This window comes from Xiphias gladius, chromosome 11 (genome assembly GCF_016859285.1).
Source record: "Xiphias gladius isolate SHS-SW01 ecotype Sanya breed wild chromosome 11, ASM1685928v1, whole genome shotgun sequence".
In the NCBI taxonomy this organism is placed as follows: domain Eukaryota; kingdom Metazoa; phylum Chordata; class Actinopteri; order Istiophoriformes; family Xiphiidae; genus Xiphias; species Xiphias gladius.
The window spans coordinates 19845688-20084770 of NC_053410.1; the positions used below are offsets into that span (position 1 = coordinate 19845688).

Below are 239083 nucleotides of genomic sequence, written 5' to 3' on the forward strand. Positions count from 1 at the left end.
AGGGGCACCGGAAGCTGCGCTGAAACGAGAGAGGCAACGCACGTCAAGCGATCCGAGATACAAGGGTTGACGCAGGATGTTTGAGGTTTCCATTTCAAAATAAAAAGATTTCTTCTGGGTTGGGGTTTTATTCAGTGTCTGTGAAGATTCTCAGTCGTCCAGTTCATTTTTCGAAGTGAATAGATGAAACTGTTGAGGGGTTGGTGTCTTTGGTGTATAACTAGAAGTGGCTCAATTGATATGACAACATCAACATGACTGAAGAAAATATGAAGGAAATCTATTTGCTAATCAAAGTGACAGATTGCGACCTATAAATGTGCAAATCAACAGGTGGGGAAAACAAACTAATCTCCGAATAATGTTAAACATACGGTTAATGTGAAAATATGAACAAGTATTTCAGTTAACTGTAAGCTGTAATAAGGTAGTGTTAAAGAAGGTTTTCTGCCCAATTTTGCTTTTTTTAATACTGTTTTCGCATAGCACGAAAAGGCAGCTAAAATAAAAATAACTAAAATTAAACAAAGACCGAAAAAAAGTAAATAATTAAATTGTTGTTTCTTTTTTTCAGAAAGTACTGTTGCTAAAAGGTTGAAGGACAAGGAAAAAAAAAAAAACACACACTTTATAACATTTATTTTGAAAGCCAATACAGGAACTCCCCCCTATTGTTCCGGGCTGCTTGATGCTGGTGTAAAATACCACACGGGCGAGTGGGAGGAAGCCAACTTGGAAACACCGCGGAGCCAAACTCCCTCTCGTTGAGAACCGAACTGGTCAGGCAGTCGGCGGCTCTGGACGCAGGCAGACGGCGGCTACACAGACCGGCTTGGAATGAGCCAGTGCGGCCTAAATCCACGCCTCACCTCCGCTCCGCAAGCCACCTGGGAGTTTCGACTCGGCGTTCAAACTTTCGGCGTCGCTCCTCAGTCCGGACTCGTTAAGTCGTCTGTCTGGCTGGCCTGTAAACCGAAGCGTCCGTCCCACATGTTTCTGCCTCGTTCTCGCTAGTCTCCAGAACAACCAGGCGGAGAAGTCGCCCGGCGTCCCCCGGCGGACCCTGCGCAGGTAACGGGTACAGTTTCTACCTGTACGCACGCGGTGACGCGCGGATCTCTTCGACGCTCTCCTTTCGCGCTACGGCTCTTACGGTAGCCGCCGGAGAACAGCACCGGGGAGCCCGCGGAGCACCGGGACGGTCATGGATCTACCAGGAGAGAGCGAGACCCGGCGCGGGGAGGGCAAGAGAAGCCCCGCGGTGTTTCGTAGGAGCAAACCGCCGATGGACGCGATGTACGCCGTCGGTATTATCTGTCTCCAAGGTGGGTAACAAACTACTGTACATTTCGGACACACGGTGCACATACACGTCTGTCTATTTCTGTTCGCTGAATGCGGTAAAACAAGAAAAAACGTCGTAGTAACAGACGGTAATTGATACGAACCCCGACGCTGACCTCCATGCTACATTTCTGAAGAATGTAGCTGTCGCTGGTTCAAGTTAGTTCGTCGCGGTGACTGCCTTCGTCCTGAGGGAGAGAGACAGTAGGAAAAGTACCCGGAGTCAAAGTTATGCCTGCAGCCGCTTTTCTCATCCACGGCTTCAGAGGAACATTTACCACTGAGTTAAGATGTGAGGAATTTAAAGTACATTTTGTTTGGGGGTCAGTGGGTGGAAGAGGGTTCCCCTCCCCTCCCCCATAAACCCCAGTTGTTGTTTTTTTTTTTTGTTGGGGGGGCAACAACTGCAGTTTTGTGGGTAAATCCAGTCTTCAATCCTCATAGTGGCAGATTATTTCATCCATAGGGTTTAATGACCTTTTACTGGAAATGAGAAGATAAATCCTCTTGGTGTGGAAATACTCAGCTTAAAACAATTTTCACTGCTCCACACAATTCATGTGTTTGCATATTACTCTAGTTACACGGTAAATGAATTCCTCATGTGGAGCAGGGGAATGGCAGGATGATAGCAGGTTTCCGTTTATCGCTGAAGGCAGCCTTGCCATGTCATTATGTATTCCCAGGAGTGTACTTCCATCCTCACACAACACAGTGGATACGCCGTTTCTGATTATCATATTCATAACTCTGTTTGCCTGTTTGAACGGCCTCTCTGAGCCCCTGCTTTGTGTGCTGTTATGGGTGCCTTTCTTCTGCATGGGTGGAGAGCAGTGCCGTGCTTCTGCCTGACTCTTACCCAAAAGAGAGGAGCGAGAAAGGGGAAAATTAACGTGACGCGGCGCCCTCCCACATTGTCGAAGCCTCTTAGAGTTCATAACCTCAGCCGCAGAGTGAGGAAAAAGCCATGTAAAGATCCTTCCCAGTCTGTGCAAGGAATGCTCATATCCTGCCAGGGATCAGGCTCATTAACTCGCCGCTCATCGTGTCAAAACGCAGTCACTTTTATCTGATCTCCACATGTAGACTGAAACGCAGACTGTGTTCGCCTGCACCTCCAGCACAGCCATGACAGTCAAAGTGGCTGAAAAAAACCCTCTAGGTTAAAGTGTGTCTGACCCCCCCCCCCCAGTCTCCTCATGGTGCACACTTTGGGATGAATGTGTCCTCTGTGTTCAAGCAGCGCGGGGGACGGAGGCTGCCATGGGTTTGTGTTTATAGGATGCATGAATCGAGGCAAGCCAGGTACAGTCATGACAGCCTCGTGCTTTAGCCCGCTTTAGAGTGCCCTATTTTTAAAGGGGCTCACTGAGTATGTGAAAGCACTGCAAAGGCCAGAAATGGTGGTAAATGAGACACTGTTTTTATTGTGGCTTTGTGCCCACATGAAGCTGTCTGCACCAATCGTGGCATGTTTCTGGAGGGTTGTCTAATCTGCAGGATCTGGGCACTGTGGTCAAATATTTACCCAGATTTTTTCTTTTTTCTTTTTTTTAAGCTTACAGTAATCACTCTGTTTTTTTGTTCCACTCTTTGCTTTTCTATATCTTGCTCTGGTTTCTATTTGTAGCTCACCAGCAACGTGCTCTGAAGCAGCTCTCAGAGCAGATGAAGGCCACTTATGGAGTTAATGTCCATAATTTTAATACAGCATCTCTCCCATCCGCCTACCATTGCTTCCAACCTCCATTTCCCTTTTCCCCTCCGCTTCATCGAGCTAGTCCAATTCCTGAAGTGTTTATGTGGAAAAAATGACTGGGCTTGTTGCCGAGGCACTGGGATAGATGTGAAATGTTTAAGTAACATCCTCACGCGCTCACCTCTTCTCAGACCTGCCCCTTTGATCTCTCTCCTTCATGGTGCAGCTGGAGAAGATCTGCATTTCAGGTCTCCTAGTGCATTAATAATTTGGATTCCTCTGCAAAAAATGATATCCACTTCACAATGATTTAGAGGTGTCCAGTCAAATTTCTTGATGAAATTCCCCAGTAAATCCAGACTGAAGTGACTTTGGCAATCTTCTTTTTAGTCTCTCCATTCCACTTTAAAACTAGATACTATAACTAAACTGCAGTTAGTCATAGCTGCATATTATTGGGTTTGTGTAATGGGTTAGTTTTTCTGTCAACCAATTGATGGTATTTTTCCCAAAATTATACAAACGATGAATAAACCTTTGTTCTTTGTTTGCTACTATTAGAAGGCCTATAAAGTTTATCTGCAGCATTTGCACCATATCAGCTCAGGATCTGGATTGCGGCGCTGAACCATGCAGGGCTTTTTTCAGGATGTTTTTTTTGTCGGCGTGCCCAACTGCCACTGCTTTATTTTTAAAATCCATACACTTGGCTCTTATTAACCCCGTTGTGCCCGTAGGCTGTTTGGCTGCACACTCGTCCCGAGTCTCCGAATGAGATTCAGATTCAGAGGAAATGAAAGGATGGAGACTAAATAAACAGAGAAATATATTGTTTGGCTTGAAATTTTTGTCAGTTTACTGTCAGGTACATACAGTGGTTTACAGTGCTGTGGTGTACAATAATCCTCAGAATGAAAATGTAGTGTTAGTATTTATTTAAATATATCTGAGTAGATTACAATACAGAGCAAAGCTTGAGATTGGTATCTTTCATGCACAGCTGTTGATGCAGTAAACCGCAGTAACTTATTCATACATGCTGTAGATGTATCATATGACAAGACATTTTAAAGCAAGATTAATTTCTCTATTACTCTATTTTTGATCTGGGCACTGTTGTCTTGTGTGTTTGTTTTTTTTTCTCCCCCACATCAATTGATTCTGATACCTTGTTTGTTATTTCACTATAGTGCCACAGGGTGAACATCTGTCCACTGCAACTGCCCTGTAACATGCTATTTCTTTTATCCATCTTTGTTAAGATTTTTTTTAAGGCGGTGATTTGGGGTTTTAGTGTTTTTGACGTATAGTTTTTAAGTGCTGTATTTATTTATTTTACTTTTTTTCTAATATCCATTGCTCTGACAATTAATTTCTTGGTTAACCGATTCATTGTTTGGTCTTTAGTACATCAGACAACAGTGAAAAATGCCCATCGCAGTTTTCTAGAGCACAAACTGATGTCATTAAATGTCTTGTCAGACCCAAACTCCAAAACCCAAAACTATTTGCTTTACTTTAATGTAAGACAAGGAAAAGCAGCAGTTTCTTACATTTGAGGACATGGAGCCATCAAGCCTTTGGCATTTTTGCTTGAAAAATTACTTAAACAATTAATTGATTATTAAAATAGTTGCCAATTAATTTTCTTTCGATCGACTAATAGATTAATCAACTCATCGTTGCAGATGTGACCTCATTATGTTATTGTTTTACAAGTTTCTGTTGTCTAAATGAATGATTCTGGGCAAGTTGTAATTAAAAACTAAATTTAACTTTAAATTGGTCATTGAAGATGTTATTTATTTATTTGTTTTACATATGGAAGCTATTTAGCTTTAATCTTAACAGATACTGATTCTGGGAAATCTTAGTTCCATTGTGATGTTGATTTCAACCAAATCACCCATCCCTGGTTTGTGGTATTATATTGGATTAGTTTATATTGTAAATTTAGGTTCATTTTGTATTTGGAAACATTCGTGTCTGCATGTAGCGCTGTAGAAAGCAAATAATATAAATTGTGTTCAGGTCAGTAATGTTATGCTTTAACTCCGGTCCCCTTCAGCCCTTCGCTGTTATTTGAGACAGTAATGTCGGTCATTACTATAATGTGCCGGGGCTGTTTCAAGGATAGCTAAAGCTAGCTGTACTGAAAGAGCTGAGCTTGACAACAAAACAAAGCATTTAGCTGAGAGAAGCTGATAAATGGAGTTAAATAATAAGATCTGGTTCTCAGTGTGTTTGTGCACATCAGAAAGTTTGACTGGTAGTGCGAGTTGTGAGACTTGGGAGCATTTCTCAAGGTCTCCTGTGGCTCTTGTTTCTGATCATTTATCAGACAATGTTTATTCAGGTTCAGGTGAAGGCTTTTGAACTGGAGAGTCATCGTTTTCAGCCAGTTGATATGTGCCGTTTGCACTCACTCCATTATAGAGGGCTCTTCTCCCAGGGGAGGCTCTTCTTGCACTCTCTCAGAGATTACAGTCATGGCCGCCCAGCTTCTCAGATTTGGGATCCTTGTCTTTTCTAAACTAATTTGCCCTCATCTTCTCTGCTCTCTGTCCTCCAGCTCATGACCCCGAAATTGATCTAGGTCTGCCATTTTTAAATATTTTTTGAGGAGTTAAGGAACAAAGGGCCTTATAGAGGAGCCTGAAGTGATGATACAAATGTGGCTAAATTGGAAATATACAGCACCGTGACAACTGTGTTTACTTGTCTCATTCCGGATGAAATTTAACTGAGCAAAGACTTGCCATTTGTCAAATAGCTGTTACCTTCATGCTTCTGTCCACAACTTTTTTCCTCATGTAATTAAAGGAAGAAAGGAGGACATGAAACAGATGGAGGGAATGAAGATTGCATAAACAGGAAATTCAAAATAACCGGTCTCCTTCTTTCTTGCCATTATTGTCCTCGCTGGACTTTTTCCTATGACAGAAATACATTGGTGGAGTAACTGGGAAAAATGCATAATTAATTTAACTTAATTTTATTTTTAGTTTTTTGCCAGCGTTTCTAAAATATGTTGATTAGAAACATTTTAAAGTTATGGATCAGTGAATGCCAAAAGCAATACTCTCATCACCTAGGGGGAGAGATGATGAATGAAAAATAGATATTTAAATGAAAGAAAGAAAGATGGATGTGACAGCTTTTAAGATGTTGTGTCGGCTAATATTTTCCAAGCTCTGAAATTAAGTATTTGCTATGTGTATGTAGGAAGCATATGCCTGCTGATCGGATTTCCCTGACTGAAAAATAACCACTGTTCTCTGTGGCTCCTGTTGGCCTCATGTGATCAATAACGCCACATAAACAAAGGATTGCAAGAATCGAGCTCTTCCCTTTAAATGATAATTACTGCACCTAATGACCCATGTCCTTTTAAGATGCTGTGTGTCATGTGTGTGTGATAGAGTGCATGCGTGTTGGCTCATGTGTTTGTGGTTTTGCTGGCTCTGCTGCTGGACCCATGGTCAGCCCTAGTAGATCTCTGTCTCTTTTTCCATCTGTCCTGTCGTAGTTGGTCCGTTGCCCCTCGTGGTTGCCAGTCTCATCTGGAAGGATCTCTGTTGTTTATTGACTTGGTGCCTGCCTGCATGCCCCTGTCTCCTATCCTGTCTGGGCTGGAGGAGTGGTTAGCCTCTACCCCTGCCTGCCATTGCTGCTGACTTTGTTGTGTTACCCTCAGCAAAGTGTTTTTTTGTTCTGTGAGGTTTCCAAATGCTTGCTACCATGCTCCAGTGAGACACTATTCTAGAGGAGCTTTGTAATTTACCAGGGTTTAAGTCCTTAAATTATCTTCTGAGTATTGCAAAACACAAATGATCCTAACCTATATAATTATTTTTTAAATAAACGTCTTAGGACGGCTACTAATTCAAATAATACGCAGTGGAAGTAGAACTATATCTATTAGTCAATTAATCAGTCAACAGAAACTTAATCGGCAACTATTTTGGTAATCGAACAAAAAAATAAAAATGCCAAACAGTTGATGGTTCCAACTTCTGAAATGAGAGAATTTGATACTTTCCTTTGTTATACATCACAGTCAGCTGAATATCTTTGTCTGAATCAGTCCGAAACACAAAGCATGACATCTGATTAATAATGAAAACAATCGTTGGTTGCAGCCCTTCTGATGAGTGTTATTAATACAAGCAATACATGTACAATACTTATAAATACTCACATACTTATTAAAATGTTTTGGAGCTATGCATTTGAGTAACTAGTTTTCAAAGTTTGAGGTGGAAAGCCTTATTGCTCCAAAATTTTGGAAAATTGCTAGTCAAACAGACTAGCAATACATTTCCCCCGTATCAGAAAACAATTTTTTTTCCCGCATTGATTTTGATGCGACACATAATTAGACTCTAGAGTATTACACTCATCAAAACAAAGACACGAGACCCACAAAAATACAGTTCGATTAGTCTGAATATAATTTTTGGCCCCACCTGACTCTGGACAAGGGTAGTGGTGGGGAATGTTGATAAAATCTTTAACACACTTTACACACTTTGTCGATAGATTAAATACTCAGAAAGGAATGTTAGAATTAAATACCAAACAAACCTAGGTTCTTCGTCACATAGATACAAAAATCCTGTAAATTTAGTATTGCCATTAAGCAGTCCTGCCAGTTTTGTAACTTGCAGATAAAATGTAAATTATAATCTAATAAACAGATTATAACTTCCCTTGTTTAGTTGCCACGATCCTTCCGTCGTGACATTATTGTTCTCGTATCGGATGCGGTTGCTGACTATCTTTAACCTTAACCCCGTGTAATCTGCGGTAGCTGGGTCACTTATCTGCTGTTAGTGATAACCTATGGTTTCGTGTTCACGTTTTAAAAAATTATGATCACAGATGTTTTTACTAGTTTGACACTGTGCAGACATCACCCACTCTGTTGTAAATCCTCACGACAACTTTCCCCCTGCAGGGTAGGAGTGAGGCCCTGGTGAGGGGAAGCTCGGCTTCAGAGTGAAATAAAATCCCTGTTTTGTTCCAATGTCGGTGCCAAAGCATGTGCGGCGCTGCCACTGCATTCAGATGCATCTGATCGAAACGTGCAGGAATGTCTAATTTGGCTTCAGCCCGTTTGAAGGGGAGGAGGGAAGAAAGGAGGGTGGGAGAGGAGAAAGGCGTCTGGCATGCCATTGCATAATCCCAACAGCCATTAACTCTTTGTGTCCCGAGGCTGAATGAACCCATCATAGCAACGGGCCACAGGCAGAGTGACATCAGGCAGCTCTCAATCAACCCTCGTCTCCTCCCAGCAACACCCGCAGATTTAAACAGGCTGAAAAGGCCACTGGTGTTTAATGGGAAGGGCCTTCAACTCTGTTTGATCTCCAAATGAATGGGGTCAGCTGGCTACAACTGACCCTGCAGAGGGCCCAGTTGTTGTTTGGTAGTATCTTCTTTGAGTAGTTTGCATGTCCTCCGATCCGTACTGATTCACTGTATCATCTGGCTTAATTGTTCTCTGATGTGTCTGGCGGCGCTTTTCCTTATGCTGTATTTTGTCTTTTTGATGTGGGTTGCAGCAATGCTCAAAGGCCTTAAAAGGGCCACATCTGTCTCCATGGCAGCCTGTGCAGTGTTAACCTCCTGGTCCTGGTACCCGACTAAACCTGCACAGCTGGGATTTACTGTCTGCGATGGAACCAGCATAATGTATGACAGAAGCGGGCGGCTTTATCTTGGCGTGGGGAGCCTGTGAATGTTTTAGAGCTTCCCGGTTCCTCTGAATCCATGTCATACATTTTGGATGTGAACCAGTGCCACAGCACTACCGGTGTTCTCCCAGGCATTGAAGGAGCACAGTTGTATCTTTTCGGCTGCTCTCACAAAGAAAAATTTCCCTTCACAACAATATTTCTTGAAAGGGTTTTCTGTGAAATTGTCCCTGAAAGAAATGTAGTGCAGTGATGCATGGGGGGGGGGTATTGCATTGCTTGTGGTTTGTGTTGGCTGAACAACGTTCCATTTGCTTCTTTTCTGTTCTGCACAAAATACTTATTATAAAGTATCATTACATAATTCCATCACAGCATTTGCTCTCTGAGCTTTGGTCATCACCCTTTCAACGGCCTCTTTAATTTTATGCCATGTTAGCATGAATTATAACAAATGACAGTATAACAGATGTGTGATGTCATGTTTTTTGCTTGTGATCAAACTGATCTGCTGTTGCGTCTTTTACAGAAGTGTACTCACTTGAGTAGTAACTTCTGTATGTCTTTCTGCCGTTTGCCCTGTATTCAGCCTCTAACAAGTCGGTTGTTCAGCTGATTTATTTATTGGTTAAGGTTGAGCAGAATAGCTTCTTTTTTCAATTCTTTAATATATTACACCACCTCGGAATCTCTGTGTGTGTGTGTGTGTGTGTGTGTGTGTGTGTGCGTGCGTGTGTGTGTGTGTGCGTGCGCGTGCGCGTGCGTGGACAGCTGTGACTCTTCCACTGTCTTAAAAATAAGTCATTTAGAGATAAGACTGACAAAAGCAACTGAGCTGGAAGCTGAGATATCACAGTCTGTGATAAAATGCAAACAAAGCTGCAGTCAGACATGGATCAGAAGGTACTCCGAATAATTCAGACAGTGAGGAAATACTTTACCCCCCAATATGTAAGCGAAGTCGAAGACATGTGAAACAATCCACCATGAGCTGTCTGACAGCTGTCATACATCGGGTCAGCGTTAAGATACATAAAAGACAGCTTAGTCTTTATTCAGTACTTATGATGTAACTGCTCCATAAGTTCCTCTCCCAAGTCTCGGGCCCCAGTAGCATAATTACCTAGTGAAACCACTGCTGAGCTGAGGTCTGTTACCCGGCCCTGTTTGATGATTATACATCTCCTCTCCTGCAGCCAGTACGCCCAACAGCATTAGTGCATTATGGCTAGCATTGTTCTGTATTAGGAGACATTAAACTCCACCGCAGAGAGGGAAGCTCATTACACAGCCAGCATCGTTATTTCTGTGGGTATAATTATGTTAAACAATCTCACCAGTCTCCCCAGCTTCATATTGTTCCCACTCTTTTGCTGCTAGTCGCTCTGTGTTCCACCTTCCTGTGCTCCTTTTTTAACTTTGTTCGTACCACTTTCACGAACTACGCCGACTACCGAATCCCTTTAAACCTCATCCTCCTTTTTGCTGTCCTCTAACTGAACCTCCCCCTGAGTCTGCTTTAAGCCAGACTTCAGTGGGTTTTTTTTAAATCAGTTGTGACAGAGGGATGGCACAGCAGAGGCAGAATAACTGAGTAGGTTTGCTGCATGAGGAGGTTTTGGTAAAATTGCACCTCTTTGCTCAGAAGCGATTCTCCAGATGGGAAGGGCGCTGAAATGAGCCCACAGTTGTGTTATATTCTGTCGGACAGCTTCTGTGGGAAAACTGTTTACATCCAGACAAATTGTCTTTCAGTCTGACTGACATGGTCTCGTTCTTCACTCAGTATCAGGGCTCTGGCTTATGTCCTGTGCCCATTTCTGACCAAAACGCCCCCAGAACTTTTTTTTTTTTTTTAAATGTCCAACAGCTAGGTGTCATGTCAAGAGCAAACCTGTCTGTCGGTTTGTTTGGTGAGTTGTTTTCATCAGTGCAACACTGGGTCACAGGTTAGTCCAGTAACATCTGCTACATGAAGGTGCTTCCTGTTTGTCTTGCAATATTCCCTCCATCCTTCCACTCTACTGTAGCTATTATGTGAGTTACATGATGTGTTGGGCTGCTCTTGGTGTCTTATTAAAACTCATTTCATTGTGTGTGTTGTACAGTATATTTGATGAAAACTACTCTGCCCGTTTAAGGCATTAAAAATGTTTATTAAAAATGTTCTAGGTCTTCTGGGTTTCCATGGAATTTTAGCACTCCACGGTCTACAAACTGTTAAAAAGGATTTTCCACTCTACCAAGAATAAAGTCTTGAGGGCCAAACTTGATCTTTGTAGTTTCAGGGATTTTTTTCATATGATGATGGTCCAGTATAAAGATACTGAATATCTGCACAGGCTGGAAAATGACCAAATAGCAATCACTGGATGTGGATAAAAGTTTTCTATAAATAAATCTCTGGTGGGACACTTTTTGAAATGATAACCCTTGAATGAATCACGTATATACTGTCTTAAGTTTGCAGTATACCCACTTGAATGACAAACTTGCTTAATTGTGTATATTGCAGTCTGCAGCATTCTGCAACCAGTTCCCTGTCGAACATCTAAAGTGGAACTAAAGACATTGACAGTGGCACATTCATGCAAAATTGTGTACAAATTATTATGGCCAGTATAAATGATTACTGGCATTATTTTAGTTCATCAGTTGTCGGTGGGTGAAACGGAAAGTTAATTCCAGACATTGTTATCAGTATCAGCTATTACCAGCCTCAGTCAACAATATCAGTAATTGCTTTCAAAAACCCCACATTGGTCGATCCACACAGAGGACAAACATAGTACACACCACTACAATGGGCTGCTCTGTGCAGGTGCAGCCGGCTAACATGGCCTTGTTGATTGGGCAGCAAAGGACAGCGTTTCCTGTACTTATCTGCTCAGGTGACGACAGATAGAAATGCCAATGTTGTGTCTGACTGTTGACAATGGTCCCTGCTACCCCCCCAAAAAAAAAAAAAAAAAAGCAGAGGAAGTAGATGCTTTGTTGTAGTCTTTTCCTCCCGTCATTATGCCAGAGCGGATGAGGATGACTGCAGCGTCCTCTCTGTTCCAGGTTTGAGCTTTCACCGCTGCTTTGTGCCCTCATCCAGGTGAGGACCCCGACAGAGGGCCACAGTCCTGTCTTTCCTGACCGTGAACCGTGTGGCTGGGGGGGTCTCCGCTCTGTTTGTGTCGTGTGTGTGTGTGTGTGCGTGCGTGTGTGTGTGTGTGTGTGTGTGTGTGTGTGTGTGTGTGTGTGTGTGTGTGTGTGTGGCCAGAATGGAGGGCAAGGGCTACAGTCTCCCTGAGGGTCTTTACAACAGACGTGGCAGGAGAAGGCCGGCAGCTGTTTGGCTGTTGACTTCCTGTGGTGCAGAAGGGGGGGCCCCCGTGCAACTGAACACACGGGGCTTTCACTGCCTCTGGAATCTAAAAAATATGTAAACGCAGACTGACGCCTCACAGGAAAGGCTATTTTATGTATGTGCATGTGTTAGTGTGGCATGCACATGTGCCAATGCACCTGTGGGCACATATCTGCCTCTGTATTTTTATAGAAATTGCTTAATTTGTCCTGTTATGTGTCATCATTGACAGACTCTGTAGGAAACCACGCAGACCTGATGCTCTTGGGTTGTGTCGAGGTGGGACACCATAGTTCTTTGTGCAGCTAGAGACCCTTGCATTTGTAGTTTCACAAACTGGACCCAGACTTTGCTACTTGTCTTATTCATCCTTTTCTCTTTGTCTTGTTCTCAGTCATGACTGATGATGATTCATCCTGGGGTAAAATTTTAAGTGTGTTCGTCACTGTGTGAGAACTGCTTACTGAAAGTATTAGACTTTTAGACTTATTTTGCCGCTGAAATCATTCAGAAAGCTTCAGTCAGGAGGAGTGTGATATATTTAGTTTTATCTGATTTGGACATTGACATGATCAGCTGACCTAGTAATTAGTTTCAGTAACCAGTTGCATTTTGGATCTGACTGTGTTGGACAATTTCTGTAAATTTCCAATACCGACAATCTGAGGTTCACACCCACTTCGTGCAGCAATTGTCCAGGTGTGTTTAGGTGAACAAACTGTCAAGGTTTGTGTAAGGGAAATCATGTTTTCTTAATCTATTATTCTGATTTGGTGTATTAAATTGTATTTAATTGTGTGATAATTATGTAAGATGTTCTCTCTGTCCAGACAGAGTGCATGTGTGTATGTTTCAATGAACTGTTTAAGTAAATAGTACTGTACTCAATGACTGGTCTTAGACAAACTGAAGCCTCTGCATCAGAGAACAGCGGATGGAGTTTGAACTGTTTATGTACGAGTTACATCACAACATGCATCTACCATCTACTTGTGTACGTGACAGCTGCCTGGACTTTCTGCATTTAAGGGCCGTGATTTCAACCTCTTCTGTGTCAGTTTCTTGAAGCCTCCAGGCTGACAGACTGCACCCTATTCGGCCGAATAGTTAGACTCTGACTCTGTTTGCTGACTGTTGTTGGTTGTTCATTTTAATTTGACTCAATACTCTGTAATAAATTCTTTAAATCTGAGTTTGAGCTCAGTGTTATTAATGCAACTGTAATTTCTTGTTCCTCACCATAGAGCAAGAGCGTTTTTTCCTCAACAGTTTGGATTTCACCCATAAATTTCTCCCTTGCTTTCCAGGAGATACTGCCTTAAAATACCAGCATATCTAATTGATTATTTTATAAGTGTGGCCGTTCAAAAAAGTTTTTATCTTTTAACGTGGTTGAGCAAACCCTGGCCCATATCAGTTTCAAAAAGAGCCCATTACTTAAATAATGTGTTGTACCATTGATGTATACTGGGTAGGCATTGACAAACTATCCATGAAGCATCATGCCAGTATGTCAAACAATATCGACTGTTCTTAGCGTCTTTTCTGTATCTTGTTCTGTCTCTGTTTTTTGGTAAAATACGCCCGCCCATTGTTTAGAGATGGAGCTGTGTATTTCTGCCCGTTGCGTTTTTGCACCATGACTTCACCGCGGCTCTTTCATCTCTCTGTGGATGGTTTCCAGGCAGACATCTTAGTCTGCCTTTTGTGAGCCCCATCTTGTCCTGTCATTTTGGAGGAAGCAAAGAAAAGCAAAGAAAAGGTTGCAGTGAAAGGTACACCTCTGCCTTCCCTGCAACCACACATGTCCATCTCAAAATGAGGTCAGATGACACACGAGCCCCTGGTGCACCTCTCGCTTCCTTCTTTTCCTTTTATATTCCTCCTTCGTGCTCTTTGAACATTCACATGGAAGGTGGTGTGCTTTCAGTAGAAAAAACTACTCTCTGACTCTGGAACAGCAGGCGGCTTGCACTCTGATGTAAAAGGGTAGAGAAATCCTGCTGTCTGCTTCCAAAAAATGTCTTGTTTGAGCTGCATGTGTCTTGGGTAACAATCAAATACACTGTACTGCATTCTTTACGTGCAGATGTCAGATGGAAGGAAACTTGTTAAAAATTGTAGCTGTAGTGTTTCCCTGTCATGTGTTCCTCTTTGGATGTTGATTGCAAGAAGAGTCGCAACCATGGCTCATTAACGGTGATTAATACTACACCTTGAGGAAAAGCTGCTACTCTTTAATTTGATTCCCTTAAATCTTAAAGAGCAATACAATCATTTCATCCTGATGAAAACAGCAGTTATCCTTACATCAGGGCCACTTATTAGAAAAGCAAGTCTTTAGATTTTCAACCAGCCGGGCTAAACTTGACAACGTCTTGCGGTAGAGAGGCTAGTCATGAATTAAACACGCACTTCTATTCATAGACACCCGCACAAATGTTTCTCATCTCTTACAAGAGCCAGAGTTGGATGTCCTGCAGCTTTTCCTCCACCCCTCTTCCTTTGTTTGATCTTTTTTTTTTTTTTTTTTTATCTGGCAGTGTTGTAACTCTTTCTAAAACTCTGTGGCTTTTCAAAAGGCATTAAACATGAGCAAGTTCCCTAGTGCAAGGAAACAGTGAGAGACGTTCACAGAATATGCTGAGTTTATTAAAGCCATACAACAGGCCCGAGCCTCCCAGAGCTGTTGGCCCCTGCACCCCGTTTCCTTCTGTAAACAGTCACATTCACAAACTCTCACTCACATTAGTTATTTTATTTTAATTTTTTTTTTTAGAAAAAATGTGTCACTTTGAAGTTACTGTGAGGGCAGTCATTCATTCAGTTACCGTTTCTCTTAACTCTATGCATTTCCTGAAGCCATTACTTTGTACCTTACTTTCTGGTAAGTGGTTGGTTTACTTTGGAAATATGAATGTTATTATGTAAATGTTAATGGAAGGCCAAGTGCACTCGGGCTTTGTTGCTGTGCCTAGTGAGACCACATTTGCCTGAATAACTATAAAATGTCCAGGATGGCCACATAATAAAGTCTAAAATCCATGGCTTAAATATGTGCCTTTTAGTGGTAAGTGCCAAAATACTGGGAAAACGGGATTGTTGCTTTTTACGTCTCGGGAGTTCCAGCTCAGGAGAGGCAGTTTTTTGTATGTCCAGAAGTAATTAAAAGAACTATTAATTGACCAGTGAAAAACTTGACAGTCACAATTTTACATCTACAAGCCGGACATGAGCTGTCTCCTCCTTTTTCAAGTCACAGCTGGAAATCACGAGTGAAAGGTTTGGCTGCAGGCTGCATTTCAAAGTAACTTTTAATACAGTGTGCTGTTGGTAGGTTAGTGCATAAAAAACAAACAGTGGTACTTCTAAAATGTCCTAATGAAGACTTTAATTTCAGGCAGGAGTATGGGTAATTTGGGCAGCTGGGGGACATCAGACTGTGAGGGAGGGAGGTTGGAGGGTCAGGGAGAAGCTGAGGTCACCCTCCCAAAGACCTGCTCAGGTTTCAGTGCAGATGGACTCTAACAAGCATTAACCTGATTCAAAGCGAGGAAGAGAGACAGGTTTTACGCCACTACAGATGGAAGTGTGAGCTCCCGAGTGGGACGCTGTCAGCTTTAAAAGTGTAATGGATGATTATAGGTCAGGGCCACACCGAGGAACCATTTGCTTCGGATATACTTTTTTCACAAATGGCTTCCTAATAGATTACATTTTTTGACAATACGTAGTTGAATAGACTTTCTACAGATTTTCTACAGAGGAAAAACAATGCAACAACTCACTCCAGCTTTGAACTGATGATCAGGGGTGATTATACCTGCTTTGCTCAAGGACAGCACTGTTCATTAGGCACAGGACTGCGCTTTGAATTCTCCAGGACCTGAGAAATGCATGTGTAGGTGACTGTGTGCGCTTGGGGAGACACTGACAGTCATCTTGCTGTCACTCTGTTATCCAGTAAAGTGACCGTCCTCTCGGTCTTCCTCTGTTTAGTTCCTCCAGATGCGCTCTAGCTGGCCCTGGCACTAACCAACTTGATCCTGTGATCCTGATCTGATTTTCATCGCGGAAAGTCCTACTGTGCTCCCTGATTCATTTCTTAAATACCACTCTAAACTGTGATGCATCAGACTTTGTTGCTGCATCTTATCCCAGCAAACCCAGCCTGGTGAGTGAATGTGGTTGATGAGTATTTTGACCGAATGTACGCTTGTAAAAAGCCATTCTTCCAAGCAGCCAATTCTTTAACTGTGAGAATGGGATGCTTCATATTTACTTCCTCTGACAGTCACCATGAAATCATCGTAAAGTTTACATAAGTGCTTTGTGGTAACAGGATCACAAATTACAGTACCGATTAGCTTTTTTTCTTTTACAACACACTTTTTATGAGTTTGTTTGCTTGGGTTATAATAAAAATACCACTAAATATTCTAGCAGCTATCAGTGTTTCTGTCACTACCTGCAGTTTTTTACTAATCCTGCCTTAAACCTACACACACCATAAGCCGCCATTCACATAGAAATTGTGTGTAGGCTTAGGGGTTTCAGAGCAAATTTAAGTTCTTCACATGTATGAAGAATATGGATTTTACATTAGATTATTAGGGATCAGGGATTAACCTTGTTTTTTAGGATTCTTAATTAGATTTTTATGGTAAAAGCAAAATGTTGCTGGCGCATATTGTGTATAATTTGACAGCTAAATTTAGTGGCGACACATTGCCCTTTTTACAGTTCTTATGAGCCGAATATGAATGACTGCTCTTATAGTGAATCAGTCTTCAACATGAATCTTTTTGTATATATGCCTGCAAGAAAAAACACTGTACAGGATCTTGTGGTGTGTCTGATGTCCCTTTAAGGTCTGTTTATTTTATGAATGAGGGCTGCTTTCAGGTGGCTAGCTCGTGAGGTCACCATGAGCTGTGCGGTGTGATAATTCCTCTAGAAGTTTTGCAGCGAACAAGTGGCTCTTGTAAAATGTGAGCCAGAGAGAAAATTGCTATAATTAATGTGAAACCATATGCTTCTTATTTAGTGAAAATTCTTTTTTTTTGTTTAAGATCTTGTTAAATGTAGTGTTGCCAGACTACACAGTGCATGCCATAAACAATGGCCATTTTCAGCGTTTTATGATGGAATATTACTGTATGACGAAGACCAGTTCCCAAAGAAGTAATTTAATGTGAGGCTTTCTTTGATTTTTCCAGTTTGTAAATGAAACCTTTGTGCTTTTTTTTTTTTTTTTCTCTGAGGCTCTGCTCTTTTCTTCCACATGGTTCACTGAGAGTATTACTCCATAGATATGCTGTAGAAATGAATGATTGAATCCTGGGGAAAATTCTGCACTAATAATTTTCATGAGATTTTAGGCCCGTGGCACATGGTCCTATCAGGCATCCATCTTCTATAGTTTAACAATGTTATCCTCCTTTTCGAGACTACAAGATCATCTTTGACTGTTCTCAGCCCTCTAAATGATGGTACATTGCTAATAATGCCATTTCCTCTCAACTTGCTTAACACAAGTAGCAACGAGCAGGTGGCTGTATAATTCTGAAATATAGGTTTAAGTGGAGCTAGTTGAGGAGGTAGAGCTCAAGTGTGTTTCTTTTGGCCGCAGTCCAACAGAGCTATGCTAAACCAAATGAAATAACAGCTTGCTCTGTAAAATAAACAAAAAGCGACTTGTACTTATTTTCACGCAGCCTGTAGATTTTTTTTTTTCCCCTCTACGTATCATGTTTGCTTTAGCTTGTATGATGTTGGTTGAGTGAAGCATTTTGATTTTTCAAGAGGTTTTCACTTTACATGCTACTGGGAAGAGGTGGGTTGTGGTAAAAGAATATATTTGCTACCACAGACAGCAGAATATTAAGTTACAGAACTGTGAATTTTTTCTTCATTTAAGCTATAAGTGGCAGACTTGTCAGAAAGGTATTTTCGTAGATTCATGGCAGTGCAGGGACACTTTAAAGAGGGAAATTCAGTTGCTGGGATTTGTGGCTCTTTGTTACTGCATGTTAGATGGCTATTCTGACCCTCAGTTGTAAGCCACAGTCTCTGTAGTTCTAAGCCTGATCCTGGGTGTCAAACAACGGCGGACAGAGTTGGAGCCTTATGATCAAAGGCCAGGACATGTGTTTTAACCTCAGGTCCTGAAACACTGGGGCTTCTGTATAACATGACCTCTCACCTTTAAAACAAGGCAAATCTGCTCCTTACAGGGTCATTATCTGATTATCCCCACCATGTAATTTCACACAGGAAACGCCATCTTAGCCAGCAGCGGCCATGTTGTGTATTTAACAAGGTTTTAAATCTTGACAAATTGTCGCTTTCTCTGAACAGTCTCAGCTGCTGTCCATTGTCTGTTTACTCAGACAAAAGCGGGTCTGTTGCAGTGTTTATACCTCTCAGGATGTAAATTCTTGTGTTCCTTGTGCAACACAGAAAATACAGTTTATCCAAACTTTAGTAAACTAACACTGTGCTGACGCAATGGCGATTACTGGCTACTCGACTCCTCTCTTTCTGTTTGTGTGAAACTCAAACAAAGCCCACGTCACCTTGCATACCTTCACATAGTGTAATAGATTTTTTTTTGTCCACACTGTCAACAAAATGCACTGTTCTCAGAGCAAAACGAACAGAGCAGAGGTAATTTAGGTGGCATCTATTCATTGTGCAATCACGCACAGAAACAGTAAAGCTCCACCAAGCTTGATCCCTGACAATCAGTTCTCTCCCTGTCGAAAGGCAGCTTCATCGGGCAGCTTTTCAGCGCAGAGGTGTGAGACAGGGAGCAGGCAGAAAAACAGGTTCCCGGTGATAAATAGCAGGCCTGGTTTGGAAAGTGTCTCCTTTCTGACAGAGGATCGGGCTTTGTCTTGAAATGTGAGCTGTCTTTCTGCAGCCACTGCCAGCTTGTCAGGGGTGCCGACTTTTAACAGGGCAGAAAGAGAGGGGTGGAGGGAAGGGAGAAAGATTTATGTTACAGGGGGATGCCTCTGGGTGACATGGAGGGATAAAAAGATTTGAGTAGCTGTTGCTGTCTGTTAAAGGGGATTTACCATTTAATTAGAGCTGTGGTAAAGGATATTCCAATCAGTATATTTCAGCATGAAGAGCTGCCTATCAGTGTCCAGTGCTTACATTTTTGATAATATCAAGAGGCAATGAATCACAAAATATATTTTCTATATACACATTAAAACTCTTGTAGAGCATTTATAGAGCCGCGTGTTTTATCACTTACCTTAATTAAATTTTTTTAAAAACCGCCTATTGTGGTGTGTCTCTTTGTGTAGGTTACGGGTCAATGATTTTATGTGACAAATTATACTCTGAGCTTTAATGTGGGAAGTTTGGAATGTATAGTTGATATACTCATTTTAAGCTCATATTTAAAATCTTTAGTTTTGTCACTGTCACAGATAAAACATCTGAGCTTGAAATGAACAGTTTCAGCTTGAATGTATGACTAATTTTGTTTTCTTTGTTGTCTGTAAGACACCAAAGTCATACTGTGTGGTAAAGTCCCCTTTAAATAAGCTCAACTAATCGAAAGACATGACGCAGATTAAAGGGCTGGAAAGATTCCCCTTTTTCCTTTCACACACTTACTGTATGTTATGAGAAACTGGAAATTCCAAGAGCATAAGAGCCTCATATGTCATTCCAGAATTGTACTTGTGAACCGTTTAAAGACCTAATGTTTGGAGCCCAAGTGGTCCATTAGAACTGGCAGGTGAGATATATGTACTGTATGTTGAAGCTAACATTTATAACGAGGTCCCTTGGCTGTGGGCCTCTGTTTTCCTGTTATAATGAATTGTGCTGCCAGTGAAACGCTGACCTTGCGTGTCCTGTGATCTGGGTTTGGCCCGACCCTGTTTTGGCTCATCTCTTCCTGCACCCTGTTCCTGGTGTCCTCAGGTGTGATATGAAATTTGGTTAGTCTCTGTGTTTGTGTGGAGATGAGGTTTCTAATGCCAGGTGGTAAATTGAAGTGGGAATTTACCCACAGCAGGATCTTTGGTACCCATCGTCTCTTTTCACAGGTCACAGATCTCACTTCAGTAAATCCCTCTGGCACACTGGTACAGTCCCTGCTGTTCCCACAACTGCACTCTGTACTAAAACACCTCCGTCCAAATTGACAAAAATACTCACATATACACACATGGGAGTGAAGCAGAGTGTTTTAGAGCTTGTTTTCCTGGAAGAAAGCCTGCAGGAGTAGTGTGTAATGTCAGGTGATGGATGCAGTCCATCCAATCTGCTCCCCATGTATCATTGATGGATGTTGACAACTGGTGAGGAGATTGTGTAGGCGTATTACTGTCGCTCTCAGTGTAAGAGTGCCTGGACTCCTCAGCCTTTAGTGATCCCTGCATGCACATGCATGCATGGAATAGTTCTTGTTTGGTTTCATGTATGTGCTAAATGCATAACGGATGTGTTGTCAGCTTATTCTTTGGAAATGCATATCAGCTTGGCGAGGGCGAGTGTGACTCACAGGATTCAGTGAGTTTCATTTTAATGTGTTTTCCGAAAACATGACTGGGTTTTTTGTCATAATTAAAAGCACGTAAAATGTTTACCCCCTACACATCATCTAAACACAGACAGATTGAAACACTTAACCTGGGAGATCTGAGAGAGCAGTGGGAGATTCAGACAATGTGTGTCAGGCATTCCTGCCGGTGGGAGTGTGGTTTCCTGGACTTGTTAACATTAGCCATGAAGTCAGAGGAATACGCAGTCTGAGCTCTCAGTCGTATAAGGCTTTGATCAGCCAATGAGACCAACAGGGAGTCAGCAAGAGTCCTTGAACTCCACAGTGGACCTTGACTCACCTGGGCTTTTAGTGGATAAATCTCTCGGGCAGCAACAGAATGGGATCTTGCAGGACTAAACACAAATGTGACCGGGGATTGTCAGTGCAGGATGACTGCTTTATGAAATTTTGTATACGAAAATATTGGTGACTGTTATTTTTGGTTTTAGCCGTGAAAGCAAGTGCTTATCTTCCATTTCAATGTTTTTACTCAGTCTAGCATTTTAGCGTGCTAACATTTGCTTATTAGAACTAAACACAAAATACAGCTGAGGGTTATGTAAATGTTTTACTTTCACAGGTATTTGGTCATAAACCAGTCTGGAAAAATTGAAACTTTGACCTGATGATGATGTTAGATGAAAAGTTAAGGGATCTACCAAATTGAGAGGGGACCATGATTGTGTGTACCATATTTCATGGCAATCCATCTTCCAGCATTTCCAGCACAAAACCACAAATGTCAATCCAATGCAGTCAGCATTTGGTGATATATCAGCCTGCACCGAAGGGTTTAGCAGACCAAACGACCAACATTGCCATCCTTATAGCTCCAACGCTGCCATGGCTAAAAAGTAGTACCATTAAGATAGCATGGTACTAATAGTAATGGCCATACATTAGTATTTACTAATTCACATAGCAAGGCAAACTGTGGTATATTGGGTGGATTGCTTCATGCATAAATATTCAAATTAAGCATCAGTGTCATTGCACTCAACCAACTTTAATGATTAGTCCTGGTAATGAATGAGTGTGATTTGATAATATAATCACAACTCGTTGCTTAATTTATTCAAATGATTTTATGTCTGTTGTTGGAAACATGATTTTGGTTGCTGGAGTGCAGCTGTTTAATTGAACCATTTCATTAGCACTTGCCAATCCCCTTCCTCCGCAAGTGTTTTGTCCATGCCGTGTGTGTTGCCCATCCCACTCTGAGCGAGCTGTTACCCATGCTAATGCAGGGCAGGACTGTAGCGGAACCACTGTAGAGAGCTCATTCAAGGGGATTTAAAGGGGGGCTGGGTTTTGCAGGGCTGTCACTCTCTCATTGAGGAGCAGAGTAGCGCGCCTCAACACATCTTACTCCGATACAAAGAGAGGCTGTGATGTACATACAAATGAGCCCATAATAGGTGGTTTTGTCACTCAATTCCATCCTAGTTCAGTCTGACAAACAAACCCTCTGTGTGCCCGTGTATGTGTATTATTCCTGTGTTCAAGTGCGCGTATGTGTACATCCATGTTCGTGTTTTGAAGAGTCTGGTAAGGAGAAACTCAACTCAACCCCCTGTCTTCTTACTCAACCCCCCACTCCTAACTCCATTTCAACCTCAGCCTAAATCCTGGGAAAAGCAAAACATTGTTCATTCTTGGTGTTCATGACCTGCAGGAGATGGTGTGTAAAGCAGGAAGTAATTAGAACTAATCATTCTGCTTTAAACATTGAAAAAAAAAAAAAGCTCAACGACTGTTGCCCCACCAGCGTAGTTTGTTAACCAGCGTTCTCACCGTGTAATTATTGTTCATAGAGGTTCGTTGTTCAAAGTGAGACAGAGAGGCAAAGGCACATGATGCCCTTGGTTTTTCTGGATGACTCCACTCTGAGTCATCTGAAAGTGCTTCAAAATCTAAGAAAAATGTGCTGGTATCAGATGCAAAATACGTCCACATTCCACATCTTTGTTGATATACTTTTCCCTTCAAAGCCTCCTTTAAAACCTTTTTCTGGGTTTGTTGGTTTTAGTGTTATAACTCCCTTCTTTTGCAGTGGAAAAAATATTACATTCTCATAGGAAACTTTGCTCACTTATTACAAGTCATTCTGGAAAAATTGAATGACATCCCTGAAGTTATCGGTTAATTTCTTTTCTGTCCTCGCTGCCCAGCACTGCTGTCTGCACTCTCGATTCACAATTCTCAGTCCAATTCAAAGCCTGATATTACCAAAAATGTGCAGTCAGTGTGCAGAGTCCATGTGGTCATAAATGTTGGGCTTCAGACCCACATGGACAGGGGCAGATGACAAAACTTTACTTGCTGCTATTTGGAGACACAAAGTATCATTTGTGCTTTACATCACCAAATTATTACTGGTGTGAAATCTGCATATGAATAGCCTTATTGCAAAATTGGATGACTGCTGTTTAGAGATAAATGGCACAACATTTTATTTTTAATCTAGATATGCAGTTTTTGGAAAGAATCCACACATGTACCAGCTCCAATTGCATAGCATCATAGGATATTCGTTCTTTTCCTTTGGTAGTTTCCTTTGCTCTGATGAAGACTTGTTTGTGGAAACTCACAAGCTTGATAACAAATCTAACAATGGTAAATTAAGTCCACAAGACTGCAGCATCCTTTTAACTTTTGAGCATTCTACTTCAATCAATATGGTTAGGTGATAATTCAGTATTCTGAGTTCATTTTAATAAACTAACACAATGAGTTATTTAAGTTTTTAATTTTACACTTGTGAAGAATTTTCGTTGGCAGCTTGGCGGGCCACCTCTCTTCCTTTGTGTTACATCTATGTAATGACAGCATCCAGGAACCAATCTATTGCTTCCTACATGCTCTATAGATGACTAGCAGATGATAGGTGGAATCTGGTCTCCAGGCCAAAGCTCAGTCACATGACTGTAGACACCATGGCTTGTTCACGACTACCTGTGGGGGAAGTAAGCCCTAATTGCCAGGGGAAATGGGACGGCCTTACAGGAGGCTTCTATTGTAGCCAAGGCAATTAACTTAGCTTCTTTCATCTGAGCGTCTCCTTTGAAAAGAGACATTGTACTTAGCTGCTCAGTGAGCACTGGGATGGGACTGAGCTGTTAGTGGCTGCATTCCACTGCAGTGCCAAAAGGAGGTAGGTGCGCGTGTGCGTGTCGGGGATTGTTGTTGGGACACCACAGACGCGCTGTCTCTGATTGCTTGAGCGTATTGCGTTTCCAACACTTGTACAGCGAAAAAGACTTCCATTTCTTCGATGCTTTCAAGACAATAAGCTTTGTGATCCCTGTGCTTCTGCAGCTAAAAAACTGCTGGGTCTGTCTAGGCCCTCAACTGTATGTGTTTGCTCTGCAGTATTTTACCTCAGAGCAGTTAGCACAGAGCCTGAACTTACTTTATAGCCCAGTTGTTGCAGTGAGCTGCGTGTTCTTCTGCCTGACTTCTTTTTGCTCTTTTTGAAGCCAGACAACTGTACGGGCGATTGGATATATGCCTACAGGGACTTGGCTTACTTTAACAAACCCTGGACCAAAATCTGCCCAACTCTTTACATCTTTGACAGAGAGAGATTATGTGTGCCTAGTCAGGATTGAGCCGATACTGGAGGGGTCGCAACACATCATGCCAGACACTAAAACCAGGTTAAGGGAACAATGGGAGACCTGAGGAGGAGGAGATGAGGCGCTGGTCTGTGAAGTTCCGCAGCCAAGCATTTACAATAGTCCTCTGCATGTCTGCTTCCCAGTGGAGTGGAAAGCAGGCCATGCAGGGCTGAGGGGAGCCAAGCCAAGCTGTGCTGGGCCAAGGCATGTGGAGGAAGAGGTGGGATCCAAGGAATGGTGGGGGCAGACACCCCACACCTTGAAAACTACACTGTGAAAGAGAAACTGACAGCCACAAATTAATTCAACAATTCAATGAATCATCTCTTCATTTGGTTGCACTAATCCACCGCTCCCCTCTTTCTTTACTTTACTCCCTCCTCTATCCTCCCCTCTCCTTGCCCACTCACTTTTTGTTACACTCTTTGAACCATCCAAACTCCTAAAACTCCAGGATGTCTGGAAAGCAAATTTCAGCTGTGTTGCATATCTTTCTCTTCCTCCTACTCATCTACATTTAATTAAAACATCAGAGATAACACACATGTGCGTTTGGGAGTCTGAAACAGTGCTGATCCATGGGGAACATATGGCACTGTATTTCTGTGACCCACTTTTTCATTAACTGGTGTACCCTGCAGGAATTTTGCAACTGATTAAGTTGTTACTGTGTTTGAAGTAAATGTGGAAACTTGACTTTTCATTAGGACATCTTTTTTTCCTACTATGTAACTCAAGCACAGTTCTTTAAAAATTGAAATGACTGTATGTAAAGTTGGGATGGGGATAATAATTAATTGTTAGATGCTTTGTGGGACCAATTTGACTTCGATGCAACAATTCCTTCATGAATAAAACTTTTTTTTTAACTTTAATTGTAGAGTATGCACAAAACAAGAAGCTGCAATGTAAAAAAACAACAACAACTGCTTAGTTAATAGTTTAAATCTTATTTTTATAAGATTAAATGTTTGTATTTTGAAAAAGACAAGATTAGGGAAATCAGAAATCAAGATGAATCAAGAATTGTTTTGTAATAAAATCCAGGCACCTTGAATAGAGACCATATAGAGTAGCAGTGTACCTAGAGCTTCTCAGTCCTAATGTAAAGTAGAGTAGTTTGTTTATGTTTAGTGTTCTAATGAAGTTTTGCAGTCATCAGGTCCACTGTAATCTCACCTCCTCACCCTATTCACCAACTGTTAACACAGTTGACCACCTGGTTTCTTATGCAGAAAGACTGAGGAAATTTAAGACTTTCCTTCTACTGCCATGGGCAGATCACTGCAGGCAAATAACTGAAATAATAATAAATAAATAAAAACATCATTGTTTTATTACGAAACAGTGGTTTGTGCCTGTGTGTGTTCACTGTTCCAATATATATGTTTGAAGCTTGTCTCTGTTTAATGCTTATGGTTGCTAATGCAGTAATGGTGCTTTAGACCTCTTGTCCTGCAGCCCCTGCCTTCCCCTTGCCCTTATGCTGCTCACTCAAGGAGAGGAGCTTGACGGTACAGTGGTTGTCCCTGTGAATAGTTATCATTGTCCTTCTGGTTTGAGGGAACTCTAGAGGCTGGCGTAGGACACGCTGGCTGGGGTTCAGGAACTCTGCGGGGCCAGAGATTAGCAAGGCATGGCAGGACCCCTGATAACTGACACCCTCCATGCAGGCATCTGAGCCGCTCTCCCATCCCGCTAAAGAGTACAGCCACAAAGACGCCTTTCAGCGCTGGGCACGGTGGCGCTAATCCCCTTAGCACAAAGACCCGAGCAACCGATAGCATCTAAATAACTCTTCAGTAAATGTCATTTGCCTGAATTAGATGTATAGTATCTCCAGATGCCTCTGGATTGGATTGTGGGGTGTACAGAAATATTTGTGCCTGTTGTGATTTCTATTAATGTGCTGTTGAGTGCTAGTGTTTAATAAGCCATGAGGACAGGTTGCCCACTGAGCTGTTCTGCCAGTGGCTGCTTGGCCCGGGGGTTTAGGTCAATTTAGTGCTGCTGCTTTGTCAAAGGCATCCTTAACATTCATGTGGCATCGAACCGTCTTACTGTTGGCCCTCACTGACACCATAGCCTTTTAACCCTTGGAGAAGAGCGTCTGGATGGGGCAGGGTTCAGCGGGTGAACACTTAACATCCATACAGTTGATATTGCCTTAGATTTCTCCTATGTGAAGTTGCCTCTGGGCATTGTCTGGACTGCAGGCTTATTCAGGTCACCAAATGTTATATTGAGGTTAGATTGTACTTGAAGTGCTGTTGTCACGAAAAGGATAGACATCCAAAAGGAAGCGTTGATGCCTCTGAGGTGATTGAGGGCAAACAGTGTAGGAAAACTGCCATTTTCTCCCCTGGTTTAACATATTTAGTATTTTTAAAACCGCTTTTTGGGGAAAAAAAAAAAAAGGAAGACCAGAATCGTGTTATGCACATATTTGGTGAAAATGTGACAAATTCCCACATAAGCAAAAATTTTAAAAAGTCATTATTTAAAAGGAAGAAGAAAAAAAAAGCAGCCAAAGGAATCTGTTGCTGTCTGTCCTGCCTTTTAAGGAAACGTATAGTATACTGGGAGGAAGGCTGCTTGAAAAAATGAGGATCATCGCCTCTCAGCAAAAATAAATTACCCTTAATTGACCTTTGACCACTGGTGAGGTCCCCCAGGAGGATCACTGTCGTGCAGTGGTTGCTGTGGAAACGCCTCTTGGAAGATGCTGTCTTGCCACCTTTTGTATTGTTACACACAAACCACCACCTTCACAAAATAAATTCATCATTAAAATTGTATAAATGCTCAACCTTCCCTCCTTTGGTTTTCTTATGGCATCTGATGATATGCGTTAATTTCACGATTGATGATCAATAAGCTATACCCATAACCAAAGGAGAATTCCTCCCATCTCTTTATAATGCAGCTAACATTCCCTCCTTGTGTTAGCCTATCAGCCCATTACAAGGGCATGTCTGGGTCTTCCTTAGACAAGACTTTGAGCTTCACAGGGCTGCAGATCAATACATCCCACTGAAATGGAGAATGGGAACAAACAACCTGTTTGTAGAAGTCTACAAGGCATGAATGATCCCTAGCCCTGTGTTTTTGCTCTCCTCCCTGCTGTCCCACTGGTCCTGGGTGAGTTTCAGAGTTTGAAAGGGAGGTTTTACTCGCCACAGTGCCCCATCCCTCCCAGCTTCAATTCAGTAGGGCTGACACCTGATAACTGGACAAGGGCTTTATAAGCCCTATAGCCTTGCTTTTGGGTTTAGTTCAGATGGAAAGACATACCAGACTGTTACTGGATGCCTCAGATAGGTGGGATCAGGGGCTGAAATTATACAATAACGTAACCTAATAATTAGGCTGAAATAAACATGATCCGTTATTGTCTAGCATTTGCTGGAAAAGCATCACTGTTCTGTTGCGAAAGAGATCTTTTTGGTAGCAACAGGCATTTAAAAGTCAAGGGAAGGATCTCACTGAAGGTAGCCCAGTCTCTGAAGCCTGAGAAAAATCATTAAATCACCAGGTCGGGGGGCAGCGGTCACCACTGAGGTGAAGAGAGGCAGAGCTGCTCTTTGTGCTACTTATACACGGGTGGGGGCAAAACAGTTACTGATGATGCTTGACAACGAGGGATTCCTTTACACCTTTTCAAAAGCTGTCTGACATTTATTGGATATCCTTCTTTTGAAGATGTTCAAGATGAACTTGAAGCAGATGGTCTCAGGTGGGTTATGTCAATGCTAGTTAACTCTGGTTTGTTAACTGGAGATTCACATGGCTTTTTTGTCTTTTTTAAGGTAACAACAACCTTACACGCTATTAAACAACCTTCAGAGGCTTTGTCGGTCAGTTCAGCTCAGTTTTAAGGCCTGGTCACACCAGAAAGTGGCTTTTTTTCTTTTGTTTTGTATTCTTTAATTTAATTTAATCTTATTTATTTATATATTTTTGCGAGCAGACAGTAAAGAGATGACAGTGTAAAGACATGCCAACAAAAGCCTCCAGCCAGAGTCAAACCGTGTTATGTTATGTTAGGTCATGGTCTTTGTCTGAACTCCTCAGTCAAGAGCAATTAAAAAATTCAACAAAGTCCAACTTGACCCCAAAAATTTGTGTGGTTTTACTTTCAGTCCCATGAGCAAATCCACTGATTCTGGCAATTCCGTTTAAATAAATTAAATTTGCCATGAATTTTCTGTGATTTTCTTTTTTCCTTGGCTGATGTTTTGGGGCCTTTTAATCCCAATTTCCTCTGGGAGTGTATGAGTATATGATTATACCTTTTATATATTCAGTGTGTACATGAATCTTTTGACAAATATCAGTGTATCTACTTGCCGTCTGTTGCAGCTCATCCCAGTGTCCCGATGATGTCGTGGCACCCAGAAGCCGCAATTGGGATTGTATCCCTTCTTGCATACTTTGTGCATATACCTCTAAAAAACACGGTGCCCTGAAAACATTCACCTTGGACAAGCTCTGCATTGGACCGCAGATCACGTCAGGATACATATATGTGCTGTATTGTCCTTGTAATGGGACCTTCCCCTCAGGCTGGGAGTACTGGCAGACACAGAACACCCTCCTGCTGTCTTTCTTTCTTTACTTAATCCTCTTATAAATAGGCCACTGTGTCTATTTTACAGGCAATAAAGCAATGTGTTCTGAGTATTTCAATAAGGTTCAGGGGTGAGCAGGAGGGCAAGGGCTGTCCCATGGTGGCAAAGGTCTTTTTTTTTTTTTTTTTTTTTTTTAAAATAGATATCCACCTCTCCCACTTCTCGATGAACGTTTTTTTTTTTAGTTTGCTTTTCCATCACTCCTCTCTCCCCTCCTGTGGCGTCCATACTGAGCCAAGATGAGCCCAAACAGTGTGAAGAAAAATGGGGAGGGAGAACCAGTGAAGAGAAAAAAATAGATTTATTTTGCACCGCTCATTGGGGCTTTTAGAAAACGTAGTTTGTGCACCTTTTCATAAATCGTCCCTTTGAGGCAGAGACAAAGCGGGAGAGAAGGATGTGTTGACCTGAACCGCTGTTTCCTGGATGAAAGCATTACCGGCGAGGCCTTTGTTTTGGCCCACAAGACTACTCCTGCTGTTGCCGCTGAAGTTAATACTGCCAGCAATGATGAACCGTAAATCCATCATGGCCATATAGTATTGGGGAAATATATGAAGGATGAATAGAGAGATTCATGTTTACACCTGGATTGATTTATCTCCTCCAGCACTCCATTCGGATGCACAGGGATTTATGTGCCAGGAGGCATCACGCTGTGATCTAGCAGTGCTGCATATTGTGAGAAGCACATTAAAGAAAAGCACGTTTCAGATAGAAATGTTCATGTTGCCTCAAGGTCATACATAAAAAAAATTTTTTTAAAAACACAAAAAAAAAACAGAAGTGATGGTGGTAGAAAGAGCCCCTCTCCTGTTTGTGTTGTTAAGTCTGTGTTGATGTTGAGCCCGTGGCTACGTTCTTGTTTTCTTTCCTTCTCTCCCCATATCTGCTTGGAGATGACTGATGCAGCAATTTCCATTAAAGGTAAGCTTAGATACATTTCCACTGCCTTGTTCCTGCAAACCAAATATATTTACATTTTAGGTCATGGGAAATGGCCTACAGTAAGATTTGTAGTTTCGGTATTGCCTGGCTGCTTTACTTCATTTTCTATAAACTCTGATGTCTTGTGTTTTTTTTTTAGCTGGATTAACTGTAAAAATCCACAGGAAAACACATGACATGGTAAAATCCCAATCACAACCATAAACATACACTACCAGTCAAAAGTTTTAGTCACTAGGGGACTTGGTTGTGTCTGATGTAAACAAAAAAAATGCAATTTCTGTAGCGTACCTTTTGCCTCATGTCCTGACGCCTGCATGCTCTACCCTGATGAAGTATTTACAGTAGGTGAGAACGTGCCTGAAATGGACACTGTCCTGTTGTCTGCTACATGTGTTGAGGGGAAACTTCAGGGACAATGTCCAGAGAGTCAGGTCTGGACATTTTCCCTAGTGCCTACCCTTAGACTGACCACCTCTTCACTTCCATGATGTCAGACTGTCTTGAAGAACTTCTGCCTGGTTAAGATGTGTCAAATTATACTAAGGCAGCCATTAATATATCTGGGCAGGTTGACCGGTATAGGCTATATTTTGGGAAACACTAGACCACTATATAGTAGAAGCGGTCTCCTCTCTGTAGGGACATTTAAAGTGACTAAAAGGCAGAGGGAACAAAAATATTTGAAAGGGCACAAGCAAAGCACTGATGTGGCTTTTGTGGGGTGGGTAAGGATGGCATTGATTATGGGATAGCAGCCTTACTGTGGTCTCCCAGGCAGGTGGCAAATTCAGACAGTAAACAGCATTGTCAAATTGTGCATAAGATGAGACAGGCTCTGACAGAAAGACAGGGAGGGCTCCAGCTTCACACACAGGTAATTGGTTGTCAGAATGGGGATGACACAGCGTGAGACCAGATTCTTTATTCCAAACACGTAGACACGCAAGCACATACACACACACACACACACTCTTTCCTTCTTCCTCTTCCTTTTCTCTTCCTCCCCTCTTCACCTTTGAGAGAACTGCCTATAACAACAGCATGCTGCTCCGCACCCAGTTAGTATTCACACACAGCCAAGCAAGCCAATTAGTGACCTTAGAGCGTATAATTGTGTGTCTGGGATTCTGTGTGTGTGTGTGTGTGTGTGTGTGTGTGTGTGTGTGTGTGTGTGTGTGAGAGAGAGAGTGTGTGTGTGTGCGCATGTGTGTGTGTGTGAAGGTGTCATTTTGTTAAGTCTCAGGGGGTCGCGCCACCTCCTGCAGTGAGGTGTCTCTCCCCAGAGTGTGAGTGACAGTACGCTTGGAGGGAAGCCATTGTGTCAGTTAGGCCTCACTGGTTTCCAATGCAGATTACATTTAAGTGGAGAGGAAACCAGTATGTTGTCATCTTTTGTGTGTTTGTGTTTTTGTGTGTGTACTGAAGACTGAAAAACTCATAAACCTCTCATTCCATAAATGGTGGGAAAATGTGTTTTTAATTATCTTAGTGAAGAGTTGTCTTTAAATTGTAATAGTTTGGTCAAGTTTGTGGACTTGATTTTTACTTAAAGGATAGATTGTGTGTTACTCTTAAGGTTGGCTATTTTATTATTCTGCTGAGAGTTTTATATACAAAAATGTGAAATGGTAACCTCCTGGTGGCATGAATGACTGAAGACTTTTGGGTTTTATCTGGGTTTTGGAGAAATACATTCTTCACATTTCCCTTTTTATTTACTGTGCGTTGTGGACTGGTGACTGCCAGAGCAAACTCACTTTCCTTACAATTCAGGAAGCGCTATAAAGAGGAGTACTTCCCGTACTCAAGAGGAGAAAGCATCTCTCCATTACAAGAGAACAGAGATCGAACAGTGCATTAAATATCTTCTCAGAAACATCCGAGTACAGGACTTCCCTCATATCTTGGGATAACGTTGCTTCAGTAGACATCATTCAGTTGTGCCGTTAAAATCCGCCTGCATGTCGGCAAATTTTTTCCTATTACCCAAATGAATATATGACAAATGAGAGCTCTCTACATCCCTATTTCAATTTCATGTTCCAGTCACTGGCAGAATTGGTCATATTAAATTCTAGTTAGAATTTTGTATTTCATTTTAAAGAGACATGCTGTTGAAGAAGTAGTTTGTGTGAGGTCAAGGAAGATGTGGTTCATGTGTGCTGAGCACAAGCTGTACTGAGTCACAACCATTGTTTCCCACTTTACATTCGTGTGAATCTGTCCATTCTGCCGTTTCAACAGGTCGCTTTTATTTGCACTCACTGTACCCCCTCCTAGACTACTTACAGATTTAGGTGATGAAAAAAATAACATGGTAATATCTTAAAGAAATGAACCAAGTTGTTTTCAGACTTTTCTGAAATGGAACCATGAATCTCCACTCAGCCTGGAGCGTAGAGGGGGAGGGAGCCTGACTTGGCTAGTCAGGATCACCGCTGGCCTAGCTGCGGTCTGTAACTCCATACACTGGCATCCTCATTAGACCAGAGCCCTGAGCAGAAACAGATCATCCAGATGAGAGCACGCTGTCCATTTGATCCTCAGGATACACCAAGATCACCGCTGATCACAACAAACATTTCCAGCCATGAACAAACTAGCAGAATGAAAAGCTTAAGGGCAAATAAATAGACATATTGACAAGCATCAAACACAATCTCCACATCTCTCTCTCCCTGTCTCTCTCTCTGTCTCTTTTTGAGATTTACCTCCCTCTTTGCCTGTCTCTATTTCAACAACAGTCAGTACAAACATTCAATATGGACATTTGTAGAAAAGATGTAGAGATGGATACCAGCTGCAGTTCTGCTCTGAAGTGTTTCCTCTTCTTGGAGGCTGATAAGAAGAAAGACAAATCTAATCCCCCCTCTTCACATCAGTCCACACCATCAAAGTTAGGTTCCTGGAAAGGCATAATGGAAAGAGTGTTATGGAATTGGGATAAATTGTAATCAAGATGGCTTTCCTTAGATGATTATTCTTAAGAGACTCCTTTAACAGTATAGCAGACAAACAGAAACCTGCTTGTTGTTTAAGTAAGACTTTAGGTTATTTAGGTCCTTTAGGTTGTTGATAGCTGGTTGCGGTATATGAAGGTGAAAGCCTGCTGATAGCTTGGAGCCTTTAAGTTGTCTGAGCAGGAAGGTCGTACATTTGTCCAGTTGTACCCACCGTCTTAAACCCCCTTTGTGCTGGTGTTATCGGTCACACTTATCCCCAAGGAAGTCTGTCTTCCTGTTCTATCTCAGATCCTTGCCCTCACTTTGTTAGTGTCTAGATGCCTATCAACAGGTGCAGTACCTGGACAAACACTCCACACAGCCACAATGCGGAGTCCAAACATTTAATTTCCTGTCCAAAGACCCATAATCTACTGTGCATATGAGGTGGCGAGCCTACAGTAATCTGGCGTTGGTTGATACTGCCCGTGCTGCGTTATTTCTTGCGTGCTTGCAGTGTGAACACAAAGTACTTTTCTCAGCACAGGGTTGTAAAGGGTGAACACTGAGCTCTTGAATTGTTCATAGAAACAACATAATCACCTTGACTGTGTTCAGCTCAACCTGAGTGGGTGGAAACATGACAAGTGGCATGTGTTGCCAAGTAACAGTACCCATGAGTAGTTGTGTGGTCGTCGATAGTATAGTGGCTGCACGTTGCGGTGCTTGAATAAAGCTGCCAGGTTGCGTAGCATTAAAACTTACAACAAAGACATTTAGCAGACTCACATATCCAGGAATTACTTTGATTTTTAAAGTTGGAGTCATTTCTCAAGGCTGACTATCGTTCTGATGGAAATGGGGCGAGTTCTGTTTCTTTGAGAGATTATTTTTCATTGTAGCATTTAATTTGATTCATCTGTGCTCTGCTCAGTATTTGCATCAGTTAGTTATCCTTCATCAGTATGTATCCCTGCGCTACAGCCAGCACCCACCTGATAGTCTGTTAATGATTTACGACTCAGTGGAACATAGATTCTACAAGGGACCACTAAATCAGATATTCATTCGACATGTCTGGCAGTAAAAAAGGAGACATTAAACATTTGTGGGTGATTTTCTTTTTCTTTTTTTTTCTCCTCATAATTGCTATTTTTCCTCCCACTTCTTCTCTCTTCACCACTGAGATGCAGCTCTCTATGCTAATACAAACATTGCTTTCAAAGATAAATGCTGAGCCTCATAGGGGGGTTTGTCACATCCTGCCCATTCCTCTTTTATTGAAATAATTGCAGGCACTGGAAATGTCATGAACCCCCTACGGCACACATAAAGTCATCCTATGAGATTTGAAAGTGGCACTTACTCTGTAATATCCTTATGATATTATATACTTAATGGCAGATGTAAATAAAACAGAGAACTGATGCATTTAAATTCCAAAGAGAAATATCTACTAATAATTTTTCTCAAACAACCACTGCATAAAAGAAGCATGCTGAAGGATACAATATTTTCCCTTGCGCCATGTTTTAATGTAAGAGTAGCATGACAGACCTCCTAAATACCATGGATATACCAAAAAGCGTTTTAGTACTACAATTCAGGCATGGAGTTTTGCCTGAAGGCACGATGTTTTTTTTCAGTACATCACCTCATTAAAAAAAAAAATCTCATCAAAGATGGCTTCCTTACACACTATTGAAACAGATTCTAATGCCAGGTGCGAACTGCCGTCCGTCTCGTGGATCTAGACTCAACTGGACTCAGTATGTGTATAGAAGATACCGGATCCCGAACAGGGTCCAAAACAGGACCCTACATTGTAACATGTAGGCTGTGCAAATGGACCTCCTGCTGGCTTACAAACATGACGGCACAGAATGCTCTTGCTTAATTAAAAGATAATACAACCTAATTATAATCATTTGGGCTACAGATGCATGAAAAACATCAGGAAAAGTGTTGCTCTTTAACTCTCAAAATGGGAAGCTTTTGATGTCAGATTTTATTCAGATGACTCACGTTCTCATTAAGTGTACAATTAGTTCCTTGTGTGTCATGTTTGTTCTTAGATTTTTTTCTCACTGATGTTTGGAACTGGTTGTGTGTTTTGAATTAGAGGCTGAGGTAGTTTTTTCAGTATATTTTTTGTTTATGCTTTAGCATTGCCTTTCTTATGTTAGACTGCTCTGATATGTTAATACTGTGTATAGTATACTATGTTCAAATGATGTGGCATTAATTATTTTTTTTAATGGAAAAATCTCCATATTTACTGTTAGATTTGGGCATAGCCAATTTCCGAGCATTCATTTGGAGACAGTTTTTTGACTTTGTTGGGTTGAAATGTTTCCTGATGTGAATCCGATTACAATAAGTATAAAGAAATGGTGGGAGCTGTAATCCAGTGAGGTGATACCCTTTAACTTTTGTTGTTAATGATTCTGCTATCATGCTTTTGGATGTTAACTTGGTGCATTTCCAGCTTTAAATAGCTTTAGTCAACTTTTGTCACAGTGTCCGTTTAAATAAATAGCATCATGTGGAAATAAATAATTGCATAAGTCTAAAGCTTGTTGACTGAACAGACCTCCAATGATCATTGGAGAAAACACAGCAAAGACATCTTTTCTCACCTTAAAACTATGTGTGTGCAGTATTGGAGATCTCCCAGTGAAACTTTCTGCTCTGGTGTTTACGGAGTAAACAGATTCATAAAAATACACAGTTGCATCTATGTGGTCCACGATCACAGGGACCTTTCTTACAGTTGTAGAGACTCCAGTGACTGCAGTTACAGTAGACGTCTGTCCAAAGAGGTGGTGGCTAATTAAACTGTGGTAACTAAGCTAAGCTCACTCTGCAGAGCCCGCCAAGCTCTGCTAGGAAACCTTCAGCACAGAGGTGACTGGTCCCTGGAACAACCTGGTTGCCATGTTTGTTTGATCCCCCCCCCTCCATGTGCCAGCATCAACATCTGTGTGTGTTTGTGTGTGGGAGGAAGGGAGGGAGAGGTAGATACAGAGAGGCCAGGAGCCCACCCATGTGTTTCTTTAATTTTTCTGAATGAATTGGTAGATAAACACACTGACCTCTTTCATGAAATCTCATATCAGAGGTCTTTTTTGTGTCTTTTGTCAGATTCAGTCATGGACGTGGCCATAGGGTGCATTCAATAGAACAACAAAATAACTAGAGTGGCACTCACTAGAGTGCATACCTCGACTAAGGTGAAAAATGCCCTTTCTCTCAATGTTAAGGAAAGTGATTTAAAAAAATTCCTGGATCCGCCTCTTTAACTGCAGCAGAATTTAATGGGTTCTTCCCTTGCCCATTCCCCATCCATCCACCGAGTTTGGTTCAAATCGGTTCAGTACTTTTTGCATAATCCTGCTGACAAACAAACCAAACAAAAAGACACGGTTGAAAACATAACCTCCTTAGCAGAAATAATAGTATTCTATCACAGTTTCTTTAATGAGGATATTTACCAGAGGTATTCAAAAAGCTTTTAAAAAGACACTTCCGAAGGCCAATGGCAGATGGACTCTTATAGTGTGCTGAGAGAGACAACAAGACAGAGTGAGAAACTGGGGTTTAATGGAGTCTTAAATGTACTCTGGAGCCCCATTGAGTGACTGTAAGACCAGACTCTTAAGAATGGGCATATTCATCCATCCACCCACCATTAAGTATTCAATCTTTTCGTCTATGTAATTTGTCTCATTGGATCATAAAATTGATACTGCCAGAGGAATCTAATTTCAAACCTCTTTTTTAATTATCATACTTAAATATAGCAGCAGTGGGATGTTGCAACAGAAAACCAACATTGGATCGACCTAGAAAAAAATTGTAATACGCAAATCTCCCAAACAATCTCCTGTCTTTCTCAGTGTGGTAGATAATACCCTAATGACTGTAGCAGACCCTCTTTTACAGCCTTTATGAAGCCAAAAGCCCGAATGACTGAAACAAGCGCCCCTTCTCCTGAATGTATTTTCTTTTTTCTACCATTTATTCTGAAAGTCTTCTCTTCCTCCTTCCTGCTTATCTTGACTTACTTTCCTCCATGCTGGGTACTTTGCCAAGGGAATGTAGAGTGCCACCCCATTCCTGGTTGGCAATCATATCTGGACATAGCTGAGGTGCAAGCGTTAGCCAGGCCTGACTGCAGAGAAGAGACTGACATTGGCAGCCAAGGACTCAGCACCCATCTGCTGCCAGAGCCAGCAAGGGAACCATCATTTATTACCTCCACTGATGCGAAAAGCGGCTCCCATCGCTCTGGAGACATACTGTCCTGTGATTGCTGCACTATTGTAAGGTTTCCGCCCTAAGTCTTTATGTTTGGCTCTGGGTTGTGCAGTGGATGTATTTTTCTCCTCTCTCTGTTTAATCCATCGAAGCTGTTCATCTTCACAGATCATATTTCAGAAGGCAGGAGAGTTGGAAACAGCATCCCACTTCTTCCAACTCTGCTTTATCTCATATCTGTCATATTACTCTGTTGAGGCTACATCTACAGGCCTGCAGAGGAAGATTTAACCATGCAGCCAGCTTCAGTTCTCTAACTCCCACTTACACAGCAGACTCTTTAGTCTGTAACATCTATCAGACTCTTGTGTTTAGCCTGGCTGCAAACTGCTGAGCTCCTCTTATCCACTGTGACTTAATCTTCCATCTTTGGCTCATAATGCTGGAAAAATATTGTAGTGTGACCCCAGATGTTTGACATTAGTGTTCCTTTATATTTAGTTTGATACTAAATCCTCTGTTAGGTTTTGCACATGCCCTCTGCAGGGTAGTTATAGCACTTACTTGTGTAAACAGTTTGCATTAGGCTTTCATGTCTGCTGTGTGTGGAGCCTTTGTTATGTATATAAAAAAAACTAAACATATGTACAAGAAATGGTGGTCTTTATTCTCCACTGCAGCAAATTTCCCTCTATAAGTGGTCTCATTACTGGATTAGTGCGCAGTTTTTCAGGACCAAAGAGACAAGAACGACCCAGCCAACCTTACCTGAGCAAAGCCTAATCCATCTTAATCTAATAATTGCTCCCATATTCTTTCTGTCTCGCAAGAGCACAGCTGCAGGGGGTGGCTGTGGCTTCAGATTGCTGTGCACTATGGGTAATAATACCTATGCCCCCTTTCATGGCCAGGATCGGATCGGTGGAGGCTGCAAACGTTTTTCATCGTCATTGTTTGGGCGTTCCAGACAAATTGTATAACCTCTTATCAGTGCTTCTTTCTTTCCTCTTCTCCTCCCTTTCTTTCTCTCCTCCTTGTCAGCTCATGTTCTGTCCTCAGCATGTGGGGGTTACACAGAGTTGCATTAGGCTGCCTGTGTTTCAACAGTCAGCCTTTTATGAGTGGGTGTTGAAAATTGGTGAGAGCTGGCCACGCTCACATGTCTTTCTTTTAGACACAGCATGACAGTTATGAAGCTTGGTGTAGAAGGACAGAACGAGCAAGGGGTGGGGGTGGGGTTGATGAGCGATGAGTCTCATGTCTTCTCTGAAAGGCGTCGTCATGACATTGTGTTGCCATGGTCATGCTCTGCATTAAAATTAAATAACCTCAGCAAAGAGAGCAAAAACTTAACAGTAAGTATACAAAATCTATCGTAAAGTAGATTTTTGTGAACAGGACTATTTGTATTTGTGAACTATTCAGAAAAGCAACACAAACACTTTTTTTTCCATAATCCGTTACCTGTATATTTTTCCTCCTTAAAGTCTGAGATGTTAGTATGTATCATTTCTTAGCTGGCCCCCTCAGGGCCTAAACTAGTCCCAGTACTCAGTCCCAATCTGAAGCCTGCTGCAGGCCTCCCAGTACAACTAATAATGAGGCTGTAACAACCTGAGATGGGTGGCCTTTAAAACACACTTGGAGCAGCGTTCGGGGGGGCCTAGCCAGCACTTTGATGCTGTTGACCGTCTCCTGGTATACTTATTGACACTTCCCCTCCCCCCTCCCCCACTCCCACTGTTACATCAGCGTTTGTTATTATTTTTCCTGCCATGGACACCATATGGAGCACAATTCAATTCAAAGGCAGAGGTGTGCTGGCAAGCAGCAGCTCGTTAGTAGGAATGAGAGGGCATTTCATAACGGCGTAGGAGAAGTGATATACTTCTGTCAAAATGTCATGTCAAGTCGTTTTTTGAGGAAAAAAAAACAGCTACGATGCAATCAGTGTCATGTTTGTGATGGAAGAGCTAATTTTAAGAGTTAGTTGTGAAAATCGGATCACACTAGAAACTCCATTGACCTGTCATGGATGACTGTTGCTGTCGTTTGAGTGAAGCAAAGTGATGGAGTAGGCTGCTCCACCTGGAGAGGTTTCCTGCTGGTTGCCATGTCAATGGTGCCTGCTAATAAGGTGGGGAGTGGGGTCTTTGTCTAGTTGGTGCAGAACTTGCTCCCTGCCGTCAGAAGTTGGATGGAGAGAAACGGGTATAAACTGATAGTGATCTCAGTGAGCTTTGGTATAATGAGCCCGGTCCTCTCTTTGCACAGGAGCAAGTCACTCTGCACAGTGCGATCCGTTCACAGTGCAATTACCTGGTACAATAAGAGCAGCAATTGAATTAAGGTAGCAGGTGTGCATACCAGTGTCACTGGTAAAAAGGCAGCCCGGCTCTGCTGCTTTGAAGATGGGTTTCAATTAGAAGCAGTGGAATGAACACAGAGATGTGTTGTACTGATGTATGCCCCACAGAGTACAAACTACTACCTGAGGTCAGTTGTTTGGACATAATGGAAAGAGACGACAGGGACCCGTTCTTTCCTATTACCATTCCAATTTGATAGTCTGGGTACCTCTGTAATGGCTGAGGTTGAACATAGTGTATTTGGGCAGAGCCGGGCTAGCTGTTTTCGTGTTTCCCTGTTTCCAGTGTTTATACAAAGCTAAGCTAACTGGCTGCTGGCTGTAGCTTCATATTTAGCACCCAGATATGACAGTAGTATCAATCTCCTCATCTAACTCTCGACAAGAAAGCAAATAAGTACTCCCAAAATGTCAAACTGTTCCTTTAAGTAATTTGTAAAATGTTAATGCCAAACACATGTAGGTTCCAGCTTTTCAGATGGGACTGTTGGTTGGACAGAATAAGTGATTTGAAGGCATCGTCTTTTAGTAAAGGATTACTCAATTAATCCAATAAATGACATTAATCAGCAATAAAAACAATTGTTAGTTGCAGCCCTCGACTAGTTTGGGATTCAGTATATGATCGTCCTCTGTTATTGATTTCCCTGCATGAAGTAATTCTAGAATTAAGTCACTTAGTTGAGTCTGGTGTGATCAGTCTGTGTTGAATCAAACTCACTCCTGGCCTGTCTCTGTACTGTTTAATGTCTCTGCTGTCAAGCTAAATAAGGCATCCTGACCTCTTTGTTTGGGCGACATTTCAGCTTCATGCACTGGTGAATCCTCTGTGTAAATCACGTTGGAAATGCCAAACTATTGCTGACACACAGCATTGTTAAAAATACTGACCAGGAGATCGGTGAAGCATGAAAATGCATTTTTAGTAAAATAAACTCCATGTGACATCAGCATCTGAGATTAGCTCCTACTTTTCGGATAACTGTGCTTTTTTTTTTTAAGTGACCAAAAATGTTGGGTTACATACATTGCGTGCATGTGTTTCTCTGAGATAGTCACGCGGGCACACTTCTCACTAACACATTTTTCTCTATATTTTTTTGTTGTAGATGGAGTTTAACTTTAACTTTAGATGGATTTGTGATCATATCACAGTCTTAATAAATCAGAATGCAGTTCATGCCTTAAACGTTTTATGCTCTTTTGTGTTTTTTGTTCACTATGTTTATGAAACCATAATCCATGTCTGTTTTAAGAAAGATCTTCTGCCAACCAGTTTTCATGGAGACAGCCAGGGGAAGCAAGTCAGTCAGTGGAAAATTCAAAGACACACACACACACACACACACACACACACACACACACACACACACACACACACACACACACACACACACACACACACACACATTTACAGGAAGTTGTTGACAGCCCATGAAAGCTCTTTCAGTAGGCTTTGTTGTTTCCTTCGACTTTGCCCTTCATTCTCATTGTGATTTACCTCCCTGACATCTCGGTCCACAAACACAACTAAGGATGAATCTATCACACGTTTTCATCTGAGGTTTTACTTGAGCTTTCAAAAACATGCTTGCACTGTGAAAGACTTTTATCGGCCCCTCTCTGCAAATGCCAACATGACAATCAACCAAGCTATCCCCTCTGTCTTGATTCCATGTAGATATGTTTACATTTAATCAACATTAAAAAGTATTTGGCTATTACAAGGTTACTACTAATGATATAGGTTACATGGAAAACAAATAGATGCTATAAGATAGACATGAAATTCATTGCGCCATGTACATTTAATATTGGTTAGATCAGGAATAATCTGATCAAAGAATAGGTAAAAAAAAAAAAAAAAAAGAAAGAATCTGACCAGGCATTCAAGGCCTACTTTCGTTAATTAACACTTTTCGATACTCGATACTAAGAACACATTTCAGTGGATACTCAAAGTGTATTTAGTTCCAATAGCCAGGGCTACTTCCAAATAGGTTAAAACTAATTTGATGCATTGATGCACATCTATTTTTACCATACCATGCATCTGACTGTCTTCTCCTGACAGTGAGGACTTTTCTCCCCTTGTTCCCTCATTCGCTCTGTTTGACATCCACCCTGGTAGGGAAGCTAATCTTATTATCTTGGCATTCCAGTGAAGTAGCCCGAACCTCCTTGATTGCTAAATTGCTAGAAATAATAAGATGTGTGTTTTTCTCCCCACCTCGTTACTTGAGCCCAAGGATGAAGAGGAGGACCCGCTCTGATTTTGGAATTTTTTTGTTTTTTTTCTGGCAGCTACAGTGGAGAGTGACAAGGGACAGAAAGAGGGCATGCAGCAAACAGGCCTGGGCCAGATTTGTTGAGTGGAGTTGACTGGAGGGCAGTAGATTTATGTATCCCACAGTGTAAAGATCCATCCTCAACCCTGTGAACATGGCAGAGTTGACATTACAGCAGCTGCTAAAACAGATGCTTTTAATGAGTCATTTGTGTCAGTGCTCCCTTTCTACCCATCCTTTGTATGTTGAAAAATTGATGACGTTTCTCCATTCTGTATTTATTGTGTAGGCCCTTGTCTGACCTTCTGACTGACATCAACAAAATAAGATGTTTCATTCAGCCTCCAAATCATGATAAACTCTCTGTCAGATCTTATGTGGACTCTTGGAGTTGTTAATAATTGATCTGATAAGAGGCACTCCAATCATGTCTGTGTTGTTCTTTTTTTTTTTTTTTTCATACTCTCTTGAAATTGCACTGTTTGTTGTCAGTCTATGCAGTTTGAGTAAAGAGGGGTGATGTTATCTGAAATCTTGCTGCTCTTATCCTTAATTGGGTGTAAATGTAGATTTTGCAGCTAGGGAGAGGAGTGAGTAATGAAAGTAGAGTGATCATGAATGGTAGTCGAGTCTTCATAGAATAGTGCTAGTTTCATAGATTACAGATTTTAAAATCTTTAAATTGGTAACAAAGTATTTGACAAAGTTCTGATGGATATCTGCAGCAGTTTTAATGTGGGAGACTTTTGGAATTGTGTTTCACTGAGGCCAAGGTGGCGTTGAGATAAACATCAAATAGCAGCCATGTTGAACGTTCTGTCAGCAACGCTCATCTCTGCAACTCTAAGATTCCTCGTTCTGCTAGCCTGTCACTCTAAAACATTTCAGAGCAGCTGTCTCACTTCGACACTGTCCAATGAGAGGCTGTTAAACCACAAACATAGGGGCTATTTGAGCTCCCACAGCAGGCGTGCCTGGTGCCAAGTATTTGTAGGAGCTGCTGTTTGTGTCTGTGCAAGTGCAGGCGTCTCCCCCTTACCCTCTTGCAGCCTCAGTACTGTGTGTTATCCCTCTGCGTCGCCGCCCTGGAGTAGTTCGTTTAGGGAAAGTCTCAGAGATAACATTTTCGTTTGTGATGATCTGGTGAAGATACACAGTCCTGATTGCAGGATCATCACTGATAAGATAACGTCATCTTTGATGGCACTGTTTATCTGAAGGAATTAAGGTTCTCATTTTAAGATTCTTATCATAGACATTTTTAAATATAGTGCATATATTTCAGAGGCATCTTTTTAGAGTTAAAACACAACTTTTACCTGCACAGTGAAAGCCTGTGTGTAGTCTCTATTAACATCAATCAGGTTGTATTATCTGGATATTGATTTCATTGTTACTGTCAATAGATAATGCACACACACTATGTGTGAGACACACTGCACTCCCTGTCCGAGCTAACCCACATACCTTCTTTCTTTGACCCGAGCTCTGCATCTTGCATTCCGCCCTATGCTGATATGGTGATACAGTCTAGTTTTTCCGTGAACTGTGATTCAGCTCGGCCACCTCTGCCTGCCTGTGTGCCAGTAGACAAAGTTGAGAAAGAGATAGCGGAGCTGTGGGCTGCTGATGAGCCCATTATGGTGCGTTCTGGCTGTCAGGCTGACTTAAGACAACTTCCACCTGACAGCCCTGAAAACCAAGCCAGGCTTAATGGGGTTGGCAGTGCAGCGAGTTGAGGCAGAGAATCCCTGTGTGCAGATATTTTACCCTTCTCAGCAGTTTCCCCCTCCATCTTTAACCTACTTTTTGGTTCTTCCAACTTATTTCCAGATACATAGATCAAAATACAGGGAAGCTCAAACTACTTTGAAAATGTGGAACTATCAATATTTCATGACTATCGTTGCTCATTCAGGTGCATTAGAGTGTCTGTCGCAAGCTTTTCCTGGAAATTGCATCAGAGCATTGATTGGAATGAAAGCCAGGAGTCTTTTTGTTTTCTGTTTTTCTTAATCTGTGAAAAAGAGAGAGAGAGGCTCCCTGAAGAACGAGTGAGTAACAGTTTTCTCCAGCTTTGATTTATCAAGACACCAAATTCTTTCACAGTAACGAAACTCTCTTGGTTAAAAAAATTCTAACTTTAAATAGAGCTAGAAACAATTACTTGATTAATTGATTAGTTGGTTGACAGTGACTTATCCAGCTTATAAAATGTAGGGATGTATTAATTTTCTCTGTTTTAGACCTTTTTGAAAACCCCAGAATTTTGTTTGTTGGTCAGGCAAAATAAGCAATCTGAAAATACCACCCTGGGCTCTGAAAGTTTTAATAGGCAATTTTCAATATTTTCTGACATTAGTCTAAAAATTTTATAATAAAAATAATTGACTAATAAATCAATTATGAAATTGTTAACTATATCGTGTGTGTGTGTGTGCGTGTGTGTGTGTGTGTGTGTGTGTGCGTGTGTGTTTTTATGTGTATATAAAGTGTATCCATATAGATTACATGAATGTAAATACAGAGGGTTTACCAAAAGGTTGAAACCACTGGTAACACTCAAGAACAGAAAGGACAGATTAGACTTTGCCAGAAAACATCTAAAAAAAAAAAAAAAGCTTGCTGAGTTCTGGAACAAGATTTTTTGGACAGATGACAAAAAGATTAACTTGTTCCAGAACGATGGAAGAGAAGAGTATGGAGAAAGGAACGGCTCATGATCCAAAGCATACCACATCATCTGTCAAACATGGCGGAGGCAGTGTTGGCGTGGGCATGTATGCCTGCCAATAGAACTGGGTCACTGGTGTTTATTGATGATGTGACTGCTGACACAAGTAGCAGGATGAATTCTTAACTGTATAGGGCTATACTATCTGCTCAGATTCAGTCAAATTCTGCAAAATTGATAGACCAGTGCTTCATAGTACAGATGAATAATGACCCAAAATATACTGCGGAAGCAACTCGAGAGCTGCTCAAGGCAAAGAAAATTAATATTCTTCAAGGGCCAAGTCATTCACCTGACCTGAACCCACTTGAGCATGATTTTCACTTCCTGAAGACAAAACTGAGGTCAGAGAGACCCACAAACAATCAGCAACTGAAGGCGGCTGCAGTAAAGGCCCGGCAAAGTCACAATTTGGTGATGTCCATGGGTTCCAGACTTCAGGCAGTCATTGACTGTAAAGTTTTTTTAATCCAAGTATTAAAAATAATCCTTGTATTTATAATTCTGTTGGTTTGTCCAATTACTTTTGAGCCTCTGAAAAATGGAGGGACTATATATAAAAATGGCTGTAATTCCTAAATGGATAAAGTGATATTTTTTTAAAACCCTCTTGAATTAAAGCTGAAAGTCTACTGTTCGATCACATCTTGAGGGCTTTGTTTCAAATCCATTGTAGTGTAACTGTATAACTTTCAGCTACTCTCACTTTGAAGGACCCTCAGTTGGAGTTTGGATAGCATTTCCCCTGCTTATCTCTCTGAAATGTCACTCTGTGCAGATCCAAGCATTTCTTTCCCTTCAGACACTGTGTCACACTGAAATAGCATTGATTTGGTCAAACAGACAGCCTACATTTTTAGTGAAATTTCTGTTGCCGAATGACTGTGATGGTGGTAGAGGGGCTACCTGTGTGTGTGTGTGTGTGTGTGTGTGCGTGTGTGTGTGTGTGTGTGTGTGTATGCGTGTGTGTGTGTGTACGCGTGTGTGCATGTGTGTGCCCCTGAAGTCTGTTCTTGTGTGTCGGTTTATATGAGTGTTAGAGAGGCAGGGCTGCAATGTATTTGAGATATGTAGGTCACGGTGCCTTCTCTTTTTGATCACTACAGTAAACTTGGCAGACTTCCTCAGATATGATAGACTGTGCCTCACTCTACCCTCTCTCTCTCTTGTCTGTCATCCTGTGGTATGTGAAAACACCTTATCTGCCTGCACTGTCTCTGCTGGGACTGTTCCCGGAAGTCATTCCTTCTCTGCACAGATCTAGACACAGACACACAGACACACACACACAGACACACACACAAACTCTCACTGTATGTCAACATGCATCTCAAATGAAATCATCAACTGCATGCCACTGCTCCGACGTGTCGCCACCAAAGCTTGTAACATACCTGTACAGAGGAGGCTCAGTGCGATAGAAGTTGATACACTACCTCAGACCCCAGCTGTAGGCTTGGCATGGAGACAGAGTGCTGTCTGTGAACATTACTTGATAGATTGAGGTGAATGTTAGGGATGACTCTGCTGGTGTTTCCAACCAATCTGCTGCTTTTTATCCCAGTTTTACACAGATGGAACAAATTCACAGCCTCTTAGAGGAATTGTTACAGTCCATTCAGTTATATAGAAGAGGAGTTGTAACAACCCTTGGTGCAGTAAATCATGTTGAACAATCTCACTGGAGCTCAGTTCAGATGAAGAAAGAATGATTTATCGACTAGGGCTAACTGCTTTGTCAAAATCAATAAATTCTTGATTATTTGTTTCTCTTAATAGATTAATTGTTTGGTCTCAATGTCAGAAAATAGTGAAACATGTCCTTGAGCCAATGTGACATCTTTAGGTTACTCTTTTGACAGTCCGAAACTCACATATATTTGATTAACAATGATTAAAAAGTACAGAAAAGCAGAAAATAGTCACATTTGAGAGACTAGAACAAGCAAATGTTTTGTATTTTTGCTCGATACATTTTTTTTAAAAAATTTTTAATTGAAAGAATGTAACGATGATGAAAATTTTTGTTGGTACTACTGGGCTGCCCAGACAAAAGGCCTGATTAGTTGGGTACAAAAACGCTGAACTGCTCCTTGGAAAGATATTGAAGAAGAACTTTGCTTTCCTACCGCTCTGGCCTCTACCATTTATTAACAACATAAATGCATTACATTCAGTATCAAGAACCTATGTAATTCACACCACTCTTACTGCTTGGCAAGATATAAAGAAATTTTGTGGATCCTCTTTCGGAAACTCTATGAAAACTCATCTATCCTTCAATCCACACTTGCCACCGTCAATTGGAAACTCTCTGTTCAAAAAGTGGAAAGAATACAGTATACATCAGTTTCAGCACTTGTTTACTGAAGGTCCCCTTAAATCTTTCTTGGATTTAAGATCACAGTTTTTAAATTCCAAAACAGGAATTTTATAAATACCTAAGGATCCCCACTTAATTACTACTCCGGAAAGAGCAGCATGACTATCTCTGGGTTTGTCAAGGTTAGATTCTGGAGAGCTCCACATCATTAAAAAGAGAAAATCTCTTTGATCTCTTGTGCTCTATTAGAACATCATAGTTCTTCCCTTAACTTAATGTATTGCAAAAAGATCTGGGATGTGATTTTAGCAGTGATTGGCGGGATATTATCTGTCAGGATGTCTTTACTTCGTTGTCTTGAAATGAAATAATTGAACAGAATTATAAATTTATGCAAACGATGTACCTTACCCTGCTCAGTTTAAGTAAGATTTATCCTAACTCATCTTCTAGAAGTCATTGTTGTAAAACATGTACGGGGCCAATTATCCATATTTTCTGGAAATGCAGAATATTAAAACACTTTTGGAAGGCAATACACAAGCTGACTGCCAAGGTTTTGGAAATAATGTTGGATATTACACCAATATGGTACCTCTTTGGTATAGAACCAGACAGGACAGTAGACCTCCTGTCTGCGAAGAGGAATGGCAGAATGTCATATATAGTGAAGATGTGCATCTTGCTCAACTGGCACCAGCGAAGACCTCCAACATTTAATTTCTTAAAACAATCTCTGAACGAAACATTACAACTGGAAAAGCACACTTATACTTTAAAAAACAATGGGGATATCTTTTTGTGTGCTATGCAGAGCACAGGCTATGTCGTCCTGTACACTTGCTGATTTTTTTTTTTTTATGCAACTCTGCAACTGTCCCTGTATAGGTCTGTAGATTTGTCCCTTTGTAGGAAAACATTTAATGGCGATAGTAGTCTTCATTGCATCTTGCCATTGTGTCCTTTAACAAAGGAGTTGTCGCTAATGGTTTAGCTATTTTCTTATCAGGATTTTTATCAGGATTTTTTTAACTGCAGTTGCTGCTGGTTAGCAAGGGGCCATACAGTTAGAATAGTGAAGGTTTTATCAGAGTGGGAGGTGTTTAGTTAACAGACATCTCTTTGCTTTTGCTATAGCCTTTTATGTGCAAAATCACTCAAGAACACACCAGACATTCCTCTTTTATTTTGGCAAAGCATGTGAATCCCAGTTGCATATATCCAACACTTTCTGATGATTTAAGGCTGAGTTTGGTCCACTTGCCCACCTTGCATGTAACAGTACATGGTTTTTCTCTGGCTGACAACATAAGGTGTTCCACATCTCAATCTGACACACTTTTTTTTCTTTGAAACTGTGCATGTCATTTCATCTTGACTGTGAAATTTTAAGGTAAGGGGGCACTTAAGGAAAATTTGTTTGTTTTCGTCCCACCCAGCCTATCCACAGCCTCTCTAGATATCACGTTTGGCCTGCCTTTCTGCCTTTCTGCCTTGCTGCGTCTTTTCTTGCCTGTCAGCTTGAGCCACCTGCAGCTAAGACAGGCAGCAGAAGGACAGGAGCAGTGGGATGAGGAGCGTCAAAGATGTAGGATTACCTCGGCTCATCTTCAACAGGCTTCTTGATTAAACATTATTGAAAGATCCTGGTTTTACTTGGCTCCTGCAAGGGGACATGAAGACACACACAAGCACACATACTGTCACGCAGGTGTATGTATGCTTAATTGACTCTAGCCGGTGACCATTCCTTATGATAACAAACCCTGACATCAGATGTGATAACATTGTGCAGATGAAGGCCTGCCTTAACAAACTATGGCGATGGTTATTGATGAGTAGTTATTGTGGTGTTTGGGCAAACAGGGAGGCAGAGTGCAGCTGGGGCAGCTGTTGAGTTTAAATTAGAAGCAGCCAATCAGAACCCTTCCCGTGTCTCACCAAGATTTTTCCAATTAGCAACAATCATGAGTGCTGCTTGAACTGAACTGAAATAAAAATGACCTTCAACATTTTTTTTTTGTTTTTTTTTTTGGGTCTTTCTACAGGAGGTAGACCTCATCAGATAGAGATGGATGACATGGCATATTACAGAGTGCTAGAATAAGCAAGTGTAAAAACTGGCAATTGTGCAAAGAAAGTATTTGTTTGTTGATCTGTGAGTCTGTCTAAAATCATAGAATATGAAAATTAATTGTTTAGCTGATGGAGGTTGACCATTACACTGCTGCCACATACTAACACATGCTCATTCAAATTGCGTTTGCGCAATGACTGGCATTTTAAAAAATGGGGATAGTAAAAATGTGAACCACAGACAGAAAGTTCCCTGACCAAACTGAGAGGAGATGCTCATGCACCTCTAATAGCACTGGGACTCTATCCTTCTGTTTTCATTATCAGTCCTCTGTCTTCCACCTACCGTTGCTTTTTACATACTGTGATCCCTTACGTGATAACCTTAACCCCTTTTGGAAAATACTGTGACTGTGTTGTGACAGCACATCAAGTCTTGTTTAGGACACGTGTCTCGCTGAGCCGATGCCACATGACTGTGAGGCGGTGACATCACAGCCTCACTAACGGGAAAAAGTATTTTATTCCATGTCGGGTCTGATCATTTCACAATAAAATGATTCGCAGTTAGCCAGTGTTGTCTAAACATCACATTCCTCCACAAGGCTAAGTGGTCGCTATGGCATACACTTAACAAACGGAAAAAGCAGTAAAACGTTAACAGCAGCCCCATTCTAATGCTCTGTCATACACTTTCCCTCTTCATCTTTCTTCTCCTTTCCAGTTCTGTCGATCCAGGCTGCTGCCATCCAGTTCACCAAGGAGCCCAAGTCCCAGGATGCCTTGCATGGCCGCAGCGCCATGCTGCGCTGCGAGGTCAGCGATCCGGCTGACATCAGTTACAGCTGGCTTCACAACGGCCAACCTCTGGAAAACAGTGAGAGGCGCTTCCAGGAGGGCAGCAACCTCAAGTTCACCGCTGTGGACCGCCAGCTGGACGCAGGAAACTTTGAGTGCGTTGCACAAAACACGGTCACGGGAGAGATGCTCCACTCCACCAATGCCTCCTTCAATATCAAGTGTGAGTGTTTCTTTTCAAGCCGTTCTCACCCTCATTCTAAAAACTCTGATTTCCTGAGTCAAAATTGCCAGCTGACAGGGTTTCATAATGGCAATAAGGGTGTGCATCCAGTTTCTAGATCAAAAAAAGCAAAACAAAAGTCACAGTATAGGATGACAGGTAGTATGAGCTGAAGGAATGTTTCCACCTTGTTGCCTTGTTCTTTGTGGCTTCATCTCCCTCTCTCCAAAGGAAACTGGATATGTGTGCCACCAAGCATTTCTTTTTGCTGGCATCCTTTTTTCTGCGTTGTGTAACACTCTCTTTTCCCATATACTCTCAAAAGGCTTTTGTCTGGAAATTACTGAACAGCGTAATTTACCTTCTAGCTATATAATTATTTAGGCTTAGATTAACACTGCCCTCCTTTTAACACACATTAACACTGCTTCAACTTTTTTTATTCATGTCAGGTTTTTTACTCTTTCACTTTCTAAATGTAGTTTTTTGTTTGTCTGTTTGTTTGGTTGTTTTTTTTTTGTTTTTTGGTTTTTTTTACCCACTAGTATCTTAATTTTGTTGGTTAGCCCCATAACCAAAGCTCAGGTACCCTCTTAAGTTTCAGAGGAAGCCATGGGAATTCTGAACAGCCCTGTTTGGGATAAATAACAACCTTGTTCATGTATTGTGGAAGGCCCTCAGGTACCAGTTGTTACTGAAAAGCCTTTGTGTCTAACAAACACAGAGTTTGTACAGATGGCAGTAGAAAACAGAAAAAGGCAGGGTGAAAAACGGCTCCATCTGGAATATGTTGTCCTCTTTAGCTACATTCAGCCAGGAGGTTTTGTTTCTGCGGTGCTGTTACTTGTTCAAAGGCTGATTGCAAGAACAGATGAGCGTCCAGACCTCCTAGTAGCAAACTAGGAGAGAAACTGAGAGGGACAGGGAGGGAGGGAGCAGAGGTTTAACCCTTGCTCTAGGATTTGTCTCCGCCAGTGGATATTTGTTGGCTTTGATAGTTTGACCGAACACTTAAAGTTTTAGCTAGATAGACAAAGATGCACATCAGTTTTCCAGACCTCGTCAGATCTGAAGGGAACTGCTTTTATGTGTTGCAGTTAAACGTGATCTAGTGTGTCAATAAAGCTCAAGTGACATACTCCCAAAGATTAAATAGAAAGAAAGGAAAAAAACAAGTCAGACATGAAACACCAGTTCTTAAGAGCTGATTTAGGATTAAATCTATTATCATTATGATTCCCACGCACTGGGAAAAGAGGGGCAGATTTTTAATGGAAGGAAAGTGCTGTATTAATTTTAAAAAGTCATTATTTTTCTTGTTGAATTCATTTAATCATGGAAATGTATATGGGCCCCTTGTTTACATAAGAGCAATAATACATGTTAAATCAGTGTAGATGTGCATTACTCCCATACATAAGGAAAAAGAGCGTCCAAGTACATTCAAGGGTATTCTGGTAACAACGTGTGACTTGATCACAAACCCTGTCACAAGATCTGGGCCAAGTTTATGACATACACACACCATAAATCATCTGACTTCTCTTTGGCCCTTGTTTGAGAGGTATCATGATAAGGCTGCAGTAATCAATATTTTTATAATTAGCAATTGGTGAAATTACTCTGTACTGTAAAAGATGTAGCTCATATTGACAGACCTACAGATAATTATCATCACTTCTGCAGTTGGAGCTTTATATCATCTTTCATCTCCTTTTTGTTTTACGCAACTTTACTGTTTTGGTCCACTCTCACCATTCTTACGGGTGTCATTTCTAGATACAGCAGTCATCAATTTTCAACAAAAAGCTCCAATAAACCTCGTCCACTCCACTGCCCCACACCAAACAGTAGTTAGATGAAATTATTTAGACTAGCTGGTAAACATAGTGGAGTATTTAGCAGCTAAAGAGCCAGATAAAGAGACATCAAGTTTTAAATTTAGCTCTCTGAAACTTCTCAAAGAGTTGACCTGTGTATCCAAGACATAGTAATGAACTTGCTTGCCGCTGGTTTATTTGTAACCAGATCTAATGTGTCCAAAGCGCATGATTATTCCATATTTGCAGGTTTTAATGAGTGCATGTGTTTGCACGTTTGGATTCTCCATCTGTCTCTTCGAGTGATGATATGTCATCATATCAAGTAGCCTTTCAAGGACGCCTTAAAGATTGGCTGCTGGAGTGTCTCCTAGCAAATCCAACATGAGCACAGAACATGATGCTGGGTACACTGTGACTACACATTTTTCTCTTTTCAGATATGGCAGCACTGTGGACATGCAGCACATAGAGCAGACAGGAGCAGCAGATACATAGCTGAGAGGCAGATATTAATGGATGTATTTTTTTCAATGCACCAACGTTAACATTCTGCTAGGAATTGTAAGATTGATAGCTTTGTGTCAATTTGATAAGAATAGAGCAATTTGAGTGGATTCCTTAGGCATGACTTCAGATAAGGAACCACTGACGTAGAGTTTCTGGTCTCTGTTAGAGGATAAACACGATCATTTATAGCACAGCATTTACATTTCAGAATCAAACACACAACGTAAAGTAGCATGCAGTAGTAAATCATCTCTAATCACTTTTGTACGCTACATCTGTCTGTGTATATCAACACATTTGTCTGTCTGTCATAATATGCAGGTTGGCCGGTCATCTCTGGATCACTTTGGGTGGATCAGTCCATGTTATGACAGATGTTCTCATATTTCCCCAACATACATTTAACGGGCGATAAAGCCGCACGCAGCTTACAGCAAAGACCCCCTCTGGCATTAATCCTGTATCTGCGTTCGCTCATGTGTATGCTAGTTTGCGTGCGTAGTAGTAAATGTGGGTTGTAAGAGAGAGTGGGGGTGGGGGGTATTCCTTATGTACTGTAAATGGACTGTACCGGAGTAGCGTGTTCCCCCTCCCCCTCCTGCTCTTTACAGAGAGAGAGAGTTAATTTGTCTTGCTCTTAATGGTGGGTGGTCAAATCCTGCCAGTTGAGAGTTATTCAGAGTAATTATCTCCCCTCTGTTATTTCTAATAGAGGTTTTAGCCCCCCTTCATCCTTTTGTCCCACCCAGTCACTGGGTATCCATGTCAAGGCCGCGACCAGCAGAGGCGCTGGCTTGGGCATCACTCTTGTTAGCATGTTTGTTGGTCCTGGAGGCAACGCTTCCCTTGACTCTCAGTAACAAGATGCAGACCTACAGTCTTTCAGAAATCCAGTGGGATAGCTCTTAGGAGAGGGGAAACATACAGTAGAAACACGGGCAAGCAGGCAAATTTTCCTCCCTGTTTAACCTTTCAAATCGCAGTACTTGCAGACAAATACACATACACACACACACACCATATTGGTTTAATCACACAGCTTGTGTCCTTCACTTATATTTGTTCAGCAGATGCATTTTAGGGCAACCTTACTGATCACCGGCATAGATTCACGTTTTCTCATCCTCTCAAAATTCCCTCAACTCTGTATTTTTTTTTTTCCCTGTCTTCTGTGAGCTGACAAAATGCAGCTCCTCATGCTTATTGACCCAGGCTCCAACCGTCAGCTTCTCCCCTGCAGAGTGACTTTGCTCCAGTGTCAGAGTGTCTTTTTTCCCCCTTTATTCCTCCTCTCTCTGCCTTGTCAAAGCAGCAGCAGCATCTCTCTGAATTGCCATCGTTTTCAGCCTGCTCTGTTGACCTCTGTCAGCCACAGCTGATAAAATCTGACACCTCGTCTAACACAGTGTGCTGGGTCCGTCACGCTTTTTCCCAGGCCTGTGCCAGGGCACTGTTTGTTATCAAAGTTTACAATATGAAGCCACTCTGCCACATGTTTTAGTTATTTCCATATCCATATGGTGCTGTCAGTCAAATCAGGCCCCCAGCATTCCCCTGGATAACACAATCCAACCTGGCTCTCTTCTGCAGAAACCCTTCTCCATGGCAACAAATCAGCTCATTGAGTGAAACTGACACACACACACACACACACACACACACACACACACACACACACACACACACACACACACACACACACACACAGCTGCCTTTTGGCACAGTGAGGGATAAATGGACCAAGCATCTGCCTTGACAATATCCTCACAATTCATCTGTTATCATCCCCATGTTGATAGGGCTTCCTGTTCTACCTCCAACATAATAATTATACGGCCCTAATTATGGCGTTAGCTGCCAGGCCTGCTCCAACACTTAGTCATGCATTCTGAGAGGGATTATGGGGAAGTATTTGCCGCTAATAGGTTATGAAAGAGCACCTTCTGTTTGTCGACTGGACAGCTGGAGAAACCTGAACTGTGAATGGCACTATGAGCGGAGTAAAGGGTTAGAATGTGTCACTGTTGGAAATCCAGGTCAGATCGGAAATGAAATAATACCAAGAATTGTTTGTGCTGGAGCACAAAATGGGTCAGGAGTGGTAGTAATTTTGGTCAGTCACAAGGTTGTTTGTGTTGATAAGTGCTCATTGTTGCAGTGTCTGCCTACATCAGTCAAGCAGTGTATCTGCTACTGTGATGACTTTTTCCTAGGTTTTTTCTTAATTTTTTGCAGCCATACTTTCCCTTACCGCTCACGGTACCTACCCACCTCTTTATGCTCTTATTTCAGACTCATGCTGCTGGGCTTTTTCCCCAAGAAAGACATTTTTTGTTTGTTTTTTCAGACGGCCATAGATGGCAGAATTAACACAAACGGACTCTTATGAATATAGCACAGAACATAACTTTAAAGTACAGCTTTATCTTTTCAGCCACCTGTTATTCCAGACAGGTTAAAACAAAGTTTCTGATTTCATTTGTAAGTGACTGTCAGTCATACTGCAGATGATACTTGTTTTTCCATCAAAATTTTTGTTACTTTCTCCTCCTCCTTCGTGACTCACTTTTTCCTCTACTGGTTGTGCCGGTCCTTTATGCTTCTATTGCACTAATAGCAGGTCTGCCTGAGTGTCTGGCCCCAGGTCCCCATAGCTGGGATGGCCTTCATCACCTCCTCCTCCTCCTCCTCACTAAGTTACTGGAGCTATTGACTGGAAGGGCCTTGAGTGAGACACACAATTAGTGTCCTGCGCTGAACTGTCAAAGACATTTGACTACATTTGCACACATGCATTCATGCTTAGGGGCACACCACCATCAAATGTGTTTCACTCTTCCCCACCACATACATGCACAAACATACACGTATAAACACACACTTGTCCAACGTAGCATACGACCACAGTTGTTTGGGCATCTGTGTTTGGATGATGCTAATGAGCGGTGCGCGGTTCAGATCGGGATATAAGCGAGGGGGATGTGGGCCCTGTTACTGTAGAGAGTTTCCCATGATCCACTGGTGTGCAGGGAACTGCCAGATTCCTGTTTAATTCAATGTGACAGGTCTACCTCTAGTAACCCCTCTGACCTCAACAGAGGTGTCCCCCCCCCCCCCACACACACCGCTGTCTCAGGTGGAAGCTCATGCCATGCATATTTCATAGATGATCCACACAGGAGCAGAGATGCAGCCCCAATATTCAGCCGCAGGCCATAAGAATAGAGCTCAGCTTCATGGAATGTCTCACACTAACACGCACGCACGCATACACACACACACACTCACACAGCATACATACACACAAAACCCCCATAGACTCATGTATTAACCCGGGCCACCCAAACAAACATGCTCTCTCAGTTAATGCATGTTTGTACCCAATAACCACACAAGCATGTACAGTCACTGCTGGTCATACAACCACAGCTCGTATATCATCACATAAATAACAATTAGCCCTTGTTTTCATTCAGTGTAAACACTAAGTATTTGTATAGCCAACACACGCAGCAGGGGAAGGGAAATTCCAGCAAGGTACTCCAAGACTGTGCTCAGTGACGGAGACAACTTTGGTCTCTCTAAATAGCTGCTAGATATTTATTTCATTTGTGCATCTAGCTCAGCAGGCAGTGACTTTATCAGTTGATCAGTGCTGTCTCCATCAGATCAAATTTGGCACTTTTATGGTTGACACTGAATTTCTTGCTACACCAAAAAGGCTTAGCTTACAGGAACCATCACATCCTTTTTTATTGAAAGAGGGGATGAAATACCTCAGTACATCATGAGATACTTGTACTAGTCTGCCTCGGGCATTTTAAGAATAAAACGCTGAAAAATGATAATATGTTTAGGAATGATTTGCTGCCATGATTTCTTGACATGCTCAGTGTACTGAGTCTAATCCTTAATGGTGAAACCACACTGCTCCCCTCATTTCTCACTGTACCATGATGCATTCAGGGACTACTGTCACCATCTGTTCTCTTCATTTGTTGTTTTGTTCATCTGTCACTCCGACACCATTGATCAGGTTTCATGTTACTTGTGTGAGAGGTGTCTCTCGTCACTTTGTTGTGGCATTGGCACTTACAGTGGGGCAGCAATCCAGACACCATGGATAAGATTTAAAGGATTTTTAAGCAAAGGATGCACTCTACCACTTTTCAAGGATTTTACAAACTATAAAGGGGGTGCTATTGGTAAAAGTGAAACATGTTAACTGTTGTACATCTCCCTTTTGCTTGGGTTTATGGCCTGCTCTGACAGCCCTTTTAGCAGAGTAAGTCAATGGACTGTCCATTAAATGTCCATTAAAAAGCACTGCGAAGGCCCAGCTCGCTCCTGTGAGTGCAGGGCAGTGGTATGCTGATGTAAGCTAGTTGACCCAGTGATGTGGAAGGTCCCTGCTCTGTCTCTCTGTTCCTGTGTCATACTGCTGTCACACTCATTAGCATTGTCATGTGTCCCGCAGGGGAAGATGACTGGATGACCACTTAAATCCATTTTTCCTCCTGTCCTTCTCCTCAGTCATTCCTCTCGTCTTCCTATGTTCTGTCTCTCCTCCCTCTTACAGTCTCCTCTGTTTTTCTTCCTCTGCAGGGTTGGAAAGTGGTGGTGTGACTTTGAAGGAGCCCGCCTCAGAAGAAGAGATCGAGAGCTCTGCGCCGGTCACGTTGCGCTGTCACATTGATGGGCACCCACGGTGAGTCTCCTCCCCATTGTCACCTTGAGTTCAGAGTTCACAGGGTTAAGGCTCATGTTGAGGACTGTACTGAAGAACTACTCTTATATCCCTGTTGGCCTCTCTCATGCCCTTATGTCCCTCTTTACCTATTGTTCTTCTTCCCCCACCCTCTCCTCACCTTTATAACGGATCTTTTTTTCACTTCATCAATCATCCCTTCTTCTCCTAAACTTCTCTCGCACCTACCCTCTTTAATCCTTCTCTCCCTCTCAGGCCGACATGCCAGTGGTTCAAGGACGGGGTGAGGCTGACAGAGAAGAGCCATCAGATCAACAACAAGGAGAGGACGCTCACCTTCAAGAGCGCCAGTCCAGACGACAACGGCCTGTACTACTGCTGTGCCAAGAATGCAGCCGGGCACGTCTGCAGCAACAGCAACTTCACTCTCAACATCATAGGTGTGTGTATGTCTTCACATGGTTGTGTGTTGAGCCGCTGCAACATCTAAGTTTTCTTGGTTGACCTCACATACTTGAAAAATTTCTTTAATGAGTAATAATTTGGCTTTCACGTTTCTGTCAAATTAACTAATCAATTAACTGACTAATGGTTTCAGCTGTAGTTTTCATATAAGAAATAATCAGGTATTTAAGCTTTCAGTGAATTTTTTCCACATTTCTACACCTGCCAGGAAGTGTAGTGAGGAGGAGCGGGTGCAAAGACCATTAATAGGGAGATAGAGTGCAAAGAGAAAGTGATGGAGTCCTAATGTAATTACCAGAGAGAGTGTTGTGTGTTACCTTTCTCCTCTGCTACCCACGCAGACAGAAAAACATCATAAACATCTACAGAGCAAACAATAACATCGGCTCCCTCAGCAGCAGCATCGTTCTGTTGATTTCTCTGTAACCGTAGCTTTCATGGACAGTTTGTTGTATAGGGAGGCTGTTGTTCTGCTGACTCAACATGGCTTCTGTTGTTTGCTCAGCGTGTGTGTGCGCCCCGCTGTCTTATCCCGTCAGCACACCACAGAGCTCGTACAGTAGCACATCTGTGCAAGAAACCCGATGCCCTGTTCCACTCTAATTAGCCACCTGCAACACCCAAACACAGACACGCTAGGTTAGCACCTGGGTAATGGTTGAGTTTCCAGTTACCATGTTGCCACCCTCTGCTCTTCTATAGGGCTTCACCTTAAGGAAAGCCTGACAGATTTAGACAGATTTCAATGTAAGGACACGGCGCTTTAAGTTGAGGCCTTCCCACCCACTTCCTGGGTGGGCCAGGTGTGCTCTGAGTGCATGCCTTTCTTTTCTTCACACCAACCAGTAGCCATGTCCTAATAGTGCTACTGGCACCATACCTCCATTAGCTGTGCAAATTTGAAATACTCACACGCATTAACCTGGATTAGGGGTATTTTTGTGTTCTCGCTTCTTTATTGAGCTCAACACCCTTCAGCTTTGTATTTGGAGTATAACAATGTCTTAATCTGTGTGGTAATTACTCCTCCTCTCGGCCTCTACTGTCCCAAATCTCTGGTTTTGGCAGGTCAGAACAGCCTATTCCAGTGTTAGCCAAAGTGTGAGGGTTTTAGGATGACTGGCAGGGTAGAAAGGGTCTAAAGAATCTGAATGATGGGGAAATACTATGGAGTTTAAGAATTTTTGTGTGATTTGAAATTGACTGCAAAAGATCCTGCAACCTCCATTATTATAAAAAAAAATAAAACAAAAAGGCCAGTCGACCCGACTTGAGTCCTAACCCCATTATCTTGGAATAGCATGACTTTAAATCATCAAAAGGAAGAGAGAGATGATCTCCTTTATGTGATTCTATGATCCAGGTGGTAAAAAAGGAAGGAGATAATGGTCCAGATAAGATGCAGGGTTTGTTCACTGACCTCATTAATTCTCCCCGGGGCCCCTGAGGTGTTGAAACGCACTGCCACCTGAAGGCTGCCTGCTCACAAGCCTCACGCTGCTGTTGTCAGCTTTTAATAAAGCCCGGCATGAATCGGGGCCATGCACTGCACAAGTATCCAAACAGACATGGAACTTGATGGTCTGATGCCTGCAGATGTAATCATGCAGATGTTTGTCTACCTCTCTAACAGATAAGAGTTTCCCGCGGCCGGTGGTTCGTCCCGAGGACCAGGTGGTGTTGAAGAACGAGGAGGCAATGTTTCACTGCCAGTTCACCGCTGTGCCGGCTCCCACGTTGGAGTGGTACCACGAAAATGAGTTGCTGGCAAACAAGTCTCGGTACGTTGAGAGCTAAATCCTCCTCCTCCTTCTCATTGCACATCTAACTCACCCAGTTCGTCCTCTTACTCTATATTCTCGGACTCCACTCTCCCACCAGCTCCCTCACATCCTGCCTCTACTCCATTCCCTCTCGTTACTTACCATTATATAAGCTTTGGCTTCGGGTATTCCTTTGAACCCAACGAGGTGGAACCCTTTCATCGGGCTCTCAGCTCTCTGTGTGCTGTACAACTCGGGCTTAATATGAATTGCACATTAAGGAATGTTATTACAGGAACAGAACACAGTAAAGTTTTCTCTGCAGTCTACTATACCTCACTTGAGCACAGCCTTTCTCTCCAGCCTATCATAAAAGACTTTGCAGCTTTACAGTGTTGACGCACTAAGCAGAAAAACCCCTCTAGCTACAATCAGCTTACCAGCATGTCCCCTATCAACTCATAAGCACTAGATAATAACCAGTTTCTATACATTGTGCCAAGTATACCATCAGGGCTAATAGCACCTTATGCTCATACATAAGTCACACCGTAGGCACCCTGTTGCACATTGGCAGTAAGAGCCTGGTTTTCCATCCTAAAGTGATTGTTGTGCTGACTGAGTGAGGTAGGTGAAGGACTCCAATATCAGTAGTTAGTCATTTGTGTAATGAGCCTGTCACAGGCAGGTTTGGTCACCTACGCAGTGATGACTCAACACCCGGATTGCAGAGGGATAAATAATAAGCATGAATAAAAAACACACACACACACACACACACAGACCGTTTCTTTAAAACCTAATTGTGGTTAAGGTATTCCAGGCCACCGCGGTCTTTTGTGTGTTTATTGATCGGGGCTGATTATAATGCCAGAAGAATGCAGCTCTCTGCACAGGACATCATCTGTTTTGCACCTGCGCTGCCCGCATGGGTCAAACCAACTCTGGAGGCAAAAATGTGAAACCAAATGTGAAACAGATTCTTTCTGCGTAGGATCTGTGTCAGTATAAAGATGATTGCCTTTAAAAAAAAAAAATCTACCTTGATTCATTTCGTTTTGTGGTTATTTTAGACTCTTTCTTCAGAGTGAAGTAATGTTCCACAGACTAGTTCTCCTTGTGTGGAAACATACACAAGCTCCCAAAGCTTTCCCTCCTGCTATTGAACAGAGAAGAGATGACACAGAAGTATCACCTCTCCTCAGGGAATCCACTAGAGAGCAAATTAGTTCTGGATGAATCCTGCTTTTGGAAACTCTTCCCGAGAATTACACAGCACCTTAAATGTGTCCAGCAGTGCCTTTACTTATTCCTCTCTGTTTTACATATTCGATTTTCCCGTGAGCTCTGTAATGACTTTGTCATATTGGAGTGATGAGCTGTTCACTTGTCCGGACTGTGGAGCTGATTTCTCTGCTGTGTGTGATTTGCAGCTCCCTATCATCCCTGGAGCTGGCTTAAGGTCAGCATTAGTTACTTCTCATCCCGTCCATCTCTGGCACTGATACTATTTTCAGCCTATCAGATGCCAGCCATCAGGATGGTCCTCCCTATAGCACAAGACTTTTCAAATTAACTATGTAGGACAGTTTTCTTTGTGTTCTTTGGACAAATTCTTAGCATTTACTTCAACCTACTTGGAGCAGCAGATGGCTTGGATTTAGTGAATCAGGGCACTTCAGATAACATCAGGTAAAATGCCAAGCACAGAAAAGTAGGCCTGTGTTAAAATAGCCTAAAATCTTCTGGCACTCATGTATTGTCCTGTTTGGCAGAGCTTCTCCATCTGGTTCTCCAAGCAGGCCAAAACAAATGCTAAGAGTTACTTGCAGAAGCCATCTGGGGATCTGGGGGAGGGAGTGTTAGTTGCACTTGTACATTTCTGTGACATTGGCTTGTCCGTTATGTACAAATAATATATGACGCATAGTTTGTTGGTCAGTGGTTGTGACAAAGTCTGAATATGCGGCTTTTTAAACTGTTTAATCCGTTTCCTCACCACAGAGTGATTCTGCTCTCCAACGGCACACTGCTGATCACCCAGGTCAAGCCCAGGAACACGGGGACCTACAGGTGTGTCGGCCGTGGCCTCAGAGGGTCCCATGTTCCTTTGGAGGCCTCCCTCCTCATAGCTGGTACACACACACACACACACACACACACACACACACACACACACACACACACACACACACACACACACACACACACATATACACACACAAATTTGCAGTTGTTGAACTAGTGAGAGATAAACACCTGTGATGCTATAATCTGAGAGTGAGAGAGGCCTTTGGGTTACGTATTTATCCTGCCCCCATCTCATTCAGCTCTGGCCTCCCTTCTTCTTCTGGCTCTTTCACTTAGAGCCAGATCTCTCTGATGATAATCACATCCCATTATTGACATCCGGCTCAGCTGTATCCACTACACACACTGCGCGGGAGCATTTTCCTTCTTCCCCTCCAAACTATTTCCTCTAACAGTCCAGCTGTTTGCCAAGCTTGTTTAGCTCAACAAGCTTCCACAAAAGTGTAACAGCACCTGTCTGAACAAGCAGCAAAAGTAACATTAGATAACATACCACAACGACTCAAATGGGCAAACAAGCAGCGTAATTATGAGGTTGTAAAAATGTTGAATGTTATTATCACTGCCCCAGTGATTTCCATCCGACATTAGTTGACATTTGCTAGTAGTAAATGATAAATTCCAAATGGATAGGTGCATTAAATCACTCTAAACTGAAAACAAAACATCAGAAGAATAACAAATACAACTTTGTGGTTGTGCATCAGCGTCAGATTCTGATACATGGAGGGAAAACAATGTAATATACAAGTCAAGACACATCAAAGCTATTTTTAGTATCGCATATAACAGCGCCTCCTCTTTTCCCCTCTAACCCTGACTCCAAAAAGAACTCCTTAACAGCTTTTAAATGGCTGCTGGAGCTTAAAGCAAGAACAAGCTGTAGTATCTTCTCATCTTACTAATCAGCCAGCATTTTGAAATGCAAGTGCATGCAAGTCAAATATTTTGGATAAGCTTAGGGCTGGAATTTCTATGCGTTTCAGTGTCCCAAACACTTTATTCCTCTCAAACAGCCCATTTTCCCCAAGGGTTTTGGATTAATGAGGTACGACTGTATCTGCAGTTTTAACCCAGTGAACCACAGCTCCATTTAAATACCTTAATTCACTTAATCTGATGGTAATCCCTGCAGGCATTATAGGGGATTGTGTCACAGTAGAATTCAGCATTTAGGGACAAGTTAAAACAGTCACTCCATCACTGCTCCACTTCATTCATTTCACTGCCCCCCCCCCCATCCCCACCCCCCATCTTCCAGTTCAACTGCTCTTTCATCTGCTAAGAAATGTGTTTTTTCTTCTGTTCTCATTAATTGATTTAGATCTTAGACTTGTAGAAGGTCGTAGCCGCTGACCAACTTCCAGAGTGATGTTGGCCAATAAAGTATTAATGACTTCCATTTGGGACACACACAGTATTAAACCACACAGTAGTGGGAGGTCTTGTGAGTCTTTGCACCATAGATCACATTCCACTTTCTGTATAAGGGCTGCCAGTTTTGATATGACCCCCCCCCCCCCCACACACACAGGCCCGAGTTAATTCCCATACTAAGAACAACCTATATACTCAGTTCGCCTACTGTGCCCTTTGTTCTCTAATTACTGTGTTCTGCGCTACAAATCAGAGGACTTTTCCTAACCAGACAAGAAATCTGTTAAAAGAACTGTGAGTTGGAATTAAGCATGCTCAGGGCCACTCATGAAATTCAAAATCAGTAATATTCACTGGCATTGAAGACAGTTTGATGATTATCAGGGGTCTTGTGTAAATGGAAATCGATCTCACCATTCAAATTTTTACTTCACGCTGAATTTTGTCCTGTTCTCTCTGCTCTCCATTACAGAGATAGACGATATGGAGTCCAAGATGTCACAGGTTTTAACCGCGGACACCATGCAGAGGGTAGCCTGTCGCCCCCCACGGGGCAGACCTGAGCCTGAGGTTTGGTGGGAGAGAAGAGGTCAGCAGGTCCCCACAGAGGGCAGAGTGTACCAGGACGGCCTGGACCTGGTCTTCAGTCCCACAGAGGAGGGAGATTCAGGCACCTACACCTGCGTGGCCCAGAACAAGGCCGGACGCAGGACACAGGAGGTTACCTTCACTGTGGCTAGTGAGTCATATGCAGTCCATTCTAAAGGGGGTCTTGTTGTTTTAGTATATTTTTCTCTGTAGCAACCCAAAAATAGCGGGAAAGTACAGAAGTAAAGGGCTAACTTGTAGGTCATTGAAGCACTCCTTAATAAAACAGTAGGTCACGCTATTTTATGTCAGGATCATGGTAGGAACATCGGGAAAAGCCTCCACATATACAGGGTTTATTAATGGTTTCTTTGTTTAGACTAGCCAATGGGCCAAACTCATTAACACTTTGCTTATCCCTTCAAGGGCCTACCATGTAGCTGAAGAACAGTTATGTTTATACCATATGTGTAAGTGTAAAATGTCTTTACTTGTATAATGTAATCTGTTTGTGTGTGTGTTTGTCTCCACAGCTGCCCCAGTGTGGGTCACAAGGCCTAAGGACAGCCACTTAGAGGAGGGTAAACCAGGTTACCTTCACTGCCACGCTCAGGCCAACCCTGAACCTGAGGTCACCTGGATACGCAACACCAACTTAATCGCATCTAATGTGAGTTATCACACACACTATCACACAGTTAGTGTGTCTTTTTTCTGTAATTAAAACCCTAATAATGGCTTTATTTTTTGTGACATAAGAGAATTTCACTTAAAAAAACCTCTTCTCACCCGCCAGGACTCCCGTTTTATGCTCTTCCCTAACGGCACTCTCAGGATCAACAACGTGGAGGTGTATGATGGACAGATGTACGGCTGTGAAACCAAGACTGTAGCTGGCCAGCTGTCTGGGCAAGCTAGAGTTATTGTGCTTGGTAAGATGCAGGGGGAATCACGTTGTTGATAAATATATACAGTAGATTATACATTTTTAATTATTCCCCAGACTGACTGAATGATAATGTGTAATGAGTGAAATCATCTTCAGGTAATAATGAGTAATACAGCGCTGAGAGAAAATCAAAAACAAATGTGGTCATGCCTGCGGGCATTTGTGTGTGCATGAGTGTGTGTTTCCTAAAATAGGAAGAGTCCATGTTGAGTCCATGTTGTGTCTATGGGCGTCCTGCAGGACACCCACAGAGGTGTAAATTATGACTCATGCACGTCAGCTTTATTATAGCCACAATTTTATCACATTATTTCCACGATAAATTCCTATCTGCTGCTCCAGAATTACTGTGATAGATGTCCTGCCATGTCACTGTTTTGTCTGGCCAATCCCTGTTTATATGATCTCAGCCTCAGATAGACTTCACTTGTTGTACTCATCAGATCTGTGTGCATATGTGTGCCTGTAGCAACATTTCCCTGAATGTGTCTGAACATGATTTGCATCAGCTTAGTGTCATTTCATCTGCGTTGTGAGTTTCAGAAAAGAGGCTTTGACGTACGCCGCCTCCCCTTTGTGTTTACAATGTGTGTAATGTGTGAGCGGTGTTTTGACTTGTGTTTCAGAGAAGCTGAAGTTCACTCCGACACCCCAGACTTCTCAGTGCCTGGAGCTGGATAACGAGATCACCATCCAGTGCTTTGCTACAGGCAGAGAGAGCCCCACCATCCACTGGACCAAAGCAGGTGTGCACGCAGCTGCCTTAACCTAAACTCACACTAGCGCAAATAAAATAGGGATTGACTGTTTCTCGAGGACATATCTAATCCAAAAAGCAGTAGTACCCTTCATTCCCTTAATGCTTATGATCCTAATGCTATTTTTCCACAAGAATATGTAGAAACCTGTACAGAATCTGCACTATGCAGGGCGTGAGGAAGATCCATCATCATGGATCATTTTCTCCCTTCATCAGTGTTAGCCATGATGGAGTCAATTTAACCACTTGACTTCCACATGCAGCACCAGCGACAGGGCTCCTAACCCCCCATTGTCCCTGCGTGTCTCTCTGTCTCCCCCTGCAGACGGAGGTGAGCTGCCGCCTCACGTGGAGCAGAGGAACGGCCAGCTCCGCTTCACCAAAGTCACCCGGAGCGACGCCGGCAACTACACGTGCACCGCATCCAACAGCCTCCAGGGGGAGATCAGAGCCATGGTGACCCTCACTGTGGCCGGTAAACAGCTCTCTCATCATCGTGGCAGCAGGGAATTATGGAAGAAAGGGTCACCCTACTGTATTAGTCACCAGTACCACAATGAAAGTACTTGTAGTCTCAGTACTTCTGAGCGTGGTTTTATAAGGAGACTGTCATTGATCATTATCATCAAGTGGCAAACAGAGCAGCATTTATTGTGTACTTGGTGGCATTTTTATAGCCCAGTAATGAATTGCTTTTGGGTTGTAGAGTAACTGAGGATGTTAACCACAGTCACCACAGTCTGTAAAGGAGATGTTAGGGCCCAGTTGTGGTTTGAGTGTTGTATTAATGAGCCTGTTTCTCTGTCCATTTGTTTATGTATTGTTGTGCACATACAGTGTACATTCGCTACAAGGTGGAGCCAGAGAGTACAACAGTGTACCAGGGTCACACAGCCATCCTGCACTGTCAGGCCACCGGTGACCCCGAGCCTCACATCCACTGGATGGTTAAAGACAAGACGCTGGACATCAGTAAGAACAGGAGGTACATGAGACACTGTTCTGTTCAGCTTCGCCGTCACGGATTAGGATTACAGTGTGTGATTACAGGTTCCCAACAGAACTGATCGCAGTTTCATGGCAGGTTTAGCTTGTGCTTATACAGTATTACAAACCTGACTACAAAGGGCCTCGCGCAAGAACCTTTCGTGCATACAGGTTTGTTCTTAAGTGGCATGTAAGAGTGATTCAAGAGAACTTGTCACATTCATTAAATCTCTTGTGCTTTCTCTCAAGTACGAACAAAATCCGTGAGTGGTCCAGACAGGGAGATAAAAACACATATTGTCAAGTTTGTCTTCACAATTTTAATGCCTTAACGTGAATTAATTTTAAATGTATTTCCAAAATAAACTAAAGTAAAGACTAATAATATTTTGATCACCATATCATTATTTCGGCTAAACAAAACAAAAATTTTTTTGATAGTTCGTATTTTTAGATCTACTGTCATGGCAACTTATGCATTTCAGTAGTCAGAAAAGTTCTGTCACTCCAGCAGCTGCCTCAAGGTCTTAAAGCTGGTCACTGTCCAGGTGAAAACAATCCATTGTAACACCTGACAGTGTAACTTCACCCACATGTACGGTGTAATATTCTGTTCTCCATCTCTGTGGCTGTCACATATCCTACCGACCGCCTCCTGTCTTAGTTTGCTTTGTAGGTGTTTTTCAGTATCTAACTTCATGTCAAACCATTCCCTCTTTATTTCTGTCACAGTTGACAGCTGTGCTATTAATATTTTCTAATCTCTTTTGAGTCTTCTATTATCAATACAGACACTGACGAATTTGTCCGCACCCTTAAATTTTTCTAAATGAAACTTGCCCCGCAAACAGCGTGCAACAGGCGGCTTCATACGGTGTAACCATTTTAGAGGTGTTGACTATGCTAATGATCAAATCTCACAAGCAGCCATCTGCTCATGAACAAGTGGCATTCATCAGGTTGAAAGAAGCAATTTATGACATGTTTATGCAGTTAAGATGTGAATTTTGGATTTTTTTGGGCCTTTCTGGCCTCCTACTGTTTCCGTCTTGTTTGCTGTGAATGCTGGACATCCAGACCTCCACCTTCATCTGTCCTGACCCTTCTTTCTCCCAGGTTCCAGAAAATGCCCAATGGCTCCTTGGTGATTACAGATGTCACTACAGATGACACGGGCAGCTATACCTGTGTGGCTGGAAACAGCTGCAGCATCAAAGATCGCGTGGCTCAGCTGTATGTAGTGGGTGAGTTTATCTCGCATACACGTGCACACACGCTCAAACATTTTTGTACAGGCCTCCTTTATCAGAAACAAAGTAGCACACATGGGGCGTAAGCCACGATCACAAGTGTAGGATGAAGGCATTAATTAAACTTTCACCCTCTGCCTGTCACCCATCTTGACAGGTTAATAACAACGGCAACATCACTGACGCCACAGCTGTCACTGAGGTGATGGGATTGGGCAGACCTTAGATCTAATAACGCTTCATACTCTGGCTCCTTATGTGCTGACTGAAGCTGAAAATTACAGTCACATGCTTGTACTAGTGTCCTATATCAACTCATTTTCCCAAAGTAGTGGGACAGTATTCCGGATTAGTTCAAAGTAGGAGACAATCGAATTGAGATGTTTGTCGTAGCTTGTCGGGGTCAGTGTGACAGCACAGCACTGTGTGAACCGGGCAGCTCAGAAAAAACGCTTGCTGAATGAATGATCTGGAAGTGGATCTGTACCAAAGTAAACCACATCTTATTCAAACTGATGTGCATATTTGCATCCATTTTTACAGTCTTACATGTCTTATTTTCAAAAGCCTGTTCTAGAAAAACATTTGCATACTCACTATGCTGAAACAAAAAAAATGCTGTGTTGAAGGATGTAACAGAATATGTTATGTTGATTTAAAGACTGATGTGTTAAATATAAAACACAAAGTCCTTTTTCAGAGCATTTTAATAAACCATATTTCTGCCTGTGTCGAACAGACAAACCTGTGCATCCCTTTCTAGAAAACGGGGACAAGGCTCCTTACAAGATGATCCAAACTATTGGCCTGTCTGTGGGAGCAGCGGTGGCTTACATCATTGTCGTGCTGGGTCTCATGTTCTACTGCAAAAAGAGACGCAACGCCAAAAGACTGCAGAAAGGCCAGGACGGAGAGGAGCCAGAGATGGAGTGCCTAAATGGTATGACTGCCTGATGGAGAAGAATCTTAAGGAATTTGTGGTTAAGCAGTTGTAAAATCAGCCAGGAGGTTAAGTTAGTAGTTGATATTCCCTCAACTTCATGGTTCTTAAAGCATTATTGAAAAGTACATGATATTTGCTGCCATCTTGTGTTTATCCTGGGTGTTGCATTTAACATATAAAATGCCATAAGTTCAGAAAAATTTGATGAGACATTGGCTGTTTCCCTATTCCACACTACACACCATTTCAACACTTGATATACATTAAAAAAAAACTTGAATTTTGAGTGGGTGGGTGTACGCAGGAAAATGGAGAAGCTGCTCACAGCTTCAAAACATTAAAACTATATGTGGATGATGGTGAAACAGTTCTTGGAAAACCTCAGAACACAAGAAATGACTATGAATATTTTTGGAAAAACATTTTTCTCTGCTTTCTCTGTATGAAGTTTAACTGGTAGTGAGATTCCAGTTTGTCGCAGTTTGATCTATGTTTGACATCGCAACTATAAACTGCCAAAACAGTATATTTTAATGATACATAAACAGCACATACTGCACATAGTTTGTATGCAGTATGGGACTGAGACAGAGTAGTAGTGGTATATGTGCAGGCACCATTTTGAAGTCTTTTTATTCAACACCCCACATTACTCTGTGATTTCTAAACGATCTCTTTGCTCCACATTTAATGCCAGCTTGTTCTTTCTTAACTGTCTTCTTTGACACTTACCTTAGATTTGACGGAGTTGTTTTGTACTCTGGGTCCAAAATACAGTATATAAATATATAAAAGGATGGCCTTTGATCCTGAAGGGTGTGTGTTGTGTTCATCAGGAGGGGCTGTTCAACAAAATGGCCACATCACCGCTGAGATCCAGGAAGAGGTGGCACTCACCAACATGGGTACCACGGTAACAACCGAGAAACGCAACAGCAACGTCAACAACGATAAGCTCCACTTTCCTCGAGCAAACCTACAAACCATCACTACTTTAGGTAGACCTATGTAAACAGTTCTGTTTTGCATTCATTAATGTAGAATTAATATCCTCGTGTTCTGATTTAATAGACAGTCACCTGATCTCAAAGTGGAAAAGCTGCATCTGCTCTGATATTTGCTCTGTGGTGTGTGAATGTTTACTCAGGTAAAGGGGAGTTTGGTGAGGTGTTGCTATCCAAGGCTAAGGGTATCGAAGAGAGCGAGGAGGAGACGGTGGTGCTGGTGAAGAGCCTGCAGAGCAGAGATGAACAGCTCCAGCTCGACTTCCGCCGCGAAGCTGAAATGTTCGCCAAGCTCAGCCACCCCAACGTCGTCCGCCTGTTGGGCCTGTGCAGGGAGGCAGAACCCCACTACATGATCTTAGAGTACTATGACCTGGTAATTGTGTAGAAGCGCGCGCACACACACACACACACACACACACACACACGTATTATTATTGGTTTTTTGCCTGAAATAATACTCTTTTTTTTATGCTTTTATCATACCAGGGAGACCTAAAGCAGTTCCTGAGAATTTCTAAAAGCAAAGATGACCAGGTCAAATCTCAGCCTATCAGCACTAAGACCAAAGTAAGTGTTGAATGCTGGACTGTGATTGACATCTCAGCGCATCCTGCTCACCATCTTAAATATTTGAAGATAGAACTGTGCGTCAGCTTAAGCATATAAAGATTGTTGGAGATGTTTTTGTATAAGCAATATTTAGGCATTTTTTAGGCATTTTAGAAAATACATTTGATGAAAAGATCAGTGCCACTCTTACGTCTGTAAATTAAGTACAGAGCTAGAACCAGGTGGCTATTAGTCTACTTTAGCATGAAGGCTAAACATGGGAAACAACTAGCTTGGCTCTGTCCAAAGGTTAAAAAAAAAAAATTCACCTAGCAGCAGGGTTGTCACTGTGAGGTTGCCAGGCAACGAGAGCAGAGTTTTTGTTAAAAATGTTGGAACTGATGAAACCCAAGGAAAACCTTGGTCATTTCTGCTGCCATTGTAAACATGTTATCGAAGTCACTTGACCTTGACTGATCCTTTTGTTCTATATTTTTCTCTTTCCCCTTCAGGTTTCCATCTGTGTCCAGGTGGCTCATGGGATGGAGCATCTGTCCAATCACCGCTTCGTTCACAAAGACCTAGCCGCCCGAAACTGTCTGATCAGCAATCAGAGGCGCGTGAAGGTGTCATCTCTCAGCCTCAGCAAGGATGTCTACAACAGGTCTGTCAGAAAAAGACATTGCATTTGATTAATAGTCAATTACAAGAAATAAATCAGTGGAATCTGGGATATCACTGTGCTTTACATCTGGCTAATATTAATAGTTTCCATCTCATTGTCATTTCTCCCGTGTACATGAATGTAGTGAGTACTACCACTACAGACAGGCATGGATCCCGCTGCGCTGGCTCCCAGCAGAGTCTGTGTTTGAGGACGACTTCTCCACCAAGTCTGATGTGTGGGCCTTTGGAGTGTTGATGTGGGAAGTGTTCAGTCACGGGGAAATGCCATATACCAAACTCAGTGATGACGAGGTGCTGGAAGGTCAGTATGATGCTGTAGCAGCTTATTTTTTAGTCCAGGTACACACAAAAAAACCCAGATGAGAGGGTCTTTCGAGAGAAAAGGTGTCGCTATTGGTGATCAAACTTGTTTGAATTGTCAGGTAAATGTAAAGTAGAGAGGCGATATGTCATCAGTTCTCTAGGGGAGTCGCAGAATATCATCATCATCACATTTAATGTTGTAGTCTCAAAACGTGGAGTTTTTCAGTCAGCATCCACATGTCTCCTCGTTTGTGTTTTGGTTAACCTCCCTCTCTGTGCTCGCCCTCTGCCCCTCTAGGTCTGCAGACAGGGAAGCTGAAGCTTCCCATTCCAGACGGATGTCCCTCCAAAATCTACAAGCTCATGGTGCGCTGCTGGGCCCTAAGCCTCAAAGAGCGCCCCTCCTTCACTGATATCGTCCACGCCCTGGGAGAGCTGCCCTCTGACAGCAAAGTCTGAGATGACCATAGCCCAACATCAGAGGGGAACTTTTACCACCTTCCTTCCCCCCAAAATAAAGACAGGAATGCTGGATATTAGTCTCACACATTTCAGGGAAGAAGGTTGAGGAGAAAACACTTTTTTTTTTTTTTTTTTTTTTAATATGCATTTCAAAACATGGGTGTGTGGATAAGACTTCTTTGCTATATCAATGGAAACACACTCACATTTGTGTGAATGGCTTCTCGGGAGCAGTGCCAGGAGTCTACGTATGCCTTAACCGCAGCATGGATGACCCTCCCCTCCAGTCCCTGTCTGTGGTTCCACTGTGACCCTGCCTGCCTGTCTGCGGCCGCTCTGCCCCAGAGACACTTTGTTTCATGGAGCCTCACGACCTCAGTGCCTCTACCCCTCCACACACACACACTCACCATAACTTCCAACTGCTTTGTAGGGATTTCAGTTGCAATGCTGTCACTGGCTCTGATCAAATAGAAATCATTGGTCGGAAGTTTAGGAAAACATAAAATTGGAATTTAGATTCACCGCTCTGTTAAATCCTCAGTGCTTTCTCATGAATCTAGAAAGAATCTTGAAGGAAGAGTGGGATATAATGTGACTTCAATGGAGCATTGATGCTTCTTAAATATTCTATCAACCACTTAGGAGTGTGTTGAGCAACATTGTTTCAGCTGGTCTGCTTGAACTTAAAATCCAGTCAGCTGCATCCTGAGTTCACCACCCTAATCCTGGAGGAGACACCCAGCAACTCTGTCCACTAGTGTGTGTGTGTGCGCGCGTGCGTGCGTGCGTGCGTGCGTGCGACTGTGTGTGCCACTGAACTGTTTCAATGCTACAGTGTACGTTCACAGTGGCAGTGGAACGGGGTTTGTATGAAGGTTCGTTGTCATGAGGAAACTTGTGGAAAAAGTCATCCGTTATGATAACACTTCAGGAACAAAACAAAAAAAAAAATCAAGTTTATAGCCAAGGAACATATTGAATGGATGAGACTGTCCTAGTGTGGGCTTTGTATGTTTTTATGAGTGTGTTCTGCTCTTGTATTAACTTTGAGGTGCTTATTGGTCACTAACTATGGGTAAGAATACCCATTATACCCCATTAATATCATCATGTCTCAGTTGCAGGGATGCAGCCTGCCACTGTGTTTAACCTGCGACATAATTTCTTCAGAGGTCCAATCAGTTTCTCTCCTGGTCAAATTGTTTTGTGCAATGCCGCAAAGTGGACCATCACACCAGGCTATGTGTACATAATGTAGAAGCCATGCACTAACTTCACTTAAAAGAATATCCCTCTTTATCATGTTGTGTAGAAGGACATGCAGGTGCCTGTTTATTTATGATGAAGGTCCTGTCTTTTTTTTTTATTTTAATTTTTTTTTTTTTAAACTGTTTATAATAGAAAGGTACTTCTGTGATGCTATGTACTCATTCTTACAGTCCATCTCAGTGTGTTCAGTCTGGTAACCAGGTGAACACAAAGTACAAAAGGAGGTCAAAAGAGTGACTGCTGGTCGCCAGTACTCATTTAAGTGCCTGGTAAATGAAGGATTATTTTAACTGTTTCCCTCTTCTTTTTTTTTTTTTTTTTTACATTATCTAATCAAAAGCAATGGCCTTTGTTTATGAACTTGTTTTTATACGTTGTTTTTAGTGTAATTTTTTGTTTTTATGAATGCTAGGAACTCACACCTAGACCTCTTTTTTTAATCTGCTTCAGCAAATCTTCACAGTAATCACAGATATATACAAAAGTATACATGCTGCTGTCAATAAAGGTTCACGGTGTTTTTACCCATTGTGTCGTGATTAATGCAGAAGGCAACGCAGCTTCAGGAAGCACATCGGTGACGGTTTCCAGTTTTTAGTTGTTTTTTTTTTTTTTCTCTTTTCTTTTTAGTTTGGTGTGAAAATCAAGTTTCAAATAATTTCAGCTTGCGTGAGACAAAACACATTGAACATGGTTTTTTAGCCCAAGTTTGTGTTGTAATGCAGTTGCAAGCAGGGAGCATTTTTAAAACACTTCCGTGTTAATGCATACAAGCAAACTCCAAATTGGGTATTTGGCTGGTGAAGTACATTGCATTCATGTGGTGTTTTCAAAACCAAAAATGCTGTGAAAAGGATCATGGAAATTTGTTAGCTTCATTCATTTTAAAAATGTTGCCACTTGTAAGCCGACTGAAGAGTTTTAATGACGGCTTCTGTAAAAATAATAAAGGTGACAAAATGTTCACCCACTCTCCTACCTCAAGCAAGTCTATGCAAATAGATGTTCATGCAGTATGTAAACAACAGCTGTGTGTAAGTACAAAATCACTTTTAGAAATTGCATTTGAATAGGGTCAGGATTAATAAGTATATGCAGTCTATAGTTAATGGGCTGACCTGCAGTCATATCAGTCCTTCTATTTTACTGATAAATTGTACAAGTTCTCTAATTTACCACTAGAGGGTACTGTGTATCTTCTGCAGGTCTTTCAAACCTGACCCCAGAAGCTTGCCAAACTTTTTTTTTTTCTTTCTCCAAGATAATTACGTTTAGAGTTAAATAAAATAACATAGCCTTTTATAGCTGCAAAAGTCTCGTGTTAGAGACAGCGTTCTCCCGTTATCTGATCACTGTGCTGTTATTTAAAATGTCACTTTTTATTTGGTGTCCACAGGCAACTCCACCGGGTCGTGGTTGCATCGTCAAATACTGTCAGACAAGTTGCCAGACACACAGGTACCTCAGGAGATTCCCCCACGGTGTCACAGAGGGGAAAATAAACAGGGTGCGAATCGTGAGATAAATGGTGGCTGCATTCCATTCAGCTTGTTCCAGTGTATTTGCATGCTGTGCTCGCTGTCACACTGCCGTGACTTACACCACTGCGACGCTTGAATGGAACAGAGCCATCTCCAATGTTATTAGTGACACCTGTCCTTTTCCTACTATGAAAAGTTGTCATGTCTGCTGTAAAAGCAAAAAACAAACAAAAACAAAAAACCTGCAGGACCAAATTTGTGGCACCGTAACGAGTTAAATACAACTTGCACACACGTTTCTTTAAAAGAAAAAAAAAATGGTACAAATAATTATAGACCGTACTCTGCTTGAACACCAGTGTTGCAATTCTTGAGAAAGCTAGTGTGATGCAGGCTTCCTCTTCGACGTGATTACTGTGTGATAGGTGAGTGTGTTCTACTTCATTTTTCAGGGGAAGGAGATTAGTAAAAATGAGTAATAAAAACAAACATAACAGACCTATGCATTTTAGGGTGAGAGTAATCTGAGACCGTAAGTAGCCACATCTGACTGCCTGAATGCATTTAAACGTAGCAGTACACTGTACCTACCCACAGTGATACAGTACTGAATCGTTTCAAGTGCTCCAGCCAGCGGTGATGTATAAAGAGAGATTCTGGCAGAAGGACTTTGAGAAAACATAGTTGAGTGCTACTGTGCAACCTGTGGGGAATAAAAAGTTGAATGTTTTGTTATTTTGGTGCCTCTGCTTGTCCGCGGTGACGTTGTCGGTAGCGCAACCATTTTGGTATTTATTCTAATGAGCGTGCCTTATCGACCAATGACAGCGCTACTCAGATAAGCCGCAGCCAATCGATAGGCGACGCTGTGACTCACCAAATAAGGAGAGACAGCACCAAATAAGGAAACATTGTATCTCTTTATAAGGCGGAAAGTAGTTCCATGGTTGTGATATTACTCCGCCGTCGTTTTTTAAATGAGCTGTTTATATACATTTCTGATCAACGAGGAGAGAAATGTTGCGATGTTGATTGATTAAAAACGGATATATGGAAAACAGCAGACGGAGAGTGGCGACGTTTTCGGTTCACAATGCGGACTACGCGACGCGGCGGAGCAACGCCGAGGGCGCTCTTCGCGTTTTCCTTTTTGAGAAAGTGCTCGGAGTTTTGGAAATAGAGGAGGAGGGAGAACCAGCTGAGCCGGGGCAGCAGGGTTTCGGGGGAAACATCACTTTCGAAAGTTTGTCTCAGTTATTTTCTGGAGTCTCCGAACTATCAACTGGCCTGGTTTGTTTACATTTTTTGTCCTCAGGCGTGTGTGTGTGTTTTGTCAGTCATTTACGACACAGCGCGCTCCAGCTTTTTGGGCTGGTGTTTAGAGACTCGGTCCAGTAAGTAGAATGTTACCGAGCCAGGTCGGATCGGCACCATCTGGAAACGGGTCAGCTTCAGGCAGGGGTACCACAGGACTCGGTTCGGGGGTTGTCGGCGGCGGGATCCGTCCCGTTTTGGTCAGAGTAGGGCAAGCTTTGCCGGGGGTCAGCGAGAGCGCCGGTGCTGCCGGGCGACAGGGGGAAAGAGACGCCATCGGGATGCTGGGGGCTAATGGTCCGGGGGGTCCGAGAGGTGCGAGACCGGGGAACGGCACAGGGGTGAGCCCTCTACAGAGCGCCCTCCAGGGAAACATGGTGGGCTTAAACACGGGAGTTGTGTTGCCTCACGCAGCCCGGTTCGACCCGGACAGAGAGAGCGCTCCGCTGTGCAGCGGTTCGGATAATGACTCGGACTCCGGAGACGACGATGACCCCGTGGGTTCACTCGGGGACAGCAGGAGAGGGGTGAAGCGGGAGAGAGGCGAGATGGAAGCTGCGGTGACGGGGCAGGAGGTGGGGGTACCTCCCGGAGGTTACGGCATGGTGTCCGGAGGGGTCGCCGGGGCAAAGCCGGGGAAGAAGACACGTGGGCGGGTAAAGATAAAGATGGAATTTATCGATAACAAGTTGAGAAGGTACACGACCTTCAGCAAGAGGAAGACGGGTATTATGAAAAAGGTGAGTCAGGTGATTGTCTTTGAATCTCATCCAACCACGTAACACATGATTTGAGTGTGGCTCAGATGTTGCCTGGTCTCCATGTACTGCAGTATAATAGACGGTGCTTTGTGTTCATTAAGTCAAGGAATTAACAGTGATGTGGATTACACCTTTGATTACCTGTACCTTCATAATACCTGTAGGGAAATTCTGAAATTATAATGGGCACTTTATGAAAGCAAATGCTTAGAATAGTGGGCCTACGTTTATATTTAGAGGCTACTGACCTGCAGTAAATCTCATTACAATTTCTTTCTCATAAAAGACAAACAATTGTGCCACAGTGACTGGATGTGAGGAAGTCAGAGCATTTATGACAGGCCATGGGTTTTAAATAGACTTGAGCAAATGACAGTTCTATTTATGACCATGCCCACCCCCAGCTATGGCACACACACACACACACACACACAGATTTTCAGATAAACGGACCCACTCTTCCATGCACACATACCCTTACACCTTTCCTGCCCTGACTGACAGGCCTAGAACCGTTGGAAGTAGTTTCCGTCAGTGCACAGGCTGGTCCCTCTGCCACCGTGAAGCGAGGCTTTGCTTGCAGGCAGCAGCGACGCGGTGATGAGCGGAAGCGGGCCTGTAGGTGCCAACAGCTGACCCACATCAGAGGACAGTCAAAGAGCACTGAAACAGAAGCGAGAATCCGGGGACTGTCTGTGCATGCATGACGGTACAAGCCTCATACAGTGATAACCTGCCTTGATTTCAGTTTTGTTGGTCAGGTCTGGCACACAAGTAGTTGACATTAAAGATGACAGAACCCGCTCCATGGTGGTCAGAACTGCCTCCATGACTCTCTGCTACGTCAGTACCAAGCAATTTTTCACTGGAATTGCGCAACTCAGCCACAGAAAATTGCTGCCATGTATTGCTATGTGGCATTTGGCATCAGGGCATCTAAAGTTGATTATTTGGGGACAAGGTCAGCTGTTGACCAGAGGCACAGCAGTTGTTTCACTGTAGACACGGCCATTTTTCACCATGACTTTAAATAAAGTAAGCCATGCTTTATTGTAGTGCAAGAGTTTTCATTTGTCCTCATTACTTTGAAGCGCCTGTACTGTGTACTCTGCTGTATTTCTTTTTTTTTTTTTAATGTATCCCAGACTGTTGTCGTGGAAACTGGGGTGTCTTTATGTGGGCTCTTGGCAACATGAACACTATTTGACACACTGTGGGGATGGAGATTTTGAAAATGTTGCCTACACTATGTCAGCCATCACAGAATTCGACAGGTGGGTGGAGTGGGTAGAGTCATAGTAGACTGGTCTCAGACTGGTTTCTAGGATGAACCTGGTTTCATTTTGATGGATGTGGTAAGTGAAAACTGTCTTCTGTTTTCATATCTGCCTTAAATTATGTGCACGTTAAATCTTGCACAATACAGGATTACTACCGTAGTGCAGGATTACTCAAATAATATTGGTGGTTCCCCCTTTTTTTTTTGGTTCCATTATTCTGTAAAAGGGCACGTTTCCCTTATTACTCTTTCTGTAGCTATGCTCAATAGACAGTTTTTAAGGCAGACATTTTCGATTTGCCATTGCAGGAAAAGCACAAGGGCAACTAATAACATAAATTGTGGCTCCGTTCCATTTACGAGTCACAACAACCCATTCAAGTGAGCCAATATGCATAATACCAGGGCTCTGACACTGGCTCTGACACATAGCCTTTATTAATGGTATTGTTTACACCTGGGCTTTTCCTGCTGTGACATGTCTAGTGCTGAAACAATTTATCAATTAACTGATTGGCTGAAGTGAATAGGGCCTACAGTTAGGAATGCAGTTAACACTTATTTTTGATATCAAATATCTGACATTTACATTTTTCACTGAACAATTAAGTATTAAGACTATTAAATGTCAGGGGTAAAAAAAAAATGCCCGTCACTTTCCAAACCCTAAGGTGACTGCGTCAAATATGTTGCTTTGTCCAAAACCCAAAGATACTGAATTGACATCGATATAAAACAGAGAGAAGCACCAAATCCTCACATTTGAGAAACCAGAACAAGAAAATGTTTGGTTTTTTTGTCTAATAATTGGCGTCAAAGATTAACAGATTATCAAAATTGTTGTAAATTTCTGTCCATCAACTAATAAATTTCTAGACTAATTGTTTCAGCACTACTTACATGCCTGCAAGCCACAATCATTGACATTTCATCCTTCCTTTAGGTCACTACAACAGATGTTGTTAAGGGATTTAAACTAGCAACTGTCTACACACATGGCTTTGGAACAGATGTTCTAGCTTCCAGCAGAAAAACATGGATAACAAGCCTTGTTTTTTTTTTTTTTTTTTAAACTGCACATCTGTGTATATCCATGTTGGTGTCTTTGAGTGTGTCTTTTGGTCCTTCTTTATTTGATAAAAAGGCTCCTCGGAATTTGTAGGTGGCAGAGGAACCAATTACAGCTGGAGCTGACACCCCCCCACACACCCTGCAGTCATGAATATTTATGTGAAAATCAGCAGAGCAGGGAATCTTATTAAAGCATTGTGTAGGTCGAGTTTGTGCTGCCACCTTGAACACTGTAGTTGAGAAATTAGTCTTTTTCTGTCTTGGACGCTGGCCAAACATCAGACTCTGTTGTTAAACACCCCTCTGTAGCTGCTGCACAGCTGATCAAGGGAGGTGGTGGAAGAGGATGTCTGGAGCTGTGTAGTTCATTACCTGCTTCTGTAAGGCTGTATTAGCAGTGGGTGAAGTGAATTATACAACCAGCCAGAGGTTCCTTCAACCCTGTCCTTTTATTACACACAGAAAAGCACTGCGTAATTGAAGTTCTAAGTTTTGAGGTGAAACAAGCACAGTGTAGCACTGAGCCACTATAGCAGCCGGTCATCATTGGCTTTTCTGTTCTGTCATCGCATTATTACACACTAAAGTCAATTATGTGATCGGCTTCAGCTAGCATGTGCCCATATATAGAGTGGACTGACACAGGCCATAATGAACAACAGCATTAAAGAAGATAAAGCATGATGGAGGAGACTAGAGTAAAGGCACAGTTTTATAACAGCTCAATAAAGTCTTTTAATTTGAATGTGATTCATCTCCTCCTCCTTGCTCTGTCTGATACAGTATTGCGCTCCAGCTTACAATGGCACATCTATCAGCTAGCTCTGGCCGCACTATGTTCACCAAGGTGATGTTAATGGCACTGTGCCTTCACAGCACCAGAAGCATCCTCCACATAACTGATGACTCATTTAGATAGAAAAGGCATCCTCAGGAGTTCACTCTGAGTGCAGCATCGGTGTGTGTTTGGTCGTGGGTGTGTGTGTTTGTTTGGGATGGATGGAGTTGAGTCTCATTGTGCTTTTCCTTTGCACTGGGGAGTTTGAATGTGAGTGTCTGCGTGCCGTATAATGAATGACAAGGCGGGCAGAGTGTGATGGTGGCCTCACGTTTCGCAGCCAGCTACTTCTGCCTGCGTGTTAAGAAGGGTTCCTCGTTTCCTCCATCAAGAGTGGGTTAGTGCCACTCCCCTGCCTACGCTCGCCAGTCCCCCTGCTTTAATCAGTCTCTCAGCTATATCACACTCTCTATTCTGGGAGCCTTATCTCATGCTTTTTTAGCTTCATTTGTGCTATACGTCACTACAGTTCACTACAGAGGTATTTTTAGATTCTAATGTTTTCTTAGTTTGGGCATTTTTTCCAGAGGTTCATCTTTTGTACATTCCCTCTTCTGTGGAGAGTATTTAATGTATGGTGCGAACGTAATCCAAGACCTAATTTGGTGAACCACACCTTTTTATGAGGTTTGAATGGACCATTCACTCTGTCAGATACTTAGGTTTTCTTCTTTCTCTTTCCTAGGCCTATGAACTCTCCACCCTGACGGGAACCCAGGTTCTGTTGCTTGTGGCCAGTGAAACGGGTCACGTTTACACTTTTGCCACTCGCAAACTCCAGCCAATGATCACCAGTGAAACGGGCAAAGCACTGATCCAAACATGCCTCAACTCGCCAGACTCACCACCACGCTCGGATCCCTCCACGGACCAGCGCATGAGTGCCACAGGCTTCGAGGAGACGGACCTCACCTACCAGGTTTCGGAGTCGGAGAGCATGGGCGACACAAAGGTAAGAATCAAGAAGTGGAAAGGTCCGCTACTGTAGACCAAATTTAAGAATACATTCCATCTCTTTTGGGAAGATCATGGTGATCTTCCAACAGCTGCAGCTGTGAATCTCCAAAATTGAATTCACCCACTTCTGTACCTGTCCCCACAGCCCATTTCCTTTACATTCAACAACAATAATGGTGCTGGAGTTGGTCTTTGTGACTCACTGACTGTCTGTTCTCTAATGGACACATGAATTGCAGTGTGAATTTAAAAAAAAAAAAAAAAAAAAAAAAAAAGCACCACAGAGAGTCACTAATGGATATAGTGGGAAATCTCTCCAGAAAAGGCTCGACAAGCACACGAGGAGAGCAAATAAATCAAACCCCCAAGCAGCTTTGGAAAATAATCTTTGTCCCATTGTAAACAGTTTTGAACTTTTGCTTGTTATATGTGATGCCTCTGTTTTGGGCTTGTGGTTTGTTTCTGAGCACCAGGTCTTTTTTATTTTTTAATTTTTTTTATTTTTAATTAAACCGAAAAGTCTCGTTAGTCCTTCAAAGGGCTCTAGACCGAAGGGAGAGGCAGATAAGATGTGGAGTATTATTCTGAGCTGTCTATACTTTACCTTTCTGACCTCTCCTACAGGAAAGCCCCATAACACTCTTACAGATAAATCACAGCAGGTCTGGGTTGTGTTAGGAAGAGAAACAGCCTGCTATACGGAGGACTTGGGTGTTTATCTTTGATTTTGGGATGGTGCTGTCTTCTGTTCATGGATGAAACACTGAGCTAGTTAAACAGAGATTATATTTCTGAAAATATTGGACTATCACACATTTTGTGCAGTTTTCAAACTTGTTAACCCTCTAACAATAGTCATGACAGAAATACAATTAGGACATGATATTTTGGAAGGATGAATTTATACATTCTTTGTTGGTTATGTGCCCTGTTTTCATCCCTAATGCCGCAGTTTGTGTCCCTGTTTTTCTTACATGGCTACGAGTGTTCTTAAACCTTGATTGTTTGAGGGATGGAAGTGAAGCGATAACTTCATCGGCAGACACACTTCACTTTCAACACCTTCATGCAATCATGTGCTGGAGGCCGAGGTTCCCTCCTTTGTTTACATGGCTTTAGTACGCCCCTCTGAAGACGGACACTTCCAAGTCTGTTTGCCCGCGTGCTGTTTTTACAAGGCATTAACTAGCACGTACCATACACCATCAAGGATGGGAGATCAACCTTTGCACATTAAGCCACTCTCATGCCCGCTCTGCTCATTGATAAAAATTAGATTCTGCCTCTGTTGCCATATATGGTATGGTTTCCCTGCCTGCTCTCTTGGCTGAGGCCCCTCACATTCCTTATAAGCTGCAGCTGTCTTTGGAGTCCTATGACCCCCCCCCCCAGCCCCCCACCCACCCCCCACTCCACCCCACTCATTTAGTGATATGGAGGGGAGGTATGGATGTAGATATGAGTGGGTGGAATGGAAACATTTGAGCGATATTTTATGTCCCGTCTCATGTGACTACTATTTAGGTGGCTGGCAGTAACGCTGTGACCCTTGCCCCTGCTGCAGTTATGAGTGTGGGAGACCAGCATCGGTCCCCCATGAACACTCCTCACAAAAGGAACCACCGGAAAATGTCACCGCGTGGTCCATGTCAGGATCGGCGCTGTTATGATTCGGACATGGCAGGTGGATAGGGAGGCCTCGATTTTCAGGGATCGTGTCTGTGCAGTAGATCTGTTGCGTGATCGCTGTGTGCACCTCTACAGCATCTGGACACTATTCATCAAGCGAATAGTATGTCATACATACAGTCCAAGATAGTCTAAACAGTTCAGAGTTTGTAATGACTGGTGGGGGAAGTGGAGGACATTTTGAAGAAGCAAAAGAGCCTGACGTGAAGTAGAAATGATTTTAAAATCATGCGAGAGTGGAAATTTCTGAGGCGTAAATTTTGTTGCCCATGATACTTTTGCAAGATTAAAAGGAAAATGAGAAGTGGAAAAATATTAAAACACCTAAACAACAATTGGAATTGTAACTAGGTCTCCATTTTGTTGTTTAGTGGTGTATTTCTTTTCTCTAAAAGGAGGAGTTTAACATTTTGGGAAATAGACATATTCTCTTTCTTGTCTAAATTGACCCCACTTTCTCTTCTATCTGTTCAATATTAGGCTGCAGCCAGTTATCTTAGTTTAGCTTAAAGACTGAAAACAGGTTGAAACAGCTAGCCTGGCTCTGTCTAAACAAGCAGAGGAAGGGGTTATTTGTGGGACTACTTCTTGGCTAGAAGAGGTAACTTCCTAGAGTCTCCGCTGGTTGCCTGACAACATCACGGTGACGAACTGTGCCCAGCCAAGATATAGTCTGTCCTAGACCGCCCATAAAACCACAGCGTGTCATTTTTGTATGGATTATACAAAGGAGGTATTAGGTGTTAATGAGGGAGCTTTAGAGGTGCTGGTAGGTGGATTTTGTTACCTTTGGACAGAGCCAGGCTAACTGTCAGCTAACCGCCTGCTGGCTGTAGTCTGATCTTGAATAGACACATTGGACAGTGCTCTCAATATCCTTTTCATCTGACTCAAGGCAAGAGAGTGAATAAGTGTATTTCCCAAAATGTTAAACTATTCCTTATTAATGTTGTGAAAACTGAGCCAATGACTGGTACAGTGGAGTTTGATTATTATTTTTAAGGTGTTCAAAATATTAATATAAAATCAGGTATATTGTTAATCCTTCAGGATTATAACTGGGCAAAGTCGTCCAGCATTGTTTAACATATAACATCATGGATCAATGAGCAGGAGAAAAAAACTTTTCAAATAGGCTGTTCAATAAATGATTGACGGTTCCCTTCTTTCTCTCAACATAAACTCTTCCCTACACGTGTCTGGACGAATGCACCACCAGCTGGGATGTTGTTGGTCTTTGCTTCTGAACCTCAATGTGGGAAAACACGGCAGCTGCTCAGGAAATGCTGGAAAATGTTATAATTTTTCTGAACTTTTCACCAGAATTAGTTTCTAAATAAATTTAAAGACGAGAAATGGGCCGTGCAGTTTCAGAGTCACTCTGCGTATCACACCACAACTTGTTTTCATAGCTGATAGCTTTGCGTGAGTTAAAATCTGAGACTTCGAAAAGGCTTCGAGTCACATTATTATCATCAAATCATCTGCTGGTTGGTCTGATGCATAGCTGCATGGACTAAAGTGATTTTTGAGTCAATGTCACCAGACCAGTCATGCCAGGAAGAATCATTACTCCATTGGGAATGCTTTTAGTTAAGCAGAAAGCAGTGTTAAGATGATATGACATTACATTTATGGTGTGTGACTCAGTTTATGTCTGGAAAACCCTATTGCTATTGCGCTCTCAGCACACATTAAGTACAAATGACCAACAGCTGAAGGTAAAAAGTTCTAGACTGTTCTCTAGGGGGTGTATAAAGGCATTTTGGGAAATATAATGTCTCACTTAGAGGTGAATGAGGTAGGTTGAGGGAAAAGGAGGGTACACCAGAAATGAAATGGCAGCACTTCACAAAGAGCGTAGATTTGTCTTTCTTGTGCATTCCCTGCAACCCACAACAGATCCTTGGATTGTTTATGGCTGCTGTTTAATACCAGACGAGTTTACAGTACAGATGTTTTTATGCATTTTGGGTTATTTTTAGCAGGGGATGACAAATCCCACAACTCGTGTTTGGTTAAAGGATCTACAGTATCTTAGCACTGAATTCTCAGTATGACAATCTCCTCTGGTTTTCCCCTCCTCCCTCCTCTCACTTTTTATCTCCTTTCTTCCCTTTGCTCCATCCCTCTCTCTCTCCGTCCTCCCTGCTGCTTTCGCTGTCAGTGCCGTTGGTGTTGTAATCCTCATGAAGTTTATTTGTTACTCTGCTCATTAGCACAGATGACATTTCCATTGCCACTGTAATGCTGCAAGAATGACTGACCAGACAACTTCCAGACCGAGGCCACTGTCCTGTCCAACAGCTGACATGTTTGTTTTCCCTGCTTTATGGCTCTTTAGACATCCTGCAGCAGATTTAACAGCCTCATTATTCAACATGATGCACATCCCTAAATGTGTATGAATTTGATTTGGACTCCCTGGAGAAATAAAACGGTTTTGATACTTAATTCATAGTCTTAACTGGGGAACTGTACTTAAGAAGAAAGTATTTTTTTTTTTTTTTAAGATTTAGTATTTCATTTTTTACAATTATCTTCTGTTCTCCTGTCTAACTACTGTTGTAAGGGCAGAGCGGTGGTTCAAAGTAGGTGACGAGAGAATCGCTGAGATAATGGAAAGTTAATTTACTCAGATATTTGCTCTTATCACAAGGCTGCTCCTGAGGAGCGAGGTGGTGGTGTCAGAGGGATTCTAACAGTGTCGGCGGGGAGAGCAGCATGTTGGCTGTGTTAGAGAGGGAGGAAAGCAACATTATGTCACCCCCCCACCCCACACCCCCCTTCCACCTCCTTATTTTACAGCAAGCAACTGGACAGGTCAGCCGCCATTGGCTGCACCTCCTCCACTTGGGCTGCCTTGCCTTTTTTAGCAGTCCCAAATGGAGCTGCAAATTCCATGTTGCTGGCAGGGTGACAGACTGGGAGATGGGAGCCAGCAAATGGGAGATTAGACGAGGGCCAGCCACCAGTAAACTGCACAATGGACTCTCCAACCAACACTGGACTAGCCTGCCAGTTGTCACCTTCAATTTGGAATGATTAATCCCCCATGAATAGAGAATCATTTGTGTTCTTCTCTTTTTAATTACTCTCTCATTTCCTCTTCCTTTAAAACAGGTCGTTCGTATGATGTCTGTGAATGTAACGAGGGCAATTGAGGCTTTTATTTTTTACCATATATAGAACTCCTAAGAACCGACAAAATTTTGGAAACCAGCATACTAGAAAATGTTTTGCCTCTTTTGCGTTTTTGTAGCACCACTACCTAACCAAAGAACCCTAGAAATCTTGTGTGTAAATAAGATTGTTGGTGTCTCTCATGGTTTGTGTTTTATCGATTTCTAACTTCTGATTTTTTATTTTATTTTTTTTTTTTTTAATGAGGATTTCTAATATGTTCACAGTTGATATAGGAGGGACAGAATGTATAATACTTGAGATCTCTCTGGAGCTGGAGTAAAGTAATGCCCAGTAAAATGGATTACATAGCATGTTATAGAGGGTACTCTCAGCGGCTGTGCAGTCTAGTCTTTAGGGTTCGTTGCTTATTCCAGACGACTCAGCTCTCCATTTGCACAACTGTAAATTGTGACTTCATTTGTTACGTTCTGGTACCTCATTTATACCAAGTGGAGTGTTTCCCCAGATCGTGCTTTGGTAAGATTTTGTTTTTTTTGTTTTTTTTTGTTTTTTCCTCTCCAAAGCAAGGAGTGAGGTTGATTTGAAAACAAGTGGTAAAAATGGAATCTGGTCTAAAACTGTAAGATATTTAAACAAACTTTTGTATTTGTGAAAGTAATTCTCTACACCATTTCCTCTCAAGCTGATACAAATCTTTATGGTCATAATTCAGAGTCAACAACTCTACTCAGCTAGTATCCAACAAATAGTAATATATATTATATATTGTAGGGCTGCAACATACTAAAAAAAAGTTTTAAAAGATGTCAGAAAAAAGTCAAAAAATACTCATTAGTTCTTGTAGCCCTAGGTGGTATCTTTGAATAGCTTTTCGTCTAACCAACAGTCCAAAATCATAAATCATGTAAGACAAAGAAAAACAAGAAAGCCTCTCGATTAAGGAGCTAGAACTATGTCAAGTTTGGCATTTTTCCTTGAAAAGTGACTTTGATTATCAAAAAACCTTATTAGAAATAATTGATTAATCAGCTAAATGTTTCAGGTCTTACATATTTGATTATATACTAATCAGACTTCCAGTATGTTGCAGAATGACTGGAATTGGTTTGCATTTTTACTTCTGGAGATAATAAGATGTCTCAGTGTGTAAGAGTGTGTGAGAAGGAGCAGGACGTGGACAGGACTTATGGAGGAAATGACAGTGCTGAGGCTTCGGCTACATCACAAAGATGATTCTCTGCTCTCACTTCTGGTCTAAGGAATGCATTACACCACTGTGGCCTATGTTTACTATGCACTGCCTTGACTCTGAACGAAAAGCCAGTGCTGTTTATAGATTGGCCAATTGAACAGGAGACACAGTGAGATGGTCAAACAAAGCAGTAGGTTATTGGAAGCTCGCTATGTAGGTCAGAGATGGTAGCACTTTTGCGAGACTGTTAGATTACCACATAGGTTGAAACCTGCATGATCGAACAGGTTAAGCCTTTTCCCAAGCAAACTCTCCTTGTTCTATCTGAGTATAAACCTGCCAGCAACGCACAAGCAGCCATATATTTCTCCTCTGAGCAATGTGACATGGAAAAGCTGGGACACGGTGACTTGGTGTGATGAAGACGGAGCAACTCGGTCCGCTTCAAAAATTCAGTTGTTCAGTGGTGAGGAGTGCTAAGCGTCAGATGGCGGCTGTCTTTATACATGGCCTCCTGCTGCCTCAGCTGGCCTGGAAAGGGTTAATTCCCCCTCAGAGGTGCTCAGGTTTCCCGCCAGCTGTCTGTACTCTCAGCTGTTTGTACTCTCACCCCTATCCTGTCCTCTGTCCCCTGTCCCAAACCTCACACAGGTCTGACTCTGCTTAGCCTGCCACACACAGACACACACTCCCTGCTACTACTGGGGCTAAGAAGTGCTACTTGCTACCACATAGCTTTTAGCTTTCTAGACGTACTTTATCTAACTGTTGACTTGAACTTTCTTCTGCTTTGTGACCGCTATCCTCTTCATCTGGTACCATCTTAAAGATGTTTTTACCTTTTGTCATTGACATACACTAATACATGTAACCCCTGCACCACTGTAGAGTAGAGTACTTCCCATTTTTCTTGTGAACATTGATGAAACAACTATTGCGTAAACCAAAATGGGAAAGTCTCCTGGGAGAATGACGACGCGGTGACAGCTGTGTCACAGTCTGACTGTCAGCAGTCACTATGTGATGAGTAGCAGGGCAGTTGTATAGTAAATGGATTGTAGATTGTTGTTGTCAATTTATTCAGTTTTCCTTTTTGGGTGAAAGGACAGAATAACTGAGAGTCCTATGTGGCCCTCCCCTTTCAACTGTCCAGCTGCTGTTTAACCAAAGTGTTAAAGGACCTTGGACTGTCAGAACTCCTCAGCAGAGCCTGGATCTGAGTTGCAGATGAGCTAACTAACTGCTCAGCACTGTGTCGTTTTGGTTTTGAACACTCTTGTTGATTCAGAGCAGCTTGTATAAGACAGCACCTGCTTAGCCATCTGTACCTCATGAAGTCCAGGAGACTGAGTTAGCTGCAACGCAATTGATTATTTATTAATCCTCTAAGTTTTTTCATTTTTAAATTTCATCAAATTTTAAAAAATTAATTTTGTTTAATCATGGCACTGAGCCATACTAGAAGACTTCCTTGAATACTAAGATGTGAGTAGACTGCAATGTGGCTGAAGAGTCAGAGTTATTTTGACAGTAGCTCCATCTACATGTTTGCATGGTTGTGTGTGGTTGGAAGGCCTTATCAGTGGAGTCCATGCTGGATCCTCTACCTCTCACCCATGTAATCAGTCACATATAAAAACCAATAGTGCTTTGCTTAGGGAGGTTGGCCCAGCTTGCTTACATACTAAATTTGTTATTCTTAATGAATGTGACCTTTTCTAGACTTTCAACCTCATGCAAAACATGTCATTCACTTGCTTTCTCATAGAAAGCATGTCTGTTGTGACACGTGGCTGTTTCAAGACACTAAACCAGGATCATTCACTGGCCATTTCTGTTACACTGCTGCACTGTGAAGAGTGATTTGCATCCGTGACAAAAGCTTTGTCCCAGTTCTGAGGCTGGATCCTCCAAAGGTCGTGGCCAACAAAGATATGACCTTCATAGGACCTGATGCCCAGGCTGACCCTGCACCTTCTCCCCAAATAATATGGTCTAGCCTCAGAGTCAAAAAAGAATGGTTTTCAACTTGAAACATCAAATATCAATCAAATAAAGTTTATCACCAGGAAGGTGCTCTCAAACGGCCAACAAAGGGTAAATACCACTGGGAACCTCGGGCAAATTCCAGAGTTTCAAGTGCGAGTTGTGACATTTCACTTCAGTACATGATGGACAACTAACATACATGTGTAGTGTACCAGGTTAATGGTAAATACAATGTAATTTTGTATTGCCCAGTGATTAAAGCGGTACTCCAGTGATGTCCCTTCTATGAAGTTGGGATGATTCAGAAGACACACACATAAAAAGCAATTGTCAAAATCAAACCAGAAGGGAGGCCAAGCTATCCCGGCTTTTAATCACTAGTATTGGTCAAGACCCAATAAGACTTGTGCCTACATTTCCCATTAAAATAACCCTGATGACCCCCTCAGGGTTATTTTCTCTCAGTCTGTCTTCACAGACTGAGTTGTACGCTCCATGACTATTGAACTATAAAAAACAGTAGAGTTTACGTCTGGCCTTCATTATTTACATCCCTCAGTGGCTTTTTTTATTTGTCCATCTAAAGGGATTGCCAGTTATCAGTGAACACCTGGTATTTTTTTAGAATGCACAATGCAATCTGGAACACTGGGGACTGCAAAGGACACACCAGTTGTGTCCTCCAAATTCGGGCAAAAGAAGTCTGCATCTGGTGGAGACTTTGAAATGGGAAAGGTTGTTATGATATTTCCTCTGTACTTTACAAATGTGGAGAAACAGAGGATACAGGGACTAAAATGGGAGTCAGCATACACTGATCAGCCACAACATTATAACCAGTAACTGGTTTTAATGTTGTGGCTGATTGGTGTATGTATCCTTGTTGGATATGTATGCAGCTCCCATTTATGCATAAAGGGCCCGTCCACTTTGCTTCATTTCATATTGTTTAAACGCACTACCCCGATTAATACAAGCTAACTGTGAATTATCTGCCTCTAGTGATTTGTCACAGACCCTTCTCTGTATTCATATTCAATCATCTGGGATCAAACCCTCAAAGAATATTGAACCCACATAGAAATGCAAACTCATACAGGCCTTCTACTGTGTAGGCTTATTCCCATTCTGCTATTACAGATCATTAGTATCATGTGATAAGTGTTTTTGTAAGTGCGTAGAAACAGGCATGGTGGGTTTAGATGTGCTTTGTAGTCCCAGCCTAACGCCTACCCTGCTCTTATCATGCAGCCCACTCACCAACACATCCTGCTCTTCTGTTCAACGGATGTTCACATTAGTGTATGGTATGATGCTACGTCTCACCTCCTTTGATCTTAAGTTTATGTGAGCATCTCATCTGCCTGATTGCTACCCCTATCTACAGAGAAAGTGACCTGTCACATGGTCAGTTAGTTGTCATAGTAACTCATCAAAATACAAGGGCAGAAATGATGTTTCTTTCAGTCTTCAGTAGAGTTTGAATCGTGGCTTTTAAGCAGGTAGCAGTGATGAATGGATGATGTTGCAGTATTCAAAGGATATACAGCTGTGTTACTACACAGCTCGTATGATGTATAGATCTTTCTTAGTGTTATGTCACAACCTCACACTGAAAATCCTACGTTCATTGTTGAAAACAAAGATCTTTTTTCTCTAACTTAAATGCAGCTTACTGCTCTTTGTAGACTTAAGAATGGAATTGCTCTGCACTGCTTAGTATTTTACACATGGATGCAATTAGAGGGGTCCTGGCCTGTTTCTCTACCTTGTTTATGTAATTTGCCCTGAGTCTATTAAAACCCACTCTGGTTTCTGTCAGCCATCCATTGAACCCCTGAAAATACCGCAAGTATTAAAGTCTCCTCCTCCCGCCTACCCTACTCCCAGCTGCTCAAATAGGAAAAGCCCCATTAATGGTGTTGTTTTAGGTGTCCTCATGGGAAATTCTTCATGCTTTTGCATGTTCTGGATTCAGTGATTTTTAGCAAAGTGGAGCAAATGCTAATGCGTCCTTTGGAAATATCAGCAACTTCCAGGTAGTCAAAAATAGCATCTTAAAGGTTTACTCATCAAGACTTGAGCCTTCAGATTTGTAACAGAAAACCTGTGTTCTTCTTCCTTGACAGAATCCAGTACTAAAACAATGTCATCAAATGATCTGCCCCTGTCTTCCTACTCAGTGTTTGCTTTCTCCCCACAGGATACACTGAAGCCGACATTCACGGTAGCCAGCCTACCAGGCACCACCAGCAGCGCCCAGTCCACAGTACCCACCACCTCCACCACCATGCAGGTGAGCAGCGGACCTTCGTTTCCCATCACCAACTACCTGGCGCCTGTCTCGGCCAGCAGCAGTGTCAGCGCCAACGGTACCGTCCTCAAGACCGCCGGCGGCTCCACAGGTGTCATGCAGCTGCCCAGTGGCTTCACTTTCATGCCCGGTATGTAGGGGAGAAAAACATGAGGTGTCTTGTCCTCAACATCCAGAGCTCTGTTACAATTCATACTTATTATCTTTATGGTTTGTTTATCTTAACCTCATCCTTTAGAATTGAAATGACACTTCTGCAGACCTTTGGGTTTTGTTAATGTCACCGTATTGTCTAGCTTATTAGGTGATTAGAATTTGAATGGTATCCCTCCATGACCTCAACTGTCGGGGGGTTGTGCTTCTCTCCAATCTGTTTACATCACACAACAGCTCTACAGAGCCAGTCACCAACACTCAGCGCCCTCGGTTTTTACAAAGCCCTCAGTATCCAGGAAAGCCATGTCTATTGGCGCCTGGCCCTGCCTTTGATTGTCACTGGGGGACAGGAATAATTAGGCGAGAGGGACACAATAGACCTGGCAATGAGGGCTGACGAACACAGCCCATAATTAGTCATGAATATTCAATGAAGGATCCATGGCTTGTGCTGAAATTATAATTGAGGTGTACTTTATGGAGCCAGAGCTTTGTGACAGTGGCCCTGAACTAGACATGACCCTTCATTAAGGAGGACCTCACAGACACACTCTGAAACACATGGGATCTCTACCGCACCCACTCAGTGAGGGCTTTGGGGCAGCAGGCTCTGATGTGTGGATCCCTAAAGGGCTTCTAAATTGGCTTTCCCCAGTAATTATTCATTACACTTCATTTCTACGGCGGATGTGCTGGGAAATACTGGGTGTACATCGGGGGGTCTCTAAGAGGGGCCTGGGGATGCCAAGAGGTCACGATTCCACCAAAGGCATGAGGAATATTTGAATTTCACAATAATTTAACTTGATATTGTCCCATCTGTATAAGAAGCTCAGCGCGTTTGGACCATTTATTTGGACTGCCCATGACATGAACAATTTGAAAAGGCTAGCTGACACTTAAATGCTGACTGGTGCAATCTTTTCTACAGCGTATGTCGTTGTTGTTACCATGCAGACAAGAGTCTGTGCTGCACCTGTGAAGCCAAACAGGCCCAGTTCTCGTCAGTATTTTCTCAGTGCTGGCAGTTATTTCACTAGCGAATTGTTGCAGGGTGTTTGTGGTCAGCACTCTGCCACAACAATCAGTCAGACACATGATGCCCACTAATGGGTCCTATACGTTATTTTGACTGACAGCTGAAGGACAGCCAGGCAGTATCTCTATCCCTTTTCCTCCCTTTTTTTTTTTTTTTTTTTAACATCTTTCTCCTCCTTTTACAACCTTCTCTCTCCCTCCCTCTATTGTTTTCTCTTGCTCAAATGCCTTCTCCCTCTCTCCTCACCACCACCACCTGTCTGGCACATAGCAGCAGTGCCAGGTCGAACAACACACCCTCCCACGCTAAAACCTCCTCAGTTGGCAGCTTGAAGGGGCCTGCCCACCCGACTTCAGCAACTGGCTGTGGAGCATATGATGAAATGTGCGGGTGTAACTCCAGAGTCATGTGCTGAAATAAAATACCTGCCATTTGTTAGGAAAACGCAAATTGAAGATTTAAACATAAGGCAACATTTGAAATGTTGAAATTGGGCTGGCAAATGACAGTTTCTCAGTTAGGAAGTATCTTGAGCATTATGTGTTGCTGGTTAATTTTAAATGAATTACTGGGAACGCATATTTGAGTGCTTTAAAGTAAACTAAAATGTCACCGTCAAAGCCATCCACTTAGTCACCACTTAATACAGTCATACAGTAAGTGTTACTTGCCTTAAACTTATCTTACAAGAGAGCACCACTTCAAATTTCAATGTAACACCAATTTAAAGTCACCCTGTGGAGTTTCGGACCATTAGTGGTGCTATGTTTTTACAAATGGGCCCCCCCTTTTATTTGTATCTTGCACAAGCACGAGGATGCGGGACGTTTCGCATGTGCATGCAGGCGGCGCAGTTCACATCCTGCCATTGGTTTCAAGCTGTTCCACCGGTCGACGTTTGGTGTCGGTAATGTAGCAATGCGCCAACAAAGGCAAGGAAGAACGCGTAGACGTAAACAATGCACAATTTAAAATATTTTAAAAATTAACTTTGCAAATGTTTTATAAGGAAGGAAAGGCACTCAACGTGTTTATGAAACCTCAGTGTTACACACAATGTGTTGGTGAAAAACACTGAGTAAACTTACTGCTTGCTTTGTTGTGCTGCAGTCATGTTATCAAGCCAGTGATCTAGGCTAATAGACGAATAATATTGAAGAATCTAAATTTTTTTGGTCAGAACATCAGTAAATGTAAAAAAATATTTTTGTGAACCTTGCATCCCTCGCTAAACAGGATACATCTGCTGCCTTTCTGTATAAGTCTGGCAACTGAAGGTGGTAGAAATGTACTCTAGCTGAAATTAACTGAAGTTATTAGCACTTTTTTTCAGACTGCACCATCCTTTCGCATTTAGTCTTATCCTCCCCGTGTGTGTGTCTGTTTGCGTGCGTGCGTGCGTGCGTTCGTGTGCGTGTGTGCGTGCGTGCGTGTGCGCGCCCCTCCAGCAGGCACTCCTCTCCCCCCCGGCACCCCCACCATTCCTCTGAGCCAGCTGCAGCAGCACTCCCTGGCCCTCCAGGGGCAGCATGGTCAGGCTCTGGCCGCCGCCCAGCAGCCACAGCAGGGACAGCAGGCTGTCTTCCGCTTCCCTGCTGCTGTCTCCCTCACAGGTGACCTGCTCTGCATGCTGCCACCACTCCGCCTGCTTTTACTAATCATAATCATATCTCCATCTTAAGCTGCTGATGCTCTTCTGCTATGGATAATAATCATGCATGTGATGCTAGGATTACTAATGCTCTTTGCACGAGGACTTCTTCTGCCACAGCTTCTAGTACTGCCGGTGCTTTTACTGCTAGTGCTACTGTATGCCAACCCCCCTGCTGCACCCCACCTACCCCTACTGCAACTACTGCTGTTCCCTGTGTGGGGTGTGTGATGACTTACAGTAGTTGCTGTGTGCCCTCTGTGTGTCTCCAGGAGCGGGGGTTCCCCAGCAGCTTCAGGCTATCCAGGTCCACCCCAACACCCAGTCCACCTCAAACAACGACAGCAGCCCCGAGATCTCCCACACCTCCACAAACTCCACCGGTAGGTCACATCCCCTCTGGAGAAAGATGCTGTTGTCCTGTCCCCTTCACCCACCATCAGAGTTTTAGTTTGAGTGTAAATACGGTCCTCTTGTGTTTTGCTGTCCCGCATTGTGCCTGACAACATTAGTAATCTCTACATGTGTATTTTGTCTGCTTGCGCTATTTTGTTTTTCATTCTGTTCTTGTTTGGGACGAGTTGTGTCCTCAAGCAAAATGTTCTGGAGCCACTACACACTAGTAAGAGTTAGTAGTTGAGTTTAGATATATATTAAGCGCCATCTGCTGGCCAACAAGTGTACACACCTCTTGCCCTAAGTGTGACGTGCTCTCTCTCCCATCTCCTCCCTCCCACAATACGCCTTCCAGCTACGGTGAGTCTCCCAGCAACCATTGTCACCTCGTCAGTGCCAACGTCTGTGGCGGGTCACATGATGTACCCTAGCCCCCACACAGTAATGTACGCCTCCACACCGGCGCTGGCTGACGGGGGGCTGGCTGTGCTCAACGCCTTCTCCCAGAGCACCTCGGCCATGCAGGTGTCCCACGCACAGGCACAAGACACAGGTGAGACGCTGCTAACGCTCTTTGAACACACTCTCTTTACTGGCTGACAGATGTGGATTAATATGTCATTTGTAAAGCAATTCTAAAGCAAGTCGTTCTTCTCCCAGGTGCTGTCCCTCAGGTGTTCCTCACAGCACCTCCAGGCACGGTGCAGATCCCCGTCTCAGCGGTGCAGCTACACCCAGTACGGCAAGATCTGCATTTTACAAGTGAAACTCTCATACTCCCTATGCAACCAGCATGCCACGTGACTGCACTAATGCATCCTAACAGAACACTGGCACACAGAGGCCACGGGGTTGTCACCTGTAGCCTCTTTTGTATGAATGTGGATGATCAGTTGGCATCTTGTTTAACCTGTGATTTGCAGCAAAATACACACGCAATAGACTAAAACAAAACACCACTGTTATAGTGCATGGAAATCAAGAGTTTAATGTTTTATTTACTTTGTAAAGTCTAGTTTTATGATGGAAATCATGGGGAATTCATTTATGTAAGTTAGTGTAGCGCTGGAAAAAATCCCATAGAACTATAGGTTATAAAAACCCACCCAACAGAATATGATTTCATAAAGTAAGCATCCTAATTGCTACAGAAAACATCAGCGTCTACAGTATTACAGCGTTACATCGCTCCATGATAAACAGCATGCAGTGTAGCAGGATCTCCATCTGTGCTGGGTGCTGCGTGATGTGCTGACTTTTGACTGGCTGTTTGATAGGCCATGTAGTCTCCGCTGACGTAGCTGTGTCATGTTGCAGATGGTGATTGGCCAGCAGTCGAGCGGCAGCAGCAGTAACCTGACGGAGCTCCAGGTGGTCAATCTGGACGCGGCGCAGAACTCGAAGAGCGACTGACGGACGGCTGGAGCTGTTTAGCACAGCAGACACAGGGACACAGACATACAGATGACTGACATCTCTATTTATTGATGCCTTCCTACAGAGTTTCACACCACACTTCTGAATGTGACTTTAAAGTTTTTTTTGTTTTTATATATATTTATATATAATATATATATAATATATATATATATTATATATAAATAATATAAATTAATTACACACAATTACACACAATCAAGGGCAAATGTGTGACTGACCCTTATACAGTAAGTTTTGGTATATAAATATATATATATATGTTCGCAAATGCATAGGAAATATATCACTACATCCATCATCTGAACCTATTTTCTATGCTGTTAGATGGTGTCTTTTTGTGTGTGCATGTTTTTTGAAAATGTGTAATTACATGTACACACACTGCAAGGTGCCACAGCTTCACACCAGCCAAAGAGACATTTGTTTGTCTGAATGTTCCAGTGTGAGCATTTGTGCACAAGCGTGTGTGTCTGTGTGCGCATGCATATCTGGGATTTGTAAATGGGTGGGGAGATGCTTATTGACTTAACAAAAAAGAACATTTGGAAATGTACATATTTTTTTTTTTTTTTTGTTTGTTTGTTTTTTAAATTGATAACTTGTATTTTTTAGCTGGCTTAGTTTGTGCAACGGCATGTAGTTGTTTTTTTACATAGTGGTTTTGTATGTACATGAAAATGATTTGCAAAAAGAAAATGAATTATTTACATGTATATGTAAATTAATTTAAAATACCATCATGCGTTGAAATACTGTCATGCTTTTTGGGAGTTTTCACTACAAGATGGAGAAAGAACGCTGGATGTTTTTCTACTTTTTTTTTTTTTTTTTTCCGATTTTGACATTTGTAGAACTGTCCCTCAAACAGTATCGAGTACCTGGGTCAGAAAATGTTAACCATAAGATATTTATGATTTGCTGTAAACATATTAACTTTAGCTGGGAAGATTTCAGCAAAACAGCTGATGGCATCACAGTTTAGTATGACATCAGTTGTGCACACGTTTCCTAATGAAGCTCTGATCTGGCACTTGAGTGTAGAAATAGTTCAAACTATGACAATCTGATGGAAATCATTTTCATTTATATCAACTTTTAGCATAATTCTATCTATATTTTCATCCGTGTTCACACAGAAATATGACTACAATTCTGACATTTTATAAACTGTCACAAACAGTTAATATCCTTAAGTGATATTTAAGGGACTTCAGACTGAACTTGTTCACTTATTTTTAAATGTGTGACTTGCTTCTCTGGGTAAAAACCTGAGAGTGCCAAACAGGTTTTTGTGACATCAGATAAATGAATGAACTTGCGTTGTCTAATTTGTTTCAGACTACTGACTTGAGTCAGGGTATTGGACGCAAACCTTGTTTAACAAGACAAGTGTACAGACTTGGCAATTCCACTTCAATACTGCAATCAAGGCGTGACACTCTGTTATTCAGTTCAGTCCCAATACTGTAATACTACAACAGTGATGACTGGATGTTTTTATTAGAACAAGGATCTCTTCATTTGGAAAAGTGACTTCAGGTGCTTTAAAATGTTCTACTCCTTTTGACGAGAACTGTAAGACCCTAGCTGACTGTAATCTCAGTATGTACCTCAGCAACCATTAGGAATGAGACAGAGTTGTTAGACTGAGGGCCTTCTTTCTGCACCATAGTGCCTCTTCTCCATGGCTGATTCATAAATCACTGAAAGGCAAGGGAAATTTAGGATCTACTTATTTCTAGACCACCTCACATGACTTTGGACCTGTCATACAAACCTTGGCAGTGCCCAGAGAGCGAGATTTGACTCATTTCTACAGAATTAGTTGGATGACTGAGCATGGCAGGCTTGAAGCCAAAGAGAGTCTGTCAGAGGATAAAGTATCCAGGCTGACTGCTGTTCAGTTAATCACTGGCAAGAGAGGTCATTTTCACGCTTGACGATCTCTGATCTGTTCCTGTACAAGTTGTCGTCATCCTGCAGTGCTGTTTGAACATGGAAATTACATGTTGAAGACATTCAATTCTCCCATTTTATCTGGTGGTTATTCAAGAGTATCATTTTTAAAGGGGATTATTGAACCAAATTTGTGGTGTTCACCTCGTCGTTGAAAGAAATGGTTATTTTGTGTATTTTTCTTGTACAGACATTTTTTAATAAAAAAAATAAGATAAAACACAGTGAACTGTTCAAAGAATGACCACATCTCCTGCTGAAGAACTTTTTTTTTTAATTGGGACGGAGAATGTTAAAACCATATTGTCCTGAATGAAACCTAATACATGTGTATAACAGCAGTGATGAAATGAAGACGGCTGATGAGGAATAAATGAACTGCAGTGAGTGGCCTCTGATTACTGTGTGAAGCATCGGGAGGCAGGAGGAGTGAGCATGCACCTTACCTTAATGTTTCAGTTGTGCATTGCACAATCACATAAACAAACTGGCCATGAGAGAGAAGTATAATGACACTCATCCCTTTTCACACCAGAGGAAAGCGGCGAGAAAACACAATGAAATGCAGCAACGTGATACAGTGATTGGTCTAAGCCGACACAAGAAATCAGCTGGCATCAATGTTCGACTATGCTGAGAGTCCTGTACATCTTCACAAACCAAATAAAGTCTATATAACACAAGAGATAGAACCATAGGATCACAAACGGTAGTGAAGCAGAAACCCCTCACACATCGATTCTAGGAGTCCTCAGAGACCCACAGTGTGAAGTAAGGCATCATATCTCCCCGTCAGAACAAAGTGCTGACAGCTAAGAAATCATCACAGATGGCCCAACTGCCTTTTCTTTCTTTCAACAATTACAAATAATGTATAAGCATGCATTTACACCAGGTAGTATATCTCTATTTCTATTGTACACATACAATATACAACTATACAGAAAAAGCTGGAAAGATAGTTGATTAAAAAATGTGCATGATTGACAATTTAAAAAAAGTTTCCCATTAAAATAGAAATGTTACTCCTGGTACATCCTAGATTTTTTTTTTTTTTTTTTTGGTTTATGAAACAAAACATTTGGAGGAAAAAAAAAAAGCTTTTTGTTGTGTATATTTACATTATGAACACAGATGAAGAAAGACAATGTGCAAATCTGATTCCATGCAAGTTGTTGCATAATGTAGCTTAGGTGCTTGAGTGATGTGATGGGCTTAAGGTAGGGCTTAAGGTAGGACCAGAGGGGGGGGTCAGACAAACACACCTCAACGAGCTCATTGTCAAACACACCTACCTACCAATCATGGAAACATTCACACTGAGAACATAAGACAAGAGCCAAAGTTACATTAAGTAGCATCTTAATTTAGACTAAGGGAAACGTTATGGAATGAATTACTGATCCATCAGTTTAGGCTTTGATTTGAAGTTACCTCCAGAGATATCTAGGCAACATACAACCAACCAACCTGTTCCTGCAATACACAGTACTGTGAGTACATTTCCTCATCATCCAAGATCAGTATGAAAAAGTAATACTGCTAGTAAACGCAACCTCATATGAAGTGATGCTAACCTATGGAAGAACCCAGAGCTCTTAGGATACTGTAGCCAGTGGTTTCCAAACTGGGGGGGAGCTATGCAAAAATGTTTCTTTGTCAGACTTTCTTCTAACATTTGTTTTTTTCTTGCGAATTATCGGACAATTTCAAATAACAGCAACAATGTGATTCAGGAACCACTGCTGTAAGCTAGGACATGACCCAAGTTAAGGATGAATTTAAGACACTGGTCAGTAGAGTCCAGAGGTTTGTTCCTCTGCACCCTCCGTTGAATAGGGCAAACTAACTGTTGAGAACTACCAGGGTGTAAAAAACAATACAGAGTCTCTCTTGGATAAAACAAACATGGGAAATGCAACACTGAGTCTGGAGAACGACATTTCAGAACAAAAACTAATGTAGAATCAAAAACGAGATGTCTCTTTCCACAAATGCCAACATGACATTTCCTAAAAGCCAACCAAAGAAAAAGCATGAATAACCTTGAATAATGTAACAAGTGCAATGCAATGAGGTCGATGTGCAAAATTCACCATTTCATTGAATAAATGTGATGGATGGTGACATCTTTGGGTCATGGGGATAACAGACGAAGCACTTAAAGTCAAACCGAGGAAAGACGAGGAATACAAAATAAAAAGCATCTGCGTAGTCAGTCATGATTTTGACTGTTTTAAATTCATTTTATCTTAATACGACATTAGTTAAAAAGGCAACCTGAAAGCAAACAAATAAATAAGAGGACTTGGCATTTAAAATATGAGTGCAGTATCGTAAATACTGCAGTTCAGTATTTATGTAACTACAGGTACATATGAGGGTTGAAGGTAGTGGGCATTTTTTCTCTACAGCCTCTTGTCTTCAAACAGACAACATGTGAGGGGTTAAGATAAAAATGTTTCAAAAGGAAACAATTTTCTGTAACTGAAAAGGTGTGATACCACACTAAGGCAATGACATTTACAAATGGGTGACAATGGGACACAAAATAAATACACAAACATCTTTCTTCTTTGACATAATAATTACAGAGCTATCATCTTTTGGCTGGTGAGAAAGAAAGATGGAAGGGGAGAAGGGGGCAGTGAGAGAAATTGCAGAGGCTGAAAAGAGTCCGGTGAACATCTCTCTGCACCTCAGCCTCTATCCTCCTCCTCCTCTTATTCACCTGCTGGCTGGTCAGTGTCTTTGCTCTGACCTGCTCAAAAACAAGACCAAAGACTTTTTATGGTGCAGCCCAAGAGGCCAGAGGAGGGGGAGTGATGAAACCCGTCCATATGGGCTCTAACAGTCCTGCAGGGGTGAGCACTTAGTGGTAACGTTTTGCTGATCCTGTGCCACCGGTACCACCACACCCCAAAGGCCCAGGTTATCCTGACCTATCTGCCTAGCCGAGGCAGATGGATGAACAGCAGGAATGATTATGGTGAGGAGGAGGCAGCTGCGTGATATTTGACAAAGGCGATGGCTGCCAACTCTTTGCAGAACTCCTCTAACACGATCACGCCCTCCAGAAGAGTCATGTGGTCGACACTAAAAGAGGAAAAGACAGATTACTTCTGTGGATGCACTTTTTAAACACAGAAGATAAGTGCAATGAACCATGTGGAAGTACATACTTGATGCCCTCTGGCTCTAGACCTAATAATCTCTTCCTCACAAGCAGCAGTTTGGGTGTGAAGTCTGGGATGCGATGAATCCTCAACATGAGATCTCCCACCACCTAACACATGCAGGAAAACAAAGCAATTACCAAAGCAAAACATCACTGCCTCCATCCCTGGGTAAAGGTGCAACACCGTTAAAAACATGAATGTAATTACCACAAACAAACATGACCATCGAGATGAAAATGAGCCACTTCCACCAGCCTCTAAACTGCTGTTTACACTATATGCTGCCGGGAGGGATTTCAAAGAAAAGCAGTTGAAATGATTCACAGAACAAGACAGTCAGAGAGGCTGTGTTCTTCTAGTAAGAGGCAGGTCGAGTAGCAGCATGATCACAAAAGATCCAGAGAAAGTGAAGTGGGATTCAGAGAAACTTTTGTGAAACATGATTGTATTTTTGTTGCACCAAACATTTCATGAAACTACACCTGACAAAAAACATCAAGTAAGACAAGCAAGAAATCTCAAAGCAATTTGGGTGCTTTGAGATTTCTTGCTTGTCTTACTTGATGTGACTGTCTTCTCTGGACATGACACGTCTGCTATCAGTGATGGATAAGATAAGCACCGTATAATCCAGACAGGAGTCTTACCCTGACGATGACAGAGAACAGGGACCTGCAGCCAGGGGCCAGGCTGATATAGGGATCCAGCAGGTACTCATGCAAGTGGGGGTGTGGTAACAAAGATAGCTTGGACAGCACAGCGGTCACCTGCAGGTTAACATCGTAGGGCTGGAAGACAGAGGAGACATCAGATATAAACCTGCATGGGACACTGGCCATGAAACAGAACTGTGTGTAGAAACACTGTCATTAATAAATAACACAAAGCCTCATGTTAGACAGAAGGTGTTAATGAGAACTTCAATTAATATAACACTCCCTTGTAGCGTTTAAGAAATCAAATGAAATATTTGATTTCCCAAAAGGCAAAAGAAACCCAAGAGCTGCCAAAAAGTGCATTTTGCTTCTGAATGTCTACTAGTCATCTTCACAACTCCATCTAATTGTCAAATATGTCTATGGCGAGCATTTGTTATTTCGTTTTCTCCCCATATGCATTAGCTGAAGCATTTTTTGAGCTGTGATCATCATTTAAGCTCAGCTGCACTCAAGTGTTCTCATGCAGCAAGAAATTACTACTGGGTGTGTGGGAACATTCAATCTGAGTGACAATCAGATTGAATGTCACTCAGATGAACTGATCTGCTCCTTTAAAAACAAGTGAGGATTTTTTTGTGAAAATCAGAAATTATGGTTTTTACTTAGTTTGAGCTTAAGTAATATTTTGTTCATGCAGAAAGCTTAATTTACTCAAGGGGATCTGGTTGTACATGTCAAACTAGATTAACCAGTTTATGTCACAAAACCTTGCCTTGGAAACAGGCAGTTTAATTTGAATTCAAGTGGTTTTCCATAAACAGCTTGCTGCCTGTTCCAATTATTCAAATTTTCGATTAGAGCCAAAGTTTAATTTGTGATTTCCAAATGATCCTTTTAACCGTGAGTGTCTTACTATTCAGACTTGTGGACTAGTGGATCTTAAACAACGCAACAGATTAATACAGATATTTCAACAGCAAAGAATGCGGTTGTTCTGAGCGATGCCAGTATTACTATGGATGTTTACTGGATAGGGAATCAAACTGACCTGATCTAGGATGCGACCCATCCTGTCGAAGAGAACCTTGAGGAAATGGCCCTCGAAGAACGGGATGTCCAAGTTACACTTCTCAAAGGGCTTTGGATTTCCTCTCCAGTCCCACCGCTGGCAGACCCCACAATAGTCCCTGAACTGTGGGGAACAATTAAGAAAAATATTGTGTGACAGTACTTAAGAAGCTGCCTCAGCAGTGTTAATAAGGTAAAAAAACAAAACTAAAACAGAATTTTCACCTTATGCTATTTATCCCATGTATCAGAAACCTTCCAAGAGACTAAGAGCTTACCTGTCTGTGTGCATCTCTGAGGTAGGTGTCATAGCCTGTGCCTTCAACGTGATATGACGACTTGGCCTCATCAGGCACCAAACACAGGAAACTGCAGGCAATAAAAAAAGTTACAGTTAGATCTTTAAAAAGAAGGCAGGCTGGCAACACCACACATGTTGTATCGTGAGCAAGACTATGCACCTGTTGACAATCTTGTGGACCTCTGTCTTCCCATCAGACTTTGAGTGGTCAGGACTCTGTTGGGGAGAGGAGCTGAGCCAATCAGAACCAGACAGCCTGCTGTCTGAAGAGAGGTCATCACCAAACAGTGGATCCTCCTCAAGGTCTCTGTAGAAAGAACGCACGTTCATTAGAGCTTACTTATAGTATATTTATCAGATTTCGAGGATTTCTTCATCCCTCAACATGACACATAACTTGGATGAAAGAGAACTGGTTTTAATATTGTAAGCTATTGTATCTGTTCTAACATTTCTGAGTTTTAAGAACTACATGGGCTGATAGCAATTTATGGCACTTAAGGCTTGTGTGTTAGCTTAGAGGTCTGTTGTAATCTGGAAAGATTTGTGTTTGAAGATATACCAATTCAACTCTCCTGTAAACTTATAAAACCTTTAAAAAAATAACCATGCAGGTATGTGTACTACAACAGTAATGTGTCTAGTAACTTTTTTGTATGAAAACTAATCAATTATAAAATTAGACAAATCTCTCATGACGGTTTATGCCTTAACTTTTCATTCATCACATAAACCAAAGCCAAGAATAAACAAACAAAGTTATTGCTCATTTTGTTCCAGTCTCCCAAAAACTGACTTTGACTTACAGTAATGAGTGGCTGACTTGCATTATCATGATCCCACGTAATCATGGCTCAAAAGAATCCCACCAATTGCACACACAATAATGAATAATAGAGAGGAAGTGGCAGGACATCTGAAAAACACAGCTAGTTGTTGCATTCAACTTTATTTCAGCCGGTGTGTGTTTGTGCAAAAGAATTTTCCACAAAGTGCTTGTAAAGCAGGCAGCTCAGCGAGGTCAAGGGTCCTTACACAGCATCATGGGGCTGGCCATTCTCCATGGGCTCCCGCTCCTCCTGCGGTTTGTTCTCCAGGTAGTTCCTCTCCTCCAGGCTACGCAGCACCAAACTGTGGAGGATGTGCTGGTTGGGCTTCTGGATCAGCTGCTCAAATAGCCGCAGTGTCATGATGCTGATCTGAGGACAGGGAGAAAGGAATGAGGCTTAGCTCCCACTATAAATCCACAGTAAAATGCCAAGTATTTGCTCACTGACAAAAAAAGTAGGCAGTGGCTGCTTAAACATCAAAGAGATGATTCATCCTTCTTTTTTGTGATAAAATGTGTGCAATGACTGTCAGATACTAATTAAAATTCATGTGCTTTTGGTTAATCATATGATTCACTGGAACTCAGAATCTTTGACAGGCAGATGGCCATTTGTACTTTTGAATATCAAACAAGAAGAAATTACGAAAGACTGTACTAGAAAAGTCTCATCAGCTAGACATAAATTATGCCAACGGTACCCCAGATAATAATAATTGTGTGATAAGAACCTCGTCTGACAGGTGGTCGCAATGTTCGATAAGTCTGTGTCTGAGTGGATTCTGAGCGATCGTAGTTGGAGTTTCGGGATCTTTCTCCTCCCCCAGCAGGAAGTAAACCATCTCCTGCAGCAGAGCCTCTGATGTCACCTGTCTGATGATCCTGTTCAACAGGGCTGTGGAGGTCAGGATGCCCACCTCGGACCTATGTGCCCCCATAAACACACCACGTGTTACAGAGCAGTCACGACACATGACACACTGACAAGACTAAGAATTTCGATACAGGATGATTGATTGATGACTTACGTCTGCATAAGCTGTGGTTCCATCACAGCCACAAAGAATCTATCTCTCACTGCTTTTGCCATCACTTCAGCTGCTGACTGAAAGACAGAGAAGAAAAACACGAAGTTTAGTTCAGTCGTCTGTGGCTTTCAGATACAAAAACATCTTCTTTGGAAAGAAGTTCTTTTATTCAGTTAATTCTGACTACAATATGATGCAGCACAACACCAGAGTCAGCACTGGTTAAGGACCTTGTGAGCCTCCTTTATGAGCTGGTCGCAGTAATCTAGCCAGGACAGGAAGGAAATGAGAGCCCTCTTCCCTGTGAAGACAGCAGCATCCTCCTTCAGGTTATATACATCCAGACTGAAAGAAAGAGAGGGGGAAAAAATATATATATATATACAAAAGGTTTGACACAACTCTTCCAATGTATCCACCAAGACTAGCATTTGACAGAGGATTCTATTTAAGGGCTACCTGCTAAATCAAATTAAATCACAACTTCAGATGATGAAACCATTGAAATTGCAAGTGTGTATGCAAGTGACGGTTACAAGTCATTACACTTCTGACTTCATTAAATATGTGGTTTTAGGAAGTAAACACTAGAAAGAATTTTACCCCCAGTTGACTGACTCCACTGTCTCAACGTCCAAGGGGTCTATGGACTGTGGCAGGGCTTTATAGAAGGAGACAAGCCTGTCAGTCAGAAGCTCACAGAGCTCAGTGTTTTCAATTAAACACTTGGCAGCAGCAGGCTCTGGTAAACTGACCAGCAGCATTAAGCCCTCACATGCCTTCACCACTATTCTGCCATCCTGAATAGGGAAGAGATGGATACAAAGGAGAACATGGGTCACGGATACCAACTCTGAACTGACCACAAATAAAAAGACATTACATACTTAACTCAAATCATGAGTTACTCACAGGGCTCTTTGTGAGGTTGAGCAGGGAGGTGACAAGATTGTAATTGTTGCTGTTATTGTTGTTGGTAATTGGACTGGAGGTGGAGGCAGCAGCAGCAGCCTGTGGCTCCTCTAGGCAGTCAGCCTGTTCATCTGCCAGAGATTGACCAGTGTCTGGAGCCAAAACATTCTCCTTCACACACTCTGCTCTTTCAGGACTTTTCGTCTCAGGTCTCCTTGACTTGTTCTGCAAGTAACATCACAAAATAAGAGATATTTTCTGAACTAAATCCTCTAAGGCTCTTAGTAGTAATATATACAGATGAATATTTACAAATGCGCAGCTCAACTTTTTTTCTCTCTGGTATCATAGCAACCCACCTCAAGGAAGAAGTTGACAAGGTATGGGTCCTGCTTCAGTTTGGCACAGACTATGCAAAGGAACTGAATCTCTTCATTTTCGGTAGGAGCAGCCAGCACCTCCCCACACAGACGGACCAGTTTCTGACAGAGCAATGTCACAGAAAAAAAACTTTTACAAATAAGTTACATAACCATTTTGAGGACAATGACTATCAAAAAATACCCTGAAATCCAGACTACAGCACTTCTCACCTGTACAGGTCTGTGGACATTGATGTGTGGCAGGAGAGGCTGACGAATGTGTGCTAGCAGCTTTGTGTAGAAGGTAAGCACCTGCTGCTTCATCCCTGGAGGACACTGATGGGAAATCATACAAACAGAATATTTTAGAATTTACTTGGGTAGTCCACCAAAATAGATCTGTCCCCATCCTATGTGGAAATGCAGTTCACGGTGTACATTAACTCAAGCATCTTCCAGAATTGTGCATTCAAATACAGTCATTTCGTAGCTTTTGAAATCAATTTTGCACTTTAGCTGAGAGCTGTGTCCATCTGCTCAGTGCCCACAATTAAATCTTAACCTTGTTTTCTTCTAGATTTCATCCAATTCACATATCATGATATGTATATTTTCCTGGAGATATAGTTCATGTAGTTACCAAAGCATGACTGTCTTACATCAGCCTTGCCCAAGGTGTAGAGAGTCTCCAGGATCTTATGGTGTAGGAGATACTCCATACAGGGTCCTGTCTCTCCAGACTCCCTTTCTGCTTCCTCCTGGGTCAGGATGTCCAGCATCTGTTCCAGGTGGGATGGGATGTTGGTGTCTGTAACTGGAGCTTTGTCATCTAGCAGGGGACATGTCAGAACACAGAAACATGTCAGAACCTCTGTTTGTCCATAAGGTACAAACACAAGGGAAAATGCCTCTCATTTTCAGTATAAAAAACTTCTGCACCTTTTATCTAACCACTTCACTTGTGCAGTACTATATTTTTTTATCTTTTTTTGGGGGGGGGCTCACACACAAAAGCAAAACTGTTAAACTACATAGCTTCCTGGGAGCTTTCATTTCACTGCAGTTACTGGTTATATTTGTGTATATTCTGATCCACTGATCTTTGTTGTGCATTGACAAAATAGCATCCTTGCAAAGCTTTCAATCAATTTATCAAGCCAGTTTTTGGCCGCGTTGGCTAATCCTGCTGGCATTGTCAATAGTTCCCCTAAGTCGCTTCACAGTAAAATCCTGTTTTCACATTTATATACATTAATTGGGACACACAGGCTGAAAGTGGGGAGTTATTGACAACAGTCTGTTTATGCACTTACATTATCTTAACCCAGTACATGAAGGGAACATCAGAGTAAACAACAGGGCTATCCCACAATGCTCCTTCTGATACAATGAATAAATAAGACAATAATATGCACAAGTGGTTGCAATGTTGTATCAAATCAAGTGAAATAGAAAATGACTGTATCATGCTCAATATTGCAAAGCAAAAAATTCTAGAATGTGGTCAGTGAAGCAAGAATAACATTCTGTGAAACTAATGTTAGTTTTTTAAGACAAAAAACAACGACAGCTTAACCACAAAATAGCCAAATGACTTCTAAAATCACCAATCATGATGAAAGTCGAACTTCTCAAACGTGACTACAGATTCAGAGATCAAGTTCATTCAAGTCACAAGTCTGCAAAACCAGTGATTACATTTAAACAAGCTTGGCTACATAATACTTGGAGTGCAGATAATCCTCCACCAGCTGTTCAGAGTACATTTTGTTAAATTGCCCTTACTTGGAGAACTACAGCAAAGAAGATGTTGTTAAGAGTGAAGAATAAGAGAAGGAGACTTTCCTGGCCCAAAAAATATACAAAGACTTGGTGTCAGTCAGTTCAAGCAGAAGTTGTCAAAACTTTAAATGACTGGGTTTGACCACCAAGTAGATCTGAGATGCAACCTGACAAGGATGAGGAGCATGGGTTCTACTTGTGCAGATCCCAAAGGCAAACAGGAAGGAGGCACTGTCATACATTCAGGCTGTATTGGCTCAAAAATAACTGTTGAAGTCTACTGGCTTCACCAGAAGGCCATTCCAAGCATAGAACATAATTATGCCTTTCCCTTTGGATTTTCCCCATAACCATTCCCTTTGCACGACCTGAGCACAGTGGTGCGACATGAGTAAATGATTAGTCAACAATTGCCTACTGTAGTTGAGAAAAAATATGAATATTTCAGTTAGTTAGGCAAGTAAAGCTTTAAAAAGCTGCCATTTGCTTGTTTTTCAGTAAAGAAAGTTTAAGGCAACTCTTTAAGATCTTTAACTTGTTACATGCATTTATCATTTTTTAAAAATAATAAATATTAAAAGATTAAGTAATAAATGGTCAATCAACAGTTAATACATCATTACCTGCAACCATAACAATACAGTATGAAAAACTTATGAACAGGCCTAGTTTCCTGCCATTGTACTCAAACTTTAGAATAGTGCTCTCGGTAAAAAAAAAAAAAGACATCAACAACTTTGAAGGCAGCCTGCACAACAATCAATCTAACTCTGTGGATATCATGACCATAAGAGGTGTGATCTTATTCTTTCAGACTTTTCTTACCAGAAGTCTCAATGTAATAATGTGTAATGGCCTTCCAGTGATAGACAAAGTCCTCCTGCAAGGGCAGCGATGGGGCAAGCTGAAAAACATAAATCGTAAACATAAGCATGGATGTTTAAACTGCCGGCCCTCAGAGACCCCACAAATTATCATGACAACATGTGCACATGTCTTAAATGGTTCTAATGTACAAGATGACTTTGTGTCAGTGTGCTGTGATCCAAGACACAGTCCGGCAGTTTTCAAAGCGTTTAAGAAAAAGGGTAGACCTTTCCCTTTCAAGTGACATAATGCTTGTATTTGATCTCATCCTCATGCGCACATACAAGTAATATACAACAGAATAATTAGTTAACGTTATACGTTTCACTATTAACGCCCATCAACGCCTTTAGTCAAAAGCGTTCACTCAGGGTCACCTGCCAAACGTCTATTGTTTGAAACGACTGGCATGAAACAGCTTGAGAACAGGTTTCAGGCAGCTTAACACTGGTCTTTAGCTAGTTAGCTGGCTGGCTGGCTAACGTTTAACATTAAGCTTTCATAATAGCTGTGCAACATGAAAGCGTTTGCACAACATCACGCTGGTCTGTCCAGTCATTACGACACCGCTCCTCATGATAAGACTCTGCTGTTTGAAACGAGATAGCTCACTAGCTAGCTACGGCGTTATTTTCGCTTCCTCTGACTATTATCAGCCTACGTCGGTGGCTAACTAGCTCAGCTTGTCATGCTACCTTTAACACAGATGACTCGCTGCGATTGACAAAACGGTGATAGGGAAATGTGTTGGTTAGTATCATAAATGGACAAACAAACAAACACACCTATAAGTATACAATAGTTAACAAGAAAAATAATACAAATTGACAACACAAACACAAAACGCTAACATTAGCTTGGGCTAATTAATTAGCTCGCTAGTTAGCAACATATCCCTAATGCTGACGTTATGGTATGGGATGGGATGTCTGGGAGACCAAAGGCCCCTCTCAACCAAAACAGACGTTGCACAAAAGCCAGCCAATGCATATATATGTTTTGGTAAAAACTCACCGCTTCCACAGCGTGCTGGAGAATGGACGTAAATTTGGAGAACATTTTGTTCTTCGACTGGACTAGTTTCTCCCGAGAAGACCTAGAGAATTCCTCTATCTTCTTCTTCCTGTTGCTGCCGCCTCGATCCAGATTGGAGGTTTCATATAATGACCCTTGTAACGAAAGAATGAGCGTAAGCAATAAAACCGTAACACTTTGCTGTCCCCGGGTCTTTACAGGCCTGGCACAACCACTGTAAACAAGACGTCTACAGACCGAGGTAACGTATGCTCACTTTGGACACGGTGGCACTTCCCCAGCCAAACGCTACTCTCATGAACCACCAGGGGGCGCCGGAATACAAGATACTGGTTTATAACTACTGACAACGCTCGACGCATACAAATGGGGACAGCAGCCAATACACTCAATGCGGGACGATGATCAGTATTTTCAGCATGGAAACGAGAATCAATAAGCCCACTTCAAATCTAAAAGCAAGCGTGGGACTCCGTTGACAAAGCAATATAAATTATGTGGAAAATCTCAGTGAGCTGGAAAATCAACTGGTTATCTTCCCACGCGATGCACTGATTTGGGCCACTTCTCTGAATTTGCAGCGTTTTCCCCACACAGGGTTGAGGCCGATGCTTGCGTAAAAGTGTCACTGCTTTTGGGGAAAAGTTGAGGAATCCACGCGATGAAAAGATTGCCAAATATTTTCCTGAAAGTAGCTGGATTAACAGGGAGGGGGGGTTATAAAGCAGCATTCATTCCTCCCGAGCTGCCGTCAACTTTCCGATTTAGCCCAACTACCCACTTCCAGAACAGCACAGTCATCCCAGACTAAAAGTAGGCTAGTCGGTTTGAGGTTTACGTGAGCCGACAGGCAGTGGAATGTCCCGAATTGATTTAATGTATAATTCCGTTATTCTCTGATATTATGTGCAAATATGGACAGAAACTTGTTGGAAAATGAGAGGGATGCTGTCTGTTCCAGGACACGCCCTGTCGCTGGAAAGAGCTCTCTCCATCGCGCAGCCTAGTCTGGTCTCCCAAATCGCAGGCTGTCTGCTTCCCGGCGTATAAACCCATTAAATGACAGGCAAAAACTTAAAGCATAGATAATATCGGGGCTCTCGACCGATCTCCCCCCCCCCTCTGAACTGCGCCAGGGCATCTCCTCCTGTTAATCCCGTCAAAGAAAGAGAGGCTCTACCTACCGGGCATGTCTGCGAGAGGTGAGTATCTTTTGCCGCAGAAGCCTTCATAACATTACATATAGAGGGAAAAAGTCTCTTAATTTAGGGGGGGGGGGGTCGGTTCGAGGATGGACGCAATGGAGAAGGGAGCCCATTTGCGTCGTCTTTCGGGAGGATCGGGCTGTGATAATGACTCTTGTTATCCCTACGTCGGTTGCACCGGTGCCGCGCTGCAAACTACAGCTTCCACCGCTTGCAGCCTTTTCCGGGCAGCCCACAACTTATTTTGTGGACATGAGCACCGGTGGCGCATTCTGGTGCGACGTGTAGTGAGATAGGCACACAAAAATCCCAGCGGTGTCAATGAACCTCCTCTGGCTGCTGTTTCTTGTGAGATGTGATCATTTCTCTTCAATCGGGGAGGGTGCATGCCATCAGTTGAAAGCTGCACACGCTCTTACCCGTTGCCCGAATGAAAGCTGTCGACGGAGCACTGGAGGAACGTGATGCGTATTCCTGGCTGACTGCTTGTGACACAGTGGAGTTGTGAAATTTCGCCATCACCCCTGCCAAGCGTTTAGCCGGTGAGGCAATGCAACAACTGTCATTTGGTGCAACAGACTCTCCCTGTCCGAGTTTAGAGGATTTTTTTCTTTTCTTTTTTTTTGCTGAGTTGAAAACAGTTGACACCTGCAGACGGTGCAGGAGGACGATGTTTGTTCCCATCAGGCGGGCCTGTCGGTGCTGTCCTGGATTTGTGTCAGGTGACTGTGTTCTCTGGCAGAGGAGATAAAGAGCCTTCAGTTGTTCCCGCTATAGGCTGTGATCAGGTGGTCTGACTGACTGATTGAGATCTGGATAAAAGTAGAGAAGTTACAATATTAACATGACCTCAAGGTTATTATATTAAATCTGCAGCTAGATCCCTCATGGTGGGTCTGGTCCTGTTATTGGGTAAAACATCAACCTTTCAGAAGGACACTAGCTGTACAGTATGTCAAAACCCTTCAGGCTCTGTATGGCTGAGCCTATGTAGCAAGATGGCTTAGAACCCCCCCCCCCAATCACCGAAGTAGCCTACTCTATCTGTCCTCCATGGTTGCTGGTGGAGATCGATAGAGCTCAGAGCCCACCGCTTGACAGACCCCCTGTGGTACATAGATCTGATTAGCACGCTTAAGCCCCTGCAAACAGCCCGTCATTATTCATGAGAAGTAACTACACCCTACAGCTGTGCGATAGTGAAGTGCCAATTATCTCTGTGCTGGTTAGACCAATGTGAGGCTAATCATTTATGACAGCCGATAAATCAGGCACATGGACACAAACAGGAATGTTTGTTACAATATGTCAGATCAAACACATATTTGTCATGAGCTAACCTGAGCCAACCCTTGTTCGGTTGCACCGGGGCTAGTGCTCCCATTTCATAGGTACTTGAGAAGTTGATTAACAGTAGCAAGGGGAGATAAAGGATTTTTGTGTAGATAATAATTCATAACATTTTTTGTATACTTTTAAGAGAATCTGCATGCAGGTCCCAATATGTCTTTGCCAGTCAGAATGTTTTAGGAATGATTTTCTACTTGTTTAAAATGTCATCTGATTGATTAGTCGATTGACAGAGAATGAATCGGCACATATTTCGATAATCAGTTAATTGTTAGGGTCATTTTTCAAGCAAAAAGCCCAATATTTTCCACTTTCAGCTACTCAGTTGTGGGAATTTGCTGCTTGTTTTTGTCTTATGTGATCGTGAAATTGATATCTTTGGCTTCTGAATTGTTGGTTGGCCAAACCATGCAATTTGAAGACACCAGATTGGGCTCAAGAAGTATTGGATTTTTATTTTTCTTTAGTATTTTGGCAGCAGCCATGGAAGTAGAGCGAGTCATCCACTAACCGGAAGGTTGGTGGTTCGATCCCTGGCTCCTCCAGTCCACATGTCCAAGTATCCATTGGGCAAGACACTGAACCCCAAATTGCCCCTGATGTATCATCGGTGTGTGAGTGTGTGTATGTAAAGAAAGCGCTGCATATATAGAAAAGCGCTGTGTGAATGGGTGATTGTGGCAGTAGTGTAAAGTGCTTCGAGTGGTCGATAAGACTAGAAAAGCGCTGACATTTTATGGAGGAAATGATTGATTGAGAAGACAATCACAAGTTGCAGTCTTAATGTGGATTATTGAACTTAATGGATATTATCCCTCGACGTTTATGTTCAATATAAAGTTGCTTAAAACTTAAACTTGTTTCCTCTGGTTTTATTATTGTAAATATTCTAGAGTAGGACCCATTAAAAATATATATAGGCAAGAGGTAAAACATGTGAGGCAATTTCCTCCCCACAGAAAAGCAGGCAGTTAAAAAATGGCTCAAATTACTCCACTTTCGCTTATATATATTTATGATTACCAGCGCTCTCAGTTGTCCAACGAGCATCGGCAATTACTGTGCTCTCTCTTGGAGTCGCCCACCATTTTTATCAGCACAGGACCCTCAGCCTTTACCTTGGTAGTGACGCCCTTCCATCAGTCACCCACCTTATAGTACACCCTGGCGGGCATATTACTCTATCTGGGCCTTGCAGTGTCATCATATTTCCTGTGCTGTTTTGTTTAGAATCTCTTAACATGATTTTGTAAAACCTTTACTATCCTATGTTGATAGAGCACATATTATACATTATTTCAAGCAGTGCAGTCACTTTCATTTCTACCTTAGAGCTGCTCAGTATGAGTCTGCTGCTGATGGCCATTGAGCAGCGGGGTTAATACATTGTTCAAGGTCATAGTGGCATTTGAGGGATGGCGGGGCGTTTCTTATCAAATTCCTCCATCTACAGTACATTCTCCCTCTTGGTCTGGGAAACCTCTCACAGTTTTGCCGTTTAGTATAATCGCCTCATTTGTTTTTAATAGCTGGCCGCTTGGCTACTGCTAATGCTTTTGGTTCTTCGCTGCTTTGGATAGCTGTGTGTTCACCTTGGTCCATTTAGGCCAGTTGTCTCTGCTCCACCACAGAATCTTAAAACAACATGTTGGACGGCAGGGTTCTCACATATAGGGGTCAGGGTTGTTCACTCAGCTTCTCCTTTGCTATTGTATGTAAGTTGGCATGTCATCTTTTATATTAGATTTTATAGACCTCTTTGAAGACGTTGTCCTATTTTAGGTTTTTCCTCTCCTCCTATGGAAACTTTCAACTGAATCTCAGCAACGTGAATTAAATTATACCACAAGGTTTCAGTGTCGAAGTTTAGATGTTTAGGCCTATGATCACAATCAATATGTAAAAAAGCTGTTTTATTTTCTGAAAAAAACATTATTATGTTAAACTATAACCTAATTTCGTGTAACTTTGGTTATGGTTATGCCTCCGTGTTTAATCCCCATCTTTAATAGACTAGACTACTGATGTGATTTCTTTTTTCCAGTAATCAGATCTTAAAGTAATCATTGCATTTGGATGCTTTTGGATAGCTTTTAAGTGACTGGCAGCAAAGACAGTCCTCCCCCTGACACCTGGTACATCTCCAGTTTTTCTGCTCTGACTTCCTTCTCCACCCCGCCCTTTCCTTGAGCAGACTTAGTACATCCTGAACCCTGGACCTGTTACACTGCAGTGTAATCTGGATGATCAATGGTGGATGAAAAAGGAGGCATGGCTCCATTCTGCAGCAACCCAATCTGATGCCTCCTCCTTATCCGATCACTGGAGAGGGCTGCTCAGGCTCCAGCAGCACGACCCTGTGCATCAGCACTTTTCTCTCTCTCTGTCTCTGTATGTGTGTGTATACTGTGTGTCCCGCAGGAGGGTTGGTGTGAGCGCGCATGCATGTGTCCTGCCAAAAGCCTGAATAATTGATGAGCAGGGGAAGGAGTGAAACTGCTGCTGGACAGGACGGTGTGTGTGGGAGCGTGTAGAGATGGGGGAGAGGAATACAGCGAGGCAGCAGCCTGGCTACAATGGGCTCTGCAACTACGCCCAAAAAATCACCTCCTGCTTCGGACTGGATGGTAAGACAGGGGAAACATAAAGAGCAGGGGGTCTTGTTTCTTCTGTTGTGGAACAGGATGCAGAAACGGCAGAGGCTCTGAGGGCTGTATTTTGTATGCGATGCTAATTTGTCTGTGTGCAGGGGCAGCAGTCTTGTTTTATGAGCATGTATGTGTGGATTTGCGACGCGTGGGTAGTTGTGTCAAAGCTACCACAGAGTGGATGACAACTGGAGGGCAGCGCCTCAATGCAGTAGAGTAGCATGTCCTTAGGTACTCTCAGTGCCATGTGTCTGCATGTGTGGGTGTAAGTGTGTACGTCGTCGAGCTTATACTTCACTATCACACTTGATCTTTTCTCTGGAATGAAACTTTAATGAGAATGAAAGTGTGTTTGTAAGCAGAACCTAAAGTAAGTCAAATTAGTTATGTACTGTATTGATGTAAAGAATAAACTCAGGCAGCCGAGCTCCAGCCATCCTGTCTCTGTGCACTCTCATTGACAAAGAGGAAATTCATTAAATCTGAAGTGCAGGCCAAGCCCGATATCTCTAGACAAAAAGGATTTTTTGTGCTTTGTCATTGTCTGCTTTTCATCATGTCTACGTACATCAATGATTCATTTCATTTGGTGGGAGAAAGCAGATAGCTGTGATTAGCCTTATCTAATTGATGAATATTAGATATCATGGAGGGTTTTTTTTAGTTATTAATCTATGTATATGCAAGAGCTTGAACTGTCTTAGCTGTGCCATTTTTTTTGTTTTCACAAAACCATAATGTTTTCATCTGTTTGTTTTTTTTGAAACATTCAGCATCAGCACACTGTGGGGTATTGCTGTTATTGTGAAGTTTGCTCAGATTCTCCCTCCCAACTCTTCACTCCCCACCATAACAAGCTAATGACTCAAAATTTACCTCATGCTGAACTCACATTTCCAAGGAAGGTGAATTGGCACTCTTTGACTCAATAAAGAGTGCCAATAAAATTCAATGGCTAGATGTTGGGAATATGGATTTGACTTGTTAAGAAGACATTCTGGAAGTTCTTGCAGAAACAAATCCATCCCCACACTAGATGCTTTGAAGATGAAAAACTTAGAACATTCCTTCTTACTAAGTTACATATTCCAAAATCCTATTGTTTTATCCAACGATTTTACTGGATAATAGAGAGTCACTGCTGGTATTTCCACCCCAGTGCTTAAGTAGTTACACTATCTATTATTCTCAAGGATCCTGCTGATACTATCATTGGGTTTGTGCATTGTTGACTGCTGGAATGACCTTGTTGGTTATTGACCTTGTAAAGGACTGGCAGACTTCCAAGGCAATCTACCCTGAAAGTATGACTTCGATCACTGTGATGCTGTACACTGATATGCATCCGTTCTGTCTTTCTGTACCTGAATCCACCTTAAAGCAAATTACATTTCATACAAAACCAAACTCACTGAAACGCTTTCTCAGAAAAGTTCTGGCTATTTATTGTAACTGCCTTTGATGCAAATTGTAGCACTCTGAAAACAAAGTCTGAGTCTCCAATTCATTGGACAGATGTGAATAAACAGAGCAGTGATAGGGATGCACATGAGTCACATCAGGTATAGAGGGGCCACCCTGATGTAGAGCTACCCAACCCCACCCAGAAGATAATCATAGGCTCGACGTCAGCCCTAAGCTGCTTAAGGCACCAGTCTGGTTGTGCTGAAGACACTCACAGTGTAAGCTTCTTTCCATGTGTCTCACTCAGCTTTACCTGCAGCAGAGTGCTTTGTCATACTTGCTGTCTGCCGTTTGGTGTCTCCACCTGAAGGTGGACATCACCATTCCACTTCTTACATCTACTGCACATCTGAGGTGACAGGCGGAGGGATCCTAACAGGAACAGTTTCCACTGGACGTCTCACTGGATATCGCCATTCTGAAATTATAAGCTGCTGTGAAGTTGCCTATCAAGCTCTGGCTCCTTTGTTTCTTTTTTGTGCCTCTGTGAACACCCCTCAATCTTCATGACAACTGGATTTTAGAGCAAGTCCGAGCCCGATCCTGGCTGACGTCTACTTGCTGTGCTTCACCCTTCTCTGTGGGACGGTTGAAGGGGAGCAGAGCACCATGCCCACTCTGCCCAATCTCAACAGCCTGGGCAAGCTGTGCAGCTCCAGCCGCAGTCACAATGTCAGCCGCGTCCGGGTGAAACGCAAGAGCTCGGTCAAGCGCATGTCCATCATCGAGGATGGGCATGTGGCTGAGGTCCTGTACCTCATTCCAAAACAGTACATGGAGCAGCTGCCCTACCTCAACCCAAATGACTATTATCTAAGTGAGAGGCTGAACGATGTCGCTACAGGTAGGACGGGACAAAAGATCTATCGAGATCTTTCTATGTGAAACATTTATTCACCCATCTTCCATTTTTGCCATCCATTCTAGCTGTGGCTGACTTGTAACTGTAACATCAGTCAGCCCTAGAGAGGATTGCTTAATCAATGAATAACAAAAACTGTCCGTTAAAATTGAAAGAAAATGTATTTAATATAAATACACTGTTCTACTTTTAGACAAATATAATTCAAGTTACATTTAATTTTTTTTTATTTCTTTCCTCTTTCCCTCTCCCTTTCTTCTACTTTTCCCCCTTCAACAGTCATTTGTTAATACCTTTTGTTTTAGTCCTGTGTTGCAGTTTTGCTGCTCTGCTTTGCATTCTGTTTACAAGTAGGTGTCTGAAAGTGAATTGATTAATTGTTCGCAAGAGATTACTTTATTTTAATTGGATGACAATGAGTGATTACACTTCTTGAGCTTTTCACATCTGACCTGTGCGTATTGGTGAAAGCTCCTATGCACGAGTTACGCAACCATAACTTCCAATGGCAAGTCCTATTACAAATCTTGAAAAAGTCAAGAAATTAATCAGCATCCCCTCCATAGTTATATAATGCAAATCCATATGCAAGGGCAGACCTGCTGCATTTTGCCAAGCAACAGTACATGACTTGGTGGCTTACATCAGGATTACAACATGGGCATGAGGACAAATCGAGATTTTCAGACCTTATGTATTCTCTGACTGCATGCCAGGCACAGTAGTAAAATCATCATTGCTTGGCAGTTATTTGTTTGCAAATACCGCAGGCACCATCAACTCCTTCTGCTTTAGAGTTCAAGTTTGATTTTGACTTTTAGTCATGGCTCAAGGAAGGTTTGACTCTTTAAACCAACTCTGGATCAAAGATCACAGAAGTCAAGACTTATCATAAGCCACTTCATTTCCTCAGTGACAGCTAAAATCCATCAAAAAGTGACAGTGACAGCCAATAGCTGCTTATATTCAGTTAGTTCTTTAGAGGCCAAGTCTGGGTCATCTGACTGCTGCTTTGAATTTTTTGAACCGGAAAAATTCTTCCATGACTTTTCTGAGACCTAGTATTTGTTAAAAAAAAAGAAAAAAAAAAAAGATCTCAAGTGAGTTTGCAAGACTTTCGAGCTCACAAGAAGCAAAGGGCCATCATTTTATTCACCCTTAACCTTTTTTAAACCTCTTTATTGTTGAGACATCAACTCCAACAAAGCTGAAACATTGTGTTCACTGTTTCCACACTGTAACCAGTCCTACATTGTTTCACCAGCTGAGTGCTTTTGAATATGAGTGGCACTGATTCTGATCCCCAAGGGATGTTATCCAGAGGTAACTGAAGTCACTGAAGTCACAGATACCTGAAATAAACTTTTCACACGACAATAAGTCAGCAGCCCAAGCTTCTTGTGGCTTGTGGATCGAAAAATGTGCATTTAAGTTTGTAGATTCTTGAAATTGTTGAAAAGAAAAGAATTTAACTTATCTCTTTTACTGAAGGATGTAGTGAAAACACATTGCTGTGTATTCAGGGTAGCCACAAAATGGGAATGTTAATGTAGCATGGGTGGAATGCAATTTGAAGGAGTGAACCATGTTGCACAGGATTGCTGTTCGAAAGGTTCTCACTCTTTTGTAACCCTTTTTAAAATAGAAACGAGCTGGTGAAGTGCTTTTCATTATCCAGAGACAGAAAAGCGGGTCTGCCTATGCTCCAGAAGAGTTGAGAGGTTCATCCTGGTTTTAGTATTGTCTAACGGCCATGCTATGGCTCTTTTGGATTTGTAAAAATCTACGAATCATCTTCCAGTGCATAGAATGTGTAGCTAAGACTGTTGACACATGTCTGTTCTGCATGCATTTTTGTGCATGTGTGTGTGTCTGGCATCCTACAATCCTAATTTTAATCCATGGGAAAACTGCTTTTCACTGTAAATGTCACCTCTTGCAATATAATGCAAGTCTGGCTTCACTGCCCCTGGCAATAGCCTATAACTGTAGATTTGTGGCATTTATTACTGTCTATGAAACACACATGCTACATGATAACAGTGCTTAATCTGCATCGATATGAGGGCTTCGCAGTCTGTAGTTCCCTGGTCAGGTTATTAATGCACAGTCAGACATGGATCATCAATAGGTGAGCCAAATACAGTAGCAACCTTCCATCCATGGATAATAGGCTTTGCTACTCTGGAATTGCTCTTGGCAAGCCTTATGTGTCATGAATGCCCAGCAGCTCCTACAGAGATTATAATAAGAGTCAGATGATAATAGGTCCATTACACAAGGTAGAAGGACATCTTTGTGTTGCATTTAGCAGTTAGTAGCGACACTGTGAAACTCTAATTTTCTTAAGTAGATGGTTTTGACCAGTCCACATTCGGAACACAGGTCTTTCTAAAAGCTTCTCAAATCTTCAGTCTTCACAAACTCATGACATATTTCCCTCCCTTCGTAACAAAAAAGGGTGGAGTGCTGGAGAAACATACGCTAACTATTTTTACCGCTTGCCTCACTGGCGTGGCTCCATCGCCTGACGAGAAGAAAACGCCCCTCTGCAAACTGATGTACATCGATGGGTATCCAGCAGATGGCACAGTTGAAACTGCAGTGGATGAATGCATAATGAATGCATAATGGGCTGCCTGCATCAGCAATTACAGAGGTGGTGCTGATGCAAAACTGTTCCTCCCGCTCAGCCACAGAAAGGTAGAGTGAAGCTCCAGCATGGGACACATGGATCAGTTACCGGGTGGTCACTAACATCTGCTGGCGTGACATGTGGCTGAATTCTTTCTGAAACCATTTTTCTTTAGCTCACACACTGAAATGTCTTAAAACATAAGATTGGTCGATTTCATTTGCTCCCCAGGAGGCAAATAAGGACTTTTATTAACACTGTTTCTAGTTAGTTAGTCAGACTTGAGTGAAATAGTATTCGTAAATAATATCATAAATTTCCTAAGTGGAGAGTATATGGATGAGTTTTAGCATACAAGCAGTCCAGTTATAGTAATCCACTTTATGGTATACCAAAACAGTGTGATATCTCAAGCAACAATATACACAACACAACAAATTACATACAAAAAGTGTTTTCCTCAGCTTTCGTAGAGATTTGCATTAATTTTCATGCTGAAAAAAGTTGTTGTTTTTTTTTATCTCCCTAGCAGATGGGAATCTTGCTTATTTTGCAACATTTATATGATAAAAGTATATGAGTTAATTCTCTAAAGCAGAGTTGACAAGAAACCTCAACCTTTCCTATGGCCATTTCCGGGGCATATGATATAAGAGCTGGTTTGTTTGCCAGCGTCAGCCAGGAACGTGCTCTCCCGTGCTCTCTGTAATTGGATTCCAGAGGATCCACCAAAGATATTAATACAAAGCTCATGCTAACGGGAGTGCGATTATTAGCAACTTAGGCTGTCACTCAAGGTGAATCTGGCTTTACTGCATGATGATCAGGTCGACAGTGTTGTTTGGATATGATTAGACCCATAATAGCCTTATTTTTTATCATTCTTAATACCGTAGTTAATATTCTCAAAAAGCTTATCATTCTTGCAGCATTTTTTTTAACTGTGCATAATGTGCTTAATACATCTGTTATTTAATTGTATTTATTAATTTTGGTACTGTAACCACCTCCAGTTACTGTCACGAAAGACCAAAATTTCCAAGATGCTCCATGGCTTTATTTCTGATAGTTTTAAGGCTAACACACATGTTTTTTATACATTTGTCAAAACACGCAAATTTGTGTCAAACATAAGCAATCTTTCTGCGCAGCAGGCTAATTATTGCACTGGAGAAAGTAACTGATCTCCGCCTGCTGCCCTGTTGTAGTGATACAAAGTCTTTGTTGAGGTGTGTGTTTAACCGATATATATCGGAACAGTATATATGGTGGTCTTTATGTCCCAGTCAGTGTCACAGTTTGTCTCTCCATACATCTGTGTCGTCAATAGCATGTGATGTGTGTCTTCTTGTATGATTACTGTAGTGTTTGAACGTAAGGGGGTCTGTGGGAATTGGGGTTTGTGTTTTCGGTCAAACAGAGGCAGCAGCAGCGGCAGCCACCTGGTTGCTGCAATGAGGAGGCGGCTGACACAACAGAGGGGCTGCGAAAGGAGGCAGGAGGGGAAGAGGAGGGAGGAGGAGGAGGAGAGGGCAGAAGAGGAGGAGGAGGAGAGGGATGGGAGGAAAACAGGCAGTCGGGAGGCAAACCCCACGCTGTAGCTGTGTTTTTGGGAGGAGAGCTTAGTAGCGCCTACATCTCTCTCTCTCTCTCGCTCTCTCTCTCTCCCTTTCTCTCTCTCTCCATGGTGTCTCGGCTCTCTTGTTTGTTCTCCAGTTTTGACTAAAAAAAGGAACTAGAAGCTACTGTGTTACTAGTGATCAATGCTCAGAGCCTTTTCTGGTGCAGATTTACCTGGATTCCAATGGTCATGGTCAAAGAAAAAGGTATTCCAGCGGTCGTGGACAGAGAGTGTGTGTGTGTGTCTATGTGTTTGTGTTGAGTATCTTTTTATGGGATTTGTTTTGCCTGGCATATTGTTGACTGTCTGTTGTCTGTCTGTGTGTACTATGTGTAGATGTGCAGCATGTCCAGTTGAATTGGCAATGCTATGTCTGGCTGTTTGAATTAGATTTAGTTTGACTGAATCCTCAATCTCTGATTTGAATATTTTTAGATGTGTGAATATCTGATACAGTCACGGGGATATGGACATGGTTTTCTTTATATGGGTGTGTGTTTCTTGGAAGAAGCATGACTAATGACACAGTATAAATGTGCATCTTCAGCATAACATATTTCCTCTAGGTTAAAGACTTGAACATGCTACGCCCTTCGCGACACTCGAGCAGCTGATGCTTGGGTTGGAGTCTGCTTAATTTGGCAGCGTCAGGCTTTATGTAAATGTACGTTGGAACAAAGCATTTGGCTTGTCGCACAGGAGCTTGACACCAAATGTTCAGGGCTATAATGTGAAGGTTGTTTCTTCAAAAAGTGTGGAGGCTGAATAAAAAGCGTACATGTAGAAAGGAAAAGTGGAGCACTAGTATAGGGATCCACACTGCGCAGAGCTATGGATCTGCACTCTCCGTCTCTCACTCTCTCCCTCTTGCTCTGTCTGCAGCCGTTGCCATGGCGACCATCTAAAAGGTATACTCCATTGTTGTCAGCTGTGGCCTCATTCATAGTGTCCTGTTAAAAGAAAAAGATGATTGTTTCCACCTATAACTGCGGTCACCCAGCTGCGTGGGATGAATTAGGTGAAATTAGGGGGCATGGTCCAGAGATATTAACATTCCCCGCAATTTGCTGGGGTATGTGAGGATGACCATTGTTTGTCTGTATGACTCACAGCAAGCAGCAATGTGGACACAATTTCACAATTTTCTATAATAAAAATCTCATGTTTAAAATCATTCAAAAGAGAAGTAATGGCATAATTCTTAGCCCCTGAGTAAAATGAACAAGAAATGATTAATTGAATTTAACTGAAGTAGCTTTTGTTTGGGGGGGGGGGTGACTTGCATACTGAATCTATTTATATTGCTGTAATGGCAAAGGCAAAGTATTATATCAGCTTTCCACTTAGTTCACTTCACTGGAAATGAAAATAAAAGTCATTAATCACAGTAATAAGTCAGTATACATCATCCGAGTAAATATTACACTCAAGTCCCTTAATAGTGTCTCAAGTGAAACAACTTGATCTATTACTGCAGTGTTTTAGTGGATCTTTTATGGGTTAATCTTCCAGCTTGTGTGGACAGCATTTGTGTTCTATGTGTGGGCAGGTGATATTTTTGGGTTTTGTCTGAAAATATTTCTATCACTAAAAAAAAAGCATGTTTACAAATTTTTTTTTGACACGTAGGAGCATGTAGGTTTGTTCATGTATCTGACAGTGCACTGGTGGCTCGAGGCGGTGTCCAGCTCTGGAGCTGTCCCCTTGATGTGGCTTCGATAGACCACCAAGAAAAGGCCTTTGCCATCGAGTCCCCGTACTGGCAGAAAACCCGTAACCTCTGGCTGCCACATGTTCATCTTTCACAATCCCTCTCTGAAAGTTCTTTTAGACTTAACCCGCCACCTCCCTGCAGACTCTCTGGATTTGTCGGTGGCAGGAGGCTTGTCTTTGTTTATTGTTCACATTTGGTGGCATTTAATTTTTCAGTCCTCTAAACAGAAAGCTATGGGAATGCTTTTGCAACCTGTGATTTCATCCTGTAACCTCTGGGGATCTCATCATGCAACCTGTGAGGCCAGGTGGGCTCTGTACCATGAGGGTGCACAGCTGCCCAAATACTGTATTAGACTGTATGCTCAGATGGATGAATCGTAATCAAGGGATTGCAGTGATAGGGTTTTGAATGTGTGCAGGCAGTCGTCCTATTTTCAAAGCCAAGAATACCCTTGAAATAGTTTGTAATTTATTGGGGCCATGTGTACCCAATGCAGTCTGATCTTCTTTACCTTGATTTACATATGCTTCTGAGATTTGTGCACATTTGTACATCTAGTTGATTCATTTATCAAATTTCTCAAGTTGTCTGCATTAAATTGCATACGAAAACTCTGCTCACTGTGAAATTACACCATCCTCATCACATGTATGCCTTGTGCAAAGATACACTGGCTCCCACAACTCGCTGCATTCACAATATGGACATTTTCTTTTGACATGAAAGTCCTGTGTCATATGCCTCTGTAGCTGCCTCCCATGATTTTGCAGAGTGCTGCAGACAAACTGCAGTGGTGCCTCATCTTTGAAGCTTGCCAGTGTCTACCCCCTGAAAGAGGAGCTAAACCCTTTCACAGACATCAATGCAACACACACGCTCATAGACACACACTGTTTGTACAGCTGGCACACAGGACCAGAATATACAGATGAGATAAGTGTTCGGCCCCGGCAGAGACAGTCACTGACCTAAAATATACAGGCTAAAACAACATGGGAGACATGAGAATCACATGAAAGAAACACAGACTGTAGACATACATTGTTCCAGTCAACAAACATCCTCCCTGTCTGGTATCAAGCGGTTTGATTATCCCAGGAAATATGACACAGGAGTGTGGGGCCGCAACGGGCTGTCATGCAGAGGCAAAGACCCAAGGCCTTCATCAGCTCCACTTCTGCAAACACAATAGCTTCTGCAGTTCATGAAGTTACCATTGTCTTCTCGCAGATAAGTGGCTGGACTGGAAGTCTCTCTCTCTCTGTTTATCAGCGTATTATTATTATTGTCTACCTGCCCAACCACAAATGCTCCGCACTGTAGCATTCAACCATTCAGAGCAGATCATTATTCCAAACCCAGGTCCCTGAGGATTAGTTATTCAAGGTTGGGAGGCCTGGTGGAGGCCAATAGAGTTCCCCCCCGCAATTTGTGCCCGTGTTTGAAGTGCTTTGTCTGGGACGCTGGTGGTGGGGCACAGAGGTGGGGAGGCGGTGAATACAGCCATACATATTCATGGAGGGGAGGGTTAAGAGCTTCTTGTTATGTCTGGGTGATGAAGAGCTCCAAATGCCCTCCCCCAAAACACAGGCACACACACACTCATGAGATCAGGCTTTGGGATTTCATGGTGGGCATATTTTGTGCCCTTTGATATTCCAAACTGAATGGGATGGATGGATATGGGAGTAAAAGTGTGTGTGTGTGTGTGTGTGTGTGTGTGTGTGTGTTTGTGTGTGTGTGTTTTGCTTTGTTGCCCATGAAGCAGACCCGTCCATTGGCAGGGACGCAAGGAGCGGAGATGAATGTTTTTACCTCTCTCTTCAGCTGCACTACAACTACACTCAAGCACATGCACGCATACTGTACAGATGCACACACACACACACTCCTTTGGGGCTGCTATCTGTCTGCACTGGAACCTCTTCTGTCTGTGAATCTTACGGTATCAAAGGCAGCGAGCGACTGAATATTTTAGTAGATCTTTTCATCTCTCATCTATTGTTTAATTGAATTCCCCCTCTCCCAGTGCATTTGCAAACTGCTACTACAGTTATACATTCCTCTGGGTTCATGGTAGGAAATGAAGGCAACAACGTCTGAAGCTTCCTCAGCAAATCCCGCACTCACTGTCAATAACCCAACTCTATTGTTATTTACCAGCGAGGCCGCGACATGTGTTACGGGAAAATCTGTCCTCAGGGGATTCAAGATGGCCTTCTTCACTTCCCTCCAGAGTATCATCTGCAGCCTTTATTATTGCCAACGCAGCTAGGCTCTGCTTAAATGGGTGGGGGTGTTGGGGTGGTAGGGGTGGAGAGACAAGCCCCTTTCCTCTGCGCCTGGCTTTGGGATGCTCTGCTGGTTATTGTTCCCTCAGTGCCGTGTGTGTGTGTGTGTGTGTGTGTGTGTGTGTGTGTGTGTGTGTGTGTGTGTGTGTGTGTGTGTGTGTGTGTGTGTGTGTGTGTGTGTGTGTGTGTGTGTGTGTGTGTGTTCATTGTGCGTTTAGGCTCATATATGTCACTTTATCCCCTGGTGATGAGGCAGGACAGATCACTCTGTCAGCACAGCTAGCACATCCAGCCCAGAATGTGGAATGTGAGCAGCAGTCAGAAAAATTGTACTACTGTATATTTCACAGTAAGTTGCTCTATGCTGAGGTTGCTTCGTGTACCGCATGCTTACTTATTTATAACCTTATATAATATATACATTCTAGCAAATCAAGTGCCATTTTGCTGCTATCACAAGAACCCCTAAATACTCACTAATGGATTGATTTCAAATCCATGTAATTGGAGTAAAATTGCTTGAAGTTAAGCTTTTGTAAACATAGAATAATAAGTGTGGAGGCCTGCTAAACATTTGAAAGAGATCTCACTCGCACCGGATTTCATGTCCAAACAAATCCTTTACATGGTTCAATTTGAATCCTTTCAGCAAATAAAAAAGCCCTTTTAATGTTGGCTTCTTCAATTTTTTTGAAACACCATGTGGAGTACCCATCTTGGCTTGATTTTGCCACAGTCTCACTCCCCCTGTGCAGCCACTGTTGAGGCAAACTCAGCGCTTTAGAGTATAGGAGTGGGAGGGTTAAGCTGGAAAAACACGTGCCGTAGTGCTCACAGATTCCCAGCCATACCTCAGTTTTTAGATCCTCTGTGCATGGGATTCAAACATCTGTCTTGGATTTATGTCAACCTGTTTTGAAGTAAGCAATGTTGACTTTTCCATCCTGGGTTTTCCCCGCTGACAGCTCTCTATGAAATGTTAAAAATAGTAAGTCGGCAATTGAAAGAGGGTTAAAGAGAGATTGTCGGCATCACAACGAGGAAAAATATATACTTCAAAGCTGCTCACGTATTAGTGTTGGATAAAATGATTATGTGTAACGTGAAAGGTTTATCTCATAGGGACAACCACGTAGAATTAGATAAAGTAAGTCCCTCAGGAGTTGATGGAGAGTTAATATTGGACTTGCATTCACCAAGTCACCAGAAACAAGAATCCAAATGATAGCTAATGTCACTCCATGTCTGCTGGAATAGGCAAAATGCTGTCTTCACTATATCAACTCTGTAAAGTGATAATATGTCAGTGTTGTGTTAACAGCTTGTTGCATGTTTAAAAAGTGTTAAAGAGATGTATTTTTCGAGATTCCATTTTACATTATTTCAAAAATATTAAAAGGCGGCAATGTTTTGTTTAAACTATCTCTCCTTAGGGTTAAGTGCATACCTGTTTATTACAACTTGGGCCTTATCTTGTATTTTTGGCCATCATTACTATCAGTAATAATATATCAACAGTGAACTCAGAAGAAAATGATTAAAAAAATAAAATCATGGTCAAATTTTGACCCAAACTGTTCATCGTACACATCCATGGCAATTTCCAGACCGAACTGACATTTCAACTTTGATCTTTCTTATTTATAGTTGTGTGCACACATAGTTTTCCTTTGCAGTGAGGTATCATTACTGACATTTCAGGTGTGCTCACTTTCAGTTTCACTTCCAAATCAAGTGGTTTAGATCATCTGGCTAAACACGTCTGATCACTTGCCTGGTCATTTCTTGCCCTGTCAGACTTTGTTGTAGTGACGTCTATGTTCTCAGATCTCAGCAAACACTTTAATGGGCACAGTGTTATCATAACCAATAGAAATGATGACCAAAACTATGAAAATAAGACCCAAATTGTAAGAAACTCGGATTTTCCTTTAAGATGTTCCAGCATGTGCATGAGGCTTAAAATGACTTGTTAGATTTGATATTTTTGCAGTGTGCAGTTACCCAGATGGCCTGTGTTTTTCTATGGAGGTGCAATGTCACACACAGAGCTGCTTTGCTGTCACAATAGTGTGGTTCAGCCAGAGATGAGTCATTGTCCTGCTGAGTGTAATCACATCAGCTACACCAGGGAGACAGACTCTCACAACCCACCTCCACCCCCCCCTCCAAACCTCCGCCCCTCGTACCCACATTCTTTCCAGCCTCCCTCCTGCTTCTTCCACTGTTTTTACACCAATCTCAGTCTCCTCTCAGTTTATTTTCCATCCAAATTATGAATAGACTGATGCTCTGTGAATTGTATCCATAAGAACAAGCACAGGACACTTCAGACTGCCCCTAAAGGACGATTCAGAGTGTTGAAGTGTCTCATTAAAAAAATAATGTTCTGAAGACTGGGCTCTCTTTCTGATTAGATTTTACTGTAATTAAACCATCTCTCAATATCAGGCAGCCACTGCAAATGTAGAAGTGGGATGCAAGCTAGGCCATGTCATCAATAATCCAGAGTAATGTCACTCTCTGGTAGACCATCGATTGGTCATAATGCTATTTCTGTTCCTTTGGTGGTGTCTTATTTTAGCCTTGCAGACTAATGATTCATTGCAGAGCAGAAAGAGCAAAGATCCTTTCATGTGTATTCTTAGCGTGTGTTTGCATGTTTTCTTTGTGTGAGAAAGAAGAAAGAAATGAGGGGATGAGAGAAAGAGGCTGCCTTGCTAGTTAAAGCTCCTGAATGTGAAATAATCTGCTGGTTTCAGAATAGCTGATAAGCCGTGTGCAGTGCGGCACTGCAGCAGTGTTTACGTTCCATACAGTATACAGTGCTGGATTAATGTCTGTCTATTTCTGGGAAGCCCAAAGTTTTAGGAGGGCCACAGACTGACATGGATCTAAACATAGTACTGGATACTGCTTGTAGAGATAAAGCAATCTGATAATAGCTTCTCTGTTTTATATAATTATGATGGCTGTCAAAATACCTCACACTAAGAAAGTGATGCATAAATCTTCATTTAGAGAAAGAGCTATGCATGCTAGTGAAACCAGGGTAGTTTTAGAATTTTACCATCAAAAGTAGGCTACTTTAATACAGTTTGTGGTCACGTTACCGGCTTTAGGGATAGCAGTGTCAGTCAGTTAGTCCATTACTTTGGTTCAGACCGAAATATCTCAACTACTATCTCAACTAACACTGCCGACTTTGTTGATCGTCTGACTTCTCCTCGAGCACCACCAGAAGATCAAAGTTTTCATTTATCCTGTGAAATTTTTTCAACATCTACCTTCTGGATTGGATCCCGTGGACTTTGGTGATCCCCTTGACTTTTTCTCCAGCACCACCATGAGGTTGACATTTGCGGCTTTGTCTTGAATGTCTCGCAAAACTACTGTGTGGATTGCCATAAAATGTGGTTCCGATATTCCCCTTAAGATGAATTGTAATCAATTTGTTGATCCCCTGACTTTTCATGTAGCACAGTCAAATTTTTAATTTGTCCATTTTTGTTTTTTTACCAAATTAATGACATTCCAATCAAGCTCACTGTACTTTATGTTTAAAGGTAATCTTTTTTAACATTAGCATGCTAACACACTACGCTAAGACTGCTAAACATTAACATGTTAGCTTTGTCATTGTAAGCATGTTAGCATGCTGATGGTAGCATGTTGATCAACTGTGTTTCGGTTGTTTTATTCAATGTAGCATGGGACAGAAGTTCATCTCAAGCTGTGGCTGACACTAAAATTTACTTTTCAAACATTGGGAAAAAAAGAAGACATAGTGGGTTAGATGACACCGGGAATATTTGCTAGACATAGACAGCAGGCTAAATGGCCCATAACTTTAAATGTAATTTTCCTTTGAGGATGAAAGTACAGTAAACTCAATAGTCAAACAGATTTCATCAATACCCTTTTAGCGTGCCATTTACCAAGCCCTGCTCCCCTCAGCATTTTGACTCTCCATCCTCCACTGATCAAGTTGTGCTGTCCTGTTCAATGTTGTTCTTTTTTTTTACCCTGACAGTCTGTCAGCAGTTGGTCTTTATCTCTGGTGTTTGGTGCTGCAGATTCAGGTCCTTGTGCAGAGCGTTTCCTCAGATGAACACAAGTTTTAAAAAAAAAATTAAAAATGCAATGTTACAAAAATTGGACTGACTACCACATCCAGCGACCATGATGACTCATCAACGTTACAGTTCAATAGTAACACTAATGTCTCCTCTCTTGCAGTGGCTCATGCGCAGGACACACACCACCACTCCACAGAGAAGCCCCTGATTCAGTGCTACAAGTGTGGGGAGCCATGTAAGGGTGAGGTGCTGCGGGTGCAGAACAAGCACTTCCACCTCAAGTGCTTCACGTGTAAAGGTACGGTACTGATGAATGAAAGTAATAATAAAACAGTCAACTTTTCAAGAATTTCAGTAAAGCTACTATTTTCAATTGGTAATTGGGCATTTATTTAATTAAATATCTGGTCTTGAATGGTTGTCACTAGTATTTACTGTTTGTGATTTAGCTTAGCCTTACCCCCTACCTGATCACCCTAATATTATAATCAAAAAGGCCAATCTTTTGTAAATAAGTTAATAGTAGACATGTATTTGGTTCTGAATAGGAGAAGGAGAATGTGGGAGTTGTGTGAAAATTGGCAACTTAGGTGTGGAGTTTTAAAATTCATTGCTAATTTCATACTGTCACAGTAGTAGGACATTTGCTTCCTTTCATTCAGTACATGCTGTCTAATAAACAACAGCCGTGTTTTGTAAAATATGATTCTTCTCTGTGATGTATGAACTGGTGAAGTATGATAGTTCACAGCTATCGAGGAGCCTGATGTGTCTTAACGTAAAAAGACAAAAGTGCAAGTGAATAAATTTTTCCTTTACCATGACTGTGCAAAAAAGCATCCCAATCACGCAGTTGGATAGGAACCGTACAAGTCCCTGCTGCAACGTCCTTTCCATCCTCCTCTAACGAGGGGGATACATGGTGGCATGACTCATCTTCACTTCTCAGACCTACGTACTTCAGTTAAAGTACCATCCAGACGGCTGTGACAAGTGACAGTGCAAATCAGTCTGCCATTATCCTTATTACTGATGGATTTCTGGCATTATGATGTAGCTGCCCATGTCCAACCATGCAGTCTCTCTCTTGTAGCCTGAACCTGCCCCGCTGAAGCCCTTGCTGTTAATCTGTGACTAGAGCACTGTTACAGAGTTATCTTAGTTCACCAAGGGCCAAGAATAACACAAGCAAATGCTGAGATTAGTACCTAATTCTGTCCTTTACAAGTGGATATTTATACCTTTAGAGAGTCAGTGGTGATAAAAGTGTGCGCGCGTGTGTGTGTGGGGGGTACTTCTATCTTTGTGAGGACCAGTTGAAAGTCTTAGGTTTTAGACCTAAGGATATTTTGGGAAGGTGGGGACATTTTGACCAGTGTTCACAACTGTAAAGGGCTGTTTGAGGGTTAAGACTTGGTTTTAGGGTTAAGTTTAGAATTAGGTTTAGGTTGGGGTTAAGGTAAGGGTTGGGGTTAGGCATTTACTTGTGATGGTTGTTTGTCCTCAAAAAGATAGAAGTACACGTGTATGTGTGTTTTTGTGTGTGTGTGTGTTTGTGTGTGTGTGTGTGGGTGTGGGTGTTTGTGCGCACAAGTTATCGGTTGCCAAAGAAGTCACAAGGACACCTTTAATAGCCAAAAAGACACATTGTCCTGGTCCTTGCTCTAAATTTATGTGCATGGTTGTCGGTATCAACCTGCGAAAGGACTAAAAATCATTGTGATTTCTGGTCATGCCAGGTTGACTGAGCTCAGAGGTTATTAACAGATACCATCCCTTTTCAGACAAATCCCAAATAGCCGCTCTTTGCATGCGTTTATCTCATTCCATGAAATGCACAAAAGCAAAACTTTCCAGTTTCCCTGAATTCACTCTCATTTCAATTTCATATGTTTCCAAAAAGGCATTTTATGTAATGACAAGCATCTGTTGAAAGGCCGAGGTGGTTGGACATCACAGTCAGAGACCGCCAAATCTCCGCTGCTGGTTTTCTCTCGACTCAGTTAGCTTACAAGCTAATCTCATCATCCCTGAGCCCTAATGCAATTAAGTCTGATTCTCTCCCTCACTTGCTCCTCTTCATCCCCAGGATTTATCGTGGCTCATTGCATAAGAATGATTAGGTGCAGTTATCTCAAAAATCAAAATATTTTCCCTCTCGGCTTTGGTGTTTCCAAAAGGCAGTTAAATTCCAGGCTCACTCTGATGTGCTGGAATGTTGGACCTCATGACAGATGCAATCAGAAAATCAAAAGGAAACAAAGACGTTTTTTGCTAGAGCAATGACTGATGTCCCTTTAACTAAATTTTGGAGGGGCCAACTTGAGGTATCTGGGATATGATATAATTATACAAGACATGTTGAAGCACGAATGTCCATCTATGTGTTGGTTGGCTTCAGTCCACCACTTTGGGGCCATGACATTTTGTATAGACATTCATGGTACCCAGAAGATGAATCCTAATGACTCTGGTGATACCAAAGGTGGAGCAGTGACTTTGGTGACTTTTCCTCTAGTGCCACCATGGGGGTGACATTAGTAATTTTGAGTTAAATGTCTCAACAACTATTGTATGGATTGTTATGGCATTTGGTATAGACATTCATGTTCCCCTCAGGATAAATTGTAATAACTTTGGTTGTCTTGTTACATTCCATTTAATACCATTATTAAGTCCAAATTTTACTTTGTCCAATACTTTGTATTATGACTATATACGCAAAAATAATGACATTGTAATCAACCTCAGCTGTACTTTGTGTTTATTGCTAATTAGCAAATGTTCATTCATGATACCACGCTAAACTAAGAAGATGAACAGGGTAGACATTAGACCTCTCAAACATTAGCAGGTCAGCATTGTTATTGTGACCCTGTTAGCATGCTGATGTTGGTATTTAGCTTAAAGCACTGCTGTGCCTGACTACAGCTTCACAGCCTCGCAGCCCTGTTTGGCTTTAGATTGTAGTCTTTAGATTGTAGTCTTGTTTTATTATACACATGTGATGCAAACTTATTACAAAATTATCATTGACTGCTGAAAAGCAGACACAACAAAATCCTACTTAATCACACAGGTGATGGTCAAGGCATGTTGAGTTAAAAACTGGTGTGTTTCAAGATGGACTGGCCAAAAAGTGAGAGGCCACAAATCTTTAGCTACCTTGAATGTCAGTGCTTGTTATCACAGAGCCACTGTAGGATTCTACAATTAAATTCTTCCTCCAGTATAGTTAATCTTTCATATGATCAATAGGAACACCCCAAAACAGTGTCAGACCAACATCAAAATATAACAACTCTCAATTGTTCCCTAATTTGTATATCTGCCTTTGTCAGCCTCTCATGTTTGTCTAGATGACAAGGTTATAGTTGAATGGAAGGAAGCTTGTTAGAGACTGACAATGTAGTGTGGAGTATTTAGAGCTGGTTATCTTCAGACACAGATTACGCCTATTTCCTGGGCTAAACAAATGTAGAATTGTTACTGCATTTAACAGTCTACCTCCACACACAATGAAAAAGACCTTGCTGTAGTAGTGCTGATTAATTGACACAAGCCCTCAATGCAAAGTTCTTTCAGTAGGCAGAAGGTTCAAAATGCAATTTTTTTTTGTGACCGTGACTGTGAACACTGCTGATGAAAGGATTTTATGTTACACTTCACATTGTAACACACAGAGCTGTTAAAATGTATTTTTCACAGATTTTTTAGTCAGCATCCATTTCATGCATTCAGTGAGCCTCTCAGGATTAAGTCTTAACAAAGCCACTGATGCGTGGAGGACTTGGGTGGTTTGATGGTCGGATGTTTTATGTGTTATATGGGGAGAGCAATAAATGACCTGACGTGCAGAGTGCCAATGTGTGTGTCTGGTATAGTGTGCGGCTGTGACCTCGCCCAGGGGGGCTTCTTCATGAAGAATGGAGAGTATCTGTGCACGCTGGACTACCAACGCATGCACGGCACCCGCTGTAATGGCTGTGGGGACTTTGTGGAGGGGGAAGTGGTCACTGCCCTGGGCAAGACCTACCACCCTGCGTGCTTCGTCTGCACCATCTGCAAGTAAGACATCCAGTCTTTTCATACTGCAATTATTAGCTGATAAGCCACAGATCAACCCAGAGAGACTTAACTCTTGTGAATTTCAGAAATAGTTTAATTACAACTGTAGGTTCTGAGAAAGTTTTGGCCTTAAAGGAGTGAAAACAGGGGCCGCCCTGGTAGTCACCTGTAGAGTGCGTACCACAAGACTGACTCCTTACCACAGCGGCCTGGGCCACATAGGGGTCAAGCCCTTTGCTGCATGTCATCCCCTCTCTCTCCCCTGTCTGTCTCTACTGTCACTACTGAAATAAAGCAGAAATGCCCAAAAATAATTTAAAAAACAGAGAAAACAGGGTAATGAACATTGCAAAGTGCCAGAGGTCAATTATAACTTCATAAGAGCATTTGAAAGGAAACAGGGCATGAAAGTATCTGTCTTCATGATTGAATTTGTACTTAAACGTATCTGTGGCCAAATTTGACCCGAATTTTCTCATTGTTTTCCATTATATCTATTGATTCTGACCGAAATCACCACCAGTGCTTCTCTCTAGAGCTACTCAGATATTACTTTCTTGCATTTGTGTATGACTTTTGCTCAGAAAGATGTGAAGTGATAGACAATCAAAGTTGTAATCAAAGATGGCAGGAGTACCAGTAAACAGCTTACAGTACCATGCTGTGTGTCATGTCTGTGTCGTCTGACTAAATGGCCTCCTCAGGCAGACAGCATTGACAAATGTCATCAGGCCCTTTCATCTTAAACCCCTCCAGACAACCTGCAAGACACAGCTAATAAACTCTTACACTTACCACGGGGCCATAGCTCATGTCTTGTTGACCGATTGTTGATTTCACCCCACTTGCAGACGACCGTTCCCTGCTGGGGACAGGGTGACCTTTAACGGGAAGGACTGTCTTTGTCAGTACTGTGTCGAGCCCATGTCTCCAGGACCAAAGGACATCCTGGGCTCCAGCAGTAAGTAGCCATAGACTAATAAACACATGCAAACGGGGGAATGCATGTGAAGGCATTTACTTTCACATGATGCTATTTTGGCTCCCACACGTTAGTTTACAGTAGAATTCAAAGCGAAAGTGTATTAACTGAAGAAATCAGAAAATTTTACAAAAACAAAAAGTCTGAAAAATGGAGCTTTCAAGTATGATTTATGCATGACATTTAATGAAACTATTGACCAGTCATTTTTGCTGTGATATTTGTGCTGTGAAGAATAATTTTCAGGTGCACATCAGTCATCTTGCCCACACATTATTAGCATAAATTTAACTGATCACCAATCAAAATGTTCAGATCTGTTCAAGATGAGAAAAACTATAAAAAATATGGAATGGTGAACCCCTTACTAAGCAGCGGTCTGTTGGTGGGCCAGTCAATACTCACGCTGTATAGAAAAAAACTCTTCAAACCCGTAAAACCTTATTTAAATTTTTTGCGATGATCCAAAAGTGTCCAAGGGTACTAAATATGTCAGGCTGATCTTTGGGGAAATATAAATGATGCACAAGACACGTAGAATATTTACATTTCCTGGAATGGTGTAGCTGAAAAACCATGTATTGGGCTTAAAAATTTCACTCAGAAATTACTTTTCCAACCTTAAACCTATGTGAAGAAATAGTTTAACGTTTTGGGAAATAGCACTTATTAACTTTCTTTCCAAGAGTTAGCTGAGAAGATTGATACCACTCTCATGTCTGTGTATGTCTGATAGCAGCTGATTAGCTTAGCTTAGCAACATCCCAACTTGTCGTTTTTACACTTTGGTTTTTGTACAGTTTAAAAACAAACAAGATACAAAGTGTTAGTTAGCTTTGAAGGTGCTGGTAAGCAGATTTGGTAACTTTGATCTGAGCCAGGTTAGCTATTTCCTCCTGTTTCCAGCAGCTGCTAAGCTAACTACCTGCTGAATGTAGCTTCATTTTGAACACACAGATATAAAAGTGCTATCAATCTTCTCCTCTAATTCTCAGCAAGATAGCGAATAAGCATATTTCTCGAAATGTCGAACTATTCCATAAAAGGAGAAAAAATCTTAATTAAAAATGTTAATCTGTTAAGTGGTTTGTAAAACTGTTTTTGGCTGGTACTACTCAACAATTCCACATAACAGTAACGTACGGCAGAAGATTGTTTTCTGAGGAGCTGTCCTGCAACCCAGTTCTGCTTGAAGACTGAATACTTGAGGGGCAATCCTCAGGGAGTTCCTCCACCTTTCTTCTCTTCTTCTCTATAAACGCAGCCTTGCGTTGGACCAGCCATGTTTCTTTACGAAGACAGGTCTTGCTAAATAATGCATGGCCATGCATTTCCTCTCCTCTGGAACAGGGAACGTGCAGCCCTCAAACCCGTCCTCGTCCAACTCTTCTCACCCTTCCTGTTTCTCTTTCCTCTCTTTCTCTTCCTGTTCTTTCTCTCTCCCCCTTGTTCTCACCCCCACTGGTCTCTCTGTTGGCGTTCGAAGAGCTTTTAGACAAGGTCACCTATAAATAAGGCATGCTGATTCTCCTCACGTCATCTTCGCAGCCTCGTTATGCCTTACATAGTTATCGTCCCCTGTGGTTGCAGTGGGCTCTGTGTTGCTTTCATCCTCTGTTCATTAAAGAAGAGATGACAAGAAGATTGTTCGTTTAGAAACCAACCTCTTACACTTTAAGAGCCTCAGGATCCTACTTGGATATGGATGGAGCTTTTAGAACCATGGGAAGAGAGATGTGGATGATAGAAAGAGGCATCTGTCAGCATATTGCTCGTTACTCTCTATCACCATCTAGTGTCTTGGGTCAGAACTGACAAAATGTCTCACTCTTAGCGTGCAATCATTTAGCCCCTGGTTAAGGTTGTGTTTTTACATGACACGAACTTTCAAGCGATTCAGTCTACAGTTATTTCCTTGCTCTCTTATTGTATTTTCAAACAGTTGTTGTTGCAAGAATACTCACCTTTATGTGTTTTTTAAGCCGTGACACTTTTGCTTTTCACAGATTGTGCAGGATGTGGTCGAGACATTAAGAACGGACAGGCCCTTTTAGCATTGGACAGGCAGTGGCATCTGGGCTGCTTTAAGTGTAAAGCCTGCAGCAAAGTGCTTACCGGGGAGTACATCAGCAAGTAAGCAGCTCACATCGCTGTAATTACAGGCTACTTGGTCAAATTCAGGCTTGCATAAGGATCACATTCTATGATATTCCACTGTCAAGTCCCCGGCGTTTAAATTTATCTTTCTTCCCAGGGATGGCGCCCCCTACTGTGAGAAGGACTACCAGATCCATTTTGGAGTTCAGTGTGAGGCGTGTCATCAGTTCATCACGGGGAAGGTGCTTGAGGTAAGACACAGACACAAACACATCACGTTTATCAACTGTCGCCGTCTGATTGGCTCCCTAGTACAGGCAGATGTGTCTCTGTGCAGCTGGCTATCTGATGTGGTATTTATAATATTCTTCTGTAAACAGACCATTAATATTGGATTCCATTTAATTCCTGCCGAAGGTAAGTTTGAAAGAAATCTAAGGGAACAAATACTTTCACTTGAATCTGATTCATTGATGTTTATTTAAGAACTAAATTTACAGGAGATGAATTTGGAAACCATACCTAAATTTTCAAATACATTTTTGTGTAGTGTCAATTAAAATATTATGCAAATTTTGATGCTCACTTGGAACATCTGCATTCTGTTTCCCATTCAGACAGAGGATGTTGCATTGGAGTGAAATTGTGAAATGCAGTTTGATAATCTCCGCTATAATCTCTTCAGCGCCGAGCCAAACAGATTCTTGACATGACTGTATTTAACGAAAAGATTAATTCTTAGCAGATTTTTAAGTCTGTCCAACTCTGCCTAAATGCACATTCTTGCACACACTCATACAAGCTCGCTTTGCAACAAATTATATAAACATTACATAAATCACCCAATATGATGTGACACTTGTGAGGCGATCATTATTCATTAATACGGTATGTCGTGCAGCTGTTATGAAACTCTCGTTTAAATGTAATGATCGTTGTCTGATCTGAGTTCACGTGAAACGTTGCCAACACTTCTGCCCTTAACTCTTTCTCATTTCACTGGTCTCTCCAACAAGTGCTAGCCTGTCTGATCTGCAGACGGTGATCCAATCAGACACAGAGTTATGTGTCATTTAATGGTATGAAAATGTCACCGCTAGCCAGCCAGCCAGGCTTACAGTAATCCACCACTAAGGCAGGCCTTTATGACAATAGGAAAAGGCCTCGGCATCTCGCCCCTGAGCCGCTGCCAATGGATCAGTGGGGCCAAAGCCACACCAGTCTGTCTGATAGTCTAATCACTGACCCAAGACCCAGGTCAAATACTATGTAGCCATTGGTAGGTTTGCATATTGTCTGCTTCTCTGGGATATGAATAGCTCATTAATGCAGGGGTAATTAATGTAGCTATTACAGGCAGAGAAAAATAGGGAGTTTAATGGCATGCTACACATATAGCATAAGTGCCTTTATTATAGCTGAGAGGGAAATTCAGTTGTACAGTGTATGTGAGGAGAGTATTGAGTGGAGGAGGTATTATGAAGTGCTTGCTGTAGCCACTTTGTAGATGTTTTTGATCCAGTAAAATGGAAAATGCAAATATTAATCAGTGGCTCCATATCTCTGAGCGGCCACCTGCCTGATGCAATGTTGCTGGGGGTTGTTAGACAGCAAACTTTCATTTGGGTATTTATCACCCCCTGGTCAAAGTCACTCAGGCTTTATAATGGAGCACTTTGCATGCAAAGTGTCACAACAGTGTAGATGGAAATTGAGCCGCTGTGGCCGTCACACCATTTTATTGGATTGCATTATGCAGGTTATCACAAAGAGGAACACTTAGATGTTTGAAAGCAGATTGACTGTGTCAAATGGGCAGGTGTCATGGTGGTCGCATTCAGTACGAACAATCTTAGCGTGTACAGTAGGATGTATGACTGGAATACATTAAATAATTTCACACTGTAATATATTCTCATGGATCCTCACTTAAGCTCATGAACTACTGAGGAACAGCCTGTTTTTGGGATCCTGTGGAGTATTTTCAGGGGAACATACTCACCCACAGCTGCCCAGTGCCACTGTTTCATCAACAGTGGTTCACGAAGGAACAGAGAGTGGTTACTAGTACTCAGGATCTGTCAAAACTATCCCTTCCACTGACAGATTATGGGTGTTAGAGGAAAGAACTGTAGCCATACCTACTGTGACTGTAGAGTAGGTAGCGCACTGGATTAATTTTCTGGAAGTCACAGCGCCGCTTCACTCACTTTACTGCAGGCTTCATTGATCTTAATTTTCCTGCGATGTCAAGTCAGTTTTGTCCGCTTCGTTTTCCAGGCTGGAGATAAGCACTACCACCCCAGCTGTGCGAGATGCAGCAGGTGCAACCAGATGTTCACAGAAGGAGAAGAAATGTATCTGCAAGGTGAGCTAACCAATCTATGTTGTCACTGTCACATGAAAACTCGTTACTTCATTTTTTTTATTTTCATGTTTTAACTGAAATAGAAGCTCCCCTGTAGGTTGAGTAAATGTTAGGGGTCTGAAATCAATTGGAAATGGGATTAAATGAATTATTTTAATGTTATTAGTGCAAAAGGCATGGGAATATAATGTATATAGATTGGTAAAAAAATAAAAGGAAATTATTATTATTTATTGTGCAATTTTGTGCCATATCTGCTTATATGTTGTGCTAGTGACACTGTGTGGTGCGTTTTCTTTCCAGGCTGTACTGAAAACAAACTGGCTTTTAAATTCAAATTGACAATTTAAATTGAAGTGCAGTGAAAAGTCAAGTGTTTTAGTAGAGTACTTGGCCATGACAAGCCAACAGAACAGCTTTAATCCTCCTTCTGTAAATCTCTAAAACTCCACTAAAGAGATCAACACCAGATCTTCCCTCCTGTGGTGTTTTAATGATGGCTTTAGAGAGCACTACAGTATCTCTCATAGGTGTTCAATTAGGTTGGGATTTGGTGACTGCAAAGGCCTTAGATTCAGTGACTCCCTGTACACTATGTGGAAGCATCTGCGTTTGCCGTGTCTACACCCATTTATGTCGGTTTTTCCTTTAATTTGTCAAAGAAAGTTTGAAATCCTGCTCATGTCAGAACGATGTTTATTGAAAATGCAACATTTCAGCAATACCCAGCAGGCATAAACTCTACAATATGAGACTTTTTATACTACAGCCACAGGCTGCAACAACCAGTGAAAAAGGATCAAAACACAGACACCATCAGTAGATGGTCTATTAAAACGATGATTAAAAAAAACAATGCTAAAATAAGACACACAATGTTATCTTAAGATGCATAGAATACAGTAGAAAAAAGGAACCATATAAAAGATGTTCATGTGATCCCAAATCAAGGTCTATGACCAAAATGTGGCATTTTTAATACACTTAGTACTGACAGTATGCGGGAAATCTTAACTGTCTCTTTCCTATGTACCTGTACACCAGGTGTGTATTAGGGCAAAACACTTAATTTGTCCTATATGAATAGACATTTATTAATGAAAGCAACGTATCTCAGAACATTTGGATCACACTTAGTCATATGTGCAAATAAATCAACTATTTCAGTAATGTGAATATGCTATATTTCCATATACAACTGTTGTTCTAAATGATTCTGCTCTCTGCCTTCCTTCTTAGGATCAACAGTTTGGCATCCTGGCTGCAAGAACACTACCAGAACGGAGGAGAGACACAGGGAGCGGGTAGGAATTTGGGTTTCACTGATTCCATTGTCCTTGGCTTTGTCTTGACTGAAAGCACCTTTCTGTTCACGTCTCATGACAGTGTTTTACAGGATAGACAGAAATTCAGAATATGTAGTAAGGGATTCTGCATGGGCTGTTACCACTCCCTCGCTGAACTGTTAAACCTTAACCTACTGTGGTTTAAATCAATTGCCTATTTGGTGGTATTGTGTTAAGTGTGTGCCTTTTGCATGTGTGTGTGTTCATGTTGATATTAACATGTGGACATGTTGGCTTTGATGTATGTGTGAACTGTGAGTCAGGCTGGAGAGGTACAACCCCTGTGTGATGTCCTGTGAACCCCCCTCTCCCTTCCTCCACAGCTATTGCCTCCGTCCCTCTTATTCCTCCAAAAAACAGAAAGGCAGGTACTGTATTCGCTATTGGCTATGAGATGGCATCATCCTGTGTTCCACCATATATTGTACATAGGACACGATGCACTGTATGCTGCCATCTGCTGGAGACAGCTTGCAGTGCCCTCTCTGTGTCTCATACGGAGCCATTCAGTCTTGTGTTGTAACACCTTAAACTACGCTCATATGAAGGGTGCATGAGAAAAGATGCGCACGCATTTGGAAGAGCAGACACGATGTCACAGATGACTAATTTATCTTTTCTAAAATCCCCATTTACCAATTAGGTGAAAAGCTCATTTAATTACGCTACATTCAGACCTGCTGCTGCCATCCAAACTGTTCATTTCCCATAAACAGGCATGAGGTTCTGAAGAACATAAATTCACAGCGCTAAAGCACTCATTCACTTTGCAAAATTGCAAATGAATGACCCAATCATGAGATGACATGTTAGTATTTCAAAGTACCTCATGTACTTCATGAAACATAAATATTGGGGTTGTCGTTCCCTCTCATTGCTCATATATTAAAAACGCAAAACAGTGTAACGCGTTTTGGGTAATAATCGTGGGTGATATGCAGATGGCAGGGGGCTGTGGATCATGGGAGACTTGATTGCCTGATACAGGTTTTTGTGACTAACGGCCTCCTGTGTGTTTTTCTTCTCACAGCCTACAAGGTCGTCGTCCGAGAGTATTTGTTCCAGACCTGGTTCAAGCATACCTGGCTCACCGGGTCACACGATCTATGTAAGATATGTCACAGAGCTATGTGTACAAATAATTTGTGCTAAGGCTGTCGGTTCTCTCTCTGTAGTCAGAAATGACCTCACCCTTTGTTATAACAACAGTTGTTCGACAGTTTTACCTTGTTCACTAATAGTACAGTATTACAGTAGTAATCTCCCTTTACTCTTGTCTGTGTGTACATGTTTGTCTTTATTTGTCTCCCTAGGCAAAAGTAGACAATGAGATCCTTGATTACAGAGACCTAGCTGCTATTCCAAAAGTCAAAGCCATTTATGACATTGAGCGCCCTGATCTTATTACCTATGAACCTATGTACACCACCTCCCTGGATGAGAGAGAGGAGAGACGAGAGAGTGTGGGAGAGGTAAATACACAGACTGCATGCTTCTTTTCCTGCATGCACACTATCTTTGTGCACATACAGTACTGTGCATTAAGAGATATGTTCTGCAAATTATCCTCTGTTTTGCTTTGGGATATGTTTCCCCCTAGTGGGACTTTTCCTCATGAAAAAAATAACAAGAAAAGAAAGATTAATGAACACGAAGGAGTCTTTACTGATTGCGTGATATTTTTCATGCTGAACTTCTGTGTCCCTCACAGCTCCACACTGCCAGGAGGGAGCGTTCCCCCTTGCCCGATGACAAGGTAAGATACGTCAGCGTGTGCTGATGATGAAAAACGACTCTCAATCGCAAAGGAAAGAACAGAGGTACAAAGGACATGTGTCTTGTAGAAACAAAAATGCTGAAGCTCAGCAGATACGCCATTCTCTGTCCTGACACGGAGTGGTGTTCTTTATAGCCTGTTAGCACTATGATACTATGATATTTATGTCTGGCTTTCTGGGCTGTTTAGCCTCTATGGAGCAGTCGAACGCTGTCAAGATAAACTGACAAGGTTATAATTCAGACTTGTTTGATTCTTTCTAGTGCTCAAGAAACATGTCGCCAACCCCACCCCCTGAGGTGAGCATATCGTTTTGTCAAATTCACTGTACCCTGTATGCATGTAAATGCCGTATATAATGTATTCTCATTCATCCAAGCAGTGTGTGTAATAACCTGCGAATATGTGTGTCAGGGCTCTTACGAGAGGAGGGAACGCATCCTCCAAAGGTCCACCAGTCAGGGCTCCATAGGATCCCCAGTTTATAATCGCCATGGTTACACCCCCACCTTGTCACGGTCACCACAGCATTTTCACAGGCCAGGTGAGTACATGAAAAGATCATTCTGTGAGTATGTACATGCATGGAGGGGGCACATGCACTATATTGTTACACTGTGATAGAATCAGGGATCTCAGGGTTTTTATCAGGTGTATCAGTGAGATGTTTACTGGTCAAGTAGTTGACAGTTGTTGAAACACTGTGGACGAGTTCACTGACCCTTCACCTCAAGGTCCTCTCTTCCCTCCTTCTGATTTATTTACCGCTTTAAAGCAGAGCTTCACCAAAATTGACTTTGGTTGGTTATGCTATTGATTTTTTTCTTGTAATACTTTGGTTTGAGATAAGGAACACTCCTTCGTTTTGCACAATAAACGGCCTTGAAGTCAATTTTGCACCTTTAACAACACAATTTCTCCTGAGTTTGCTGTTCTTTCCATTAAAACATTTGATTTCAAGGTGTAATACTCTTCCCTGGTTCTTACTGTTCATCTTGAATATGCCTTACCTCTCACGTTGGGTGTCTTATATTTCCTCTTTTCGACATTTGATTCCTGTATATCTTCCTTTTCTTTTGTCTCTCACCTTCTCACCTTCTATCTCCTCCCCACATCGTCCACCTCTGCTGCCTGGTCCTGGGGTTTTGTCCCCTGTCCCACACCCTCCCTCCCTGCAGAGGCTCTGACAGGCATGCAGAAGCTCTGCTCCTCCCTGTGCAGTAACAGTGTGGGCTCCAGAAATAGTGACTCCCGCCCTACCTCCCCTTTCAGACACCACTTCCTCCCCCATAGCCAAGGTAAGGGCCCCACTCAACTCTTTGCTACCCCCCACCCCCATACCCCCAAGGCAATACATCATCTCCATCATCACCTGGGATGCCACCTTCCCTCAAAACCCAAGTCTGGATCCATCACCATTTCTCATTAGATTACCATCCTGAATGGTCGAACCCATGTCTTAGATAAACCCATGCAGCCAAGGCACTGATTCTTCACTAACATGCACTTCTTCAATTTTGACTAACGCAGCCTCTGCCAAAGTTAGTGACAGGCTCTGTGTTTGTGTTTACAGCTTTGCATGCACTTGAGAGATACTAGTAATCCAAATCCAATATCCAAACTGACAGTTCTCTGAATGTTGGATGATGGATGACTTCCCTGCATTTTCAGAATGAGTCTCTGGACTCCAGTAAACTGTAATGCTGAGATAAAAAGAAAGGTTTTCCAATTTAAGTTTGCTGTTGCATGCTGGGTAGTATTCACTTCTTAACTGTGAATTTTTATGGAACCGTGAACTCATATTATTCAAGAGTCTAACAGACTTTATACTTCATGACTAATAAAACATCTCCCAAGCATTTAATGTTGATATTTTAATCTCTGCTGGCTTGATCTGCTTTTGTACCTTCATCTTGCACATAGTGCACAGCTCCATTAACTGCATTTATCAGAACCATCCAGAATGTCTCCCATTTGCTCAAGATGACTTCAGCTGGTCCCGCCGGTCCCTGTGTGTTGCACCGTTCAGACTGTGGTTCCCCTTTAGTATCCCTGCTTATGTTCTGTTCTCGATTGTTCTCACTGGAGGCACCGACCCGCCAAGTGGCCGGAGCTCCCCCCTCCCGCTCAGGCCCGACAGCCGGCCGGTCACCCCGCCTCTCTCTCAGACCCCTAAACATTTCCACCTCCCAGGTAGGAGCTGGAGCGCACCCTGTCACTGCTTGTCCCAACTTTCTTTCTTTCTTTCTTTCTTTCTTTCTTTCTATCTATCTATATATCTATCTATCTGTCTCATTATTCTTCATTTGGGATCAGATTTTGCTTTTTCCCCTCTTCTTTCACAACTATACAGATCTGTCACAGGAAAAAGGATGACATTTAATGTAATCCCAGTGCATCGTTGCTTGGAGTTGAGATGTTATCAGTAGATTTTTAATTTGTATAACAGAGGCACTGTGTACTCTGTAAATGTCTTTTCTGTCTCTATTTGAATGTTTTCAGATCAGGGGAGCAACATCTACAGAAAACCACCCATCTACAAACAACATGGTACTTTTTCTCTTACAGTATTTATAGTGTATTTTGGTGTAAAAAGAAAATGGAAAAATGTCTGTCTGAGTACTAATTCAGAGTAATACTCTAAGTAATGTGATTCCCAACCAGGGGTACGTGTACCCCTGGGGTAATTCTGCAGGTGTCAAGGGGTATGTGGAAAGATTGAGGAGTAGCTCAACTCATTTGAATGAATCAAAATTATTCAATTAAAAACTATATCCACATATTAAGTATGATGTAACACCTAAACACTTCATGTTGCAGTTATGTAAAAGTACATGAAACGTTAGCAAGCAAGCACAGAAGTCTAGCTCAAAGTAATAGATAAGTGTTTGGGACATTTAGCCTCACTCCAATTGGTGGTAGTGCAATTGCTGACCAAACAAACCTTTAATCAGTAGTAGTGTAATATTTGGAACAGTAGCAGTGTATTTGGAACATGGAGAGGGGTACGTGAGTTTATCTTACGGTACTGTCGGGGTACCTCAGACCAAAATGGTTGGGAACCACTAGGTAATTATGTTTATGAGCTGGTCTCTTTTCTGAAAATGCTTTTGTTAATCATCTGAAACTGTGCAATCATCTAACCATGTAGTCAACCCCAGTGTCAGTGTATGAGCACTGTTTGAAGTCTGTCTCCAATCCTCCTCTGTCTGATCTGGAGCTCGTTTTACACTGCACTGTGTCCATCTTAACAAGTCACAGTAGTAATGTTATAGTGAGCCCTTTCTTAAAGCTGAATTGTGAGAATTACAGGATAATGACACTTGATTTTCCAGGAGCCATTTGCGTTAAAAGGCATCCCGTACCGCAATTATGTTAACGTCTTGTTCTTCTTTTGTGATGAATCCACTGAAATGTTCATGTGTGACATGCTAAAATGTAGTGTAACAGTAGCACATGTAGAGAAGAGTGATAAGGTGAACTGAGTAATGCCAATTGTAATATTTATCCGAAGTCTGAAGTAATATTTATCTGAAGTGACTAGTGGTCATAGGCTGATTGCAAAATTGCTATTGCTTATGAGCTCAAATTTTCATTTGTAAGAGGAGGAATTTGTTATTTCTTTTATTCAAAAATTGCATAGTCTCGCTTTAAAGTGGATCTGAGAAAATAAGCCAATGGTGTGAGGAAATTTCACTTGTGTACAGTGCATGCCTGGTTTTCTAAATTTCTCTTCAATTAAGTGGTTTTTCATCAGGTGTAATCACGCTTGTGGAAGATGTCACTGAAATCTTCCTCGCAGCCTCTTTAAAATCACATTGACTCTTACCGACTGGCAGTTTTTCACCAATTGTTTGAGAAGATTAGATTTAAGGCTCTATCCACTATTTAGTGACTTGTTAGGAAAGACATGTTTTGCATTGTAGATGGCTTTTATTTAAAACCAAGATGAACCGAGGACTAAATAATTGTTGAGCCTGACGATCAGATGGTTCTATGATGTCTACCTTTGGTTGAGACTGTGACCCAGACACTGATAGATCAGTTCCCATGATTACCAACCTAGATACAGCTGCCATAGCACGTCAAAGCAAGTCTGCTGATGACATCATCAGATTCGCCACCTTCCCCGCTGCCCATGTTCCCTCTCCAGATGACAGCTCATGCAGTGAGGGCGGTCGTTGGCCCTGCTCTCTCGCTGTATTAGGTACAGTAGGCTCCTGATGGGCATGCTTGCACTGCTACCCCAAGCGGTACAATGGACACCCTACCACAACCTAAGTCTTCTTGTTCCTCCGTTCTAGCTGCCCCAAAAGCTTAACTGCATCCCTGCTTCACTCCGAGCTCACGCTGTTATTCAGGCGTTACAGTACTTGTTTTTAAGTTTTGCTTGCACAAAGCAGAAGCGTTGTTTGGTTTCTGTTGCAGCCATATTATTTTCTGCTTGAGGTGGCATCAGTTCCACCATTTTACGTTCAACTACTGCACATGATGGGTGCACTAGCTATACACAATAGTGCCACAAATGACTTGGACAGAGATAACTGAGACTGACTTCAAACAGACTTTTGTCTGTCTGTCTTACATTGTGCTGTTGTGTGTATTTGACATCCAGTAAAATCTTGATATGATTGATGAATTGTAAACATCCGTCATGTCAGTCTAGCCAAATATTCCAATAAGTCCCTGTTTGTCTGTCTCGTCAACTCTGTCTCACATTTGTATTCTCCCATCCACCTATTACTCATTTGCTGTGTGTATTCCTTACTGCTCTACAGCCAAATAGAGCAGTTATATGTTTCTGTCATTCTCTAAATTTGAACTGTGGATAAAGCATTTCATTTTGTTGTATATACAAGTACATGTGGCGCATGGTTTCCCCAGAGAGACTTGTGTGTGTCTTTATGGGTGTGTATGTATGCGTTTTATGTCACTTTTTGGGCTTGTGTACAGCACCGATAGGTTCAGAAGGGAGGAGACGATCCAGAGAAGAGGAGGAAGAAGAGGCCTTGAAAAGAAGGCAGCTCCAGGAGGAACATCTCAGCAAGGTCAGTGAGGTCAGCAAGGTCAACATAAATGCACACTGTTGTTGTTATTGTAGTTGCAATATATTCTACATTAATAATAAACCTTCTGTTAACTACATGCATAAGTGGTGATGTATCTTTGGACATCATGTGCATGAGTTGAAGGGCATACATGCATGCTTTGTATTTTTAATGTTTATGTCCTAGATAGATGCTTATCTGTGTATGTACTGTAAATTATTTAAATGTGTGTGTGTGTGTGTGTGTGTGTGTGTGTGTGTGTGTGTGTGTGTGTGTGTGTGTGTGTGTGTGTGTGTGTAGATTCAGTCTGGTTTGGGAAAACTAATTCTGAAGGAGGAGATGGAAAAAGAACAGATCAGGGAGCGTCACGCACGCAGCCTCTCTGCGCAGCGCTTCGACCCCAAACAGACAAACTGTGACGCAGGTAAAGAGCAGCTTCATCAGCTAATATGCTCTTGAGTTGTCAGCAATGTATCGTAACACAAGGCCTGTGCTATATAACACCTGTAGGTAACTCTTTGCATCTGTTTTAACATTTATGGATTATTAAATAACACTGATTTGTGATTTGAAACTTCTTTCTAAACGTCTAAATCATTTTAAATCTAATGCCAAATATCATTTGAACAATGTTCATGTTTCAGATCCAACTTCTCCAACAAAAACTAACTCTTTGCCTGGCTATGGAAGGAACGGGTTGCATCGGGTGAGACATCACTCGTACTTACAGTATACTCATACTTACTCTACACTCATATTCAACAAGATTGCTATTGATTATTTAACACACACATGCAGTCACAAAAAATTTTAATTACCGAGTAACAGAAATTGCTTTAAAATACAGTATATCTTGGCAACAATGCCAGAAACACAAATTCTGTCCATGTTTTATACATAGTAATTCAATTTAAATCTCATTCTAGTCCTAACTCAGCAACAAAATGCTCATATTTCAATGTTGATGTATTGTTGTCTGTGTTCCGGCAGCCCCAGTCAACAGATTTCACCCAGTACAACAGCTATGGCGACATGTGTGGAGGAGGCAGAGGTGAGAGTTACAACCAAAACGTGGCCACCAAGCAAATCTCTTGCCAATTTCACCAGAGCTATTCAGTATCAGTAGTCAGAAATGGCTTGCTATGTGTATATAAATGGACATACATTATGAAATATTTGCGTAAATAGTCACAAAATTTGTCAAAAGGGACAGCAAAAACATTAACTGTGAGTCTCATTTTCTGTCCCATTTTGTCCTGCAGAGTTTCAGGTATGTCTCTCATCTGCTTTTTCATATGGCATGCTTCCTCACCTTGCATCATACATTTGCTTGCTCATGGGTTGCAAGAGATACTTTGCCCTGAATGCAAACCACCCACTACTGCTACATGCTTGCATCAGTGTTCGATTAATGTCAACTACAGGGCATGCAGTGCAGTGACTTCAAATGCCAACAAATATGCACTGCCCAGTAGCTGAACCAATGTACTGTAGATGCAATGTACAACCATCGCCTCATGTCTTGTTCTGTGTTTACCAATGTTATGACTCAAGCTGATTGTCACATTTAAATATATGATTTCAAAATTCACCACAGAAAAAGAACTACCGAGTCATTCAGAAAACATGTAAACGACTGCCCATTTTTACTACTACTTAAGATACTGAACAGTATTCAAGCTACTTGCTGCATCCAGTGAAAACTGTGCCCACTGTCATCAGTGGACATATTCATGCCATTAACCCTGCAGTCCCCTTCCACTATATTACATATGTGTATGTTCTATTCTTTAGCACATTAAGGATGGCCGTGCAGCACTTGCAAGGATGGACAGGGGAGTATCTATGCCTAATATGTTGGAGCCAAAAGCAAGTATCCTCTTCTTTTTGTACTGATGACAACATTGTAATCCACACGGAAATATGCTACAAAATTTATACAGTATATCGTTCACTTATTTAAGTTCATTTTAACTTGTAAATAAGGATGCATTTTGCGGCTAATTTCGAGAGAGTCTAGCCTCGACAATTGGACTAAGAAAAAGAGACCAGCCCAAACGAGGAGGATGAAATAAGAAAATTAGCATGTTGTATTTACCCTCTTAATGTGGGGACATTGGTGGAAGAAATAGAGAGCTAAAAAAAGGTTTTTATTGGAAGTGAAAGACTCACATTAGCTGGGTTCCTGATTTAGCATGCTGCTTCAGGAGCTGCCGAGTCACTCTAGCGCTTAGCATGCTGGCTTCTCCATGCTCATCTGCACATAGCTTTGAGTTACGGTGGCTGGATACTGTATGCAGCATACAGTGGAGAATCCAATGCCCAGATCGTCATCCAAACAACTCATATCACTATATATTGTGTAGTATATGAGGGAGTGCACACATTACTTTGTGGATATGAGTTGGTCAGAGGCCTTAAAGAACTTCTAGTTGCTTATTACTGAGCATTTCCTCCAAAGTACCAACTGTCATTTGCCAGTTTATTCTTGTACAGAAGGGATTAGTTATGTAGAAAAGTTAAAGCACCTCAGTTTTCCAGGACAAACATTTCCATGTGGATTTACTTGGCCTACATTACTGATGTTGGTTCTTTTTTTAGTTTGCGTTAAATTACTCTAAAAGTACAGACTGTTACATAACTGTTTTCATGTTTTTACCCTTACCTAATCTATTGCACGTTTCTACACCAAAAAAAAGTGTGTACACCATAGCACCCCACATTTCCCTGACAACCTAAAAAAAAGCTCTCACTCCCAGTCGGCCTCCTGTCACATACAGTACCTGTTCTCCCACCCAGTGTTCCCTTTGTCACAGTCAGAAGTACCAAAATATCCAAATTTTATAGAGTTCTGATAAAAACGGCTTGTAAGGTTTTTAAACTTGACTCTAGCTTGTAGGTTTGACCTGTTCACTGATGAGTGTCTCCTTCTGAAGGTGTATCCCTATGAAATGCTCATGATAACCAGTAGAGGGAGAGCTAAACTGCCCAGGGATGTGGACAGAACCAGACTGGAGGTATCAGTTTTCCACCTGACTGTTGGCAATTGATACTGGATTTCTCTACTTTGTGTAAATATCATGTTACACAAATACAATTGTAGCAAGGAATGTGCAGTATCCATTGCTTCTTGTCATTTTTGGAGTGACCCTTTTTATGGCTTTGGTGCTAACCACAAACACCCCCCTCACCCTCCCACCCTCCCCTCCTTTGTTTTCTCCACCTTTGTTCTCAATTCTAGCGCCACTTAGCACCTGAAACGTTCTTTGACATCTTTGGAATGGAGATCCAGGAGTTTGACAGGCTTCCCCTGTGGAAACGCAACGACATGAAAAAGAAGGCCAAGCTCTTCTAGCACTCAGAGCAGCATGCATATACTGTACATTCATTCAGATAGCACACAACAACTGTACTCTAGATGTAGGTTTTGATTTATTTCCTTTTCTTCTGTTTTTTTGTTTGTTTGTTTGTTTGTTTTATCCTGACATAATCAAGGAAGCCATGAAATGGACTCTTTTTTCTCTGATGCTTCCTGAGACTGTGAGCTGAATGATTTGTCCAGTTAGACTTGCACAGAAACCAAGGAATGGAATCTCTTCCATGTTCAAAAATGACAAAGAATGAGAATGAATGATAATTAGGGTCATGTTATTTGGTTTGATCGCGCTTGTTTTACTTCTTGCTTTGCTTTGAGTGGAACTGCTTTCCTTTACTTTCTTGCTTGTTTATTCCTACTATTTGTTGCTGTTGATTCCTGTGGAACTTTGTAAGTACAGTAGAACCTCATGGCGCCATTACTAAATGTCCATGCTCGTAGCCTGAACATGTGTCAGCTTTCCTTCGCTTGGGCTGAAACAGTTTTAGTCCAAAGTTTGCAAGAATCGGCTCAATGAGTCTTTGAATTAAAAAAAAAAAAGCCACTAGGAAAGCAGTCAGCTGACCCACCACCTGTCTTTCTGGATCTACATGGAAATGAATCATCCAAGCACCTACATATCATCAGTCTCCTTTCCCCGGCTACTGTACACGCCAAACATTCATCTGGCCCTGACAAAAAGAAAATGTCTCTCTTCTCAGGCTCTCATAAACATGACCAGACACTTTCCCTTTACATGTATTGGAAAAACAAATCCTAATATATTTTATTGCCGTATCTAACATACAGTAACCAACAAATAGGTAAAACAAATAAGGTAAGAAGCAACTGTATTTGAAAGTACTGTTTTATAAATGAAAACCCACACTGCCATTTGTTGTATTGAAATCTAAGCCAATAAAGCTTTAAATCACCACAAACCATATGATCCTCGGCTATACCAAAGGTACCCACCGCCTCTTTTCTGATCTCTGTTTCTTCTTTGCATTTCACCAATAAACACACTGGTTCAGTGATGTTACACAGGATGACAGGTAGTTCGAGGATTGGTTGACTGTAATGGGACCAATCACACAGTGAAGTCTTTTGGCCTTCTATACAATCACTGACTAGTTGGGGCCCCTGTAAAGAAACATTTTTTGACACAATTTTGGCATTTTACTCTGATGCAAATACTTACAGTATTATTTACCCATTATAAATACAAGTATAAAAAATTACTTGATTGCAGATTTTACCTTGAAAGACCATAGCCCGTTTACAACAAATCAGGTGCTGCAAATACAGTACAACTGACCATTTTCCACAGCATGCAACAGTTTTGTTAAATTAACTAATAAGGTTTTCCTTCATTCCAAGCAGCTATTTGTGTTAGTTTATGGTGGAAGGATTTAAAACCCCATTTTTGCATTTTGAATCATCTTGCTTCAGAAAGATAAAGAATCACTGTGAACATTAAATAGCTTTCTGATTTGCTAGTTATCTTGCTGTGTTAATGTAGTTGCAAACAATGATCATTTGAACACCTCTTCTGGATTGATGCATTCAAGTTCAAGTGGGAAGGCAAGACGTGAGACGTGGCTCACATTTCCAAGTCTTGCATTAGTTTCTTAGTAGTGCAAGAAACTACCAAATTCATGTTATCCTGTTTATAATATCCATGTTTTTCCATTGTTTATCCTCTGGGTTTGCAAGTCAGCTACCTCTTATTAAAAGAGATACTTAGCATTGTACTACTATAACATAGTCGGACACATGATGTACAGTTGCAAATTCGTTTGCAACAAAATTGATGGGGCAGAACCTGAGATATTTTCTTTATTCTACCAGTCTTATTTGTAACCAAAACCTGGAGCCTACATCACCCATAATGCAATATGACTGATGACCTTTTGGTTGAAGATTCAGGTGTGTTACGCTATTAGTGGCTAATGCTGCCTTGAGCTGTTACCCTCAATCAGAGATGAGGAGTGGGCTACAGAGGTCTGGTAAACTCACTTCTTTAAGCTCTACGACCCCAGATTTTTGGGGATTTTCAAACTTATAGTCTTCAGACCAAACCAACCCTGACTCAAGTGACATCACTTGAGGCAGTTTATCAGACTTTGCACAGCTGCCCTGAAGCCAAATAAGGCATTTTACAACCTGTTTCACACATGTAGCAGTACTGTAAATAGACTTTCTCAGGTAAAATAGGTGGAGGTGCCCTTTAAATATCAGACATCAGCGGTTCTCACTTCACACATTACAGCATTACCAAGAAGACTGAACAAGACAAGGCTGGATTTTGATTAAATTACCACACAGTGATAATGTAACCGACAACAAGAAAAGAAACTCTGGTATGGATTAGCTCTGTTAACTTCAAGCATGTTTAAAGTCTCTCCAGTTTTTTCACATGTACTGAAATGAACAGAAGAGAGAAAAAGGCTCCCTGGATGGCAGGAAAAACACCCCCTCCAGCCACATTATAAAACATATAAAATACTCTGCTCAGAATAATAGTTTGTGTCCAATATTTTTTTCCCACAAGAGTTCAATAAACCAGTTAAAAATTCTTAAGATTGCATCGTCGTCCCCTTCGCCCCCCCATGAATATACAAGAATTGTTTCAAGAGTTACTACATGCAAGATGTCTCCAACTTCACTGAGAAATCCATTGTCAGTGCATGTGCGCTGGAGGTTTCAGCCAATCAATTCTGTGTAACTTGCATATTGGATGAAAAACTTCCACAGCTACAGCTGTGATGTCATAAAATCCTCCTGTACATGCACATGTTAAACTCCCCCAACCACATGAATGTGACAACCGCCTTCCCGTGTCAAGCTCTGCACATGCCTCACTCTGCACAGTGAAGCATCCAATTGAGTTAACAATAAGCAAGTGGAGAGGGACTTTAACAGAGTAGAAAACCATGGCGTGCTTTGGAAAATTGTCAACAGTGGTGTAAAGCATGATGCAATTTCTACTAACAAAAAAAAAAAAAAATGCACAATCATACCAGTATAGTTCTTAAACAAATACAAAAATACCATCCTTTGACCATGTTACCTCTGTAATTCAAATGTATCAAGTAATACATAACTGCATGCTTGTGAGAGCTGCATTATGGCCTTGTTCAACCACAAGGGGAATTATTGTGGGACAGATGTTAATGAATCTAGACACAACAATAATAATTTTCAGTATCAATTTATTTTACAGCCCATGATTTAAAGTGTAATTTTTGTATGAATCAGGTACCAGTAAAATAATTCCTGTTTCCTACTGGTACTTAAATGTAGGCACAGTGGAAGAAAACCAGACTATGGGGAACAAGGGAGTAACAGCTGTGCATTTTAGAGGACAGGAGAAATAAATTATACTCTTTTAAGTATTTTTGTAGATACTGTGTACCCACAGGGTACAGCGCCAGGAGATAAGACTAAAGTTTGGGAAAAATGCAGTTAACAGTAAAACGGCGGAGAACATCTACACATTATATTACAGCCAACATATAAAATACATGTTGTAGTTTCACCTATTAAACATGAATCTTGCTTGTAGGAAAAATACAATATAAAAACAAGTTTGCAGTCAGCAGACAGCCACACTCACACTCCAGGGATTGATTTATGTCATATCTATGTCTTCTACATCATTGTATTTATTATTAAACAAGGACAAGTCAAGAAATTGGTCTACACTATTGAAAATTTGCTCCTAGCAGGCATGTTCATCCACAGGTACATCATAAAAAACGTTCCTTTCTCAAATGCACAATGGAAGGTTTCTATTCCGATCCATCTGAGGAGAAAAAAAACTATAGGTTATTAACACACATAACACATTTTTTGAAAAAATTCCGTTTTGTTTCCCAGTACTGTACCCCATAGGCACTTTGTCTGATTTCTTTCTCCTTTTCAATAAAATATAGTTGTCACTCCCTTCCTCCCCACGGTCTTGTTTTTTCTTTCCCACTGTATCTAAATTTAACTACCAGTAAGAACCAGTAAATATTTTATTGGAACCTGATTCTTACCACATCATTACACTGTAAATTGTGGCCTGTGTGATAAATTTGTACCTAATTTTTCCTGGAGAAGGCAGTTCTGACACACACTAATGCTTGGAAGATGGAGCACAGATGCCCACCTCTAGGGTCACAGCACTGCACTGTGCCAGTCATGTAATGAGAATGAGGAGATCGATGGGAACAGTTTTCAGCTTGATTGGGTTGCAGCAACACAGAAAAGCCTTCAGTGCTGTTACAGGAAACTTTACCATTTGGAAATACAGTCTCAAAATGAAGTAAATATAGTATGCCTTTTAATAAACAGTCAGAAAGAGAGACTGAAGACAAGATGGTTGTTACAGTGAACACACGCCTGTCAGCCAATCTCTGCTTTGTTGCTAACTACATCAAGTCTCACAATAAACTGCCTTTGCATCTGCACCTCACCCCAAAGAATTTGGCTAGGTCCCCCTTGCTGGTATTGACTGGAGCTGTGCTGAATATGTGTGCCACCCTTTCCACAGGAGACCTTAGAAAAGCATCAGGAGTGTCTAAAGAGGCAAAGAGAAGCAGTGAAATACAGACTGAAGAAACTGGCAGCACGGCAATCAGAAATCACCGTAAGTTCAGAATAGTCAGTGATGAAATTTCACCACGATATGATTTTTTTTTGTCTTTATTGAGACATTACATTTGAAAATTTGTTAGCAGGCAACAAAAAAACTGACACTACAAATTACATCTGTGATCAAGCAGTATAATAAACTCGTAAATTCTCATGCCTGACTCAGAAAAAGTCCTCAGTGATAAGGGAGAGCATCATAAGGAAATATCAGGAGATCCAGGCTGTCCTAGACGAGGACCTGAGGATTACCCTGTCCCACCTGGAGATGGAGGAAAGGGCTGCGGCCTCTGCTCTGGATGGGCTAATGGAGAGGAACTGTTCTCTAATCCAGGAGATAGAGCAGGACCTGGCCAGACTCACTGTAGCACTAGACCAGACCAACACAGAGCCTGATGCAAAGGTGATTAAACTTGACAGTGGGAAAGCCCACTGGATCAAATATGATTTGGATTTTCATATTTACCTTCTCGTTTGTGGATGGGAACTAAAAGTGCTATGTGATACGAAACATTTTGCTTTCAAAGTAAATTCTATCTTGATTTTTCTGCTTTTCCTCAGTCTTTCTTCGCAAACCCTGAGCGGCAAGACATAGAGACAGTGCACAGGTACGGAATCAAATCATAATTAATAAAAGAGAAAGCCTTGGTAAGAAGCGGTGGAGCGACAGCTGATGTTTCTTACTGTGGTCTGCCTCCTCCAGAGTGATGGATCTGCTAAAGAGGACGGACCCGAGCAGTGTGAGCCTGGACGACGCCAAAGCTGAACAGATCCTCAGCCTCGCCAACAACATGCTTCTGCTTATCTGCTCGCAGACCCCTTTAATCCAGACACTCATCAAGAGCTGTCAGTTCACATGTTATTTCTATAGTGCCTATAGCCACTACTGGACCTCTTTAATATGTTGCCTTTTTCTATGTAAAAATGTGAAATATGTGTCTCCAGATTCCAGCGAGGTGTGTCTGGACCCAGAGACGGCCCACCCAAAGCTGATCATCTCCCACCAAGGTGACAGTGCCACCTACACAGACACGTGGCAGCGACTTCAGGACCTCCCTGGACGCTTTGACACCACCCTCAATGTCATCAGCTCGCAAGGCTTCAGCTCTGGTCGCCATTACTGGGAGATTGATGTGACTGGGAAGACCTACTGGGAGCTGGGCGTCACCTACCCCACCATTCCTCGCAAGGGCACCACCGAGGACTGCTGGCTGGGCCGGGGGGACGAGTCCTGGTGCGTGGAGTTCTTTGATGGGGAGTACACAGCCTGGCATGGAGGGGTGCCCCATCAGCTGCCTTTCACAAAACGCTTCCGTCGGATTGGTGTGCTGTGTAGTTTCCCTGCGGGCGTGGTGACATTTCTTGAGGCGGACAAAATGACCCCGCTGTACTCGTTCTGTGCGGGGACCTTCTCAGACTGCCTCCACCTGGCCATGTGTCCCGGTCACGACCACAACGGCACCAATGCAAAGCCTATTGTAATCTGTAACGCTCCATCTCCTGCCGCTGATCTCCGACGAGTAGCTCCACGGAAGAGCTTTTAGCAGTTACCCTCTAAAACACTGCTTTCTACTAAGGCGCCGGTAGTACAGGTGTACACTGTAGGTTGTATTATAAATAACTAGACAGGACGAAGAGTTTACAGCCACACTGACGGGCTAAATGCCGGCGTCAAGATGCTGACATGCCGAGAGCGACAATGCTAACACTGTGAAGTGTAGCAGGTGTAACTCTTACCACGGTCACCCACAGTAGTTTAGCCTCTTAGCACATTAACATTCGCCAGCTAGCAATAATCCCGAAGCCCTGCTGAGGCTGGTGGGGGAAAGAGGTTTGACGTTCAGACACTTCACGAGATAGGGGAAAACTTTGACCTGGTGGTGATGCTAGAGGAAAGAAACAGGTGGCCACCAAACAGTAGGATACATCCTGACCGAGTCTGTGAAAAAAAAAAAAAAAAAAATGTCATGGCAATCCATCTAATAGATATTGCAGTGTCTCACAAAATAAGTGGAAAAACGTACAGATATTTCAGTCTGGACCAAAGTTGCGAACAGAGTGACGGACCAACATTGCCTTGGCTTCAAATCTTTTACTAATGTTTTATGGAACAGTTCGAAGTCAAAAGCGTGATAGGAACAACGTTTTGCCAGGTTTCTGGTGTTTAGCCCTTCTCTGTGGCAATAATGCATTTAGGAATGCTTGAAATCTATCATCAGATGCTCATGGGTTTCTCTCTTTTCTGATAATCCACTCTGCCACCTGAAAGTGTTAATAGGTTGTTAGTAGATGGGATTTTGTCCAGATGCTCTGCAAACCTTTCCCACAAAGGTAAGTGGTCTAACGGTCCAGGAGTTTGCTAAAAGACAAACAAAGGGTTGCGTTGGAGAAGGATAAACATAATTGTAAAGCACTGCAAATATTTAATAAATCCATTAGATAGAATCTAACATTCCCTTAGAAAGGGTGCCATATTAGAAAGTGGTACCTTTTGCTAATTGCTCCTTTTTGGAAGAATTAATTTCAGGTGACACGGAGGCACAATGTGATAAAAATGTCCAGTAGTTCCTTATATAGAATCACGTTAAAGGAGAATACTATACAGTTATTCCAATATGTGTATTACACTTTCAGATAAATGAACAGAAATATTAGAAGCAGTGTGCTTCAACTCTGAGATCACTAAACTAAGAAAAAGACCATGAAGTGTTTTATGCATATTGATATTACACATTCTATTTGTATAGCAAAATATTGTTTAAAGAAAGGTTTCGGTTTTACTTGGGAGTGATAAAATACCAATACTGATATACAAGCGTTCTTATAGTAAATTTCATCGAGAATATAATCATGCTCTCAGTACCCTTTACTGATTTTGTAAATATATGAATAGATCTAAAAAAGCACACGGTAATTTATTATACAAATATGCCTAGTGTATGTGGGTCCAAAGTCTGCATTCAAACAAATAACGGGCTCTTTGCAAATATGCTCTCTGAGCCTTGGTGTTGCGTCTTCATGCACTCTTAGCCTATTTGATCAAAATTCATATGAATTAATTTCAGTATGACAAATGTTTCAAAAGTGGCAGAGACTGACATGGATTTTGCACCATTTATTTGTTCATTAAGAGTGTTTATGAACAGTGTTTTGCCCTTTATAATAACATTTATTATCAGAAAAAAAACTATCTGAGAGCCAGCAAAAATCAATAAAACTGACTCGGCAACAAGAATGGATGCCAGAAAACCCCAGTAAATCAAAGGTTAGTGTACTTACACAAATGTTCAGAAAAGTGTGAGTGATCTGCGAGACAGCGCACTCTCATTTTACTCTCCTGGATGTCCTCTGCTCCACTGCCATCATGAACCTAAAGCTTCTCTTCTTTTGCCTCTTCTTAGCGGTGCTGGTCATACCTGCTGAAGTATGTATTCCCTATATGTATTATACAGCAATTGTTTAGCAATAAGCAAATCTATTGGCTCTTATTTACAATGTTGTAATGTCTGATAATGGATTTTGCTGTGAATAAACTGCAGTAGAGCCTGTCCATGTTTCTGTTTTAAAAGATTAAATAATTCATTCACATTCTACTGAGCAACTTCACATTATTTTTTTATTATGATTCTTATGTGGTGCTGTCATCAAGGATGTGTTTTTTTGTTTTGTTTTTTTTTATTCAGCTGAGACGTAAAAAGTACAAATATGGGCATCATGAGGTATCTCAGAATGTACAGCAGGGCAGACATGAGAAAAAGAGGGGAAGATTTAAGGACATAATTGAAGGTAAGTTTAAGTTTCTTTTTATTCATTTTATAACACATTATATTTAGAACAATATTTGATATTTATTGTCCTGAAATCCTCACAGTGCTTCAATGTAAACAGTGACTTTTGCCCTACTAAACATAAAATTAGTGCAAGTTTTATAGGGAAAGAGAAAGCCTCATATCTAATGGAAAAATACTGTTCTAGACTTCTTCTTTGAGATCTTAGACGGAACTGATGACGACGACGACGATGATGATAACAATTTAGAATGGCTTATTGATCTTCAAGAGCACTTAGGTAAGAGAGTTAACTCTCAGGTATTCTGTGTAAAATATTTATACCAATCTGTGTAATGTTGCATGAGCAGGCTATATTGCATTGTTTCTTGCTTAACTTTTTTCATTTCTCAGGCCAATGCGTCCCAAACCCTTGCTTAAACAATGGAGTGTGTGAGCCAAAAGGCAAGAGAAAATTCAAATGTGACTGTCCCAGACCTTTCAAAGGAGATAGATGCGAGAAAGGTTTGAAAACATTCCCTTTTCTTTGACCTGTTGTCGGACTGCAGACTGGTCATACACAATGCACAATGGAAAATAAACAAAAAGGAATTAATACTAAAACAAATTTCTTTATTGTGCTATTGTCTCAGTTAAAAAAATTTGTAAGAGAGGCATATGCGGACGGGGTGAATGTGTGCTGACTTCACATCCCCCGTATTATGAGTGCAAATGCAAGGAGCCTTTCCAGCCCCCTGACTGCAGAAATTGTAAGGAGTATTTCTTCATCCAAACAAGACTGAATACCTCTTTTCCACTATTTTCCATAGTTCTTTGAAGCAAGCTTACACTGTGTACTGTTTTTCTCCAAAGTTAAACTGTGTGAGCCTAATCCATGTAGGAATGGTGGAAAATGCATCAAGGATGGTGAAGACTTTGACTGCCAGTGCCCTCCAGGGTACAGAGGACGTTTCTGCCATGTTGGTAAATACTACACCCTACATTATTGTTTTCCATTTTCCAGTTTAAGACATGATAATATCATTATAACGCATGTGCTGACTGAGTTTGGTATATGCCTTAGGCCCGAATGACTGTTATGTGGATGATGGAGAGTCATATCGCGGTCATGTGAGTGAGACAGATGACGGTGACGAATGCCTCTACTGGAACTCACACTTCATCCTGGAGAAAGGAGTTGATCCCTTCAACTCCTTCGAAGACAAAGATGGACTTGGCCCTCATAACTTTTGCAGGTCAAGCGAAAATAACTAAGTGTATTCAAACTGCAGACAACAGCAACAAGAGGATGTTCACTCACACATTTTCATTGACACAGAAACCCAGATGGAGACACAATGCCCTGGTGTTTCTTCAGAAGAGGCCGCAAGTTGCTGTGGGACCACTGTGATGTGACAGAGTGTCCTAAGCCAACAGGTCTGCTTTAAAGCATCAGACAGCTCTCTGATTATAAGAATGGTCAACAAAAACAATTGTGTTATCCGCTTGTGTGTATGTTTTCAGATGTGGCGCCAACTGGAATTACCCCCCCAGTCCCTGATCCAAGTTTTGTCAAGCCTCAACCTACAGCATACCTCAAGCCAACGACTGCAAAACCCCCAACGAATCAAAAGCCCAGCGAAGCTCCTCAAACTTCTCCTGCACCCACTGATGGTTCTCTCATCCCCAGTACCACTGTACCACAACTGTTCTCCACCTGTGGCAAGCCTCAGCCAAAAAAGCAAATTACCCGAATTTTTGGGGGTCTGAAGGTCGCTCCCGGGGCTCTACCCTGGCAGGTGTCCTTGCAAGTGAGACCAAAGAACACCAACCGGCCATTCACACACATTTGTGGAGGAGTTCTCATTGCTAGTTGCTGGGTACTGACAGCCGGACACTGCATGTAAGCACAATCATGATGACTACAAATCTGAAAAAAAAACACAAAATATTGGCTGATTCTGGAATAGTTTACATGTGGATATAATCTTTATTGAATTATGTATTGTTTATGTTTGAACAGTGAACGAAGAAAGGACATGCAGGTGGTTATGGGAGGTCTGTCACTGGATACGGTACAAGACACAGAGCAAACCATAAACGTTGAAGCGGCTATTGTACATGAGAACTACAGGGAGACTCCTAACGCTGTATACAATGACATAGGTGATCCATGCCTCTCTGTTATATATAAGAATTTAGAAAGAGCAGGCAGAGAGTACTTTATGTCTGTATCTTGATTCTTTTTTTAGTCAAATAGAGATGGGATGTGAGAGAGTCACCAGTTAATCCCATATGTATTTATATGATAGCTTAAAACCACAGTATTGGCAGTCCATGAAGTAAATTCTAAAAATAGAAAATAGTACTAGTAATGAGATTGGGGTGTAAAAGTACAAGTATTAAGTACTTAAACATTTCATTTTTGATTTTATCGTGACTTTTATCTGAACTTCATTTCTGAAGCCTTGCTGAGGCTGAATGGTACCGATGGAGTTTGTGCCAATGAGTCCCAGTTTGTGAAGACAGCCTGTCTGCCTGATGCCCAACTGCCTGATGGGATGGAGTGTACTATTTCTGGGTGGGGTGCCACTGAGGAATGTAAGGCCACTTTTGCATATCCAGCTGCAAAATATAAGGTCTCATTTTCCTTTAGATCTTCTGGTTTGTTTTAGAGGCTCTTCAGGGTTGAAATGTTTTTATTTTATTTATTTATTTAATCTTAGTTTAAAGAACCCTTTAAGCCTTTAATTTTTATTTTGCATGTCACCACTGAAATTAGATACAACTTTGCATTTGGTGTTATATTTGGTTATATCATTTTTTTCTGCAGCTATTTATGGTTCCAACCACCTGCTGGAGGCCAATGTACTGCTGATTAACCAGCAGAAATGCTCTGAACCCGTTATTTATGGCCCGGTCCTGGATAATACCATGTTCTGTGCTGGCCACCTGCAGGGAGGGGTTGATTCCTGCCAGGTTAGTAGGGAGTTTCGCTAGATAAGTGCATGCCATCATTCAAAATATGTGATTGACTAACTTATCTGAGGTGAGTTCTTAAAGTAGTTGTCTGCTGTAGTGCCTTTTCTATCCGGTCACCTGTTCTCTTGTTTCAGGGTGACTCTGGAGGGCCACTGACTTGTAAGGAGAACAATATCAACGTCATTTATGGCCTGGTGAGTTGGGGAGACCAATGTGGGAGGAAGAACAAGCCTGGGGTCTACACTCGGGTCACTCACTTCCTGAACTGGATCAAGTCAAAAACTGAAGCAGCATCTCCATAAGCAGCATGCCAGCCAGTGTAGCCAAAGGCCAAGAGAAGGGTTTAGCTTTTGGATTTTGAGCAGTTGAACCTGCTATTTTGCTTTTGTGGTCTACATCATGGTAAATTTTAATGCTACCTAAATCAACCTTTCCAAAAAAAAAAAAAAAATCTGACAAAGCACTTTATCAAACTCGTCGTTGAGTAAATTTGCATTGTCATTTCAGTTTAATGGGTTTCTATCTGTTACATATCGTTTAGAACAGAAAAGCCTGAAATCTTAAATCTACTGTTCATCTAAATGTCACATTTCCTTATTTTTCCCCTGAAACTTTACTTTCATTCTGGCCCAATTCAATCAAAAACCTTATATTAAAAGTGATGTGCATGTAGAAAAGGAAAAGACGCAATAAATGTAAAATGTGACTGCTGTGAGCCCCTTGAGGGGAAAATTGTCATATTTTCATATTTATCATGATCAGGTGGTCCCTCATCCTCCTATTAATCATTGGTCTCTTAATTTATCATTCCTTGTAGAAATGGGGTCAGATGCATCAGTGCTCTAAAGTAGTGACAGGATATTTACAGCACACTGATAAATGTTTCATCTTGCTGGTTACTTCAATCTTGAGTGTCTCTTCATGCTGCTCTCTGCCTTTATGTCTTTAGCGTATGTACTCACCGGGCCTAAAGCTGGTTACACCCCTGATCAAGATAAGAGTCATAGTGCTGGAATGTACTTAAAACCACAAATGGGTGTAAAATGTAGATTTTATTTACATAGGTATGTGCCGCCTGTTTCATCCTGGTTTTTAAGAATATGTCTTTTAATAAACAAGTGCACAACATTTCTGCTCAAAATGAATTAAGCTTACATTTCATTTTCATTTCATCATGCAAGGTTTTGTTGATGAGCCACAAAATAAACCGAGTCAAAGAAAATAGAGATATAGAAAAGGAGCAGATGGTTTGATATCGAATTTTAGATTGCACTCTCTTCAGAAAGTAGGTATTTATGTACATAGAGAAAAAAACCTACTGTAAGAATACTAATAAAAAATAGATTTAAAGCCCCTGTGCCCTATAGAAATACAGTGTCACTGTTCATGTTATTTGGCCTCACTGGGTATTTTGTTTGCTGCAGGGCATCAAATCTGCAGGGCCATTGACATGTGAGAATGTATGTCGTCCATGGTCCGGTAAGCTGAAGACAAAGAAAAAGCCAGTAGTTTACACACAGGTCATTTACTTCCAGAACTACATAAGGTTGAACATGAGAGCTGCTAAGCTGCTGAACGAGTAGCCAGCCTTGACCGCAGAACAAAAGTGCTGTTTGAGGACGCACCTGATACAACTTGATGAAATATTTACTGTTACATGACAACTGCAGACACTGGAAAGCTATATGTAGGATTGAATATATGACTGTAGGCAAGACTAAAAAACTAGAAGTTAAAAACTTCTCTCCTCAGCTATAATTTTCTTACTTAGCTTTCTAACAGCTTAGTTTTTGACACAAACATCTTTTACAGCATGTTTGACATCTCCGCCATGTAATTTAATGAAAACAAAAATTGAAATAACCATGGAAAAATATTTGTGAAGAGAATGTAGAGTTTGATCACTGAATCATTTAAGGTTGTCCTCCAAGTTCACTCTTTACATCCATCTGTGTTTACATGCTACTCCCAGGGTTGCTTAATCGAAAACAAGGTAAGAGGCTGCTTGTTCAGTCCATTCACATCAATACATGGGTTAAGCATGGGGTAGAGAGGCTCTGTACACTGCACACAGAAAGAGTGAAGCAGGGTCATAGCATCAGCATCGTAGAATGACAGCTCCCCCTTCTGGAGATCGGCCAGTATGCCCAGCTTTCTGACTCTCTTTCCCACTGACAGTTGCTTCTCCTGGGTATCGTGACATGCCAGGTACTGCCCATCTCCATGGTAGATGCACCAGGATGATTTGTTCACGCCCAGGCTGGAGGAACTCTGACTTGGTCCATCTTCTTTATCGACTGGCCAAGTGGTCACACCTATCAGCCAGTAGGATTTCTCCTGGACCATCACCTCCCAGTAGTGCTGGCCACTAGTAAAACTCTCCTGAGCCAGGACACTGTACTGGGAGTCATATGGTTGGGGGCTTAGAGCCTCACTCACAGGCTGTGTTCTCCAGTACACTTGCTTCCTGTCCTGGGATAATTCCAGTTTTGGATGGGCTGTCTGGGAGTCCAGAGCAGGAGAGCTTAAATCTGCAAAAAAAAATTAAATTAAAGAAACAACTAGAGATCATGGAGGTTGATTTTAGATTGGTAAATATTTGATTCTTTACTAACATGACCACATTCTTGGAAAGTGTTGGGACAGAGCCACCGAGAGGTCATCCACCAGCTTCTCTACTGTTCTCAGCTTCTCAGGGTCACACAGATCCCTGTCTACTTCCTGGATAGGTGCTAAATCCAAAGGGTCACTATGATAACAACTGAAAACCATTAGAATCCGAAAATCATACCAAAAGAATGCAGTTAAGATGGAAAAAAAGAGCAATGATATACTCACCAAAGATTCTGTGCTGTGATTTGCTGTCGAAAATAAACAGGTCATGTGCAGCTGTACATATTGCATCACAGAAAATATTTTAGCTGCATTTGGCTATACTTTAAAATGATCACAATAACACACTTTCCTATTATTGGGTACCTACCTGTAGGAATCGCTGATCATTTGTGTCCTGGAGGAGTGATTTTCTGGAGGCTCTGAGGTTATCTATCTCTTTGATCTGGGCCTCCATGATGCCCCTCTGGGCTTCTAGCCACTCGGTCATGTATGTCTCCTCTGCATCTATAATCTGCATCATCAGACGCTCATCACCATCCAGGACGACACGGATTCTGCTGTACTTGTCTGAGATTCTCTCTCTGAAATCTGCAGCAGACTTCTAGGAAGTGAAAAATTATACATTGTTTAAATACATACAAGAGGGTATTCAGGGAATAAAAATATTGGTGATTCAAAAGGGGTCTTCCATATTGATCGCACCACTGTTTGTGTATACAGTGACTCCAAGTCCTTGATTGCAAGTTCTGCTTCACTTCGCCTCTTCAGCAGTTGGTTCATAGTGGTCTCTAACATGCCCTAAAGACAGAAATACATCAGGCCTATAGATAATGAATACCCTGACTAAGAAATAAGGAAATAACCATGACATTTTAAAAAGGAGACAATAAAACCCACTAGCCAGTGGCAAAACAATACTAATATTCACCTTGAAGTGTGCGCAGGCTTCATGGAGTTGAGATGCTTTGTGGTTCTTGTGCATGCCAACCAGGACACACAAGCAGCACACAGGGACCCTTTCCTCCATACAGAAGAGCTTGAGCTCATCACGGTGCTCCTTGCACTTCAGAGACAGCGGATCTCCTGTCACCTCCACAACTGTGTGCTCTCTCAGAGCAGACCTCTGCTCGTGCAGCAGGGCATGAGCCGGGCATAGGGAGGCATCACAGGTCAGACAGGTCCTTATGGCCACCGATGGGCTCTCTATGCAGTGGTCACAGTGGATAGTTGAAGATGATGTGGTTGCCCTGCTTGGAGTTGATGTCTGGAGCTGTGCTGCTGGTGGCCTGTTCGTGGTGAAGTCCTTTACTTTGGTCTGAAGACTGCCATTTATCTCCAGAGTGAGGTCAGAGGAGAGGAATATCTGGCACTCTGGACAGAAAAAAGGACCTTCTCTACACCCATCTGTTTCCCAGACAGCGTGGATACAGGTGAGGCAGAAGTCATGTCCACAGGGGAGCGTTACCGGATCTGTGAAGAAATCCTGGCAGACGGGACACTTCAAACTTTCTTCAACAGTATCCATAGCTTTGCTTGCACCTGTTATTGCAGCTCAGTGTGCTCTGTGCTCCTAGCCTTCCTGCTCATGAATGTTTCACAGGACTCTTTTGGCGTGCACACGCCACTCATGTGCCTCAGTGTCAAATTACTAAAGATGAGTTGACAGGTTCCAGTAGCCTTTTCAAACCACAAAATTGAATGGCACATTTCCGACAGACTGGATGAAGTGAAATAAATTACCAGATATTGGTCCTAAAAATAGTTTCGTTTAAAAATAAAACAAAGGAATGCATTTTAGTGTGAGAATTCATTCCTTGAACAGTGGTTTGACATAATAATCTTAACTCAAGGACAATTTACTCATTTTTTCAGGAGCTTTCAACTGCATCTCAAGGTCTTCATTAGCAAACGGATGTCAGCTTGATGAAGTTCATAAGTGGAAGATATATTTTGTCAGAAAAATACTTTGAATTTACAACATGTAACCACAGTAATATCCAGCGTTTATTAAAGCAGTTATATTGTTATACATAGCCGCCAGGTTTACAATTTTCTATTAACATATTCTAATTTTTCATAAACACATATCTGACATTGCATTTTATTTGATTCATTCGGATAAATCCATTTTTTAAAGCGGTCTGTTTTTGAGCGCACTTTTATTTCAGGTGTAAATGAACCAATATTTTCAGAATAAAACACTCATCCCATCCATGAGAGTGAACATGCCTTTACTCTGATCCCTATGCTTACTTCCCATTGCTACGTCAGTGTCCGTCCATCAAAACTACTATTTCTACGTAAGTAAAATCTTTCTACATTAAAGTATGCAGACATCCTACGTACACGTCGTTGGTGAATAGGAATTACTGCGCTTCCCGACCAACGTGGGCTGTGGATGTGGCAGCAAAATAGTGCCTGTCCGGCTGGCTACGTGTCCCCTGCAGTGCACTCGCAAGTGTAGTTTTGGCAGTTTTTCGTATATTTTCACATTGTCGGGTAAGTTGTCCTTTTGTGCAAACTTTCTTCCGTCCATTTAGTTAGAAATAACAGCTAAACTAGGCAGTGAGGTAGCTCGTTATGGCTAATGCTAGCTAACGTTAGCTAGCCCCAGGGACTATTGACAGCAGTGAAACTCTACACGTAGCTACAGTCTGTTAGCCCTATTAACTAACTTGCTTACTTCAGTGGCTTCACGTATGCCAGAGGTTGTTGGTGTGAATAGCGCCTAGCCCCTGGATTTTTTTTAGCTAGCAAATATTTCAAAGAGAACTAGTGCAAACAGCATCTTCACTGTGTTAGTCTGTCAAGTTCGAGTATCAACACAGTGCTGATGAACAATGCTGAACATCATGACCCATAATGCAGAGCTTTCCAGTGAGACTAAAATAATGCTCAAATGAATAATAATGTCCATTGACTTTATTATGATATTTCTTTTTCATACATTTTAAGCCTTGGTGTAGATAGCCATCCATACACTCTGTCTATCATATCCTAAGGCTGCTTATCTCGGATGAGGTTATTGCACTGTTGGAGTGATCTGGCGCTGGTTTGTGTTCATCACAGCTTTCCTCAAGCGTCAGTGCCATGTTTGCCAGGCTGGCCTTGTGCTCTCGCCTGCCATCCAGACACTGGCAGTCAAATGGCTGTCCAGTCTCCATCAGAGCGTTTTCCCAAGCTAAATGTAAGTAACCCGCCAACTTCCTACCTGACGTGTACACTATTCTCACCATCTCTTTGTATACTATTATGGTGCATTCTGATGTGTAATGAAATGTTACTGTGTTATTCTCTGCAGTCTCACTCCCACGTCCCCATGGGAAGTCTTTTGCCCACCGCAGTGAGTTAAAGCAGGCCAAACGCATTGTAGTGAAGCTAGGGAGTGCTGTGGTGACACGTGGAGATGAGTGTGGCCTGGCACTGGGGCGACTGGCCTCAATAGTAGAGCAGGTAAAGCCGAATTAATATTGACACAGACAAGAGAAGAACTTTTGTTGATGATGGTTGTGTAAGTGTGAACATGTGTTGGAACACCACACATTGTAAAGGGGAAATCCCTGGTCTGAGGACTGATCTTGTTCATTAAAGAGCCACTTGAATGTTATTGTCCTTGTGTTCTCTATCAGGTGGCCGTGCTGCAGAATCAGGGCAGGGAGATGATGATTGTCACCAGTGGTGCTGTGGCCTTTGGGAAGCAAAGACTGAGACATGAGATCCTGCTGTCTCAAAGTGTCAGACAAGCCTTGCATTCTGGACAGAACCAACTCAAAGACATGGTGAATAATATTCTTAAACACAAAATATCAGATAAACACATGTTGAATTTTATTCATAACCATGTAGTTGAACTTTTGTGAAATCTCTCGGTTTTTCAGTCAATTCCAGTTTTGGAGGCCAGGGCATGTGCAGCTGCTGGACAGAGCGGTCTGATGGCGTTGTATGAAGCTATGTTCACCCAGTACAGCATCTGCACTGCACAAGTATGTACTTGACTTTTATCACAGAATAAAATGCTGACAGCAAATGACTTAAATATCACTTAGTTCTTTACATTTCTGTCCACTTCTGTAGATTCTGGTCACCAACCTGGATTTTCATGATGAGCAGAAGCGTCGCAATCTGAACAGCACACTCCATGAACTGCTGCGGATGAACATAGTTCCTATCATCAACACCAATGATGCTGTTGTTCCACCCCCTGTTCCCAACAGTGACCTACAGGGGGTAAACGTGGGTACTGTGTGAAGGGCATGCTGGGAATGCTAAATGTGGTCCACAATTTTGATGGTGGATTGCTTAAAGCATGATTAAATGAAGGACAGGTGTTTTTTTTCACTTACATTTCCACACTAATTAACATTTTACTTCTTGGTCATATGGTTGAATTTTTATGGCTGCCTTAAGTGTTCTTTGCTAATTCTATTTTTTTTTTTTTTTTTTTTGCCTTTACATCATGCTCAGACCTGCTTGTGTTATCTCCTTTTAGAAAGAGGTGAACATATGCTGTTTGTTTTGCAACTGAATGGAACTAGGAGGCTTTTTTTGCATGGTAGCAACCAATAAGCTGTTATTCTACAGTATAATGTGAGATAAAGTGATTTTGTTTTTGGCTTAATGAAATTTCTGTTTGTATTTCAGGTAATAAGTATCAAAGATAATGACAGCTTAGCTGCACGGCTGGCTGTTGAAATGAAAGCAGACCTCCTTATTGCCCTGTCTGATGTTGAAGGTACAGATATTTACCACTAATTTGATATGATTTACTTTAATTTGCATGTAAGCATTCATATTAGTTCACTTTATGAGTAATTAAATGTTTTCAAAAGGACTGCTACTGAGGACTAAATATGTAATTTTCTTGTCATAAATTATGACAAATTATGTTATTGGTAAATTATTATGTCGGGCTACCCAAAGACCAAAGAGATATTTTTAAAATGCTAATTTTGACTTGTCAACCATCCACCCCCCAACTCTCCAAAATATACAAATATGTTAAACAGGAAAAAAAAACTACAAATATCCATGTTTTTGAAATAGTAACCACCAAATGTGTAGTAATTTTACAAAATAAATAAACACTTACAGTATATAATTGACACAAGTTAAACAAATTTCAGGACTAGTTTACAAATGCGTCTGTTTCTCTTTTTTACCTTTTTAATGAACCATATCTGCTTTGCTTTTGTTGATTAGCTTATGTCGATGAGTCATATGTAAATAGAAATTGTTCTACTGTGTATACTGGCTGGCTTCTTGGTCAGATTTTTTCTTGATGAAAGACATCAATATCAGTATGACTACTTCTGCTCTGTGAGGGATTAAAAACGGGAAAAAAAATCTATCCAACAGGCTTATATGACAGTCCCCCGGGAACAGATGATGCCAAGCTTATTGATACATTCTATCCTGGAGACCAGCAGTCAATCACGTACGGCACGAAGTCCAGAGTCGGCATTGGTGGTATGGAAGCCAAGGTCAGCATTACAGAAAATATTTGATCTCCAAGTGTAAACAGGACTGAGTTTGTTCAATGATTAAAAAGTTATACTCAGTGATTTTGTCTGAATCAGGTGAAAGCAGCCCTTTGGGCACTACAGGGTGGGACATCTGTTGTCATTGCCAACGGCACACATCCTAAAGTCACAGGCCACGTCATCACAGACATTGTTGAAGGGAAGAAAGTTGGCACCTTCTTCTCAGAAGTGAAACCTGCAGGTAATGGGTAGAACCATCTTGAAAGAATACTTTATCTAATTGTGGTGTTTCTGTTTTTATGTTTCATACATTTATTAATGACACCACTAGGTCCAACTGTGGAGCAGCAGACAGAGATGGCCCGGCACGCAGGCAGGGTTCTGGCCTCCCTGCTCCCTGAACAGGTGCCTTTCTTGTTCCCCCACTGTGGTCTGGCTAACTGATGTAAAGTCTTAAACTACTATAGTATATCAAGACAATTTTCTCATGGGGTCCAAATTATTTTTTAGGCTTGATTGCAGCAGAGCCATAGTCAAATAGCATTTATTGCAGTTTATGTAGCACTGATATATTAAGGTTTAATCCAACACATTTCCAGTAAGGGGATCTTTAGTTTAAATGTCCTGAATACAGTATATTGACCGCATTTTATCATTCCTAAATTCATTTAAATGACAAGATTACAAAATGGAGAAAACATCTCTGCAAACAAAATAAATTAAAAACCTATCAATATTAAAAATACTAAAATCATTTTCACAAGATGCAAGGGGTTGCCAAATTCATCAAGTTTTACAGTCTACTGTTAGTAGCTTTAATTACACTAATTCTGGTGTGTGTTAAAAACATTGGTTTGTGTGTGTGTGTGTGTGTGTGTGTGTGTGTGTGCGTGCCTGCGTGGGTGTGTGTTTGCGCTTTTCCAGAGAGGAGAGATCATCTGCTGTCTTGCTGAGCTGCTTACAGAAAAGAAAGATGATATTCTCAGTGCCAACAAGAGAGACATGGAGTTAGCAGCAGTGTCAGGTACAGAGTCACAGACAAGAGAAAGTAGTTATCACTTATCTGTAGCACTTCCATTTAGGAAAACTGGTAAAAGGAGGAGGCTGGGATCATCTGGTTGCCAGCATTGGTTGGAATTTATCATAGCTCTGGTGTCCATCAGCAATGTTGCCAGTAAGCGACTAACGAATGCATAGTAATTGTAAGTTTATAAGTTTGGCAGGATTCATTCTGTGCTGTGTGTTGTAGAGCTGCATAGCACAGAGTATAGGGAGTATGCTCTTCAAGTGGGTAAGTAAAGTTCTTACTCCTGCATTTCAATGACTCTGTTTGCTGAAAGCAAAAAGACTTTCTCTACATGGATCTATAGTTTATTGCATTGTCAGTGGTTACGAGCTGTAAACACTGACAATACAATACTCAGGCAGGGCTGGTATTGTTTTCACCATGTGAGTCTTCATGGCTAAATGTGGCCCTGGAGACACCTACTTTAGCAGGAATTACCACAGAGGCAGTTGTGAGTATTTTGGCATGTGTTTGTGTCTCAGTCCTGTCCGCTCCCGAACGCCTGTCCGTCTGTACAAGATACAGTCATGAAACTTTACACGTGTGTAACTGCAATCAGAATGAAGGCCAAGTTCGAAGATGGGTGTGGTCTGAGGAAGGGCGACATTAGGTAAAACTACAGACCATAGTTTTACCTAAAACTACAGACCATCTTGTGATGGGATCACACCAGCTGTGATGCCTGTCAAAAATGTAGTAATGACTACTCATGGGTCGGATCGTCAACATGATAACAGACATCGTGGCTCGTGTTATCCCATTGCAAGATGGTCTCTAGTTTATTTGTTTGTTCTTTTTCCTTATAGGTCGTTTCTCCCAGGCCCTGATTAACCGCCTGAGTCTGTCAACTGCTAAGCTAAACAGCCTCGCTATTGGCCTCCGTCAGCTCGCTGTGTCCTCCAGCGATAGCGTGGGTCGTGTGCTGAGGAGGACCAGGGTGGCCAACAACCTGGAGCTGGAACAAATCACTGTCCCCATTGGTGTCCTGCTGGTCATTTTTGAGTCACGTCCTGATTGTCTCCCGCAGGTCAGTCAAGACCAACACTCCACCTGTATACATAATCACCATTAGCTGCCATTTTGGGAGTTTTTTTTTTTTTTTTTTTTTGACTTTGTCATCAAAACTTAAACTCACATTTTCACATATTTAATATTGTGTCTTAGGTGTCAGCTCTGGCTATTGCCAGTGGAAATGCTTTGCTACTGAAGGGGGGTAAAGAAGCTGCCAACACTAATAAAATTCTGCATCAGCTAACCCAGGAGGCACTTTCCATTCATGGAGTGGCAGATGCCATTCAACTGGTAAAACTGAAGGCATTACATTATCTAAACACAGTGATAGTTTTTTACATGATCACAACATTAACTCAGATATTCTGTAATATGTTCAAATTTACCTTGACGTGTAGGTGAGCACACGTGAAGAAGTTGAGGATCTGTGCAGACTAGACAAGATGATTGACCTGATCATTCCAAGGGGCTCGTCCCAGCTGGTCCGGGAAATTCAAAGGGCAGCTAAGGGTATTCCTGTACTGGGACACAGCGAGGGCATCTGTCACGTCTACATAGACAACGATGCCAGCATAGACAAAGCTATTGATGTTGGTATGTGTTTCCTGTGTGTAGCTGTGAATGTTGGAGAAAATTCTGATGTTTTTTCTATTTTTTCTATGGTTTGGTCACAGTGTTAGATGTTGTAGAAGTACACTTAGCAGTTCTAAGAGTTCATTAATTAACTTTTTATTATTAACTTGTTGGGGTAACCCAGAACTGCTGAATAAACATACTAACTTATGTTTCATTCTAGTCCGAGACTCCAAGTGTGACTACCCTGCAGCCTGCAATGCCATGGAGACCCTGCTTATTCATAGAGATTTGCTGCGAACTCCTATATTTGACCAGATCATTGATATGCTGAGAACAGAACATGTAAGAAACACTCCATAATTCTGGGCACAAATATTACACATAGAATTACAGTAATTGGTAAAATGTTTTTTTACATTCTGATGAAGGTTTGAGCCCCAGAAACTGAAACAAGCCTTCTTGAGAAAGGGTTTAGCACTTAATTCAGATCAATAAAGTAGTAATTAGTCATTTGTGATTGGTTGGTTATTTCATTATTCTGTTTAGAAATAATTGTGACATTACTTTATCTCAGGTGAAGATCCATGCAGGCCCCCAGTTCGCATCCTATTTAACTTTCAGTCCATCCGAAGTGAAGTCTCTGAGGACAGAGTATGGGGACCTGGAGTGCTGCATTGAGGTGGTAGACAGTATGCAGGATGCTATGGACCACATCCACAAATACGGCAGCTCCCACACTGATGTCATTGTTACAGAAAATGAAGAAACAGCTGAACAGTTTCTGCAGCAGGTTGACAGTGCCTGTGTATTCTGGAACTCAAGCTCTCGCTTTGCTGATGGTTACCGCTTTGGCCTAGGTATGTACAGTATCAGGCATGGTTCTACTTCTTAATTCAGTCTGAGAAAAAACCTACCACTGTCTTGAAAATCGGGCAGAAGAATTGATTTTACAGTACTTCTTTTGCAGGAGCTGAAGTTGGCATCAGTACTGCACGGATACATGCCAGAGGTCCAGTGGGTTTGGAGGGGCTTCTGACCACTAAATGGGTCCTTCGAGGGGAAGGGCACACTGTGGCTGACTTCTCCGACCAAGGCAGTATGAAATACCTTCATGAGAACATCCCTGTGCCCCAGGGGAGCTGTAGTTAGGTGCCCAACTAAAGAGCCATCACCAGGATTCAAGATAACTGATGTCTACCCAGTTTATTTAAAGGTGTGTCTCTGCTAGTAGCACTTAATTTTAGCCTCTTTTTCATCACCTGTATTAATCCACTAAATTGGTGCAAAACTATATTAGGCCATTTTTATCAGACAACCAAGTTCCTGGATTTGTGAATCTGTGCATAAAACTCGGAATCTGCTTTTTTTTCTTTTCTTCTTTTTTTCCCCCCAGTCTCCTGGTAATTTTTTATAGCGGCAGAAAAATAAATCATTGGCCCAGCTGTGATTTTTTTTCTAACTTATTTTCCGATGTACAAAATCTCCCTTGGTCTTTTTGTAATTTACTGTAATTGTTGTTTATGCAGGATCTTGGTTCAGTTTCATTTTTCTGTCCTTTTTGCACAGATTTAATAAATATGCTGTACAGTTCTTTACTCATGATTTTACGTGTAGTCTGTCACAAAGGTGGTATTGAAATATCTGCATCATAATGTCACTGGTTTACAAATGTGTATGTGTATGTGTATAGCCTGATTCTAGTTATTACATAATTTCATCAAGCTAACTTGAGTTTTTAAACAAAGTAATTTTAACATTAAGTTGCTTAACAGATTACTCTTTTTTTCAAAGGGAACCTAAAATCGCTCATTTCAGACATACATGAACAATAATGTGGTCCATCTCCTTTATATTCTAATTAACCAACATATCTACAACACAAAGCAATCCAGATATGAGAAGGCTGACTCTTAAGAACGTTCAAATCTCCCACTAGCCTTCAACGCAGCACTGGTGACGTAATGGGTGTGGGCGGGGAGTGACATCCAACAATACTTGCCCGGCAACCGGGCAAAGCCAGCTGTCATCTGTCTCGATATTAAACATGGCAGGAAACAAGTCTTACACTATAGTAGAATATTTCGGCGGGGATGACGGTTACCGCTGTGGTTACTGTAAAAATGAAAAAGGGAACTTTTCTCATGGTAAGTGTCTAATGAAGCAGCGAAGAAACACAGCTAGATGGAATAGCAGAACTGGAGGATGCTAACGACCTAGCTCCGTCTCCTTGCTGGACAAGTGACCGGTTTTGAAAGAGGGCTTGCTAGATTAATGTTGGCACAGTAATCCTAAAGTCTAAATTTGACTAAGCTAGACCTGACGCATCGTGCACAGTGAATGCACACATTTGTTAGTGTTAACCTAACGCTGCATGGATGGCGTTCAGGTTGTTGAACTAGCTAAGTTTTTAGCCATTAGCATCATTTAGCCCAACTGTTTCACAAGGGGAAACAAAACATGACTGTCGTAGAATAAATTAATTAATAATTAGCGAAGATAATTAAGCAGTATTGGGCTGGTGTTGTTGAAATGCTATTCAGTTTGGTAACAATTTTTTATTCAAGACTAACGCTTTAACATTAACAGATTGGCAGTAGACTTGTTAACATCTCTATTAGCATCAAGCTAGCTAACTTGTATAAGCAGTGCAGAACAGGAAAACAAGGCTGTTGCTCTCTTGCTCTCTTTCCCATTTGGCCTGCCCGTGCTGTGACACCGGAATAGAGGCCTTTAGTATCAGGTGAAAAGAGTTGCTAAAAGGCTGGATGCACTACCGTGAATTTAACAGTTACAGAAGTATTTTTGGCGTGGATAGAAATGAATGGCGCACTAACTAGAGTACGTTTTTGACCCATATTTTGTAATTAATTTGATTGGTTTGCTGGTGGGTTTCTGCTCTTGGTTCAGTTTAAGCAGATGCGAAAATTTCCAATCCTTTTTTTCCCTGATCCAGTTGTGAGGGCTGGCCTAGGCGTTCTTCCAAGTGAACTCTGAAATGGTTTGTTTAAAGTGACAATGTAAATGAACAAGGATACAAAAACAGCCAATGGAGAAAGTGTTCAATAAAAGTACATTTCTGTTAATACTCTTTACTAATTCTCACACTGTCTAATTTTCATATAAGGTCACCCCTCCGTGGGAATAACATTTGGGAATAACAGTATAGCATACCACTTCAAATGCCTAATCATAAATAAAGTGGAGACGAGAAAAATGGTTTGTTTACGCATCTGATTGTCAGGAAGTTAATGCCAAAACTTGCACAACCACATAACTTTGAATCTAAAAAGGTCTGTTTATCATTTGGCAGTCGGTGGGAAACAGTGAAAGCGCTAAGACTACATTTATGAGGAATTTGTCTTGTGTAGCTGTGATCCGTAAAGAAGCCCTTCCACCCACTGCCTGCTGTATAATTGCATACTTAATGAAAAGTAAGGGAAGCTTGTTAGTATACTAAGCTTTCCTTACTTTTGCTTGGTGTATCAGGTTAATTTAAGGTAGAATTTCAATAGCCTGCAAAATCTTGCACACTATTTAGCAGAGATTAAAGGGTACTGAAAGTGAAAGAGTTGTACTGCGTGTTCTGCCTAGAGGTTGTGATTTAAAGACAATTTGGATCTTACAAGTTGGACTTTGATACAGAGCTATAAAAAAAAAGCTGTGTACGAAGATGGGAAGGGATTTTCTGTGCGGGACAGAATAGTGTGATTTGGTTGACGTGAGCGGGGGCGAGACAGGTTGACTATAATTAGGCTTGAGGCAGTTCATGATGAAGTCAATGAGCGATTGGGCTCAGAGCCCTCAGACAAGAAGAGCTGTTGTCTATTGTAAGATAAGAGTAGTAATCTGGATATGTTACATCATGTGGGCATGGGGAAGAAGAAGGCTGTACTCTCTGTTTAACTCTCGCAGGTGGAGACAATCAAGCTGCGGGAATCTAACGGTTTTCTTCCACTATAATTTGCCAAGTTATATTCTCACCGAAATGCTTGTATTTTCCTTGGAAGACGTGTGAAACAGTCTGTTTATCTGATAATCACTCCATCGATCTATAATCAGTGGTTTTTGTTGTATTTAAGGCTTTTCCAAGCAGGTGCTCAGTAAGATAATGTTTTCCTATGTGTGACTGGTGCAGTAATGTAATCAACAGTGGTGTCACATGCAAAGCAAATGCGACTCCACACTACAGAGCACAACATCTGCCCTCCTCTGTGTTACTGTGTCTGTCATGCTTCAATAGAGCCATGATAACGGCAGCTGTTGCACTCTCGTCGAGTTCACATGGCTTGATTAATTGGTACTCTAGAACTATTACCTTTTTAAACTTCTGACTTTCTGCCTAACTAGTTGTCAGGCTTTTTAGCTAACAGGTATTGGGCTTTTGTGCCATTTAATCGGGCCTGACCTGTTGTTCCCCAAATTTAGATGCTCTTGAAAGTTTTTAGGATGCTCTGTTCTATAAGTTGACAGTTTATATTTTTAATAAATCACAATCACCCATATATATTTTTTTCTGCTATTCGCAACATGTCACGAGGAAGGTTTTATGAAGCCTTTGGTCTGGTGTGATTTTTATTCAGTTTATTTGATTTTTCTTTTATATTCTATTGAAGAACTCAGCTTATGCAGAATGCAAATACTGTTAATGTTATTTATGTGGCAATCTGTGTAGCTGCACTACTGAGGATGATTTGGATATACACAGTGTATGACAGACCAAAGATTTTGACATACTCTGATGATTTGATATGCTGTTTATGGTGATGACTATATCTGATCTATAAGATATGTAGAACAGGTGCTTTATTTGCAGTTATCAATACACATTGTTAAAAGGCCCTTTATTGGTGGTCCGGTAACGATAATACCCACCTCTCACAGAGTTTTTCTGTTGTCATTAAAGAAAACCTGTAGTCTTGCTGCTGTATCTGTAGGCCTTAGAACTAGCTTGTGTCATTTACTGCTTCAGTGTTGTAATGTCTTTTGTCTCAGTGGACTCTGACTAAGCACAATTCTCCTGGGACTTGGAACATTATACTCAGTTGCAAACTTAGTGTGTGTTGTGTGAACTGGTATACAGTCTGTTCCCTTGGTTGTTTTAGATGTAAACTGATAGTGGTCTTGCCATAGAGACTTAGTTTTTGTTGTGTGTGCACGTGCAAACTGTGTATATGGTTGCAGAAGAAAAGGTCAAGAGTTGAAATGAGGAGCTCAGACCTCAGTTCTGGGAAGTAGGATCCAAGCTACAAATAATAAATTTGTTTCCTTGGGGGCCTTAAAGCACTGTGGGAATGCACTTTGGGTGACACTTTGATTTAAGACAAAAATAGATTGATGGAGTGACTTTCCACCAGACTCTCCAGCAGCTTGTTGACAAACTATACCTTAATTATATACATTCAGCCTTATTTTCATTGGATTTGAAAAGAGTCTGGCTGTATCAGAACCCATTACTGCCAGTTTCCAATACAATTTCCTTTCAATTAAACAGTATGCTCTCATGGATGGTTGTAACAAAAGTATTTGTTGTCAATTACAACTGCATAGATTGATTATAAGCTCAAGCCTTTTTTGTCCCTAATGTGGAATTTAAAGTACATCAGAGCTTACAATGAAGCAATATTTTGGGGTCTACTAGTTCATTGTGAGTGTCTGACTGTTAAGTGCAAGTGAGAGACTTTCACTAGCAACATAAGATCATGTAAAAGTGCAACAAACTTTGTTCTCTGGTTTTCAGTGGATATGGCAAAGTATAAAATCATAAGAAATCAATTAAATGTTTTAAAGCAGTGATTTTACTTTTGTTTTCTACAGGGATGTGGTCTCACACCATGACAGTTCAAGACTACCAAGACCTCATAGATCGAGGATGGAGGAGGCGAGTAGCTGTGTCTTGGCTTCACCCAGTCCTTGCATACTTACATATGGACTGTTTTGAATTTTTGCATACGTAGTTCAGTCATTCAATAAACATAATTTTGGATATTTCCAATCATTGATAATGCATTTTACAATAAAGGCTGTCCATGTTTTCCTTTTCAGAAGTGGGAAATATGTCTATAAGCCAATAATGAACAAGACGTGCTGTCCACAGTATACCATCAGGTAATGATATTTTACCCATCAGAACTTCCTGCTGTGATTCGTGCTTCAGAAAAAAAACATAGAACACATGAAATGGCTTCGGGTACTCTGATAGATGGATTGGATATTAAATACTTGTTTGACTGCAGAGCTATATGTTGTTCTAACCCACCAAAGCTGGGTGCTCAAGGTATAAATAAAATTATCTTGACTTGACTAACAAAACATTTACCTTTGTGCTCTCTGTCAAGATGTCATGTACTGAAATTCCAGCCTTCCAAATCCCACAAGAAAATCCTGAAGAAGATGAGCAAATTCATTTCCAAAGGGGAATTGCCAACAGGACAGGATGATGGTGAGAGTATTATATTTCAACAATTGATAAAACAGCAGTCATTCAGCTGTCAGCAGTCATTACTCTCGGACTGCATATGCATGATTGAAACTACAGTTAGAGTTGGGCAGAAACTCACAACAGTGCCGGCACTGTGGCTCTGCAAAGCATATTACGTGGTGTAAGCAATATCGATTTTGTGCCTTGTAGGGGAGCCGATGGACTCTGTGTGTGGAGAAGAAGGTCCACGGGAACTGAGTAAAGTCTGTCACGCAGAAATGAAGTGTGTTGCTATCACAGACATTCAGAAGGAAGTAGCAGAGTGTCCCACTATCACAGAAGCTCAGAAGGAGGTAGCGGATGCTGCACCTACAGGCTCAGAATCATCAAGAAAGGATCCAGTGTCTGTCCCGGATGGAAGAACAACAGTCACAGCTCCTAAACCAGGTAAGAAATCTGGTTCCCTTTCAAATGGCTGGTAATACTAATCAGTGAGCTGTGGTTTTCTTGCTGTTGCCGGAAAATAGAGTGATATAAATACAGTGTTTCCCACAGGTTGAAAATTTACTGGTGGTGGTGGGTGGCTTATGAAACCAACAACTTTTTTTGTTTTTCATAAAGAACATGAACCATGAAGCTAGCGCAGCAACGATTAGCTGATTTAAAAAAAAAAAATTAATCGGCACTTGTTTTGATAACCACTTTACCGCATTATCACTTGATGATTGTCTACAAGCAAATATTTGCTGGTTACAGCCTCTCAGATGTGATAATAATGGTTTTGCTACTCAAATTTGATAGTAAACTGAATATTCATTTGTTTTGGACTGTTAGTTGAATAAAATTAGCAATTTGAACTTGTATACAGTAGTGCATGCTAGATATATGCTGGTTCAAGCAGTGTGAATGTGACATTACAGCAGCTGCATGTATCAGTTAGTTAAACGTCCGACTGAACAATGAAGGGGTGACTAAATGACAGTTTGTATAATACTTGTGCTAATTATTATTAGTTTTATTAATTACTCAGGGACAGCATTTCATGGGGTTCTTAAGCTCTGGTGTTGCGCTCAATGCATTAATTACTGTATATTTATTTTACTATTTGTCTTTTAACACCAAGATGCTATGTACCATCTTGGTAACAACAGATGGGGCTTTTAAGTTAGTACAGTTTTATTCACTCCAATCGTGTAGATCAAATAGTGCATTTAATACAAGTATTTTGTTGGGGATTATGATATATAGTAGGGCAAAAGAAGGTTCTATTTATACACAGGTTAATCCCAGAACTGAGTAGTCACGATTCAACAAGCCAACCAGGACTTTACACAGGAACGGTGAATGATGGTTGGTTATCTGCTTAAAGAGGCAGGTTGAACAGCCACAATAAAATCTCCTACATTTAGTCTGTGACTTGTGGTCATTTCCCATCCTGACTCCAGACAGTGTCTTCTAGTCAGTGCTTATTGGCATCTCTGTGTGGCAGATGTAATTCATGCTGTCTCTCCTATGACCAAGGTAGCCTCATGCTGTGTTTCTGCTGCTGTTTTCTGTTTTTATTCTTCATTTTGGATGTCCAGTATATGTCTGCTTTTTGGATGACTTTAATCATAGTGGCTGTAGCTTTACTGACGGTTCACTGTAATCAGTTGTAAAACTGTCACTTCGGTTTTCCACAATAACTAACGCACCATTGCTTGCCAGAGGGTGTCACTGTTCACCTTGTAATAGACTCCCCTGTGCAGCAGCTTGGTGAATGAAACTGCCGTGTCTTCCAGGAGTTTGTCTGGTTTGGGCTTATCTGTCATGTTCTCCTCTTTACTCCGGCACAGGATATCCTCACGGCCAACTCAGAGTAATGAATTAATAACACTCATAGGGAAGAGATAATAAACTCCGATTAGACACAGGAAGCAGCACTTCTAACAAATGTTCATGTTTCATGCCTCAACCACTTTTTTTTCCTCTCAGACATCTAATGAGAACAGGCCTCGTGCTAATTAATCAAATGACAATGACGTATATTGGAGCAGGAAGCTTGGTAACAGAGAAAACTCTCAGTGGTGCCAGTGTCCATCTGTCCTTCTACCCTTACACCTGTGTCAGCACCACACTCCTCCTCCTCCTCCTCAGACTGTCAGAAATAACAATCCTTTTTAAGAGGATGGCAAAGAGGAAGCAAGGAGGATTTACTATGTTGAATCAGTGGTTCTCAACTCCCCCCTTATTTACCTCCAACAGAAAACACCTGGACATATCTCTCCCGTAGCTTTATGACTGAAGCACTTTATAGCTTTGGACAGCTTCCAGTTCTAGCTTGAGAAAACATGGCTCCCCATCTGCCATATAGCATACATGAAGCTGAGGGTAAACTGGTACAGATGGACATTTGGAACGTTTTGTTTTGGAAGGCTGTCTTGGGGATTGCTTTTTAGGGAATCACAAGTAGTGAAACTTGCATGCATGTATTGGTATTCTACCCTCAGATTAATTCCTTTATCAATTCAGACGACAGTGTTGCAGCAAAGAAGATAACGTTCAGGAAAGTAGTCAATACCAAAACGCAAGCTAAAAGCATTTTAATTGCCCTGAACGGACTTTTGCAATATTAACAGATGAACAAAATATTGATTTTAAAATTATTTTATAGCAAAGGGAAATAATTTACAAGGGTTAGGGTTTAGGCAAGCCCTTCAAAGAACAGTGTTCACCAATGTGCCTGTGCAGATTGTGGTATTAATTAAAGTGGTAGCATGATGGCTGATGGCCCAAATGTGATGGTTTGTAGGAAGCAGTATAGTGTGTTTTTAAGTTGGCAGAGTTGACAGAAAGTGGTATACAGTACAGTTTCCAATAAAATGACACTGCATCCACCCATGTTAGTATTTTAGTAGCTGCTGGCAGATAACAGCATCCTGCTCCCACAGTAAATTAATTTTGTGGCTCTACATGTTTACGTGCAGGAAAGCAGCATGTCCCAGTTATAGCCAGTTTATTCTGATTCTGAGAGTCGTGTGCTTGGGGAAGCCGGAGGGGGTCATGGCTTTTATGAATTGCTAACTGCTGGAGCAGGAGCATCTCTCTGCCACAGGAACTGATCTGTCAGACTTTATCTTTATCACAGCTGCATACGGTGTCCTCAGGAGTACCTGTGTCTGTGTGTTAGAGCCACAGAGAGAGAAAGTGAATGTGTGTGTGTAGCTAGTGCGTAATTATAGGTAGAGAGGCACGTGGACAGAGTGAAAGTGGATATGGGTTGATGTGCTTGTGGTTGAGTCAGTTTGATGAACACATTCAAGACAACAGCTACTCTTGACTAAGCAGTGTTTATTCTGACAGGAAAACCATTTGACCACTCTAAAACTCCCAGGTTTGTTCGCTTATATTTAAGAAACGCTCCCCATCCTTTAGTGCCTCTAGTCATTTACTCTTAAAGACCAATACAGCAAACAGGGACATTGATATGATACAAGAAACAGCTACACATTCAAGGGATCCTCTGTATGCTAATGACTCAGAAACAAACTGTTCACAAGAAGAACGCAACTGTTAGTGATACAAAACCCAGATCACAGAGCTACTGAAATAAGGCAGCATGTCTACACAGCTCCTGAAGTTGTCCATACTATTCACAGGATAGAATCTGCCTTACAGTAGAAAATAAATGACCTTGAGCTTGAGTCAGCTGAAGCCGAACGCTGCCAGTGAACCTTGGCCAGTGCCAGAGTTTCCCACTCCACTTGTCAGAACTGGGCGTCCCTCTCTTCTTTGTGACGTCGACAGAGGGGAAAGTTAGTGAGTGAGCTGATGGTGGCGGCTGGCAATTGGACAAGCAGGAAATGGCTCTCGTTTCCTTAATGCTCCAAACAGGATGTGGGCGTGTAAACTGTTGACATGGGATGCCCGAAGAGCTGGAGGGCTTGGCAAGAGCCCAGGAGTGGGGTAGTGGAGGAGGAGAAGCAGCAAAAGGATGAGGAGGGGGACTGAGAGAGGGAAATGGAGAGAGATTGAGTTGCTTCAGAGAATGTTCATGTTAGTCTTGTTGAGAAAGAAAAACACAGTGTGTATGAGCGTGTGTTTACTTAGTTACAACTTCAGGTGTGCCAAGCAAAGCTGCTCATGTCTTCTGAATCTGCTTTTTCTGTTCCTTTATAAATACATACTAGCTAGCTGCTAACCACTTGGACTTAACTAACAAAGACAATATTGTTTTACAGCCTCCTAAGCAATGATGTAATGTAAAGACTATTGAGGCAGTGAAACAAGTAGAAAATGACTTCCATAGGGCTCTCTGTTGAGACTGGCCTCTTAGGCAGGGGGTACACTAAAACAAACATGGCAGCCCATTTACCAGGAGGGGCAGGGGAAAATCCATCGGAAACATGGTCTGACACTCACAAAAAAAACCCAAATGTGAGACTCATCAGCAGCACCAGCAGCTTGAAGTTACCACCTTTCTTACTGCTGTGTTAAGTCTTGTTCAGAAGGCAGCATAAAAGCAAAATTTCTCATCCACATCCAAAAAGGGGTAATTTACTTATTTCTTATAACTGCCTCTTTTTTCTTCCATATTCTCACCTGGAAATGCTTTGAAAATGTGATGCCGTGTCTTTTTCACAAAAATAGATTAAGAATGATGTTTTTGTAGCACTCCCCCTAACTGGCATCCCATCCCCCTCTTTTCTCTTCTTTTCTGAGGTGCAGGGATGGGAGCTGATCCTAGCCGGCCACCATGTCGGAAGGCCAAAGATTTAAGGAAGGAACGACGTCTTCAGAAAGAGCAGATGAGACAACACGCTGATGGGGTCTCTTCCATTGTCTCTCCTACCCCACCCACTCCCACCCAGACCAACCAAACCAAAACGCTGGAAGATTTCATCAATGAGTCATTGCCTGACAACTTTTCTCATTGCCTTGAGGTGAGCAGAAAGTAGGTGCTTTTTAAAGTAAGTGCTTTGTTTTCTCTTTTTATGTGACTTGGAATTAACATGAGCCTATTGTGATTATTCCAGCTATCATTAAGAAATGGTGTTTTTGGTTTAGTGTTCCGTCTCCATAATGTTTGGATTCACTTAGCTTGAAAATGTGGTTTCATAAAGCCCTCTCCGCTAGCCCCAGTGACTTCACCATGTGTTTGTGTGTGCTGAGAGAATAGCAACCCAGAGCAGAGTGGAAAAACCACCCCTTCCTAGTCCAAATTCAACCAAATGACAGGCACACCACACATACTGGGTTGTGTTACCCTGCTGATGACATTAAAACTACAGCTCCCAGCTCAGCTGGTATGATAGGACATGGAAATGAACTTTTGTTAGGGAGCAGAACAGTGTAGAAAGATCTTTGGCGAAGGCCTCAAGCTGAGGTTGGTGGAATAACGTCATTGTTGGTCTTGACCAAGATTTGAGCCAGATGGAGTGATGAACCAGGCATTGTCTGTCTCTTGTCTCTACAGCCCCTGAGACCTGACTGGCAAGACCTCCTAGTCAGCTCTTTTCAACTGGATTAATTTGTTTGCCACAAGGTTATCCTTTGAAAAAGAAGGTTAATTATATATTTTAGAAGTGAAATAATTGAGAGATGCCTCCATTTGACCCATTTAGCTGTTTATTAAAAAACATATGGCTAAAAGATGATTTGGTTGATAAGCAGTTTAATGATTTTATGTGATGCTTAGTCTTGGGTCTCTGTACTATTGAGTTTAAAGAGGTTTTCACACCAGCACCAGTAGATGTTTACACAAGAGCAATTAAATACAGTCCAGCTCAGTTTCATCATGAACACATCTGTTAAACATATCACGCTAACTGACTGATGAGAATACTCTGCAGAATACATATGACATCTTTGAAAATAAATAGACAGGAAAAGGAAACTTGGGGATTAAGCAGCTCTTTGCTTTGGTGGTGCCATAGGCTCACCTTTGCTTACTGTGAAACTGTTCAGTTGAAATTTATCTCTTGACACGATTGCTGTAGAATCTGGCAACTGGGACCTCGGAGAAGCTCAAGACTTTCGAAATTAATTTGAATGCATAGCAAAGAGATAAGTCACAGTGCCCGGGAAGACAAGTTCAGATATGTAAACAGTCTCGTACTAACCTGTGTCCTGGCCTTAAATGCGACTGTGGTTTGACTATCCACCACCAGGGGTCAGTATGAGAACGTGATTCAAAGCCCCTCAGGCACCTCAGTAAAGTGTGGAACTGTTAACCCACTATTCTCCTCAAGAATGTTGTCTACTGTATCCACACATCTCGTAGAGCTAACGGTAATGGTTAGGCAGTTAGTTCTCTCCGTTATATTACGTTATAATGGTGTATTGAAAAGTCTTAAAGATTCAGGTTCAGAGCAGCACATCTCTCAGTTAAAGCTGTGAGAAAAAACATGGTCTTTCATATTTAATTAAAGCCAAATAAAAGCTGTTGGTATTGAGTGGCTTTAGTTGAACGTTCTTAAAGTAGTCATGTATCACACTGTTAGTGTTAAATTTCATGACTGTTATGAGAATGTTTAAAATTTCATTTTCTCTGCTGGAGTGTTGGTTCACCTTAAGGATTTCAGCCTATCAAAATATAACTCTAGGTTTAGTAAAAAATTAGTAAGACTGAACTTGAGCATTGTCCTTTTATGTAAGAGGCCCAACGTCTCTGTTTGACTAAAGGATGTGGATGCCAAGTGTTCATATGACAGAGACCCACTAAGGTCCAACTCAAACAAACCCCAGGTTCAGTTCCTCTATCCTGTCTGTCCAGTGGATTCATATGGCAAAGCCTCTGTGGCCAACAAAAGCTTCCAAACGAAGAGACGGTTAATTAAATGGGGCTGGAGGATGAGAAAGAATGAATTGAATTCTTTTTTAGACTTTGTGACATTGGCAACACTCAGCCGGTTTTTCTCTCTATCACAGGCTTCTCCTGATCCTCCCTGCTAAGCTGGATTCATAGCACTGCATTGACAGCGTTAAGAAATGCTCTGTGTAAGGTTGCAAATGGGATTTGTCAATATATTTATGCCTAGGTGGTACAAACCTCAAGTTTATTATGCATCGATCATGTGTATGTATGGATAAATTTAATTGGTAACTTGCATGTTTTCTTGCTAACTTGGGGTAGGTTAGCTGAACATGGACTCTGGTTTGAATGTTCATCACGCCTAACATAAGAATTACACACATAAGCAGATGTGTGGAGACATGAGAAGAAACATTTGCACACTGGAATTTCTGTTGTGCCGGATCAGGATCAAAATAAAACTAAAGTCTCAGATGACATGGTGGAGCACTGGAAATGGGCTCATACACAAATTACAGTAAATGAGCTATTGGTTATTTCTGCATTTTGAGAATTACTACGAATACTTCCGAGCTTGTTATAACAACAAATGTGTTGGTTTTTTTTTGTTTTTTACATTCTCTGTTTTCTCTAGTGATCACCTGCCATTTTTGTGTCACAGTGGAGATGGACATAACACACCGCATTCTTATCAAGCTATAGCTGCCACTCGTGAAAACAGGCACTTCATCAAAGATGAAAAATGATTTAAACTCAAATGGTTTAAACTCTAAATTTTACTTAGCGACAAGAGGGTGTGTTTATGTCAGTCTCTCTCTCTCTCTCCTTTCACACTTTTTCTCTCTTTGATTTGTGCTGTGTTCCTCTTTTGGGTATTTTTTTTAATCACCACTTATGTTATTCTCAGCACTTTCTTCCATCATGTTAACCCTTGTCTGCCCATATTCTTTTTGAAGGTGAGGCTAGTGCGCTCCAGTCCCCCTAGCCCGCAGTTCAAAGCCTCTTTCGACGCCTCCTACCAGGTGTACAAACTCTACCAGATGGCCATTCACAAGGACCCTCCTGACAAACCCTCCGAGTGCCAGGTCAGAGGGTGGGGGGCGCATAGGTCAACCTGCTCTAGGGGCACCCATGGAGGGAGGGAGAGGGCTGAAAAGTTTGGGTATTTGTAGGGGCATCAAATCATCTTGCTCTAATCATTTGGTCTCTTTTTTTAAAGTTTTATATCATAAAATGGATTAAAATTTATCATTGATTCAATGATTTCTTTATTGTAAATGCTGGAATGTGATTTTTTTTTTTTTTTTTTTTAAACAAATGCAACACAAGAAGTATTTTTAGAATGCCTCTGTAAGTAAGTTAATCATAATTAAAGGGGCTATATGTACGTTTTTGCTATAGCTACAATGCCAACGTTAGCACTACCAGCTGTTTACTTACCAGTGCGGAAGAAACGTTTCAAGTTCAGCATCGAACTTCATTCCTTTACTCGCCAAGAGCTGTTTCCAGCGATGGAAAGCAACAGCAATTTTTAACTCTTGTTTTGCTTCTATTTCTATCACTTCTTGTCTTCTATTGAAAGTTAGCTGGCCCATCTCGTCACTTTCCGATAGTGAGTCACTGTGGCGTCCAGTCTGCCCTCAGTCCAACATGAGAGGATGAAGAAGTAGCACTGCCCAGAGGGCTTATTGTAAACTCTTGTCTTGTAAACACAACGATGGCTAAAGCTCTTAGCAAGTGACCATCACTGCCACCCGCTCCTGGCAAGATAGCACTTTCGGTGGCGGAGAAAACTTATATATAGCCCCTTTAAGTTTGTACTTTAAGTATGTAATTGGTATTATTTAAATTTTTGACTTTTTTTTTTCTGACTAATTTCAGAGGTTTAAATCATAATGACCAAAAGTTAGGACTGTACTTTAGATATCTTAGAAATGAGATTGAAATTAGTAAATAATTGCTTGCTTAAACTTTCTAATTACCTCAAGCCTCAGAGGGAAAAACCAAAATGTCGGTATGAATGAAAAAACATGAAAAAACATGAATTAACATGTTGGTATTAAAGAGAGTGTATGTGTATAAGAGCATGAGTCAAAGGGAGAGGAAATGGAGGGGAAAATGTTTCCATACGCCATGGTTGAGAGCAGTGTTTCTCCAGGTGTCAGAGTTGGCCGTCAGTCGGCCAGTCAGTCTTGAGCTGTTTCAGTTTTGGGGGGGCCAGTTCATCAGCTGAATTCACCCGGCCCTCACACATTTACCCGACCCATACACATTTACCCCATCTGTGCCCCCCATCACAGTACCCTTATGATAGTTCCCTATGAATGAAATGGAATCTCATTCTTTGTTCGTGCAGTTTGTTTAACTTTGTTTACCTTCTTGAGAGGAGTCTGTAGTCTTGAAAGAGTCTGTATGCGTCTAGCTGAGATGAATGTGTTGAATCGTGAGCTCCCAATTCTCTCTGTGCGATCTGTGGTAATAGCTGGGCGGTGCACTAGCCTCATCCTCAAATTGCCTGACATCTTATTATTTTAAAAACACACTTTCAGTCTCCTAGAATCCCATTGTTTTCTTGCATTCATGTGGTCAACAATCTGATAAAATCACTAGTTCAAGTCTCAAACTCAAAACAGACCTGCTGTGTTACCAGCTTGCCTCGAGGACTAGGAGACTGAAGTGAACCCTGAAATGCCGAAGCACTTGTATAAAACTGTTGTATAAAACCTCTATTGTTGATTCCTGCACTGTCAATTCCTCCAAAACATCTATCCTTTCACCCCTTTTTAAAAAAAAAAAAAAAAAAATTCATTTTCTTATTACTCACCGTATTCACATTCATTGTCAAGCCTTATAAAACCTCCCTCTGCCTTATTGCTCCTTTCCCTCCACACCCGGTGCTTGAAGGTGAGGCTAGTGCCGGTCAGCTTTGAGGACCCTCAATTCACAGCGTCCTACCAACAGTCGGTTGCGCTGTACGCCCGCTACCAGATGGCCATTCATGGTGATGACCCCAGCGAATGTAGTGAGAGTGAGGTACTGCATGATTATTATTCCACACTTACTTTAGGGCACTACTGCACCTGCTTATTTCAGCTTCATATATATGACAATTTGCTGCTTTTCTCTATTTAATGTTGGTTTAATCTAAAATCTTTGGATTATGGAGTGGTGAAGTTACAGTGTTCATGGGATTTTTTCATGGAAATATTTTTAACTCAATGAACAGTTAATCCCCCTACACATCACATGAGCTGTGTACACACTAGAGGGAGACGTCTAGCATTTGAATATCCCTGATAAATAATTACAATCATTAAAAATATTTTTATTTTAAGCTGTAACTGTAAACCCTGGAAAATAGAGACAGAGAGAGTTCACAAGTTTATGCAGTGAATGAGAAGTATTGTCCAGTAATGAATAGGAAACAGAAAGAGAAACCAACTATAGAGTCATTAAGTTTAAAAATGAATTTATAAAACACAGTGAATGATATAATAAATTATATATACACACCTCCGTTTCCCCAATTTATATATAAATAAAAGATGAGAAAATAAATTCTAGTCAGGCTAGAAAATTGCTGGACATCCTCACTAACCTGAGAAGGCCTTTTGTCCCTCAGGGCTAGAAAAACAACCTCTTTTTCCACCCTCGTGCCAGCCGGCCTCAGTAAATTACTGAATTCTCCAGCTTGTAAAAGTAAGGTAATTAATAAATAATAAAAGCTGTCAGATTGGGCAGACTGTTGCAGATTCTTTCCTAGTGCCATAACACAAGCTCTATTAATAGGGAGCGTGTGTTTGTGTACAAAGCTACAGCTTTAGGTTTATAACTGTACTGGGATCAGATAGGTTCGAGAACTAGGGGAATAACATTTTTTTAAATAAAAAAACCCCCAAAAGAATGAAAAGGTGTGGACTGGCATAAACAACACTGCTGTTTGTTGGGTTGCCAGAAAGTAATGTTCATGTTTTTATTGATGGGCTTTCCAGGTCGGATACTGATTGAATGTAGTTTAAAAACAAAGAGTGAATTAAGGTTGGGTTCACTACTCTTACAGGTGAGCACATTCTTTTGAAATTGACCTTGACATGTCTGCCTTAGTGAGTGGTATATAGAAATGAGTGGACGGTTGATTGTAACCTTATATATTAATTTTGACAGGGTTTAATTTAAGATAATAAAAATATACAATTCATACATGCATACGTAACTGCTTGATGGAGCTGTTCTAGAGGTGAACACTAAACAAATCCATACAAGACTTCCATCCTCCTGGCATCAGCCACTAGACACAGCCTTTTGTTATGTGTCACATGAATAAGAGCCCTGCAGATGCCATGTTGTCCTCTCCAAGGTTTGTCTCGTGCCACTGTAGTTCATTCATACAAAACCAGCCCAAATTGTTACCACTCAAACAAATGTAACCTCATTTTATTCCCCTTAGTTGGACTCACTACTGTGACAACCACTCCTGAGCCCACTGTACTAAAAACTGCTGATTTTATTTTCTTGCCTGTCAAACTCCTGGTTAACTCCCCTGTTCTCTTCCCAGAAGCTCAGAGCCCCCCATTGTTCTGAGGCATTCATAAAGAAATGGGAAACACATTGTTGATGTGATGATGGCACATTCTGGTGCCATGCCATTCTAGGCCTGCTGCTGCTACCTAGGAAGTTGGGTCATTTAGTATTTGTATAGGTATTTATTAATCTATTAAAGTATTACCTAGGGACAGAGTGTGGAATACCATCCGCTTGACTCTGAGCCAGGCGATAGGGGAGATTGTGTGTTTGTGCAAGTTAAATTACCCTGCCAAAATTGTACTATCATTAGACCATATGATGTCCTAGAGCGGAATGGCTTTATTTGTTTAAAGATGTATGCATTTCCTGTCATACCATGACTGGAAAGGAGCCAGACATTATTCCATCCACATCGAATCCCGGTTTCCGGACAGAGCTGATGAAGATACTTGCAGTTATTTAGACGTATGCGCACATACACACATGCACACACACTTTCACTCACACTTACTGTTCTTAACTGTTGTGCTGAGCCGTGACTCTGAGTTCCTGCACATGTGGCATTCATTTTCAGGAAAACAAATCCTGTTAAATCTGTATTTACTCTTCTTGATGGGCAGAGCCTTGATTAAGATACATGAAAAAAAAAAATGAAAAAAAGTATATGTAAAACGAAATTGGGGAAAACAGTTATCAGTAAAAATGAAAGAAATGAATGAGGAAAACTATTAGATTATTCTAAAGCTATTTGCACCATGCTTATGCACAACAATGGAAAAATTTAATACCACCCTCTGGAAACAGCATTATCATTGTTGATCCACTTGCAGCTAGGTTCCTGAAGCTCCTATATACACTCTGAAATAAATATGGGCTGCAGAAGGTTAGCAAAGAGACATAAACTGTATTTGGGTAGTTTTTATTGTTTTATAATGTTAGAGTGAATTCAAGCACCGTGTCGCTCAAATAAGCACAGCAATTTGAGCAAGTAAAGAGCACAGTAACGAGGAGTCTAAGTGGCAATTAGGTCTAAGCAGATGTTGTGTTTGTATGTACTGTATGTGTGTGAGTGAAGACACGACAGTTTGTGTGTGTGTGTGTGTGTGTGTATGAGACGGCTGCTTGCCCGCCTAATCGTAGACAGATGAGTGTTTACTATAGGAAAGGGAGAGTTAGAGAGGAAGTGATGGACTCCATGTGTTGGTGATGAGATCGTTCCAGAAGGTACTGTGGACGCGGCTCCGTTTACATGCATATGTGTCGTTGTATTAGAGATAGAGGGAGCAAGGAAGCGGAGATTGTATTCACACGTTTGTTCCCTTACTGTCTTCATGCTTGAGTGACTGTGCCTAAACATTAGACTGTCTGTCTCATGCAGAGTGTGTGTGTCTATGTCAGCCTGGCAGGAGCGTGTGTTCTGGTGTTTGTCAGTGACCAGAGAGGGGTCAACCTTGCCAGGCTCCAGGAGAGCAGCCTTACCCAGCCAAGCAGTGTTACCACAGCAGTGGAAGGCTGCTGTGCTTCACTGCTTGTTCCATTTGGTATGATTACCCAGCAGCTCCCCACTGAGTGCCTGGTAAAGGTGGAGGAGGAGTGAGGCCCTCATAGCTATCAGAAATTATCATGACACACACATCAAGTTCACACACTTGTAGACTAATCAAATAATACAGCATTTTACTACCAAGTCAACTGGAGACTCTCAGCTCCACACACAGCAGCCAGTGTCGTAGCATGGCCTCTATAAATGATGTCATCTAATAACTGCAGCTGTTCTGTTGGTAAACCATTTAGATTTCTTTTTTGTGAGTTTTAAACAAAAGTTTCATTTGTGCCCCTCGGCAATATTGCACATTGGGAGGCTTTGCTGTTGGTAATTTGTTGACTGGCAAAGCAGTAGTCACTGCAGAATTAGGAGGGGAAAATTACACTTTACTGGCATGATTACACAGGTGAGGAACTTGATAGGAATTTTTTCGCATGAGCAAAGATCATTGTTGACTAAACAGACTGCAGTCACTATAATTTCCATATTGGTCATGGAAAGCATGAAATGTGTGAAAAATCCTTTTCTCTTTAGCAAGTGAATGGAATGTTAATGCATTTGCATTTAAATAATGTGTATGAATGTAGTTTAAAGTTTAACATATTCTTCCTGGGATAGATGGAGGCTCAGGGACTATTGCACTAACTACAGTGTTATGTCAGTTGACCTAGTGGCCTTGAGCAGGAGAATGTAAAGTTGTCGGATAAGAACCATTCATATTTGTTGTGTGTCTGACCAATTCTGTCCATTCCCTCTTCCACTGCACTCCTTTCCATCCCAGTGTGAGGTTGAATCGAGGTTAAAGGCAGCGTGTTGCATGTTGTTGAAGTCCGCACTTCAACAAGAGCACAGTTTGTGTTACAGCTCACAACAGCACCTCTCATCAACAACTATGTGCACTGCTGCAATGCATGAATTGTTTTTATGTTATGTGAGTTCTGTGCTCTATCCTTATATTTTATAGATTTGCTTATTTTTATGACCGTAATTTTACTAATTTGTTATGGAGTTAGTCATTTTTTCTGAAGAGAATCCAAAACAAGTGGGCGAGTCTGAAAGGCATTGAAAACTGTTTGGGTGTTTGCCTCAGGCAAAGGTTAAATAGAAATGACAGATGACGGTGCATCATTCTTTAGCTCATCTATGCCAAAACGGCCCCCGTGTTGGAGAACACTGTATTAGTGTCACCAAAACACACATCAGCTGTGGCAGACAAACGGAGAAACACACACTCTTTTGGATGAGTTCAGACTATTGGCAGGATTTTGAGTTGCACCTAAGCCAGGACTGTCCCACCCAGTGAACCAAGCCTTCAGCAGTCATCACTATTAGTAGCTGTACTGCTGTGCACAGGCGCACTCACACACAGAGGATGTTGGTGTGCTTGTGGGAATTTCCGGTAACTTGTAGAGCATCTTGGTTTTAATGAGATGGAAAGACAAGATATGCCCCCACCCCACACTATATGGCAGTGCCTAGCTGCTTCATGTACAGGAAAACTTGGATTCATCCATTTATTGAGAAATGGAGAATCTGTGAAAGACTAGTCCTATTCCAAACACCAGCAATCATGACAGAAATGAAATCACGAGTAGCAGAGAAGCTAGAAAGCCTATCAGTTTTCATTGGCTTTGGTTTATTCTTACAATCTTTGCAAATTGGAGAGAGTGGGATTCGATTGATATATTATAATTGCCTTATAATGCAAACCAGCTACTAGCTGGTTATTTATTGTTTGCTTGTTTTTTATTAGCTATTTGATTTTACTTAACAGCTTTAGCTGTGTCAATATGTGAAACTGCAGTTTAATCTGGTTTATTTCCTGTTAACCCACCTTAAAGAATATCATTAGCATGTGTTTAAGTGGAGATTTTAAGTTTCCAAAGGGCTATTTTCCACCTCGACAAGAACAAGATTCCAGGAAAAAAAACAAACTCTGAATTCGTAGAATTTTGAGGAGGTAATGAAATTCCTAAAATCTGCTCAAAGTATCAGCTATCGGCAATTTCTGTCAAACATAACCACTAAGAGAAAAAACGCCTATTACATGAGCCCTTTACATCATTTATATCCCGTCCTTGTTTATTTAGTCCTGTGTGGACCCTCTCTATCCTATGTTTATGATGCTTTGGTCTTTGGTGCTATTCTAGACCCCTGTTCTGCTCACTAGATGGTGGACCAAAGTCAAACATAGCATAGATGACCAACACAGCTGGATTGTAGCATTATCTTGTGAAATATGAACTTGAAACTGTGGTGTGTGTTCATGAGGGTGCAATAGACCAAATAAAGCTGTCCATCACTGCTCCACTGTGGCCAATGCCTGTTCCTCATTATAGAATGGTTTTGGCCCTAAACATGGAAGCGTGCTACATTTGTCCTCCACTCTTGCAGGTCAGCTCATCTGCAAACACACTGCTCTCAACCCTGGCGCTAAAATAGAAGAAGCACAGGAAATAGTAGAGAGAATGGAAGAAAGATTTAATGTTTCCACAGTCATAAAGTCTCCCAGTAATTGATATCTGATGTGCATTTTAAAGCGTGTTAAGATAGTAAGAGATAGGCTATTTTGACATTAGTAACGCTGCTTATTTAAGCTGTCACTATGTCCTCCCTGGTGTGTGAGCTTTAGTTGATAGGCTAAATGTTTTCATTTGTGTAAATACAATCTTCCTTTTTATGCCCCTTTGTGAAAGGGCTCTGCATTTGATATGTGACACCTGAGTGAGGAGAAAACAGGGAGGGATAAACTATGTAGGACAGCAATGGAGACATGTATGGTTTTCATTTATGCCTCTTCAAAAAAGTTGGTGACCCAGAGAACTAACTGTTTTTCTCTCTGTTTCCCCCCCCTCTGTCTCCCTCCACAGTTCCGGAGATTTCTCTGTGATTCACCACTAGAGGTATGTATTTCCTTTGGCCTGTTGACAGTTTAATAAAACCCCTTTTAAATGTCTCTATTCATCCATTTTGTGTTACCTGTAATGATTTCCCCAAACAGCTAGAACGCGTCCTGCTGAAATAAGTCATAGATGAAGATAATGATTAGAAAAAAGTCCAGCTTCGGTATTTAGTTCTTCATCAAACACACTCAAAAGGGGATACATGTACACTAGTCAAGAGCCCTCCAGCTGGATTGAGGGTGGGGGGTTTAAGGGATTCGGGAAGGGGGTTTTGTTTCATATTCAATTCAGCCCAGTTGAAGTGAAAGGGAGCGTTGAGGGAGGAAAACAGTGAAATCTGGTGTCCAGATTGCATTGCGCCTGTGTTGAACACAAGGTCTTCAGACTAGTCCTTTCCTCTAGCCTTGACAGAACGGGACACAACACTGCTCTTAACTTTCTATGGTGTGGTACAGATTACAGGCTGATGAGGCAGCCTCGTGGGTATCACTTTGGGACCTAACAGATGGCTATTGGCCTAGTTAGCAAAAAGAAGTATTATTTGGGCTCCATCGGAAGTTTGATGTCAGCTTTTGGTGCATTAATTAATACAATCTTGCTGGTAATCTATTTACAGATTAAAAATTGAGATAGTTACAATATGAAGGATGTTGATTGCATCTGGAAGAGGATTCATAGTTAAGATGTGATATTCTCTGTGGTCACTGAGTGAGATGAAGGTGCAGCCAGGCATCACTTAACAGAGGCCTGGTGAGCTGCAGCCTTCAGAAACACCAGTGGACGTGTTGGGTCAGGACAATTACACCAGCAATTAGACCCAGGATTGGCACTTATAACAGCCACTTCAATAAGATTGAGGTCGGAGAGCACACACAAACTGACTGACACAGAGACACACAAACACAGTCACTCTGTGCTGCCCCGTGGGCCCCTTCAGATCTTCCCTAATGAACATCATTAGTGTTTATAGGAAACAAGCTTTTATCACCTCGTCAAGGCTGGCGTCCAAGCACAGTGAATTACACAGGTCTGCACACATGCACACGTGTGTACTTGTCCTGTGGCACACTGCCTCACATATCTTTCTGCCTTCACTGTCCCCTCCTCTCAGACTAGTTTAGGGGGCTGTCTTCATTCGTTTGGCCTCCTCATGTTTTTATTTCTTTCTCTGATATCTCTCTCTATCTTCTCCAAATGCTCTCCATTTCAGAGTTATTATGTGTGGCTTTCTGAGCTACCTCTGCGTGTTGGCCTCCATCTGTCTGCAATCAGAGTGCTATTAAAATACACACACCGACACTCACCACATGGACCTGCATACTGTGTGGTTCATCAGCTCATATGTAAGCCTGCATTTATACAAATGTATGCAAACAGCATACTTACAAATTCAACTGCAGCTAATTAGGAATCAGGTTGTCTGACTTGTTTGTTTGTTGCTCCATTTTACCAAAATTTCATGCTGAAACCCAGATAATTAACATCAGCTGTTATGGATTCCTCTTTTTTTTTTTTTTTTTTTTTTTTTTTTTTAACACAAAGAAACAGACAAGTAAAAACACATTTGTGCTGTCTGATAAACAATGTGGTGACCAACATAATGAATAGCAGTCATGCAGGTGTCCCTCACTGCATTTGACCTTGGTGAGGTCAAGAAACTGGGTTTTATGGGCTGTGTGTGGTTCATGAACTCATTCTGTTTCTATTTATGTTTCTTTACAGCCTCCTAATGTGTCTAACCAAGGGGCAAACACTCATTAACAGGGGTGTTTGACAATTAGTCACTAATTTTTTTTTTTTTTTTTTTTTTTAAATGGACCCAGGGCCTTGGCCACTCCTCTGAAACTCTTTGTCTGTCGTTCTGTGTTTTGTCCTCTCTGTGTCTCTCTTTCTCTCCCAAACACTCCCTGAGACTAAGAGGATGAGAATTCCTTTTTTAAAGTAATAGAGATACACATCAGCAGGGAATGCACCAGCTGACATACCATAGTAATGAACACATAGACCCCACTATACATGCCTTATCTGTAAAAACTTAGAGATTGAAAGGAAATTGTAAAATTGATAAGAAATTGTAGGTGAAACCATGCTGAGCACACAAGATATTGTTTAATTCATTGATTGTGAATTGTGAAAACTCATAACTATTTCCAAAATCTGTTCTTCAGATAATATCTGTCACATCCAGACTCTCTAAGCACAAGCCAAGCCTTAGTCCATTTTGGTATTGGAAATCAATGTTCAGAACAGCTGCTCTGATCAGATCCTTTGTGGCATCAAAGTGAATGAAATGTCACCCTCTTTGTCCAAAGTAGGGCTTTTGATCACTGTTCTTTTCAGCCACATTTTTTTTTTTTTTTTCACACAAAACAAATAAAGCCACTAAATCAATTTCTGAAAAAAGGGAATGAATTTGTTATGCTTTTGGTTATTGTTTGGAAATGTTATCAGTTTATTACATCATGTGAAAAATGTTGCAACCTTTATGATTTACACAGTCATATCAGCATCATGTAAGTATGTTCAATGTTAAAACTTAATATACACAGTATTTGTTAGTATAAGGTCATGATCTAATTCAGCGAGATATTTTATTATGCTTAGGTACAACTTAATACCTGAGCTCTGAGCTGTTAGTCTTTGTATTGTTGCTAAGGGAATAAAGAGAGTCTGAAAGTAAATATCATACTTGGTCCTTGTTTCTGACAATTTTACATAACAAGTTGTTCTGCTTCAGAAAAAGTCTACCCAAATGTCTCTCTAAGTAGGCTAAAACAAACATGCATTACACCACCTCCCCATTTTGTCAAGATAAGCACACTGCTCACATGGCCCTGTATTTAGGCCATATGAAAGCGATTTGGGGCTGCAGGGGAAGATCTGGAGTGGTTTGATGTGCTCCAGAGAATGTTTAGATTGTTGTCACAGTGGCAAGGACACAACCATTAAGCTGTCGTCTGAGGTGACGCACGGGTCAGTGAGACAAGATCAGCCTTGAACATGGTATGAACTTATAAACAAATATACAAACTCAGACAGCCATTACTTCTGTTGCGCTGGCTTTCATGTTCATATAATTGTACTCAAGCATGTATACTCAAGATGGGGTAAGAAAAATCTCCCTCTCTTACACACACCGATCACCTCGTGCTCTTTCCTTTTACTTACAACTTCTAAATGACGCCGAGGGGCCTCTGACAAAGCCTCCAGTGTTTCTGGGGGAACTGGTGCCAAGAAATAACAGGCTGCCTGCTTACACAGACAGACAGTTCCCCCAGCCTCAGAAACACTCGCACGCACGCACGCACGCACGCACGCACGCACACTCATACACACGCACGCACGTGCACACACACACACACACACACACACACACACACACACACACACACACACACACACACACACACACACAGCCATATAGAGTGCAGTGCTTGCTCCAGATGTGGTGCCTGTCACCCTTCAACACCCCCATCTACCCCCATTCTCTCCCCCCACATAACTGTTCATTTTTAGTCTTGACCCCCCCCCCCCCCCCAATGTGTAGTAAACCCACATCATCTCTATCTTATATCATATGTCTTGTGATGTAATCATCCCTTCCCACACAATTACCCAAACACACACAAAAAAAAATATAAATGGACTCTAGCATACATTGTGTCAGAAAGGTAATCAGACCTGGGTGTCTAAGGGCCTGAGCTAGAGGAATATAGTTTTTTTTTTTTTTTTTTTTAAATTACCAGCTCTACTTAAGAAAATCTTACATGGTGTTAAGGAGGAATGTGGCACATAGTCACCCCATTGCTGATATTCATCCCTCTGGGGTCACAGAGCTGCAGGGAGTGTGTATGCGTATGGGCCTCGTTTCTGTTTGGTCAGGTTTAGTTTGGTCAGAGTGTGGGCCCTGTGTAGGCACTGGATAAGCAAGCTAGCTCTCTGTGTTGTGATAACTAGCGGCGTCTGCGCAAGTTAACTGGGTCCAGATGAATGTTGGCGAAGGATCCTGTTACTTGTGCAGTGAGGAAAGACACACACACACACACACAAACATAAACCGATACCCTAGCTTAATATGACTTTTAACCCTAACCCCAAGCCTCTCGTCTTAAGCCTCTGTGATAAAAGCCGCCAAGCCACTTGATTGAAAAACCCAGCGTGTGGATCCCTATGAGAAACTCAATGTGTGCCAGACACTTAACTGTTTTATTAATGGAATAGACTCAAGCGGGCGGGTGCACACCTACACCCACATTCTTTCATGTCACATGGAGAGAGGAGACACAAACATATATAGGAGAAAGCTTGGCAACACTCCACCACCGCCTGGTGAAATGGATTTTGTTCATGCAGGGTCTTTTATTAAAAAATCCTCTCCTGGAGAGTTTCTGTGGCTAGTTTCCCCCGCCCCCAACTCCACCCTGTTCTTGCTCTCGCTCCACATTTGGGAGCCATTTGCAGGCTGAACGTGAGGCTACTGTACACCCCCACACATAATGCGTGAGGCCTGGCAGGAAAAAGCCTGGGTTATAATACACCGTTGTACAGGTGTGTGTATATAAGACAGAGAATGTAGATCTCTGCAAGAAAGTGAAAACAGTCCTTTTAAATACCACATTCTCATTCTGCTGTGATTTATATGTTTTACATATAACCTATATTGCACACAAGAGAACTATTTTTGTTTTGACCAGTGACTACCTTCTCTCACTGTTTTTCTCTCTTTGCCTCTTCCCAGGCAGAATATTCTCCAGATGGACCCGAGGTGGGCTATGGCTCCTTCCATCAGCAATACTGGCTGGACGGACGCATTGTAGCTGTGGGGGTGATTGATATTTTGCCTACCTGTGTGTCCTCTGTCTACCTGTACTACCACCCAGAATTTGCCTCACTGTCTCTGGGCTCCTACTCTGCTCTCAGGTTGGTTCCCAGGACTTACACAAGCCACATAATCCCTTTTGTGTTGTTTTCAGAAGCCGCCTTCTAACTGTATTAAATATATTAGATGATGGTGGAGATGAGTAGTGGCCCCCTATGGCATATCAGGGACAGTGTCAGTGCTCATGTTTCATAAAACCAGGAGCATATTTTTGTTGTTTTCTGTCACAAAGAGGATGCTGCCATTTGCCCTGATTATGCCCCTTCCCATTTTTTGCAGCACATTTTGGTCGAATGTGACCAAGATTGAAATGTAGAGGGAAGTAAAGCCTTAGTCATAACTGGATTATTAAAACGAATGGGGTAATTACTTGTCAAATGCAATATGTAGCTCCTTTCAAAGGGGCAATTGCTGTGCTTCTCATTGTTGAACATTATCTTCTTTTGCTCCTTTTTGCTAAATTTCTTTGTTCTTTCTTTTCCTCTTCCTCCCTTCTCATTCCCTCATATTTGCCCTACTCTTAACCTACTCTCTCCCTGACTCTTGATCTTTTCAGCCCCTCCCAAACTTTATCTTTCCTTAGAACTGTATACTATAAGTGCCATAATAGTGTAGGTTGGGGAAAAATACCTCTTTCTTTGCACTTGATTGGTCGAGGCAGTGCTCTGTTTGTGGTTCAGCTGACGACAGTTCTCTCTGCCAAGATGAAATAATAGCACATACACATACACGGCAGGCACACATATCTGCCTTTTTCCTGTAAAAAGTAACCCAATAATGTGAGAGCGGCTTTTTAAAATATTTCTGCACAGATGTGCAAGACTGGGTGATCTCCGCTTCAAAGTTGGTGTCTACAGGTATGTGAGTGTTCACTTATGTGTGCATCATGCACTAAGTCTGCCCAGCAGTAAGAACAGACAGGCCCCGCTCATATAGAGTGAACACCCTGGTCATCATAAGCACACATCACTTATTATTTTAAGAGTCTGACTCCAAGAGTAACACAGAGTGCTTGGTGTGTGGAGGAGGCCTTGGAGAAGGGAGCCAGCAGGACTGAAAACCTCCTGCTTGTTTACAGACACCAGAACTAAGGCCTTTGATCAGGTCTGGACACTCCCTAGTCTGCTTGGCCTGGCTGACTCTGTCCAAAACTTACTGTACAGAATACATTTGCACAGCCCCCACACACACTCTTAATACTTGTCCAAACATTCATTACATTAGATAGTTTTTCTTCTCCACAACAAGCTCAATTGGATTGAAACCTGGGCTGTTCAACCATGTACAAGTGCAATCCTTAAAAAAAAAAAAAGCATGTGAAAAAACAAGGGGGAATTACATGTAAAGTATGTAACAGAACTTTGCTTTTTTTGCTAGCAAAAAACAGTCATGGAAAGGTTATGGAAAGACAAGGAAAAGTTTTGGGAATTTACACAAATACCTCAGTGGGATCCCTGGTTTGTTGGACATTTTTTCCTAGCTGTCATCTGGAAACAGGTTTAGAGTTTGGATTTTCTTAGAGTTGGGGTTAAATATGTACGTTAGGCACTGCAGAAGTAAAAAAACAAGTACAGCACTGTGTGTGGTCTTTTGTGCGAAAGTATACAGTTAGATACATAAATATTTGGACAGTGACGCAATTTTTGTGATTTTGCCTCTGTGCACCACCACAGTGGATTTGAAATGAAGCCATCAAGATGTGATTGAAGTGTAGACGTTCAGCTTTAATTCAAGGGGGTTTAAAAATATTGCACTAACTGTTTAGGAATATTAGCCCTTTCTAATAATAGTCCCTCCATTTCCAGAGGCTTAATACTATTTGGACAATTAACTGACAGTCAGTTTCAAGGCGAGGTGTGGCCTTTTCCCTCGTTATTTCATGACAAATTAAGCAGATAAAAGGTCTGGAGTTGATTCCAATTGTTGAATTTGCATTTGGTAGCTGTTCATGAGAATTCTCAATGTGCGATCCAAAGAGGTGTAGATGCAAATGAAGGCGGCCATCGCTAGGCTGAAAAAACAAAACAAAACAAACCTATCAGACAGAAGGCAGAAACTTTAGGAGTGGCCAAAACAACAATTTGGTTCATTCTTAAAAAGAAGGAATGCACTGGCGAGCTCAGCAGAACAAAAAGGCCAGGAAGACCACGGGAGACAACTAAAGTGGATAATCACAGAATTCTTTCCCTGGTGAAGAAAATCCCCTTCACAACATTTAGCCAGGTCAAGAATACTCTGGAGGAGGTAGGCATATCATTTTTAAAGTCTACAGTCAAGAAAGGCCTTCATGAATGTAAATACAGAGGGTTTACCACAAAGTGCAAACCATTGGTAACACTCAAGAACAGAAAGGCCAGATTAGACTCTACCAGAAAACATCTAACAAGATTGGGTCAAAACCTAGTATGTGGATGGACTGCCCTTTATCTCTTCTTTATCTCTCCTACTGTCTGTGTTCACATATACAGTAATTTAATACAGCTGAGTTCCCAATAAAGCTGGTCTCATTTACATGTTTTTCTGAAGAGAGTGAAGCAGTCACTTCCAAGCCATTTCAAAGCTGCTGCTCTGCACTGCTGAAATCCTGATTTGATAACCGCAATGTCGTCTGACAAAATCACCGTACATGTGAGTTAAAGACAACGGCTGTGCTGTGATTTCGGCTACATTTACTTGTAAAATGATCACTCAGAGGGAAAATTAGAATCTCATTCACGTCTGTGTCAACTGCTGTGCGGTCAGTTGAATGAGATGCATAGAAAGGTGTGCCTGCGGAGGGAAAGCCTGACTTCATGCGCACGGGACAAAATTTGCGACTGTCTTCTACAGGAAGTAGCAAAGGTTTGTCTGGAAAAGTTGCTAGATTTGTCATTAGGTACTTTTTTGAACAAAAGTTGCTAAAGGGGTGTAAAAAGTCTGTAAATCTAGCAACAAAGGCACTGCCTGTATTCGCCCCCTGATGACACAGTAGAAACTGTTGGCGCCAATCCATTTTGAAAGAGCCACGGCCACTGGGGAAACTCCAACATTCGGGCAGCCAACCAATGGTGTAACGTCAGCACTCAGTCACGCGGAATTCGGCTGACCATTGGTTTAACCTATTCACTCACTCACTCATTCACTCAGTCACGTACATTTGTTTTTATAGGGCTGGCCCCGCTGTTGTGATCCAGGCAATAAAGCCTGCCCAGTTCTGGAACAAGATGAAACCAAGATTTACTTGTGCCAGAATGATGGAAGAGAAGACTATGGAGAAGGAAAGGAACGGCTCATGATCCAAAGCATACCACATCATCTGTCAAACATGGCGGAGGCAGTGTTGTGGCGTGGGCATGTATGCCTGCCAATAGAACTGGGTCACTGGTGTTTATTGATGATGTGACTACTGACAGAAGTAGCAGGATGAATTCTTAACTGTATAGGGCTATACTATTTGCTCAGATTCAGCTAAATGCTACAAAACTGAAAGGACAGTGCTACACAGTACAGACAGATAATGACCCAAAATATAATGAAAGCAACCCAAGAGCTTCTCAGGGCAAAGAAATTGAATATTCTTCAATGGCCAAGTCAGATACCTGATCCCAAACCACCTGAGCTTGATTTTAACTTACTAAAGAAAAAACTGAGGCAGCACCCACAAACAAGCAGGAACTAAAGGCGGCTGCATTAAAGGCCTGGCAAAGCATCTCTAGGGAAGTCCCCATTTGGTATGGTCAATTCGTTCCAGACTTCAGGCAGTCATTGACTGTAAAGGAATCCATATATTAATAATTATATTAGTTTGTCCAATTACTTTTGAGCCTCTGAAAATCAGGGACTATGTATAAAAGTAGCTGTAATTCCTAAATGGTTAATTCGATTTTTTGTTAAACCCCTTGAATTAAAGCTGAAAGTCTAAACTTCAGTCACATCTTGATGGCTTTGTTTCAAATCCATCGTGGTAGTGTACAGAGGTAAAATTACAAAAATGGCGTCACTGTCAAAATACTTATGTACCTAACTGTATGTGTGTCATGTGTTTTAGCAGTAGAAACAGGAGAGGGGGATGTTGAGAAATTTCTTACAGGAATGTAGCTCCTTCTGCCACGGGCCCTGAGGAGAGAAGTAGGAGGAGGAGAAAAAAAGAGGCACATAATGAGGTGCCTGAGGCACAGTATAGGAAACACAGCTGCTGTCCAACCTGGCTCACTTTCTTATGGGGATCTCCTGATTATTTTGTGTTGCCCCTGATCCTCATCAAAGTCCTTAAATATTCAGTATTTGTTGATGTGGCATCCAATTCAGTATTTTTTAATATATATGTATATTTTTCCATACACAAAAAAAGTGGCAGAATGCACCCAGAGTAAGGTAAGCCTATATTCAAATAAGTAACATTAATTAGATTTTGGATAGTGGAAATATCTACTATTAAAATAAATGCAACCTGCATTACAACTTTCTATTGATTTATTTATTTATTTTTATTTTTTATTTTTATAATTATATTTTGTATACTGTCCAATTGTGTGAGGTATAATTTTTAAATAAAATAATGCAATTTAAGTTCAAATGCAGAGTTCAAGCTACAGCAACACTTTAGAGGTGTGTTGCACCTGCAAAATGTAGCAGATGCAAAGTAACAGTTTTTATACCAAGTGGGGCTTTGTGCACATGGTTTCCCTGCTGCTGCATGCTGTCATATCGTAGATTGGAACTGTAGGCTGCTGTTTTGTTTATTTTGTGTTCTATTCAGTTCACTTGCCTTTAATTTGCTCACAACTTTGTACAGTTCAAGTTTTTAAGGGATCCCAATGGAGCATTTTTGACGGCTGCTTTACCGGAGCAAACAAACGAGAGATTGGAAATGGGCTCTGATCAGATGGGGCTCTGCATAGCTTTCACTTATCCGTCAAATAGGAATGGATTGGCCCCATCTTTATCCTGCAAACTGGCTTGGGACATCCATAGTTTTTTTTATATAGAGTACATACATATACTATGTGATTAAAGGCTAATTTCTTTAGTTAGATAAGTTTCTGTTTCCTTCCCATCACTAGTAGCTCAATCTGTATTTTATATCTGGCTAATCAACACTATTCTTGTATTGTTTAGTAATGAAATGTTTCCGCATGCATGCGAGGCTGCAGTAAGCACCTCGTGGTGTGCACTATTATGGGCCCTTTGTGTCTGGGTGTGTATGTGTATGCACATCAGTATGAGCGAAGCTGTGCAGGAGCAGAGGGCTTGATAATTGGCTTGTGCTAGAGTGTCAGATGGCTGAAGAGGGGATAATGGCGGACTCAAGCTGCTGCCATGGGGGTGGAGGTGGGGGTGTGAAGGCCTCAAGTGAAGGGGGGGCGCAGGGCTTTTTGTGAATGGGCCCCTCGCCTCTCTTGACCCCCCTCCCCCAATTCAGGCCTGCCGGGCCCCTTTGTGGAGAGGGGATGGGAACCCAGGAACCTGGCAGCAAGCGGGTGACCTTCTAGCACCTCGCTCTAGCTGCCTCTCTTCTCTCCCCCTTTCTCTTTCTTGACCCTCCTCTTTTATATTCTCCGCCTGCTCTCTCTCTCTCCCACTCTCTAGCTTGGCCTGCTTTGTCCCATGTCTTATTTTTCAGTGCGTCTATTTTATTTAAGGCCTCTTTCTCTCTCTCTTAAGTATTGCAAGAAAGGGAATTCTCCCCCTTCATTTAAGCGGGTGAAACACAGAGGGGTGGAAGGAAGAGTGAAACAAAAAGGGAGAAGAAAGAGGAGCTGGAATTTAGTTATGGAATAGTGAAGGAAATGGTGGAGGGAAAGGGGAAAATAGGCTTTGAGTAAAAGGATGCAATTAAGGAAGAAACTATTGGGGAAAAATAAAGCAAGCAAGACATTTACTGTATTTGAAGAAGGTGTACAAATCTTCCAGGTTCTAAATCTTTATTTTCCACACTGTCCCTCTTTTTGTCACCACCCTCTTTTCTCCTCAAGGGCTCAATGCTGATACAGAGAAGGCAGTTGTTTTTGTGTAACGAAATGAGACCAAGGAAAGCTGCCTTTTTGAGTGCGGGTGTTTCTTTCCTCAGCACTGCTCTATTCAGAGCTGCTAGCACCTATTTTATTTCTTAATGCCCCCATTTACACTTAAATATTGTTATATTAATTAATAAATTCTAAATGACCCTTTTACTTTGTCTGGTTTGTTGTGTTCAGTGATGAAAACCACCTCTAACCTGCTGGCCGGTTCTGGTCTGTCATTATTGGCTCTCCCTTTTGATAGAGCTTACACAGTCTTAACTACGTGTGTATAGATTTGCAGCTAAAACACAATGAAAACTACTCAGCTTTAAATGTCATGAACTTTAATTTTATTTTAAAAAGAGAGTCTAAACTATGTAGTTCATATAATTGATGCCAAAATGTGGTAAATGCAATGTAAACATGATTATGTACCATCTAATATTTAAAACATGACACAACGCAGTGCATTTCCACCCAGGATTGACTGAAAAACGTAAAGTAATGCTGGAGTGAGCCATCATTTTAAGACATGAGCACCAAGCTACAAGTATGTGTGCTGTTTCTGAATGCTGAAGCTTGTGCCTTTCTTTGCTGTACCTCTCTGAAAAGATGTGTTTATGTGTTTCCCACCACAGGGAGATCGCTTTTACCAGGCAGATGCAGAAACAGTCCCCCAAGCTGTCTTACTACTACCTGGGCTTTTACATTCACTCCTGTCCCAAGATGCGGTATAAGGTATGCCTTGTCTGCAGCACATTTCTCATGTTTTTCAACTTTGTATGAACAGCATCTCCATATAAATAGCTCAGATGCGGTAATGTTGTCACAACAACCAAATTCTAAAAAGGTTCAATTGAATTGTATACCTACATGTTTGATACTTTTTCACATTTTTTACATTGTATTACATTTTAATATTTTAAAACTTTTGGTAACTGAGAGGGCTGTTGCAAAACTAGATGGTCCTAGTGTGAGTGGCACCACTACTAAATTTGTGTTCCACTCGTCTGTCTTGAAATTCTAATTTCTGTAAGCTGTTAATGATAACCCATGTTAATGGATGTACATCACTAAGCTCGACAATGTTGTATTCCCATGCTTTGTTAATAATATTTCACTGGAATTTACCCCCTCCCCAAAATGGCCTAATGTGGGTTTCTGCTGTCCATAAGTGTATCCAGCTTAGCATCTGAATCATTTGTAGTAAACAGAGGTCACTCTCGGAACGGCAACTCAGCTGCAAGACGTGTGTGGCACATATGCACAGATATATCCATATTTGTACACAAGCGCAGTTGATGTGCTGTGGAAGCCACTACTCACAAACATGCTCACATTCACACCAAACACCACTTAAAGATCTATAGCTTCAGGAGGAGGGTGAAAAAAGGCAAGTCCATTAGTTTGGCCAAGATTTCGTTACATTCATCCCTTCTTTCTCTCATTCATCTACTAATTCCTCTATTTCTTGTCATTTCATTCCAATGTTCCCAAAGCTTGTTCTTGCCCATGGGAGAATGATGTCTTGTTGGGGATTATGGCAAAGTGCCACATCTTTTTATCCATTTACATCTTGTTTTAGGGTTTGCATAGTGCTTTGCCCATTTTCTCAGTTTAGGAGTCTGTGTATAGAGTGCATGTGAGTGTGTTTGCTCTGTTTATGTGTCTGTGTGTTGAATCTTGATCAAGCTGTTTGTCTGAGAACGCTGTTACCACAGCACCTAGCCCCCCTTGCACTGGCATTTACTCCCCAACCCCCCATATCTGTTTTTGTGTTTGCCGTTGCAGCGTCTTGTTCACAACCTCCCCACTTCTTCCTATTTTACCCTTGGGGAGGAACACAGAATTAGGGTGAGAAGGTTGCCCAGTTCCCACCTTTGGGCTCCCACACTCCCACAGAAACACACCCACGCTCAAACACACACTGAGCGCACGCACAGTGGTTCGCTCCATTGTCTGATTTGCATATGAGCCTGAGTAGTCCATTAATGCACAGACATACTATGGAATTGTTCGAGTCTCTAAGATGGGGAACCCCTAAGCTCCACTGTCAATGTGTTGGAGGTTTACTGGTTTCTGGATCTCAGTCCTGCTGCTTGCCTCTTTAGGGACCAAAACACCAGCACTTGAACCCTACTGGACACCACTCAAACTCCTTCAACCCCACTCCCTCTCTCCATGTTATCCACCTACCCCTCCTTTCAACTTTCCATTCTTTGGGAGCTCTCTATACCCATCACTTTCTGAGACCATGCCCACACTCATGTGGATACATTTAAAAACAAAAAAAATTCCCCTTCATTTGGGCCTTCTGTGCATGCTAAGGTGGTGCTTTTCACACCCAAAGCTTGAGCTTTTTGGAAATATTTAGAAATTAGGATAAATATGAAAAGACCTTAATATTATAAAGATTTTGGTGTATTCTTGTGTTCTGTGTTGTGAAGAAAGTACTGCCAGGTCACATCTCTACATGCCCAGGGGAACAGCTCCATGAGCGCTGGGTTGAAACTTCTTAGCAGCGCCAATGCATGGACATGGTCCTGTAGAGCATCCTTAAAGGGTTCTAGAAGACTTGGAGTCCAGCCAGGAACAGGGGGCTGCCTGGCCAGTGTCAGACCCTCTCCTTTGTTCTCAAAGCTGGGACGGAGCGTCCCACAGAGCCTTGCTGGTTTGGCTGGTGGGTTCAGGGTTAGACGTGACATCCTGCCCCTGGCTCCTGTCCCTGGTCCTTTGGCCCTCCCTGGCCCTCTGATGTTGAGCTGTAGAGAGCAGAAGGTGAAGCTGTTGGAGGCTAAATGAGACCAGAGGTCTTGGCCCTCCTGTCACTCTTCTTTTTTTCCCATTGCCTCTCACGTGCAGCTAAAAGTCATCTGAATTAACCGCTCTCATGACTTCAGATAGAGTAACTGAGACTTTGTGGCTTAGAGAGCTGAATTCCCTGGCTTGTTGACATTTGCCTGAAATGTCATGCTGCATATTTGTAGCTTGTTTGGATAGATTGTCATTAAATGTGAACAAACACTGAATGTGTACATCTGCCCAGTGACAGGAGCGCACACACATTTCTTGGGTCTGACCTAAAGAAAAAGCAGGCATGCTCAGTAAAATTTTGGCACCATCAAGACATGTTGCAATAGGCCTATATCTGGATGCAGCCATAGTTTACACTCCTTTTCTTATAGAGCCCGCGGTTCAGTTCAGCTCATGATCTCCATCAGGATGTTTATCCTAAACCATAAATAACTGCCTTAACCTGCACTTGAACTCACACATTTTTCTCACAAAACATACTTAGTTTCATTAGCTTTCATTTTATAAATTTACACTTTTTATTTTGGATATAAAAAGGAGTAAAAGATCCACACCACGTTGTAGTGATTTTCCATTTCTTTGCAGAGATGTGTGTATATGTGAGCACTTGTCTGTGTGAGTTACCTTTAAGTACTGAATAAGCAGACTTTCATGATAACAAACGAGGTTGTCATCCACTTGTTCTTACCAGTCGGTTGTACCTGGTCAAACAGATGAAACATTTTTCAAGTGCACATACGCACATACTTACAGAATACACACACAGACAGAATACCCAGTTTTACCCACTTGGTGAGGGAGTGAGAGAGTTACATGAAGTGGCTCTTACTCTTGTTATTATTGTTCACAGTGAAAGAATGTCTCGCTCTGAGCCCAGGAAACCATTAAATTTTCCACAGAGAGGAAGAATGAAGGAGTGAGCAAAAAGAGTGAAAGGAGGAGGAAGAGAGCAGATGGAGAGAGAAAAAAAGGAGTGACAAAATGAGTGCCAAATGAGAAAAGGAGGCAAGATGAAAAGGATTATTCGTTTCCCGGTGGTACTTCACTGACTTTTAAAGAGCCCTTTTGCGGCAGCTGCACCTCCGTTCCCTTTCAACCCAACTCCTCCTCGACCACAAACAACAAACAGTGACACAGAGCCGGTCAGTTCTCAAGCAAGAGCCAGCAGTTTTCCACATGGCCAAAGCTTTTGAATTCAGCGGACCTGAAATTAATCCATCCAGGTGTCAGCAGCCACTGTGTGGAAAAGAATGTTAGGATACTACTGGTGAAAAAATTTAATGTTGGTTTCAGTCAGTTGCTGCTATGTTAATGTTAGTCTTAATAGGTGTGTGCATGTGGGCTTCTCTGTCACCTGCTGCATGAGCTTTGTTATCATGACATCAATTATACATGACAAAGTGCCCCCCCAGCTCAGGCATGTACATCAGACCTCACTTTCCCAGGACACACAATTACACACCTGCACACAGATTTTTGTCAGAGTTAGAATGCGATTGATAATAAAGGTTTCTCATACTCGTCATTCTTTTTCTCACTGATTTAATTTCAGTTCAGTCACATCAATTCTGAACAGCTGATCGAAAGGAGAAAGAAAACTCATCTTTCTGAATCATTGCAGTGCCATCAATAACCAGCAACATGTTAGTGTAATGAACCTCTCCCTCGAACAGTCCGTCTCCTCTCCAGGTACGCATTGGCAGGTTATGACATGCTAAAAGGCTCCAAGCCACAGCAATCAGGACTCTGCATGCATGTTATTTTCACTGAAGGGGCCCATTCAGACAGTGTGTTATGTGTATGTGTATGAACTCACATTCTGTGTGTCACTTTTTGTACATCTGGGCAGATTAGGAGTGACAGTGAGTGAGTTTGAAGCATCTGGAGGTGGATGTTTCCCTGCTTACCATGCCAGCAATTAGCCTTGTTTTTTTTAAAGAAGTGTTAGAATTGTTCATGAGGGCATTGCTTTGTTATTTATTTTGTTGATATATTGTTGTGCTCCTAGCGTCAATGTTATAACCCTTTGATAGATTTGGATGAGTTGCATTGAAAAGGTTTACAATGTACAGCAGTGTTTGTGTGGAACTGTGGATTTACGCTTCGTGGGTCCTACAGGTCCAGGCACAGTATAGCCACCCCTTTTTCTCTTTTTGTTTCCATTCCTCTTTCAGCAACTGTTCAAGAAACCAGCCACCATGCTGGTTGGGATGAAAGATTGATAGAGAGAGAAGGGATCAGACTGAAAAAACTTTCAACTGATTTTATTCAGAGATAAAACATGGCAACACATTTTGTTCATTTAGTCTAAAGTTATTACTACGCTAGCAGGCAGGAGCGACCCTGATCCTATTCTTTCAGTTGTCCTATTTGCAAGCTAAGATCCACTAGGTCGCTGCAGCTCAAATAGAGGTGGTATAAAGTTACTTTCAAGAGTGCAGTGTTCCATGTTGAAACTGATGGCCTTACTCATGTGTTTGTTTCTTTAGCCCTCTTTTTCTTTTTCGTGTGTTATTGGCTAGACCGCAACAGCAGGGCCAGCCCTATAAACACGAGTGTGAGTGAGTGAGCGAACGAGTGACACCATTGGTAGGCCAAATTTTGTGTGACTGAGTGATGATGTTACACCATTGGTTGGCTGGCAGAGTGCCCATAGGTCGCTCTTTCAAAATGAATTGGTGCAAAAAGTTTCTACTGCATCATCGGGGGGGCCTTTACAGGCAGTGTTGCTAACTCAGTGCCTTTGTCACTAGACTTTACAGACTTTTCACACCCCTTTAGCGACTGATTTGTCCAGAAGTACCTAGCGACAAATCCTACGACTTTTTGGACAACCCTTAGCTACTTTTTGTGGAAGAGGGTCTCCAGTATTGCCCCGCGATTGCAAGGACGGGCTTTCCCTCAGCAGGCACACCTCTCTCTGGTCTCAATCAATTGGTCTGGTCTCAAAATCACAGCACAGCCGTTGTATTTAACTTGTGTGTATGGTGATTTTGTCAGACGACATTTTGGTTATAAAATCAGGATTTCAGCAGTGCAGAGCAGCTGCTTTGAAATGGCTTGGAAGTCACTGCTGGTTAAAATGTAGTCTTAATGGGCTGCATTTAAGTCACTATTCATAGTTGTTACGTTGTTGGAGCGAAGAAACAGCAAATCATGTAAATGAGAACAGCTTTATTGGGAATTCGGCTGTATTAAAATACTGTATATCTGAGCACAGATAGTAGGAGAGAGGCAAACAGATAAAGGGTGGTCCAGCCATATACTAGGTTATGACCTAGTCTTGTTTTCCTTAGATGAAAAATTATTTAGTTTGTTTTTAGAAGGCGTTTTTCTGCTATGCCAGTAACAGTACCTTCCAACAATGAGCCCATCAAAACCTGTGCACATCAAAATAAGAACCAAACCAACCAGGCCCCTTTTCTACCCTCTCTGTGAGATGTATAAGCCAAGGCATACCCCTTTTGGTGGCTTCCAGTTCTCTCCCCTCCCCCTGTCTTAAATTGGAGCCTTTCAGACAGAAACAACGTTGTTTGATTTAGCTCTACAGGAGACCACCAACAGGGCACCTCTCAGCAGAAACATTTGTTTAAAGTTTTTGATAATGTCTCTTCTCTCTTTTAAACCTAATCATCTCTTTTTGTTTTCCTTCTGTCCTGCCACGGTTGTGTTTCTTTAACATATCATGAACAGGCTACAGCAGGTTACAGCACGGTCTGGGGGCAGCCAATGCTCGGCACCCCCTAGGAGGAGTGATGACAGGGTGAGGGTCTGACAGATCATAGTTCAAGAGGTCAGGTCAGACGCTTGTCGTACTTCTGTTCTAAGGACGGAGTTGGGTGAAGGCGGGTGGCAGGAGGGTAGGAGCGAGGGGGAGGTGTGAAGGTCACAAGGGCGAAAATGAGAGTTTAGAGATGGTGTCATGCTGAGCTGATCCAGAGCCCTCTAGCTGCCAGCCTGAGGTGTTTGCCTTGCCATTAACTTCACCACTATTTATTTTCAAACCTTCTGCAGCTGCGCCACTTTGTCTGAAACGCCTGGTTTCTTTTTGGCAACGTAATGCACCCAGATCTTTGATAAGCACTACTGGACAGAATGAACTGGTCTCATAAATGCAGTTATACATTTATTCAGAGTGTGGGTGGATGGCCTCTGGTTTGGTCTTGCAGTGAGAAAGTTTGAGGTGGGGTTTTAAACACCAAGATTAGGGGCTGCAAGTCAGTGAGCTGTGGTCTATGTCAGACGGCTCGCCTTCCCATAAAGCTAAAGGAGATAAAGAGATAAAAGTGCCCAGTCTGTGAGCTGATGCCCATAAAATCGCTGCCATTGGTTCTCAGGGCTCTGTTGAAATGCGATCCTGTAAAAATATTTTCTCCTCATTAACCTGTCATCCGTGGAGCCGTGACGCATAGACAGGCGAGGGAGTGCTGGGACAAAGTGGGGTGGGTGGAGGGGATTGTGGGTTTATCTAGGGGCCCAAGGGGGAGACTTACCAGCCTGGAAGCTTTATTTGAAGGTCGTCCTGTGGTAATGTGTTGAGTAAGGTGAAAAAGCCTCGGCGGCCCCGATCGTTTAAACAGCAGCAGTTAGCATAAATCTCCCCAGACACAGACCCCAGACATGTTCAGGGCACTTGCACACATATCTCCACACACACACACACACACACACACACACACACACACACACACACACACACACACACACACACACACACACACACACACACACAATTGCATATGTACAAATTGTCACAGACTGTGGTGAAAGTACATCTGTGTGGGCCACTATTCTGAGGTACAGCTTATTTGGACATGTCTTTCATTGGTACTGTCCCTCTGTCCAGCCTGATTGGTTTTTAGTGTTATTTGTCTAGCTGCATTTCTGTTTGTGTGAGCTGTGCTGTTTACATGTGTCCGTCAACAGCCAGAGGCCCCCCAGTCATGTCCCCTTGTCTGGGCAGAATGTGTGTGTGTTTCAACAGCCTTAAGACGCTAGAAGGGGGGGTATTGTGAGAGCTATATGTTTGAGAGAGAGTACGGATGTAGGGATCAAGCCTGTGTTTATTGGTTTTTGGCTAAGATTGGTTGAATGTGACCCTGGGTCAGGGTGCTGGCCCAGGCCAGTCTAGGTTAGGTCTGCCTGGCTCTGGGTCACACTAGGCCTCTTTGTATACCCTCTGACTCCAGACATGTCCTGGGTGACAACCAGCTGAATAACGTATTGCGAAGAGACCACAAATGTGACATGGTGATCTATTTGTCTGTTTGGGTCAAATGTCCATTTCTTTCTGAGAGCGCTTGAGAAATATGTAATTCTGATACAATATCCTATTCACTGCTGTGTTCATGCTTGACCCTTGACCATATTATTAAACAGGCTTCTTTTTGTATTGCATGTTATTTTTGGATAATATATCTTTTGCCAGAGCCAAGCAATGCAATGTCTAACATTAGTGACGTCATCTGTGCTGCGACCAGCCTTACATCACACTCTTGGAGCCGTTCTGTCTCACACTGAAGTAGGTGTTCAGTTGACCAGCAGATTACTGTACATCGTGCTTTCCTCAAGAGATTTGAGCTGTACTGATACTGTTAACAAGAACAGACTCATTGAGACTGCATTTAGACATTCTGCACACTGCCTGACTTTTGCACACACATATACAGCGACACATCAGCTAGGGGTAGGGTGGGTGAAAACTTAACCGGAGATATGAGCAGGAAATCAGCAGCAGATGTGGGTGTAAAGTAATGCATATGACGGCAGGGAAACCCTCTTACCAGGACAACGAGTCCACCTCCTGTCTTCTGGTCTTTCCCCCACGAGGCCTGAAAGAGGACCACTTTGAACCATGACACTGCTGTGTGACTGCAAAAAAACAAGTGTGATCATCAAAAAGTCTCCCTCTAATGGAAGATGCGATAGTACCTTAGGTCTCCTTCTTAAAAGCATATTGGTGCATTTTAGAATATTGGGATTAATAATAATAAAAGACAGTGTTATAAAAGTTAAAAAAAAAAAGCAGGAGAAAGCACAAAGGAGAACAAAGGGTAAACATATTGATATACTGTATAAGACATCAAGTTAACTTGGTTAATTTAAAAAGTGATTTAAAATTGATAATAATTCAGCTTACCTTAAATTCTTATACATATTCTACTTTCTCAATCTATCAATTAATTTTTACTTTTATGTGTCAGAATATAGTGAAAAATTGTGTTTTGTTTTTGCAAAAGAGAAATATCAAAGTTTTGATGAACTTTTTAACTGGTAATAAGCTGAGTCAGATATTTTACCTGACTGCAATTTTGGACAACTTGGAGGAACATTTTGCTGATGGTCTCGATTGATGAAAGTTGTCGCCACTCTACACAGACCACACTCGGGTCTGCTTCCTAGTCAGACAGGGAGGAAGAAAAGAAGCAGAAGGCAAAAGAGGTGTAAGTTTTCATGAGGATTCCTTGGCTGCAGTGGAAAACTCAATTTATGTGTCTGATTAATTGCTTTTCATATAAATCATAGGTATGGGCCTGGGGCATCCCTCCCTACCTTGTGGTGTGAGAAAACTAGACAGAAATGTAGGAAAGGGTGCACAAAGAAGGAGAGGAGCAAGGTGACAGTTGTGTGTTAGAGTTGGTAGTAAAATTCACTCTGACAGCAGGGCCGCTGCTATCTGTATGTGAGTAACGTCTGTGAGGCCTGAAAAGAATGAATGATGCGGTGTCACCGAGAGGCTCAAAGTGATAATAGATCTGCAAAGTATTGTGTAACTGCGTGTCAAGCCCTATGGAGATATGTGTTTATTTACTTCTGGTGATTGTGGTTGTGTAATTGTTTACACTGGGCCAGCTTGTTATTCAAATGAAGTTGAGTAATTTTCCTCTGTCTTGTTAAAGTTCAAGTTCATTGGGAAATTTGCACTGTAGAAGATTGCTTTCCTATAAACACTGACCTCTGCACATTCATTAGTGAACGCACAGCAAAACTCTAGATTTATATGGCTGAGAGCATTCAGCCACTTGTAAATGTACAGTTTCCATTTTGTTGAGTTTCTCCCTCTTTATGTGGCCAATATTGAATGCAGCTCTTTATTTCTCCTCTAATCTGTTTTTTTTTCCTCTTGTCCCCCCCCGTTTCTGTCTCTCTCTTTCCAAGCCTTCCCTCTTCCAACATCCTCTCTCAATGCTGTCCTGGCACTCAGACTACTCCCATCACTTCCATCAGCTCTCCCCAGTCTATGTCTCATTGACGTTAAATACCATCCCTTTACTCATCTGCACCTAATTTTCTCTCGTCCCTCCCTGTCTCCCTCCTATCTCCATCACATTTGTCACATCTCTGATGGCAGCCAAGTCTATTTGCTGAAGTTTGTACATGTTTCCTTCTTCCTCCCCTCATTTGTTCATCCTCCATCTCTCCCTCTGTCTCTCTAAACGAGCCTTTCAGAGGTTGTCAGTCATCGGCATCAACTCCATGTCCGTCTGAACTTGCAAGCAATGAAAGGAGGGAAGGATGGTGACAGATTTGTTGGTGCAGGAGACTTTGAGCATTTAGAAAGGGAGTAATAGAGCCACTGAACAGAGGTAGACCAAACCTTCATCTGGAAAGCCTCATCCTGGTTATCTGTTGAGTGGCTGAGTAGCCCTCAATGGAATTGAGTTGACACATTAGAAAAACACATGTATACTCACACAAAAAACCTTATCACATGGCTTTGTGGCCATGTACACATAGTCCCACTATCACTTCTCGTGGCCTCTTTACACCACTGGCTGAGCTAACAGCCACTCAGCAACATAGATTGTAGGAATAGGCAATTTCACTTCCAGCTGTTAGATTGGTGGCACTTTGCGCATCAGTCCTCTCTCTAAAGGATCTAAATTTCAGCAAACCATTACTGCATTCTCTGTTGGTATGTTAGATAAAGAGATGGATGTTGTGGGACACGCTGAGGCAAAAGCAAAAAACAGGGCTGAAGATGAGCCAAGGAAGCTGCAGGGGTAGCTGTGAATTACAGGTTATTCCAAGCCAACCTGGGGAAGGAAAGAAATAAGAGAGAAGATAAAGAAAGTCAGTGGTGAGCTCAGTCTTTACTTGCAGTCCAATAAAAAAAAAGAAGCTGACAGATAGGTAGTGGCACATCTTTTCTCTCTTCTTTTTTCTTCTTTCTTCTTTTCTCTCTCCTCTGTCCAGACCACAAATAGCTGTGTCCTTTCATACTCTTCATCCCACTCTGTATCATTTTTTCTTTTCAGGGGGAGAATTGAGGAATTGTGCTTGTGCCATAAGCTTGGTCTCATTTTGGTTAGATAGGCCTATCTTTCTGCTGAAACTTTACAGCAAAGGGCTGGATATATCATTTTGGATTGTAGACACAACACTCAGGCCCCCAGAAATAAAAATGTATTTCTTTTACAAATGCACCCTGATGAAAGGCACAGAAAACACAACATCTTTTCTTCATGGAATAATGTTCTGTCCTTGCATATTTTCAATCTTCTTCTATCGCTTTCACCCTCCCTTTAAAGGCTAGCAGCTCCATTCACTCCTCTGTTTCTGCTCTGTTTCACCCTTCCATCCTCCATCTGCACATGCAGGTTGAGTTAAGGTACAATGTCAGCGTGCAGGGTCTTATAGCAAGAAGTATGTGTGTCTCACTGTGTTTCTACTGCTGAGCAGGTGTGTGTGTGTGTGTGTGTGTGTGTGTGTGTTCTGCATATAGAGGTTTGTGCAAATGCAGTGTTGAAGGAGTGTATAGAAGTGAGGTAGAGTGTGAGAGTGTCAAGCTGACTATGTTGACAGTTGTAGAAGGCTGTAGGTTGTTGGGACACGGAGAGCATCCGATATATGTGTGTGTGTCTGTTGCAGCTACAGATTCATAGCATTCCACCAACATCCATCTGTTAGCAGAAGCACTTAAAGCATGTTTGCGTCTTTTGCGTCGCTCTGAATTTCTTTTTTTTCTCTTAACAGCCTGTATGTTGGTATTGGCCTGTATACTTTTTGCATGACTGTATGAATTCTGTGATACATTTTGGCCTTTTACCTGTACCCCTTTACTTCATTGTGGGGCAGAGGAAAAAGGTGGCTCAAAATGAGGACCCCACTTTGAAAGGAAATCCCAACTATCAGTGTATCCTTCACATTCTTCTGTTTTTCATTTTTCATGGTATCCTATCCTGCATGTAAAAACAGGCAGCATATTTTCCATATAGGCCCACTGGAAAATGGGTTGTGTTCAAAGTGCCTGGCTAACAACAGAACTTTAAAGTTATGGCATTTCCTTTGAGTTCCTTATGACAATTGTGTTTTTTCTTTTTGTTTTAAGTTCAGTCATCCAGCAATTTTTGACCTCAGTTGTGAATAAAAAGTGTGTCCATGAAGTACTGGAGTGCTTGTCCTACAGTTTAATGTCTCATATACAATAAATAAATTGTATGTGTTGAGACAGTGCAGCAAGCCCGTTGCAGGCGCATGCTTATTTACAGAGCTATCTCGGCAGTTTGTATTTGTTTGGAGTCATGTGATAGAACGCAGGTCCCTGATAATGGAGTCTCACTCGCCTCCTCCTTTCTGTTCATTTAACCACTGTCATTTTTTCTTTGCCCTGCAGCTGTTTTTGTTCAGCTTGGTTTATTTTCCAGCTAAAATGTTAGGTCAAATACAGGCTTGTATCCATTTTACAAGCACACATGTCAATATCCTTGTGTGTTTACATTTCCTGCTCAACACTGCAGACAACATAACACTCCTGCTACAGAGAAGAATAGCTGAAGCAAAGCACTTAAACAGAGCAAAGTTTGATCCAGGCCTCAACCCTCATCCTGACCCAGCGGTCAGTTTACAACTTGTCAAACCTTTAACCCTATAGGGTCACTAGCATAGTGTGAAAATGGTGTTACTGGGACTACAACAAATTATTGTTTTTAATTAGTGATTTATTTGTCAGTAATGTTTTTATATTAATTGATCTAGTCTATAAAATGTTTAAAAAAAAATGCTCAGAAATCATGATGATGTCTTAAATTTGCTTGCTGTTTCTCACAAACGGTAAAACCTTTAAGATTTATTAAAATATTTTTAAGAAAAAAGAAAAACAGAAGTCCTTGCATTGAGCAATCTGTAATAAGCAAATGTTTGACATTTGTGATTGATAAAATGCTCAACTTTCGAGATTGTTGGCATTTTCTGATCGATCAATTGATAGTAATTAATAAATAGCTTTATCAGGAGTTGTAACCCCCCCCCCGTTCCCTTTTTCATTCACCAGGGGCAGTACCGGCCTTCAGACCTTCTGTGCCCAGAGACCTATGTCTGGCTACCAATAGAGCGATGCCTACCGCAGCTGGAGAACTCCCGCTATGCTCGTTTCAACCAGGATCCTGATGCAGGTACAGCTATGCACCTACAAGAGCATACAACTATGCTCAACTCTGTTGTTATCATTTTTCATTTAGGAACTACCGGAAACAGCATTTTCCCACATTCATCCCATGCAGTTACATACATTTCTCACATTACTAACATACTATCCTGCTGCTGTGAGCTTGGTCTTTGGTCTTTGATCCTCCAGTTCTTTGTACATGATGTTCTGGATGAACCAATGAACTTGTGTTAACATCTGATCCAGTTCCCCTACGATGGTGTACTGAAAACTGTGAGCTTGAGCCAAGGCAGCACGCAGTCACTGAGAGGTAAACAGAGGGCCAGCAGCTCTGATCACACAGTCTTCTCTCCCCGTGATCCTTCATTGTGGTCAGAAAAGGCCAGTGCTGTCGTAATGGAAGGACCATGTTGTCATTAGATGAATAGTGATATCAGCGGTAATAAACCGCATGCAGAAGGTAGACTTGCAGGCGCCCATTGCCTGGACTTTCAGGGTTAGAGACAGAGGCCAGGGGGAGTGTAAGTGAGTTTGAAAGTTTTGACATGAGAGTTTTGATGGTTTTCTACATAGGGGCCATGGCCAGAGAGACTGATACATTTTCTGTTTCCATAGTTCTTAAATCTCTTACTGCTCACCCTCCTGTGCTGATTCTGCATTTTTGTGCCCTAGGTGGTTTTAGGTGAATATGCAGTAAGATTTCTGCAGCTCCCACATAAACCAAACTGAACTTTTTGCATTATATAGCTCTGCATATTGCGCAGAAAGACTCACGCCACATGTAGACTGACACAATCCATTGGGTATGACACTGCTCAGCTTCTAACGTAAGTGTACATGTGTACATTCATTCGGATGCTGTGGATATTGTAAGTGCTTGTAACCTGATTGAGTGTACAGGGGGCAGCCATCTCCTGTTTACTCTTCCCATTAATCTGCATCACCAAACAGGAACCAAACAGGAAAGAGCCAGTGATAGACAGTAATAGGAGATGTGAGAGGACAAGAATTTGATTGTCGAGTAGACAAGGACTGATAGATGGAAGGTAAGAGAGGGAGTAATAAAAGAATAGATGGAGGGAGAGAGGGGGTAGGTGTGATAAAAATGATTTTATAGAAATGGGAAGTGAAAGGGAGTGAAGCCGGTGGCTTTGTACTGACAAAGAGAGATGGACAGAGAGGTGGAGGAGGAAGGAGGAACATATGAATGTGGAGAGACAGATTAGGACTTTGATGTAGTGAAGTCATACTTGGACTTGGTGCCATGCAGAGAGGTAAAAACCAGCACACATGACGAACCAAAAAAACCTTCTTTCTTACACATGTCCCTTTCCTCTGTTCCCTATTGCAGGGGTCAGATTGTCTGATGAGCTAAAGTTTTGGGGCACTGAGTTCACCCTCTACATAGAATCTAAATGTTAGCAGATGTTTTAAGGAAATAAGGATTCTGCACATTTTTTTTGATTTCCTGGCTATCTTTTGTTGTTGACTCAAGTGCTAGTGAAAGCACCACACCCAGGAGAAATACGGGCATTTATAAGACCGTTAGTAGGCTGCTCATTTACAACATTGCCATTAACAGCTTAGCCAGTGGTAGGTCCGACCTTTTCCTGTCAATCATACCCTTAATCCCAGGGTAGGTACAAATTATTGAGGACAAAGTGGCGGTCACAGAGTTGGCAATTCTCACTGTGGCCAGTGTATGTTTGTATGCCTGTGGTTCTTGCGGTGCCTCCATTCCTGCTTGGACTGTTGATCTTGGATGGAGCCAGACATTATTTAAGGCCTAGCTGTCCAAACGCAGTGTCATTACATCTCAGTGCTAGCTGTCTTGATGGTTGGCTCTCAGGTCTGTTGCCAAGCTTGTGGGGTTGAACTGCGGCTAAAGATGGTCTCTGCCAGACTAGTGGTGGTGTGGAGGGTTCTTTCTTGTCCAGATATAAGCCCAGTGCTCAGTCAGTCACCAGGTCAGCCTGACCTGTGTTATCATCAGGTTAGCAGCATGGCACACTGTTGATGCTTGTGGCCCCAGTTGGCAGTTTTTCAACGTGTGGCTTGTTTTTGGCCTAATGAAATACATGTTGCAATCCATTTTTAAGTCCTGGGGAAGTCCTGATTGCATGTAATGGTGTGGGGAATCTCCCATATATCTTTTAGGAAGTGATCATCTACTGCAGTTTCATTTATCTAACTGCAGTGGCCATGAAAGTAAAATATATGTGATCATAGTATTTTCATTAACAAGTATTCAACAGAATATATCATCATTTATCTTTAGGTTCGTTGTCAAGTACAATTCCTGAAACTTTTATCAATAACCCTATCAACAGGGTTACTTTTTGGTACATAAAAAAGATGGGTTAGAGTGAGATATACGTTGAAAAGCTTGGTAGAGATAAGGGTTAGGTGTAAATTTAGCCATATAAAGAACAATGACAACAAAGGGTCTTGATCTAGAAATAAAAAAGCAAAAAGCAGCTTGAAAGAAAAGAAATTTTTGTTTCACCATAACTGCCTGCAAAATCCCCATTAATTCCTAGACTCTAATCTAAGCGTGTTGTAAGGCCTTGCCTCGAACTCCAAGCTTCCCCCAGGGGTGAATGAGAACTGGGGTGCTGGGTGTGTGTTAAGATTGTCAGGTGACCGGGTTACAGAGCTTTCCTAATGAGGTGTGTAAAGACAGCTAATCTAAAGTTTACACAACTCTGTCCACAGCAGGCTCACATTGATTACATGCCTTTTGCTGACACATCAAGGGCCCAAGGGCCTTGTTGTGGCCTTTCACAAGCGTACATACAGTATGTATACACACACACACACACACACACACACACACACACACACACACACACACACACACACACACACACACAAACACTCACACACATTCTACACAACACATATGTAACTTCTCTCTCACACACTCATAATCAGTATGTGCTTGACGGAGACAGAAGTAGGGGCATCGCTCGCTCAGTGGGATAAACACTAGTCACCCCCTGGACCTTAAGTGTGACCAGGAGGCGCCAGCTAAGATGCACAAAATTATATAATATATACACATGCTACACTAGTAGGCATTAAGTCAAATATCTAAAAGGTTTAAATAAAATGCTCTTGTTCTTTTGGTCTCTTTTTCATGTCTCATACAAATACATAAGTACACGTCTCATCAAGCTGATCGACTCTGAGATCCACAGTAGCTGTGCCTAAACATTAGGTGGGAGAGGGATTGCTAGCCTGACAGCGCACACCCATTACCCCCAAGCAACCTGCTTTCTCCACTATATATCTATCTATTACAGTATACATTTTCATATCTTCTCTCACTGTCAGAACCACTTTGCTCTGCTCTTCACCAGGCTTTGTGCTCCTTAGCCTGACTTGCACTAATGTTCCCATTAAGAATGGAGGGGAGACAGATATCACTTCTCTCAGTTTCTTGTGTTATAATGCCGGAGGTGGGGGTTTTTTCCCGGATCTCCTGCATTTTTACTGCTGTGGAGGATAATTTTATTTATAATGTTATTTAATAACAATATTAACGATAATAATGATAAAATCCTTTAAAATATAGAGAAAATTTTGTTTCTTTCTTTACTGTGTATGTCAAAATTCATGGTCAGCTAAGGAGATTCAGGGTCAGCTGGACGGACGTGTGCTAACACAGGGGCTTGAACCCAGGGCTTCAGGTCAAAGAGTAGTCTTCTTACTCATTACACCTCTGTTTTGCCCTTTTTCTTTTCAAAAGTAAGCCCTGTTTTGGATTTGCAACTCTGGGTCATAGTAAGTGGCCATAACCCGATGGCCTGCCTTTGACCAGCGTTGGCTGTAAAGCAAGTGTTTTGAAAGGTCGAGATGGATGGGGCGAGAGAGAGGAGCGTGGCGAGGTGTCAAGGCCCCTAGATTCAGCCCTGACCCTCTCACTTCCTGACCGACCCTCACCACTCCTCTTCCTCCGGACCCTTGAACCCCGACCCCGAGGAGCTGTGACCTTAGAGCGGCGTGTCACTTCACGTCCGGTGGGCCTGACGAGAACAGGGTCTGGAGCTACTCAAAAGGAAGATCGGGCACGGATGGAGGACAGAGTGAGCGCAGAAGAAAAGGAAAGTTGTTTATGTGAGGAGCGGATGTTTGGATTGCCTTGAGTAGGAGACAGAGAAAGATAGGGCTTCTGCTTGGTTTTACTGTTAAGGTTAATAGACCTTCTCTAAGCTACGTGCTGCTATCCATTTTGGTCTGTAAAATGTTCACGACTTAATATCTTCACAAGGGGACAGGGCGTTTAGAGCAGTGTCACAGATTGGAGTGGACGTGTAACTCTGCATAACTGTTGTGTAAATGAGCTGTCACAATGATAAAAAACATGAGGAGGCACAATGTGCTTAGAGAGACAATACTGAAGGCAGCTTAAGTTATTAAGGAAGCATCCAATGTTTAAATATTTTCACTTTCATGCCATCAGGACCCAAAATTAGGGTCATGTAGAGATACATAACATGTTTACATCCTTTAAAATTAATTTCCCCACATGGGGAAACTTATTGATTTACTGTGGATTTTCTTCATTTAAAAGTTTGTATCAAGAATTCTTCAATTTTGTGACTCAGCAGTTTTTAGAGAAGAGGGGGAAACACAGTAGTTAGGGCATTACTGAGCAGGGAAATGAGGCTAATAAATAAAACATGAATCCCCAGTGTAGTTGGAAAATTTTGGTTGAAATATGAAAATATCTTGATGAAGATGGGAGTGTGAGAACTAAGGAGCCTCGGGGCTTTGTATTTATACCCAGCTCTCTTCTTTCTTTTGGCTTGCTTTTCAGTTAGTGCTGTCCTGATTTAGTCATTGTCCATTTCAATGTTACTTCATATCTGTAACAATTTAACTGATCACATCCATCTCACAAATTGCCAAGAAAGACCTTTTTTAGCAGCTTTTCTCTCTCCTATCGTGTTCAGTGATCAGATTTGATGGCCCTCTGGCGAAAATTTTAGGAAACAGGCAGAAAAACGTGCACTCACATCACTCGTACCACCTGGGTGCTCAGCTGTGAGCCACATGGGTTGTTGTCATGGGGAACGGTAGTGGTGAGTAGGAGGCCCTGTGCTCTATTAATACCAAATCTTAAACTAGCTCCTGTTTGACTGATGTGTCGCCATGGTCCTGGCAAGCTAGGCCACTCCACAACCTGGCCTGCAGTTTATTTTCATCTGATTCCTCTCAGCTAGGCCAGACCTGGATCCAGACAGGACAGGCTGATTGGATGAAAGATTATGTGCAGAGTCTGTAAGGGTATGTTCATTTTAGATAGCACATTATAAATTTTACATTTTAGGCATTTTGCAAAGGGTGAAAAAGTAGGATGCTTGGAAAAGACGTGGAATAAGAGCTAAAGAGAGAGATAAAAGCATTTTAAGAGGGCAATTAGAGTGACTAGAGCCAGGATGTTATTCAATAGAGAGACATGAGATACCTATTTGCATTCCAGTGAATGACAGCAAATTCTGACTAGACTGGGAAGATGATTAGTGCTAACAACTGATCTTGAGACCCACTTTCGGTATATTTGGGTTAGGTTGGCTCAGTTGGTATTCTCTGCTGTGCTACCCCTTGCATGTCCTCCTGGCACCAGGACTGGGCAGCTTGGCTTTGCCTCTGGCTCCTGGAGGCACCGGTTGTAATGTCAGAGCAAGGGTCATCGTTTTTTCACCCCTTTTTTCCATCTGACTCTCCAGACAAACCAGTGTTAGCTCCTAAACATGCACACATTTGAAATTAGAAGTGTTTTTACTGGTCTGATGGGAGCTGGCAGTGCATGACACAAGACCTAATGAGATGCTGAGTTTGGCAAGCCAGCAGGGAGCAAGGCCCCATAAACAAGGCCAACGAACTAGCCTTCTCATCCACCACCGTGACTCCAGGTTTACAGCATATTGGAATTAGTACTGTGGGGGAGCTTTCTGTTCCTCCAACAGCTTTTCGAAAATAATGGTGTATCCCTGCCAAGTCACTCAGAGGTTAACTCAAATGAGTGAGGGAAAATAAGAACAATGTTAATTGTGCTTGACGTGTCTATGCTGGTCCTTATTATGTTCTCATGTGCTCCTGATTGTGTCCAGGAGATGCTCGGGTGCTGAAGGATGTGAACCGAGCACTGGTGCTATACAGACGGGCCGTCATGCCGTATGCCGCCTACTCCCGCAAACGCAAGGGCTCCAGCGACGAGACTGAGGTGCAGCAGTACGCCAGCTTGGTTGGTCAGGACTGCGCTGAAAGGATTCTGCTCTACCGCGCCTAAACATACAGCATCATCTCACTGCACCTTTTTAATATACTCTATGTGAATACCCACCTCCCAGCAATGTCTGTTTCTGTTTCTGTATGTCTGTGTGTCTCCTTTCTGTTGCCCCTGTAGTCTCACCATGCTTCACTCTACACAAGCTGGAACACTGCAGTAGCCTTCAACTGTATGTATATACTCATTCACTCATTGGCCATATGCATTGTAATATCATGTGTTCATCACTTTGACTTTTTTTTTTTTTTTTTTGCACCATCCTCCATCCTGTATGCTTAAGTAATGATGTTGTGAAGGAGAATTTAGCCACACACGGGACAGCTCTCCTGTGAACAGATGCGGGTTGGGTTATACGTCAGCATTGCCACTTGATGTTCTCCTCTGAATGGCCAGTGGGTTTGAAGGTAGTTTTCAGTTGCCTACATTGCATCCCAAAACTTGAAGCTGACTTGTACTCCACCACAACATTGTGAAGATTTTTATCACAGAGTTTATGTAAAACAAAGAACTCACTGTTTTCAGTGTTTTTGTCTGTTATATTTATAGCTTTATTTGCTTTTCTTTTAATATTGACACTGTTGTTTTTGGTTAAATCAAATAAAGAGGTTGTAAATTCCCCGCTTGGACTTTGTGGCTTTCTTTTGCATGCAAATAATGCAACACAACCCGGAGTCCACAGACAGCGGGATTCTGGGAACAGGGCAATAAGACATCAAGAGTCCTCTTGCTGGCACAAAATGCATACATTTTTACACATACAGTAGTAAGTTTATGTCTCCCAAGCACTGCACGCCCAGAGATAAGTGCTTGACTTGCACTTACTATACTGGGCCAAGCAACAGGTGTTAGATATATAGGCTGGCAGAACACAAATGCCAATTGCCTCCTGCCCCAAAACAGAGTGTCAACAGCAGCGCAGCTCTCAGCCAGGGAATGGCTCGGCGGAGCCAAGAAAGTCCTGCTGTCAGCAGCAGGCCTCAGGTCATAAAGCATAGACATACATGCTTTTAACTACATATTTTAACGACACAAGCTACAGTGACCATGGCAGCGGCTCAGGATCTTAATGCGACTGCGCTGTTAAGTAGTTACGGTTGATTGTGGTGGTTTTGACATTCTTTAGATGATTTCTGCAAAGTTTATTTGGAAAAAGTACCAGGCAGTGAAGGTCTCAATGCCATCAGAGATCCAACCGTCTTTGAACTCACATGTAACTAGCTTCGCGTAGTTAACCTAGCTATCATATCACAGACATCATATACACACTCAGTGTGACTCACTATTTCATTATATGAAAAAGACAGTCCTTATAAGGTAAAATGTTGCTTTGATAATGATCAAACTAACAGTTCCATGTGGAGTATTTTACCACTATGGAACAGTGTATAGTGTGGGCCCCTGTTCTGTTTGCTCTTGTGCATGTGCGGGTTGCCAGCTAATAATTAATCACTACTCCAATGATCTAAAGGTGGCGGTAAGAAGTAAAAGAAGTAAACAAATGCGCCAACAAAGACAGTGAAGAAGAAGAAGGGACGCTACTAAAGATGGATTAATAATGCAGGTTTGAAACTTGTAAGAATAATTGGCTTTTCAAATAATTTATTACAAAGGAAATGCATTTAACACATGTTAATGGATACACATGGTGCATCTTGGGGAGTAACACTGAATGTAAACAGAAATTTTGCTTAAGAGATTTTCTTCAGTATCAAAATGAATAAAGATGTCTGTTTTAATCACAACATCCATAGTTACAGCGCAAATAGGAACTGCTAGAACTTGTTGATACACAATACATACTATCACAGTATATGCACTTTTTTTATTGTGATGACAGTATATATTGTGATATAGTTAATTTAGAAAATCAATCAAGAAAATGTTTGATAATAGTGTCTTTGGCAACTTTGTCAACTATGTGCTCAACATTAAGAATCAAAAACAATGCCATACCCTACATTCCTTCAGAGTATTGGTTTTTTCCTTCTCAGGGGTTCATGCTAGGTGTCCACACGATGCAAGAAAGCGCATGATTGGTGGCGGCACAATGTCAGGATGTGGCGTAAGATCAGCGGCAGACAAATGACAACAACAATGGTGTGATGTTTGGAAGAGAAATCCTCCCAAGTACACAACGACTCAAGCCTGCGCATATAAACATATTTCTCAGGTATTTAGCCAAGTTGTATCCAGAAGATGCTTTTCTCCTGGTTGCTGGAGAAATGCAGCTGGTGGTTAGAGTTACGGGATAACCACAGGCTGGTACTTGTAAGCTTGACCCTGGACTAGACCTGTATTTGTGCAGCAGCTCTGCTCTCAAATATGGCCTGACCTGCAACATATTCAGCCCGCTTGCCTGCCTGCCTTTCCTCACCAAATCCTGAGAAAACAGTTAAGAGAGTCAGTCTCTCCAGTTTAAACTCAACCTTGGTTTAAGAGCAGCCTGTGTCCTCAGGAATTAGAATGGATTGACAGGCTAATTCTCCAAGAAGGGAACACTGACACTGGCTAGTGGCCATATTGGATTCACTATTTCTCTCCCACATTAGGCATGCTTCCCCTTGGACTTTATGTGCACACACACAGACACACACACACACGCACACACACCTGGCACTGTCACGAGTAGTTAGTCTTGGTGGACGCCACACATAAGGACATTGGCCAATACTGTGGTGGACCTCTTTCCGTCAAAACAGAAAGTGGCCTGGACCAGTTGGTTATTTTATAATGAGTCCACAATGCTGCAAGACACAGCATGGCAGGGTTTGGACATTACTCTGATATATAATTGTCTCACTGCTCATAATTCTTATTAAATATGAGGTCTGTACTGACCACATAGGGCTGCTGAAATACCGTTCAGCCAAAGGTCAGCATCAAGAGAATAAAGGGGCCCTTAGAGAAAGCTCCATCTTCATGTCAGACCTGAATCACAGAGATGGTTTGAATATTCAATATGATTTATTTCAGACCGTGTTTTGCCAGATGGGTGGGGTTTGTCACACTGGAAAATAAAGCCACTTCCAAAAACTGAAAGAGAAGCGTATGACCCTGTAGTAAGCATGGACAGATTACTGAGCGCGCCTACCTGGCACGGGCCCCTGGGCCAGAACCTCTGTGAGAAGTGACTGTTAATATTTCTTGTTTGAAAGTCATAGTCAGCTCAGTAGACACGAGGCGCAAAGCAACTACAAAGAGACAAAAAAATAACCCCTAACAGACACGGATTGACTGCAAAGAAATGAAAAATAGCCATAAAGTGACACAAAACGACCATACAGACACTCAAAATGACCGTAAAGAGATAAAAAAACGACAATAAAGAGACACAAAAAGCTGATAAACAGGTGCAAAAGGACCAGAGTTGAAAGACGACCCCAAAAAGATGAAAATCAACCAGGAAGTGACACTAAATGACCACAGAGAGATACAAAACAGCTGCAAACGACGCAACTATGCCATTTGTGGTCTCTTTCAGTCCGAGGGTCCGGTATAAAAGGGATTTGGTGTCTTTTACCGGTCTGTGCCCAGGTGCCTGTGCTGTCATAATTTGTCCATGGTAGTAAGATAACACGTAGAACTAGAAAAGGATACATAGTTTGAAGAAAGTGTGCACACTATAAACAAACTAAAATGTCTTAAAATGCGAGATTTGTGGTTGAAGTTGAAGCACTTAAAGGAACTGGAATTTCACTTAGCAGACGTTTAAATGTCACCATAAGCTCAATAAAGTAATTATTTCCTAGATGTATCTCCATTCTGTTCCACAACAAACCCCCCCCCGGCTATCTGCTGCAACCTCTCCACAGATGTATTGTTGCCAGATGAAAATGCCGGGGCACCCACAGAGGAAAGAGGATGTGTCAGTGTGAAATACTATGGGAAGGAAAAGCAAGTTGGAAAATCAGGAAAATGAGACACCATGCCTGAAGTCTTCCCTGTTTCCAAACGTCTAATCCAAAGTTGTGTGTATGGAATCATGTCAGAGAAATATGGAATAATATGCCTCAACTGTTGACGTAAATGTCTCTAAATGTTATATGCCACCTTTGTGAGTATTATTTGCTTGTGTGGTAAAAACAAGGAAGAGAACGGTTTTGCAGATTTGATCTTTTTTTAAATATTCATTGTCCCTTATGGTAGGAACAGAAATGCTGCCAGGGGATGTAGTTGAAGCGTATGTGTCATCCACCAGCATCCCCTGATCACATCTACTGTATGTGTGAGTGAACCAGGACTCAGTGTAGCTTCTGAAGGGGCTATTACATGACGCTGTCTTCCTGTTTGTAAATATGAAACTATCTGTAGGCAGCGAGCTGTTTGATCTCTTTCTTTTTCTGTCCTTCACTGAGCTAATCTTTCTGTAGTACACGCAAGCTTTGTCTCATTGTACCCGGGGGCAGAATGTAAACACTGCCCCTGCCCACAGTCTCTAGTATGTGTGTGTGTCTGTGTGTTTACTCCTGCTGGCCCTTGTGTGCGTGGGCTGCTTGTTTGGATTGGCTCCCTATAAGGACAGTGTGAATTTACAAATTTGTTTTTTTCTATTCTCCCAGGCTTACTCCTCTGTACACCATGCACGTCTGTGTGTGTCTGTGTGTCTATATGTCTGTTGTTTGTTCCATTGTAATGTGGACTTGTATTATTGGTGCATGTTTGTACTGGCACCCACGCCAGGCCCCCCAGACCAGCGGAAGCTCCCAGGCCAGAGGAAGTGCTGGGCTCCTTTGTGAACAAGGTCTCCCTGGATTAAACGTATTGCACCCTAAATGCAGACCCTTTCTCCTAGGGATTATCTAGGGGACGGGGGGGGGGGCGCCTACTCCCGCTGGGGCCCTGTCATCCAAATTCAACACACTGTCCCCAGACTGCTCCCTAGTCCCCTTGCTAGGATACAGGACATGAGGGGAGGCTTTGTGCCCCTAGAGACAATGCTAAAGTGTTTAGCCTGAGTTATTAAGGGACCATAGAAAATGCATTTTGACATGGGGCTTCAAGTTGATCCAACTCGCTGTTGGACATGGCGAAAATATTCACAAGCATCAGGTTGTTGTGTACATATGTTTAGGCATTCTGAATTGGACTGAAGCAGAGCTGTGGCTCAGAGTAAACTATTTGAGCTCAGTTGACTTAAATGCAAAATAGTTTGAATTCATTGCATGTGTAACACTAATGTCAAAATGGCGTACACTTTATAAGGATATATGAGGGACTTTAAAGAGTACAGAAGCATAAATGAACTCTTCCTAATAGATCTTATTTATACTGATGCTTGCTTGCTTTGCGACAATCAGTGAGTAAAGTTTACACCCTTATTCTCTACTACATGGTGTGAACTGACAATAAATCAACAGTTTTCTGTGCAAGCGGAAATGTAATTTGCATTTTTTTCCCATGGGGAATACCTACCTTTTTTATTTACCTTGAGTAAATATACTCAAGTATGTTTCATAGGCATGCTGTACTACTTTATACAAATTATAATTCAGAGGGGAATATTGTTCAGGTACAGTATTGTATGCAACTACGTTTACTTGACAGATATAATACTTTACAAATTAAGATTTTACGTCTTAAAAAAACAAACAAACAAAAAAACATACAGTATAAGCTATAAAATACGGTGCATTGTTAAAGATCAAACCAGTGGATCACAGCCTTTTTGACTTGTGACTCCAGTGTCTGATTGAGGCCCCTTTGTCACATTTCAGATGTCTATGAGTTGTTAGCAGTTCAACCAAAGAGACAGTTCCCCTCTAGCCCTCCCAGATGGTTTCATTAAAGTAACAGTTTGAAGCCCAATGAGGAAAAACTCCCCAGTATTTCTCAAAAGAGCAAGATTATTTAAATATATACAAAAAAAAGAATACAAATTTTTCTTGTGTACAACTCCATTGATCATCTTACTAACCTTTAAGTTGGAAACCACTAGACTAAACTAACTAAACCACCTGCAAAAATAAAATGCTTAGACATTGATGCATCAGTATTAACAGTCTAATAATGTAATATATAATAATACATCATTCACAGGCATTCATTTTCTACAGCGCTTTTGCTTTTGATATTTTAAGTACATTTTGCTGATAATATTTTTGTACTTTTAAATGCAGGACTTTTACTTGTAAAATAGTGTTTTTACATTTGGGTATTAGAACTTTTGCTTGGGTGAAAGATGTGAGCGAATGAGCTCAAAGCGTATCCTGAAGCATGTTTTATAGAACAAAGGCTTTGTGGTAATTCGTCATTATCAATTCATTGTCGGACTATAGGGGCGAACCGGGGTGCACCGGCATGAGAAGAGAGCCTCTCTGGTCTTAGAGTGCTGCTGTGTAGACATGGAGACACAGACAAGGACTGCAGGGAGATAAATGTTGTCATCGTATAAAACCCCATATGTGTCTTAGTGCTTCTGTCCTCTCTCTCTCCTTCCAGGTCTTTACCACATTAAGGTCTCTGTTCTGTCTACCCCTCCCTCGCTCTCCTTCGTTGTCTTTTCTCCTGCTCCTCTGGCACAGACCCGTGCATCTCTTTCTCCCCGAGGCAGTCATACATATTCCCACTGGCATTAGAATACTAATGCGTCAGTATGAATAGAGTTAAGCTGTTGGGCGGCGACCCGCCTCTCAATATGTGCGCTGTCTCCTCTGAGGAGTCTAAATCTTTTTTCGCTCGCTCTCTCCCTGCTGTTCTGTCAGCCTCAATCTCACCGAACTCCTCTATGGAAACTTGCCGCTCCCTGTCTCCTGTCCCCTGCAGTTTCTCCTGGGTGTGGGAAATATATTTTCAGGACATTTAGAACAGGTAGAGGTGCGAGCCACATGCAACACCGACCCCCTCCTAAACGTCTATCCCTCCTTCCTGGCCCATGAAAGCCATCACAGCCAATATTTGCAGAGCTTTAAATCTGCGCCTGTTGAATGCTGCTGTTGTTGTGGAGGGGAGCGCTTGGCATGGTCACAGCAACCTGCTGGGTCTGAGGGGGATCTGGCCCATGGAGGAGAACAGAAAAATGTCTCTATAATTAAGATTATAAAAACGCTGATATTTATGGCCAACGCAGGCTACAGAACTGGGGGTGAGAGAGGTTGTAGCAGCACAACTGAATCCTTTTGACACTGCTTTTCCTCACTGTGTCATTAAACGTGTTTTCTTTATGGAGAAAAGTTGCTAGTACACGGTGCAGTTTTTTCATACATCTCGCATTCACTTATTTTCATGCATTTTCTGTGGATTTCCATCAAAATGTATATGAAATTTCTGTAACTGCCTTTACTGTAAATACGAGAAGCATGCAAGGATTCACTCTTTTTCAGTTTCCTTGGTCTGCACAAGATGCCCCTCGTCCCCAGCCTCTTATTTTCCTCTTTTACTCACACTCGTTTTCATGCTCTAAATGCAGTTGGCCCTCAAAGTGAACCAATAAAGAATATAATGTTTTCTTCTAATAGCCTATAATAAGCAAATTTTCTCCACTAGTAACAATTGTTTTTTATGATTTCTATCATTTAAATCATGATTGGGTTTTGAGTGAATACTTATAATGGAGGTTCTTATTTGTAAAAGTGGCTAAAAAGGATTTTCTTTTATCACCATATAATTAAACATAATGCACAGAGTATGTGGGTTTACGTACTCACAGCATGTTTGATCCATACACTAATATTTTCATAAAATTATACTGACTTGAATGGGCTACAAGTCTATCAAAATATATAAATCATCAGCAAACCATTTGCAGGACTGTATTTTCTACCACCAAAGTCTTATACAGCTGTACAGCATCACCTCCCCCTTTTCTCCCTCATCTCCCCCAGTTAGAGAATCGTCCACACATGAGCAGCCATTCCTGATTAGCCACACATTTGAGAAATGTCAGAAATGTTTCATGTGACTTGTCTCAGCTCAACTGGTGCAGTCAGACGTCCGTACAGGGCTGATAAAGGCAGCGGGCCGGGGAGCTAAGGGGTTCTGAGGGGACCCACTGCGTGCCTTGGGGCCACTATTTGGTTTGGAAGATGAAACCTCAACCAGCTTCTGCTACCCTTCAGATGCATGTGTAGAATGTGCAACTGATGTCTTTTTCCTTTCGCTGAAAAATCAGATCGCAGAACTGCCATCAGCCCATCATTAAAGACCAGACCATCTGAACAGTAGTTGCCTGACAGCCCATGAGACTGTTGAGCCACTTGCAGGAACATTTAACCGAACAAACATTTTTATTTCTGGCAAAAAGTGGGCACAGGCCGTCAAGCTTCTTGACTCGGGACAACAGTGGGAGAGGGTGCCGCTGCTGGTGGGGACTTCAGTTGGAACAAGGTGTAGCAGCATTTTTCATGGACTGCACATACAGTTTCATATCCATCTTTATGATGTTATTTAGTAGTTAGGATGTAAATACACTGCAAAAGGAATACAGTATAACTCCACTGTGAGTAGATTTTCTACCGAAACAAATGGAGTAAATAATCCTGTAAAGGAATGATGTGAACCTATACAAATGGGTTTAAAATAAGGTAACAGCCAAGACATCAATATAAACCACAATTGTATTAACTACTTTGGTTGATGTGGTTTGCTTGGACAGTGTATGCAGAGAGAAAAATTCATGTCTGGGTTTTGACTTTGCGGTTGCTACATGGCGCCCGTAAATCGAACCAAATAAGAACCGTGGCCAGAAATCATGCACACTCCAAAAGCTGGAGCCTCCGAGCCATACGGAGATAGAAGGAGAGATTCACTGATCCCAGAAATCCCCCGTGGCATGCAGCCTGGCCTTCTCTCATCCAGCCACTGTGGCCACTGGATCAGGGCCCATCAGTGGCTTGCAGTGCTGATCAGTCTCACAGAACACAAACTGTTCCACACTAGTGGGGGTGTTGGATGTGCGTGAGTGTGCAGGCTTAAAGTGTTCTCTGCAGGTTTATTGCTGACTTTGCTGATGCATAATCGGGGATTCGCTGACGATTCCTCCACACCAGCAGTCATCCAAGTCAAAATACAGCCACATTATGTAGAGAGATTTGACATTGTTTCTTTGACATTGTTCTTCCACCTTTGGCATCCATATTCAACTCTAGGTCACTGCTAAAGAAAGACAGTTTGGGCCAAAGTGTCTCTCAGCAGTGATTCAACAGACACTTGCTCGGGTCAGCATATGAGGCTGCAGTGAAGAAAGTTGCTGGCAGAGGGGATTTCTCAGAAAATATCCCCCTTCACTGGTTAGCAAGCCACAAAGCCCTGCTTTGGCCAGGGGACTTTGCTGAATGTGCAAGAAAAAATAGGGGGTAGCAGATGAGAAAAATGGAAGAAAACAGTGAGCTGCCATACAAATTAAATGCAGATTGTTTATATATGATTTTAATGTCACAAATGAAAAGAAAATAAAGGAAAAGATGAAAAATTGAGAGAAATAAACATCATCAGCCTGGCTGGGCCTCTTGTTTCATTTGGCGAATTGAGGCTCAGCACCATTACAGTCATTAACCAGGAATTCAGAGTTAGGGAAAAGAAAACTGGGCCTTTCCTTCCTCTTTTTCTTCCTCTTTTCATCTCCTTCACTAGGTTTCTCTCACCTTCTACATCCTATACCTCTCTTTGCTCTCTTCCTATTTCTCATCGTGTCCTTTCCTTGTCATCTTACTTGCTTCTCTGTAGTTTGTTCCTTCCATCGTCTGTTCCCCCGAGGGTATTTTCAAGGCAGTTCTAATTCACTTACATGCCTGTTTTGGGATTTGAATAAATTCTACTGTTGGTATTAGCTTGAGATTCTTAAGTGCAGCGCTTTGAAAAAGCACTAGATCATTTTGGATTGGTTTTAGGAGGCACTCTGGCAGCCAATACTGTAATATGAAGAATAATATAACAAAAACCTGATCTGCAATGCTGCGGGAAAGGAAGTGTTTTGGTCACGTTATTAGTGTTATTCTTCATGAAATGGGTTCCTTTTTGGTGGGAATGCGGAGCCTTGGAGTGAGCCCACCTTGGTCTGTGGCCTCCGGGTTTCACTGTTCAGTAAACAGAGCAGGGAAGAGGATGGTCTACGCCACACATGTAGAGAACCCAAGAAACTTCAGCACTGGAATCAAAAACGTCTGTGCAGGAAAGCTCTCAAAGCCTGGTGCCAGCTTTACCACACAGGATACAGCAGCTTGAAGTTAGGAGGGAGGAGAGAGACGAGAATCTGGTTGGGTGTTTGAACGGAGTGAGAAGTAGAGAAGTGGATGAAGGCTGGAAAACTCATCTGTTGTGCCCCCTGGATTTACAAAAAATTAAAAAAACATAAGAAGAATGCAAATTAGATGAAAGGTTTTATATTTTAAATTTTGTTTTATGGACACCTTTTTTCTAGTACAAATAAATTATGATAAAAGTGATTGCTTTCACCGGATAGACAGAAAGATGGAGTGAGATGCAGACAGACAAAGACAGAGGGAGACAGAGATAATCATGCATGACCTGTATTATCCCTGGCCACCACACTGGAACCAGGTTGCCGTTGCTGTGGAAATTACCATCACAAACTAGACACTGAAACTCACTCTCATTTGCAGGGAAAGACATTTTTTATCGTTTTAAGATAACACCCCATGTGGCTCTTCCAAAGTACATTTTTCTTGCTTACTTTTTTTCACTGTATTAACCTGTGTGTGTGTATGTCTGTGTGTCCGAGGCAACCCCTTCAGATTATCTCATCTTCTGACAGAAAGCCTCCTTACTCCCTCCCATAAGTTTCCTCTTAATTCTCCTTTGGTTCTTTAAAACAGCTTGCTCAGACAGGGTGAGCTGAGTTCCTGGCCTGCTAAGGTGACTTTCAATCACACTGTCTAGAGACAGGACCGGCCTCCGCTGAATGGGGTACCCACCCCCAGCCCTAAACCGAGGGGTGAGGTATGGGTAACTGAATGGCTTAGGGTGCAAACCCCGACAGATGGAGAGATAGAGAACATTTCTAGTAAGGGTGTCCTCTTGGGAACAAGGGGAGTTATCAGCAGTCACACAATTCTAAATACAACACTGAATGTTTTTTCCTAGAACTGGAAATTATAATAAAGTAACCTGACCACAACATAAACAGAAAATAGTTAATTTCCAGAAAAATGTTGGCAAAGCACAGTGAAACTTAATTACTTTACACCCCTGACCCACATTCTTTTTAAGTCACAGATCACTGTATCCCAGTTTTAATCATTCCCGTCCAGTCTAAGACATTAGGTAAAACTATAGACCATCTTGCAATGGGATCACACCAGCCGTGACGCCAGTCAACATGTTGACGTTCGGAACCATGTTTGTCTGTCTGTGGACAGATTTTGACACCACGATAGCATCACAACTGTTCAAGATACAGTCACAAAACTTTCCAGATGTGTAGCTGAGATCAGAATGAAGGCAGAGTTCGAAGAAGGGTGTGGTCTGACCCATCAGTACTGAGCACTCATGGGTCAGAACCTCAACATGTTGACGCCCGTCAAAGTTTAAAATGGATGGAAAAAATGATAAGTTAAGTTAAAGGGCTGAGAAGTGGTGTTGAGACAGAGAGGTCCCTGTTCCAAAATCCAGACTTACTCAAGTAAGTCCAAAACCCCAAAACTCCTCCAGAAAAAAAAGGTCTATGGTGGTAAAGGACAACTGCTTGGTATGAACTTCCATCTCTCCCTCGAACCATTACTGAAAAAAGGGGATCACTTTTTCATCCACCTTGTGAAAAGTGAAAAGTTTAAAAATACACCAGAGCCCATTGCTCAGTAGCCAAATTGGTCCCAAATACCAAATATCCTGCAATGTTGTAGGACACAGGGCTGTGCTCCGCGGCTCCTGCTCCGAGGAGCATCTGTGTCATTGTGCCAGGGGGAGGGTGGCATCGGTGTTAACCTTCTAACACCACCGACCATCCCTTGTGAGCAGATTTCGCATGGTGCATTCTTCCTTTTCAAAGAGTCTGGAGGGGTCCAGGGAAGGACAGAAAGAGACCAAATTCATGACTGGTCAAGGTGGAGTCACTGGGCACCGTGCCCACATTCTCTCCTACCTGCCTCCCCCACTGCTGGACTGACAAGCGGCAAGAGTGTGAGGCTGCTGCTTTTGTCAGTCATATTAATGAGTGGCAGGCCAGACTGAATGTTTTTTTAATGCGTGTGTTTTTTTTTTTTGGGGGGGGGGGTATGTAGTTGGAGTGGGCGTGAGCATCATGGTGTGGGGTGACGGGTGTTGTCAGTCAGAGGGGCTGACAGACAGGCGGGCTATGGGAACGGGTGACAGAGGCCATCCGGGGCCTTCATGGGCTAACATGGGGGCCTTTTATGGGTTTATCAAACTGCTGACCCCCCATCACCCCATGCACAGGAAACGCTCTGGCAGATGAATGGAGAGATCATGTCAATGAAGAGGATGGAGCCTGGGACGAGAGGCCGGGTTGGGGGGAGTCACTTGGAGAGGGGAACATGAGCAAGAGGGAATTGTGTGTGAACTTGGTGGGTTGAGATGGAGATTCAGAGATGAGGATAAAGCTCACTCCACTCTCATTTTACCTCTAAAATATCAAAATTCAAGCTACTTAACAGCATAAGGGAATAGTTCAACATATGCCTGTTTGCTTTGTTGCTGAGAGTTAGATGAGAGGATCATTACCACTCTTATGTCTGTAAGATACTATGAATCTACAGCCAGCGGTTTGTTAGCTTAGCTTAGCACAAAGACTGAAAACAGGGCTTTTGCCGACATTTGATAAACGTTTAACGAGAAAAAGTAACATGCGATGTATCGCAGCTAAGCTGAAAACGGTTCTTTCAGACGTCAGTGAGAGGAGCTCCACTGCTAAAAGCCACTGATTCGCTCAGTAACCGTGGTGATGTGGTATAGTAAGTTCAGTTTGAAGTTTCTGCATTGAAAATGTGTTCATACATGTACTGAACTGGAGAGAGCCAGGTTAGCTGACACAAATAAATGTGCTTCTTTCTGTTTAAATGTTCCTTTTCTTAAGCCCATCAAGCCACCTTTTGCAGTCTGAAACTGAGCTTGAGGTTAACTGTGCGAGTCAGGTTTGATCCCCTTAAAACAGCCTTTTGTCATTTCTCTCCCTCTAACCGGCAGCTAAATACAGTATTGGTAAACAGATCATGTAGCATTGCAGCAGTGAAACGAGCCATCGCAGACAGATCAGCTCGACGATAAGAAGGATGGCAAAAGTTAGCGAGAGGGAGGGGGGGGGGTTGTCAAGAGAAGGGGAGAGAGTAAGAGCATTTTGAAGAGTTTCAGAAAAGTATGTGATACTTGCTGTACGATTTAAGAGAAATGAGGATGTTACATGTAATGCAGTGTGTCAAGTGAGGGGCCTGTGCTAGTCACATTAAAACATCCGCAATATCAGGCAAAAATCTTAATCCGCGTCTGCCTTTATGGCTCATCCCTCCGAAGATCTATACATTGTAAAACCGTTATTTACATAAAACCCTCCTTTTTCTCAGCCTTCCATGTGGGAGTTATACAAAACATATCTCACCCCGAGACAGATAAGTGAGAGCATAACACTGACACTAAAAATAACACTAAGTCAGTGTGGGGCTCAACATCAATTATCCCATTCAAAGCCTATGGAGCTGAACACATTTATATGAAGCTGACCTGTGACCTCTATAAATGAGTTTAAGGACAGTGAAAGTGAGCCGCCCTGGTTCTCTGTCTCTGTATCTATGCGTGTGTGTGTGTCTGTGTGCATGTGTGTGCGCGTGTGTGTGTCTGGGTTTGCTTGGTCCAAGCTGGGCTGTCTGGATTGAAGGCCAGGACCCCTCTACTCTGCGTCTAGGTGTCTGGGTTAGGGCGTCCTCCTCTATCCAGGCCGGCTTATTTACGACCTGAGCCGAGCCCGGTCCAACTGCCAGAGACAGAGAGGAGAGGAGGGAATCGAGTGCCGCGTAACCCTGGTGCATTCCTACGCCCACAAGACCTGACTGACACACATTCACATAAAATACACACAGACACATTACAGATAAGGAAGGATGGAAATATCTCCCATGATCTCATATCAGAGACTGTGAGTACTAGGCTGTAGAGTGAGCCACTTTCCCTCCCTTCTACTATCTCCAACTGTCTTCTACAGTGTGCATTAATTCTTGCTAAATGTATATACTTTTATATCTACTGTGGGAGAAAGAAAGCTCTCTTTTCACCCTCTAGTTGGATTGCAAGCAGGCCTGGCTGCAGGGAGAATCAATCCTGTGCTGTCTGGTCGGGGTGAAACTTTGTTAACAGTTTGAACAGCATGATACCTCACATTGCTATCATTTTCTGCACCATTTGGTTTGACCTTTGAGATGTTCAGCTAGGCCTTAGTCTGAGCCTTAGTCCTTTATGTTATGAGAGCCGATAGACTGTAGTTGCTGATGCTGATGCTGATGCTTCTCCTTGCTTTAACGTACTG

The 239083-nt window shown here is 41.9% G+C and overlaps 9 protein-coding genes across 31 annotated transcripts; 7 read left to right on the forward strand and 2 right to left on the reverse strand.

The window, feature by feature from the left end:
- Positions 1-709: 709 nt before the first annotated feature.
- ptk7b (protein tyrosine kinase 7b) lies at positions 710-71229 on the forward strand. Its single transcript, XM_040139708.1, has 20 exons — positions 710-1325; positions 49587-49883; positions 56819-56921; positions 57177-57361; positions 59020-59167; positions 61154-61284; positions 63090-63356; positions 63739-63875; positions 64002-64137; positions 64781-64900; positions 65240-65389; positions 65752-65899; positions 67018-67145; positions 67891-68091; positions 68931-69092; positions 69242-69474; positions 69588-69668; positions 70163-70314; positions 70460-70638; positions 70939-71229. Exons 1-20 carry the CDS (start codon positions 1205-1207, stop codon positions 71097-71099), a joined length of 3240 nt encoding a protein of 1079 aa, XP_039995642.1. The 5' UTR covers positions 710-1204; the 3' UTR covers positions 71100-71229.
- Positions 71230-74828: 3599 nt separating this feature from the next.
- On the forward strand, positions 74829-97539 carry srfb (serum response factor b). Of its 5 annotated transcripts, none has more exons than XM_040138687.1 (8): positions 74829-75145; positions 79804-80070; positions 90296-90536; positions 93050-93214; positions 93525-93635; positions 94004-94201; positions 94309-94385; positions 94966-97539. In XM_040138687.1, the coding sequence occupies exons 1-8, from the start codon at positions 74906-74908 to the stop codon at positions 95059-95061; spliced, it is 1395 nt and encodes a 464-aa protein (XP_039994621.1). In that variant the 5' UTR covers positions 74829-74905; the 3' UTR covers positions 95062-97539. The 5 variants fall into 5 exon arrangements, with proteins under 5 accessions (XP_039994621.1, XP_039994619.1, XP_039994616.1 ...); XM_040138685.1 differs by having other exon boundaries at positions 75048-75909; positions 94309-94410; XM_040138682.1 differs by having other exon boundaries at positions 75048-75909.
- A 556-nt stretch (positions 97540-98095) lies between these two features.
- Positions 98096-109381, reverse strand: fhip2a (FHF complex subunit HOOK interacting protein 2). 3 transcript variants are annotated; one of them, XM_040138679.1, is made up of 18 exons: positions 109323-109381; positions 109046-109200; positions 107990-108068; positions 106042-106211; positions 105614-105718; positions 105380-105502; positions 105021-105245; positions 104712-104908; positions 104339-104453; positions 104109-104185; positions 103812-104004; positions 103287-103450; positions 102412-102558; positions 102229-102319; positions 101931-102074; positions 100871-101011; positions 100227-100330; positions 98096-100140 (listed from the first exon to the last, which is right to left on the reverse strand). In XM_040138679.1, the coding sequence occupies exons 2-18, from the start codon at positions 109088-109090 to the stop codon at positions 100029-100031; spliced, it is 2232 nt and encodes a 743-aa protein (XP_039994613.1). In that variant the 5' UTR covers positions 109091-109200; positions 109323-109381; the 3' UTR covers positions 98096-100028. The 3 variants fall into 3 exon arrangements, with proteins under 3 accessions (XP_039994613.1, XP_039994614.1, XP_039994615.1); XM_040138680.1 differs by lacking the exons at positions 109046-109200; positions 109323-109381 and adding an exon at positions 108409-108627; XM_040138681.1 differs by lacking the exons at positions 107990-108068; positions 109046-109200; positions 109323-109381 and having other exon boundaries at positions 106023-106117.
- A 704-nt stretch (positions 109382-110085) lies between these two features.
- ablim1a (actin binding LIM protein 1a) lies at positions 110086-150909 on the forward strand. 10 transcript variants are annotated; one of them, XM_040139956.1, is made up of 23 exons: positions 110086-110268; positions 129099-129236; positions 132823-133006; positions 133858-133967; positions 135995-136121; positions 136243-136336; positions 138366-138453; positions 139693-139757; positions 140830-140907; positions 141113-141271; positions 141511-141555; positions 141840-141875; positions 141991-142120; positions 144079-144126; positions 145643-145783; positions 146530-146633; positions 146925-147048; positions 147269-147330; positions 147615-147675; positions 147887-147894; positions 148419-148493; positions 149561-149641; positions 149866-150909. In XM_040139956.1, exons 1-23 carry the CDS (start codon positions 110256-110258, stop codon positions 149977-149979), a joined length of 2085 nt encoding a protein of 694 aa, XP_039995890.1. In that variant the 5' UTR covers positions 110086-110255; the 3' UTR covers positions 149980-150909. The 10 variants fall into 10 exon arrangements, with proteins under 10 accessions (XP_039995890.1, XP_039995894.1, XP_039995885.1 ...); XM_040139960.1 differs by lacking the exon at positions 110086-110268 and adding an exon at positions 110759-110813; XM_040139951.1 differs by lacking the exon at positions 110086-110268 and adding an exon at positions 113951-114248.
- Positions 150910-154344: 3435 nt separating this feature from the next.
- LOC120796716 (probable E3 ubiquitin-protein ligase TRIML1) lies at positions 154345-156190 on the forward strand. The gene is made up of 6 exons (XM_040139753.1): positions 154345-154356; positions 154520-154615; positions 154787-155020; positions 155179-155225; positions 155321-155463; positions 155563-156190. Exons 1-6 carry the CDS (start codon positions 154345-154347, stop codon positions 156159-156161), a joined length of 1131 nt encoding a protein of 376 aa, XP_039995687.1. The 3' UTR covers positions 156162-156190.
- Positions 156163-163240, forward strand: LOC120796790 (hyaluronan-binding protein 2-like). 2 transcript variants are annotated; one of them, XM_040139858.1, is made up of 14 exons: positions 156163-158041; positions 158301-158403; positions 158593-158685; positions 158799-158909; positions 159038-159154; positions 159258-159368; positions 159469-159640; positions 159724-159821; positions 159909-160287; positions 160408-160550; positions 160851-160985; positions 161218-161363; positions 161501-161560; positions 162791-163240. In XM_040139858.1, the coding sequence occupies exons 1-14, from the start codon at positions 157982-157984 to the stop codon at positions 162947-162949; spliced, it is 1887 nt and encodes a 628-aa protein (XP_039995792.1). In that variant the 5' UTR covers positions 156163-157981; the 3' UTR covers positions 162950-163240. The 2 variants fall into 2 exon arrangements, with proteins under 2 accessions (XP_039995792.1, XP_039995793.1); XM_040139859.1 differs by lacking the exon at positions 162791-163240 and having other exon boundaries at positions 156165-158041; positions 161501-162725.
- On the reverse strand, positions 162721-165555 carry LOC120796791 (tripartite motif-containing protein 14-like). Its single transcript, XM_040139860.1, has 6 exons — positions 164911-165555; positions 164685-164780; positions 164350-164583; positions 164205-164227; positions 163982-164115; positions 162721-163897 (listed from the first exon to the last, which is right to left on the reverse strand). The coding sequence occupies exons 1-6, from the start codon at positions 165505-165507 to the stop codon at positions 163329-163331; spliced, it is 1653 nt and encodes a 550-aa protein (XP_039995794.1). The 5' UTR covers positions 165508-165555; the 3' UTR covers positions 162721-163328.
- Positions 165556-166178: 623 nt separating this feature from the next.
- On the forward strand, positions 166179-173710 carry LOC120796856 (delta-1-pyrroline-5-carboxylate synthase-like). Of its 2 annotated transcripts, none has more exons than XM_040139985.1 (17): positions 166179-166282; positions 167052-167169; positions 167284-167435; positions 167612-167761; positions 167861-167965; positions 168057-168215; positions 168624-168714; positions 169338-169462; positions 169559-169703; positions 169794-169867; positions 170387-170486; positions 171335-171555; positions 171693-171830; positions 171938-172133; positions 172336-172457; positions 172690-172972; positions 173083-173710. In XM_040139985.1, the coding sequence occupies exons 2-17, from the start codon at positions 167073-167075 to the stop codon at positions 173262-173264; spliced, it is 2340 nt and encodes a 779-aa protein (XP_039995919.1). In that variant the 5' UTR covers positions 166179-166282; positions 167052-167072; the 3' UTR covers positions 173265-173710. The 2 variants fall into 2 exon arrangements, with proteins under 2 accessions (XP_039995919.1, XP_039995918.1); XM_040139984.1 differs by lacking the exon at positions 166179-166282 and adding an exon at positions 166301-166481.
- Positions 173711-174057: 347 nt separating this feature from the next.
- LOC120796499 (arginyl-tRNA--protein transferase 1) lies at positions 174058-225254 on the forward strand. 6 transcript variants are annotated; one of them, XM_040139409.1, is made up of 13 exons: positions 174058-174259; positions 177930-177993; positions 178158-178220; positions 178451-178554; positions 178744-178980; positions 183235-183455; positions 186283-186411; positions 188231-188359; positions 194267-194299; positions 199038-199219; positions 205798-205897; positions 218247-218367; positions 224480-225254. In XM_040139409.1, the coding sequence occupies exons 1-13, from the start codon at positions 174160-174162 to the stop codon at positions 224656-224658; spliced, it is 1662 nt and encodes a 553-aa protein (XP_039995343.1). In that variant the 5' UTR covers positions 174058-174159; the 3' UTR covers positions 224659-225254. The 6 variants fall into 6 exon arrangements, with proteins under 6 accessions (XP_039995343.1, XP_039995344.1, XP_039995346.1 ...); XM_040139410.1 differs by having other exon boundaries at positions 183241-183455; XM_040139412.1 differs by lacking the exon at positions 188231-188359.
- Positions 225255-239083: the final 13829 nt, after the last annotated feature.

Coding starts and splice junctions, on each gene's coding strand:
- ptk7b (XM_040139708.1), top strand. CDS start 1,205: ATGGATCTACCAGGAGAGAGCGAGACCCGGCGCGGGGAGGGCAAGAGA. Junction 63,357..63,738: donor GGTTACCTTCACTGTGGCTA/GTGAGTCATATG, acceptor TTGTCTCCACAG/CTGCCCCAGTGTGGGTCACA. Junction 69,669..70,162: donor CTATCAGCACTAAGACCAAA/GTAAGTGTTGAA, acceptor TTTCCCCTTCAG/GTTTCCATCTGTGTCCAGGT.
- srfb (XM_040138682.1), top strand. CDS start 75,259: ATGTTACCGAGCCAGGTCGGATCGGCACCATCTGGAAACGGGTCAGCT. Junction 93,636..94,003: donor CACCTCCACAAACTCCACCG/GTAGGTCACATC, acceptor TACGCCTTCCAG/CTACGGTGAGTCTCCCAGCA. Junction 94,202..94,308: donor CGCACAGGCACAAGACACAG/GTGAGACGCTGC, acceptor TTCTTCTCCCAG/GTGCTGTCCCTCAGGTGTTC.
- fhip2a (XM_040138679.1), bottom strand. CDS start 109,090: ATGTTCTCCAAATTTACGTCCATTCTCCAGCACGCTGTGGAAGCG. Junction 104,454..104,711: donor GTGGAGTCAGTCAACTGGGG/GTAAAATTCTTT, acceptor TCTTTCTTTCAG/TCTGGATGTATATAACCTGA. Junction 100,141..100,226: donor CTAGAGCCAGAGGGCATCAA/GTATGTACTTCC, acceptor TTCCTCTTTTAG/TGTCGACCACATGACTCTTC.
- ablim1a (XM_040139951.1), top strand. CDS start 114,158: ATGGGGGAGAGGAATACAGCGAGGCAGCAGCCTGGCTACAATGGGCTC. Junction 146,634..146,924: donor ATCTCAGCAAGGTCAGTGAG/GTCAGCAAGGTC, acceptor GTGTGTGTGTAG/ATTCAGTCTGGTTTGGGAAA. Junction 149,642..149,865: donor TGGACAGAACCAGACTGGAG/GTATCAGTTTTC, acceptor TCTCAATTCTAG/CGCCACTTAGCACCTGAAAC.
- LOC120796716 (XM_040139753.1), top strand. Junction 154,616..154,786: donor CACGGCAATCAGAAATCACC/GTAAGTTCAGAA, acceptor TGCCTGACTCAG/AAAAAGTCCTCAGTGATAAG. Junction 155,226..155,320: donor GACATAGAGACAGTGCACAG/GTACGGAATCAA, acceptor TGCCTCCTCCAG/AGTGATGGATCTGCTAAAGA.
- LOC120796790 (XM_040139858.1), top strand. CDS start 157,982: ATGAACCTAAAGCTTCTCTTCTTTTGCCTCTTCTTAGCGGTGCTGGTC. Junction 161,364..161,500: donor GAGGGGTTGATTCCTGCCAG/GTTAGTAGGGAG, acceptor CTCTTGTTTCAG/GGTGACTCTGGAGGGCCACT. Junction 161,561..162,790: donor TCAACGTCATTTATGGCCTG/GTGAGTTGGGGA, acceptor TGTTTGCTGCAG/GGCATCAAATCTGCAGGGCC.
- LOC120796791 (XM_040139860.1), bottom strand. CDS start 165,507: ATGGATACTGTTGAAGAAAGTTTGAAGTGTCCCGTCTGCCAGGATTTC. Junction 164,781..164,910: donor AAGCCTGCGCACACTTCAAG/GTGAATATTAGT, acceptor TTCTGTCTTTAG/GGCATGTTAGAGACCACTAT. Junction 164,584..164,684: donor CACTGTATACACAAACAGTG/GTGCGATCAATA, acceptor TTCACTTCCTAG/AAGTCTGCTGCAGATTTCAG.
- LOC120796856 (XM_040139985.1), top strand. CDS start 167,073: ATGTTTGCCAGGCTGGCCTTGTGCTCTCGCCTGCCATCCAGACACTGG. Junction 169,704..169,793: donor CTCAGAAGTGAAACCTGCAG/GTAATGGGTAGA, acceptor TGACACCACTAG/GTCCAACTGTGGAGCAGCAG. Junction 170,487..171,334: donor GGAGTTAGCAGCAGTGTCAG/GTACAGAGTCAC, acceptor TTTTCCTTATAG/GTCGTTTCTCCCAGGCCCTG.
- LOC120796499 (XM_040139409.1), top strand. CDS start 174,160: ATGGCAGGAAACAAGTCTTACACTATAGTAGAATATTTCGGCGGGGAT. Junction 178,221..178,450: donor TGTCCACAGTATACCATCAG/GTAATGATATTT, acceptor CTCTCTGTCAAG/ATGTCATGTACTGAAATTCC. Junction 205,898..218,246: donor GTCCCAAGATGCGGTATAAG/GTATGCCTTGTC, acceptor TTCATTCACCAG/GGGCAGTACCGGCCTTCAGA.